This window comes from Lemur catta, chromosome 25, assembly GCF_020740605.2.
Source record: "Lemur catta isolate mLemCat1 chromosome 25, mLemCat1.pri, whole genome shotgun sequence".
Taxonomy (NCBI): domain Eukaryota; kingdom Metazoa; phylum Chordata; class Mammalia; order Primates; family Lemuridae; genus Lemur; species Lemur catta.
Window position 1 is genome coordinate 2,280,012 of NC_059152.1, and position 284,043 is coordinate 2,564,054.

At 52.9% G+C, this 284,043-nt stretch overlaps 3 protein-coding genes and 1 long non-coding RNA gene across 9 annotated transcripts; 1 reads left to right on the forward strand and 3 right to left on the reverse strand.

The window, feature by feature from the left end:
• Window positions 1-5,303: 5,303 nt before the first annotated feature.
• PARP1 (poly(ADP-ribose) polymerase 1) lies at window positions 5,304-41,869 on the reverse strand. Its single transcript, XM_045537162.1, has 23 exons — window positions 41,574-41,869; window positions 38,009-38,174; window positions 31,614-31,729; window positions 30,164-30,378; window positions 28,266-28,365; window positions 26,216-26,332; window positions 25,328-25,504; window positions 23,963-24,110; window positions 23,206-23,346; window positions 22,041-22,280; window positions 21,701-21,769; window positions 21,327-21,459; window positions 19,397-19,592; window positions 16,721-16,849; window positions 13,411-13,494; window positions 11,414-11,536; window positions 10,702-10,830; window positions 9,427-9,525; window positions 8,740-8,892; window positions 7,698-7,825; window positions 6,878-6,939; window positions 6,159-6,273; window positions 5,304-5,856 (listed from the first exon to the last, which is right to left on the reverse strand). Exons 1-23 carry the CDS (start codon window positions 41,691-41,693, stop codon window positions 5,775-5,777), a joined length of 3,042 nt encoding a protein of 1,013 aa, XP_045393118.1. The 5' UTR covers window positions 41,694-41,869; the 3' UTR covers window positions 5,304-5,774.
• A 7,670-nt stretch (window positions 41,870-49,539) lies between these two features.
• Window positions 49,540-53,942, reverse strand: LOC123627542. 3 transcript variants are annotated; one of them, XR_006731329.1, is made up of 5 exons: window positions 53,351-53,942; window positions 51,389-51,493; window positions 50,733-50,847; window positions 50,113-50,184; window positions 49,540-49,967 (listed from the first exon to the last, which is right to left on the reverse strand). It is a non-coding gene; the product is annotated as an uncharacterized LOC123627542 (long non-coding RNA). The 3 variants fall into 3 exon arrangements; XR_006731330.1 differs by having other exon boundaries at window positions 51,389-51,513; XR_006731328.1 differs by lacking the exons at window positions 51,389-51,493; window positions 53,351-53,942 and having other exon boundaries at window positions 50,733-51,380.
• Window positions 53,943-107,718: 53,776 nt separating this feature from the next.
• Window positions 107,719-137,224, forward strand: STUM (stum, mechanosensory transduction mediator homolog). The gene is given in 5 exon segments (XM_045537172.1): window positions 107,719-107,802; window positions 107,804-107,918; window positions 133,623-133,802; window positions 135,189-135,197; window positions 136,245-137,224. Coding segments are annotated over 5 exon segments (423 nt in total). The 3' UTR covers window positions 136,280-137,224.
• A 10,505-nt stretch (window positions 137,225-147,729) lies between these two features.
• ITPKB (inositol-trisphosphate 3-kinase B) lies at window positions 147,730-236,663 on the reverse strand. Of its 4 annotated transcripts, XM_045537163.1 has the most exons (8): window positions 236,417-236,663; window positions 233,052-235,163; window positions 159,656-159,755; window positions 158,176-158,389; window positions 153,594-153,798; window positions 152,128-152,229; window positions 151,606-151,677; window positions 147,730-150,841 (listed from the first exon to the last, which is right to left on the reverse strand). In XM_045537163.1, the coding sequence occupies exons 2-8, from the start codon at window positions 234,957-234,959 to the stop codon at window positions 150,626-150,628; spliced, it is 2,817 nt and encodes a 938-aa protein (XP_045393119.1). In that variant the 5' UTR covers window positions 234,960-235,163; window positions 236,417-236,663; the 3' UTR covers window positions 147,730-150,625. The 4 variants fall into 4 exon arrangements, with proteins under 4 accessions (XP_045393119.1, XP_045393120.1, XP_045393122.1 ...); XM_045537164.1 differs by lacking the exons at window positions 147,730-150,841; window positions 158,176-158,389; window positions 159,656-159,755 and having other exon boundaries at window positions 151,604-151,677; XM_045537166.1 differs by lacking the exons at window positions 147,730-150,841; window positions 151,606-151,677; window positions 152,128-152,229; ... (1 more) ...; window positions 158,176-158,389; window positions 159,656-159,755 and adding an exon at window positions 223,287-223,738.
• Between the last annotated feature and the right edge of the window lie 47,380 nt (window positions 236,664-284,043).

The window sequence follows — 284,043 nt, forward strand, 5'->3', positions numbered from 1 at the left end:
AGGATAAGGCATGACTCTCCTGTCCTGCCATCGGACACGGGTGCTGGGAGCACAGCTGCCGCCCTGCAGCCACTAAGGGAACGCACAGAGGGACAGCGGTGACAATGGTGACAACGCACCCTGTGAGCGTGCCCTTCTTGGCGGGGAGGGGGTACGTGCGCTTGCTGTTCCAGCTGCTGTCAGCTGGGCTTGTTTGTAGCTGAAGGAGCCTGGCACCAGGTGGGTTTCCTGAAGACCATCCAGACTTCCTCCAAGAGTTCACACACCTGGTTTGGGAAGCACTGGCCGGTGTGGCCTCCCGTCGGCCACTGGTCCTCAGAGAGCGGGGAAGGCAGGCTGGGACACAGGTGTCCGAGCCACTCTGGGGGGTTGGGCACGAGGGCAGTCCACTCTTCACGTACGGGGAGATGAGGATGCATGAGAAACATCACCCTGGGGAAGACGGGCTCTCAGCCTGGCTCAGTGCCAGCTGTGTGGGGGCCTCTGGCCTCTCTGAGCCTGTCTCCGCATTTCCCCACGTCGTGTTAGGCTGTCGTGAGACCACACACCAGAGAGCCGGCGTAGCTTCTCCTTGGCATCTGGTTAATTTCCTCCCGACCACAGTCCGTCCATCAAGATGCAGAAGTGGTTCAGGGACATCCCGGAGGCTCAGATGGCCACTGCCATCTTTCACGTTGACCAGGACAGCAATGGGAGGGGACCGTGCCCAGGCTGTGGAGGCCCTGCCACCTGCCTGTCATCAGGGAGCGTAGGCAGAGCTGGTGTCACCGGCTGCTCCTCGCCACCCTGGCAGCACCCCACTGGCCTGACTGCCCGCTGCTCCATAGCTCGGGCTCTTGTTGGTTCACAGAAACAAAAACCTTTAAAATCCCATTTCTGGAACCCTGTAAGGTGGTAGGCAGACCCAGAGATCACAACAACTCAAAGCTGTTATTGGCTCCAAACCAAAGTCACACACTGGCTTATTCAAATCGAAGAAGCCCAGCCTGGTCCCCGGGTGAGCACCACACGGCTAAAATTAGCCCGGCCATCTGCTGAGACAGCAGCTGGGCTATTCTGAGCCCCGGCAGGCCTGCCTGGAGGTGGGGCCGGGCCTGGGGGGAGCGCTGGCGAGGCGGTCACTTCCCAGTCGAGGGCGATGACAGGGAGGGCCGGGACGATGAAGCCACGCTGAGGGGAAGGCCACTGTCATGGGGACGTTCACAGGAGACTGAAAAGGGACAAGACTGCTTCTGTGTCCTGCTCTCTCGTCTCTCCCTTCCTACCTGGAGCTTCCTTTTTTGGATTCAGATTCCAGCAAGACCGTTCTCTGGGCACTCGGCAGCAATGGCTGAGATTTATCACATGGGTCAGGCACCACACAAGTACTCTTCAGGGATCAGCAACACATTCTCCAGACAACCCTAAGAGGTAGGTGCCAGATTTCAGGGATGTAGAAAGGCTTGGTTCGTCTTTCTGCAGAGTCAGTGAGAAAGAGGTTTGGTTGAAAAGTGCAAGAAGCATGAGCCCCAGCCCAGACGACCCCAGGAATACAGGGGTTCCCTCCTGTGAACCCTGGGCCCTGCTCCCTCCGTCTCTGGAGAGGATCGATAGTATTGCTGAGTTCGGAATCCACTGAACACGGGGGTGCAAATGTAACCCAGACACCTTCACAGGTAAGTTGTAAGAAAGAATCCAGGGTAGTCACTGCAACCCACCGTCAGACATCCTGGACTCAGGCCAGAGTTCCCTGGCTCAAAACTGCACACTCTATGGCTCTCTGACTGGTTGCTTCGGTCTTCGTTCTATAATTGGCCATGAAGCCACAGTTGGTATTTGTGACTTCTGTCTTCTACGAATCATTCCTGTTCTTTTGCCCTCAGCCAGAACCTTAGGTGGTTCAGGTGACCCAAGCCTTCACCTTGAAGGACTTGGATCCTCAGCAGGCCTGTCATTTTGGGAGGGTGGCGGTGTTTTGGTGGCTGTGCCTCTATAGCCTTTGCTGTTGGACATGGCGGCAACGAGAGGCACCCTCAGCATCCTGTGGGTTCCAGACACAGTCCTTGCCCCCCGTGTGGCACCCAACGTCCCCGTGGTCAGCAGGCTCGGTCATTCCAGCTGGGAGAGTGATCCCCGCCCTGTGCACTGGCTCAGCTTCCAACTCAGTGAAACCGCCGTGTCCCCTGGGGGAGGCGTTTCTCCCCTGGGGACTCAGCTCTCCAAACAGACGCTGATGGGGCAGCAGACGTGGCGTTTGGCGAGCGGCTGCCCCCACTCACTCCTGGGTCTCCAGACCCACGCCCGGGGGCTGCAGGAGAGACAGCAGCATGTACCGCTCTTAGCATCTGCCACATCCTGAAGGTCGACCCCAGCCCTTCAGGGTGTCCCCTCACAACTGGCCCTGTCATGAGCCATCCTACCCTCCAGCGAGGCCATTTCCAGGTGTCGGGTTTTAACCAGCGAGTCCCAGGCAGGAGCCCACAGCTGCACTCCACCTGCAGGGAAGCGAGTTCTTGCTCAGGGGTGCAGCTGCGCACGATGCCACCATGCGGGACAAGTACCGAGTCCCCTGGCACTCGGGACGAGCACCCGGGTGGCCCTATCACCAGCACCAGCAGCAGCATGGCGGTGCACAACCTCACACAAGGGCCGATCCACCAAGGAGGAAAATGCTTACAGATATTTTGCTCACTTTTCAAATTAAATCTCCAAAAACTTATATTCTTATAACCTAGATACCTACTGCAGAGACCATACCGATACTGATCCATTAAGCCACAAAAAGGGGCGTATCTGACACGTACTGAGGAGAAATTGCCTAATCATCCAGGGGGGCATGGCAGCAGAAGTGGGGCACAGCAGGACACTGCTAATCACTGTCCCCACCTCACCAAACCCCACCGGCCCCAAACGAGACTCAAAGCGGAGGACGCTGCCTAGGGAAGTGGTGGAAACACGTCTCAAAAAAGCACCTCCCAGTCTTTGAGGAGTTGAGACGCAGAATTTAGGGGATGGGAAAACGACACCACACTTTATAGACTATAATGAAACCAGCCCAACAGGCTGTGGAGAAACCATTCCAGAAGTTCAGATGTTAATGGTGAGAACACACAAGGACAACACACTTTCTAGGCTTTCACGGTGAGCAGTTAACACACAGGGGGCCACTGTGTGCGCACCAGGGACCAGGCCACCACTGGCCGCATTCCTAAAAGGACAGTGCTTGGGGTTTGGCCCAAGGCGTGGTTCCAGGCAAATCGCCCCCCAGCAGCCGGACGCCAGCGCTCTGGGACGTGGGTGGAGCCGAACTTCACCTCCAAAAGACCGCGGCACCCACAGCGCAGCCAGAGAACCACCAACGCAGAATTCACGGGCTGACACGCTGGCCTGATGCGTGGTCCTGCTTAGAACTTTAAAAAGCACACGCGTGCGCCGCTGCGTGGAACAGCGTGGTCTGAGGCGTGAGCCAAGCACGGCCTGGGGCACCTGTAGGCAGGGCGGGAGGAGGGCGGCTGACCAGGCCAGGCAGGGAGCAGCAGCTCCTCCCTCGTGGAGCAACCTGTGTTTCCCTGCAAGGCTGGTTTGTTCCAGTTGTTAAATTCACGTCTCACATTTTAGCTGCTACCCCGGGAGAGGACTTGATTTTCTCTAAAGAGAGGAGAGCAGAATGTAAATACTGAAACATAACATGGAAGGTTCCCTCTTTTAAAAGAAAAATACATTCAGAAATGTGAATCTCTTAAAAACAAGAAATCAGTTTTGATTACAGGGAACCCATTAAGCAATCACTCCAGCCTAAAAATACTTGGTTTAATCAGGTACCGTGAGGGGGACTTGCTTTTCTCTGCGTGGACAGAAAAGGGGAGGGGTCAGAACATTCAGGATCCAGGGAGCCCCAGAGCCCAGGTCACTGGCTGACCAGGAGGGAGCGTCTCTGGCTAAAGGTATTTTCATCACAAGCCACAGATACTGAAAAAAAGATAGGAACTTCAATGTCATCAAATTGTTCCACCCATCTTTCTGTACAGAAACCTAACAGTTTGGTTTGTATGGCCCTCAGTTGTTAATTGCACCTGTTATAATCACTAAATGTAGCTCAACTCACAGAAAGTGTTTTTCTTCTTTCCTGTTTTGAATAGTCTGTCCCTTATTTATTTTTTTTAAGAGAGAAGGTCTTGCTCTGCTGCCCAGGATGAAGTGCAGTGGCATCATCAAGCTCACTATAACCTTGAACTCCTGGGCTCAAGCAATCCTCCTGAATAGCTGGGACTACAGGCACACACCACCATGCCTGGCTAATTAAATAAATAAATAAATAAATAAAAGATAGGGTCTTGCTATGTTGTCCAGGCTGGTGTCGAACTCCTGGCCTCCCAAAGTGCTGGGATTACAGGCATGAACCACTCCTCCCAGCCTGAAGCCTGTCCTTTGTTTCTTTCACCAAAAAACGCCAGCATAACTTGTGGGTTTGACATACCAACTACTTGGCTTGTTTGCCCCCCTGCTCTGCTGGGAACAGTCTCTGGACGCCTCCCACCAACAGAGTAGGATTCTCCGCAGCCTCAGCTGCTACGGGGGGCCTGCCTTTTCCTGCCTGCGACTCCACCTTCTGGCCCATACTTCCCACCCCCTTCTAAAAAAGGTCAGAAGTGACATTAAGACACTGGTCCTGGCCTTCAGAGAATTTAAATGTAAATATTTAAGTACCATTCACAAACACAGCGTAGTTGTACGAGGCAATGTAGCACATGCAAAGCAGCCCTCCATGGACAGAATATGTTCATCGTCACCAGGGATCCGACAAGCTGGGAGAAAACATACAAGTGCTTCCCTATGCTCAGTGCTCGGCTTTCCCCGTGCAGACGGGGCTTCCCCACTGGCAGTGCCACGTTTGCTGCGGTTTCACAGATATGGGCAGAAACAATCTCCAGGAAACCTCTGTGGGCCTTGCGCTGTGAAGATTGACATATCTGTAGTCAGAATGAGACCAAACACAAAATACACACATACAGAAGCCATTTGCATTTTAATCGAGAATTACCATTAGCCCTTGGGTAGGTATGCCTGTGGCATAGACAGTTTTCATTTGGAAGACAAAACTGCTCATAAGAACATCAAGAATTCCAAATGCAACTTTTAACTGACTCTACTGCATTTCCCAAGAGCAACCGTGTCCAAGCTGCCCTAGAAAATGAAAACTCTTTTCATTTCTAAGTATGAGAAACTGCTAACGTTCCTTCCTTTGCTCTTCCCACGCCCCTCACCACAAACAAAAACAGTTAAACAGAGGGCAGTAAGTGCAAGACAAAAAAAGAAAATCTAAATAGTATGAAATTAGTTTTTATTTTTACTTCAAAATAAATGCTTAACATTTCTCCAAAATCAAAACTACAGGTGAACACTTAGAAAAAAGGGGGGAAGCGAGTTTGTTCCTTTCCTGGGCAAACCGGTGAGGTGGACATTCCGACACCAGCTCGGCTCGTTCCGCGGGACTAGTCTACACAAACAGAATCTCTCCCCACCTTCTCTCTACTGTCAGTTTATCCCCCAGCGCCGTGGCTGGCAAGAAGAAAGAAACCTAGAACCACCCGTCCCCCAAACGTAACACAAAACAAGGGATTTAGAAAGGTGGGAAAATCTTTAACGCGTTCGTGTAAAATCCTCTAAGGGGATTTGGGGAAGGTACTACCACCGGCAGCTCAGCCGAGGCTTCGCCCGAGCGCTGGCGCGTGGGGTTGTCAGGCGAACTCACACCGGAGTCACCGGGTAACCGAGTCTCAGCCGCACCTCACAGCTCACCACAGGGACGTCTTGAAGTTGAATTTCAGTTTCAGCAGATACTTCAGGTTTACCTGAGCAATGTCGTAGACGATGTACCTGGGGGGGAGGACTGTCAAGGAGCCAACAGAGGACGACAGAGAACACGTGTGCCCCTCGGGCAGAGAAAGGAGAAGAGAGAACCTTCTGGAAGAGCAGGGGAAGGCTCATGCCCTGAAGGCCAGGCTTACACAGGTGAGCACTCAGAGCCCTCACTCTGTACAGGGAATAGTCACCACGAGACACACTGCAGGACAGTCTCCGCTCACCCACTGTCTGTCCCAGGTACCCTGACTGCATACCAGCGACTCTGGCTCCAGAACATCCCTGTGTGCCCACACAAAGTGCTCACGGAAGGATACTCGTTATACAGCAGGCACGTGTCGCTAACGCCAGATGAGATCCCGGTCCCGAGAGGAACCTCTACACCGTCCAGAGTGATACCAGCTGAAGGGTCGGGGGTAGTTTTGCCCAAACCTACGAGACAAAAGACACAAGTGAAATGAACCATGGGGACAGATGTCGAAAATGTCCTGGAAAGATGAGGTCTATTTTATGCTGGGTCTATGTGCTCATTTTAAAGACGTACAAATCCCATACCTGTCCTTCTTCAGATATAAAACTCTAGGCTATAAATCAAGGTTCCCAAGGCATCGGCCTTAACTGATTTCAGTAAGAATGGTAGCAGCCTCCTATGGGGATGACATTTCTGCCGAACAGAATCCCAAAGCAGTCACTCCGACCAGGCAGCTGAAGGCCCTAAATCACACGTGCTGCAAATTCTAGCAATCGAAGATGCCCCAGGTGCCACTATGTCATGAGAGGCCCCCTCACTGCTGCAGCTCAGACGGTTACAGAAAACTCAAAGCCAGGGCACCTGGGTACTGGTGCCCACGTCAAGATTCTCCTGTGGCACCTGTGACCCTAGCTGCAGCCACGAGTGAAACTTTTTAAAAATGGAGTTCTAGCTGTGTCACAACCAGCCACAAGAGGACAGCCTTCGGAGACAGGAAAGCCCCCTCCCTCCATGCTGTCCAGGGGGCCTGGGGCCGTAACGGCAGCTTTGGAAACAGCACCGTACCTTTCACGCTGTGCTTGCCCTTGGGTAGCTTGCTGATGTGCGAGGCGTGCTTCAGTTCGTACCTGTGCAGGAGAGGACAGGCTCAGAAGGGGCCTCTAGGGACACTGGGTTCTCAAAGCCAGCAGTGCGATTAGCGGGGCGAGGTCAGACACAGATGAGACCAAAGCCCGCGGCAGCCAGTCCACCTCCGCTGCCCAGGGCTCCCCCCAAGTGTCTGGCCCTGCCCCAGAACCTGCAGCTGCGGTTCTTTCTGAACATAATTTGTCCCCCACGATCACTTCCACGGGGCTATTTTCAAGGAAACGTAGGAGCTGTGGGTCGGCCCCTCTGGGTTTCTGCCCACGTTCCACAGTCCCTGGACCCCTGGCCTGTTCCATGACCCTCTTTGGTTACAGTTCACAGGACCAGGATGGACGCCTGGACCGAGACAGATTAACCAGATTTTCTCTGCGGAGAATGTGGAACTGGGACTAAGATTCCAGTTCCATCTGGGATGGGTTCAGAAAAATCTAAACATTGGCAAGGGGAGGAGGAAGCCAGGGAGTGACCGCATCTCTGCTTCCCGGCCTCAGAGGGGACAGACACTGCCAGCCCCGAGGCCCGGCTGCACTCCAGTGCCTGCCCTCGGGGGCTGCCCTGCCCCTTATATCCTCAACGTGAATTCATTTCTGCTCCTCACACGCTAAGAGTCCTAACCGGGGGGTCCAGCAACCGTGGTGGAAGTGTCTGTGGTCACCTCCCGGCCAAGGGGCACTGCCCTGCCCACAGCCCACTGCATCTGTCCCCACTGCGCCACAGCCCTGGGGCCAGGTGTACTCACATGTTTCCAAGGGCAACCTCTCCCAACAGGATCAGGCCTATGGGGTCTCCCTGAGACGTGTGGCAGTAGTTGGCGCTCTTGGAGACCATGTCAGCAAAGTAGATCCCTTTACCGAACATGTAGCCCGTCTGGAGGGTTGGAAAAGGGACAGTTGAGGACCGTCTAACGGGAAGGCAGGGGCAGTTCTTTACCGAGTGCTGGCACGAGCCGGGCACCCGGCTAAACACTGCAACCCGTCACTTCTACTTGTCACTGCGCCCTGGCGAGGGAGTGTCAGGGTTGGAGCCCACGAGCTGGGCTGCTCAGATCGGCCCCGCCAGGAACGAGGGGCTGCAAGAAGTCACCTAGCTTCCCTGGACCCTGCTTTTCTCTGCTCTCTACTGCGGGAATATAACCCCCCGGGGCTGCTGTGAAGATGAAGAGTAAACGTCACTCGGACTAGCGCCCGGCACAGGCACGCATCCAGTGAGTGCTATTATTGTCATTCCCTTTGGTGAGTGAAACGCTGGGTTCAGAGGGGTCAGACCATCTGCCCGGCCACACACCACCGTGCGGCCCCGGCACGAGTCACTCATCCTCTCTGCTCCTCGCTCTACGATCATAAAATGAGGGGCTCGGAAGCCCACCTCTCAGGTCCTGTCCAGCCGGACACCTCTATCGTCCAACAATTCCTCGTGTCACCACACCTCCCTGATGAAGCCACGGACGCTCACGGAGGTGGCCGGGCTGGGAGGTGGTGGAGGCAGGTCCCGACCCAGCCAGGCCTGCGGCCAACACACCCGCTCAGCACTCACAGTGGCCCCGGCCCGATGCCTCACTCCCCTGTCCCAGAACAAACGTCTGCCGCACGTGCAGCTGCCCCTCTCGCTGGGCTGGGCCGGGAGGACGAAGGGGAAGGCACCAGCCGGGGGCTGTGAGCAAATCCCCCACCAGCCACAGCAGAGCCCGCCTTAAACAAGACCCCTTTCAAAGCTCCTTACGGAGACACCTGCAGAGACAGGCTCCGCCTGCCCCACCCCCGCGCCACCCAGCCGGCACATACCACGGGCGCTTCCGGCGGGGCTATCCGAAGCCCCTGGGACAGGATCCCAGCGAAGTTGGTGGTCCGGGAGCCGTGCCACAGCAACCGTCGGTTGTGAAGCTGACGGAAGGGTTTGTAGCGCTGGCTCTCCCCTTCGCGCTCTATCTTGAAGATCTGGCCGGGGGTTAAACAGGGCAGAGGCGCAAAGAAAGCCGTTTGTTCCTCTGGTTGACTGAGAAGTCAGAATGGATACAGGAGAACGGACTGGCTGTCCCCACAGCTAGAAAACTTAAGCTTTGCTGCAGTACGGAAGATGTTTTCCACCGGGTTGGGACAGAGTCCCCTGACTTGTCAAAGTCCCACCCCTGATCCTAGGAGTCGGAGGTTGCAGTGAGCTATGATGATGCCACCACACTCTAGCCTGGGCGACAGAGTGAGCCTCTGTCTCAGAAAAACAAAACAAAACAAAAACCCAAACAAACAAACAAACAAAACCAGGTTTGGGGACAGCAAATGTCCTTTAAAACACAATAAAAAGCCACCCCCAAACTACCATGAGATTACTAATTTTTCTGCTCAACAAATGAGTCACCTCTTCTACTTATTTAAAATAAACTGCTCTTTCCTGCCCAGGCCCAGGTTGGAGGAGTGGGCAGGCGAGAGCCGGCAGGGCACGGGAGAGGGTGGGGGAGGAGAAGGGATTCTTACATCGACAACTTCCAAGTCATACGCGTTGTGCGTGGTGGCATGAGTGTTCTTAACGTACTTCCTGATGATCTCAGCTTCTTCACAATCTTTGTCAACCACCTAGACAAAAGGCGTCTGGAGATTAGAGCAGGGGAGACCACAGGTGAGGCCCACGGAGGCGGGAATATCGCCACACAGGCTCAGCTGACGCACGGACCAATAGCACGCTCCTCAGTGGACGACCGGGCAGGACCGAGAGCCTGGGTCCCAATCCCCTGGGCACCGGCCTCTCCATCTGCTTGGCTGGCTAAAGGATTTCAGGGTTCCCTTCTGTCTTAAAATTCCATGCTTTGGGCTGTCAGCAAAGCTAGAACATGGAGCTCACTGTTTGTGAACAAGGAATCTTCAGAACAAGGAACAGGATCTGGAGTAAGAGTCCAGCTCATGGTGAGTTAAAACACAACGGGCCAGAAGATGTCACCCAGCCAAGACTTGCAATTGAGAGTGGCAAAGATCACTGCTGGGGTTTTGAGGACAGAGACAAATGCTCAGTGTCTTTGATCCGCAGGGTCACGCATATCCTGGCTGGCTCAGAACACACACCCAACAAACAACTGTCAGATATTAATAGTTAATATGATGTGCGCTACATAAACCTGCGTGTATGACAGAGGTGGTTCCACTGCACTTCCACCCCGGCAACCCCTGCAGGGAAGGAAGCAGGGGCCGAGGCAGGGGCGGCGAGTGGGCAACGCAGGTGCCAAGGCGAACACCCCCACTGGTCGGCCCAGGCAGGGGGATTTCACCCGAGTGTCCGACACACCCAAGCTCGGGGACTGTGTGCACCAACACGGCCACGTCAACTCCAGGGAAAAACAAACGCACGCGTCGTACTTTCATTACAGCTGCCACCAGCGTTTCCACTTCTGAAACGGAGACCGATAAGAAGCCTTCCAACACTCACCCCACAAGAGTCTCCAAAATCAGAGCTCCTCTCTAAATTAAGGGGAAAGAGGGGGAACTTTTGGTAAGACCCCTCAAAAGTCAGCACCCACACCGGGCGCAGGTGCTGGCCTGGCAGCCTGCCCGCAGACAGGTGCGTTAGGTGTAGGTCAATTTCCGGAGGGCCTCAAGGGATCATCAGCAGCAACGTCCTGAGGCTTGTTAGGCAAATTCTCGGCCCCGGCGATCTGCGTCCCAACATGCTCTGCAGGGGACCCCGACACACATTCGAGCTTGGGACAGACACTGCTCTTGGATGTGGTTAAGATACCGGAGGAAGAGCCAACCCGTTACCTTAATGTCAGTTTTGAGCTTCTCGTAGTTGACATCAATGGGGTCCTTGCTGGTGTCATCAGACCCACCCCGGAGCAGGCTGTAGGCCACCTCGATGTCCAGCAGGTTGTCCAGCATTTCCACCTTGGCCTGGAGGAGCAAAGGAAGCCCCCGAGTTAAGTACCGCGGTGAGGGAGACAGACTCACCCAGTTTTGGCAAAGAATTCCTAGTGCAGATGGCGTCCAGTACAGTTAAAGGGGGACTCTGCCCCCCAGAGGGGACACTGTGGCATCTGCCGCCCAGTGAACATTCATGAGATTTCCTGGAACACTGAAGAGGTGTCACTGCCCGGGGGAGGTGGAGGTAAGAGGTGGAAGAACATCTTTCCCTCACACTCCAACAGCCGGGACCCGCACTGAAGATGCTGCGAACAAACCATTCCCGAGCCAGGAGCTTTCCTGGGCTCCTTTACGAGGCTGGGACGGAAAACAGGGAAGAAAATGCTACTGTGAGGAGGACCTCCCTCTTCGATGGCTCTTTCCCCAGCTGACTTGGTAGAACAGGGACAGGAAAAACAGTTCTCCCTCCACCAACGTGGGCAGAAACCCCACTTCAAAACAGGCACAGGGGTGGCCCTACGAGCACTGCCCCTGTCCCCGGGGACCAGGATGGTGGCAGGGGCAACACCACAGCCCCGCACCCCAGTGGCTCCCTGCGGAAGCTCTGTGCTACCTGGACGCTGTCCGCATTGTCGAGGAGCGGAGGTTTCTTCATCCCAAAGTCGTGGGGGATCAGGGTGTAGAAGCGATTGGAAAGATCCAGGATCTGGGACTCGCTGCTGCCCTGGGACACAGCCTGGAGATGGGGCGGAAGGAACAAAGGCTGAGGCAGCAGCTCCGAGCACCCCGCACCTGGCCAGGCTTTTTCTTCTAGAAGGGGGGTGGGTGCCGCAGCCAAGTCCAGAGGCAGCCTGCGGTATACGTGTGCCGGGACAAGGAGGAGACAACCAGAAGACGACCTTCCTGCTGATGTTACCCCACCAGACAGGGCAGGGCCCCAGCCTCCAACAGCACAGCTCAACATACCATGGGGGTCTCACGTGAAATTTCATTTGTACAAAGAACTGTGTGGTTACAGAGAAATAAAACTCCCGACCACTGTGCAAAATATTAATTGTAAAATATGGGTGGTGGGCTCATGACTATTGCTGTAAAATTCTTTCACTTTGTATGTTTGAAAAACTTTCATGATAAAATGCTGGCAGGGTTGCCCCTTGCTACAAAACTCAGCCGGGCTCCCTTCATCCCCGGGCCTTCACCTTGGGGTGGGGAGTTAGTGTTTACTGCGCCTGGAGGTGCAGCGTGTCCAGGCAAGGAAAGGCTGGGCAACCCCTGCCGCCACAGGGCCACTCAGCCCTCCACACGCACAGGAATGCACAGGCGGCAGAGGAGCCTGAGCGCTGGGACGCCACGTGGACGGCCTTGGTGACCACAGGAGGGCGAGGGGCAATGAAGCGGACCCTGCAGGCCGGAGCCCCAAGCCGGCTTCTCACTGTGACACGGATTCACAAGTTCTAAGACTTCTACCGCGCTGCAGCTGCTCTGTGCGATGGGAGGAGGGTAGTCCAGCCCCTCCACCGGGGGATTCTGGAACAGGAAGAGTTAGACTGAGGAGAACCTTGTACGTTCTCCGCCAGTGGGGAACAAGGAACGAAGTCCCGGCTCAGAACCGGCTGTCACTGGATTTAGTAACTCTGGTTGGGGCCTCTTCTTCGGCACCAGGCAGGGAGTCTGGTCCCTGGGCCCTGTCTGCTTCTTGTGGGCTTTTCTTCTCTCAAAGCCGATCCTGTACCCCACCCCAAACACAAACAGGACCCTCCAGCCCCTGCGGGATGCAGCGGGAAGGCTCAGACTGGGAGACCTCGAAAGATGCTCCAAGAGTGCAGAATGAACATGAAAACTGAGAGAGAGTTTTCTATTTGATGATTTCCTAGTAACCATGTATCTTAAAGACACAAAATAAAATCCCAATACAGGTAACCCTTGAACAACATGGGTTTCAAGTAAGCGGGTCCATTTATACACAGATTTCTTTCAATAAATACAGTCGGCCTTTTGTATCTGCAGATTCAACTGAAAGCAGATTGAAAATACAGTATCCTCGGGATGTGGGACTCGGGGACACAGACTGCTGACTTTCTGTAGCCATGGGCTTCACAGGGCCAGCTGTGGGACTTGAGCACGTGTCAGTTTTGGTATCCACGGGAGTCCGGGGACCAATCCTCTGCACACGCCAAGGCATGGCTGTAGCTTTAAGAGATAAGGTGGGCTGGGCGCGGTGGCTCACGCCTGTAATCCTGGCACTCTGGGAGGCCGATGTACGAGGATCGCTTGAGCTCAGGAGTTCGAGACCAGTCTGAACAAAAGCAAGACCCCATCTCTACTAAAAATAGAAAAATTAGCTGGGTGTCCTGGCACGCACTAGTCCCAGCCACTTGGGAGGCTGAGGCAGGAGGATCACCTGAGCCCAGGAGTTTGAGGCTGCAGTGAGCTATGATGACCCCACTGCACTCAAACCGGGCAACAGAGCGCTAGTCACACCTGTTGAACTGGAAAAACCTCAATCCCCGTGGAGAGCAGTTCAGGACTTCTGGTTCACTAACCTTGAGAGCCCCCTAGCTGCAACGTCAGCCAGGTGAGGAGGGTGACCCCAGACAGGCCCCTGCTTACCTGCTGGACCTCACTGAGGATGGAGTAGGCGGCCTGGATCTGCCTCTTGCTCAGCTTCCCCAAGGGCATCTTCTGAAGGTCGATCTGAGGAGACAGGGGTTCCCCTTGAAAGGCGGCACCGTGCAGATGACAACAGGACAGCAGGGCCACGCACCCTCACCCCCCACCTCAGGGCCCCAGCGGAAGCTGTCATAAGCCTGCCCAGCTTTCCTGAGACCCCTGACCCCATGACCCAAATCCAGACTTTGTAGCCCCACCCTCCCCACACAGAATGGAGTCTGCCTGGAAGAAGATTCTCTCTCACTCAATTTATGGCTGCAATTAGCCCACCACAGCTCCTCGGCCCTGGGCTTACTTTCAAATAGCTCAGCACTTCTGCAAGAAGGTAAGTATGATCCCCGTTCAATTCCAAAGTGAGGACAAGGGCCCACCAGCCATCTCAGCACCACTCCCACCCGCGTATCCCTCCTGGGGGTCCCAGGGCCAAGGCAGTAAGTGCACCCCTCCTGGGGGAGTTCCCAGTGGGAAAACAAGAACCATGAATTTTCAGGCGGTTAGTTAACACAGCCCTGAATGTATGTACTTATACTCAAATCAACGCTGTCCCTTTCAAACCTGTCACCCCAAAAGGCCAAACATTCATTCCATCAATACTGCTACTGCGCTTACACCTTGGGAACTACTGTCAGAGAGGCCAAGTCACCAGGAAGCTAGCGACACATCCACTCTCGGCCTTGGCTTTCTACCTGCAAAATGGGGCTCCCTTCCTTCAAGGGCGCCCACCCCCTGTGAGTGATCCCGCTGCGCTGCTCTCTGGGCCCCCGGAGGAAACCCCCGCGTACCACGTGACCCCACCCTGTCTCCCAGGACACCTGTCTCCGGGACTTTCTCGACAGACTCTGCTGGGCTCCCAGGGGCCTCCCCATCGTCACCTGCCCAGCACTCCCTGCAGTGCCTGGAGCAAAGGCGGAGCCGAACAAGAATTCTAGAAACAGAACTGCTACGGTGATGAAAGTAAGCAAGAGGATACCGAAAGCTCTCGTAGCTCCACCAGGCACCAGCTGGGAGCCAGCGGCGACAGGGTCTATCGGCACCCACCAGCCCCGGCACCCACCTCCCCGCGCCTGCAACAACTCTCCACCCCGAGGGCAGAGCTGCTCTCCGGCAAGAGTGAAACAGCCGGAGCTGTGTCTGGGGAAGAAGGTGGATGATTCATTTGGAGCCAGGAACAAGGTACAATAAAAGAGCAGAGTGACTTCAGTATGGACCATCAAGTGGTCTGAAAACAACTCTAAAGCAGGAACTCCGAGAGACGTTCTGACCGAGGGCAGCATGACCAGAGCAAGAGCAGAACTGAGGGAGCAACGTCTCCTAAGCAGCAGAATTCTGGTGTTTATGTAATAACAAAAGGAAAGACCTAGTTGCCTTAACCCCACACCCCTCAAAACGTGCACAAGCTCTAAGAGCAAGAGACGGGCTCCCCCACACGGGACGCCCCCACTCCCAGAAAACCCCGCACGGCACCGACCGTGGGCTGGGAGCAGGGGCCCCACCGCAGCCCAGTTTAGGGAGAAAGGGACAAGCAGAGAGAGGCCTCGGGGTCAGGGACCGTCAAACCACAGTGGCAGCCAGAGGGAGGTGCCCAGAGATAGAGTCCAGACCCCCCACCCTGTGTGGCCGGAGCGCCCAGACCCCATGCCCCTCTGGATTAGGGTGCGCCCCCCTCACAGGGAGAGCCGGGTCCCCCTGATGCAGGGGAGAAGCTCTCAGGGTCACCCCACGGGGCCAGGAGTGTGCACCCCGCTTTCCACACACTTCCACCTGGCTGCCTTCCAGCCTGCTCCAGCAGCAGGGCCCCTGGCTCTTCCCTTCCTGCTAAACTAGTTACTCGTCTGAATGGAAAACAATATAAAAATGTCATCTCCCAGGAAAGGACTTGTACCGGAATAGGTGAGAACATCCGTGAATCGTAGATAAATCAGAGTACGGGAGGCTGAAGTGACACGCCGGACACCGGACATTAGTGAAACAGAGACTCTGTCTCCTCCGCTTACCCCTGTGCCTCTCTACCGCTACCCTGCCCCCCTCATCCTGGGGGAGCCCACCCACAAGCTGCTCAAAAGAGTGGACCTCCCAAACGGAAGTCATGTTACGTACGTATTTGAACAAGCACAGTGAACACGCCCTGGCCATTTTCAAACCTGTTAGAGGATGTACCGTGACACTCCGTTCTCTAACAACAGCCGGGCCATGTGCGGTCCTGCCGGGCTGAGCTCGTGGCAGGGAGATGCCCAGTTGGCCCTGATATCTATGGGGTTGGGGAGGAAAAGGCTGCTGGTGGTTCACACAGCCCTGGTTTGACCTCTCGTGCTGGTTCCAAGGCCAGCCAGTAGGCGCTAGGAGGAAGGACACGGGCAGACGCAGGACATGAGTACGAAGGGGGCAGCCCCACGGGTAAGGGGTGGAATGAATGCTTAGGGTGGGTCTGACACTCTCGTCCTCTGGGTTCCCGGGACAAAGGGAATAACCAGTGCACCGCGGCTGCCGGACTTGAGAGCAGCCTAAAGCTTCTGGGTTCAGCGGATGCAGAAGAAGAGAGAGACCATTTGCTTCCTGGCAGCGATAGTGCTTGGACCATCTGCTCTGAAGGCCCCCCGGCCAGCACTCAGAGCTCTGAGGCACTCAGCTCCCAGGGGAAGAGCAGAGACAAGATGGAGAACAGACAGGAACGCCTGGCCTCTGCCTACAGCCCCTGCCATTTCTATCCTGGGCAGGAGCATGACTCACCCAACAACCATCACCCCCACCCCACCCCCAACCTTTTCTTAAAAATAGCTGGTATGGATTTTATCTAATGAAGCGAGTGCCAGCAGCTCTCTGCCCCTTCTGACAGCGCCGGTTACAGTGGTTTTCTTTTTCTGCAAGTGGGCTAAGCCTTGTATTTCCCAGGACAACTCCAGCTGGCCGGTTTGAAACGTTGGGCCACAGGAGAACCATGACTACGCACCCTACCATGGCAACAGGAAGGGGAGAAGTACCCAGGGGACAGTGGACCAGGAGACAGTTCTACGACAACACACCACACATTTCACAGCAAATCAAACAGCCTTTGCAACAGAACAAGCACTCCAGGCCTCAGCACTCCTACGATCTAAAGACCGAGGGACAACGACGAGAAGCTGACAGCCAACGTTTTCCGTTTCTGAAGGAGAGAAACAAAACGAGAGCAGCCGAGAGCTCTTCACCGGCTCAGTACATGGATCACCGTCCTCAGCAAATGCTCACGGATAAAATAATGAAGCGCAATAACCTCATACTCCACCATGGCTTTCTTCATACTCTCCACATCAAAGATCATCTTAATGAGCTCCTGAACCGGCTTGGGGAGCTTGGACTTGGTGCCTGGGTTCACCGTCAGCTTCTTCACTGCCTCTTCATCCTCCAGGGAAAAAAGAACACCAGTAAGAGACCCAGTCCAACCACCCAGGCACAGTGGGGATGGTATCTGAGAGGCTGGGCTGCGAACAGAGGACACGAGATGAGAGTGCCCCCCGCAAAAAAGAAAAAAGCTGAGTGTTCTCCAGATGCTGATCCCAGCTACAGCGCAACACCTGTGCGGGCTGATCCACCCTGGGCTGCCGGTGTTGCCTGGGAACCTGCCCAGTGCCCACTCGTGCCCAACCTGGAGATGCTGGGCAGCTGCACAGGTGAACCTTGGAGCAATGAGCCGTGAGGCTGATGGAGAAATTCTTCCTCCCTTTTCTTAACACTTCTCACCCCAGGGCCAGCCCTGAGACCAAGTTTGCACAGCCTTCTCTGTACTCCCCAAGGATCAGGCTACCAGTCCCACTTCCTGTCGGCCAACTTGACAGCGTCAAAGTTCACCCTAGCACTAACCTTCCCTCCTCCCCTGCAACAGCCCCCCAGCCCCTCGCGCTGGGCCTGCACTACCTCATAAACTGATAACACATGAGACTACCCTGCTACATGGAGCACCCGGGCTATCAAGACTACACTGCACTGGCCGGGCATGGTGGCTCACGCATGTAATCCCAGCACTCTGGGAGGCCGAGGATCGCTTGAGGCCAGGAGTTCAAGAACCAGCCTGTGTAACACAGTGAGACCCTATCCCTACAAAACAATTAAAAACTAGCCAGGCATGGTGGCATCTGCCTGCAGTCCCAGGTACTTGGGAAGCTGGGGTGGGAGGCTCACTTGTGCCCAGGAGTTTAAGGTCATCATAGTGGGCTACAATGACGCCATGGCACTCCAGCCTGGGCAACAGTGAGACTCTGCCTCAAACAAAACAAAACAAAAAAACCTGCCTTAACTCTTCTCACTTTTAGACCGTGAGCGCTGGGAGAGCAGGGACCGTCTATCACAGTGTCCCTAGCAACTAACACAGTGCTCGGTATTTATTTATCTGGAGTGAGGGTAACTGGTGTTGGGCTTTGAACCTAGAATCTGCCTGGCTTAACCACGCTGCAGAGAGCCAATCTGTGTTGTGAGCGCTCATGGCTGCTGCCGTCCCCTTCGTAGTAGATTTACGCTCAGTGTTGAAATCCTGAGTCTTAAATGCACTCTTTTATCTTCTGGGTGTAACCTCACTGGAGGGCAAACTATCAATGTGTTATTTAGTCTTATTTACCTGCATATATGTTGTGACCCTGTAACTACTCTGCTTGTAACGGCAATACTCATAGGGGTACACAAATATTTATACGTGCGTCACCATCATTATAGTAAATGCCTGGAAATAATCATGCGGTTACTAGAAACTTTATAAGGTAAGATTCCAATTTTATGGTGGTGGGAAACGTACATGTACAATGAAAGAAGACTGAAACAGACATATACCATGACTTTACCTGTGGTTAATTCCACGTGATTTGTTGTGCCTTGGTATTTCTCAAAATTTCCTAAAATAAATACTTAACTCAGCAGGGGGCGCTACTGAGTCCGACCAAGTCTGTCCTGAAAGTCCAGTCTCAATCTCAGCATTACAGAAATAAGAGATAAATTCCACTTTATTATGGAGAGCTCATGACACCTCTATAAACTAAGTAATTCCCCCTTTGAGATATGTTAGGCTCCAAAGATTTGGAATTAAAATCTCTACCCATCTACAAGTCTCTCCTTTTGTAAAATAAACACGTATTTTTCCCCACAATTAAAAAAAGTAATACATTCTCATTTTTCGAAAGGCAATAATCATTTTTTTTTTCAGGGAAAAACAAACAAACAAAAAAAGCCAAAAATTTCTTGGAATTAACCAAGAGATGACTGGTAACATATATAGGGACAGTCCCAAACTACAGGTATAGGTTATTATTAGGAAATAATTTGAGACTAATAACTGTGACCTAGTTGAGTATGTCAAGTTATTGTAATTCTATCCTGATGACAGCCCAGCTCACATGATCAATGGTGAACATAAGTTCACATAGAAAGCCTTATCTGGAATCCATGAATTACCCTGTTGTGTTTCAGGAATGACGTGGAAGATTGTTCCTCCTTCCCGTCTCAAAAATGCTACCACTGTTCTTATCTAAACTCTATGTCATACTCCCTGGTGCAGATTTTATTAAATGCTTTTTCTGCATCTACTGAGATGACCCTGTGGTTTTGGCCTTTATTCTTTTCCTATGGAGTGTTACATTGATTGTTTAAAGTTGAACCAAACTTACATGCTGCTGGATTCAGTTTGTTAGTGTTTTCTTGAGGATTCTGCATCTCTGTTCACAAGGATTTTGCAAGTTTTCTTGTGATGTCTTTGGCTTTGGTACCAGGGTAGTACTGGCCTCATGTAGTAAGTTGGGAAGTGTTTTCTTCCATTTTTTTGGGAAGAATTTGTGAAGGGCTAGTATTCTTTGAACACCTGGCGGTATTCGTTATGACGCCCTCTGATCCACAGTGTGGATTTTAAAGACTAAGGTGTCCCTTCCTTCCCCTAGAAGCACATGGTGTTAGGGCATCATGTGATTACCTGGCCATAGTCGATCTCCAGAGGGTAGAACTTTTTGGGATACTTGGTGAAATTCTTGGAGTGCCAGGCATTGCCGGTTTTTTCTTCGTATAATTTCATAAAGTGCTCAATGGCATCCTCCTTGGACGGCATCTGCTCCAGTTTGTTACTGCCGATCACTGTGCCTACGCGGCCCCAGGACCTGAATATCCAGTACCTGCAGGGCATGGAGGGTGTCAGACACAACCACGTGAGTCAGCTGGTCACAGTTCGGGAGGAGTTTCCATTCCCTGCCATTCCATTTGGGTGAGGAAGAATTTTAAACACCCAAAAATGATGGTGATTAACACAGAACAAAAGAAATCACTATTGCAATCAGGGTCTTTATAGTCCATTTAACTAAGGGTTATAAGAAATTTAAATTAATTAAATAATGCCCTTCCAAATCATACTGGCAAATAGACAAAAATGCCAGTGAACCAGTTAAGCTGAGATCTGGCATCCAAGCCTGGGAAGTCTGTAGAATCCTGGAGTCTGCAGACCTTTACGTAAAAACTCCAGGCTGAGCGCGGTGGCTCTCGCCTGTAATCCTAGCCCTTTGGGAGGCCGGACCGAGAGGACTGCTTGAGGCTAGGAGTTTGAGACCAGCCTGAGCAAGAGCAGGACCCTGTCTCTACAAAAAATGGAAAAATTAGCTGGGTGTTGTGGCTGGTGCCTCTAGTCCCAGCTACTTGGGAGGCTGAGGCAGGAGGATCGCTTGAGCCCAGGAGTTTGAGGTCTCAGCTGTGGGGATGCCACTGTACTCTAGCCTGGGCAACAGAGAGAGACTCTAGCTCAAAAAAGAAAAAAACAAAAAGTCCCCAAACTGCATTCCTCTCCCCCAAAAAATACAGCAAGTAATACTGTAAGTATCACTCGGGAGTCCTGTGTTCAAGGACAGAAAACCCTTAAATTAGATACACCCTAAAAGTAATGAAGAACTTGACTCAGATCAGAGGCTGAGATGTAACAAATGAGGAGGCGGGTAGCAATAGTTCCTCAAATCTAGAGACTAGACAGAGGTCCAGGCTATTGTTCTCAATTTCCGTCTCAACCAAGGGTATACACATCACATGTGCTGTGCTTAGCTTCAGGTGAGTTCATTTTCCTTAGCAGAAGTAATGCAAAATTTAATTTTCATATCACAATAAATCTAGTTATGTCAAAAACCAATATATAAGATTTACATGTATTTTTAACATGAAATCAGAAACTTCCAGGAAAATTTGGGGCTTTTGCTGAGGGGTGTATAAATTCATTCTCTCCTGGCTTTTTCCTATGAAAATGTTTAGGAAGCGACCCTGACCTATGCTGAAAATTTTTTCTGACCCTAACAGACCACACTACCTTTTCACTCTAAAAAACAGCAAATCTAAGCCACCAGCAAAATGCCCATGTCCACAATCAACATTAGTTTAGTTGCCATAGACCCTGTTCTGGGTTGGCTGTAGCGAGGGACGATGAACTCACTAGACGGGGACCGCTCTGCCTAGAAATGTACCCAAAATCTGTCTTTGCTTGTAACCACGTTAAAAAAAAAAAATTTACAAAAGCAAACCCAAACCTCTTTAGTAACTAAAGCGTTTGAAACTCCAAACTTTATTTGCTTCAGGTTTTGAAACACACGTAAAATCAGAAAATCTAGACTCTTCAAGTGGCTAAAAGAAAAGCCAGCTGAGAGAACATGTGAAACCACATCCTAGGGTGACAGTCTCAAGGACGGCGACACTACTGGTGGTGAGTGGCTCCCTTCTCCCCTTTAACTCAAGGCCTTGTGACACACTGCTGTTCTTGCCATCGGGTTTCGTCCCCCGGCACTGCGAGTGACTCCGGGTGCACAAGGCCGACAGCACATCAACAGCCGTAGGACAGGCCATGTCTCTGCCTGAGCCCTCGAGGTCCCCGACCTCACCTGCTTTCCTTGTCATCCTCCAGAAGCTGCAGCTTGTAGTAGGAGTTGGTTCCTCTAACGATGTCCACCAGGCCGAGGGTGGCGCTGAAAACCTTCCCACCTTTCTCCAGCACGTGCGCAGAGTGCTCCAGACCTGCCCCAGAGGCAACACCCCCATCGTTCTCCTCCCCTGGAGGGACTGGCCCTCCCAGGGAGACGGGGTCTGTCGGCTAAGGGGTCCTACCTGCTCGGCTACGCTACTGCCACCTTCAAGAGGTTCCCCACGAAACACATGTGCTGTCAGGACTAGGGGGGCCCGAGAGGGGGGCCCTGCGCCCTGCCCGTGTGCTGTGGGCATTCACATGTGTTTTCTGCGCACGCTCCTGTTTGCTTACCAGAATCAGGATCGACAGCTGCCCCTCCTTTAAGAGTTAATTTCATTCTCTTTTCAGATTTGTTGATACCTTTAGAAGGCGACAGAAAAATATAAACATAAATTAAGCATAAATTAAAAAGGGAGAGGTGAAGGCAAACGAGCAGTTTCCACTCACGTCATCTGCCAACATGGCATCTATGCTGCCTCCCACCGCCCCAAACGGCTGTCACTCTGTGCCCAGTGCACACCTGGGTGCGAGAACTGGCCTGGGCAGCTCTCAACAGACCCCTGCAGGGACACGGAGGCAGAAGCTCCGAGCAGGCGGACCGGCCCGGGAAGGGACGGCTCAGGGCCCTCACCTTCCTCCTTGACGGTGCCCTTGCTTTTCTTGGAGAGCGCAGCCGACTTCCCTCTTGGGGCCACGACTTCAACAGGCTCTGTCTTCACCTCTGCCCCCCAGGGGGACAGAATGTGCGCCGAGAACAGCTCCTGAAGGCTCTTGGTGGAGGCGGACACGTCCTGGAGGAAGTCCTCAGACACAACGCGGACGTTGGCTTCCTTCACTTCCTCCATTTTCTTACCCATCTTCTCCACCTCCTCTGTTCAAATCAGAAGGAAAAAAAACATACATGAGTTTGAAACTAAGCTCAAATCTCAAATTACTAGAGTTAATTCACCGTGTACTTCTAAAGCCTCATCACCCACAGCTCTCCTTTGCTTCCAAAGCCAAAGCTCAGAGCTTTCTTCATTCCATTAATGACAACCGGCTTTCACCGGCAGCGTTCCCCTTTTCCTAAGGAGTTGCGAGGAGTTGGGGCAGCCTTCTCCAAACCCTTCTGCACAGTGAGATGTCAGCAGGCCCCACAGAAAGACACTTAGTCAAATGCATACAGGAAATGCCGTACATTATTTTTCTGGTTTTGGAGACGTACGATTGTCATCCATATAAAAAACCTGCAAAGAAACCTGTTTATCTTCGTTTAACCCTGCATTTCCCAAACATAGCTGAACTGTGACCTTCTGTTTTGGCAGCAAGCCCATGTGCATCTTATGGAATAGTTCAAAGTGCTGAGAATACAGGCTGAACATCCCTTATCCCAGGTGCTGAGGGCCAGAGGTGTTTGAGATTTCAATTTTTTTCAGATTTTGAAATATCTGCATTATACCTATGGTTTGAGCACCACTAATCCGAAAATCTGAAATGCTCCAATGAGCATATCCTTTGAGTATCACGTTGGCATTCAAAAAATTTCAAATTTTGGAGCACTTTGGATTTTGGGATTAAGACACTTAACCTATCACAGTTTACAGTCTTTAGCTGGGAACGTAAGACACATGTGAATACATATACTACAAAGTAACATGAAGCACAAACACTGGTTTCCCTCCACGAAGAACCCAGCCATGACGACGACGACTGGAGATACCGTTTTTAGTGCTGAGTGTCGGGCGCCTCCTCACTGAACTCAGTGCAACCGTAAGAGCCAAACGCACTATCCTCACTGCACAACAGGGCCCACTCACTCTTTGTGCTGATGCACAGCGAGGCCTTGCTGGCCGTCCCCGTCAACTTGCCCCCGAGTGTCTCGATGGTGGCCTTCACCTCATCCTTGTTCCGGGAGAGCTTCCCCAGAGTCAGGATCTTCATGTTGGCTAAAGGCTTGTCTGGGACGGAGAACAGAATCAGTAAGCAGGGCCAGCTCCGCGCTGCTCCCTGGAAAACCCCGGGGCAGGCTGCAGGGTCCCTGCCTCGGTTCCCCTCTTTCATCAGCTTGTCCTTGGGAAAACACACGCATGATCTCACTGTCCTTGCTGGCCTGGAGCATCTCCCACTAATACTGACCTACGGTAACTTGCTCTGCACACACGAGACCCAAGCATGGTGCCGGCCGGGCTCAGGCAGACTGGCGGGGGCAGGGCGGTCTGGAAGCAGGAGAGCGAGGCCTGGAACGACGCTCTCTGCGGTGCAGAGCCAGCCAGGAGACCCCGAATGCCACCTCAGGTTAGGCTGCTGGCCCGGCCCCTCTCAGGAGCTTCTCTTCCAGCCTCCCAGGGTAAGAAAGTCATCTGTTCTTTTCAGATGTTTATGTTCTCCGTGTTATGCCTTGCGGGGGGCGCGGCAGGGCAAGGGAAGTGGCCCCTCACGAGCAGGGCAGGCTTCCCTACTGGACCAGCACAGAGACCCCCAGAAGGACCCCCTCCTCGCCAACCCCACACACCAGCTAGCAGTGGGCACCGAGTCCCAGCCCGTGGCTCTGAGACCAGGGCCCCGACGCCGTACCTGCCGGAGCGGAGCCGTCCACAGCTGGGGGCGTTGAGGCTGCGGAGGGCGGGGGCGCCGTCGCCACCGGGGCGCTGGTTTCTGGGGGGAATATTCGGTTCTGCTTTTTGACCTTCAATTTCTTGAGGTAAGAGATTTCTCGGAATTCCTAAAAAATGTAAGTTTTCATTGCTAAGAAGCCAGCTCTCCCTTGAAAGAACCTCCCCAAAGACAAAAGGGAATTTCGCTTGTCCAAATTAACCTTCTTACAATAAAGAATAGCACAAAATAGAAAAATGAGAGGCTTCTAGGATGCCGCAGTACTCACTTCCAGTACTTCCACATTTATGACAGAGTTGGCACTGTGGCCGCTTCAAGAGAAAAATATTTTCATTTTCTTTTTTAAATCCGTTGACAGTCTGGCCAGGGAACCACCGCTGGAGTCTGTGACACACCCTCCCCAACCCCTTCGAGCGTCACTAGGCTTCTCTATGGTCACATGCCCACCCCAGGACTCCAAGCCCCCAAGACTGCACGCGCTGGGGGGAGGTCATTACCCCAGAGGAACTCAGGGCAACCCCTTCCCTGCGTCAAAGACGGGAGACGGCTGGGGAGGCCTAGAGCACTCACGACAGACCCTCCCACCAGCAGAGTGCGTCCTGCTCCCGGGAGGCCGGGGTGCAATTACGGCGGCGAACAGGAGGCAAAACAACGAGCCGAGGGCCGGTAGGAGACGCGGTTAGTTCTCGGTGTGGAGTGAGTGGTGCCGACAGGACACCCCAAGGAACCATTCCTGGCACTTACCGTGTGCCGCTGTTCCCAGGCCCCGGGTCCCGCGTGGGGCGCAGGTGAGGCCCTTCCCGCTGGGACCCCCCGCCAGCTCGGCTCCCCAGCTGGGGTTTGTGGCGCTGTGAGGACTCCACGTACAGAGGGAGAACGAACACCACCAGGAGACCCGTGAACCCCGGACCCAATTCTCCCTCCAGCACAGAGGCAAGGAAACGTCCTCGAGGGAAACCCTCGTTCCACACAGGCAGAAACGACTATCTATTCACCATGCGTCCCTCGAGCCTAGACCTGTGCCCGGCACACACCAGGCAATGAACAGAAATAAAAATAATTCATGGTCTTTGCAAACAAGAGCATTTTAGTCCAAATGAACAAACCTATACTCTACACTTAGAGATGCTCTGGTTCTACATCTCTGTGGTCTGCAAACATTCGGAAGCAAAAACGTAATTTTACATTCTGATCACGCGGACAGCCTAGTTGTAAAGAAGTCCGAGGAACAGGGCGCTACAATCTTGGGACCTGGAGCGTGTACAAGCCCAGATGGGGGCCGGGTTTTCCTGCCAACAGGTCCCAAGATCCTCCCTAACCCCTCACCTTTGGGGTCACCCAGTCCTTCCGGCTGGGCGTCTGCGTCTTGACCATGCACTTGGTCCAGGCAGTGACGTCCCCCGTGCAGTAATAAGCGTCACTCTTGAAGACCAGCTGGCCTGAGCACTCCGCGCAGGGAAGGAGGGCCCCGAACACAATGCCGTCAGCTACGCGGTCCAGGATCTGGAGCCAGGGAAGAGACGCGTCAGAGAGGAAAGGAGGGACTGCGGAAAAGCACACTTACAATGTGGGATGGAAGAACTCGCACAGACTGCACTCACGGGAAAGAGGCTCACTCTGGGGCTCCGAACAAGCCCGGGCAGCTGGTTTACAACGGGGCATGGATTCTTGCACTTTAAGAGACTCATTTCCAAAGGAACTGATCCCTCCCGTAGCTCCCCACCCTCAGTGATTTAGCAATAAAGGAGAGCCCAGGGTAGATCGCACAAGGGGCATACGCCAAGCTCAACTCCAGAGAATGAGGGCAGGGCAGGGCCTGCTGTGGACACCCGTGGGACCTCAGGAGGGGTCTCCGTTCCCTCCACAGGCCAGCAGCCCTGGGGGAGTCTGAGCAGAAGGCAGCAGAGACAGGGCCCCAGGCATGAACACATGAGGCAAACATGCGGCCCACCAAAGCCCTCTCCAGAATTCCAGAGCAAGCATCAACATGGGGGGTGCCTGGTGGGACCTATGAGGGCCGCCCCGCCGGCCCCGGGGTAATGGTGATCACAATGGTGGTGATGACCGTGCAACACAACTACGGATTTTGACTCTTCGCAGTTAATACCAGCAGGTGTGCAAACGGAGGGCCTCCCACACTCCATTGGGACAGTCACTCCACAACGCCTGGGCTGGCCTCACACGCGGGTCCCACTTAACACAAAGGCAGCTCACCGCCGACTCCCCGGAGGGCACTTGCTGCTTGTTGAAGATGAGCAGCTCTTTCAGGTCGTTCGTCGAACAGGCTTTCTTTAGCTCGTCCTTGATGTTCCAGATGAGGTCGTTCTGGGCCTACGGACGAGACCAGCAGCTGAGAGACCAGCTCTTTGCAAAGAAAGAAACGCAACTGAAGGAAACGCTGGTCTTGCTGAGCCTCCCGCTATACCTGTGCACCAGCCGAGCTGCCCCTCCAAAGCTGGCTGATCAGCACAGGATTTTACTCCCAGCCACACTCCCGTGGGCACCAAATTCAACTTGGAGCATGGCCCCTCCGAGAACCACGGAAGGTGGGGAGGAAACCGCCTAGCAGTGTGGCGAAGGCTGCAGCCAGGGCACCAAGGCCTGGGAACCAAGCCCAGGAGACACAGGTGACAAGCTGGAAGCACCGGGCTGGGGCCAGGGCCCACATTTGTCAGCATCTGAAGGAAGCGGGGTACGGTCGTTCCCCATCGATGTAAGAGGGAGCAGGAATGATTCCCAAACACCCATTTCCTTAACAGTACATCCTATTCAGTATCAGGCAAGACTGCATTTAGGCTCCTCTGAAAACGGAACAGTCCACCTTGAACATGAATTGCCTACTCTCTGTTGCACGCTTTTACCTGCCATCTCATTTACTCTCAAAGCAACAATAAACCTTGCGAGGAAGGCTTCAGCCTCCTCATTTTCGAGGCCAGGGCGAGTGTCCTCCCCCTCCAGGATAATGGGCAAGTTATTCACCATCTGGGCCTCAGACCGCACACCTGCAAGGTGGAGGTGGAAACGCCAGCTCTACCACACCCCGCAGGGCTGCTGCCGGCACCGAAAGAGGATGTTGCCGTGACTGTCAACTGTCACAGCTGCAGGTGCACGTATCTGCACTTGTCTCCCAGCTTCAAGTTTAGGCTCCCTCAGGAACACGCCCTCTCCGGTTCCTCCCTGCAGCCCATGCTGGGACACCAGCTAGACATGAGAGCACGAGGAAAAACTCTAGCGGTGCCAGGTCAAATGGAAGCAGAACTGTCACCTACGTGACAACCAAGAACTGGGAGCAGCAGAAACAGATGCACCAGGGCGAGGAGGCTGAGGGAGCATTTTAATTTCTGACTATCTTTACATCTCTGACAAAACAGAAGAAACAACACCGAACCCACTCAATGGCGAACGCAAAGTGGCACTATGGTTCTACTACAGCCGGACTTGCCACAAAACGGACACCTTTTTTACCATAAGACAATCACACCTAAGTGAGAATTAAACCTGTGATTTTTATTTAGCGACTGGAGCCAGATCAGAAATTGTTTCTAATTCTCAAACCACCAGCAAAAACTGAATACTCTTATCAGAGACTCAAGCAGATGGCTCAGAGAAACCCTGTTCAAGAAAGTGACTGTTCTTCCCTGATTTCCCAAACATTTTCTGATTAATAATTTTTACTGTGCTTCAACACACACATATTCAACAAAGTGATGTCTATGACATGTATGTTACAGTCAATGGTCAATGATCATAGATTAATGGGTAGTCTTCTCCTGTCACTATATGCCTTCCATTTCTTTTTAAAATGAGAGATCTTCACTTATAATAAAAAAATGTGGAAAACTTTTTCTTCAAGCCATTTGTCTATGCTAAGAATCTTTGGCGGCCTTGAATTTAATCCTGAGTTTTCGACGTTTGCGAGTGATCATGCAAGTGCAGGACGCAGTGATGCGTGATTTGATTTGGTGGAAGCGTGATTCTCCGTCAGCCCCGCGTGCGGCTGGAGGGTGGGAACAGGGTGCTCAGCCCTTGCCGAAGCCGGGCTGCAGAGCAGGCACCTACAGCCTAACGTTGTTTCTCTTCCAAATAAGGTTTCTTTGGGGAAGAGGGAAGAAAATCTGGGGGAAAAGCCATGCTATTTCATGACAGCTATCACTTTGGGAATTCCTAAAGGTCTTGGTAAGAAAGACGTGACTCCCTGAATTTCCTTCCCAGAATGAAGAAGAGCCCGGAGACGGAAGGTCCAAGACGCACGCCCAGAACTCACCTTGAGGGCCTTTTCAAGCTTACTGTCCTTGTCTTTCTCTTTTTTAGATTTCTTCTTGGCCACTTCATCTGTTCCATCTACCTCATCACCTTTTCTCTTTCTGAAAGGCAAGGGATATAAAAGGAAGAACCAGAGCCATTAAAAATCGGACACCCAAAGACTTGGGGTGTCACAGTATCTTGTGTCATTTACGTCTCTCTGCAGGCTCTGCTCGCACTTGTCCCCTCTCCACCCCGCTCAGGGCTCTCGGGTGTTTGCTGTGCACTCGGGCAGCATTTGCCACCGAGAAGGCAGGAGATGCGTCCACGTCAGTTCTGCCAGCCAAGGGGTTGGAACCCATTACGGGACCCAGGGCTCAGGTCCCACCTGATGCCAAAAATCCCACGCATCTCCCGGCACAAAGGAGACAGCCTAGAAGGTTCCAGCAGGGACTGTGCCAAAGGTAAGCCCATGGCTGAGGGCCAGGGACTGCAGAAAGACAAAGTGCCAGAGGCTGAGCATTTTGAGCTAAAACACAGGGCGGCTCCCAAGGCCAAGAGGCCGTTTGCAGAGGTGAGGCCGTGCGGCCACACAAAGCCCAGACCAGAAGCGGCAGCCAAAGCACCGCCAGCCAGTCTGCCCAGCTGGTTCAGCAAACACTCAGCACCGAGGGTGTCAGCTGCTCCTACAACACAGGGCAGGACAGCCACAGTGGCCTGGAGTCAGCCTCTGCTGTCACAAAGACCTGAGTTCAAACCCTTGCACTTTTCCCCATCCATAAAACAGGGAGAAGAGCACCCTCTTCCTCACAGAACCGTGGTGACAGGCAAAGGAAACAGCTCGAGCACAGCGATTAGCACAGCGCCTGGCACACCACACGTGCTCAGGACATCCTGGTTGTCACCATGGTGCACACATGAGCTGATGAACTCCTACACCTGCATCACGTGTTGCAATGCCCTGAGGATTTTTGTCCATTTTTTGTAGAGATGGGGTCTCGCCATGTTGCCCAGGCTGGCCTCAAACTCCTGGGCCCAAGCGATCCTCCTGCCTCGGGCTCCCAGAGTGCTGGGATTGCAGGCATGCGCCACTGTGCCTGGCCCCTGGGGACTTTTGGATCTATGCCTGATTTTCCAGTTTCTTGCACATTCCAGAGCCACATATGCTGCTGCAATCAACGAATGTGTGTGACGTGAACTGAAGTGACGTACGCATGGCTGCTCGGCAGTGGCTCAGTCACCGTCCAGGGAGCAGGTGCACACCAGCCCGACACAGGGCCCTGGGTGTGCTTGTTAACAAGTCGGTCTCTAGGCTGAGGTCCAGGCAAGACATGAGGCAGCCACAGACCCAAGATAGATAATTCTTCCCATCTTAAACGTTAACAACTTGTGAAACCCAAATAATTCTGAACTCTAAGCCAGGAAACTTATTATCCGCTGCCCACCCACTATCTAAAAAATGGTCACAATCCTCCCGGCACCATTCCTAGAAATCCAGACACACAGAACACACCAACATGTGTATGAGGAGGTCAAGGAGATGTGACAGCAGATTGGGGGGCAGGGATCAGAGGAAACGCGTGCATGACCCGGGCAAGGCGGGTGCTCAGACAGGGCAGGGTGGTCTCCCACGTGTGAAGGGCTGTCGTGGGAAAGTGAACCCAGCTTGTCCGTGGAGATCAGGTGCTGGAAGGGGGAACAGACCACCAGGAGGCGGGTCTCACAGGGCACAGGGCTATAGGAATGTGTCCCTGCAGCCCCTGCAGTCCTTCCCTACTCTGTCCCCTGCGCCCACAGCCCTGCTGCTGCTGTCCCTCAGGCCGCGTCTCCCTGGCTTTCGGACAGTCAGCAAAGGGCAATGCAGGAGCCATATGGCAACCTTAGGGTCTTGAGCACCCCACGGCATGGCGCTCCACCCACCCTTCGCTCTTGACTCCCGGGAGCTGCTTCTTGAGGGCTTCTTTGTCCTCCGCAGCGAGGAGGCTGAAGCCCTTGAGCTGGCTGGCACTGTACTCAGGCCGGAAACCCAGCTCCTCCCTCTTCTTGACGAAGCAGTTCGGGTGGTACCAGCGATCAATCATGCCCAGCTGCGGCTTCTCCGGGTCTAGCATCTTCTTGGACAGGCGCATCTGGCCCTGCAGGGAAAACCGCATGTGGTGCCAAGCGAGCGACAGGTCCAAGCCAAGGCGCCTGCCTGCCCGGCAACCGGAGGGCTCGAGGGTTGCTGGGATAGTCTGGCTGTCTTAGGCCACCAAGGATTGTGCTACCCTCCACTCTCAGTGTCCCTTAAATCCCAAATGGCTGGCTACCTACCTGCCTGGACAAGGAAGTGGCAGCGCTTCCTTGATGTTTCTGATCTGGGGCGGGCATGAGCACACCTGCTGTGGTGCACGGGAGCCAGAGCCTTGCACACCTGGGAGGGCTCCGACGCAGCACACTCGCACCAGCCGGGACCTTCTGCCACTCCCACCCCCCAAGGGACTCTTTAGTTTCTTCACACATATGAAGCCCCCTAAGAAGGGGTAATAAAACCACTGGCACGATCCCAGTCCCATCAGCCTGCCCAGGTTTACGATCCGCAGGCCTGACATTCTTGGGCGAGTTCCTTCCGTGTCCGCGAGGTCCAGACCCAGAGGGCTCAGCACGAGGGGCTGCTGTCACTCCCCTCGAAGACGACCTCAACTTCTGCCTCAAAGTTTTAGCGGCTGAAGGTAGGTGGAGAAAATCTAGCAATTCCACACTTTTCCTCTCTGAACACCCACGGGCGCACCTCACTTTCATGTACAACACCTCCAAGAGGCAGAAACCTTTAATCAGTGCCTTAAACGGGTCAATTAGTACATGTGCGTCACACCAGAGCAGGACAAGAAGGCTGGAGGGCACAAGCCTCCCCCCATCCGTGTCTCAGCCCCCCGCCCGGTCCATCTGACTGGCTGCCAGCCTCCGGGGACTAGAACTGGCAGAAAAGGCTGGTTAATGAAGTTTCTCTGATTAAACAGAAGAAAGCTGGAGGCTCACACCGGGGAAAACAGACTCCTTCAATTGAATCCCACCCTAAAACACAGACAGCCTCCCCCCAGCTACTGCTGAATCCAGAAGAGACCCCTGTGCTAATGCTTTCCAGGCGCTCCCAGGTACGTGCAGCCACACACACGAGTACGGCACCGACCCTAATTAGGGTCAGACCCGTCTGGAAGAAAAGTGACTGTCATCTCCGGTCTGTCTGTACTAACATCTCACTTTGTTTTCAACCGCTGGTGGTGAGCAAGCACCCCGGAGCCCCTATTTCTGCTTTTGTCTCGAGACAGCCAGAGGCGTCTCCTGCAAGCAGCGCGGGAAGGTCAGCCGGCTGCGAGCCCCGCGCTCTCACCTTCTCTATCTTCTCCATGCACCCTTTGCACGTGCTCCTGTTGGACTTGGCGTACTCGGCCGCGAAGTCCCCAAGCATCTTCTCCGCCTTGCCACCGCCGCCGTCCTGCCCTTTGCCTGAAGAACCAAACACACAGTGATGCTCACGACGGCCTCACCGTGTAGCTGCACGAAGTCCCCCACCTCCTCCTGCACCTCCCCGGGACCTTCCACCGGGATGGGGGACCGCAGCTGGCCCGTCTCTCCTCCACCTGTCTGTAACAAGTATGGCTGGTAAACAAGCTTCTTTACCGGCAAGGAAGTGACCTTTCTCAGATGAGCGCTTTGAAACAGCACCATGTTAGCCAGCGTTCAGCCATGTGACCTTCCGCCTCTCTCCATTTCTCTGGAGTCCCCACCCACACTTTGGAAAGCCCTTACTAAGTGCTTACCTTGAAAGCCTGGAACCACACTAAATTCTAGCTCAGCCTTCCAATTTCCACTACACTTTTGTTTATCAAAGTTAAATGTTACATTATAGGGACTATCTTGATACAGATCAGACACAGGTATATGTAAGAATTAAATGCACGGTAAAGGTATCATTTAAAATTAGTGGGGAAAGGTTGAATTATTTAATCTGGGACAAGAGCTATATTCTTTTGTTATATAAAAATAAACTCCCAGGCCGAATGTTTCTTCCCTAAGAGCAGAAGTAAGACAAGGCTATCTCCTCTCATCACTTCTATTCCACATTGTACTGGAGGTTCAATTAAGTGCATCAAGAAAAGAAAAAGAAATAAAAGGCATAAGTTTGGAAAAGAACAAGTAGAGCCATCTCTGTTTGTAGATGACATGATTATATACGTGAGCTATCCTTAGGAATCTATTAAAGAAAGCTACCAGAACTATTAAGTGAATTTAGCAAATTTGTGGGACACAAGATTAGTATATAAACATACGAAAATTTCTACATAGGAGCAATGAACCCGTTGGAAAAATAAAGCACACTGCCATTGAAATAGCATTAAAATACATAAGATACTCGAGAGACATTTAACAAAAGACATGCAAGATCTCTACATGAAACCGGTTAAGACTTTGCTGAAATTAAAGACCTAAATAAATGAAGAGACGTAACATGTTTATGGATTGGAAGAATCAATTTGTTAAGATGTCAATTACCTGCAATTCCATGCACAGATTTGATGAGATGCCAATCAAATTCCTAGCGGCTGCCATTTTAATAGCTCCAAACTGGCAACAACCCAAAAGTCACCAACAGGAAAATGGATACACAAATTGTGATATACTCAGAGGACTACTGCTCAGTGGTAAGAAGGGACTAGCTAATGACACACAAGATAACCTGGCTGAGTCTCACAGACGTGCTGAGTGAAAGAAGTTTACAAGAGGGTGTACACAATTCCTTTTTCTCCCCTGAAATTCTAAATCAGGCAAAATTAATCTATGGGGATAGAAATCAGAACAGTGGTTACTTGAGTTGGGGAAAGATGACTTTCCGGGGTGACAAAAAGGTCACCCCGGAAACTTGATGGGAGTGTATGTTAGATGTGTGTATACATTTGTCAAAAATCACTGAACTGTACACTTAAGATCTGTGCATATAACTGTATGTAAAATTTTAGAATTCCACATACAATGCCAAAGACATACCACAAATGAGAAGACAGATAGGACTACACAAACATTCGTCAAAGATGAAACTTTAATGTGGCAAAACATACAATAGACAAAGCTAAAATAAAAACGTCAAACTGGGAAAAGTATTTGCAAAATGTTATGACAGAGAATTAGTATCTTGTACATTTCATTAAGAAAAAGACAAAATACTCCGAAAGAAAAATGAGGCAAGGACACAAATATCGAAGTAATATAAATGGCTTAACAAAAAAGTGCTGCTAAATATGTGACAAAAATTCCACTTCACTGGGCGTGAAATGAAAAAGAGTGACAATACTAAGAAATAGTGTGGAAGTGGAGAAACAGATATATTACATATTGCTGGTATAGTTGCAGCTGATGCAACCTTTCTGAAGGCAATTTGGCACATGCATAGAAGGCCTTAAAACGGTTCAGCCCTTTGAGCAGTAATTCCACTTCTTGGAATTAAAGAAATAACTGGACAGGTGCCCAGGATATGTAAGATGTTTGCAGCAGCTCTATTTGTAATATAACGAAAAGGTTAAAATTCTGGTCTCAAAAGCAACATAGCCTGGATTTGAATCCTGGCTCAGGCATTTACTACCCGTTATAACCTTGGGCCAGTTACCTAACTTCTTTGTGCCTGGGTTTCCTCATCTGTGAAAACTACCGCAAGGACACAATGAAATCAATACATGTCAACTGCTTGGAATGGTGCATGAAATGTGTTAAGTCCTCATTAAACGAGTATGATGTACCTTTTAGAAATAATGACAAATCTATAACTATTAACATAAAAAGAATAAATATCAAGTTTTAAAAGTAACAAATAGGTCAATGTCACTAATCATTAGGAAAATGCAAATCAAAACCCCAAGATACCACTTCACACACATCAAGATGGCTATTAAAAATAAATAAAATTAGCCAGGCATGGTGGCGCATGTCTGTAGTCCCAGCTACCCGGGAGGCTGAGGCAGGAGGATGGCTTGAGCCCAGGAGTTGGAGGTTGCTGTGAGCTAGGCTCACGCCATGGCACTCTAGCCCAGGCAACAGAGTGAGACTCTGTCTCAAAAAATAAATAAATGTGTTTGGAAGAAGGTGGAGAAATCAGAACTGAATTTTGCTGGTAGGAATGTAAAATGGTAAAGCTGCTGAGGAAACCAGTATGGAGGTTCCCGCCAAAATTAAACACAGAATTACCATGATTCAGCGACTTCACTTCTGGGTATATACAGTAAAATGAAAGCAGGGTCTCTAACACGGATTTGTACACCCAGGTTCAAAGTAGATTATTCACAACAGACAAAATGTGGACCCCACCCACATGTCCGCTGACATATGAATGGGTAAACCAAAATGTGGTAGCTACATGGAGGAGATTCTGACACATGCTACAACACGGGCGAACCTACAATAACTGTGCTGAATGAACTAAGCCAGACACAAAAGGACAAACACTATATTCTACTCGGAGGAGGTACCTAGAGGCGTCAGCAGGGGCTGGGAGGAGTGAATGGGGAGTTTTGTTTAATGGATACAGAGTTTCAGTTTGGGAAGATGAAAAATTCTGGAGATGGATGGAGACGATGGTTGCATAACAATGTAAATGTACTTAATGCCATTGAAGTCTACATTTAAAAAGGGTTAAGATAAATTTTATGATATGTATATTTTGCCACAAAAAAAGGGTAATTATTAAAGAGAATCATACCTAGACTGGATCCCATTTCTGCAGGAAAGAAAAAAATCATCACACACACACAAATCAGTATTTTCTGATGAGACACTCCACAATGTTAACAATACAAATTACAGGATCTGGGATATCAATTAAACTTTTCATGTGTCTACAAATAGTAAGTCAGGCTCTTTGGATGAAAAATCCCTGGAAAATTAGTACACTGTATCATAACTTTATGCTAATGATGGCTGCACAGAACAGACACATTTTCAGTAAAACTGTTATGCATCTTTGTATTACAAAATTATAGTATATAAATTATAAATTACATAGGTATAAATTATAACTAGATACAACATATACAGATCCCTAAACCTACAACTTCCACTATCCTGAATACAAAAGGGAAAACAGCCACAGAGTAAGAAAAATATTACACCCTAATACTCTGCTGAAATGCCACACTCACCCTCTGGCCCCTTCTTGGCAAATTACTGTTATTTTTATCCACGACACGACACTGAGCAGTGTTACTGATCTTTCAGTTTCCAGCAGAACAGAAGCAGCTGGAGTCGAAACATACCAACAGCCGCAAGAAGGATGGGCAGAGAGAGAAAACACACTTCAGCACAGGCACAAACAGCTCCCCGAGGGAGGACGGCTGAGCTCTTCCCAATGCCCTAGAATCATGAGATAGGTTAAACTGGGTCAATTTAGGAAGGCACAGAAGTGAGAATGCAGTCTCAGAAGATTTCCCTCACAAAGTGATGAAGGCCAGGCACGGTGGCTCACGCCTGTAATCCCAGCACTTTGAGAGCCTGAGGTGGGAGGATCGTTTGAGGCCAGGAGTTTGAGACCAGCCTGGACAACACTGCAAGACCCCTCTATACAAAAAAATAAAGAAAACATTAGCCAGGTGTAGTGGCACTTGCCTGTAGTCTTAGCTACCTGAGAGGCTGAGGTGAGTGGACTGCTTTGAGCCCAGAAGGTTTGGGGCCACAGTGGCCTGTGATGGTGCCACTGCACTCTAGCCTGGGCAACAGAGCAAGATGCTGCCTCTTTAAAAAAAAAAAAAAAGAAGTGATGAAAACAGACTTTTTAAAATTTAAAGGCACCCAGCAAGTTAGTTTGTGGACATAGGCAAGCTGGTTCAAAAGTTTATGCAGAGAGGCAAAAGACTCAGAGTAGATAAAACACAGTACTAAAGGAGAATAAAGCCGCAGGACTGACATTAAACTTTAAGACTTCCTGTGAAGCCACAGCAATCAACACAGTGTGGCACTGGTAAAAGAACAGGTAAGTAGCTCAATGGAACAAACGGGGAACCCAGAAAGAGACCCACACGAATGTAGCCCACTGATCTTTGACAAAGGAGCAAAGGTGAAAATGGAGAAAAGAGAGTCTTTTCCACAAACGGTGCTGCAACAACTGGCCATCCACGTGCAAAGAAATGAATCTAGACGCAAACCCTACACCCTCCACAAAATGTAACTCGAAATCGACTGTCGACCTAAACGTAAAACACAAAACCACACAACTAGAAGATAACACAGGAGAAAATCTAGATGACCCTGGGCCCGGCGATGACCTTCTAGAAACAACACCAGAGACACCCCCTGTGAAAGGAGTAACTGGCTCCCGTCACCAGGAAATGGAGGCGCCCCCCCCCCAAAACAAAAGTGAGTGATAAGTTAGACTTCTCTATCATTAAAACCTTACCTGTGACAGGCTCTGTCAAGAGAAGGGAAAGACGACCAGACACACAATTGGACAAATTATATGCAATACGCACACACGATAAAGGGCTGTTATTCAAAATATACAAAGAACTCTTGAAACTCAACAATAAGAAAACAAACAGCCCAAGTGAGAAATGGGCAAAAGGTCTGAACAGACGCGTCACCAAAGACATACAGATGGCAAATAGGCATATGAGAGACGTGTTCAATACGATTACGGCATCAGGGAAATGCAAATTAAAATAATGAAATACCACACATCTATTAGAATGGCCCAAACCCAACACTCTGACACCACCAAATGCTAGCAAAGATGTAGAGTGACAGGAACTCTCATTCACTGCTGGTGGCAACACAAATGGTTCAGCCACTATGGAAGACAGTCTGGCAGTTTATTACAAAACTAAACATACTCTGACCATACAATTCAGCAATTGTGCGCGCCCCTTGGTATCTACCCAAACGAGGTGAAAACTTATGTTTACACAAAAACCTGCACCCGGATGTTTATAGCAGCTTTGTTCATAATTACCAAAATTTAGAAGCCACCAAGATCTCTCTCGACAGGTGAATGAATAAACTGTGGTACAACCACACAATGCAGTATTATTCAGCACTAAAAAGAAATAAGCTGTAAAACCATAAAAAGATATGGAGGAATCTTAAATACATAATACTAAGTGAAAAAACCCAATCTGAAAGGCTACCTACTAGAGGATTCCAAATACACAACATTTTGAAAAAGGCAAAACTATAGAGAAAATAAAAAGATCAGTGGTTGCCAGAGGTTAAGGGCAGGGAGAGAGAAACAGGCAGAGCAGAGGATTCTCAGAGCAGTGAAACTGCTCCGTGTGATGCTATGATGCATGTTCACCACACATTGTCCAAACCCACAGAATGCAAAGAACCAGCAGTGAACTGTGGACTCCGGGTGGTAAAGATGTGTCAACAGAGGGTCATCAATTGTCACAAATGTACCACTCTGGTGGGGGGGAAACGGAGGGCACATGGGAACTCTCTGTACTTTGCTTAATTTTTTTGCTGCGAACCTAAAACTGCTCTGAAAAAGTATTAAGAAGAAAAACAAAACAAATTTCAAGGCTACATTCCAAGCATCTGGAAAAATACAATACCAAACATCACGGCACAGACAACGAGGAGGCAACGTGGCGCTGCTGAAAGAACCTCTGCACCACATTCCTGATCTGCACAAGTGGGGGACAGAGAGGGCACGCTGGGGGGCTTTTTTTGCCTTCTCAGAAAAGGCCCCCCCACCCAAGCCTCAGGGTCAGGGGCCAAACACCCGCTGCCTCCCTAGTTCGTACAGACCAGTCACTCCTCCAGCCTCCGCCGTCTTCTTCACTTTCTGCTGGTCGTCCCAGCGCAGCTCAGAGAAGCCATCTACCTCGACGTCGGGGTGCCGGATAGAGTGGCCCACCTTCCAGAAGCAGGCGAAGTGGTACCAGTGCGGGACTTTGCCATCGAACATGGGCGACTAGAAAGAAGGGAATGGAAGGGGGCAAGTGAGCAGTTGACCTCTGACTCGGACCCACTGAGACCCGCACCCCAGCCCCCACAGTGGAGCACGTTACACCCTGCTCTCTCCTCTGCGGAAGGGGGACAGCAGCCCCCGCACCTCCCACGAGCAGCTGCGGGGGGTGGAAGCAGCGTCCTGCTCAAGACCTTCCCGGCAGCTTGGAAGACCGTTGCCTGCTGTTCCTGAGCCCAGACTCTCGGGACACGAAACACAGCCATGGGAACGGTGGCTTTATGTAACCAAGCTCTGCCCCACGTGCCCTCCAACCACACACGGTTGCATTCAGTGACGATGAGCCCCCCTGCCCAGTGAGCCGCACACAGGACGGCCGTTCCGTGCCAGACTGCAGCCCCGGCCGGGCGAGGCAGACAACGCTCCGGGCGTGCCAGGCCTCGAAGGGCCCGCGTGGCCCAGAAAGGGCTCCGTGCGTGCCCCTGGAGTTAAGAATAACAAGGAACAAGACCCAGATAAGGAGCAAGGCAGAGAAAATGTGTCAGAACCAAGTGCCAGGCCTGCAGCAGCCACACGGAGGTGTGGGATGAATCAGCGTCTGTGCGGGGAGCACGGGCAGACCAACACTCTCAGCGGCTCTGTCCTTCAGGGCGTCATTTCCCAGGTGCAAGAACTAGAAGTCCGGCCGCAGAGGGCAGGCAGTTTCTCCTCTCGAGGTGGTTTTCTTGCCTGAGATGCTTCCCGCGGGTTGGAACTGACTTAGCACCAGGCCTTTCACGGTGACAGGGCCACGTGCTGCCCCCTGGCCCTAAGCATGGTCTGGCTTTACAGAGAGGAACACAAACACCACATCCTCCAGTGAAAGAACAACGACCAAAGCAATGCTTTACCCAGAACTCAGGACTGAGAATGGCCACGCAGGAAGACACTAGACCAAGGTCATCAGACTGTCACTTCCATTTGGTAGCCTTGCAGCTCAGGCAAGGTGCAGAATCTCTGGCCGTGCACCCAGCAATGACGTACAGAGCACTTAACATGTACCGGGGTCTGCACTCAACCACTAGCTGGTGAACCAGTCTGTTCCCTTCTATGCAAAACAGGCCACACCACTTGCCTGTCTACACCACAGAGAGATCGGAATGACCTGCACTCCTCCAGGGCTCTACCACAACCCCCTCCTAGTCGAAAAGAGGAACTAGCTGGTCCCTCCCAGGCTGCCCCAAGGCACCACAGCTAAAGTAGCAGGTATTTGATACTCAGAGAACAATCCTCCCATACAAATGTAAAATAAAGTATTTAAATTCAAGCTAGAAGAAAGACTTCTTTCTTTTTGGCCTTCACCAGCTCAGCCTACAAGACCAACTTTAAATGCTGAATTAAAACTCTGAATCTGCCTCCAATCGCAAGTATGGAAAAGCCACGCTTATAATGAGTTTCTTTCACCAGCAAGGCTACCAAGGGAGGGCTACAATGTTAAACTTTATCTGCTTCGGGTTCCTCAAGGGAGCCATAGTCAAAGCTCCCCTCTCTCTGCCTACGGCAGGCAGAGATGTTCTTCCCTTAATACACTGGCTGGACATGGGCTTTCTGTCTGTCCTTCCCACTAGAACAGGGTCTTCTATGCCCCCCCCCGGTAAAGCCTACAGACGTCTCATTCTTGGAATAACATTTAAAATGCATACTACAATACAAAGGCTCACTAATAATAAAACACAAAGAAAACTGATTCTATTGAAATTATCAAAACATTTAAAAAGTAATTTTGGGGTGCAGTAATCCATAAATTTTCAAGTATTAAACAAGATCTAGTACCCCCCTCTAGTACCTACTGTAATTTTGTAGTGATGTAGATGGTATTTTGAGAAATCCCAACTGTAAAGTGATATGACAATATCTCCAGTTATCACTTATGACAAAAACCACAGGTATGCTAATACATCTGGGCTTTGCTGCTCACATTCATGAGAGGAAATAATTAATTTTATCTGGAGGTTAGTGAAGACACGTTTTTTCTTACCTAAACCCATGGACCTCTTGAGTTCTATCCACTATCCCACAGATCCAAGGTGAAGAACCCCTGCACTAGGGGTGGGAACTCCTTAAGAGCAGGCTGCCCCCCCCCCAAAAGACCCTTAGTGGGAAACATGGCTCTTCAAATTGTAGGCCCTGTCTACTTCCCCGTCCTCATCTTCCTGCCCCACTTCAGTGAATAACGAGTCCTGATCAAACTCCCAGACTTAGCTGGGACATGTTGGACTCCCGGGCACACAATGCCTGGCACACAGCTCCATCGGGGACATCCACACCTGTACAGCAATGTTCACCAGTTATCTCCTATTTAACCAAACGGGAAGCTCTCAAGGGTGTGATCTCTTTGTGTCCTTAGTACCTAAAACAGTGCCTGGAACTTAAAAGGCACTGCATAAACGCCTACTGAACGAGTAAGGACTTTGTGCCAGGCACTGAGCTAGGCAGGCCCTGAGGATACCAAGATGACAGCGTCAGTCCCTGCCATATTATGAAATACGCTATCGGAAGTACACCTGGCACTTGGGTACCCACTTGGTAAATTTTTCCCTCCCATCTACAAACCTAAGTACTGAAAATCCATTGAGGCCTACCTGGTCGTTCCTAAGACACATTACAACCTCATGGCAAGGAGGGAAATCAAGTTACTCTGACCATGAGGGCTACAACTTGGGTCACAAACAGCTGTTTTGGAGTTGGGGGAGGAACGGAGCAGGTGAGAACCAGAATTGCAAAGGCAGACAACGGCAAACTGAAAGCTGGAGGTAGCAGGAACCCCTCCACACAGGCAGGGGCCTTCGAGCCCAGCCCCTCGCAGTGCACCCCAGCACCCCGACGGCCATCTCAGAAGCCTCAGGAAAGGTCAGAGGGGGATCCCCAATCTCTTAAAAAGCTCCAATGAGAAACCCCCCGGAGCCACCCTCTTATTCAAACCAGGCAGCTGCAAAATGCACCCACAGAACGCATCTGTGAACCTGGAAAGTTTGGGGAAAACGTTATTTTAAACCACAAATTAAGTCCAAAGTGAACGCACTGTACCAAAACCACACCGCCTTGCAGTTTTGCCTAATTAAAATAAAAAACGAGAGCGCGCGGGCGTTGAAATGACAGCCCAAAATAGGTCCTTTTTGTTCTTTTTTTAAAAAAAAAAACCCTCGCCGCCATCCGCGTAGGACAAAAACCTTCCGGATCAAGGTAGGTCGGGATCACGCCAGCTCCGCGGGGCCCCGCACCGCTCCTCCCCCACGGCGGTCGGGGGGCGGCGGCAGCGGCGGGCGGCGTTTCCCGGGCTTCTCCCGCCGGCCCAGCTCGGCCTCCGCAAGGGGCCGCCCCGGCCGCCCTCGCCCGCCGCCCCCAACGCGGCCCCGCGCGGCGCACCTGCACCATGACGGCCATGCGGAGCGAGTCCTTGGGGATGCTCTCGCCGCATTTCTTGCAAGACGCGCGCCCGCTCTTGGCGTACTCCACTCGGTAGAGCTTATCCGCGGACTCCGCCATCCTCCCCCTCGTGCCGCTGCGGCTCCGGGAGCCCGCCGCCGCCGCCGCCCAAGGACACGCCGCCCAGGGACACGCCGCCGCCGCCGCCGCCGCCTCGCCCGCCCTCAGGCGCCCCAGCGCCCCGAGCCGCCGCCGAGCACGCCGCGCCGACCACCGCGGCTCGCCGATAGATTGCTGATGCCTGGTGGCGGGACCGCCCCCGGCGCGCGCGTGCGCGGGGAGGGGCGGGGCCGCCGGCGCGCGCGCCCCCTGCCGGCCGCGGTCGGGGCTGGTACGCCTCGGGCGCCCGCGGCTGCGCCGGCGGCTCTGAGCGCCGCGGGGGACGCCGGGCGTGGGGGCGGGGCTTGGGCCGTGCCGGGGGCGGGGCTCGGGCCGCGCCCGGGGCGTTTTGTGGGCCCGAGCGTTGTCCCTTTAGCCATTGTGTCCCAGGGAGGCCTATTTGCCCTCTCGGCTGATTCTGTCCCACTCCCTTTTTGTAAATGTGTCCTCATCACTCCTTGAAATCGCGGTGATCACTAGGGCTGTGGCTGCCAGATTTTGTTATTTCGTGCACGACTCTATTTTTTTTTTTTTTTTAACGTAACGGGTGTCTTTTTTAATCCTATGCATTTTATTTTTACTCATTTCAAATATTGTAGCGCGAGTGTGCCGTGTCTGAAAATATTCGATTTTACTGGAGCGGACAAGAAAAATAAACAGGATGAATGCAACTCATGAGAAGTGTTGAGCCTGTAGAGAAGGAAGCTGGTCGCTTCAGGGATAGGGATGCTGAATAAGCAGGCAGACGTAGGCAGAATCCTAAAAGTTCGTAACCTGTTAAGTGTGTGGAAAGTAAATGGAATAAGTGGAATATAGGATGGAACAAATAAGAGCTTTACTTAGAGAAAGACCAAGTCAAAAGGCATGATCCTACCATCTCTTGATTGACATTCCTAAATGGCCACCCATTGGTGATAACATTATTGTCCTATTCTGGCATCCATATGCTTTGCCCCAAAAAATCCAGATAAAATCCGCGTCCGCTCAGCAGGCTGATTGCTGGGCTAACTGTACTTGCTTCTGTGTCTGATAAAGCAAGTGTGAGTTGGCTCTAGGTACCATCTGTTGAGCATCCGCCAGCTCTGGTCCTCATAACTCACCATCAGTGGGACAGGCTAATGCACAGAGAGACAGACGTACGAACATTGCCCAACCCTAGGTTCTGGTGATACGGGCCTTCCATCTCACCTGTATCCTATTCTGTGAGTGTTATCTGCCCCATAGAGTTCGTCTTCCTGCAAGGGGGTCCTAGGCACACACACAAAAGTTTAAGGATTCCTCCCCTAGAACCCTAAGGAGAACCAGCTATATCCAGTATTTCTGTCTGGATGGCTTATCTGCTTCTCCAGTTCTGTCCAAAACCGCCCCGGGTGCTTCTTATCTCAGGAAATGGCCCACTGTTCTGTGTGTTACTCAGGCTGAATGCATCGGAGTCAACTTGACTCCTTCCCTCTTCTGTCCCACATCCAGTCCATCACTGAATCCTGACTTCCTGACTTTGATCGCTTCTCACCACCTTCCTGTCCGCATCACCGTGGGAGCCGCTGTCCTCTTTTGTGGCTCTGAGACAACCTCCTTACCTGTTCTCTTCCACGCTTCCCTCCTGCAGTCTTCTCTCCCCATGAAAGCATGTGAGGTCGCTTTAGAACTCAGCCTGTGTCGATCCCACATCCAGAACCCTCCACAGCTTTCTCACCATGCTTAAACTAAAATCCAACTTTCTCTCCGTCTCTTGACCTGGTCCCTGGCGCTTCTCTGACTCCATTGCTGCCCTGTCCCCTTGGCTCCTGTGGCCCCAGTGAGTTGTGTCCCGGGAGGTGAAGTGCTTTATATAGATTGGGGGGGGGGAGCTGCTGTAGAACCATCTTATTTATCATTATCATCGTCAACTTTGTCTTTTTTGTCTTCCTCACTCTTTCTCCTCTTCCTTTTTTCTTGCTTTGTTTGGCCCTGACAGCATCCTTTTTTTGCCACATCAGCTTTCCTTTCTCAGGGTATGCAGCAATCTCTTTGGTACTTTTCCTTCAGCAGAGCAGTCATCTTTTCGGGCTGCATGCCATGTGCAGCGTTGTCACTCACATCCCTCTCCTGGCTTCTTTGCATCACTGCCAATGGACAGACCAGGATCTCCTTTGATTTGGGGACAGTTCTCAGAACACAAAGGAAAAGGCAACAGAGTGAGACTCTGTATCAAAAAAAAAAAACAAAACAAAAATAACAATTTCAGCCATTACATGTTTTCCTTTCCAGTATCTCATTGATTTATAACGAAGGCAATAGGGTCTAGAATTTATTGTTCTATGACTGGTGTCTCTTTAGTGTTTAGGTTTTGTTAGTGCTTCTGCTGAGTTGGTGTGGTCAGGCCCTGCCATAATATAAAGGTTTCCAAAAACGCAAAGGGTGGGACGTGAGGTCGTGTGACTGAAGTTAGTGAGAGGACTGCTCTGAGCCTTCCAACTGTGACTTGTTCTAGGGATGTCGCTGTGGGTCCAGATTCCTCCTGGTCATGGATCTGGTTTGATATTGCCTGGCGGCACTTGTCCAGCCTGGCTTACGTACCAATGGGGACAGTTTGGGCTCCTGTGGCTGCCTGGGACTTAGGGAGAGCAGCAGTGTTTCCAGGAATCTCCTCTCTTCTCAGCCTGATGCAGGGAGACTGGATCTGGAGAAGAGTTGGGGTACGGGCACCCAACTCTGCCTCCCTCTTCTGAAGAGGGTCACACACTATTTCCCTTCCTCAATGCTCTCTCCTCTGTGCCCCATCCCTCAGCCCCTCCAAAAATAAGATTTATCTTGCGTTTATTTGAAAACCGAGGCACGATCACCTAAACAGGGAGGCTGAGGTCACCGGGTTTATTGTGTGTCTTTTACAGTGCTGGTGGTCTTCCTGTGTCTCGTGGTTCTGGGCTATCTGCTCATTTGTGTAGCTGAGGTTACACAGCCGTCTGTCCCCTGTGTTATTTTCCACAGCTGTGTCTGGTGACGTCGCGTGTGGGTAGATGTGGAGATGTGTGCGACTGTGGCGAGGTGCCCGTGGGTTGTCTCTGGCTGGGGGAGTTCCCGTCCCTCCTGGGGCTCAGTGGCAGCCCGGAGCCAGAGCCTCCCCTGTACCCACACCGGATGTGCCCTCACCCTCCTTCTCTTAGCTGTGGTCCAGGTGCAGTTTCTTTACTCCTGTCCCTGCGCCAGGCTCCTCCTCTGCTGCCACCTGGGAGTCCCCCCATACGTCTAATCCTGTCTGCCGTCTGTCCTTAGGGTCTCCCATGGTCCGCTGTGTACCGCAAGGCCTGCCATGCCGTGGGCCGGCTGCACCCACCCACCCACCTTGACCCTAACTTCATGGGTTCCACCTTCCTGCCAGCCCACCGAGTCACTCAAACAAGCTAATCACAGCCTCCCGAGGGAACCCCCCTTCTTGTCACTACACAGCCTGCCTCCTGCAGTCCCTGCTGGCTCACTCGGCTCCCAGGTAGCCCCGCATGGTGTGTGGTGTCCTTTCCCCGCGGGCTGTGAGTAATAAACTGCCGCCAACCTCATCCGTCCAGTGTTGGGTTCCATGTGCTCGGCAGTCTCATATTCCTTAGGGCAGGGGATCCCTCCTTCCCCAGTGGGGTGAATAGGACGTGATCCGAACACACTCTCTTGTTTCCCGTACTAGTATGGGTTTATTAATTTATAATATTTCTTCTCTGACTTTATGGGATTTGGCATGGGAGAGGTGTTAGACAACATGTGCTCAGTTTATCTTCTCATAATTTACATGGCTTTTTAAAAAAATTGGATTGTTTAGGTTCCTTCCTATATTTTTATGGTTCTTAAAAAATAATGCTGCCATTTTCACCCTCCTACACTTGGCTTTGTACACCTCTGCCACTGTTTCTCTGAGATGAATTCGTTGAAGTGGGATTGCTATGAGTTATGTAACTTTAAAGTTTTTAGAGATTCTGGCAAATTCCCCTTTGAAAAGGCTGTACCATTTTATACTTCCATCGGGAACACATGAGACTAACAAAATCTACTGTTGTGAATGTGTGGGGAAATGTACCATCCTTTACCTTTTGAGAAGCAAATGATTTTCTGATTTTATTTGTAATGCTGTTAATGAAGAACATACATACGGTGAAGTGCATTGTGTACAAACTGTGCGCGGTGAGTATGCAGTTCGATGAATCTTTACTGAGCAAATCCACCTGCACCACCACCAGCCAGGTAGGAATATAGAACATTCCCAGCTCTTCACAAGCATCGCTCATGCCTTGTCTGGCTATTACCTCCCACCAGCCACAGGTCTGACTTCTATCATAGTTTTGCTTGCTTTTGAGCTTTGTACAAATGGAATCATACACTAAGTGTTTTATTTTTATTTATTTATTTTTTTAGAGATAGAGTCTCACTCTGTTGCCCAGGCTGGAATGCAGTGTTGTGATCATAGCTTACTGCAACCTCAAACTTCCGGGCGTTAGCAATCCTCCTGCCTCAGGTTCCTGAGTAGCTAGGACTACAGGTGTCATGCCAAGATAATTTTTAAATTTTTCTGTAGAGATGAGGTCTCACTGTGTTGCCCAGGTGCGTCTCGAACTCCTGGCCTCAAGTGATCCTCCTGCCTCGGCCTCCAAAGTGCTGGAATTACAGGCATGAGCCACCTCACCTGGCCTAAGTGTTCTTTTGTTCAATGTTATGTGTGAGAGTCACTCGTATGGTTTTGTGTAGTTGCAGTTTTTTCATTCTCATTGCTGTGTACTCTTCAACTGGGTGACCCTACATCAATTTACTTTCCATTCCTTTATTGATGGAAATTTGGGCTCTTTCCAGGCTTTTGGCTATTTCAGGTCTTGTTGCCGTCCTCTGGAATGTATATATCTTTTGGTTCTCCTTTGTGCCAATTTCTGTTAGATATTTACCTAGGAGTGTGATTACCAAATCACAGGGTTTGCAAATGTTTTTAGCATGAGTAGATTCTGTCAAAGAGTTTTCCAAGATGGTTGTGCCCACTTAAACCCCCAGAGCAACAGATGAGAGTTGCACTTGTTCCCCATTTTTGCTGACATTTACTATTTTCATGTTGTCAGTTTTTAGTGTCGTTTTTATTTATACAGTTTTTGACCGCCAATCAGCTTGAATATCTTTTTGTTTCATTGACGATTTCAGCTTTTCTGTGAATTTCTGTGAATTCTGTGCCACCTTTTGCACATTAAAAACAATTCCTAATGTTGTTTGCTTTAAGCTTCATAGTTTTTTTTTAAAAAAGGGATATAAACACGTCTTATTTTATTTCCCTTGTTTGCTCTTAACTTCCAAATGCTCTTTGCCATACATTCTGTTGCCTGGTTTATTAAAAGAGTGAGACTAGAGGGGAAAAAATGCTCTTGCAGGATGAGGGAAGAAAGAAATGCTTAAGTGAGCCTGCAGTGGGTGGGCGGGTTGGAGCCCAGGCCTGGGAAGTGTGAGCGGCAGAGTGGGCCCCGTTTCCATGGCTGCCTCCAGCTCCCACACCCTCCCCTCCTTTCCTTTTTTTTTTCCTGTTTAAAGAAACCACGATATGAACAGCCTTGTTGTCTCTTTTTCTGATTATCCAAATAACGCATGCAGCCCGTGAAAACAAACAAAACCACACCACTTTGAAGTGCGAGGAAGCATGTGCAACACTTGCAGTCCCCTAACACTGTGGTGACTGCTCCAGGGGGCAAGAGTCCTGCAGGCAGGATTCTGTGTCCTTCGTCATCACTGTAACCCTGATGTAACCCTGATCTACTCTGAAGGGACACCTGGGACAGGGAACTTAGAAAAAATCGTTTCTCCAGATAAGAAATAAACAAGAAATAAACGAAAGGCAGCCCCCTCCAATGGCCCTCATTATGACAATGGCATTTCCTACTCCACTAGAAACTCTCTCAAGACTGGCACTTTCTCCTCGAGAGTCTTACTGGTTTCACAGCCAGTCCCATTGCCTGCTGAATGAATGCATGAATGAGAAAAATGAATGAACAGCACAGCCCTCCTACTTGGCAATATAGGTAAGTCTTAAAATGTGAATTCTTTCATATTCTTAGCACTTCGCCTAGTACCTGCCACATGGTAGGTACTCAGTAAACATTTGTTAAGGGAATGGATGGCTGAATGCACATAGAAATATGTAAAAATAATTTTTTTTGGACTCGCCTTTAGAAAAAGCCGGGGCAAGTCCAGTGGGGCTTGGTGAAGAGCGGAGCCCATGATGTGACACGATGGAGTCTGCGCCATGTGCACAGCACAGCGCTGCAGCGGCTCCGCCCACATGCGCCAGCTTCTACCGAGCACATTGCTCGCAGAGCAAATAAGCCCAGTTATTTTAAAACACGAGGCCGGCATAGAGACACTCACAATTGCCTCCGAAAATTATGTTCCCTTCCAAGCCCACACGATTGTCCTGGTTGCTGATTTTCTGCAGGGATGGGGCTTTGTTGTGATGCAAGGAGGCACCCTGGAAAGGAAGGCTGGGAGATCACAGCTTGATCTACAGATCCGCAGCTGAACCTAAATGGCCCCAGCGAGCTTGTTGCTCACATGAGAGCACAGCCATGAGAAACACAGCTTTTTCATGTCCTCACTTCTAGTTTGAAAACCTTACACCATAAAGGGGGAAAGGAAGGAGAAGAAAGCTACAGAGAGTTTACCAATCCAAGAGGGAACTAGCTGCACCAAACGAGCTACATTACAGCCCAGCTGGGTGTCTTTGCAGTTTATGAAAGAGAGCTGCTATGGAAATTGTTACGTAAGTCTAATCAGAGTGCAGATTTCCTAACCGTATTCACACCCAGGCACTTTTCAATTGTTATGATTTATTTTCCCATAACTCTTTCTTTTTTTAAAAAAAAATAGCATCAAATTTCTATGATTCCAATTTCAGAGGGCAGAAAATTCAACTAGAACTCAACACAAATAATTTCATGTTTTAAGATTTGATTTTTTGAATCACAGTACAACCCTATTGTGGTATGATTTCTTATTTGACATACTGAGAAATAACTGAGTTGAATTTTGTTCCCTAGAATATAATTACATGTGACAAAACCCCCAGACTTTTAAAACTGGGAGGGATCATGGAGCCGTGCTTGTCTCCTAGACTTACAGCTGAGGCCGGAGGCAACTGATTTTCCAAATGTTGCCCCGCTAGTGGGTGGCAGAGGGGGAGAGGGCACAGCCGCAGCCCACGCCTTCCCCACACTGCCCCAGCAGGAACACGATTAATTTACGAGTCGAGGACTAGTGTTCTGGAAAGAGGCATTCTGTAATCATGGGACGAGTAAGTGGGCAGGGTGGTAAGAGAGCAGCATTGAGCAAAGCTGTGATGATTCAGGCTCGGGAAGCCAGGTCAACCCAAGACGGGCTTCCCCAGATGGGCACAGACGGCAAGTCCCCTGTGCAGGATCAGGAGTGGGACTGTGCCCTGGGGCATGCCCCAAGAGGCCCTTCTCTCGAGGCTGATCAGCCAACTATAGGTAACAACCCCAAGACAAAGGCCAGGTGCGGTGGCTCATGCCTGTAATCCTAGCACTCTGGGAGGCTGAGGTGGGAAGATCGCTTGAGGCCAGGAGTTAGAGACCAGTCTGGACAACATAGCAAGACCCTGTCTCTAAAAAAAATAAGAAAAGTTAGCCAGGCATGGTGGCACATACCTCTAAGTCCCAGCAACTCAGGAGGCTGAAGCAAGAGAATCTCTTGAGCCAGGAGTTCAAGGCTACAGTGAGCTATGATCACACCACTGCATTCCAGCCTGGGTGATAGAGTGAGACCTCATCTCTAAAAACAAGAAAAAAAAAAAGTTGCATACACACATTACAAGGAAATGGTTAATACACATTTTTCAAATAGTGGTTATTTCTGGGGGAATGGAGGGAAATACAACGAAGGAAGAAAACTCAGGGAGCTTCGAAGTTACTGGTATCATTCTATTTCTTAAGCTGGATGATGTGTACGTGACTATTTTATTACTGTTCTTTCAAAGGGTTATATACAAGGTACACATTCACATATTTCATAATAAAAGTTTCAAACACCAAACCAACAACAAAAAAACCCCAGATGCACGTGTGGCCTGGGCCTGTCTCTGTAGGCGGGAGCAACGTGGGGGACGGCCCCTGGCGTGTGGGCGGTCTGACCGCGCAGGTAATGGGCTCGTCTGCTGGAGGCTGGATCCGTGATCCACGTCACTGTCCCTGTCTGCTGGGTACTGTCCCTTTGATCAGATGTGTCTGCCTGCAGGGTAAACAGGGACCATGGCAGGGCAGGTGTCCTTGGTCCAGGGCAACTGTGTGTCTCTCCCCAGCATCACTGCTTTCTGAGCATCCTTAAAAGGGAAATAAATTGACAATCCTCCTCCAGCCCCCACACTGTGGCTTACCGAGGGTGTGTGCCCAGTGGGCTCTGAAGTCCACTAGCCGACAGTTTCTTTGACTCTCATCACTCATAGATCCTGGTTAAAAGCAAGGACAGAGCTGTTTCCTCTGGGAGATCACAGAGCTGGCCCTTCGACAAGTCCGGCATAGAGTTTTTTCAGAAAGTGAGGAAGGAGGAGAGCATTGGCCAGGTCCCTCCCAGATGACCTATGCCCTCTTTCCAGAGTCACACAAGGTAGTCAAATTGCCCAGGTCGTGAAGTCCCAGGAAGACCTGGGTGTGAAACTTGGCCCCACCTCTTGTTAGCTCTGTGTCTGTGAGTAAAATCCTTAACCTCTCTAGGTCCAGCTGCTCATCTATAAAATGCATAATAGTAGTACGTACCTATGAGGTCAATGTGAAGCTTTAGGAAGATAATACATGTTGAGCCCCTAGTCTGGCCCGTAGGAGGAGCTCAATAAATACTCGTTCAATGAATGTCCTCTGGCCAGGACTAGCCAGCCCAAAAAGAGCCCATGCTCTGAGCGCTCACGTGCTTGGGGTGGAATTGTGATGGTGACAAGGTGGCCATTCTACGGGGGTCAGTTGGCCGATGCTCAGACAGGGTGTGACCAGGTAGACTCACCTTGACGGGCTCACCGTGTTCCATGCTCTGATCCTCAGTGTTCTCACTCTCATAACTCAATTTTGTCCATCCATCCATCCATCCAGAAGGAATCAGTGGGGAACCAACTGGGAGACTGATATGAAAATCAAGGCAGCAATTTATTAATTTACCATGGGAAATCGCACTGCTTGGTAGGCTCGAATTTGGAATCTGCCGGGCAGGGCTGCTGTCCTTTTAGGAAAGGGGCTGGGAGCCAGCTGAGAATCTGAAGGCGCAGAGAGAGCAGGGAACCTGCATTTGGGGCACGGGCAAAAGCATCTCAGGGGCCAAAATGACCTTTTGCGTTGTGCCACCTACTGTCCCCTTCCGTCTGGCCTATCGGCAGGGCGGCCGCTTCTTAAGCAGGCTGTAAGTTCCCTTTGCCGCATCGGTCTTCTTATAGGGTCAAGATCAACCTTTGCTTTTGAAATCTGGCTCTGTATTTCACATCTTTGGAATTAGGAAGATTGACTAGGGCTTGGGGAGGAGTCCATCCTGCAGCCTGGAAACAACTTGCCCCGTTGTCCACTAGATGGTGTCCAATAGACACACACACCCGGGCACACGCATCTCTGGAAACGCAGAACACAGCGAGGCGTGATGCTGAGGAAGGAAACCCACGAGATCTAACCCACCTGGCGCGGTCGCTTGTTTCGTTTGCCGGCAGCATGCTCGAAGAAGAGATTCGGGAACCGGCAGGAGAGGAGGAAGACGCGCCTTTTACAATCCCTCTGGTTGCTCTGTGGAGAAGAAGGGGGAGCTGCAAGACAGTAGGCAGAGAGAATTGGGGGGGGTGTTGGAGCCATCTGATGAGAGGTGATGGGGGCCTGGACCAGGGCTGCTGCAGCTGGGGGAGAGGAGAAGATGGAGCTGGGAGGCAGGAAAGACAGGCCTTGGGGAGAGACTGGATGTAACACTCCTTGAATTTGCTAGTTTCAATCTTTTTTTTCGTTACAAGGTATAAGCTCCACCAGGGCAGAGATGTGGGCTTATCGGTGTTGATACTGCCAGGCCTGCAGAGTAGATAGTCAATATGCTTTCTGGATAATTATGAATAACATAGCTGACCTTTATTGAGTGCCGATGCCAGCCCTTCTAAGCACTTTACATGTAGTAATGTCTTTTATTACCCCCAAAATACTCATTTTGGGCCCCTGCTCAGACTAAAATCTCTGGGACAGATGGGCCTGGGCCAGTGTATTTGGAAAAACCTCCACAGGCAATCTTTTTCTTTTATTTTTTAATTTATTTTATTATTTTTTTTTTTAGAGATGGGATCTCACTGTATTGTCCAGGCTGGGGTTCAGTGGCTATTCATGGGCAAGATCCCACTACCGATCAGCACGGGAGTTTTGACCTGCTCTGTTTCCCCAGCCTGGGCCGGTCCACCCCTCCTTAGGCAACCTGGTGGTCCCCCACTCCCAGGAGGTCACCATGTTGGTGCTGAGCTTAGCGTGGGCACTAGATCGGCACGGCGCACTATAGCGCAGAGCTCCTGCACCTGAGGATCCTCCTGCCTCAGCCTCCGGAGTGGTTGGGACCAGAGGTGCGTGCCACCGCGCCCGGCTCCACAGGCCATCCCGAAACCCCTTCAGACGGCTGCGTGTGCTGTCTTTCTCTCCCCCCCTTTCTTTTTTGCAGACCACCTCCAGGCCCTGTGCAGTCTTTCTCCTTGTCCCTGTCCCTCCTGGGAATTGTGCACATCGTGGAGTCTGCCCTGGGCCCTCCCGCACGGAAGTCCTGCCCCCTGGGTGCCCTCCAGGGAGGCTGTCCTTGGTATCCTGGCTCCCTGCCCTCCTTGCCTGGACTCCGACCTCACCCCCACATGCAGGCCTCGGGGACAGCGAGCTGCGTGTCCCAGCCTTCCTCGTGCCGTCTTTTGCTGTTCGCCTTCGATGGCCCCAGCTTGAATCCTCTCCTTGCCCCATTTCAGCTGCAGCGTGTTCTCCCACCCGTGCTTGCAGCACACAAAGTCCAGACAGCAAAGAGGTACAAGGGCCTGGGCCCACAGGGGCCCGCACATATGGCCACGGGCAAATCCCTGGCTTTTGCTGTACCTTTCCCAACAAAAGTGCAAACCAAAATTGTATTGAGTTCGGTTCAATAACCATTCATTGAGCACCCATGATGCACTGGGCATTGTGCTAGGCCCTGGGGTTACCAAGGTGAATAAAACAATATAACACCCTTTCTGCAAGGCCAGGTCTGGTGGCTCACGCCCGTAATCCCAACACTTTGGGAGGCTGAGGTGGGAGGATGGCTTGAGGCCAGGAGTTCGAGACCAGTCTGAGTAACATAGTGAGATCTCATCTCTACAAAAAAAAAAAGCCTCAAAAAAAAAGGACACACCCAGGTCCCTCACCTCTGAAGGGGCAGCCACATGAGCAACCAGCTGTCAATGGCACCTGGTGGAGAATGGGTGCGGCATGCACAGGGGGAGGGAGATGTTGGGCTTTGAGCTTCTGGGGAATCCTATTGCCCCTTAAAACTCAGCTCAAATGCCGTCTCCTCCCACAGTACCTTAAAGCGCCCTGGGGCAGACCCTGGGGTTGGCGAAGAGCCCCAGCCCTGGGCTCCCGGGTCCCGGTGGCACTTACCCCACTATAAGGAGAGTGTGATTCCTGGTGTCACCCCTGGTCTGTGAGCAGCTTCAGGTGGGCCCCAGTTGTCTTCGTCTTCCCGTTCCCAGAAACCAGGGCCGGGCGCACGGTGGGTGCTGTGTCTTTGCGTGTTGACTGAACAAGAGGTACCGTGCAGGCGGAGTCTTGGGGAGCAGGGAGGGTCTAGCGGGCGAAGACGGTGGTGGGGACGCGACCGGGAAGAATGGCGGCAAAGGCACGAGGCCCAGGCTGCTCCTGCGCTCCCTCCCCTGGGACGCTCTGGGCATCTGAGCAGCAGGGACCCCCACTCTGCCTCCAGGAGGCCAAGCTTTGCAGGGACACCCTTCTCCTTCAGAGCCAGGTACACTTGCCCGGAGTCTACACCACAGTCCCCGGTCCCCTGTCCCCTGGTGCTAGGCATTTGCACGGCCTTGAAGGGAGGTGTGTGGAGGATCTAACACCCCTTTGCCCAGGGTGTCCCACCCTTTCTGTCCCTCCGCGGCAGCCATAGCTGAGCCTGTTGGTCTCTTCCCTGGGTGAACTTTAGAAGCACCAGGAGAGCTTTTTAAAAATATTGATGCTTTACTTAATTGCTCCGGGGTGGGGCTCAGGCATCGTTAATTTTTAAAGCTCCTCAGGTGACTCTATGCGCAGCCGGGTGGAGAAGCACTAGGCCAATCCAGCTATAAATGGGGAAGTCAGTGGGCTGTCCACAGACCCGGGTTAGAAATTTAACGTTGCCCTGCACCTCCTGGCATTGCACAGGGACCACCACGGGGGCCCGGGAGGGTCCGGTGGGGGTTGCTCCCACGTGGGCAACCGGACACAGCGCCGTGTGAGGGTCCAAGGCCCACAGGGTGCTGGCACAGCCTGTTTGTCCCCATGGAGGTTGTCATCAATTTCCAATTAGCTGAAGCTTGGCAGGCGGCTCCGGGCTCCAGACTCCAGCACACTAATGAAGGCGCAGCCCCTGCCGGAGACAGCGCTGAGCACGGATGGATGTCAAATTAGGTTATCCCTGCGGAGAGACATCCAGCCCTGGGTTCGGGGCAGTTGGCTTACCTCTGGTGGGGATGGGCACTTCCTTGGGCTCGTAGGGTGAACTCCCCCGACATCTTCCTCCGGGCTGGGGTGCTGGGAGTGAGTTTTACCTCTGGGGCTGAGCCTCAAGGCGCTGGGTCTTCCTTCGGGAGGGGCAAGCAGGAGCTGAGGACAGAGCTATGGAGTTTTCTTTCACCTTGGACTTGCAGCAGGGAGGAACCGTGGGGTACCAGAGCCCGGGAAGGCCCCCCAGGGTGGGCTGCGTCATCTGTCCACAGGTAGAGAGGCAGGGGGACCTGGGACTGTCCTTTAAAGTGGTGGGGAGTGGCCAAACCTCAGGCCCTGGCTGTGTAGACAGACGGAGCCTATTTGCAGTAACGGGAAAGGAGGGGCCAGCAACCTCCATTTCTCTAGTCAGAAAACTGACTGGTGGCAGCACGCTCCCCAGCAGTTGCTGGGAGTCCGTGGGGAGCAGCCCACACCCCCTTCTTCAGCGGCCATGCCCCTGGGAGTGTCGGCTTCCCTGTTGATTTGCCCGAGTCAGTCAGATGCAAACAGGTTTTTATAAAACCCAAGGAAACACCTGCTGAGACAAACGAAAGCGGGTGATGCAGCGTTTCTCTGGGGAGCCCGCACACTCGTTCTTTCCTTCGCCTGCTCCGGCGGCTTCTGGGGGGCTCCGAGGTGTGGGTAAAGCCCGGCCGGGGAGCCCTCGTGGGTAACCACAGGTGGACCAAGGGGCAGGACCAGCCTTTCGCCTTCTTGCCCTGGATCCTCCGGAAGGAGCCTTGGTCGCCTGGGGACCTAGCAGAGGGTGGTGGGCACGTGGCTTGTCCTGCCCCAGCCTCAGCATCCAGATCACCCCCTTCTTGACCCCCTGAGACCCTCCTACTTGCTGAGCATGTCCCGCCCTAGACAAGGGGACTGTGGGAAGACAGGGGGAAATGAATGACAGACCAGAAATAACGCTTCTTCGGGGAAGCCTTGGGGCTAAGGAACAAGGAATGGGACTTGCGTTTGTGGCGCGTGAGGTGGGCCAAGGGGCCACGTCCTACAGGCTCCAGCACGGAGGGTCCCAAGTGGAGCCGGGAGTGTCCACAGACACCTGGGGGCAGGGGGAGGGGGCTTCCTTGCATGTGACCTCCTGGGGCCTTCGCAGGGGCCCTGCGGGCTAAGCCGGGCAGCATCGCGCCCGTCCTACAGATGGGCAAAGCCGAAGGGTCCCAGGCAGCTGCAGTCGGGGCAGAGTGGGGGTGTGGAGGGAGGAGTCCATCGTCACATCCCACGATTTAACAAACGTGCACAAACATCTCCAGCCGCTTCACATTCCCCGAGAGGCTTAAACTCATCAACACGCATTTCCCGAGGGCCGGTAATCCCAGCCCACGCCGGGCCGGCTTCGGGGCGCGCTCGGGGCGGCCGCACGGGTCCCCGCCGGGCTCTGACGCTGGGTGGCGGCTGCCCGCGACACCCCTCCCGGCTGGGTCCTTGGATCTGGTTCTGGAAGGGACGCCCACCGGGACGGTGGAGGCTGTGGGGCGTCTAGGAGCCTGGACGCGCCCCCGCGGGCTCGGGCGGATGGGGTCTCGGCCTCGTCGTCGCCGCCCCGTCCCCGCCCCGTCGCCGCCAGCCGCGGGGTGGCCCGGAGGGGAGAGTCGGGGGCGCCCCCGGCGTCTAGAGCGACCCGTGGTGGCGGCCGTCGCCCGCGGGCCGACAGCGCCCCCTGGCGCCTGGAGGCCGCACGTCGCCCACCGCTGTCCCCCAGGGACTGCTCTGTCCTGCGCGCAGGGCTGCAGGTCCCGGGGACCCGGGGCGTCTCTCTGCCGCGGGCTGCAGCAGTGGGCCCGTGGGGACGGCACACGCCCGGCTGGACTTTCCCAGTCCTGCTTCCTGGACCCCTAGGGGGTTACTGCTGCTCCCTGACTTAAATGGAAAGGAAGCCAGCACTTGCTGAACACATGTCGCCCCCCGCCCAGTCTCATTTGATTTTTGCTGATCATAACCCGGTGCCCAGGACACTGGCACGTGGGCAGTGCTCAAAAAACGTTCAGGGAGTGAATGAATGCACCAATAAATTCTTTAATGCTGGCTGTTCCTGGGTGGTGAGATGAGATTGGGAGATTTTTCTCTTTCCTTCCCTCCCCTCCTTTCCTTTTCTTGCTTTCCTGGGTTTTTTTTTGTAATTTTCTGTACTGCTGAATTTAAAAAATGTTTTATTTGGCCAGTGTGGTGGCTCACGCCTGTAATCCCAGCACTTTGGAAGGCCAAGGCGGGAGGATCGCCTGAGGCCAGGGGTTTGAGACCACCCTGAGCAATGTAGTGAGACCTCCCTCTGCACAAAAAAATAGGAAAATCAGCCGGGTATGGTGGCACACATCTGTAGTCCCAGCTACTTGGGAGGCTGAGGCAGGAGGATTGCTTGAGCCCAGGAGTTTGAGGCTGCAGTGAGCTAAGATGACGCCACTGAACTCTAGCCCGGGCAGCAGAGCTAGACTTTCAAAAAAAAAAGCAAAACAAACAAACAAACACACACACAAACAAATGCTGGAAGAGACTTCAGCTTTGATTATTTAAAAAACAAAAGAAAACAACAACAAAAAAACAGTCTACTATTGACGAGCTTTTAGGTTGTTTTCATACTTTTGCTAATCCAAAGATGTCGCAGTGAAAAATCTTGTCCGTACATTATTTTGTATATGGACAAGTATTCCTTTAGGATAAATCCTCAGAAGTTTAGTTGCTAAATCAAAGGGCATATGCAGTTGTAATTTTGATTGATTTGGCAAACTCCCCTCCATAACTGTCGTACTAATTTGTACTACCATCAAGAATGTCCAAGAGTCCCTTTTCACCACAGCTTTGCCAACAGAATGTGTTACCGAATTTTTGGAATTTTGTCAATCTGATAGGTGAAGGGTATTTGGTGTGGTTTTAAAATTATCTTTATTGAGCTATCATTTTTATACAATAGAATGGACTCATTTTAATTATACAGCTCAAAGAGGCTTTTTTTTTTTTTTTTTGAGACAGAATCTTGCTCTGTCGCCATGGGTAGAGTGCAAAGGCATCATTGTAGCTCACTGTAACCTCAGATTCCTGGACTTAAAGCCATCCGTTTGCCTCAGCCTCCCAAGGAGCTAGGACTACAAGCACATGCCACAATGCCTGGCTAATTTTTCTATTTTTTTAGTAGAGACATGATCTTGCTCTTGCTCAGGCTGGTCTCAAACTCCTGAGCTCAAGCAATCCTCCCACCTCGGCCTCCCAGAGTGCTAGGATTACAGGCGTGAGCCACCACGCCCGGCCTGTAAAGGTATTTTGGAGAATATTCATACCTTATGGTTTTGTTCTTCAAAGAAAGTCAAAGTAGTCCTATCTGAGAAGGATGAAGCAGGAATCCGGGAGAGAGGGAGAGATGGGATTCTAGGCGTCCTTAGGGCTGGCTTTGGCCAGTGTTTTAGAATAATCTAATTTCTGCCTCCTCCCTTCAACACCATGACCACCCTGTCCCGCACCCCCCACCCCCAGCACGCACACTGGAGTGACAATCTGACCCCAGTAGCCAAGCTGTCCTGTGCAAAACTCTTAACCTCTCCCCAGCACTAGTCTTATTATCTCACCTTTTCCTCCTTTTCCCTTTCCCTTGGGGTTGGAGAGATTTTATGAATGGAAAGAAATGGAGTTTATGAGTTAGCTCCTTAGAGATTCGCTTGTGAGGGTCCCTGTTCCACCTACAGTGGCTCAGAGTCTAATCAAATCACTCTGTTAAAGGAGATGAGCTTACTGCGTTCTGCCCTAGGACACCAAACAAACACGCCTGTCTCTTCCAGTGTGCCTCAGACGAGGGGGTGTTTCGGTTCCGTTGCCTGCGGCTGCAAGTAATAAAAAACGCGGCTCAACTCACTTAAGCAATAAAGACAGCTGTTGTCCTACATACTCCGGTTCTGGGGGGAGGTGGATGGCCGGGTAGATGTTTCCTCGGGCAGAGTCTCCGCCCCTGCTTCCCTGTCAGCCTCTCTCAGCCCTCCCTGGGTACCGGCCTCATCTTGAGGTTGGTGCAAGATGGCAGCCCAAGGTCAGCCTCAGCCAAATGGGGAGAAAGGGAGGCCAGCTTCCTAGGAGCCATGCAGCTCATCGGCTTAGGCGAGCATGACACCCGAGCTAAACTGGGGTTCCGTCAGGAGAGAGCAAGGGGGAATGGATGTTGGGTAGGCAACCAGCAATGTCCCCCAGACATAAGTCCCAGGTCCTTCTCATCCTTGGTTGCCCCCTTCTGAGTCTCTTGTTGAAATCAACCTTGAATGATGAAAACAACTTGAATACACAGAGAAGAACGTAGGGAAGGGCCCTGTACGTAAGGACTTCTTAAGAAGTCCGCAGCTCTGTTGGAGAGGGTGCTGTGACCCGTGGAGAGGGTGCTGTGACCCTTGGACGTAACCGTCTGGCCACCAGACAAGCAGGAGTCAGCTGGTCATTCCAGCTGGATGAAAATGAAGCACTAGGACTATTCAGACCATTCATCTCATTTCATAGTTACCCAGTGGCCTTCTTAATTAAATTTCTCCAGTAGATTTTCTTACGAGGAAGACAATGTTTAGACTGGCCAAAGGAAATTCTCGGATCCTCTTTCTGGTTAAACATTAGACCCGCCTGAGCAACACAGCAAGACCTTGTCTCTACAAATAATAGAAAAATTAGCCAGGTGCGGTGGCGCATGCCTGTGGTCCCAGCTACTCGGGAGGCTGAGGCAGGAGGATCGCTTGAGCCCAGGAGTTTGAGGTTGCTGTGAGCTACGGTGATGCCACTGCACTCTAGCCTGGGTGACCAAGGAGACCCTGTCTCAAAACAAACAAACAACCCAAATAAAAGTACAGTAATTTGAAAAAACTGCCTCTTGTCGGGTTCCACTAATTACTAGGTCAAAGCCAGTGTCCTGCGGGTTGACCTACGCCAGGCTCACCCAGCTTTGACAGCTCCTCCCGCTCAGCTGGGGCCCTTCTGCATGCACTCTGCCCAATAAGGGGGCGCAGAGGAGGGTCTTTGAACTCAGCACTTCCTGGAGAGAACAAAGGCCGCTGGGTAGGGGGAACCCAAGAGCCCATGCTCCCCCAGGAGGCCCAGCAACACCAAGTCCAGGGTCATCTCCCCCAATTTTCTGGGGGGCTGAAGGCAAAGCTCAACTCCCCCACCTGCTTCCACATGACTGTCTCATGAGGGTCTGTGGCTCCCACAGTGTTTACTGCTCTTTGCAGATGTTGCTCAGAGGAGACGGAGGGGCTTAGGACATCGGTCCTGTCTGTCTCCAAGCCAGGCCTCAGAGCACGGTGCAGGGGTCCTCAGATCTGAGGGCACTGGGGCACCGAGGGGAGGGGCTGGGCCATGGTCACCGTCACGTGGCAGCGGTGGCTGAATGGGGTCACTGAGCCATCCAAAGTTTATCACCACCCAACAAGGAGGAGGGAGAAATCCCATTTCCAAGGGCAGTCTTTTGCAGAAAGCTCTTCCCTGCTGAGGGAAGTTTCTGAATAGCAGAAAATAGCTTTCTGGCCTGAACCAAGCCCTGCTCTCAGACGGCGGGGTGGGTTGGTGCAGGGGAATCTCCCGGGGGCTTTGGCAGCACTTTCCCACACTGTACCCCATTAGCTCACTCACCCTTCCCGAGGGCGAATCATGGACAGCAAATTGCAGAAGGAAAGAGGTTTATAGATTCTAGCTGTGCAGATTCCCTTTCCCCCTTTTCTGTTTTAATAGTATTAGGACTTCGAAAAGAGGATAGCACGCTTTAGGGCTTGTTGGATTGGCTATTTTTACTACTTCTCCCTTGTTAGCTTTTAGGCTTGAAGAGCATTTTCCTTTAATAACGGTAATAATAATCCTAATGCCTGCAGTTTGCCTGTGTGGGGTGTCTTTTCTTTTAGAGCAGCCTGACATCTATCTCTCATTTGAACAATCCTGGTAATCCTCTCTGAAGCCTCTCCAGGGGCTCTAGAGCCAGCACTTCTAAGGCTCTTTGAGGCCCAGGAAGCTGGGCCTGGTTGGGGGAGGAGGGGACATGTGATTTGTCGTTTGACAAGGGCAGACTCTTCCCTAGAACTCTCAGCGCCAGCCCAGCACAGGGCCCCTGGCTGAGTGTTGGCAGTTTAACTGAGTCAAGATGCATCTTTCTTCTTGTGCCCTGAAATTCCTTTAGGGTAAGGACTGTGAGGCTTCTGCTTCATGTTTTGTTAGATTATGTATCTATTCTGGGGGCTGGGTGCCTATTAACCATAGGGGCCAGCTGTGCAGGGCCCACTGGGACAGTCAGTGAAGACCTTGGGCTGGAGAGGAAGAGAGGGCAGGTGGGCCGGGACTGGGGTGCCCACCTGCCCAGCCTCGCATCCTCGCTGCTACCTGGCAGAGGAGCACCAGGTGGGAGCACTGAGGAGCCAGGCCCGGGCCGGGCCCTGACTCTAGGCTGTGTCGGGCTCTTAAGGAAAAGTCAGATGAGCAAGTTCATCTAGAAGGTGTAGAGGAAACCGAAGGAGAAAACGAAGAATCCTTTAAGTGCATTTTTGAAAGCAGGTACGTGTGGGTGGCGAGGGGGCCGGGAGAGCTGGGAGGAGCGACAGGTTCAAATGAGGCTGTACTCGCTGGCGATGGCTGGCATTGAAGCTCAGGGATCACAAAAGAGGCTGTCAGGCTGTGGGGACAAAAGCATGCTTTTCCTGGGACAGGAGGGAAGGGTAGGACTCGAGGGTGGGTGGGGAAGAAATAGAAGTGACGGTCTCAAAGCCTGCGCAGAAATATGCTAGTCATATGCAAATCGGGTGCACACGAACTTGAGACCTCATTTCACGCCTGTGTTTGACCCTGGGGGCGAGTTCTAGCTGAGATCAGGAGTTTCTGGGGAGCAGGGCCTGGCAGGGAGGGGAGAGGGCAGTAAGGGGTGGGGGTGGGTCACCGTGTGGTCTGCTCAGGGGGCTGCAGTGGTCAGTTGTAAGGGGCCATCAGCTGGGCTGAGACGTTTAATCAGAACATTTCATTGTTGGGTCAGTGAAGGTCCATCCGGGTTCTGTGCTGGTTCCCCACTGGGCAGAATAGCCAGCTGGAGAAGAAGGCTGGTTGTCACTCTTCCCAGTTGCAGCTTGGTCTACACAGCTCTGGTCCCCTGCTCGTCAGTCTGGGCTGAGCGGTGCAAAGGACATCCGCTAACGTAGGACTCCAAAGGCGTGGGCTGAAGCCCCAGTCCCAGCGCTTCTGAGCTGGGGACAGGGCTTGGTCCCTCCCCTCTCTGAGCCTGGGTGTTTCAGGTGGAGTCATTCCTTCCCTTTCCTTTAAAAGTGCCTCCCTGTCTCCTGCTCCCTCTTCCCCAGCCACCAGAGCTTTGGGTGATGCACAAGAATCCTTGACGTTCTTGGACAAGCTGTTATTACATTTCCTTTGTCGACGTCCTGGTCTGCAAAACACTTTAAGTAATAATGAGGCAGCAGCAACAACTTGTACTTACAGAGCGCTTCTGCTGCCAGGGCGCTGCCGTCTCTCTTCTCGTTTTAAACAGTCTGATGATTCTACTGAACAGCAACAAGGTTTTGTTTTGCTTTTTCCCCCCCATAGTTTATCCATTCAGCAATTGAAGGACATGTGGGTTGTTTCCATTTTTTTCTTTTTTCCCTTTTATTGTTATTTTTAATTGACACATAGTAATCATACAAACTTAGGGAGTGCAGTGTGTTGTTTTGATACCTGCACACAATGTGTAATGATCGAATCAGGGTAATCGGCACATCCATCACCTCAAACATTTATCCTTTGTGTTGGGGACAATGACAGGTATTTAAGGGGCAGGGAAGCAGCAGCAGCAGCAGCTCTGGAGCTTTACTAGGTCCCAGGCACTGTGCCCGAGCTTCACATGGGCTCTCACTCTATCTTCGCAGCCTCACAACCTGGACATCCGGACACGTGGGCACTTCCCACCTGGCACCAGGAGCCCAATTCGTCAGACGAAGAAAATGAGATTCAGAGATTAAATGTTCTTACAGCACAAGCCACTGCTTTGCAAAGAGGCAGATATAAATCTACCAATACAAATAAAAGCCACTTGCCCAAGGCAGCCCTGTAGAATCCTTGACAACCACCGTCTCTTGACCTGGAGCTGGGTCACATCTGACGAAGCACTTACAAAAACAGGGAGTAAAGAATTGAAGAGTAATTTTCACCCTTGAATCTTTTGAAGGTGCTGCAGGAGGATCCAATTTATAATAATTCCCAGTTCTGCCTCTAGTCACTCCCTTTTCATGTCCTAATTCCAGTGCCCTGGCACTCTCTCCCACTCCACACTAACCGCCCCCTCCAAACCTCCACCCTCACCAGTCCAGCCACCTTTGACTCCCTTCTTCTCTTCTCTCTTTTGTATTCTCCTTCTTTTAAAAATTATTTGTTTGCTTAGAGACAGGGTCTTGCTATGTTGCCCAGGCTGGAGTGTAACGCTATGCACAGGTGCAATCCTAGCTCACTGCAGCCTTGAACTCCTGGGCTCAAGGGATCCTCCCACCTGAACCGCCAGAGTAGCTGGGACTACAGGCGTGGGCTATGGCTCCCAGCTGAGTGTTCTTGATGCATAGAATTTTATGCTTACTGAAAGAAATCTTTCAAACTTAGATTTATGTCATTTGTTACTCTTGTGCATACATCAAAAGGAAAGTATAAGTGGAAAAAAATTGGTTCAGGTATCTCCTAGGCAATGACAACTACATCATAATTGCCACCCGGCTGACGGCAATTGTAAGACCACTCTGGGGTCAGTGTTGTCAATCATCCGTGACCTACCACCTTGCTTGAGAAATAGACTAATTCCCAACACCATAGAAAGCCTCTGTGTGTCCACATCTCACAACTGCACTTCCGTCCTTGCTGTCCTGCAGGTAGCTACTCTGCTGAGTTTTGTGTTTGTCCTTCCCTTGTTTTCTCTATGGTTTCCCAAGTATATATCCCATGCGACATATTGTTTAGTGTTATTTTTGAGCTGCTCCCTAAGTGGAACTATACCGTATATATTCTTCTGTGACTTTTTTATTATTTATTTAAAGACAACTTCACCTCCCCAGATGGGGATGGTCTAACAGGGCCCACTTGGTTGGTGGAGTGAGTTAGGACCAGGGGCTTCACGAAGCCAGCAAGCCGTGGCCCACTGGGGTTGACAACAGTGGGATGGGGGCAGAACCACATTAGAAATGTCATCTTCTTGGACTCAAGCCCTCCAGGCCGCATGAACACTGGTGGGAATCGCTCTCTATGAGGTGGCAAAACCTCAATGCTGTTCTACCAATTTGGCCTTCCCATTGAGTTTAAATACAATTGTAGCAAATTGGGCTGATTTCTATTTCACAGGCTTGGATCTAGTGGTTTTTGAATTCATCATCTAAATGTATGTAAATTATCCACTCTGGCCCAGAACCCAACAGTTTTTATGAAGACTGTGATTTTTTTTTTTTTTTTTAAAGAAGACTGTAATTTTTGTAGGAGGGCTCTCCACCACCTCCTACGAGCACTGACTAGCTGGGCATGGGCCCAGCCGGAGATTCAAATGAGGCAATGAAAGAGCATTAGTGAAATTCATAGGAACAAGGGACGATTTTTAGAGAGCAAGAGCAAAGCAATGGATGGTCTCGATTTTATACACTTGGACAAATGTTTTTTGGACACACTCGAGGCACTGGGATTGGCACTGTGAGAAACTGACTATGGGGAAGATTGTCACTAGGCGTGGGGCACAGGGAAGGCGGGGAGAGGAAGCAAGACCGACATGCAAACCACTTCTCACTCCACAGTGCTCTGCCTGGACCTCACAGCACCGCGGCACGGGTTGTAGCAAATGACCTCCTTCCTGCATGAGCCACGGTCCCCTGGGAACCAGAAGGTACGTTCCATGGAGATTTTGAAGGCATTGATGAAGAGGTGGGAGCAGGGAAAGGCAACTAACTGGGAATAATGAGGCCCCCGGGGACGATCGTCACTGAGAACCATCCCCAGTGCTGGCCCTGCAGATGGGGGTGCAGGGAAGGGTATTCTGAGTGTCTCGGTAGAGCAGGTGGTGGAAGAGCCACTTCTGGACAGGCCTGTAGTGCTGCAGGGAGGCAGCCCCTGCCAGAACTGAGGGTGGGAGGAAGCAGGGCGACGTTCCCCGACCTCCCTCTCCTCCCACTGTGCCGGGTTAGAACTGGTTCGTACTGGTTCATACTGGCTCATGAAGGCTGACTGTGTGCGGCTCCTCCCAATGCCCAAGTCAAGTTAGCTGTTTGCAATCTTTTATGGTGGGAGTATTTACACCACAGAAATGGGCAGAGGCTGCAAATCAGGACAATTTTCCCTGGAGAGCGGGAATGCTGATAAGCATTCACTAGCATCCCACCACCTCCCATACTCTCGTCTCTTCTTCTGGCCTGTCCTTGGCTGAGTCTAATGGAAGTCAGAGGGCAAGGGAGCTTGGGCAGAAGTCATTATGGGCCAGTCCCTGGGGGCACAGAGCAGAGCTCAGAGGGAGAAGGATGGAGGGAGGGAGGGGCCGCAAAGGAAGACTGACCAGCCCACCCCACTGTCACTTTTTATCTCCTTGCCCTGCTTTATTATTATTTTTTTTTTTTTAGGAACGCATCACCTCCTGCCAGATTGCAGAGCTAATTGTTTACCGTCTGTCTCCCTTACTAGAATGGAAGCTCCATGAAAGAAAGGGACTTTGTTTTCTTCTCTGACACGTCTCCAGCGCTTGGAACAGCGTCTGACAGCTAGCAGATGCTCAGGAACTTCTGTTGAATGAAAGAATACAAGGCAGAATTTTTTGAGTGGCTTAAGAGAAATGGGAGGTGCTGCCTCACACAGAGGAGATTCCATGTAGCGTGGAGTGCGAGGTGCCCATGGAGCACCCAGAGAGGAATGTCTAGCAGACAGCTGGAAGTGCGGAGATTGGAGCTGAAGATACAGACTTGAGCATGTGATCATGGAAGACGCCAGTCTGCTGGATATCGCTGGAGGACTGTAAGAGGAGGGACCGATGCCAGACAGAGCCTTGGAGAATTCCTACGCCCAGGACGGAGAGGAGAAGGGAGAACCAAGGTGGCAGACAGAGAAGGCCCAGCCAGAGAAACAAGAGAACGAGGATGAGGGCGGAGCATCTCAGGGAAGGGAGATTAGTGATGCCAATGGGAGTTGGCATTTAGGCAGCACTTGGCTAATGTTTGTGCTGGATGAGGGCGAAATGAAGCTTGAGAAACAGCCACTAGACTGTGCAATGAGGACAGGACTTGTGACCAGCACAAGGGTCATTTCAGTCAAGTGGTGGCTTCCGCAGCAGGCTTCTGGTGAGATAGGAGTGAGTGCACCACTTTAAAAATTAATCATAGTGCTGCAGCGTGGATGAACTTTGAGAATCGTCATGCTACACGAAAGGAGCCAGGCACCAAAGATCACACATAGTAGGATTTCATTTCTATGAAGTTTCCAGAATAAGCAAGTCTAAAGAGACAGGAAGCACGTTAGTGGGTACGTAGAGCTGGGTGGGTTGGGAGGAGATGGGGAGCCACTGGTAACGGGTGACGGGTTTTTGGTTGGGGTGATGAAAACGTTCTAAAATCCATTGTGGGGACGGGCGCACAACGCTGAATACACTAAAACCACCGAATCATACACTTTAAATGGGTGAATTGCATGGTATGTTCATCTCAATAAAGCTGTTATTGAAAGTTAATTATGAAGTGCTTTGTATATGCAAATACATGCTCTGTATTTAATCGACTCTAAGGCACTGTTGATTGATTGGCAGAAGCATCATTATTTAGTGTACCACAAAAAAACATAACATGCTGCCAAATAAACCAAGGCTGTTTTTTTCTTATCACGTTGTCTGTGAGATGCATTCCTATTTCAGAGAGGGCAGGGTTTTTGTTTTTTTTTTTGAGACAGAGTCTCACTTTGTTGCCCGGGCTAGAGTGAGTGCCGTTGGCGTCAGCCTAGCTCACAGCAACCTCAAACTCCTGTGCTTAAGCAATCCTCCTGCCTCAGCCTCCCGAGTAGCTGGGACTACGGGCATGCGCCACCATGCCCGGCTAATTTTTTCTATACATATTTTTGGTTGTTCAGATAATTTATTTCTATTTTTAGTAGAGACGGGGTCTCGCTCAGGCTGGTCTCGAACTCCTGAGCTCAAGCGATCCTCTTGCCTCAGCCTCCCAGAGTGCTAAGATTACAGACATGAGCCACTGCGCCTGGCTCTTTCAATTCTTTCGTGTATAGACCCAACATGGAACTGCTAGATCAAATGTAATTCTATGTCTAATATTTTAAGGAACTACCACAGTTTTCTACCATAGCTGCACAATTTTATATTCCTACCAGCAAAGCACAAGTGCTCCAAATTCTCCACATCTTCACCCACACTTTTATTTTCTCTGTGTGTCTTTTTAAAAGAACAGCCATCCTAATGGGTGTGACCACCATCCTGATTTAGTGGAGACCCTGTTTTTACTAAAAATAGAAAAATTAGCCAGGCCTGGTGGCGCATGCCTGCAGTCCCAGCTACTCGGGAGGCTGAGGCAGGAGGTTCGCTTGAGCCCAGGAGTTTGAGGTTGCTGTGAGCTATGATGACGCCCTGCACTCTAGCCCGGGTGACAGAGTGAGATCCTGTCTCAAAAAACCCTCCAAAAACAACAAAAAAACAAAACTGCATAGACAACTGCTCTGAGAGGAAGCAGGATCAAGAGAAGGTTCTTGTTTGGGGAAGGGGCAATCTGCCCAAAAGAGCATGAGCACGAGAGCGCGGAGACACCAGGCCTTGTGCCCCCCGGGTCAGAGGAGGGAGACAGGCAGAATGTAAGTCCCCCCTGGACATACGGCTGTCCCTGTCCCCCACCTTTCTGCGGGGCTCTTGGAGGGGCTGGAGAGGTTGCCTCCCAGAGAGGCAGATTCCCAGGCAGGGGCCCAAGGCCTGAAGGGACGAGCTCCCCGGCAGCCTCACTCCCCGAGGCTGTTGCAGAGTCTCTGGACCGTGGAAAAGCGGGTTCTGAATAGAGCGAGTGGGGCATGGGCTGGGGAAGTGGGGCGCGGGCTGGGGAAGTGGGGGGCCGGCGGCAGCAGAGTCTCTCACGACTGAGAGCCGCTCCGCCGCCCCCTGCAATCTGCCGCCGCGGCCACCTTCTGCCTGCTTCTATGCATAGGCCCGGCACGTGTTCCCCGGCAGGATGCAAACATGCTGGAATCTGCTAAAAATCCTCCTGTGCCGTGGACAGGGGGCTGTGGGGCAGGAGGGGCTCGTGCCTCAGGGCGACTGCCCTTTTCCTTTGATCTCCTCCCTCGTGACCAATGTGCCGAGAGTCCCCGAAGTCCAGACCCCTTTCCGCTGTGCCTGTGTGGGGGAGCTGGACGGCAAGGACAAAGGTGCCTTGGTGCCAAGGAGCTCGTGACACTGGCATGGCCAGGACCTCGGGGAAAGCTGCACACGGCAGTGCTGCTCAGCAGAGTCGGCCTTGCAGCCAGCCGGGCTTAAGTTCAAATCCTGGCTCTTCCACTTCCCAGCTGTGTGGCCTCTGGAAAGTTACTTAACTTCTCTGAGCGCGGCTTGCCCCAGCTGGAAAGTGCAGACCCCAGTTCTTCTCTGCAGACTGATTCGAAGATTGAAAGAGACAACGTACGTGAACTGACTGGTGCAGCGCCTGGCATGTTAGTAAGCACTTACTAAAAAGTCATGTTCACATACTGGGACACCACTCAACGGTAAGAAAGAATGAACCACTGATACAAGCAGCAATGTGATGAATCTCAAAATAATTATAAGTGAAAGAAGCCAGACCCAAAAACAGGGTGGGCAGATGACAGCTCTGGGAGTTCCCTGGGCCCCTTTGGAGCTGTGCTTCTCTTCCGGTGTCTGTGCTCTGTCTTATCTGTCACGACCACCGCCATCCTCATTAGTAGTGGTGGCCCACTGTTTTTGTCCTGTTCTCAGCCCAGTCGTCGCTGTTTCAGTCGGGGTTCCCCAGAGAGACACAGCCAGTGGGCTACGCGGACGGATGACGGGGGATTTACCAGGGGAATCGGCTCACGCAGTTATGGAGACTCAGCCCCACGCCCAGCAGGCCGTCCGCAGGCCGGAGAGCCAGAGAGGCTGGCAAGGTGGCTCAGTCCACTTCGGAAGGCCCGAGAGCCAAGAAGCTGATGGTGTCACTGTCAGTCTGTGGCCAAAGGCCCGAGAGAGGTCACTGGCAGGTTCAGCCAGAGAACCTGGAGCTCTGATGTCCAAAGGCAGGGGAAGGGGGTCCCGCTCTGGAAGAGAAACAGGGAGCATTCACCCTCCTCCTGCCTTTCTGTCCATCCGGGACCCCAGCCCCATCGAGGGAGGGTCTTCCCCGCTCAGTCCACTGACTCGCTCGCTTGCCACCTCCCCTGCAGACACGCTCAGGCACTCGCAGAAACAACGCCTCCCCGGCCATCCAGCACCCCGCAATCCAGGCACGCTGACACCTAAAAGCAACCGTCGCGGTTGCCAATATGGAAAAATTGGGACATTTCTAACAAAATCCAGATTCCCAGCTTCTTTTGATTGACTGGAAGATCCAGCCTCGCTGTGCCCGGGAGCTGAGGGACAGCAGTTGCCAGGACTGAGTAACAGCTGCCCTGTGAACGACAGCGCGGATGACAAGGGCTGGCACTCACAGAGCTCTGGCCACGCGCCAGGCACGCATCATGAGCGATTTGGTTATCACGGCCCCTCGGGGCCCACATCCCCTATTAGGGTCCCAGCCTGAGCCTGCGGGCGGCAGTTGGCAGCCCTGCTCCAGAGGAGGGGGCCCGGGGAAGGAGCCCTGGGCTGCCAGAGCAGACCTCCCCACCGTGCCAGCCGCTGTTCAGATCCATCTTAATCTTCTCACTCCTGCCACTCGGCAGCTGCCGTTATACTTCCTCCCCTGCCGGCTCCCACTGCCCACTGTCACTTCCCAACGCCACCAGCCTTTTGATCTGGCTTTCAGGAGGGCAGAGGGGCTCCCTGATCCGGGCCAGGCCCACCTGCCACATGTGACAGCTCAGGCAGGCCGCGGGGGCAGGCGTGCTGGGCTCGTGTCGATTTATTACCTAGGGAGCCTTGGGAGGTAAATCTCTGATGAAAGCTCGTGTTGGGCTGCAGCCTTGATTTCAGCGCAGCATCTGATGAAATGTCTCAGGTCCCTGCCGCCACGCTGGAGAAGCGTGGCCAGCTGGTAGCGGGCTCAAGTGGGTTTTTGACTAATGGAAAAACAGCACCCAGATGGCTGTGATGACTGGACGGATGTCAGTGTGGGTCACTGGAAAGAAAACAGAGAATATGTTTGCCGCGTGTTCAGAGGACGAGCTCCACAGCACCGAGGCGAAGATCCGGGTCCCAGGGACGAGCAGACCCAGGTTGAAATCCCAGCCCTGCCATGTGTGAGCTGTGTGGCTGCAGGCGGGTCACCTCCCCCTGCCAGGGCTCCGGTCTATGCCGTAGGAGCGTAGCAGCCCTGTCTGCAAGGGCTGCCGTGAGGATTGATGCCCAGGAGGGCGCTCAGTAAATGTCACCCTGGTGGTTGTAAGGCTGGTGGCGGGCACCCCTCCCCTCCCTAATGGAAAAAGAAGATGCCCAGGAGACCTGCCAAGGACAATGCCTGCAGGGCCCAGCTAAGTTAAAGGACGACCACACCTGGATGCTTACCCTGATAAGAGTCTCCTTTCCTGGAGTCCACACATACCACCGCCCCCTCCCATTTCTCAATACCCGCCCTAAAACTGCAACAAAGAAATTCCTTACTCTTCCTGCCGAAATCTTCCCACCGAAGAAACCCCCATCCCCCAGCCCTAACAACATATATAAACCCACTCAGACGTCTGGGCGAGGTGACTTCTCAGGGCCCTCTCCCCGGGGACCTGAGAACCTCACCTGGGTCCCTCTCTTGGGACCCGTTACCCCCACCCAGGAGCGCCCCAATAAAGCCTCTTTACTTATCCCTTTCAACTCTGCTCGTCTTTCTTTCTCTGGCGCTGGCCACTCCAGAAAACCTTACAGCGGTGATCAGATCGACTGTGACACATGGCTGCGGAGACACGGAGGCAGAGAGCCAGGCTCCGAGGCCTCGTGTTCTCGCCAGCTGCAGGAGCCGTGTGCCGGCCTCACTGCCACGGGCCTCAGACTCCGCTGTTCGCTTGGGACAGAGGGAAATGGCAGATGGGAGGGAGGGTCACAGCGTCTCGGCCCCCCTCGGACACTCAGGGACATGGCTGAAGCCCAGCTAATCACGGGGTGATGAGGAGAAAAAGAGAAGAGATTGTAACTAAGAAAAAAACTGGAAGCTAGAAGAGGAAGGGGACAGAGAAAGATGAGGGACAGAAAGGGGGAGACACAGAGGGGCCCCTACCCTGGCCCTCTCGTGACAGAGAGTCTCACAGTTGACATGTGGGGACCTCGAGGGGCCTCGGCAGTGCCCCAGAAGGGACCGATGAGGTCTGTGACAAGGGAGCTCCTGCTGCCCGGGCTGCCCCTTGGAGCCACTGGGAAGTGGGACTTCAGCACGACACACGTCCCCAAACCCCCAAACTCAGAGGCTACAGCTGCCACCCTGCTTGTGCTCTCAGTAGCACTGGCTCTGCCGAGTGTCTGCGAGAGCCGCGGTCATGTTTGGATTCATACATCAAGAGGAACAAGTGGAATATTTTTACCGAAGAGAGAAGTGTTATTTTTCTCTGAAGTGCCTGGACACGGAAGACGCTCCATAAATGTTGAGCACGTGACAGGGACAGAGCCCGAGTGGGAGCGGGGGCGGCAGCTCCCCGGGGACTTGGAGCCTGTTCTGACGGGGGTGGGGACGGGAGGGTTCCCCAGACAGCCAGCATTGCCCGCGGGAGAGATCACAAAGCCCTTTTTTATAGTTATCAAAGTACGGTGTGCACCTGGTTTAAAAAAAATTCAAATGGTACTGAAAGTCTTACAATGAAAACAGTAGAGGCTTCCTGCCCCGGTCCCCAGAAATGACACTATTAGCAAAATGTTCCCCCTCAAGGATATTTATTGCAGCACTGTTTGCAAGAGAAAACGTGGAAATGCTCAAGATGTCTATCGAAGATCAATGAACGTGATGCATCGGCAGAAAAACAATCTCTTGATGTACTGATATAAAATGACCTCGAGATACATTCAGCACAGAAAGCAAGGTGCACGTGAGTTTGCACAGCATGCTACCAGGTGTGCAGAAAACAGGAGGAAAGACCTGTGAGTGGTAGTGCACTCACGGAAGGGCTGGCCGATAACCTCGCACTTGAGCAAAGAGCTGAGAGAGTAAAGAGCAACTTGCATAGGAGCACATGTATCGCATGCACGGAATCGCTTGTTAGGTTATGAAAGAAACCCGCCAGATTTGCCACCTCCCAGGCAAGAGCACTGGCTGGGAAACAAGGAGGGATTCGTTACATTCTTTTATGTACCTTGGATTACTTACTTATAAAAAAATGTTAATAGCCTCGTCCTTGTGGCCCATAGACTTTAGAGTGGTCCCAAGGACCCGCCATGCTGGTGTTCACACCCCCTGAGGGAGGGCAGGACTTACGGCAGAGGGGACGGGATAGTACTCCCGTGATTAAATTGTTAGACCAGACTCCATCTGAGCAGAAGCAGACGGGAGCAGAGACTCTCCCGGGGGACTTGGAGAGTCAGTAGCCACGTTGGAGAGTCAAGGAACGGTGGGCGGCCTATAGACCTAGGGGCAGCCACAGGCAGGAAAAAGCAGGGTCCCTCTGAAAGGACGTGGGTCTTGTGAGCGAAATAAATCCGCTCTCTGCGCCCTCCCTCCCTCTCCACCCAGCTAACGGACAACCTGCTCTGAACATCTCAAAGGAGCCCAGCAGACAAAAGGAAATGTAATTTTTCTTTTTTTTTTTTTTTTTACAGTTGCTAGACCTATTGACTAAAACTGCCTTTTAGCACCTGTTTCTAGAGCCTGCAGTGGTCCCTGAGAAGTTCCTGGATGAAGTTCCAGCATGCGGACAATCTCCAGACGTCAGAACCCAGCCCCAAATCCTATCTTGAGGGCAAGGTCACTTGACCCCTAAAGCAAAGGGACGGGATGCAGCGGTTTCACGCAGCAGATTCCATTATCCGCTTGCACTTAGGAAGAAGAGAAGGAGCAGATAGGGCAATTCACAACAGTTACTGTTTTTCTCTTTGTCCCATAAAAGCAGCAAGCCACGTGGCCTAGTGGCTGGCATCCCCCTTCTCTTTCTTTGGGATGTCACAGTGGCCGGTGGCCGTGGCCGGCTGTCCCTCTGCTCTCTTCCCCGCCCCGTTCTCTCTCTCTCTCTCCTAAAAGGATAAAATAAACTTTTAAACTTTCATATCTTAATTTCTGCGTGAGAAATCAACCCTTTCCACCCTAACACCCTCAATCAAGCAACTGCAAGGGAATGCATTCTGCTGACAGCCAGGTGGGCTTGGGCTCGGATTCTTCCTCCCTGGAGCCTCCAGACCCAACGCGGCCAGGCTGAGGCCTTGATCTCAGCCGGGGGAGACTTTGCAGAGGACCAAACTCCCACCCAAAGAAACTGTGACACAATATAAGTACTGGTCGTATGAAGCTGCTAAGTTCCTGGTAATTTGCTACGTAGTAATAGAAAACTGATACACTCTTTGAGCTGTTTCTTCTGGTAGGAAGGAGCTCAGGAAATTTCACCCCAAAAGCTGACCCCTTGGTATGAGGAACATTTTGAATGACAGACCCTTCGAGATCAAAAAGCATTGGAAGGGGCTTCCCCTCTATCTGCATAAACCGATGACAAGAACAGTTGACTTCCCTTCCTCTCCTTGTTCTCTCCATGTATTGCAGGAGAAAGATCAAGGGTGCAGCCATATCTGGCCCAAATCATTTAAAATATAATACCTGTCTCTCAGGTTAATTTAATTTGCAAAGTGAATCATTTACAAGTCCATCTGTTTTCCCCATCCATTTATCCTCCCTAGCAACAATTTATTGCCCCTAAGCAGAATTGCCTATACTGATCTCCCTCTCTGCTCCAAAAAGACAGGCATAGAAATATCTGAACTTCATTGGGATCCTGAGTAATCACTCTGATTCTCCCCAAGCACGTGGTAGATAAACCCCCCCTCTCTCTTTTATTAATCTGCTTTAATCGTGAGTCGATCTTTCAGCAAATTTTCGGGGGAAAGGGGAAGTTTCCCTTCACCCCTACAGGTATTTACCTCTATATTCCGGAATAATGTATTCATATTGCTTTTCTTGATTTCTCAAGCTTAGAAATTATCTATTGATGTCCCGTTAGGGTTGACAAGTATTTGCTCTCTCTCCATCCCCTTCCCTCCTTGTACCCTCCCAGGATAGCAACTCTAATATTTTTAGGTAATCAGTAGTCAGCATTTAATTATTATAAGCAGTGCAAATATTATTTATGACAGAGCGAGTCACGTGCCGTGATATTTCCTTTCTTCCTTTGTTTATCCTGGGATTAATAATTGCCTCATTTAAAAATTTACTCAGTGTTCTGTGTACCTTGCCTTATTTTTTCCCCAGTTGCTCCTGCATCTCTGGTAAATGCATGATGATCTTATTTCTGTGTAGTGAGACCTGTATCTTAATGTACTGACCCCATTTTCCCTGGCAGCCTCCCTCCTGCCCCAAACTGTCCAGCTGGCATTCTGGGCCCGTGCACAGCTGTCATGTGGGGACTTGCGTTCGCTGCTCTGCTGAATCCTGTCCTGCTTCCTGAGCCGCATAGCTTCTTTCTTGGTTTACAGCCTCGTGTTGGTGGAGCACATCCTGTAGCAGTTTCTTAAGACAAGGTGCACGGGAAATCAATTTGTTCAAGTCCCTACATATCTGAAAGATGTCTTTATTTTACCCTCACACTTGCTAATGGTAACTAAGTATAGAAGCCCAGGTTGAAACACGCGGCCCCCATCCCCCAAGAAGGTTGAAGGTTGTGTTCCCCAGTCTCCGGGCTTGTAGTGTTGCCACCGAGAAGTGGATGCTATTTTGATTCCTGGTTCTCTCATGGTGCCCTGTTTCAGCCCTCTAGAAGGTTTTTGGATCGTCCCTTCATCCTTGGTGTTCTGAAATTTCAAAACTGGTGTAGGTCTTTTTTTATTTGTAATGATGGATCCTCAAGTGGTTCTCGCCATGTGGAAATTCATGCCCTTCTGTTCTGGGGACATTTTATATTTTTTAGAAAATTATTTCCTCCTGTGATGGCTAATTTTAGGTGTCAACTTGGCTGGACTAAGGAGCCTCTAGAAACCTGCTAAAGCATCATTTTTGCATGTGGCTGTGAGGGGGTGTCCAGAGGAGATTAGCCCGTGAGTCTGAGAGACCAGGCGGGAAGGGTCTGCCCTCAGTGTGGGCAGGCACCACCCAATGGGCTTGGGGGCCCGGAGAGAACAAAAACAGGGAGATGGTGACTAAGTCGAGCTATCTGCCGGAACTGGGACACATTTTCCCTCTCCTGTCCTCGGACAGCAACTCCAGGCTCCCTGGCCTTTGGACTCCAGGACTTACACCAGCAACCCCCCGTCCCCAGCCCCATCCCTGGGTTCTCAGGTCTTCGGCCTCAGACTGAGAGCTACACCATCAGCTTCCCCGGTTCTGAGGCCCTGGGACGTGGACGGAGCCACACAACGAGCCTCCCAGAGGCTCCAGCTTGCAGATGTCCTGTCACGGGACTTCACAGCCACCATAATTGCATGAGCCAATTCCCCTGACAAATCTCCTCTCATGTCTCTGTCTGTCCTGTTGGTTCTGTCCCTCCAGAGACCCCTGACTCGTACACCTCCCGCCTGTCTGCTTTACTGTCTCTTTGATGCTTTTGTTTTCTTGTCTCCTCTCTTGTCTTCCAGTTCTCTTTTCTGGCCGATTTCCCTATTATTGAATGTTTACTTATTGAGTATCACTTTTTTTTAATGTCTTCTTCTCTGGTTACTTCCTTTCCTGTGAAGGGCAAAGTCTCTTATTTCCCCGAGAGTTTTCATGAGAGCCCTTCTGGAAATCGTCTTCCGGTCCCTGCGTTGTCTCTGAAATCCTTTGAAGCCCAGCCCCAGCCCTGTCTTTGTTTTGATCTCTGTTGCCTGCTGGAGTCCTTCCCCAGATACCTGTGATCGTGGGTGTCTGTCCACACTTCAGAGAGGCCCAGGACGCTGACTGGCGGCTCTGCACGCTCGCGTGGAACACAGGGACTCGGGGGCCTTTGACTCTGGAAATTGCCAGATGTCGGATGTAGAGATCTTTTTCCCTGGGGCATTCAGCTACTGAAGAGAAGAGCCTTCTAACCTCCTGCCTTGGGACAGGGTGTCTGCCATCGGAGTGGGACATGGGACTTAGACGTCATTGTGAGGTGCTTAGACTACGGTCCTGAACCTCACCTCCTCCTCCCGAGCCCCACTTTGCCCTGTGTCCCCAAGTTCAGAGCTGTCTCACCCGCATCACCGCGTCACCTGAGAGCAAGCCCTGGGCTCTTGCCTGGGGCAGGGGAAGGAGGGATTCGAGCAACCCAGCTGTGTGGGGTGAAGGGCGGAACTGGGGGTCTCACTCGGTGTACAGACTTCCACACCAGCCCCTCTTCTCAGCCCCACACTTGACCTTAACTGTCCCCTGTACCTGTTGCCGCCAAGTCCCGAGCGAGCGTCTCAGACTTTCCGCAGAGCAAGTCGGTTTCCTGCTCCTCCGGAACCTCCTTTCAGGCACTTTAGCTTATGTCTCCTCTGTCAATGTTCCTCCTCCATCTGCTCTCCGTCTTCCAGACTGTCGAAATCGCTCGTCTATAATTGTCTCCTCCTGTTCTGCTAGTCATCGGGCTGATACTGTCCAAAAATGCACTTGCTTTGACTTCAGTGGGGTTTGGGAGAGGGGGTGAGCACAGGTAGTCGGGTTTAGTAGGAATCCGCATTTATTGTGCCCAGGTGTCTCCCCGTCTCCTGGTGGCCCTGAGCAGAGGCCACGCTCTGCAGAGGTGTGTGAGCGACTGTCCCATGCCAGAGCGCTCCCTGGCACTCCTGATGGCGTTGTGTCTTTGGGGTCTCATGTCAAAAAGTTAGAACCTCTAAGAAATAAAATGCTTCATCTGTTCCCATCCTGGGGACATTGTGACAGTGATGAGCAGAAGCCTTTGTCTGGCAGGGCCACTTCCTGCAGCCTTTTGTTCTAGGGTGATGACCCGGCTGCTCAGGAGTGTCCTAGCCTGGACGTGGTCTGGCCTGGAGGAGGCAGACAGCAGAGGCTGGCCCCGGAGCAGGTGACAGGAGGGATCCTGGCAGTAAGCAGGCAGCTGTCAGAGGAAGAGGTCCCAGACAGCAGGCACTTGGCACAGCACGGGGTCAGGTGCATAGGGCAGCAGGCGGAGCCGAAAGACGGGGAGTCCAGCTTCCGCTTGAGGACTGGAATCTGAGTTTGGAGGAAGGGAGGATGCCGGCTCTCAGGGGATGGCCCAAGGCAGGAACACTTGGGCAGACTGTGGTAATGCCGGGGACAGCTCTTGGGACTGAGATACAGGAGTGAGGAAGGACAAGGGCACAGGCGAGGGCCTGGAGTCTGAGCTGGAGTGACGGCAGGTCAGACGGTCAGGCCTCCTGTGACAGCCTTGGGACAGGATCGATTCCCAAGCACGGGTCAGAGCCTGATCCTGGAGGTGAGGTCGGGTGGACACAAGGACACCTCACCCACCACCAGGACCTGAACTCCAGCAAACTTGCTCCCCACTGAGGACTTTCTGGGGCTGGGGGGGAGCCGACGTTGACCTCTTGCCAGCTCTGGCGGAGTGAACAGCAGAGAGACACATGCCCCGTGCTGGGGACCTGGCGTGCTGCTGGCAGCTCCGGTGGTCTTGGCGAGTTGAAGTAAGCGAGACGAGGGGCTTCCGGGAAGCAGGTGCTTCGCAGGCACCATCTCAGCTCTCTGAGATGGCCGTGCCACTCCCTATGCAGATGAGGAACCAAGGCTCAGAGAGGTTGAGCGGGTTGACCTGGGTCACACAGCTAGTAAGCGGCAGGCCCAGGATTTAAACCGGGTTGCCTGACGCCAAAAGCAATATCTCCCCACTCCACCTCACTGCCTCCTGAGATGTGATTCATATTCCCTCAAGATATGAGTGGGGTCCAAGCCTTGGTTTCAGGACCTCCTTTAGAAAGACCCAAAGCCGCTGTTGAAGTTGCCCAAGGCCTGGCATCAGCCGGTGGTTTGACTTCTCTGATGACAGCGCTCGCCCTGAAGCCCTGGTGTGCCAGCAGCAGCTTGTGACAAGCGCTGTCGTCCCCTCCCCAGCACAGAGCCCTGAGGGTGGGGAAGCACCCTCTGTTCCTGCAGCCGGTAGCAGGATTTAATTTGCAAGCCTGTCCTGAGCTCTCTCCTGCGCCTGCCAAGTTAATCGGGCCTTGGGCATCTGTGAGCTGTGATGAAGTGTCTACATTATCCAGGCAGGGCTGGCCCTGCCGTCCTGCTAATGTGTCTAAAGTCTCAAACCCCAAGCCGTCTCCAGCCGTTGCCTGGAACCACCTCCGCTCAGGCACTGAGCTCAGATAGAAGGAAAAGCTACAGGGACATCATGGCATAGCTGTAGAAATAGAAGTAGCTGTGGATATATAGGTGTAGACACAGGTACAGATATAGAGGCAGGTGTAGACAGATACAGACTCAGATACAGATATATAGATAGCATCAAAGACAGCCCAGATATATGGGTGTAGACACAGGTGTGGGTACAGAGACAGGTGTAGACACATACAGACTCAGATACAAATATACAGACAGCCCCAAAGCCAGCCCGGGCAAAGGCACACTTTGAAAACAGCTACCGGGTCCTGAGTTCACCTAATCCTCATAGCAATCCTGTGAAGTAGACAGGCCTCATTCTTTGGCCTGTGATTATGACCCTTGATACCCAGACCTTGGTCCCCAACACTGTAAAAGTTTTTTTTTTTAAAACTAAAGGAATTTTTAAAATTGATATATAATAGTTGTACATATTTTTGGGGTATGTGTAACATTTTGATACGTGCGTACAATGCGTAATGATCAAATCAGGGTAATTGAGCAATCGAGTTATCTATCACCTTGAACATTTATCTTTCCTTCATGTTAGGAGCATTAGAATTCTTCTCTTCTAGCTATTTTGAAATATACAAAAATTATTGTTAACCATACTCACCCTACTGTGCTAGTGAATGCTAGATCTTCTTCCTTCTAATTGTATTTTTGTTTCCATCAACCAACTTTAACCCCACCTCCCTCTTACCTCTACTTTCTACCTCCATGAGATCCATGATTTTAGCTCCCACTATGAGGGAGAGCATGTGATATTTGTTTTTCTGTGCCCGGTTTATTTTACTTAACATAATCACCTCAGTTTCATTGATTTTTAATGCAAAAAATAGGATTCAACTCTTTTTTATGCCTGAATAATACCCTGCTGTGTCTAAGTATCACATTTTCTTTACCCACTCATTTGCTGATGGACTATTAGATTGATTCTGTATCTTGGCTATTGTGCATAGTGCTGCAATAAACATGAGAGTGCAGATATCTCTTGGATGGATTTATTTCCTTTCTTTTGTGTGTGTACCCAGCAGCGGGATTGCTAGATCATATGGTAGCTCCATTTTTAGTTTTTCTGAGGAACCTCCATACCGTTTTCCATAATGACTATACTAAATTTAACATTCCAACTCGATAGTGTAAGAGTCCCCCTTTCTCTGCATTTTCACCAGCATCTGTTATTTTTTTGTCTTTTCGATAAAAGCCATTTTAATTGGGGTGAGATGATATCCTATTCTGGTTTTGATTTGCATTTCCCTGATGATTAGTGATATTGAACTTTTTAAATATCCCTGTTGGCCATCTGTTTGTCTTCTTTTGAGAAATGTCTATTCAGATCTGATGTCCATTTACTAATGGGATTATTCTTTTTCTTTTTTTGCTATTGAGTCATTTGGGTTCCTTATATATTCTGGTTATTAATCCATTGCTGGATAGTTTGCAAATATTTTCTCCCATTCTATAGGTTGTCTCTTCACTTTATTGATTATTTCCTTTGCTGTGCAGAAGCTTTTTAGCTTGATTTGATCCTATATGTCTATTTTTGCTTTTGTTGCCTGTGCTTTTTAAAATAATAATTTATTACTTTTTAGTTTTTTAGTTTTTTTAGAGATGGGGTCTTGCTCTGTCACCAAGGCTGGAGTGCAGTGGTGCAATCATAGCTCACTGCAGCCTCAAACTCCTGGGCTCAAGGGATCCTCCCTGCTCAGCCTCCTGAGTAGTGGGGACTGCAGGCGTGCACCACCACACCCAGCTAAGCCTGTGCTTTTGAGGTCTTACCCTAAAAATTTTTGCTCCCACTAATGTCCTGCAGTGTTCCCCCAATGTTTTCATATAATAGTTTCATATTTGAAACCATTCCATATAATGGTTTTAGGGCTTAAAGTCTTTAATCCATTTAAATTTGATTTTTGCATATGGCGGGAGATGGGGGTCTAGTATCATTCCTCTGCGTGCAGATGCACAGTTTTCCCAGCCCCATTTATTGAAGAGACTATCCTTTCTCTAATGTATTAATGCGTTCTTGGCAACTTTGTGAAGAATGAATTGTCTGTACACGTGTGGATTTGTTTCTGGGTTCTCTGTTCTGTTCTGTTGGTCTATATGTCTGTTTTTATGCCAGCACCATACTGTTTTTGTTAATTACTTCGAAGTCAGGTAGTGTGATGCTTCCAGCTTTGTTCTTTTTGCTCAGGTTTGCTTTAGCTATTTGGGGTCTTTGTGCTTCCATACTAATTTTATAATTGTTTTTTCTATTTCTGTGAAGAATGGCATTGGCATTTTAATAGGGATTGCATTGGATCTGTAGATCATTTTAGGTAGTATTGACATTTTAACAATATTAATTCTCCCAGTCTATGCACATGGAATATCTTTCCATTTGTTTGCATCCTGTTTGATTTCTTTCATCAGTGTTTTACAGTTTTTCTTCCAGAGATCTTTCACTTTTTTGGTTCCATTTATTCCTATGCATTTTGTATTTTTTGTAGCTTTTGTCACCAGGGATTACTCATTGGTTATCAGATTGTTGACTGTTGGCATATATAAATGCTACCGATTTTTGTATGCTGATTTTGTATCCTGCCATTTTACTGAATTCGTTGATCAGTTCTAACAGCTTTTTGGTGGAATTTTTAGGTTTTTCTAAATATAAGATCACGTCACCCGTGAACAGAGATATTGGACTTCTTCCTTTTCAGTTTGGATGCCCTTGATTTCTGTCTCTTGCCGAATCGCTCTGCTAGGACTTCCAGTCCCAGCTCTTTGTTCCTCCTCTGCCCCACTTGGGGCGGCTCTGTGCACTTTCTCCTCTCGCTTGCTTTCCTGTGTAGACGCAGCCCTGCCCTCTATTCCTTTGCCAACAATTGACCCCAGGCTGAAAGGATCTAAGTAGACTCAGTGCAGTATTCTGTGACTCAACATCAGGTTACTGTCAGCCCTGATTTGGGGGCCCATTTCTCACACATGGGCTTCATTTTTTTTTGCCAAGGCACAAACCTTCCTCCAGCGGAAGCTCGTTTTGGAGAACTGGACTCCTGTCCATCATGGTGAGCGACCCAGGCAGGGAGGACCCCGGGATTTGGTCCTTGTTCCTGGCAGATCCTACACCCCACCGCCACCCCCTCCCGAGACTGAAGTCCTGCTGCCTTCTGGAAGCCCCCCGTGCCTTGGACTGTCTGTCATTCGGCTCTGTCCTTCTCCTGAGACCTTGCTAACACCAACAATTAGATTCACGTCATTCATTTTTTTAATGTAGTTGAGTCATTTATACATGCCAGGAACTGCTGTGGGCGCTGGGGATTTCGTGGAGAATAAGACAAGGTGGTCCGGGTCCCCGGGGAGCTTCCAGGCAGCAGGGCAGAAAGATATTAAACATAATGTCACAATGGTGGTCAGTGCCACGAAAATCCTCAGGGCAGGATGGCTGTTCAGGTGGCCTTGGATCCACCCAGTTCTCTCCCCTTTCTCACTGCGGCTTTCGGGAATGACTGCAGACCGTGCTGAGAACGCGACATCCTGAGACCAAGGGGCCAGGACAGCCCGGGCTCCGTTCCCGTCCGTCCTAGGACAGGATGCCGTACAAAGCTCCAGCCCAGCAAATCAGGTTGCCGGCAGAATATGAAACCCAGGACGGCTTTCCAGGGTCCCTCAGCTGCCGTGCAAGCGAGGCACGTGGACACGAGATTCCATCCGCCCACAGCTTTCCTGAGCCTCCGGGGACTGGTTCACCATGAATTCTGTGCTTCTACCATCCGTTTCTGCCTATCTGTGAATGATGAAACTGCTTCACGTAACACGTGCGAGTGGTCTAGTGACCAGACTCCTGCAACTAGTAGATACAACCTGCAGCCCGAGATGCAGTGGGCTGAGGCGGTAGCCAGTGCACGGTGAATCTGCTTTGCACCGAGAGGGTGTTTTCTAGGGGCAGCTGAGCAGGGGTGAAGGGTGAGGAAAGGATGTTGAAGTGGAGGCTGAAGGAAGAGCAGAGGCCAGCCAGGTGGAAGGGGAGGGGATTCTCAGCAGAAGAGATGGCGTGCACAAGGTCCTGAGGCAGCTAGGTGCAGGGCAGGAACCCGGGAGTTTGAGCACAGTGAGCGAGGGAGGAGGGCGCAGGGAGAGGCTGGCGACGCAGGCAGGACCCCCTAAACTGGCCGTCGTCTGTTGCCCCATGGCCCGTGCTTGGTCAGGCCTCCCCGTGTCCCGCCCTGCTGTCTGCCCAGGTAGGTCCCGTCCAGGTCCTGCCACCTCCAGCCGCCCCGCAGTTACGGGGGCCACACCTGGCTGGATCCCAAGATCTCACACTCTGTCCCCCTCCTCATGGACCCTTTCCTGTTGCCACGCAAGTCCTGGCAACGCCAAGTCTGTCGGACCCCAGGCCATCGTTTAGAATCTCTTGCAGCAGAAGCTCAGGGCCAGAGGGAAAAACAAACCCGAACAGAAAAAGGACAATCCCCGTTAGCCAAGCTTTGATGATATGGGCAGGAAATTCCGAGTTTGATCTTCCCTGAGCTCTCTGGAGGCCCCCGAGACGCAGCCCTGACTCACCCACGGCCCCTCTTACCTGCGGCTTCCACGGTGGCGGCTGAGTCACCTGAAGCGTCCTCGTGGGCAACGGCCGGGGGCGAGGAACAAGGGAGTCGTCACCGGGCCCCGCTGGGCACTTGGGTACGTGCTGCACTTCTAGAGCCAGATCGACTCTGTCACTTCCTTTGATTAAACTTCTGCTTTCGCTCAGCCCACTGGATCCGTCTCTCAGGGATTTAATTCCAGCTGTAATAAAAAACCCACTGAGCTGACGCCGACGCGGTGTGACCACAGCAGGCCGGGGAGGGAGGACTGGAGCGGAGAGGAGTCCACAGGGCTTTGTCCTTGTCCTGTGCTTGGTTCATAGAATCGGACGGCACTTTGACTCAGAATGCGGGGACGGGAAACGCATTCGGTCCAGGCTGGGGGCGTCGGTCGGGTGGGAGCAGAGACCCACGCTGTCCTTGCTGACGGCAGAGTTTGGTCCTTTCCCTCAGTCCCAGCTGCTCTGCTTGTAGCTTTTCGGGCTGTCCCAGGTCCCAGGCCTCCACCCACCTGTACCCTGAGCACCCACGAGACGGGCCGCGGGCACCCTCCCAACATTTGCTTCTTCAGGCTGCAATCGCACGCTCTGATCCTCCGCCCGAGCCTCCAACCGGATCATTCTTACTCTTCTAGATTCTTCCTTGGAGGCTCCTTTCCCTCTGTCTAGCCTTGTCCCATGACACAGGCAGCTTTGGCTCCCGACCTTTGGTCCCTTCCGACCACTGTAGAACTCTCCCTCTGGACAATTCTTCTGCCAGTCTGGCTCACGGGTCCCATAGCTTGTTTCGGGCCCACTTGGGTGCTGCCTGGCCCGGACACAGGGGTCACAGATGGCTGCCCCAGTGAGTCCCCTGCTTTGGGGACCACCCCTTCTATGCCCAGAGAGCCTGACCCCACAGCCGAGCCCAGACGTGGCTTCCCTCGGGGGTCCAGGGAAGGAGGGCGGCCTCATCCGGGCTCCCAGGAGCTGCTTCAGACTAGAGGTTTGCGTGGGAGGGCTGGGCCCAAAGGAGAAGTTCAAGGTAATGAAAAACTGGTGTGTCTGGGTCCAAGCCCTGAGCAAGCCCGGCCATGGCCCTGGAGCGAGGTTCTAGAAGCCCCTGCAGGGCCAGCTGTTAACCCTTGAGTGTGGGACCAGGGGAGGCTCCTGGATTCCACTGGAGGGTCCTGAGTGGTCGGGTGACGGGACTCAGCAGGGAGACGTCAGGGCAGCAGCTCTCTGCGAAGTTGTGTGAACATATCTCCATATTTTATCCACAGGCACAGCGGTCCTGGTGCACGCCGGCTCATCAGCAGTCTCGGTGGGTTCCGCTGACTGTTGGGCAGAAAAACAGGTCTCAGTTCTAGAACTGTCTCCCTGGGGGCCCCATTGGAACCGCACTACCTCGAGGCTTCCCCAGGGCCCAGTCTGGTCGCTGACCTCAAGCTCCTGGTGCTGTTCCTGTTTGCTCCTTCTGAGAGGAGGGGGTGGGAAGGAAGAGGAGAAGCACAGGGTGGTCAAGAACTCAGGTGCCGGGTCAGACTGTTCTGACTTTGACAACTGACTGTCACAAGCTGTGTGACCTTGGGAATGTTGCTGCACTCCTCTGAGCCCTCGTTTCCCAGCTGAAACATGGGGCTAATAATGCTTCTCCCACTAGGAGCCCGCAAGTGGTCAGTTGTTAAAAGTCTGTAAAGCACCTGGCACAGAGGAAGCACTTAACTACTAACTAATAATACTATACTTAGCTAGAGTCTGATGGCCCGAGTGGACCACATCCATATTCAGCCCCGGCTTCTCCTGGGAGCTGACCTTTTGCCAAGCGCCGTGCTAGACACTGGGGTTTCAGAAAAGAATACCACGAGCCACATACTCAGTGCTACATGGAGCTTAAAGAAAGGAGCAGGTTATTTACAGATTACCACCCCCCTACCTGTCATACACCAAGCTCTCACCTGTCTTGCGTGGAGACACTTCTAACTATGATAGTCCGTTTTCCTGCATTCTCACAGAGAGGCCAAGAGGGAGATGGGCCTATGCCACACCCGGCTTGTGCCCGCACAAAGGCAAGGGGCTGCTGGCACAGGGACGGGCCTTTGACCCCCCTTCACAGTAGAGGCAGGGGCAGCAAACAGTGTCGGGTGGGACAGCAGGGTTCCCTGAACCAGGGCCCTGGAAACCCATAGGCCAATGTCAGGCCTGCCAGTGACCAGGGCAGGGTGGCAGGGCAGGCTCTCTGCCCTGAGCACAAGCCGCCTGCTCACGACTTCTTTCTCAAGGCGGGTCAGACACTCGCTGCACTGAACAGGGCTTGTTTCGAATGGGCCACCTCCGTCCGCATAGACACGCTCCGGTTACGAGTTCGCCGAATGCATGTACGTAGACTCTCTAGCTAATCTGTCTTCCCATCTACCTACCTATGTCACGTTGAATCAGAGCTCACATCTCAAATCTGGCTTCCTGCTAAAACTGACAGGGTACAATCTGCCAAGCCTGGAAGAATAAAGAATAGAAGCCTTGTCGCTGGCGGCGTTGTTTGCACTTACAAACCCAACGCGATGAATAAGAATAGCGAAGAGTCCTCACTGCTTGTGAAACGAAGAGAATTGCTTGACTTTCTAACATTGATCATTTGCAAAACAATATCTGTCTATGTTGCCCGGGACGGACGCCACAAGTCAACGTGGTGGTTGAGCACATTATTTGAGAGACACCCCTCACCGCGCCCGTCCTGTTGTCACCTGTGACCCGTGTGCACGCCGTGCCCGGGGCGTGAGGCACCTGCAGGCAGGTGAGCGGGTCCGTACAGATGCACACGGGCCCATATGTTTCTCACATTAGGCGCAGAGAGAAGTGAGGCTGCGTTTCCTACTTGTCAAGCACGAAAGCTTAATTGGGCCAGAAAGACTCTCTGGTTCCTGCTTCTGCAAGACAGATCTCGGCTGTCACTGAGCATCTGTAGTCCCCGGAAGGGACAAGTGGAGTTCTGTGGGCTGCGGGCTTTGACGAGGAGCAGATTTCTTTTCCTCCGCACAATGACGTGCGTGGCATTTGGTTTTCTTCGTGGGTCTGAACTTTCGGCCCTGGGGCTGACGTCCCGAACGTGCCTGTGTCCCCACACTCTGCCACCACCATGATCCACAGGGAAATGTGACAACTGGACCCTGGTCCTGCAGGCATTAGAGCGAGGGGGCTCGGAGCAGGGTGGCTGCTCAGGGAAGCTCCCAGAGGCAGGTGAGGGGAGAGCTGAGGGACGGAGGTCGTAGGGGGAAGGGAGGAGGGCGGGGAGGCAGAGGAAGCTGCAGGAGCTAAGGGGGCGGGAGGGTAGCGCCCTCGGGCATCACCTGGTCAACAGGTACTAAATGAGCACATACTATGCAGCAGTGATTCCCTCTGGCAGACCTTACTCCTGCCGCTGGGGAGAGCGACAGACAAGCAAACACCTACACCTGGTGACACCTGGTAGGAAAACGTGCTTTGAAGCAAAAGGACACAAAGCAAGGGGCAAGGGAGGGAGCAAGGGTCGGTCTGCCCGGGGCAGCCAGGCCAGAGTGAACCAGACCAGCAAGGCATGTGGGGGAACCCGGGGAGGGGGTGACGAGCGAGGTGCAGGCTTGGGGACCACGATGTGGGCTGACAGTGTCGATGGGACCTGGCGGGCCGTATGGGTCATTCTGGGTGGCACTCACAGGGGCGCGGAGGGGGCTTGCTACGCGTCTGGGCTAAGTCCCCACCCTGGGAAGAAATACGTTGCCGATTACCGTATTCAGCTCAAATCCTTCAAGCCGGCCTGCAGGTGGCAACGTGCCAGAGTAACCAGGGATCCCACAGCCACTTCACAGAGATGACAACGAAGCCCAGAGAAGGGACACGACACCCCTGAGGTCACTCACCCAGAGAGGAGGCCGGAACCAGGTCTCCATAGAGGCTGGGGCGTGGGCATGGAAGGTGATGCCAGCCTGGCCCAAGGAGGTGGGAGGCGAGGTTGGGGCAGGTCCTGGAGCCTCCCGTGGGGACGTGGTGTGACACTGCCCTGCCACCAGAGCAGAGACACCTCCCACTCGCCCTCTTCTGTGCTTGCCTCTTTCTCTCCTTTCTAAAGCCCCTCCTGTGTCTCCCACGCAGCCCCCCGAGAGCAGGGCTGCCAGGAAATGCCACTCGCAGCCGGCTGGGGGGGCCCTGGCCCGGTGGGGGTGTCTGCGGGCCCCGCGTGTGCGTGTTCCAGGCAGGTGCGTGATCTGACTTCCTCGCTGAGCAAAGGCTCGGCTCTGGTGGAAACTCTCTGTGTCTTCAAGGGCCTGCTAATGTCATTACAGGGCAAGGCCAGGCCACCCCCGGCATTTTAGCTGCCCGCTGGAGCGATCCTTCAGTTCGCGTGAAAGCCTGAAGGCCTCTCCTTAGAGACACTAATTAGCCCCAATTAATGCCAGGCACAAGCTCACCCCAGAGAGCGCGGGATTAGCTCCAGCTTGGAGTCCATCCCTCGTTGCTCTGCAAATTGCCCGGCACATCCTGATGAGGCTTCAGTCCTTCCTTGTCCAAACAACAGCACAGCCAAATGTGACAATGAAAGGGCCTTTGCTGATTCCCTTGGCCTGTCACTGAAGACTGTTCCCCAGCCGGGCATCCCCAGCTGCGTCTCTGGTTCTGTCCCCCGCCCCTCGCCAGGCTGAGGGATCATTGTCAAGAGCAGCTTGGCCCACATGGCCGGCTTTGGAATGCTAACGAGCACCTTCAGCCAGCGTTCTCTAGAACTCTCAGGGGCTGTGCAGGGATTCTGAGACTGTAGTGCTGTCACAGGGACCCCTCTTCCCCAGGGGAGGACCTCGTTGTCCAGTTCGGGCAGCCGGGGTGTGAGCGGGGGTGTGGGGGGAACAGGCGGGAGGGGCAACCGGGATGTGGCTCTCGAGTGGGTTTCCTGCTCGCCACTCTGGGGACAGAACAATGAATAAGGCATCCTGGCCGGGCGCGGTGGCTCACGCCTGTAATCCCAGCACTCTGGGAGGCCGAGGTGGGAGGATCACTCGAGGTCAGGAGTTCGAGACCAGCCTGAACAAGAGCGAGACCCCGTCTCTACTAAAAATAGAAAGAAATTAGCTGGACAACTAAAAATATATAGAAAAAATTAGCCAGGCATGGTGGCGCATGCCTGTAGTCCCAGCTACTCGGGAGGCTGAGGCAGGAGGATCGCCTGAGCCCAGGAGTCTGAGGTTGCTGTGAGCTAGGCTGACGCCACGGCACTCTAGCCCAACAGCAGAGCAAGACTCTGTCTCAAAAAAAAAAAAAAAAGGCATGTGCCAGGCCCTGAAGACCCCTGAGGGAGGAGGGCAGTCTGCCAGGTACACAGCCAAGCCTCAGGCCACTGCTCCGGGAGGCAAGCTTGGAGCTGAGGGGCTCACTGAACTCTCCTTTTCTTCTTTATTTCAGCCCCAGGCATGTGCTCTCGGGAGCCGGGAGCCCAGGGTGTGTGCAGGGCAGGGGCGCAGGGTGGAGAGGGGCCCTCTCTGTGGTGGGTGGAGGGTGCGGATGATGCTCCCCGAGCAAGCCCCAGCCCAGGAAGATTGTCCCGGGCAGGGCAGGGTAGGGCAGGGGCGGGTAGGGGCGGGCGCCTTTCAACACAGCTTCAGAGGATTGGGAGCAGGAATAGCAAGGAGAAAACTTCCGGGCAATGAAAGAACAGGGGACATCCTTCCTCTCCCACTCCCGCCAGCTCCCCCACGTGCAGCCAGGACTCACAGGCCCCCCGAAACAGACGGGAAGGGAGGGGTGAGAGAGGGAGACGGCAGGAGGGTAAAGGCTGTGCGGTGGGATAAACACTCATTTCTTAACCATCGCTCAAGTCCGAACCACAAAGCAAATCGCGGCCCTTATCAGCGCCTCTGGAACAAGACGACAGTCTGCAGACCTGAGTCCTCTCCACCCGGCTGCTCTTGCGGGGGAGGAAGCTGCCCCGGGCACCTCTGCCGTCTCTTTGGAGGAGAACCGAGTTCGAGTCCACGATCAGGGCCACACCAGGGCCGCGTTAGCCACTGAGCATGCAACTTTGACCATGAGAAATAGCTTGTCTATTTGTATTTTAATATTGTGGCATTTATTTTAAAAACAGAGATCTATTTTCCAATCGAAGGCTGAAGAAAGGTTTAGGTTTAGTGTTCTGGGGGCTGGGAGGAACTGGGTCATTTCCCTAGCTGTCATGACAGGGCAGGGGCCCCAAGCCAACAACCGGAGGGGGCTGGGCGGGGCTTTCCTTGTCACCACTTTTAGGGCTCACCGGTGGCCCCAGGATTTGAATGGCGAAGGGGAACCACCTCATTTAGAATGACCTAGCCTGTCTCTTGCCTTGCAGCTGGGCAATCTCTTAAGTCCCCCAAATTATTTCATTTCTTACTATATCGTCGGCATGCGAGGCAAGTCCAAACTAGCTTGTCACCCTGCGGATCCAGGTCCCCCGACACCTCGACGTCCAGCCCTGCTGCCCGGACGGAGGGAGCCCAGCCATGTGCCTCCCTTCCCGTCTGGCTGGAGGCATTTCTGCTTTTAAGAAACTGGGAGTACGTGATGATGCCACATGTGCAGGAAGCTATGCAAACAGATTGCTAAGGGAACACAGATTACTAATGTAATTAAAAAACCCATATATAACAAAATTATTCTAATACATATTCAACGATATAGGCAATCATTTTTTTTTTTCAATTGTGTAAAGCTCACATGCGTGACTAGACTTCAATACTGTACCCCTTCCCCTGGGTACGGCTTAGCCTCCCCCCACTGGGAGCCTCTGAGGATTAGCTGGTCTTGTCCTGGGTTGGGGGACGCCCAGAGCTTAGCCCAGCCCTGGGGGGGGGCACCAGCACAGCAGGGTCCCCTCCGACCGAAATCCAGAGTGTGGAACCCACTGTTCTGAGCACAGGGCCCCCCTGGCAACCTGATTTAGTGATGAAATCTTTGTTACGACCTATTGAGTGTCAGTCCTTCCAGGGAATAGGACTTTCTTCACTACTGCCAGCTCCTTGTTTTGTCCCTTGACCACTGCCCCCAGCCCTCAGGACTGAGATCCTTGGCTGGTGGAGGAGGACGGATGTCCTTCCCCAAGGCTGTCCAAATGTCACCTGGTACAGGCTCTGTCTCCTGCCAGAACCCTCCTCACCCCTGACGCCGAAACTACATCTGGATTACCTGCCCCCTGTGTGCAGTGACATTGTCCCCAGCTTCCTGGGGCTGACCTGCTTGACTGGGCTTTCACCTGTCCCCCTTCCTGTGCCCGTGTGCAGCCACTGGGCCCGCAGCCTGGCCCCCTTCGCCGCCCCCTGGTCTGGCTTTTGCCAATCCTTCCTTCCGGGAGAATTGGATGCCCCCTGCCTCTCTCCCGAGCCCCCAGCCAGGGTCTGATGATGGTGGTGGTGATGGTGACAATGATACCTACTGTTGTACACACCTCACCTTTTTCCCCTTTTCTTTTTTAACTCTTTGTGATGAAAAAATTCCGAACATATGAAAGAAAAAAAGAATAGTAAGGAACCTCCATGTATCTCTCCATCACCCAACTTTCATAATGATCAGATTTGTAGCCAATCTTGTTTTCTCTATTCCACGCATTTTAGTTGTTCATTCCTTCGTTTACTGGAACATTTTAAAGCAAATTCTATATGTTATGGCATTTCAGCCATAAAAACATAAACACCTTCAGTCGTTTTGAATTGATAAGATAGGTGTGTGTGTATATATGTATATATAAAACCAGGAAGCACCATCACGCCACGCGGAAATTAATCATCTTTGCAGAATTATCTTTTACCAGTTGGTTTGTCCAAATCAGGAGTCAAAGTCTGCACACTCACTTAGTCAAGTCTCTTAAGACTCCTCTATTCCTTCATCCTCAAATAGATCCTTCTCCTCTTTTTCATGGCTTTGCTCTGCTAGAGAACCTGAGTGATTTGTCCAGTAGAACGCTGCCCATTCTGGGTTGGGATAAATGCTTTCTCACGATGTCATTTAACTTGTTCTTCTGTATACGATATTTTCTGTGCACTGTTATTTAGGTCAAGAAACTTGATTCGATTCAGGCAGTGGGGCTGAGGATAGAGAACCACTGGGAACTGGCGTCGCAGAGGGAAGGGATATTTTATCCCGGACGTTATTTAGAATTGCTGGTGCACAGTGATAATAAAAAGCAGGCTGACTCTGAGTTGGTTTTACGATTAACGTAGAATTCCCTGCAAGGCGCCGTGCTATTGCCTGCAAACACCGGCATCTCCCCCAAGCCCCTCCTTGGTACTGGATCAAAGTCATTCCGTTTTGGGGCAAGAATATTCATGCGTAGCTCTGCACCCCTTTTTGCATCATGGCGTGAGGTACAGGGTGGCTGGCAGGTCTCTCGTTTCGTGATCACGTGGGTTCAGGTCCTGCTGGCCCAATTTGGTTTCAGCAGCTCAGATTCATTACTTCATCAGGGGTTGCCACGTAGTGATTTTTCAATTCTGTCATTTCTTCTGATTTATTATCTGATTATTATCCTCTATAAAAAAGAATTTTCTCTGCTTTTCGTCATTAGTTTTTAGAGGAAGAGGCGGTGCCCTCGGAGCCTCGTGTATTGACTAGTGAGTTTTATTGCTTTTAATATCATTTGGGCGCACGGATTTTTGACTACGCCGTATGTATGCTCCTATTTTTTAAAGAGAAAAAAAAATCAGGCATTTATACTGATACTTCCAATTCAAATTTAAAATTACAGGGTTTTTACTTAACTTGTTGGAGTTCGCACTTTCATTTCTGTTCTCTTTGCTGAAAAGCTTGGTTTTGAATGATTTCGACATAATTACTTATTTGCCTTATTCCACAACATAACTATTAACAAAATAGTTTCAAAATAGCGATATGAATATTGCTGCTAACGGTAAGATTGCTGAACGCAGGATAGAATTTCTTCGTGGTTCATTCTGTTCTTAAAACATATCCCGCTGGGACTGTATAATCAGTCCTATATAATCAAACCCCGTATAATCCAATCAGTCCTGTATAATCAAAATTCTTTATCTTAAAGGCATTTGAAGTAATTATTTTCCCTGTGTTGTCCCACCGACTTGATGTGTAGGTAGGCACGTCTCTTTCCTTTTATTTTCAATTTTTAAGACTCGCTTTTTTGATTTTTTTTTTAATTGGATTTGAAGTCAAAACCACATAACAAGATATATTCAGAGAAGTCTAGCTCCTGCCCTTGCCTTCTCCATCCTGTTCTCTCTCCCTTGATAGGAACTATTTTCATTGTATTTGGTTTATTCATTCATCGATTTTTAAAAATACAAACAAATATGGACATAGTCACATTCTCCACTTCCATATCGTGGTTAATGATGGTAACAAATGCCTTGTCACTCTCCCCAGTGAGAGATGAGGTTTCATTCTTCCCCTTGAACCTGGGTTGGTTCGGTGACTGCTGTACCTTCTAGAACCCAGCAGAAGCAGTGCTCCACCAGTTACAGGCCTAAGAAGACTAAGAATTTCACTTCCTCCTTGTTATGCTCACCCTTGGGATTCAGGATTCAGCTGCCAGTCAATCAATCAATCAATCCATTAAAAAGAAGAAAAAGAAAAAAGAAAAAGGTTATCCATATGGGAAAAGAAAACATCCAGTCCATACCTGACACCATACACAATTCCAGAAGAATTAAGGACTTAAATGTCATAAGCAAATCTCTTAAATCTCTTGGCAGAAAATATAGGTGGGTATGTTTAAGACTTTGAATAGTGAAAGATTGCTTAAACAACAAAAATTGGCAATACTATAAGTGATTAATATATTTGACTACAAAAACTTAAGAACATTTGTTCTTCAAAAGATGCCTTAAGGAAAGCAAAAGTGAGTGATACTAGTTACAAACTGAGAAAAGATAAGTCACATTTATAACTAACAAGGGATTAATATCGAGAATATATAAAGAACTTCCACAAAACAATAGGAAAAATACAACAACCCTATGGAAAAACAAGCAACAGACATAAATAGATATTTCCCAAGAGAAGAAACACATATGGCCCATCAACACAAGAAGAGATGTTTAAAATCTTTAGTGATCAGAGAAACACCCGTTATAACCTCAGTGAGAACTGGTTTTATCCCTGTTCAATTGGCAATTAAAAATCTGACAACACAAAGCTTTGAAGAGATTGTGGAATCACAGATCATGTATATTTGTGAAACGCTTTGGAAAAGAGCGTGGCCTTACCCCTAACATTGAACATCCACCTACCCCATGATCCAGCAATTCCACCGTTAAGGGTATACTAACAAGAAACTCATGCACGTAAAACAGGAGACTTGAATAAAAGTGTTCCTAGCAGCATTTTTCACAATAGCAAAACCTGACGACAACTCAAATGTCCACTAATGGAAAAGTGAATGGATAATTGTGGCATCAACAGTGGAATATTATACAGCAGTAAAAATGAATCAACTACAACCACAAACAACAATATGAATAACCTTAGCAACATAATATTTGGTGGAAAAAAGTAAGTCTGGAAGAACTACATACAACATCATGTCCTTTTTATAAAGTTTAAAGTAACTAAAATTTTATATAAATGTATCTTTTAGCAATACACATAGGTACGATAAAACTTATTTTAAAAGGAAGGCACAGGTGCGATGGCCACAGGATTAAGAACGATCCCCTCGGTCAGGTAGAGCCCAGAGGATGTAAGGAGGTGGGACCACGTGGCATTGGTTATTGTCAGGATCCTGGCTCTTGTTTGGGTTTGGTGGGTTCATGGGTGCTTGCTATAGTGATATTATTTAAAAGAACTAAATAAAAGCAAGCCATGCATAGACCGATATTGAGTGTCTGTCATAAACCGAGGACAATAATCAGTCTAGTTCTGTGCACTTGAGTTCCAATGAAAAGAACAAAAAGAAGAAACGTAAGCTGGACAAGCGTTAGATGAAACTGTCAAATTTACTATCTTTTCAAAAAAATTTTTATTCTTTATCTTTTTTTTTTTTTTTTGAGACAGGGTCTCACTCTGTCACCCAGACTGGAGTGCAGAGGTACAATCATAGCTCACTGTAACCTCCAACTCCTGGGCTCAAGCGATCCCCTTGCCTCAGCCTCAGAGTAGCTAGGACTACAAATGTGCATCACCATGCCCAGCTAATTATTTTGTTTTTGCTTTAGAGACAAGGGTCTCACTAGGTTGTCCAGGCTAGTCTTGAACTCTTGTGTGATCTAAGTGATCCTCCCATCTCTGCCTCCCACAGTGCTGGGATTACAGGTGTGAGCCACTGTGCCCGGCCCACATTTCCTTTCAGTTGAGGTCAGTCCAGTTCATTTACCATGTCTGTCATATCCCAAACCTCTCTACCGGGCAGTAATGTTTTGAAATCCACCTGGAGGAAGACGTCGAGAGTCACCTGGTAGGTTGACATCTCACAATTACGGCTGCCCAGCCTGGAAGGGAGAACCCTGTGGCAGGAACTGTCTAGGTCAGGCTTCACCGCTTGGACGAATTAACTGTTTCTTTTGCCTGTGTGGTCATTTGCTCAAGATCTGAAGTCCCTAGAGAGAGAGCACCCATATGTTCCGGCGGAGCTCCGGTTTACTTGGGGACCGCGGTGGGGAGGGAGTTTCCTGCTGGCAGAGTCTCCAGGAACCTCTCTGGCACCCACAGCGCAAGCACAGATGGCTACGTTTCCTGTGTTGCCGAGATGGCACAGCACGGGGAGGGGAGAGACGTCAGGTGGCCCAAACAGAACACGTATGCACTATAGATATTTACACACTGTATCATTAGTGGTAATAATAACAGCTACCACTGATTAAATGCCTACTATGGGTCCGTCCCTTAAAATACATTATTCTCTGCCTTGACTGTAAGCTGCGAGAGGCCAGGGCCTCTCTGTCTTGTGCTAGACTGTGCTCCCGGCACCTAGATCAGAGCCTGGTACCTTGTATGTGCTCAGTTAATACTTCCACGAATGACCGACCCGCTCCTGGCAGCGTTGGCCTCACCACTGCCCCCCAATTCAGGCCCGGGAGTGTTGCACGATCTCGTACCAGGCTTCCCGGCCCCTCGCTTCTGCTGCTATAATCTATTCCCTGCATTGCCAGCAGAGTTTCTTTTTAAAAACTTTTATGTCTTGCAGCTTCTATGGAGTGAGGCAGCAGTTTCCCAAAGAGGACAGGAAAACACGCCTGTTCACAGCAGAAGGCAGACGTCCGTAGCACTGCGTGTGGGAGAGGGCGGCCTTCTCTGAGTATTTGCAGGTAGCTGTTACTGAGACCACAATCGAAGAAGGATATATATATATATTTTTTAAAAATCCCACCATTTATTGACCACATCCTTTGTACCGGGTGTTCTGCTTATACTATTTTATCGAATTCTCACAATAAGTTTTTGAGGCAGGAGATTCTGGTTCCATTTTACAGATGGGTACACTAAAGCTCAGAGAGGTGGGGAAGGTACCTAAGGTCACACGACTGGCTAGTGAACCGTGGTGTTAGAATCCCCCGCTCCCATCCTACCCCCGATCTTTCTGGCTCCAAAGAAGCACTTACGGCTACGTGCACCCAGAAGAACGTGTTCATGGCACTTGAGGACACAAGGGAGGAAACGAGCCGGCTGGACCTGGAAAAGAGAGATGGGGACAGACCTTCAAAGAGCGAGTCCCCAGACCCAGGGGAGCACCCTCCGAATCAGGAAAGCCGAGGGGAAGGCTCTTGCCTTGCGTGAGAAGTTGGGTGAATGACCTGGGACTTCATAACTCTTTCCCACCTCTCTCTCTTTGCTGTTTGTTTCTGGGCTACTCAATTCCAGTTCGTGCTTCCACTAGGTGGAGGGAGGGTGAGGAACGGGTGGGAGAAGGGAGAAGCGGTGGCTAGAAAAATAAATTAAATTAATTAAGGCCAGTTAAGGAGTTTAGCTCTGAGTAGAGGGGTAGAATTACTGGGGTGACCATTGCGGGAGTGGGGAGCTGGGGCTTCCAGTCCCTGCTGTGCCGTAGGCTTTGTGGTCTTAGGTGTGGCACTCATCCGCACCCGTGTCACCTGTGGAACGCGGGGTCCAGGTCAGATGCTCGGTCCCTGTCTGAATCTTCCGTGAGTCTGTGAGAAATGAGCATAGACGGCCGAGAGAATTTCCCTGTATGAACGCTCATCGCAGCTTTACTGCCAAGAGCAAAACATTTTGGGGGAAAAAGAGCTTGACTCTTACAGTTTTTTAGTAAAAAGTGATGATAAATTGCCAGGGGCTGGGATTTGGCACGGGGAGTGACTGCAAATGGCCAGCAGGGATCTTTCTGGGGGGATAGAAACGTTCTAAAATCGGATTGTGGGTGACGGTCGCACGGCTCTGTAAATGTATGAAAACCCGTTGGAGGCTATGTAAATTACATCTCAATAAAGGAGTTAAAAATGATCATAAACGCCGGGAAAGCGCACGCCAAATCACAGCGGCTGCCTCATGGATCGCCGCTTCTGCGGGAGGCGCTCGGGAGGAGGCCGAGATGAACACACTACCCTCCCGCATCTTAAAGAGCCGTTAAATTAGCCTCGGGAGGAGAGGGGAACGCATACAAATTGTGCTAGCACGTCAAAGCGTGTGGATTGAGATGGCACCAAAGAAGGAAAAATCAGAGTCGGGGGAGGGAATTTAGGAGGACTTGATGAGATCCAAAGGGAGATGACGACCAAGGCAGAATCCGGGGGGCACAGCCAGAGAAAGGAAGGCAGCCCAGCCCACACGCGGTTCCACGGGGAAGCGGGGGGTGCGGGTGGGCTGGGGGAGCAGATCCTGTGGGCAAGTGGCATCTCTCTCTAGGCACCCAGGGACCAGCAGCTCCAGGATAGGCCCGGAGTGGCTGTGGGGCGGGGAGGCTGCTTGCTGCCACGGTCGTTCCCACGCGTGGTCGTGGCGGATGCCTGCAGGGCTGGGTGACCGTGGCACGTAAGTGGCAAAACCAGGATTTGGACTCCAGACCTGTAACTCGGATGCTTGACCCGTATCCACAACCCCAAGTCGCCTGCCTTACTGAAAAGGAAAGTGAGGCTCAGAGAGGCTGAGTGAGCCACCCGAGGTCACACAGCAGAAAGTGGTAGGGCTGGGATTCAAACTCAGGTCCTCTGGTGCCAAGGCTGAGGCCGGTCCCAGAAGTCTCTGCTTTCCGCTGCTAAGGAGGCACGAGGACCCAGCTATCCTGCTTTCATCTCCCAGGACTGCGACGGGACGGCGTAGACAGGGGCTGAGGTCTAGAGGGAGGGCTGGGGTGAAGTCACCTTTCAGCTGTGGTCATGCGGTTGGGGACCGGACAAGCAAGCCCTCCTCAACCTGACTCTCTAAAGAAGATCCTTGAAGCTCCCCTAAATACTCCTTTTAGGGTGCCTGTCATTCACCCGGCTTGAAAGACACCTGCTGGGCGTGTCAAAAGGCTGCCAGCCGCTCCCCGGGGGGGGGGGCGGGGAGAGCGCTTCACTAGTTCACCCAGGGGAGGAGGAGAAGGGCAAAGCCTCTCAGCTCACCCCTCCTCGGTGTGCCTGTCTCGCGATTTGCTTTAAGAGTTGCCCCTCTCTCAATGTGACACGCGCTGAATTCTTACTAGGACCAACGTTCCGTCACGACTCAGTGTCCAAATTCATCCCTGAGCTGGCGAGGGTCCGGAGTCCGTGCGTCCCATGCGCAATGCCTGTGTCTCTCCGAGCGATCGCGGGAGGTGAACTGGGGACAGGGTGGGGGAGGGGAGGAGCACCCCTGCTGCGGCAGGGGGGAGCCTGGGCTGCGGGAAGGGAGCCCACTCCCCGGAGACGCTGGGATGCGGCTCCCCTTCCTTCCCGTCCACTCCTGCCCTAACCCCTGCAGCCCTGGGATGGCGTGTCTGCGGGCACCACCGGTCCTTAAACAGGTGGCAGTCCCTGTGCCTCTGTCACCCCCACTCCCGGTCAGCCGCGCGGCCTGGACCCTGCTTCTTTCCCAGAGCCGCTCCTCTTCTGAAATCTTCACCTCCAGCCTTTACTCTCTGACCGCAGCCCCCACGATCTGCCTGCTCAGCTGAGTCCTGCTGGAGAAAAACCCTGTGGCCTGTGGCTCGGCCTAGGGGCCAGCCTCGGGGACACTCGGTGCCACCTAGCAGCCACTCGGCCTGGTCCCCTGATTCCCCTTAATGACCAGCCACCTCTTCACCCCTTTCTTCAAGCCTTCACCCCCCACTGTCCCCTCTAACACCTGCTTTATGGAGCAAACTGCTCCGGGTCGGGTGCCCCAGCACTTGCCACCTGGGTTTGTAATGATTTATTTGTGTATTTGTGTCCCCGACTCCACTGTGTCCTTCTCTGGGTCAGGATGTGTCTCTCAGTCACCTTCGTGTCCCTGGGGCCTGGCCCGGCACCCGCAACCTCCTGCTGGCTGAAGACTGCGGCTGGGTGAGCACAGACAGACCGGAGTGGCCAAGGCCAAGGCCAAGGCCACGGCAGAGGCTGGCTCGGGGGGACAACCCACACGCCTGTTCCCATGAGCCCGGAGGGACTCAGAGCGGCCTCCTGGGGTCTCTCCGCTGCTCAGCTGGCATTGAGACAAGAGGAGACCAATAGCTGCTCTCTGTGGTCTAAAATCCTGCGTTGGGAGACGAATCTGAGGCCAGCAGCTCTTTGCAGTGAGGTTTCCATGGCGACTGCGGCCCAGGCCTGCGAGGGGGCAGCTGAGTCTCCTGCAGCCAGGCGGAGGCCCACCTGTGCTTACCAGAGTCACCTGACCTGGGAGGAGCGGGGAGCTTCCAGCCTGGGTTGGCGGGGGAGTCTCAGGCAGCTGGGTCAAGACAACTTTTGCATGTTTCTCGCCTCTATTCTGCCCCTCTGGGGTACAACGGGGCTTTGTGGTCGAGAACTTGCTCTTCTGGACAATGAAAGGGTCACACCCAGTATTAGAAGTTCCAAATATACTGCATTTCTGTGTCTGCCTGCTGCCACCCCCTGTCACCACTTCCCTCTCTCTTCCTTCCTCCCTCTCTTCACCCTCCTCCTCCCTCTTACCTGTCCCCACCTGGCTGCCATGCTCCCCCGCGGAGTCTGGGGGCTGTCAGACCTCTGCTGGGGTGGCCCGTGGATGCGGGGGGTCACTCGCAGTGAGCCGTAGACTTGGGCTCCTCGAGGGGAGCTGGGCAGGGACAGAGCTGCCCGTGGACCCAGCCAGCCCGGCCAGCAGGTAACACAGAAGCCATCTTCCCACGGTGGAAGGCTGGAGACCCTTCCTGGGTTTCCGTAACGCAGGGTCCGCGCTCTAGTCTTGCACAGCCCTCACAAGGAGAGGCTGGATTTGACACCACCCAGGAGAGTGTGACCCAGAGCAGATTTGACTTAGTTTAAGGAAGGTCATGAGGCAGTTTTTGCATCTGAGGACAGTTGTCTGTGGCCAGGTCCCCAATTTTGAGACACATCGTTTGACTTAGGACGTTTTGTTCCCCAGTCCGAAGTCTCTGGGGAACAGGAGGTTGTCCTTTCTCCCGATGTGAGGAACGGGAAGGAGAGAACCTGTTCTTTAAAACCCTTCACGTGGCTGGGCGCGGTGGCTCACCTAGCAGTCTGGGAGGCCAAGGTGGGGGGATTGCTTGAGGCCAGGGGTTCGAGACCAGCCTGGGCAATAGCGAGACCCCATCTCTACAAAACAAACAAAACAGAAACAAACAAACAAAACAAAAACACCCAACGTTGCATAAATGCCAGCAATTATGATTTCCCTCTGTGCCCATTGTCCCGAGAACTCCAGTCACACCCTTGGTTCCCTTTCTAGCCCCACTCACCACCCCTCCTCTGCCACACACCTCACTGCGTGTCATCCGCTTGGAACCACTTGCAGAGTAGGGGGTATGCCACGTGCTCTCTCACCTCTGGGTGCGTCGGTTAGGATTAGGTTCAGCTGCGTATTACAACAATAACAAACCACATAAATAACTTAAATAGGACATTTATTTCTTTGGCACGTGAAAGATGCCAGAAGTGGGGGCTGCTCTAGGGCTGGCATAACAAAACCAAAGTTGTCGGGACCCAGGCTCCTTTTAACTTCCTGCTCCGCCATGCCTGGTTGTTGGCTTCCACTGCAATTTGCTTTATGGAACAAAGTGGCTGCTGACACTCCAGACATCAGGTCCATGTTCCAGGCAGGAAGATGGAGGCACTAGGCTGTCTCTCCTACTTGAGTCAGAACGCCTTCCAAGAAACTCTATAAACCTGCATTTATATTCCGTTGTTCATTACTAGCTATAAGGGAGTCTGGAAATACAGTCATTTAGCTAGAAACATTGTTGTCCACCAGGATAAATGATGTTCTAATTGTAAGGAAGAAGAGATGAACGGCGATTGGGCAGGAGTTAGTAATCTCTGCAATCAATGTCCTTTCTTGTTCCACTTGCTCTGTTGTCCCTTTTACTCTCAGCTTAGATATTGTTTCTTTGAGGAGATGGGCTCTCCTAGGCACTGCCTCATTATCACACCATATTGCACCTGCTGCAGCACCTGTCTCCCCCTCAACAAGGAGCTCCTGGAAGGCAGGGACGGCAGGTGCTCAGTAAAGGCTCATGGAGCGAAAGCTTGAAGGAGGCTGGGGCAGCCTCCATCCCGGGGCACTTCACGCTAACCCTCCCCGTTCAGGATGCCGCCATAACCTCCCACGGATCCTGCTGTTTTTTCACTTCTATGTCATGACCACACATGTACACCCAAACCTCTCTTGTGGAAGAAAAAGCATCTCTTCTCAAACCGCTGGGGATGGCTCATGATTGGTGCCTTTGGAGAGCGACTGGCGTATACAAAACAGCATTGGAGTCTATCTGGACGTGGATTATAGGGCAATAAAATGAGAAATAATTTATAAGTGGCAAGGAATTTGAACTGAGGCATAATTCTATTTTGTGCAGAAAGCCAAGCTGTTCTGCATAATTTGTCACCCAGCCAGAGCTCTGTGACATGCTCAAGCCCAAGGCTCCTACCCACTTCCCGTCTCTGACCGGCTCCTTCTAATTTAATTCTGAGTAGCATGGCTCCCAATATCCCCAGTAACGACGTCTGCTCGCCCTTGGCTGAGCCGGCCGGTCTGTGCTCTTCCTAAGTGGCTGGTCTGGGATGAAAAATCCTGGCCGTATTATCCCAGGAACTCGCTCCCAGAAAAATTCTATCAGTAGTTTTCAGTTATCTCTCACTGTGCGTGAACCCATTCCAAAATGTAGTGACTTAGAAATAACAATTTATTATTTCTCATGATTCTGCGGTTTGGCTGGGCTTAGTGGGGCAGTTCTTCTGTTCCTCGTGCATCGCTTTAGGTCACTCGTGTGGTTGTCTTCGGCTGGGAGCCTGCCTGTGGTGGGAAAATCCACCGTGGACGCCCCTCCTCCAGGGCCTGTCGCCACAATGCCCGGCACCATTCGGTGGCCTAACCTGAGCTTCCCTGGCCTGGCCGCTGGCTCACACGGGGGAACTTTCTAAGAGGGAAAGCCCCAGTTTGCAAATGCGTATCAGGCCTTATGTTTGCGGATGTCCCATCAGCCAAAGCAAGTCACAAGGACAATCCAAGTGTCAATGGGAGAGGGGACACACAGGCCACAAACACTGGGAGGTGTAGCTCCTTGGTCACCAATGTAACAGTCCACACATGTGGCCTCTGAGGACAGCGGAGCGTGGAAGAGCAGATGGCTTGGGGTGAGCTGCATTCCTCTCAGTGTGAGTTCCATGACTTACTCTTTGAGCCCCAGAGGCAGAGCCAGTGGGCGAGGGTCACGGGGAGGCCGATTAGAGTTTAACAGGAGCCGCCCAGCAGTGCGACACAGCTTCGTGAGGTAGTGAGCGACCCGTCATGGGAAGTATTCAAAGAGAGCCCGGACCACTTCTCGGTGGAGATGTGTAAGGAATTCGTGCCCGAGTTGGAAGCCAGAATAAATAATGAACAAGCTTCCTTTCAACTCCGAGTCTATTTAAAGCTCTCCTTGGCGGGCCAAGAACATTTGTCTCACAGATAGCGAATTCACGTCAGGGTTCTTGTGAGGTGGGGCCGAGAACCTAGTCTCCCAGGTGGAAAATATCGCAGCGGCTGAATGCTTAGGGACTCAGGCTCTAGGGACTAGGAACATCCTGGGTGCTCTCGTTGATTGACAGCTGCATTGAGGGGTGCGAGGGCAGAACTTCCTGCTCCGGCGAGCCCTGAGGGGGACAAACAGGAAGGGCTGACAGGCCCTGGACAGGAGCGTCCAAACCACCTTCCAAGAAGCGCCTGGGCTCACACAGCCCCTCAGAGGCTGCCGGGGGAAGGGCAGGGGCAGGGAGGGCTCTCGGGGGCGGGGGGTGGGGGGAGGCCACCGACCTCACTCTATCAGAGCAGTCCACTGTTACCTTCTTGCAGACTGAGTGTCGTCTGTTGTTGACTGAAACGTCATGTAGTGCATGGCTATATTTGGATGTGGGGAGGTGGCTCACTGTGCTTAGATGAGCATCTACTTTGTGGCCCTATGAGGCCATTGTTTATTGGATTTGGAGATTACGCCTCCCTCCTCCCACCACCCCAGCGAATGGCGGATCCGATAAGTCACCTACACTTTGTGTGTTTGTGTCTTGCAGGGACCTGGTACCAAAGGAATTGTCCTAGTCTCCTCTACAAAGTGTTGATAATAATGATAGCGGTAATAGCTGCGTTTATCGAGCACTTACCATATGCCGGGCATTGCGCTCAGCGCTCTGTGTAGTCCCACACTGGATCTCTGCCAAAAGTTCGAGAAGCTGTCTGTGTCGTTCTCGCGTCAACTTCACGAGGTGTACCCTGTTATTGTCTCCATTTAGCTTTGTGGAAAGTCATTCTCTGGGAGTCTAAGCCTCTTGCCCAAGGTCACAACGCTGGTAAGTGGCAGAAGCCGGATGGCCCCTCCTGGAAGGTCAGACTCCAAGCCTGTGTGACACAGCTGCTCGTGGACCCGAGCCCCTGCCGTCCTCAGTATGGGATATGCACGTACCCTGCACCGCTCCCTGGGCACAGCCAGGGCTGGGGCTCTCTCAGCCAGACCCCCCGGCCGGCCTGGGCGAGGGTGCAGGGAGGGGCAGGGAGGGGACAGAGGGAGCTGCCCCTGGGCACAGCCCCGGGGAACCCTCTGCAGCATGCCAGCCTCACAGCCACCGTTATACACGCCGGGTGGCTAAGAGAGAAACAAATCAACCTACGCCCAGGAACTAAACACCAAGAGACCAGTCCGTGGTGTTTGCCAGAACAAGAGCTTCATGTCCCCGTGTGTCACCACAGGAAACACGAGACCACGCGACTCGCTGGTGCAAAAGCAGCCCGGGCCCAGCGTGCTGACTATGAGGTGAGGAGAGAGGGGCTGGGAGCCAGGGCTGGGTCAGGGGTGCAGGGCTGGGCCTCCCCCATTCTGAGCCAGAGGCAGAGCCGTCGCTGGACTTGGGGACAGATCCCCCGAAGACAGAGTCTCTGCTACAACCCCGGCTGACCTGAGGATCCCAGGACTCACAGCACCTGCCTTCTGGGTGGGTCAGGCTTCGTTGTTTCTTTTTCAGGACTTTCTTAGGCAGGTGCCAGAGGAGTGAGCAGAATGGCACAAGATCCACCCTTGTGGCCTGGTAACGATGACCTTCCAGGTACAAGGCAAGGTCTCTCCGTCTCTGTCTCTGCCTCCCTCCCTCCGGCCCCCAAGCCCGCTTCTCCCCTTTCTTCTCTCTCTTCTTCCCGGTTCCTCTTTTGAATGCGCCTGGCTTCTCCCATCCTCTGGGGAGTCGTCCTCTCTGGGACTCCTGCTGCTTCCGAAAGGACATCAGTGAATGGGGGACGTCTGGGACAGCTGAAGAATTAAAGCTGCACGTGGAGAGGCGGGAATTGATTGGCGCCCGGATGAGTGGGCGAATTCAGTCCGCGCTGATTGAGCCCGGGCTGTGCCGGCCTCTGCGCCGGGCCCGTGTGGGAGATGTCGCAGGGAAGTGGAGTCGGGGTTGGGGGTGGAGGCTCCAGAAGCCGCGGCTTGACAGTCAGGATGCTCAGGGTGGGGGAGGAGCGGGCAGCGTCCCTGCGTTGGCCCAGGGCCCTGGCTCCAAAGGCACTTAGGTCTCTGCAGAGGGGAAGGGGCGTTTCCAGGGCGTTGTCATCATCTGTCCTTCCTAGCAAGCCCCTCTCCTCACCGTCTTGGTCCCCTTTGTCACATCCATTGCTGCCTGCAGTCCCCTCTGTCTCTGCCAGAAATAGCCCCACTCAAAGGCAGTTTCCAGGCCAGTTAGGGGGCTGAGACCTCTCAGAAAGCCCTGCCGCCTGCCCTGCTCCTGTCCCCACGTGGAGGGAAAGAACCTCATGACACGGAAGGAGGGAGCAGGACTCCCCGAGACCTGAGGAAGAGGGGTTCCCACAAGCAGGGAGATCAGAGCTCTGGAGGACTCTTGCCCACCTTGGAGACGCCGTTCGCTGGGGCTGTCAGGACCTTGACCTCTACCCTGAGATTAGAGGTCTGTTCGGGCCCCCACATCCTCAACCTGGGGGGCTGGGGACAGGGACTGCAGGGACCCAGACATCTGTGGTCAGTGCCTGGCCAGATGGACCACAGGAGAGAACGGGCAGGGTGTTTTGAGGTAACCCCATTTTCCTCTGCCAGTCAATTTGATTTATTGTTCAGGTCTTCAGCTGTAATTACACGGAAACTCAAACCTAATCCCTGCCAGGTTTAATCAGGAGAGCTGATTTATAGATTGATTACAACTTAATAGATTTATTAGGAGCTGATTTATTAGGAGCTGAGCTGAGTAACAGGCCGAATGAGGCTGGCCTGTTGCATCGAGAGATAGAAAAGAAGAATGAAGCCCAAAAGCCGGGGAGAAAGGGAGGGGGGTTAGGAGGCGGGGAGAGAGGGAGAGGCAGGGGTGAGAATCCAAGGACAGGGAGAGAGAGGCCTGTGACAAGCAGAGTGGGATTGAGTGACTGTAGGAAGAAAGCTTTTGGGACCAATCTTTCCAGCAATTCTTAGGAGCTAGGTAGGGCTCATTATTTAACTTCTCTGAGCCTCAGTGTCTGCAGCTGTAAAATGGGCATAATTAACACCTACTTGCAGGGTGGTTGTGAAGATAAAATGAGATTGCGTTTGTGGAAGAATCAAGCATGGTGCCTGATACCTAGGGGTGGGGTGGGGTGCAGTGGTCAGTAGGAGAAAAGGGAGAGGTGGAAATAGAAGAGTGGAAGGATAGAGAACAAGGGAAAGGTTGCAAGAAGGAGAATACCGGCAGAGATGGATTCGTGAGCTACATGTCACTGCTGTGGACAAGAGTGGCACCTGCCCCCAACATCCCTTCTCCGTGTCTTCCATGGTAATGAACTTCTAATTTTTGATCAGAATAGTTTCCCAGCCTCCTTTGTGGTTACACGAGGCCATGTGACAAATTCTGGCCAATGGACGTAAGTGGAAGGGATTGGGCAGGTGTAGGTGGTACCTTGAAAGGAAGGATGTGCTCTTTCACCCTTCCCACCGGCTGTGACACCATCGCCGGCCGTGCAGACGAGGAAACACCCTAGGGATGCCCGAGTGTCACGGTGGAAGGAACTCAGGGTCCGTGGGCATCGCAGAACCACGGCCCGTCCTGGTGACTTTGGGGACTTGCGCTACTTTACCGACCTAGAATTTTATGAATGAAAAAAATAAACCAATGTCTTGTTTAAGCCCTTTTGAGGTTGTGCGTTTTTCCTCTGCAGCCCAATCTATATTCCAACTCAGAGCTGTCCAATCAGACTTCCCAAGATGACGAAAACGTCCCGAGAATGTTTTCTATTTACGCTGTCCAATATGGCAGTCGCTAGCCACGTGTGGCCACTGGGCTCTTGAAATGTGGCCAGTGCGACTGAATTTTAATTAATTTAGCTTATCAAGTTAAGTAGTCTCATGTCCTTGGTCCTTAAAGGCGGTGTAGGGAGGCAAGGGTTAGGGTTGTCTGACAGCAAACTCGGTGCTTGCTCTGGGTCCTGGGTCCTGGGTCCCATTTTGTCCCCTTCAGAGGGACAGTGTCCAAGCTCACTCTCTTGCAGGACTGATAGCTTCTGTCACCCTTCACTCTATCCCTCTGACTTCCTGTGAGCACTCCGCTCTTCAAATACTTCTGTAAACAGCTGGCACCCAAATCTAGACTGCCTGGCCTGACCTTCTGCTGACACGGTCACTCACCCCATTAAAAAAAAAGAGACCCACAGAGGGGAGGGGCCTTGCACCAGGACAGAGACCCATGCTGGGAGGACGGGGACTCATGCCTTCACTTCCCTGCTGACCTTGGCTTTGGAAGGTGTCTCATCCTGTCCTTCTGCAAACGTTACCACATTATGGCTTCAGGGGACGACTGGAGAAGGCAAATGTCACTTTAGGAAGGAATCAGGGGACGCTCCATCCACGGAGGAACAGGGAAATAAACCACCTGATCCAAAGACCTGAAATAATAATTTAATCTAATTTCACACTCCTGGCCCTTCGGAGCGGGAAGGGTGGACGTGGAAATTCCTGTGAACAAGCAGATAACGGAGGCACAGAGAGATGCCCTGCTCTGCCCACAGTCCCGCAGCGGGCAGGGGTGGCGATGTGCGTGGAGCCCAAGCTGGGGCCCTGCCGTCACACGAGCAGGTACCTGTGGGAAAGGTGACCAGGAGGTGGGTCACAGGAAGGCAGCGCGTAGAGGGAAGTGCAAACGTGGGGCTCAGGTGGTTCAAGATCAGTGACTTAGAAAATTAATTCCCAAGAATCACACTGACTCTTTCGCTGGCAGACTGTGGTCACCACAGCTGTGTCTGTCTGCCCTGCGTCCCCAGACCATCTCTTTGTTTGGGAGCACTGCTGTCAAAGGCTCTGGGAGAGAGACATGAGTTACACCCAGCCCTGCCTTCAACAATCTGAGAAATGAGCTGAGGGATGCCACAGTAGCTGAAGCCCAGAAAAGGCCAAACTAGTTCTTCTAAGCCGTGCGCCAGGCCCAAGCTAGTGACTCTGCATGCCTGCGCATGCATGTGTGCGTGTGTGTGTGTGTGTGTGTGTGTCCCCAAGTATCACCACGAACCCTGGCCATTTGCTTTTAAAATTGTTTTATTCAGAGACCCATAAAATAATCCATATTCTTTTAACACCCTTCTTCTGAGCCCCTGGGTGGTTTCAGGGTCGCTCTCATTCCTGAAGAAGGAGGACTGCGGGTTTGCATCCTTCCAATTATTCGGAGGATTTGCTGCCTGTGCCTCGAGCCCTTCCCCAAGGCGAGAGGCGATAACTGTCACCCGTGTACTTTCTCCAGGTGCGGAGGTGCAGGCGACCTTATCCAGAAAATCTAATCCAACGTGGGGCCTCCAGCTGCGGCTGGGGCAGAGCCCAATCCTGTCGCTTCTGCCGCGTTGTCAACGCCAGACGGCGCTGCGTCCTCGGCGCTGCCACCGCCCCGTCGGGCCCGCGGGAGGCCCAGGTCCCCCACCACGCAGCACAGGGGACAGTGGATGGTCCCCAACAGCCCCCCCCCCGCAGCAGGGGCACCTCTTTCCGCGCGTGTCTGTGTGCGCGTGTGTGTTGGGACGCGGGGGGGGGTGTCCCATTTTAGCGGGTCTTGCGGGGACCCGGCCTGGCGTTTGAAACGTCGTGTTTCCTGCTCCCAGCTCTGTTATCGATCCCACCCCAGGATTGCTCTTTCTCCGAGACTTGAAACAAATTTACTGAAATCACAACGAAATGGAGGTCCCCTGCGCGTCCCCTGTCCCCGTCTCCCTAGCGCCAAATGTATGCTCCCGATCGCGGGACTCAGCCCCCAGGCTCTCCTGACCGCGCCAGCCGAGCACACGCCCAGCGCGCACCGTTCCCCTGTCGAGGCTCCCGGGTCACCTGTCTGGGGAGGACCAGGTGTGTCTGGACCTCCGGTTCCCTTTGTCCCCCTCTCCTGCCTTTTCTCTTCGCCCTGATTTTCCGTTCCCCACGCGCGGCGTCTTTGGCCGGCGGGGGGCGGAGAGGGGGCGGGGAAGGGGCCCGGCGAGGAGGGGCGTCGCAGCGCTGTCACCGCGTGTCGCGCCGCCCTCCCCGCCCTCCGCGGGGGTGCGGGAGCGCGGCGAGCGCGCGGCAGAGGCCGGGCGCGTGGGGACGCGGAGGGCGGGATTCTCCGCCGGCCGCCTGAGCCCCGCGCGGAGCCGGGAGCCGCCCGTCGCCTGTCCCCGTGCGCTGGGCGCCAGCCCGGGCCGCCGCAGCCCGGAGACCGCGCCCCACCATGGAGCCTTCGCTCAAAGACCCCGAGACGGCGGCGGCGGCGGCGGCGGCGGCGGCGGACCCCCGGGGGGCGTCCTCCTCCAGCGGGGGTGGTGGTGCAGGTCCGCGAGAAGAAGGGCCCCCTGCGCGCCGCCATCCCCTACATGCCCTTCCCCGTGGCTGTCATCTGCCTCTTCCTCAACACTTTCGTGCCGGGACTGGGTAAGACGCGGCGGCCGCGACCCCCGCGGCCCGGGACCCGCTGCGGGAGGCGCGCGGGGGAGGCGCTGGGCGCGGCGCGAGACCCTCGGGCGGCCCCCCCCGCGGCGAGCACCGCGCCCACGCGTCCCCCCGGCAGGTGGCAAAGCGCGTGGAGCGGGCACCCCGGAGAGGAGGTGCCCCGCGGGGGTCTGCGACCCGCAGGCGAGGTGGCCGGGCCCCAAAGAGCCGGAAACTTTGGGGGAGAACGGTGGAGCCCGCGGGCGGCGGCCCGGATGGCTCCCCCAGCTCCGGGGAGGCTCCCCCCCCGGGGGCCCCGAATTCTGCCCCTTGTCTCCGTCGCCCGCATCCTTCCGTGAGCCCCTTTCCCCAAGGGGAGCGCGGCGGGGCAGGAGGGGGTCCGGGGACTCAGCTCCGAGCGTCGTCCGAGAAGTCGGCTGAGCTGGGGACAGGGGGGGACCAAGCCGGTCTTGGGAGACACCCCGCGTCGGCTCGCGGGGTAGGGACAGCGTGGGGACAAGGACTCCAGCTAGTCTCCCTCGCCTCCTTCGGGGGAGCCTGCGCTTCCGCCCGCACCGCGCGGGGCGCCCGGGCAGGGGGTGCTTTATCAGTTTGCGCGCGCGCGGGCTTGAACCGCGTCTGGCCAGCGACGACCCCAGACTCCCTCCGACCCTTTCCGTTCCCGATGGAGGGCAGCGCTCCGGTGTCATTCTGTGTCGGACTCCGGCTGCCTGTAGGGGCTCCGGTGGCATCACTGGTGTCCCCAATTTTAAAATAGAGGCACATCACAAGAGATGGTGCCAAAGGGTGAGTAGAGGCAGGGAACGAGTTTTCCCGACCATCATTCCCTTAACCCTTTGCCTGCGCGCCCCCTCCCCACCTCCAGCTCGTGGCACTGGCCGTCCCTGCGTGCTGAGCGGTGTCCCCTCTCCTGCGGGGCGGGAGAGGCAGGCACCCCGCGCCGCTCCAGGAGAAAGCCCGCCCCTGCCGCCCGCTCCAGTTCCCAAGGGCCGGGTCAGCTGAAGCGGTTTTCTGTTTCACTGTGGCCTTTCCCACGGCCTCCGCGCTCTCAGCCTGCTGAGCAGGGGCTGTCGCTGCGGTGGCAGCCAAGGCCACACCCACCCACGCCGGGCGTGTCCCCTTCCCCTGCTGCCTGCTGGTCTTTCTGCCCCGGGGGGCTGCGGCCCGAGCCGCCCGTCCGAGCGGCAAGTTAAGTGGTCGTCGGCTGGGCTTCTCCCTCCGTGTTACAGACCAGCTCTCTTTGCGCATTTAGCCGCTGCAGGGGAGCAAGCGGATGCTAATTTCGTTGTGTCACCGGTTCCCACCTGCTAGAGGGAAGAGACTGCCTGTCCGTCTCTCTGGAGGAGGTGAAGATCGTGAGCCAGAACGCGTCTGGATTCCACTTTTTTTTTTTAAAGTGGCGAAGTAAATGCCACCCTGTGGTCTTTTGCGGAAACAGATGCGTCGGTGCCGGGTGGGAGGGGCTGCACCGAGTCGCTGCTGCACGAGGGAACCACCTTGCGGGAGACCCGCCCGCCCGGGAGACAGCAGCTGCCTGCCCGTGCACCTGTGCGTGCCCGCCGGGGGCTCCCCTCGCTAGGAGCCTTTCCCAGCCTTAGCTCCCTGCACTGGCAGCATCTGGCCAAAGGCCACCATTCCCACCCCTGCCCCCTGCCCCCTGCCCTGGGGATCCGCCTTCACATTTCCTTTTGTTAGATCAGGATCCTACGGGATTTTTTTCTTACCGAGGCAGGGTCTCTCTGTCACCCAGGCTGGAGGGCAGTGGCACGATCCTAGCTCACTGCAGCCTCCAGCTCCTGGTCTCAAGTGATCCTCCTGCCGCAGCCTCCAGAGCACCTGGGACTACAGGCACATGCCACCACGCCCAGCTAATTTTTCTATTTTTTTGTAGAGATGGGGGTCTCTCTGTGTTGCCCAGGCTGGTCTTAAACCCCTGGGCTCAAGCCATCCTCCCTCCTCAGCCTCCTGAAGTGCTGGGATTACAGGCACGAGCCGCTGTGCCCAGCCCTATGGGATTTTTGTATGAGCCATAGGTGTACAAATTTCTGAATTCTCAGTGACATAATCCAGGCATTTTTTCCATTTTGCTTTGGTTGCTGTCGTGCAGTTTGCCGGGTGCCCAAGTGCCTGCTCTTCTCCACACAGAGTGGGGGACTCCTGATCCGTGGTAGTGTTTCTCATCTGCAAGCCGGGGACACCCACTTACCTCTGTGGGTTGCTGGGAAGATAACATATGATTACATAAAGCCCACGGTCTGGCGTGTTGGAAACTCTCTGGAGACAGTGAGTCCTTCTTGCTCTCTGCTGTTCTGCAGAACCGAGCACCGGGCCCATCTCTGGGTGCAGAAGCACCTTTGATCCCTCTGCTCCTCTTTGCACCTGCAGTGGAGTCCTGCATAGCAAAGCAGCGCAGGAGGCGAACCGTGCAGGTATTTTTTTGCCACCCTTCCCCCAGGAGTAGTTGGAATGGCCCCAGCTCTTGGAAATCCCCACCCCCTGGCTCAGATCCACTTCTTCAAGGCCTCCTGGCTCATCTGAAGCCCTGCAACAACTGAATGTGCATGGCCGGGTCTGCCCATCCCAGGCACTGAGGATGTGACGATGAATAAATCAAGTCAAGACGTCACAGACCATTGAGGAAAATGGATGGAAATTTTGTTTGAATTGGATAAGTGCTATGATGGCAGCAGGAACAGAGTGTTTTAGCAGCAATTAATTCTTCCTTGGGGGGGCGGGTAGGAGAGGGGGTTCAGAGAAAGCCTCCCAGAAGGAGCTGTGTTAGGCTAGACCATGCTGAGAAAATGTATTATGTGGCCCAAGCACTTGCCTTCTCTGTCGTATAGATGTTTTCCACCTTGGCAACATAAAATGAAAAACACAGCTTGCAGAAGTTGGAGAGTAGAATAGAGAAGTGGAGTTGTGATCTGTTAAATTACTGTTCCCAATTATTCACTGTCCTCCCCGAAAAGAGGATGGCACGCCACCACCTGGTACCGTGTGGCTTGCCCACCTCTGGTGGGAGGGGAATACTTCCTCCCCTGCCCACCGATACCAGGCTTGGCCATGTGACTTGCGTTGGTCAAACCGCAAGCGAGTGGCAATGACATAGGCCCTGCCGAGCAGACTCTGCATTGTGAGGTTCCACCATCATCCTTTTCCCTCTCTCGTGACAATGGCCGGTCTCAGATGGGGGCTGCTCTACAACCTGGCTGAAGGCATGGACACCCTTGTCGTACAAAGTGGGAAATCAAGGGACACTGTCTACAGTTAATAGACTAAGAAATAAAGGCACCAAAATGACCAGTAGATAAACTGAAACAGTGACGATGTTGGGATAAAGGACAATAGTGAGATGCTGGGATGATGTGGGAGCAAGAGGCGCAGTGAGAAGAGCGGTGACAGAAGCAAGCTGACTCTTGTGTGTCATAGCAGAAAGGCGACACAGGCTGTCTCAAGTTGGTGAAACATGAGAAAGCAATATAAGCACACTCTCGGGAGACTGGAAAAACATCAGCATTCCCACTCTTTCTGGCATCGTCAATCTTTCTCTTGTCTACTGGCTCCTTCCCAGCAGCACACACACATGCCGAAATTGTCCCCCGTCTTTTTCAAATAGCCTGTCCTGATCCTACATCCCCTCTGGCTATTGTCCATCTCTTTGCTCCCCTTTACAGCTACATTCCTTGAGAGAGTTGTGTGTATTTGTTGTCTGCAATCCCCCCTCTCTCATTTTCTTGTGAACTCACTCTAATCATGGTTTTGCCTCCACCGCCCACCTAAGCTGCATGTGTCAGGGTCGCCAGTCTCCTCCAGGTTGCTAAGTCCCGTGGTCAGGTCTCTGTCTTCCTCTTCCCGGGCCTCTCAGTGGCGTTGGCCACAGTTGCTCCCTCCCTCCTCCTTGAGATGCTTTCTTCACTTGGCACCGGACCACCACTCTCTCCTGGTTTTCTTTTTGCCTCGTGGCTCCTTCTCTGTTTCCTTTCCTCCTCTCGGCAACCTTTGACCTTGGGGGTCCCCCAGGGCACTCGATCTTCTCCTTTCTGCCTATGACCACTCCCTTGGTGACCTTGCCCTGTCTCTGGGCTTCACATTGCATCCTTATGATAATGACTTCCAACTTCAGATGCCCCAGCTCAGACCTCTGCCCTGAACTCCCGAGTCTTACATCCTTGGACCATCTCAGCATCTCCACTTGGAAAGCAAAAGGCATCCCGGACTTAACTCATCCCAAACCAAACGCCAGGTCTTCCCCAAACCAGCTGCTCCTTCAGCCTTCCCCGTCTCAGCATCTGGCGTCCTTCCAGCCGCTCAGGCCAAAAACTGGGACTCATCCTTGACTCCTCTTCTGCCCGCGCCCCACGCCCCGTCTGTCAGGAAGTGCTCTTGGCTCTGCTTCCCGCATCTGTGCAGCATCTGACCGCTTCCCACCACGCTCTGCCCCAGGCCTTCGTCTCCCGAATGGCTGCAGTGGCATCTTAAAGGGTCTGCTTGCCTTTGCTGACATCCCGTGCATTCTGTCCTTGCCATGGCGACCAGAGTGATCCCTGCAGAACACAAGCGAGTCAGATCATGTCACTGCTGAGCTCAGAACCCTCAAGTGGCTCCCATGTCACTCACAGTGAAAGCTCAAGCCCTTATCACGACCTGCCAGGCCCTAAGCCAGAACCTTGCAATAGAAATACGATATGAGTCACATATGGGATTTAAAATGTTCCAGCACGTAACTATCTTCTTATAAAAAGTAAAAAAAAGAATAGGTGAAATAAACCTTAATAATCTTAATAATATATTTCATTGAACCCAATATTTGAAGTATTATCGTTTCAGCATATAATCAATATAAAAATTATTAATGAGATATTTTATATTTCTTTTCTTGCGTATTACGTTTTCAAAATGTGGCGTGTAGTTGATACTTACAGCACATCTCAGTTTGGACCTGCCCCATTTCAAGGGTAATTTGAAGTCGATGTGTGCACAGCATAGTGTTTCTTCTGAGACGTGGCGGGGAACCTAGCTGCTGCCGGGAGCAGACGTGGTCGGGTAACTGCGGACCCAGAGGAAGTCTGTCTCGATGCAGTGTAGACAGTGCGCTAAGCGGAGGGGCACTGGCTTCCGAGTGCCTCTGGCTGCATTTCACTCTGCAGACGCCCACTGTGTACAGTGGGCCAGGGCGTGCTCAGAGCTGGAGTGCAGAGTCGGAGAAAATGCAGTCCCTGCCTGCAGGAAGCTGACAGTCTAGTGGGAAGGGAGACTCTAATTGATGTAGGCAGTGGTGCGTGCTTAACGGAGGAGGGTCAGCTGCAGTCTGCAGCGGTGAGGGAATGCTTTCCTGGTGATCTTGGCAGCTTGGGAAATGAGCAACAGGCTGAGCAGAATGACCTGGAAAGCCCAAACCAAGTAACATTTCCAGTTCTACACAGATTTCCGATGCCACAAGGCATTATGGAGAGGGAGGCAAACTAGAAGGCGGGAGGCTCGAGACCTAATTCTGGTTCCTCAATGGCGTGGAACCTTGAGCAGGTCACTTAGCCTCTCCGAGCCTCAGTTTCCCCATCTGTAAAATGGAAACAATAATCCCGCTCGGGCACCTCACAAGGTCATTATGCTCTGTCGACTGAAAGCACTCCATGATCAGAAGGGGATTATTGTCATTAACATTAGCAAAATCTCCTGTGTGTTTTAAATTGTAAGTTGGCAATTGATAATCGTATAAATTAGTGGGGCACAAAGGGATGCTATTAATTATGAATACAATGTGGAATAATTAAATCAAGCTCGTTCATGTTTAGCAAATACTTCACACTTTTTGTGGTGAGAACATTTGAGATTTACTCCCTGAGCAATTTTGAAATGTACAATATTATTAACTATGTTCGCCACATGGTACAATAGAACTCAGGAAAAGAAAAAAGTCATATTTCTCCTGAGATTTTGTATCCTTTGACGATCATCTTCCTGTTCCCCAAGCCCCCGGCCTCTGCAGCCATCATGCTACTCTGCGTCCGTGAGTTGGATTCTTTTGGATTCCACATGTCAGTGAGAACATGCAGTATCTGTCTTTCTGTGCCTGACATTTCACTCAGCACAATCTTCTCCAGTTCCATCCACGTTGTTGCAAATGACAGACTTTTCTTTCTTTTCTGAGTCTGAACAGTATTCCATTTTGCATAGGTGCCGCATTTTATTTATCCAGTCGCCGACGGACACTGGGGTTGGTTCCGAATCTCGGCTATTGTGAATAGTGCTGCGGTGAATCTGGGGGTGGTACTGATCTAATATTACATTTCTGTTTTAGTAGAATTTCTGTCAGCAGATTAAGCACATCTCTACTCGTGTCTCAGCTCTGATCATTGCACTTCTGCTCTGAAACCTTCAATAGCTCCCCAGTGTCCGTGGAACGAAGTTCATATTCCACAAGGGTCTAGGGAGCTTCACCTACTCTTTCCCTCGCTTTATTTAGTCCTTTATTTAGGAGTGTTGTCGCTCCTGCTGTACCCCCTGCCTGGTGCACCCTCCGCCACCATCACTGTTGAACTCCTACCCAATCTTCAAGGCCCATCTCAAATGCCCTCCTCTGAAAGCCTTTCTCGACCACTCCAGTGAGGTGGGCTCTTCCTTCCTCAGGGTGGTCAGGTCACTTAGGACATTGCTCTTGCGCTGCATGAAATTCTGGTTCTTTTGCTTCTGTCTCAGTCCTCGTACGTGAAGTCATCTCCTTGAGGGGAGGGACTGGCTTTATCCATCTCCAACCTCGCATAGCACCTAGTGCTCTCCTGGTCGGCATTTGTTGACGTGAGGCTACTTACGCACACGGACCACTGGTTGGAAAGGTGGAACCAAGCCCAGGCCCTTGTTCCTTTAACCTAGTGAGCCCTTATCCAAGGGACACGGCTTTCGTGTCACTTCTCAGCCTTCCTAGCTCAGAGGGAAGTAAGGGACAGAGGTCTCAGGAGGGGAGCAGATGTGTCGTGCCACAGCGCGTGTGTCCCCCGGGAGTCCTGGGTCCCCTGACCTGTCAGGGGAGGAGCATGGACAGGTGGCCCCCGCTGTGGGGACTCACTGGAGCAGTTGTGATGTCGCTGAGAAGAGCAGGGCCACCGTCCGTAATTGCCCTGTGCCCTGGCAGGTGTGTAGCTAAGGACTGGTGGGTGTGGGAGGAGCATGCAGGGGATCGATCTTAATAAACCTTCTTAATAAAGGATGGTTTGGGCGATAAACTCTAAATCTAGGGGGAAAGTCATGAAAGTTTAAAAGAGAATAAAACACGTGATTACTTTCTGCGAGGCGTGAGCTTGGATTGGATCGGATCCTGTGCTGGAGGGAAAAAGAATGCCAATGTCATTGCTGAGACAATTGAAAAAAAGTGGACTCTAAACTGTAGATTAGATCAAATATCGTATCAATATGAAACTTCCTAAGTGTGATAACTGCACTCTGAACATACAAAAGCTTATCTTTGTTCTCTGGAAACACACACTGAACTATTAAGGAATAAAGGGCCACGATGCAGACGGCTTATTCACAAACGGTTCAGAAAAAATACATAAGAATGTGACGAGAGAAAGAGAGAAAATGACGAGACAAATGCGGTAAAATGTAGGGTAGACGGTTCTTCGTATTATTCTCGCAACGTTTCTGCCAGTTTGGAAGTATATCAAGATAAAAAGTTAAATTATATGGCAAGGCTGACGCCACGGCACTCTAGCTGGGGCGACAGAGTGAGACTCTGTCTCAAAATAAATAAATAAATAAATAAATAAGTTATATGGCAAAATGCCAAACATGGTCATGCAGCTCAGACATAGCCATTGCACCTAAATCCAAACTACTGGACCCCAAGAACTCACATCTTCCCTCTCATCACTTAAGGTCCCCCAGCCCAAAGCCAGTCAGGGGCCTTCTGGGGGCCGCAGAAAGTCACGGCACAGGTAACATTGGTTTGCAAACCTCGGCCCCAAAGGACACTTTCCCAGGGACCCCTACCATGGAAGTCCCAGAGACACACAAAAGTTTACTGCAGGGCCGGGCGCAGGGGCTCACGCCTGTAATCCTAGCACTCTGGGAGGCCGAGGCGGGAGGATCACTCGAGGTCAGGAGTTCGAGGCCAGCCTGAGCAAGAGCGAGACCCCGTGTCTACTAAAAATAGAAAGAAATTATCTGGCCAACTAAAATATATACAGAAAAAAATTAGCTGGGCATGGTGGCGCATGCCTGTAGTGCCAGCTACTCAGGAGGCTGAGGCAGGAGGATCGCTTCAGCCCAGGTGTTTGAGGTTGCTGTGAGCTAGGCTGACGCCACGGCACTCAATCTAGCCCAGGCAGCAGAGCGAGACTCTGTTTCAAAAAAAAAAAAAGTTTACTGCAGCCGTGTGGGAGCATGAGGCATGTCTCTGCTCCCCAAGCCTGGGCTGGAGTGTCCCAGGGGCTGGGGTCAGGGCACACCATCTGATCCCCTTCAGTGGCCCATTGTGCCCAAATAGGCCGCGTTTGCAGCCTTCCTTTGGGACTGATCGGGAGCCGAATGCTTCAGCCAACAGCAGTTCCCGGTGCTGCAGAGCTGTTTTGGAGAAGTCTTTATTTTCTTGGTTATTCCACTTTTTGACATCTCAGTGTGGAATCCAGGAATCATGCCTGGACTCCAAAGAAACCAGCTCAGACCAATGGCCAGTGGCTGCGCCTCTCCAAGAGAGCAGGGAGAGCTGCCCTCAGCCCCGGCTGCTCTGAGAGGTCATGTGGGTTGAACGTGCAAGTGGAATCTTTCCAGGAATCACCCTGTGGCCTGACTCACAAGGAAACAAATGTAAACATAACCATCTTAGGCCCCAGGAGCTGGGGTTCTGAGGCTGGAGGCAGAAGGGGTGGGGCCCTCTGATGCACCCTCCCCCACAGGCTTGGCCACAAGGCATGGGTGGTCTTGGGTCCCCCCACCCACAGCTGGACTCTGAGGCTGCTGCTCCTCGAGAAGAGGAGCCTCGGTGCTCGGGAACTGATCTGGGCCAAAGGGAGAGAAAACACAGAAAAACCACATGTCCGGCAAGATACCCGATTGCTGGGGCCTACTCTTGGGGGAGGGGGCACGGTGTGGTTTATTTTTCCTGCTAGTGTCTCTTCTGAGTCCAACACATCTCGTGCTGCAGGCGTGCTGGGTCTCCCGGTGTGCTTTTCCCTGGGGACTCAGGAGCTGGGCCTACCCTGTGTCCAGATGCAGGTTCTCCGGACATGCTTGGAGAGCAGCCAGAGCGCTCCCTGCAGGAGGACCCAGGGGAGGGAGGGGGAGAGTGGTTATGCCTCCCAGGGCTGTTTCCTTCCCATCATTCCATATTCCGCACGGGGTTCCCCACCCCCTATCCCCAGACTTCAGGGACTGGCACTGCCACCAAGCACGAGAGGGGAAATGCACGTGATCCTTCACATGTGTCTGAGGACAGCTGACCCTGGCTGGGGGTGGGTGGGTGACGGTGGAATGTGCATTAAAGCCAAGCGTCCACTCCTTGGGATTACCTGGTCTACCTGCCACTCTGATTTGGATTTTCTAATTTATCTCGTCCACTACACCTTTTCTGTGCATCTTCCTCCGGCGCGGGGCCCATGCAGGGCACCCGGTAGAATGTCCCCCGCTTGCTGACTGGCAGTGAGCCGGGAAACCGTCCCTTCCTCAAGGAGAGTGTGGCCTTCACAGGGCTGAGATCTGGAATCCCAGCCTCTCATTCCCGCCCTGGCACAGCCGCACGGCTGGCCCGATGGAGCTCCCTGTCCCTGCCAGGCTCCACTTTCTACCCGTCGAGGCAGGAGTGGTGGTTACTCTTGCCTCCTTGTTTGTGCTGAGTAGTTGGATAACATCAGGGCCGTGTGCATTGTGCAGGCGATGTCAGGGAGTGCGTGCGAGCTCTGCCGCAGCCTGGTGCCCCCGATGGAGGGCTGAGACCCGCAGCCTGACCCCTGTCGTGCTTTCAGGTTCTGAACCAGCAGAAGCCTTGCCCTTGCAGGGTGGGCAGGCGAGGAGGCTTGGAGGGTGGGCCGGCTGGTTCCCCTGCACTGCCCCTCCCGCCTCCATGCCTCCCCCTCCCTGGCCTGCTCCGGGCCCAAGGAGGCCGACCTCCACGGCCTGCCCGGCCAGCGCCCTCGCCCTCGGCCTTCCGGGTGTCTTGGCCAGTGGGGGCCACTGGCAGGCATGGAAGGAAGCAGAGGAGAGGTTGGGGTATCAGCTGCCCTTTCCCCCCAACTTCCTGTCTGTGACCACGGCTTCCATGCTGCAGCCCCCTTCCCCCGCCCCAGCCCCCTCCACACTCAATGGCACCTTTCCCCGCTCTCTGTCCCCTCAGGCCCTGGGGTGTCACCAACATCTCAGTCTCCTTCCTTGGTTCTCGGGGTCCACCTCTGCCAAGAGTCCCTTCATTAAGGGCGAGGGTCTTTGCTTCCCGCCGGGCCCCTCCCATGCAAACAGAGAGCTTTGTTTGTTGCACCCCTGACTGGTCCGTGGGGTCCCGGACCGCCAGCCTTGGCACCACCATTGCTCCCTGCTCTCACCCCCGTCCCCACCCCCTGCACCTGGTTTTCCTAAAGAAGTTGGTTTTTAACGCAGTTTTCCTTCCTCCTGGAAGCTCGGGAGCAGCCAGTCCATGCAGCCGGAGCTTCCTGGCGTCTGAGAGGCGTGGGGGTCCGGCTTCCAAGGGGCTGTGGGTGCCCAGGAGCTGCCTCAGTCCCCCGTGGGCTGCGAGAGGGGGCGGGAGGGGGAAGGGTGGGGCTCCCCACCCTGGCTCCTTCCAGGGCATTTCTGGTCCCCCCACTGCCACCCCAGGCACTTGGCTCAGGGGTCTCTGGCTGCCCCTCCTGCCCAGAGGGTTCCTCAGTGGCAGAATCCAGGGCTCAGCCCGCCCTCCTCGCAGGAAGCCCAGAAGGCTGGAAGCTTCGCTGCCACCAGGAATGCCATTTCCCTCCTTCACCTGCAGCCCTAATTCTGGAAGAGGCAACACCTGCCCAGCCTGTGGTTTGTGCTCAGACTTCACAGCGATTCCTCCTTACTCTTCATGCCATAAACAGAAGACACTGAAGGCAAATCACTACTCAGTCCAGTCTCCTTCTTACTCCCTCGGACCCGTCGTTTTGCCTTTCTGGCCCCCCCTTCCCTCCCATCTCCCCTCCTTTGGAGACTGAGACCAGCTAAGGAATGAAATCATCAGTTGCATGGTTTGATTTTTCTTCCTCCCCTCACAGAAAGAACCTCTGCTGTTTGAAGTGTGAAAGCCCCCAGTGATTCTTTGTTATGAGAAAAGTCATCAAAATATGCCTGTTACATTTTAAGGCTTTACAAAAGACACCAAAAATTAGTGCATCATCTACTTAAAAGGATCCCTTTTGATAGCCATACCAATTACATTTTTAAAAAGCAAAAAGGTTCTAGTAGGGTACTTCTGAATCCGTTTTTTTTTTTTTTTCCCCCTCCTGTGTGATTTGTGTGCAGATTTCTGAGAAGCAGGTTTTATAAAAGAGATTCAGCTGGGCTAAATCACAGCAGCAGAAGCTTATGCAACTGCTAAAAACCTATGAGTTAAAAATGGAATAGTCTTGCAGAGTGGGGAAGGTAATAATATCAGCGATGAGAAAAATAGAAAGTAATAAATTAGTATTTCTGCAATTCAGGCCTCTTACTTGCATTTTTCTGCACCAGAAGATCTTGGTGTCATTTTCCAGAATAAATTCAAAGTGCAACCTCTCATTAAAAAAAAAAGTCAAACTTTGCTTTCACAAATTCAACCCTCTGCCCCCAATTAATCCAGGGTCAAGAGCCCTTTTGACTGACTTTCTGCCACCAGGTCACAAAACACATTTTGTATTTGTTAGAGTCCGTGTGTTCACTAATTCCCATAAAGGAACAGATTTTAGGTTTTTATAAGTGGGTTTTGTTAATTTGCTATTTTAAAAATACTTGTGAGACCTTTACAGTTGCCATGGCGATATCATTTCCATAAACATGATTTTTTGTGGGGATTTTTGCACATTGAAGGCTGAGGTTGATATGCAGTGTTGGGGGGAAAGTAGGTGGTGAATTTGGCAGCAACCCCAACGCTGCTTCCCTCAAATGCTACAAATAAGATTCCAAGAATCTATGTTTTGGAAGAAACCTGGATCCCTTAACAACACAACTGACACAAGAGGCTTCTGGGAAGTGGACCGGGTTGGGGAGAAGGAGCCAGCCCATGCCCGCCATGAAGCTAATGGGGTGGTGAGTCCTGGGCACCCGCTCTGCTAATCAATGGTCCTGCCGAGGCTGGGCTGACCTGAATTCTCTCTCCAAACCTTGGTTTCAAAAACCCTTTGAGGACTAGCCATCCTGGAGCTACCCGAGGGGAGGGGAGGAGCCCGAGGATTTTTTTTTCTCTTTTAACCAGATTGGCTCAAAAATCCCATTTAATGCACAATCCTGAACTGCCGAACATTTGCAATGGAAAATAAAAGAAAGCAAAAACACAATATTAGCTGTTAAGAAAACATTGAATAAGAAATAGTTTTATATTCATCTTGAATGCTGGTGCTTGAGGAAAAACAGATTTAATTAGAAGAAGAGATGGATGGTCCCAGTGGCACCAAACGGCATAATTTTTATCAATGATGCCAGACATTTGTTTTGGCTCACAAACAGGGGCCTACCATTAAACTTTATTTCCCAGAGGATATACAAAGAGATCGAGGGAGGAACAGAACAAATAAGAGAGAGAATTTCCTAATAACTAAAAAAACGCTTTGGAGAGGAAATGACAAGTAAAAGGAGTTGAAAGTGGAAGCGCGTTGGCACCAGATGATTCCACCGAGGTCGAGCATTCGGTGCCAGGCGCTGCCTGATTGAGCACCTAGGCACCGCTGAGGGGCCTGAATCATACAGAATTATGAATCATAAGGAATTATGAATTACTCGAAAGCCATTGTGTGAACTGCTATTGTTTGTGCAGTGCAGGAAATGCAAACAGGGCCACCCATTGGAGGAGGTACCCGACTGCGTGTCTGGCGGGGGCTCCTCTCCACTCCTGGAAGCCCGACCTGAGATGCCCCGGAGAGGTGCGAGCCCGTGTGCCCGCGCCCAGCTTGTGCCTAGGTCAAGTGCACGGTTTGCACACGTCGGAAAGACGCAGAGCACCGGCCCCAGTGCACGGTGACAAGTTGGCTCCTACAGCAGTGAGGCTCGGGTGGGGCTTGTGCCAATGTGCGTGGGGTGTCCCACCGCGGGTTCGGGGCGGGCGGCTTGCTCAGGGCCTGCCAGGGCTGCTCCCGGGACTTCCCAGGCATTTTTTGTTTGCCCTGAAATAGCTCAGAGGAATTTGGCAGGGACAGCTTGGGGAATGTGGCTCACGGCCTCGTCCAGAGTGGGAATTGGAACCAGAACGCTGCCTGCAGCGCAGCTCCAGCCTCTTCCCTCAAACACACATTTAATTAAAAAAAAAAGAAAGTTTTTTTTTTTTTTTTAAGCATCAGTACCAGGCAGCTTGGCTGGAGCTGGTGGGCGGGGGCGAGGAGGAGAGGGAAGGAGGCTGCAGAGCAGAGAACGTGCAGCCCCAGGACTGGCCCCCTGCGACCTGCGGCCCTGTGCCGGAGGAGCCTGGCGCTGGGTGCTCGAGCCCCAAGGCAGGGAACGCGCTGGAGCAAGGCTCCCCGTGCGGGAAGGGCAGGGCTGGTCCTGCGCTCCCTGCCAGGAACGAATGGCCTATTTCGTTCTCTGAACAGCAACCGTAGGCAGCAGCAGAACCGCCTGCCGCGCTCGCTGCCCGGCTCAGAGGGAGTGGGAGGTAGAGGCCCCTGTGGGTTCCCAGCAACAGGGTGTGTGACAATGGCGAGTCGGGGACCCAGAATGCCAAAGCCGAGGTGCGTGTGTGCTCACTTCCCCAAATCCTGGTGACCCTTTTCTGGTATGACTTTTTTTTTACTGAGGGAATACCTCCTGGATCCCACTCGACCGCATGGTAGCCGTGTGACTTTGGGCAAGTGACCGAACCTCTCTGTGCCTCGGTTTCTTCATCTACAAAATGGGGATAATATTACACACCTCACGGGACTCTCTTGAAGATTAAATGAGTTATTACACATAAAGTCTTAGAAGAGTGCTTTTCACATAGTGATTAAAGATGATTATCTGTAGGATTTGTCCTGGGGTGAAGCCAGCCCTCTCATTCCAGCTGCAAGAGGCCCAGTGCCGTGGGATCCGGCAGGGCCACCAGACCGTGGGCCTATTGAGCTCGGGACAGGTCCTCACTCCGCTCTGTCGCCCTGCCTGGCTTGCAGCAGGTGCTCTGTAACTTTGGGACAGAATCGTGGCCAATACGCGGCCTCCACTGTGGTTCTCTGACCTCAGGGTGCGTCAGAACACCCTGCGAACTTGGTAAAAATGCAAAATTCCAGCTCCCACCCTCAGAGAGTCGGATATAGTCTTAGTAGGAATGGGGTAGGGGCCGGGGAACTTGCATTGCTTGAAAAGTACCCCATCTGAGTAACACTCCTGGGGAGCCTCAGTGTAGGATACCCCCAAAGCCTGGGGCTGGGGGAAAAGAAGGAGAACCAAGAGTGACAGCTTGTGCAGGGAATGGTGAGGTCAGAAATCTTAGAAATGCTAAAAGCAGCCCCCAGGACAGGGCCACAGCGCACCAGTCCCTTGGGGCGTCTGCCCTGTATCAGGGCCCGTCTCGTGCTCTTAGCTTGGCCCTGGCCTGAGCCCCTGTCCCCCTCCAGTGTTGGCTGACACGGTGTCCTCCTCTCTGCCCAAGGCCATCGCCCCGAGCTCTGTTTGGGTAAGCAGCAAGCAGTTCCCTGGATTTCCTTGAGGCTCCGAATGTGGCTTTTGGAAAACAGCTGTTGGTAGAACTTAAGCAGCCCAAGAAAAGACGCGGTGGAGTGGAGTGAGGAGGAATGTGCTTTTATGGAGCTGTGTGTTTAAAGATACATTTGGGATTTGTTTCTTAGCAACGGGGCTCATCCAAAGCACACTGGCAGTGTCAGAACATCCGACGATGCCCAGCGCCCGTGAGCACCCTGTAAAATAAAACGCAAGTGTGCAGAGGAGGAGAGAACCATCTGAGAACGGCTCCCCCAGACGGTGCAAAAACTCCGAACTAGGGACAGATGCCCTCGCCGCCGGTTTATAGACGGCTCCAGGGTGAGAAAAGTTCCCATGCACGGAGGCCAGGCCACCTGCCTCCACCTGCTTCCTTCTGGCCAGAGCAACCTTTCTTCCAACGAGCATCACGCAGGGGGCCCTTCCCTCCTCACACCTGTCTCCCTCCCCAGCACCTGGAGCCCCAGCATCCAGCTAAACGGCCTCTGTCCTTCCTAGTTGAAGAGTGGGACGTCAGACCCTGGAGGAGACATCAGAGACTGAAATCCAGAGGTTCTTATCCTTGTTTTGGTGCCGTTGGACCCTGTAGCAGTCTGGAGAAGCCTGGGACCCCTTCTCAGAATAATGTTTTGTTTTTTTTTTTTTTAAATGCATTTTTAATGTATTTACTACCTATACTTAAAAAAAAAACCCCAGTGATATTGAAAAACAGTTATCAAAATATTTTTCAAACGTGTATATAGAAACCCGGTGCTTCCTTATGAATGCACGAAATCGGGCCATCCCGCGGCGGGTCTCCTGGGCACCATGTAGCTTTGAAATAGTGATAAGGGCCAAAGATGGTTTGAGAAATCGACTTCTCAACTACAGCAGAAATGTACGTAATTTCTACCGACGATGAAGACCAGATTCTCTGCATATTACTCTGGTTGTTGTCTACATTCATAATAAAAGGAAATGTTCAAATTGATTTAGAGGTTAGTGAAAATTAAGATGCGGTCTTTGTCAGCCCCTGTTCACGGATGCCCCAGGGGGGTCGTGGACCCCTCGGGACCTTCTCCCTTCTTCATGCCCCCGCTTTGCCCTCCTGGGAGCTGGAGGCCTCTTAGCCAGAGCTGCTTCCCGGCCCGCGGTGTGGGAGCTGCTGTATCGGCGTGGACAGCCAGAGCAGAGAGGCAGCGAGACACCGTTCAACAAGCACGGTCCGTAAATAAGAATTAAAGGGCATGACAAGGATATAGGCTGTTGTGAGAAGCTATCCCCCATGGCATCAACGAAGCCACTGCCATCACCTTCCTCCACGGAGGAGCATCCACAGCACAGGTGTCCTGGGTCAAGGTCATTGAAATGAATTGGAAAGATAAGAGCCTTTGACTCTGAGAGTCTCTGGACTTTTTTCAGTCTGTTTTACAAAAATATCTACAACTTTCCAGAGAGTTGGCCCAGGACCCATGGGTGCCATCTGGGCGGTGCTTACAGTAGTGCTGTGCATCCCTGCATAGGTGAGTCCCTGCACACTGTAGGGTCCCCAAAGTGGCACATCCGTCCTGCCGTCCCTGGCTCTGCCCTGTCTAACCTCGCCCGGGTCAGTTACGCTTTTTGTGCTTCAGGTTCAGTGAACCTGATGTTAGTAGTCCCTACTTCACGGCACGTTGCCATAACTGAGTCAGTGTACATAGTGCCTTGGTAACAGATGGTGACGGGTTAGTCACGACGCTTTCAATTCAAAGTGTTAGAAAACCAACTCAAGCTGGTTTAAACAGAAGAGAGAATTCATTGGTTTACAGAACAGTAAAGTCCAGGGCACCATGGACTTCAGGCCTTGCTGGATCCAGGTGCTCAAAGATGTCCTAAAGACCCAGTTTCTCTTTCCAGTTCTTCGCCCTACTTCCATTTCTCTATATGGTTTGAATTTTTGTTGGACTTGTTACACAGTGACTCTCAGCGGCTCTAGGGTGACAATGTCTTTTCAACTAGCAATTCCAACGAAAAGAGGGCTTTTTATTTATTTTCAATTTTTAAAATAAAAAATAAATATACTTAGGGTGTTCAACCGCATGTTTTGATATACATACATAACGTGAAATGACTCCTACAGTCGAGCAAATGAACCCAGCCATCTCCTCACAGCTACCTGTCTGTATACGTGAGAACACCTGGAATCTACTCTCCCAGGCAATTCCCTGCGTATGATACAGTATCAGTCACTGTCGCTGTGCTGTGCGTTGGATCTCTAGACTTGCTCATCCCGCAGAGCTGCAACTTTGTGCCCTTTGACCCACGTCTTCCGATTTCCCATCCCCCCAACCCTGGCAACCACTGTTCTCCTCCCTGTTTCTACGTATTTGACTTTTCTAGATTCCATATTTAAGTGAGATTATGCAGTATTTTTTTTTCTCTGTGTCTGGCTTATTTCACTTAGCACAGCGTCCTCCAGGTTCATCCATGTTGTTGAAAATGGCAGGATTTCCTTCCAAAAGAGGCCTCTTTTCCCCTCATTGTCCAGTAAGACTCCCGGGATTGAATCTCATTGGCTGGTTTGAGTCAGGTGCCCTTCTCTGAGCCAGTCACTGTGGTCGCAGGAATGGGGCGCTTGGATTGGCCAGACCCATGTCCTGTGCCCAGCTTGGGAGCTGGGGGCCAAGGTCAGTCCCACCCAAACTTCGTGGCCCAGCACGGGAGAGAGGAGGATCCCAAAGGAAGCTCCGGGCACGGTTTCCAGAAGGGAAACTGATGTGAAGTGGGTGAAAATGGCAGGTGACCAGGCCTGTTGGAGTCATGGACGTGGGGGACCTCACATGAACATTCGCATCTAGGGCCCCAGGCGGGGGACGTCAGCATTGCCGGGTCTCAGAATGAGGAGAGCTTTGCAGGACAGGAAGGGGCCACTGGGGCTGGGCCTGGCCTACAGGCCAAGAGAAGGGACAGAGTGCTAGAGAGGTTGTCCGTCCCTCGTACAGAGCCAGGCGGGACCGGGGCGTTTCCTTGGGGGGCCAGTCACATGGGTTTGGGAACCGTGGCCACCAGTCTGGTTTCTGTCCACCTGTGCCCTGTGTGAACAGAAAGCGCCCTTGTGAGGGAGATGGGAACTCTACTTTGGAGCTGGGGACTCTAAATGTCCCCGGGGTGACGTGGTAGGACTCCTGCAGCCCTGCGCGGGTGGGGGTCAGGCCCAGGCAGTGGGCAAAGTGGGAAAGAGAAGGAGGCACGGCTGGGGCTGGGTGGGCCCAGGGCCATGGGTCCCACGCCCCTCAGAGACAGGACAGCCCCAGCTCCCGGGAACCGGCAAACCGAGCATCCACGCTCAGTGACAAGAAGCACTGGCAGTGTGTCATGGTGACACACGCAGGCCTGGGGCACATGCTGGGCTCCACGCTGGCAGTGTGGCCGGCTCTGTCCTGGAGTCTGCGAGTATCAACTCACTTGCTCCCACACCGGGCTGTGAAGCAGGGACCTGAGTGTCACCGAGGCCCAGTAGGAGGGGACCGTTAGGCACAAAGAGCCTAATGGACCTGCCCAGGGGCAGGAAGGGGCAGAGCTGGTGGCCTCAGGCAGCCTGGCACCAGGACCCCCCCCCCCCACAGGGCTTTGTAGGACTGAGTGAGGCCTGTTCAGAGCGGGGCGGGGACAGCACGAGCCCTCAGTAAAGGTGGGCCGTGTCATGCTGCCTGTCACACAGGTAGCACGGTAGGGACTACCCCCAGCTGACGACTGAGGCTTCCCAGAAAGACAGATTGGCCTGGCCGGGGGCAGCGGGGCACCCTTGGGCCCCCACACCGCGGGGCCCCAGGCCGGGGAGCAGCAGGCAGCCGCGAGGCCTGGCCGGGCTCTGGGCCACGGGAAGCTGAGGGGTGGGTGGCTGAGTGGCAACAAGGACATGCAGGACAGGGCTGGGGAGAAGACGGGGCAGAGGGCCAGGCTGTGTCTGAACAGCTTTGTTGGGGAAAACGTGAGGGTAGTTCTCAGTGTCTATCACAAGATGTCCCAAAGTGCCATTTCCGAGAGGGGACAGTAACCAGCTGTTTCTGCAGACCTGCGTGTTTCACTTGGTGGCCTGCTGGGGGCTGCGGTGGCCGGGCTGAACTAGCGGGTAGCAGAGACGCCAGTCCCGATGCCACTCAGCCTCCCGCAGCCGCGAGGCTTCTTGCCCTAATAGGAAATGTCTGCGGCCGGTTTCTCCCCGGAGCCTGCGCTGGCGTCTGGCCAGGGCCCGAGTCACGCCCTCCCCATCTCGGGGGCTGTCACCTCTGTCATTTTCCTGCTTGTTTAAACTGCTGGAAAGAGAACGCGCCAGCCCGGGTTGCAAAGCCGCAGTGAAACCTCCCTCCGGCTAATGAGTCCCGCGGGGAGAAACCCGCCAGCCGCTCGGGGATCAGACGAGGATCACCAGAAGGGAACACGGCTCCTCTTCCCGCCCCTCCTTGGCAGGTGGACGGATGGCCTGTCCTTGCTCCGGGCCGCAGAAGCACCTCATTAAAGGGAGTGACATGCGGTCCCCTGGGGGCTGCTGGCTCGGGTGGCTGCAGGGCAGGCAGCTGGGGGGACAGAGCTGGTCGTGAGGGCCCAGGACAGGCAGGGGTTCCAGTTTGGTTACTTCCAAAATAAAGAGCACGAGGGACAGCCCCTCCCTGCAAGTGTGGGAATCCCCTGTGGCACGGGCAGCAACCCCAGCTCCCCCTGGAGAGAGCCACCCCGCGCCTGGTCCCAAGAGCCCCGGCAGGAAGTCGTCCCCAGCACTGGGGTACACACATGGGTCACTCTGCAGAGCACGGCTCCAAGAAGGAGCAGGTGTGTCTGCCAGGCCTATGGGGAGGACCCCGCCAGACGAGGAGCACCTGAGCATGAGCCCGGCACAGGGCTCCTTCCGCCTCCCCTCTTTCCTCCCTGGTCCTGGGGGAGGCTGGGGCACCAGCTCAGCTGAGCCACCTCCCTTTTTGGCTGTTGTCGTTGGGTGGCCACCTAAATAAATCCACCGCGGCTCCTCGGCGTCTCCTGGGACGGGAGTCCTTCCCTGGCTTCCAAACCAGAAGCCTTGGAATCTGCCCTCTCATCTCACCTCCAGCAGGTGAGCCCAAGCCACTGGAAATGACACCCTAGTATTGGGGGACCACATTCCAGAGGCACTCCTGTAAATTCAGGGGCTTTTGTTGAAGCCAAGTCCCATGGCATCATTTATTTTCTTTTTTGGAGACAAGACTCTTGCTCTGTTCCCCAGGCTAGAGTGCCGTGGCGTCAGCCTAGCTCACAGCAACCTCAGACTCCTGGGCTTAAGCGATCCTCCTGCCTCAGCCTCCCGAGTAGCTGGGACTACAGGCATGCACCACCATGCCCGGCTAATTTTTTCTATATATTTTTAGTTGTCCAGCCAATTTCTTTCTATTTTTAGTAGAGACAGGGTCTCACTCTTGCTCAGGCTGGTCTCGAACTCCTGAGCTCAAACAATCCACCCACCTCGGCCTCCCAGAGTGCTAGGATTACAGGTATGAGCCACCTCGCCTGGCCGGCATCATTTATTTTCTATGTCAGACGTCTGAGTGCCATCTGTCCCCTAGTTTGCTTGGCTGCTACATCACCTCCACGGCCAGTAAGGTGCTGTCTGGTGGACATCCTTGCAGAGTTGGATCTCAATGGGCTGCCTAAAACTTTGTTTTAACTGAAAAGAAAATTTGTTTTTGAAAAGAGAGAAAAAGCCACCTATAATTCTGCCAAGGCAAAACAATTTTTATTTTGCTTAATATATTCCAGTCCTTGTCCACATACATAAACATTTTTAAATAGTCTCCCGCACGGTAAACACACTATTTTTGTAATTTCGCTTAAAGCTCTTGCCCATCTTGCTGCGTCGCCGTTGCAGTTATAATTTTTACTGGCTGTACCGCACCGTGGCGTGTGACTGAGTCCCGAGCCTCCGGCTTCATGAGGCTGACATGCTGAACTTAGCAATTATACTACATTTTTTTTTTTTTTTAGAAAGGTGGAGTGCAGAATAGTGCCATTGGCCACAAGCCACTATGAGAGCAGGATTCACTGAGATCTCCAATTTCATTTTCGTATTTGTCACTAATAACTCGTTATTTGCCAAGATTCTGCTCCAGCGCTGCCTCCGGGGGAGGGACTGTCCCTGTCACCCACCTTCCTGGCCTGGGCGGGGCCCTCCTTGTGCTCCTGGGTAACCCTGGGTGAGTTCGCGCTGTGTTTGTTCCAAGCACTTTACGTGCATTAGTTTAATCTACATCCACCCTTTGAAACAGGCTACTGTCAGTATCTTCATTTCGTGGAAATGAAGTTTCGGGGAAACTGAGGTCTAGAGAAGCCCTGTCACTTGGCCAAGGCCCCACAGCTAACCTGCGATGCAGCTGGGACTCAGCCTGGCATGCTGGTGCCAGAGCCCCTGTCGTGCCCGCGGTATTATCCTGCCTCCTGCCCTGGTGGCTCTCGAGGGACCGACCACACAGCGTGGCCTTCTGTGGCTTGTCTGTGTCCTTCACAGCCCTGTGAGAGGCGGGGACGCCGTCTTTCTGCTTCGGTGCACGCGGATGTGGCCCGTTCTTGGCACCTAGCAAGGGCTTCGTAAATGCAGCTGGGCAAACGGATGGGTGGAGGGAATTGGGTCTGATTTTAAGGAGGCGGCAGGTGTGTCTCAGTCAGTTCAGCTGCTGTGACAGGAATACCGTGAACGGGGCGGCTGGCACCGCAGACGCGGATTTCTCACGTCTCTGGCGGCTGAGAAGTCTGAGACCAGGGTGCCAGCGGGGTCCTGGGGGGGCGGCTTCCTGGTGTCTCACACAGCGGTGGGGGGGGGCGGTGGAGAGCCCAGTCAACCGACCCTCCAGCGGGATGATCAACGTGATGTCACCGCGGAGGTGCTGAGAAGGACAGAGGAGGGAGCCGGGCTCATTTTCTCCGTCCTCGGGGGGGGTGGGGGGTGGGGGGTGGGGGAAGGTCACCGGATGTATTTATGGCCGCCAGGGGGGCTCCCTGTCTTCCTTCGTGTCGTGGGGCCTGTTCCGTTGGAGACTGGAAGGCTCCACTAACCACCGCAGCCCACCCGTGGCTGCAACGCAACCGAACACCGTGACCTACCGGAGTCTCACCTGAACACCCCTCGCTGTCTGAAGCCCCCCACCCTCCTGCCTTCCCCCCGGCTCCTCAGTCCCTGCAGCCCCTCACATTTGTCCAAGACCCACAGAGAAACGAAGGACGTTTGTCCTGAGCCCACAGTTTCTTACTGGGGAGGGGAGGAGAGGATGGGGCCCTGGGTGTGGGGTAGCAGCTGGGGGGCTAAGGGCGGAGGGGTTTGGGATGCCAGGCACCTTCCCTCTGCTGGGGGGACAGAAGGCCACCTGCCCACCTTTCCTTGTTCTTCTTCCATGAAACCCAAACTTAGAAAGATCTGGGTCATGCTGAACTCACTCTCCCGTCCCTAGTCGATCACAGGTGGATTATGGGCAAGAGGAGCTGCTAAGAGCTGGGGAGAAGCCCCAGTTCCTGCACCGGGACGGCGGGATCCCAACCCGGAATGTTGAAAACCACTCACAGATCCCTTTGCCACCGGTCCAGGATGTGAGGCTCAAAGGCGCTGGCCACTGACATGCAGTACAGCTTAACGACTGCAGAGCCAGCTGCAGGGGACATCTGGGGTCAGGCTTGACTTACTGGCCTGGGTCCCAGGGGCACGTGTCATCAGGAGCGGCTGCTTCCGAAGACAGCCCTGCCCTTCTCCCCCTGGGGTCCAAGAGGCGCTGAGATCCCCTCCCCAAACCCAGCACCTTCCAAAGCCGCCATGAGAGTCATGTGAAAAGCTGACCCCGTCGAGAACTTGAAGGACACCTCCAGCCCCCGGGCTCCCCCGTGGGAGCAGAGCCGCCCCCTCTCCCGACGGGAGGCCGCACCAGCCCACTCCTGGCTGTTCTCTTCTGCCTGACAGAAGCAGGGTGGGGAGGCGGGAGCCAAGCTTAGGGACAAGCCCAGAGAAGAAGCCCTTTGGGGACGTCCAGGATGGGAGTGGAGGGACCCTTTCCCCTCCCCCTGGGCACGTCTCGGGGCCGAGCCCTGAGCTCCCTGGGGAAGCTGCGAGCCCCGAGCCCCCAGCAGGAGCCGTGGCAGCCGGAGGGGCTGTGGTCGCAAAGCTCGGATGGGCTCGGCCCCTGTCTTTGCTGGAACTCTCCGTGGGGGCTTCCTGGGCCTCTCCTGCCGCCCTTCTCTCCCAGGATCCCAGTGGGACGTGCAGAGCCCACGCCTGTGCCGAAGTTCCAGGCGGCTCACAACGCACTGGTGTCGGTGGGTGACAATACAGGTCATCACCGTCATTTTCCCTCCCGGCAGTGGGGTCCCCGCCTCATCCTCTCCAGGGACCTCTGACGTCCCGCCCCGGCCTCCTCCTCCTCCCAGCTCCCTGCCGGGGCCACTCAACGGCCCCACCCAGTCTGTGGTTCTGCCTGGACCTGTCTCACTGAATGTCACTGCCGCAGGTGACCTGTCCCCGGTACCTCCTCCGGGAGACTCTCCTCTCTGGTTCTGGAACGCCCTCTCTGGGCCTCTCGGTGGGCCCTGTGCCTCCATCCCTCTGTGGTCCCTTCCTTGCTCGCCTCCAAAATCCTGCTGTCTCTAGGGTCTTTCCTTGAATTCCACGCCCTCCCTGGGCGAGCTCGTTCACTTCCAGGTGACTCCACTTCTGGAAATTGGCCCCTCCCGAATCCCGGTCTTCGGCCCAGCTGTCTGCCATCCACGGACAGCGCCCCCCGCCGCCCTGCCCCCCGCCACCTGGGCTCCCCACCCTGGCCAATGCTGCACCCTCACCACGCAGTGTGGAAAACCACAAACCCAGGCCCCTCCTGTGCCCCCCATTCCTCCCCTTCCCCACACCCAGCAGATCCCCCAACTGGGGACACCACCTCCCTGTCCTCCGAAGGCCCTGCCTCTCTCTGTCCTGCCGCCCCCCCCCCCGCCCCCGGCACCTGGGACTGGGGATTTTGCAACTCTGCCCCTTCCCAGCTCTCTACCCACCCTTCCCACCCATCCTCCCCTTGGGGTCATGCCTTTGTTCCCAGATTCAAACCTGACCCCAGAGTTCCCTGTTCAAACCCTTTCCGTGGCTGCCCGCTAGGCCCTCCCCGGTCTGACCCCTGCACACTTCAGCCTCATTTGTTTAATTTACGAAGTTTTTCCTGGCGTCTGAGCCAGCCGCGGTGTCCGTCCCTCCCCCGAGCACACCCTGAGTCCTGCCCGTGCGCCTCCGAGCCCCGGACGGATGTGCCCGGCTGTCTCTGCCGTCACCTTCCGGGCTCCCTGCTCCATCACCCCCTGTCCTATGAGGTCTTTCCTGCTACAGCCAAACAGAATCCGTCACTGTTCCCTGTGTGACCCCATGTCCCTGCCACAGTGTGAGCTCCCGGGTGGGGGTGGCAGGTCCCCATCCCTGCGTCTGGGCTCTGTAGTCCCCGGACCCGGCAGGGGCGTGAGGCTGGCACTCAGGAATCAGAACTAACACATGGCGGTTGAGCAGAGCGCTTTATTTAACTGGTAAGACTCATTTAAAACAATTAACACCTCTTCCTGTGAAAATGTGCTAAAATCATCTCTTAAATTTACTGCTGACGAGATTAAAACAATGCTTTTGTATTCTAAACCCATTCACGGAACCGTTGCCTTCTAGGGTGTGTGCGTCGCCCTATACGGCAAAAGGGACCCGTTGCCGTGACGTCCTAACGAGTGAAATCCACATTAGCGCACCGGCAGATAACGTGCACACGTGTTGTGCAAGTCAGGATGTGTGTAATGCGTTCATGTGTTTATGCGTGTCTCAGAGTGATCACGAGTATGTCAGCGTGGATGAAAGGGGGAGTAGTGGCCGACAGTCCCCCCCATGCCACACACGTGCTAAGGTTGTCTCCTCTCTTAAATAAAGCGTGGGCCAGCCTGTCTCTTCCAAACAGATAAGCCGAAGCCTTTGCTAACGTCACTCACTTCGCACGGGCCTGCACGTGTGCAGAGCCCTGGGCTCTCGGGGCCTTCCCCGTTCCGTGGCGAGCGGACAGGGACAGGCCGACGGCCTCTAATATCCCTCCGGCAATTCCAGTGAGATTCCATCTTCGGACCGGAGATGGACAGATGAGCTTCTAACTCTAAGAATCTCTGAGTTCAGGGACAGAGTTTGCTTATGCACGAAACTTTCATATGCGTATTAGGCTGAACCGTATGAAATTGCCGTTATTCAGACAAGGACAGGAACATGAAGCCACCCGGCACGTTGCTGGCACCTTCCGGGTACTCAGTAGCTCTCGGGCCCCGTGTGTCGAGGATCCTCACAGGGCGGGTGTGTGGGGGACCCCCCAGCGAGGGGCCCTAGAGCCCTGCCCTCGTCTGCACAGCCACCTGGGGTCTCAGCTCCTGTCCCTCAGTGACCAGCGTGTGCTGGGGGGTCACTTGCTGGCCCTCCACCTCTCCTGAATCTCCTTTTGGGGTTGGCTTCCGTCTTCCCCCAGCGACACAGCTCCCGCCTCTGAACTCGCAGGCCCTGGGAATCTTTGCCACCCAAAGTCGCTCTTTCCAGCTGTCTGCTGTCCTTGCAGGTGGCTTCGCTGTTGCCCCGTCACGGCAGGGACTGCTTGTCATTCATGTGCCTTCTGCGCTGGGCCCTTGGCAGCCCCGGCCGCGCCTCCTCTGGGTGGTCCATTGGTCTCCATGGAGACGCCAGGGGGTGGGCGCGGCCGGGTGGGGGCGCCGCTGGAGGACAGGGTGCCGGTCATCGGTGGCTCCTGTCCCAGCTCTCGGAGGGCGGGCAGCTGGGCCCCGGGTCGGCGACAAGTATGTGTGTCGCTCTGTCTCGCGGCACCCTCAGACGGCTGTCCCCTCCTGCCCTGGCAGGGACGTTCGTCTCGGCCTTCACCGTGCTGTGCGGGGCGCGCACTGACCTCCCGGACCGGCACGTGTGCTGCGTCTTCTGGCTGAACGTCGCCGCGGCGCTCATCCAGGTCCTCACGGCCATCGTCATGGTGGGCTGGATCATGAGCATCTTCTGGGGCATGGACATGGTCATCCTCGCCAGTGAGTAGCCCCGGGCGCCGCGCCTCCCTGGGCTGGGGCAGGGGGACGGGGCACGAGGGACTTGGGGGGCCCTCTCGGCTGGCTGCGGTCCTGCTCGCCCCTCAAGGAGGGACGCTGGAGAGGGCTTGCCTGCACCCTCCTCGCCCCGGCCCGTGCTGCTGGGCACAGGGGACCCCCGCCACCATGCCGGCCCGGACAGCTGCAGGAATTACGGGTGCAGGGCAGGCAGGGCTCTCCTCGTGGCGATCTGGGCCGGCAGACGTGACTAAGAGAGGGGGGACAGCCCCCATCTAGCTGGGACACATCGGTCATCGCAGACCCGATGACAAGGCAGGGTAGCAGTTGGGTCCTCTGTCCCTCCCGGTCTCTGTCTCTCTCCATCCTGTGGTTCCCAGAAGAAGGAAAAAGCCACTCGGTGTATTTGGCCAGAGGAAACCCTAGAACTGTGTTGGGGTTTTTTTAATTTATTTTTTTATGCCAGAACAGCGTAATTCCTCCTTCTCTTAAACCAGCCCCTTTGTGCGTTGGTGCTAAGCTTGCTAGTCCTCATTCGTATTGAGTGGACCTTCGTCCGTCCCTCAGTGCAAACTTGATTCGGGCACAAAACTGTTTTGTGAAAGGCTGTAAAGTTACAAAGGCAAGTTCACCAGAGACAACTCAGTTACCGTTTTCAAAATAACCTAGCAAAAGCTTAAAATAGACATCACTTTTAAAATAAATTTTTTTAAAACTTTTAGTCATTTTTTTTAGAAATGGGGTCTCGCTACTGTTGCCTAGGCTGGCCTCGAACTCCTGGGCTCCAGTGATCCTCCAGCCTTGGCCTCCCAAGCGGCTGGGACTGCGGGCTTGGCTGAATGTCACCTGTGTTGAGAGGCCATGCACGTCTGCCCCCGTCCGCGGCCGCTGTGTCTTCCCATGTTCCACCCACCCCGTCAGGCCTCAGTTCAATAATCTTGACCACATCCCCTCAGACCTTTGCCCTTCACTCCGCACCCCACCCCACTTCCTCATTGTGTCCTACACCCCCAAAACCATTCACAGGCGGGATGGTCAGGACCAGAGGTAAGCAGTAGGGGAAGGAAGGGAAACCCAGGGTTCAGGGGCCCTAGAATGCTCTAGAATGTTCTAGAACAATCTGTAGCCCATTCAGCCTGAGTGGAGGATCCAGCAAAGACCCAAGACAGACCTAGGGCACACACAACCGCCATGGCCATCGTCAGTGACCCACCAAGCCACCGGGCCAGAGAAGCCCCTGCCCCATCTCCCAGGCCCCCCCGGGGGTCCACCTTACATTTCAGGTGTTCCCGGTGGCTGTTTTCAGACTGTGTTTTCTCTTCTCCTTTCTCTCCTCTTCCTCCTGCTGCTCCTACCTCTGTGCTGCTGCAGTTTCCCAAGGTGAGTCTGTGGGCGCACGCACAGGGGCCTGGGGCTGCTTGGGCCCCCTCCCCGGGGAGCCCCACCCCTGCACAGAACCCCCCCCCCCCCACTCTCCCAGTTGGCCCACGGGCTTTTATTTTTAGCTGTAGCTTTTTATTTTGGAAAATGTTTAAACACAGATCCAAGCAGAGCTCCTGGTACATTGAGTCCCTAAATGTCCACACCAGCCTCCACCATTCACGGCCACTCTCGTTTCAGCTCTTACTCCCTTCCTCTTCCCCCCACCCCAAGCACGGGGTTATCAGTACCTAAACCCGATGAGTCACCTGCTAAATGGAGAGAGAACAGTCGGGTCCAGCGGAGCTCCTGTTCGGTCTGAGTTCACTGGCTCAGGGCTAACCGTCCAGCACATTCCACTTGTGTAGCTGTAGCTGGAACTATTTTAGCAGGTATCTTCTTTAAAAGAAAGACATAAACACAATCCCCTTTCGCACCGAAATAAATTAGCCACACTTCCTTAATGGCCACAGTACTCACATTTCCCCAAAGGTCTCATAATTATCAACCATATTATAAAAGTTCGAAGTCCTGGGCCACCTTTTCCTGTCACGGCTGTCTGGCTGGTGGGACATACACAGGGATGGTCACTCCCTCCTGTGTGTGGTCTTCCTCCTTTCTTCCTCCTCTCCATCCACCACAGCAGGTGCCCAAGCCTGGGGGAGGCCTGCCAGGCTCCTTCTGTCAAGGCTGTGTGTTGGGAAATCTCCCCAGGCCAGTCCCAGCAGTGGCTTCTGGGGTGTGGATTCAGGAGTACACGTACCGCCTTCTTGCTCCCGCCCCAAATACCCTCCTCTCATATATTCCCAGTAAACCCAATATTCCGCAGTTCTTGATTCATTCTTTTCTTTCTCTCTCATTAAAAAAACCAAAGCCAAAATGGTTGGTAGTAGTCATTTACACTTTAGTATAAATGTGGTCTCATGAGTGTATTCTGGGGAGCACCTCCTGGAGAAGTCCTGAAGGAAGCGGGTGTCTAACCATCTCTCCTTTGCTCTTTCCTTGCAGGCTACAAGGAGCAGGGCCTCCCACAGCAGCTGTGAGCCCTCAGGGGCCGCCGGGGAAGTCCAGGGAGGGCTGCACCAGACAGCTTCAGGCACAAGGATCTTTACGTGTTCTCTTCTGCCATTTTCCAGATTTGGGGTGGAAGGGGGGTATTTTTAAAAATATTATTTATTTTGAAAACGTACCTGCTTTTCTCAGCGGGTTCTGAGGGCCACCAATCCCTGCTCCTGCTCGGGAAGGCGCTGGAGCACCAGAGCGGTGGGGGGCGGGCAGAGACGGGACAGGCGAGGCTGGAAGGCTCCCTGCCCCCTGCTCGGGCCGTGGTGGGCCCCGTCCTGGTGAGCGGGGGCTCGGCAAGGGGACAGGACTGTGGTGGACACTTCCTCTGGGTCCCCACTCCCTGCCTCAAACTCTGGTGCCCCGAGTGTTTTCTCTGTGGTCTCCTGGGGCGATGCCGGAGTCGGGGTGAGGATGGCCAGACTCCAGCCCAGCGTGGAAAGCGCCACTGTCCCCACAGCTGGCCTGAGGCCTCGAGGAGAGGACAAGTCCCATAGGCCTGCCCTCCCTGAGTGCCACCCCAGCCTCCTTGTCCCTGAAATCCACGGGCTGGGTGTGCTTCGACCTTTGTTTCCGGGGGAGGGAGGTGAGAGGCTCCACCCCGGGGCGAGGCTGCTGGAATTGCCATATGTCCACGCACAGAGTCACCAGCCCGAAGCGTGCGTGGGCACAGACCGGCCGGCAGCCTCTCACATACCCTTACACCATTTCTGGCCCACACTCCTTTCTCTGAAATTCTTGGGGCCAGATGGGTCTCTGAATTCAGCAGTGTTAGATTTGAGAGTGATAAGATGATCCATTTGCCGAATATTTTCATAACACCCTGGCGGAGTCTGGAACATGCCACCCACCATCCAGCACGTGGATATTTCTGCAGAGAAACGTGTGGCGAGTCAGACTAACTGGGATCAATAAAAACTGTAAATAGCCTCACCTCAGTGCGAGTCCAATCCTGCCACTAAATACGTTCAGGGGACAGGCTTCCCACGTGAGGGCTTTGGGAGTTTCAGGACGGCACGGCAGTCGGATGGGGTCGTGGACCTCGATCTGAGAATCCTACTGGAAACAGACGCATTAGAGGGTAGGACTGTCCCGTTAGGCAGGGGTTCCTGCCGTTGCAAAGGGACCGCCAGGCCCCCTAAGGAGCCCCTCTGTAAGCTATGGTGGCACGGTTAGAGCCCTAAGGGGGCAGAAACCAGCCGAAGTTGTCCAGGCTACTGCGGATCGAGTATCAGTCTGAAATTGGGAGAAAGGAGATTGAAATTACGGTGACAGGATGGACATTGACACGTCTGTTTCCTTTTCTTTTCATTTTTTTTGCTAACATAGGAAGCGCTGACAGGTGGGACTGGCCCGAAGCTAAGGTTCTGACCCCACTGGACGTTGCGCCATTGGGTGTACCCCTGTCTGAGGGGTGGTGTGTGTGTGTTTTCATCTGTTGGTGATCCGCGGGAGGCGCCATGGGGACCAGGCCAGGGCTGGAGAGAGGACCTGTCTGGCCACCTTCCCCGTTGCTGGACGGGAGGGCCTGGGATGGGGTGCCCGTCACACACTGGGTCCCAGCCCCTCTCCCCCTTCCACTGGGCTGTCTAATCCCAGCCCTGTGGGGACCCCGTCTCGAGCGCCCTGCAGACTGGACAGCCCCCTGACCTCCGTGGTCAGCCCCTCACCCAGCCCTGCGCCCTGGCTGGCCGCGGGGCGGGTCCCCTGCTCCTGTCCTGCCCTGCCGTCCACCCTTCAGCTCTGATGACAGCTCGTCCCTCCTCCCTCACTGCCCGGGCCGGGCTGCACTTCCTGAGCACCTGGCAGTGTCTGGGTGTCTCTCCCCGTCCTTTCTTCTTCCCGACCCCATCCCAGGCCTTTGCTGCCGCTTTCCTGCGTGGAAGCTTCTGTGTCTTTCGGGTGTGGGATCAGGTGTGGGTTTTATCCAGAAAGCCAGGACCTGCGGCCCGCGGCTCTCAAGGAAGCTGCATCCACGAGCCGCCCCTATAATCTATAAAGTAGCTTCTGCGGGGGAAAATGACAGGTCCCGGCCGCCCTGCCCACGGCCCTTCACCCTGAACAGCCCCCGAGCTTGCCTGCCACCCTCTGCGTAATGACAGGTCCCAGGAGGGGGCTGTCCCCACCGGTGGGGGAGGAGAAGCTCATTTTCCCTGGCTTGGGCTGGGGGCGGCCGCGGAGCGGGTGGAGGAGAGATAGCAATTTATGTCCCATGTTTAGTGACACCATCCCGACGCGGGCGGGATTTTCTGGAGTGGCAGGTGTCACCGCGAGTCCCATGTGGGACGGCTTAATAGAGGGGTTTGTGTGCTGGCAAGGCCGTCTCCCCCCAGAGCCGCCCCTCACCTGGGGGCTGCGTCTCCCACCTGGGAACCGACGGCATCGGGAGGGAGCGCTTTGCTGGGTGACGGATGTGTGGGAAGAGCCACGAGCCGCCACCCCCCACCTGTCTCCCGAATGACAGGTCTCGGAGGGTGGCCACGCAGGTGGGGCCCGTTCAAAATCGCATCCCTCTAAATTAGACCGTGGTCTTAGCAGGAGCCTCGTCATCAGCCGAGGGACGGCGGCCCAGGTTACTCTGAGAGGTCTGAGCTGGTCACCCAGATCGTTAGGTGGCCACAGTCTGTTTCTCAAACGCCAGCCAGCTGAAAATCAAGGTTCTCATGCCAGCAGGTACTCGGGGGACACACAGCCCTTTGGTGGCCCAGCTGGGCTTTGCCGTGAGGCTGACGGTGCAGGAGCTGGAGGGCACGTGACAGGTTTGCGCCCTTTGCCGGTCAGAATCCAGCAGGATGCTGCCCGGCTGTGGGGGTTGGAGGCAGGAGTCCCAGGGGTGCAGAGGGAGTGAGTCCCAGTGAATGAGATGCTCCCAGGGCCTAATTGTGATGCTGTGGCCAGAGTGGCCAGAGCAGGGCCCTGGAGCAAGCGTGAGTCCCTGGTGGCCCGTAAGTGGCAGGACCAGGGAGTGGACTGGTGTGGCCACCTCGTCAGCCTGGGCCAAAGCTCTCCTTACAGCCCCCCCGGAGAAGGTGGGGACTGGCAGGGGCCAGGAAAGAGTCTGGAGGGGCCCTCCCCGCTCAGGAGCAATGGGGTGAAACCAGAAACTGGGGAACGGCTGGACGGCCCAGCCCGCCCTGGCAGCCCTCGAACCCAGGGGGCCTTGTTTAGGAGCCCGGAAGGATGTCACTTATCGAGGGTGGAAGAGTGACAGCCGGTATGAGGCGCTGCCGGTCCTAACACACAGGACCAGCCTCACGGGAGGACCAGGGCTCAGGGGCGGCGGGGAGGACACGTGCAAAAGGCCATGCAGAAAGAAAGCGTGTCACAGGGTTCACTTCCCCCGGAGAGTCAAAGGGCCCAGATCTCAAAAAGAAAAACTGGACACAGACCCCAGACATCGAGCCACAGGCCGGAGCAGGTGGGGCTGAAGCCCCCAGATGAAGACAAATGTCTTCCAAAGGCCTGAGGTTCTCGAGGAGGAGAGGGAAGCTGCGATGACAGTGGCCCTTGTGCCCCAGCTCGGCTCTTTGCGATACAAAAACACCCCCTGGAAACAAAAAGCCTAGACGCTTTCTCTAGCTAACCCGCCCGTGCCAGACAGGTGCGTCTGCAAGAGTTTGCTTTCGTGTCGCCTGGACCCAGCTCCTCTGTGTCCCTGGGCCCCCCGAGGGCCCCGCCCAGGCTCCCAGGCCCACCGCGGGCTTTAGTCATGCTGCGGTGTCTGGCAGTGTCAGTGCTGTGGGCAGAGAAAGCTCAGAGCACCGTGTAGCCGCTCGGAAATGTATCACGTACATGTCAGTTGTCCGGTTAGTGGCTGAAGACATTGTTCACTGTCACTATTCCTCCCCGTGCTGGGCTTGTTTGGGGGACTTTACGGGAGGTCCTGGAGGAGGCAGAGCCCTGTTAAAGCACCCCCACCCGGCCCCGGCTGCACCAGGGCTCCCCCCACACCGTGACCTTGCCCGTGGTTGGAGGCCTCAGGCTTGGGGGGCAGCCTGAAGTCCTTGCTGCCCATCTGCCGTCCTGGGAAGCCGGCCTGAGGCTGCAGAGACAGTTTGTCCTCTGCAGGGCTTAATGAGAAGCCTTGGGAGTCCTCCCCAAAGGGACAGCAGGGACAGCAGGGACAGTGCCTGCCTTGCTCACTGGCTCAGCAAGTGCTCGGTGAGGGTGAGTGTGGCCCGCGTGGGCCGGTGGTCGGATAGAGACGCCCTCGTCCCCCCACCCCTGCCGCCTCCTCAGGGGAGACCCCAAGGGGGGCCGCGCTTTCTCCCTCCAGAGTTCTGTGCCCCTGTTGTAAGGGACGAAGGGGAAGCTCGGCTGGGGAAGCTTCTGGACCAGCTGGAGGTTTAAAATAAGAATAGAAAGGTCAGCCTGAGCAGGTGGGCGCGAGGCTCGGGGTCCCCCCTCCCTCAGTTTCTTCCCTTTAGGTTCTCAGAGCTTCTGGTGCTCGGGGGATCACAGACAAGGAAGTGCTTGTGCTCGGACAGTCGTGGACCCACCCTAAGTCCCTGGCCACACGGAGATAGGATGACTCCCAGCCACAGTGACCACCCATGTCCCCCCGAGGCCCAGGAGGGAGTTCCGGCCTCAGTGACGTCATGACTGTCCCCGTCTCTCTGACTGCCTTGTGCCTCAGTTTGACCATCTATAGGTTGGGAACAGAGAGGGGCCCCGGGCAGCCATCATTGTCCCCCTTTCTGTCGGAGCCAAGGGCCGGGAGGGCCAGCCCCGTCCGGGCAGGGGGGAGGCGAGCTGTCCTCTCCTGCCCAGGCTTCCCCTCATGGTCCCAGTTGCCCCCATCCCACTCCACCCTCCCGATGCCACCACATGGGGCAGGAGGGTGGACGGCAGGTGCAGCTCATAGGTGTCCTGAGTTTCCGGTACAAGTTGTCCTGTTTGGACTCAGCCGGGGAACCCTGGTCCCCACCCCCTCTCCCTGCCTGCCTGGATTTGCCGGAATGCCCCACCCAGCTGGTCTTTCACCCCCGGGTGGGCAGAACTACACACACACACGCAGGGCCCCATCGACGGCCGGGGGAGGCAGGACAGGGCACGTCCGAGACTCTGGATGGGGACTTAGGTACAGAGGAGCCGTGCCCTCCTCCAGGGTGGGCACAGCCTGGCATCCGGCCCTGCCCTCATCTCCCCCCACCCCACCCGGCCACACGCACCTGCTGACTCCTTCTCTCCGAGGCCCCTTTCTGTCCCTACAACACCCCCGTCCACACCCAGCACGGAGCCAGCGAGGAGAGGAGGGAGGGAGGCCCCGCTCACCTGTGTTCGGGCCAGCACAGGACGGGGTGTCTCATGCCAGGTGACAAGGTGGGGGAGGCTGTGACCAGCTCCTCGTGGCACCTTCCCCCCGTGGGGACACATGCTGGCCCCTTCCACAGGCCAAGTTCCCTTCGGTTGTGCGTGGGGCCGTGTCTTGCTAAACAGCACATATAAAAACGGGACAAACAACCGGTTCCCGGACTCTACACACGCGTGAGCGACGTGCCGTGATGTGATCTGCAGCGTTTCGATGCCGTGGGGACTTTGTCTGGGTCTCTCTTCCTTCTGTCACACTAATGCTGTGCACGTTCTCCGTCCTCGGACGGCACCCACCCTCTGACCTCCCGGGGCTCCGGTCTCACTTCTGCCCCCCCCACTGGGAGCCCACCCAGTCCAGCGGGGGGCAGTTTCTGGTCCATTCCAATGACTGGAGCCCTTCTTGGAAGAGAACTGATTCTGGGACCTAGGGAAGCTTCCAGACTAGCCCGGGCCTGCCTGCAGCTTAGCTGTCCGGGCGCCCCCAGGACGGCCAGACCTCGGGGGTCTCCACTGGGGTCCAGTTTCTCAGCCTTCTGCCAGCTTTAAACCCCTTAACTCAAGCAGCTTCGCTGTCCATGCAGTGACAAACACCACGTGTGACGACAAGACCCGTGTACGTAGCTCCGTGCACATAGTTACACATACACACGCGTTCCTATTATAAATACATAAAGCATGGCATCTCTTGGCATTTCAAGTTTCTGGTTTTTTAAAATCCTTGAAAATATGGCTTTGGAAACCTTTTTCTCCCTTTCCTTCTTTTCTATGTAATAAACATCCACGTGACCTTTGTCCCCGTGTCCTCGCGTTTTCACACTTGGACAGATCCCCGATCTCTCAGTCCCCTTCTCCTGGGGGGGCTCGTGCAAGCGGCCCCTCAAGCCGCTGCGTCTTTGCTGCTCGGATCCCTCAGCGGCCGGGACTTTGCGCTAAATCAAGCGGCGGCCCCGGATCGGGTTTACCCAGAATAAGCACACAGATGCGGCTCATTTTCTTCTCTTGATTGTGCCGCTGTTGCTCGAAAGAGTGAATCAGCCTCGAAGGACAACCTTTGGTGAGACTTCGAGCTCAGCTGCAATGGCCCCTCTAAGGCCCCACCACTGCCCGGGGTTGACCTGAGTCACTAAGACCAGGACCCCAAGCGTAAGGCAGCACAATGACCCAGGGCACCACAGGGTCCCCCAGACACTCGAGGGAACGTTTCTCGACCACCTGCATCGTGCAGATACTCAGCGTGCTCGTATTGAGCCGGGAGCGCTCCCGTCCCGGCCAAGGAATTCTTTCTGCAGAGTCGCCCAGCTTCAGAGGGGCTGGTCAGAAGGGACAACGGGGGATGACATTGCCTCCGGGCCTGCCAGAGGAGGGGAAGAATCGAGCACACAGATTCCCTGTCCTCCCCAGCCCCGAGCCTCTTGTCAGGAGGGGGACGGGGGTTGAGCCAGCCAGTCCCTCTCTGTGAAGGGTGAATAAGTGTCCCCCACGGAGAGTGTTCTCCTCAAACCCAGAGGAAAGGGGCTGCAACAAGCATGAAGGCATCTGCTCCCCAGAATTCCCCACACCCCGGGAGAGTTCACGCTGGCCTATGGCCAGACGCAGGAAGGGACATGTGAGGATGCTCTAGGGACGAGAGGCACAAGGAGGAGGGAAGGCCACGCGTGGGTTTGGGGACTGGGCTGTCCATGCATCCCATAGAGGAGGAGTGAAGCTTCCAGAACTGCTGTTTGAGCCACCCAGCCCGTGACGCTTTGTTATGGCAGCCCGAGCACACGAATGCAGTGACATAAACCAGGGATCACTGGGACGGTCCCTTTGGCGGCAGCAGTAGGAGTGGGCACCCCCAAAGAAGGGTAAGATGGTGACGGCGGGTCCCGAATGGTGGCACTTGCACGGCTCAGGCGCAACGGCATGTTGTGGGCCCAAAAGAGCCTCGGATCCTTCCAGAGCCCCCCCACTTCCCACTCTCTGTGAGGCATGGCTGTGCCACTGCTCCTGCGGCCCCGGGGTCCCCATGTCCTTACAATGAACCTGGAGACTCGCGAGGCAGGTGAGCTGCTTGTGAATGGCCCCGTGGGCTAGGGCCTCCCATGCCCGCCGGGCTCTGCCTTCGGGGCCCCCAAAGGGATCCTTGATCTGGGGAGAGGAGGAGGGCTGTGCTCAGAGCAGGAGCCTGCAGCTGTCTCCCAGTCCGAGCGGTGGGTATTTATATTTTCATCAAAAATAGCTATGCTAAATGCAAAAAACAAACTCTAGAAAGCAAAGAAACTTCTGAAACTAGGAGCGTCATTTACAGAGGAAATGAGCACTTTGCAACCACTCAGGAGTTACCCCCTCCTCTGAGGTTCCCGGCCGGGAGGTGAGCCCGGAAGTCAGGGGACAGAGGAGTCACCTCTGCTGTCGGCTCCTGGGAAACCCGAAAGGCGCCCAGGATGCTCTGAGCACACGGAGGTGGTGACGTGTGCACTTGGTCACAAAGAGGTCAGTGTGTGGCTTGGAGCATCCTGTCCCCCAGCAGGACGGTGCCCCGCAGTAGCGTCTGCTGTGCCCTGGAGGGGTGCAGCCCCCTCACCTCCCCCGCCCGGAACCCGCCCTGCGGCCAGGCCCAGCTCAGGAACCACATGTGCCAGGTGAGCAGATTCTGGTCTCCGCCCTCCACCCCCTTTCCCTGGGGCTCCCCCCCACTCACCCCGTGTCATGGCTGAGGCTGCCAGTCCCTGCCCCACAGTCCTGTGGCCCCAGCCAGCCCGGTGGCTTGTCCCTCTCACTGAGCTAACCTGGAATGCTCAGGGTCTTCCCTGGGATTTTTCTAACTGGTGTTACGGGAAAGCAATTTTTCCTCTTTGGTCCTGAGGCTGTGGTTTGTAAGCCCGAAGCCACCTGTGACCACAGGTTAATTGCATGAGCCGTCTGCGCTCCCCTGTCTCCTTCCCTCCCTCCAACCCTTCTTCCTTTCTTCCTTCCCCTTCCTCCCTCCCTCCCTTCACTGTTTTCTTCCTTCCCATAAACTGGTTCAAGTTGTTGTCTCTCACTAGAAACAAGAAAAAATCCTCATTAAATCGTTGCTCCCCAAAGCCGCCCCCGACTCACTCTGTCTTCGCTGTTCCCCTGCCCGACTAAGGACGGTGGCTACCGTCTATCGGGCTGCTACAGTGTGACACACACATGCACACACGCCAGGCTGGGCACGCGCTCCCCACCTTCCTACCCACCCCTCCCCTCCCCCAAACTACAGTAACAGAGAGCAGCATTAAGAGGAAAATATTGTGGACAGACACATGCACAATAATCGCAATGAAACTCCTTTTCTTAACGTAAAAGTTTGCAGGAAAGGTGACATACACGCACAAAGCCTTTCTTTGCCATTGCCCTGAAGGCAGGTGTAGCCACGCCCTGGTTGCACCCCCAAGTCAGAGCCTTGTCAGCACCTGGCCAGGCACCTCAGACCCCTGCTGGCCGGCCACCCGGGGGCCGGTGAAAGGGTAAGAAACAGGCCGCAGTCTTGGTACTCGGGTCTAACTCTCACCTTTCTGGGCCCTTGCAAAGACTGGCCTCGAGGTCAGGATTCCAAAGTCTTCCGGAATCCTCCGAGATTCGGGGCTCCCAGGCACCCTGCTCAGTTCTCCACAAAGCCCGGCCTGGGGCCCAAGTCGCCTCACAGAGGAGCCAGGTTTCTCAGACGTGAAACTCTCCCCCAAGCAGCGCCAGCTCCTGCAATCTTTTTATTTTCCTCATACCAACCGTGGCCCTACGCCAGGCAAACTTAATTGCACGGAAAAGATGGAATTAAAGGTAGCAGGCGGCTAATTGATATGAAGCGCACCTGCCTACTGGCCCCCTCCTCCCACCTCCCACCGTCTACCTAAAATGGAAAATATTTTATGCAAAGACTCCTCTGCGCCTAATGCAGAAGCAGAGTTTGTTTCCATTGGCTTCCTGCCCGTTCCAAGTGTTGGTGACTTAGCCATGCAAATAAGCACAAGCTCACAGCCCCAGAGGCCCAGAGAATTTCATCTGGACCAGAGAGAAGCCAGACAGAAAGAGAGCAAACAGGGCCCGGTGTGGTGGCGCATGCCTGCAGTCCCAGCTACTCGGGAGGCTGAGGCAGGAGGATCGCGTGAGCCCAGGAGTTGGAGGCTGCGGTGAGCTATCACTGTGCCTGGGATGATGCCACAGCACTGCAGCCTGGGTGACACAGGGAGACCCCATCTCAAAAAAGAGAGCAAACATTCGAGCATCATGACTAGCCAAGCTTTAGGAAAGGGTGGGGACACTTTGATGGCTTGACAAGGATTTCCAAAGTGTCTTGTAATTTCAGTGAAAGCCTCTGACTTAACAGGCTTTGCTCTGTCTTTGCTGGGAGACCCCAGAGGCGCTGTTCGATGGGGCCACAGGTTTTGCACAGGTTTACACGAGTTAATTTGTATCTATGATGCAATGTCTGAGTCAAGGTTTATTTTATTTTGTGCATGAATATCTATTGTTCCAGCGCTGTTTGTTAAAAAGACTGTCCCTTCTCCGTTGAGCTACTTCTGCAGCTGCCGGAACCACCTTCCTTTTCTTGGGGTGCCTTGTAATGCCCGCGACCGTCCAGGAGGGGGCAGCCTCCGCATCCGGCACATGTTCGCAGGAAGCATGGCTAAAATTGGGCATTTTTTCCCCATTGAATTAAAACAGGGCTGCTGGCGACAGCAAATTGTCTCAGTAAGACGCGGTTTGTCCATAATTTGCAGGAACTATTTTTAAAATAACCCAAACATGGGTTGCCACATTGAAAACCGCAGGAATTAGCATCACCCCACACCCAGCCCCGCACCCCGACTGCTGTATCCATTCATGAGTCTGGGAAGGTGCCGGACGGCAGGGGCGGCAGTCAGGGGTGTGAGTCAGCGAGGGGCGCAGGTTACCGTCTGCACGTCTGTGTTGCACCCACAGCTCGTGCGTCGAAGCCCTGACCCCTAATGTGGCGGTGAGGGAGCCAGCCCCCATCCTCACCTCCCTCGGGTGAAGGGTCTGCACCTCGGGCGACCAGACCCCCAGACCTCCAGGCTACACGGGCACCAGCCTGCGCCGTGGCCCGAGTCTCTGGGCAACAGGGAACCTTGTGGCAGGAAGCACCTCAGGCGCAGGGCAGGAGCCATTCGCGTCACTGTCAAGGTCACCGTCAAGCTGTACCCGTGTGGACATGGCTGGGCCCCGGCCTAGCTGGCGGCTGCGGCAAGAACACGACACAGGTGAAGGCATCTGAGGGGACCAGTTATCCCGTGTCAGCCTGCAAAGGGACAGAAGATGCAAAGGCCCTGTGGCTTCTGTTGTCTGTACTTTTATCCTGTAACTTCTCAAACGGACGCAGGTTCGATGTGCCCCCTCCCCAGATAAAGAATTCTGAGTTGTGCAAATGAAGCCCCCGAATTCCAGAGCCCGAACGCACAGCACCCCACGGCAAAGGCTGCGTGTGGCAGGGGCGTCGGCTCTCCGGGGTCCTCCCCGGCCCACCCAGCCGAGCAGCCTTTCCTTAGTCCACCCCCCTCACCCCCCCCCAGCCTGCTACCACGTGCCAAGTCAGGCTGCGGCCTGCAGCTGGGGCTATAGGGTTAGGGTTAGGGTGAGGGTGAGGGTTAGGGTTAGGGAAGCTCCTGCCCTCCCCACACTCCGCAAGTTAGGAAGACAACGGAACCCCCTGCTCCCCACATATGACCCAGGTCAGATTGCTGGAGCTAAGCCTCAGTTTTCTCATCTGTAAAAGAGACACTATAAAGCCTCGTTCATGGAGTCGATCTGGGCAAAACGGGAACCCAGACTGAGCATTTGGCTGGTGCCCAGCACCACGCAAGTCTCCAGAAGCAGCAGCCACACGGGGACCCCCAAGCTTTGAGGGTGGAGGGGGAAGAAGCGCTTCTTGGTCGGGCTTCTGTGTCCCTGAACCACTTAAAGGTTTCGTGGACAAAGCAGAAATGACTCGTTTTGAAAAGTGCTTCACATTCTTCGCAGATTACAGTGTTTCCCCAGTGTGACCGTCCCCGATGACCCCAGTGTGGAGCCTCCAGCTTCCAAAGACCCCCCAGGCCACCCCCTGAGCCACGTGTCCGGGCTGAGGACGGGAAGGAGCACACGGCACACAGGCTGGTCTCCAGGGCTTTATTTGTACACTGCAGTCTGACAGGCACGTGCAGGGCGTTTGTAACAGTTCAGTTTTCTCCAAGGTCCCGTGAGGAGGGGGTGCAGAAGAGAAGGAAGGCCTCTCTGGGGGGGGGGGTCCTCTCCTCCAGCAAAAAGGCACTGACGGGGTGAACGCCCTAGAGCCAGGGGCCGGGTTATATACACACGGGGCTGACGGTGCAGAGAAACTCGAAGCTAAATACAACTCAAGAAGGACAGCGTCCCCCCTTGGGGGCCCGGGCGGCGTCCAGGCCCCTTCTACCAAGTGGGACAGGAAGCTCAAAACGAAGTCAAAGCTTTAAAGGAGAAACAGAGTCTAGCCTTTCAGTCTTAGTGTTCTGTGCAATTTTAAAATCCGACAAAATAAATATAACTTAAAAACTTCTTACATGACACTAAAAGCAAGTCTGGGAAAAGCAGTTGAGGAAAACCTCCAAGAATGCTAAGCAGTGCCGAACGCCAAGAGCCCCCGGGGGGCCCAGCACCCACTCACCTGCGCACAGGTGCACAGAGCTTGTCCCACCTCCTGGCACCTGCAGAGCCAGGACCCAAGGAGTCCCTGCCAGGACCTGGGCCGGACAGCCAGGGCAGGGGTTCTGGAAGCTTCCATTCCAGGATCCATCTATCCCACTCGGACTAAGGGGGGAGGGCCAGATGGCAGGACAAGGGGGTGGGTACTCTGAGTGACAGAGTAGGTGTGGAAGAGGACAACTAGCATGATAAATACAAAAAACAAACCTAAAAAACCCTTAAGTCATAGAAAACCCTAACATTTCTTTTTTACCCCTTCACATATATAACCCAAAGCAAAGCACTGGGGCCTCCTTTAATCAACGAATCATTTGCATATTAGCACATTGTTTGCAAACAACAGGCGCCTGCTGAAAGTGCTGGGAAAGTTTTGTTCTCTTCAACAGGCTAAGCTGGTCCCCTGTAATTTTTGTTCATGTCATTAATTTGTTTTTGCAAATGTTTTTCGCGGAGGGAATGAGGGTCACTGTTGGCCAGTGCACAGCGGTAGAATTTCCACATCTGAATGAATGACGTCCCTTCCCTGCAAACGGCTGAAGCACAGCCCACCAGGGTCCTTTCAGACCCCAAAGTGACGGCAGCTCTGGGGACCCAGAGCCGGCTCCGGCTCCCTGACGCCCCCATCCTGCCTGCCTTCCAGATCACGTGCCGTCACGAGGTCTCTCGTGCTCAGCTTGGGCGGGGGTGTGACCTGTAGCAAGTCAGCCCACACAGGAGCTCACCACTGTTTTGAACAAGAGCCAGGAAGTTTAAGTGATTTCCTTTTTTAAAAATCTGTACTTGTACATCCTCGTGCGCCTCAGCCTCCACCCCCAGCAACTGTCACTCAGGCTCCCAGCACAGGAGGGAAACATGGGTGTCCCGTGGGGAAGTGACAGTTCCCCCAGAGACCCTGGGGGTGCCAGGTGGGCGGCCCCGGCAGCACTGCCCCGAAGTGGCAGTCCCTCCAGACGCACACTTTGGTCCACACCATCTCCCTCTGTGACCCTGCAGCAGCCCCCGTGGCCTGCTGCCCGGCAGGGCCCCTCGGCTCTCTGCACTCCTGAACCCGCAGCACGGAAGGGCGTGGCGAGCCCCGAGGGGCCTGGGGGACACAGCTCCAGTGGCCGTGGATCTGGGAGTTTTGTTCCTAAAAAGTCACGCAAATTTTACATTCCTCTCCATGATACAGACGTACTGGCTTGCAGTTAAAGTAAGGCTCAAAAACGGTTCCCCCCGAGTCTCCACGCAGCACGGAAGACTCCAGTGAGAGCTGCCTGGCATTGCCCCTCGGGTCCCATCACCTGCCCCGCAAGCTTCCCACACTACCCTAGAGGAACAGGGGTCTGGGCCCTTCAGGTCGTAAGATGTATTTCACGAGAAAAGTTTAAACCGTGAAGCCAGGACGCCAGAATCCTGCCTTCTCTCTGCCTGGCGCAGGCCCCAGTCCCTCCCTCCTTCCTGGACACGGACTCTGGGCCCCATGAGAGAGCCCCATGCATGCAGGCAGGGGACCCCCCAGCACTGGGGAGGTGAGGGCAAGAGGAGAGCATCGTCCCCTGGGGCCAGAGTCCCAGAGATGCTGCAGGTTCCATCCTCCCCCGGGGGGGCATCCCTGGAGCTCAGCTGGGCAGAGAGAGGTACCGTCTGAATCCGGGGGCACCAATCCTAGATGGAAGGATTCAGCCGGCTCCTGCCTGCCCCCTGCTGGGAAGGCATGGATCAGAGAACTCGGCCAGGTTGGCACCAGCCTGCTCCGTCCGGCCCAAAGCCCTTGGGGGGTTCCACGCCGGGTGGGTGGGGGTCCTTGCTCTAGCAGCCCTAGAGGGGCCACTGCGGCAGCTCTGGAAGCCCCTGGAGAAGGTACTTTGCTCGTGGACAGCATGTGGGTCCCCAGTGGTTTGTGTCCCAACTGCCAGAAAGCCAGGCATCTCGGCCAGGCGCCGGGAACCCGGCTCCGGAGGCCCCGGCCCAAACCGGGCCGCCAGGGGCAGCAGGCCCCCACAGGTAGCACTGCGGGGTTGGGGGGCTCCCAGAGCTGGTGGGGTCCCCCGGCTCTAACCCCAACCAACCTCAGCGACAGCCGAGCTAGGTCTGGGCGTTTCTGTCCCAGCAGGTGATTCTATTTACAAAGAGCGGTGGAAAAGCCACGGCCAAGCCCTGACGTTAGGGAAACGACTGGAAAACCTCATCTCCTCGTCTACAAAGTGTCTTGTAGTGCCGCTCCGGGGGGTCAGTTCTGGGGCTCGGGCCCAGGCAGGAGTGAAGGGAAAGTTCAGAAGGGGAAGGGAGGCAGAGGGGGGACAAGAGGCCCGGGGGACGGGCCGGCGGGGGGGCGGCGCGGGGTGGCCTCAGGTGGGCGGGGCGCCCTGGGACATCTCGGTCAGGATGTCGATGAGGTTGTTCAGCCCCGAGAGGTAGCCGTCCTCCCGGTTCCCCTCCTGCCAGGGCACGTCGTGCCGCAGGGTCTGGCCCTCGGGCAGGGGCGTGGTCTTCCCGAAGTCGATCATCCACACCTTGGCCTGCTCCTTCTTGTCGTGGATGAAGAGGAGGGAGCTGCCGATGACCTGCAGGTGGGCAGGGTGATGAGGAGGGGCGGGCGGGAGACCCCTGCCCTGCACCCCCCTGCAACCCGGCCCCCAAGGAGACTGGGACAGGCCACGTCACCCCACCAGAGCCAGCAGTGCTGTTCCTCGTTCTCAGCTGGCCCAGCCCGTGCATGGCCACGCTGGGGCCGAGGACATCAGACTCTGGGAACCGTGACCACCCTTCCGTGTGTGCAGCGTCAGGGAGGAAGGCCGGGATGGCAGACACCCCCTCGGCCCCCAACTCTGGCCTGAACACTTTCCGCTATTCCTAGACCGCAGCCGAACCTGCGCCTTCCCCCCGCAGACCAACGTCTGCAGAGGCGGGAGCAGGTGGAAGGTTCCGGCCCCGCTCGAGAGTGGCACCTGCAGACCCGCCTGCCCTCCTCCCGGCCTCCTCTGAAGACCTAGGAAAGGTGGCGGGGGTCACCCGGCTCCTCTAGCAGCTCCGAGAGTTCCTGCCCTAAGTCCTGGGGTCAGTGGGACACACGTCCTGCCACTGCCACGGGGGACAGACAGGCTCAGGAGCTGGGCGGGGGAGGGAGAAGAAAGGGGGCAACGGCCCCCTCAGCAGGACAGCCCGTGGGGCCAGCCCAGGGACCCTGACACAGGCGCATTAAGACGGGGTCCCCCACAAGGCGAGGGGGCTGACCGGGTGGCCTGTCTCTGGCAGTGCCACCCTGAGAACGCCCACTCCCCGGGGACACACACAGCTCTCTGCCCGAGGGCTGAAGCCCAGTACCTACCTCGTGGCACTTGAAGAAGGGAGAGACTTCCAGGGTGGTCCGAATGGCCTTCAGCCGGTCCCGGTAGGCGATCTGGGAATAGAAAGGTGACAGAAATATTCAACACCGCTTGAAAACTCACTTTCTCCAACTTCCTTATCTACAAGCGAAGCAACTGTGGCCCAGAGGAGGAAGGGCCGCCGGGCTCCAGACCCCACCGTTCTGCACTGGGAAGGATTTGCGGCACGTGGCCGGCCAGCAGCAGGTGGGCAGAAACCCTGTCACTCTCGAGGGGAGGGAAGACGTTTTCTGAAGCTGTGGGGTCGGCGGCTGAGGGAGAGCAGTGAGGGTCCCCTCAGCTTCCCTGCGTCCCTGCTGCAGGCTGGGGACAACCACGTCACCCTCCTCTTCCAAGCGGAAGTCTGGCCAGGGCCTGCTGCATGGGCACCATGGTGCAGCTCAGGCGAGGGCTGGGCCCCCGGGGCAGGCACGGTGACCCTCGCTGGCCGGCCCAGCGACCCTTCCTGGAGGCGCCTGACTCACCAGGATGTTACGGTTTCCTTTCGTGAACTCTCGGAAGGCCTCGGTGACCTGCTCCCTCGTTTTGGTCTTCTTGAAGTCCCGGTTCACGGAGCCGTCTTCTTTCTGAGAAGCAGAATGACACCCGCCGGGGACAGAGTCAGCGGAGGACCTGCGGGCAGGGACTGTGCCCGTCACCTAACGGCCACACAGCGGGTGAGCCCTGTGCTGACACCGAGCCGTGCTGAGGGCCGGTGGTGGTCGTCAGCTGCCCACGTACGGTGCGAGGAGACAGGTGGGCACAGCAGGGGGACGCCCGTCCCATGCCCTGACTCGGGAGAACACAGGGAGGGGACGGCAACCGCGCAGTGACAGTGCTAGGGAAGGCCGGAGGTCCGAGGGGCTGGAGGAGCGCCCTGCCCCAGAGGCCATGGCTGCCCACCGGGGGGGCCCGGCCCCTGGAACCGGTGCCTGAAAGTCCCTGTGTCCAGGGCTCCCTCCCTCGGGTTCCCTCAGCAGGGACAGGAGAGAAGTGCCCCCCACCCGAGCTCAGCTGCCTTCATCACCCAAGATCTCTCATCGCACGGGCCCCGGAAACAGAGCTTTCCTCCTGCCCCTCCCCGCCCCCCAATCCCTGCTGTCCCTACAGCTCGGTGACAGACACCAGAGGGCCAGCGGAGGACAGGCGGGTGGTTTGAGGAGACACAGAAGGGAAGGGAGCGTTAGGAGGAGGAGGAGGAGGGGGACATACTCTGCACCCACTGAGGGCAGGATGCAAAGCAGAGGGACATCTGGTTTCAAAAGGCAAGGACGGGCGAATGGCCTTCTCAGCCCGGACCTTGCAAAGCAGCTGTCCTGGGGGCAGGCGAGATCTTTCCCCCCAATGCCACTGTGACAGCGAGACACTGGCCACCGCAGAACCCTAAATGCCATCTGAAAAGAGGCTGAAGGGGACCCTCCCATCTGGACTCTCAGCCACCCAACCCTGCCTCCGGGGCTGGACTCTGGAGACAGACAACTCGGGCCAAGAATGGACAGAGAGTGGGAGACCCAGGACCCTGCAGGGACGGCCACCTGCTCTGGAGGTGGTGGCCGCCTGAGACCCCGCGGGCCGCTCCTCCCTGGCTGCGTGTGCCGCCTGCCCCGCGTGCGGGCCACGGGCATGGAGCGGCTTCCCAACGGGCGTCCCTCGAGCTGGGTCCCGCCTGGCCTCCTCGGCATGGGGCTTGGTCTGGGCTGAGCGCAGAGACCTCAGCAGAGGGCTGGCGGCCGGGCAGGGCGGCCATCGTGCCAGTGCCCCGCACTGCCATCTCCAAGTGTCTCCCTGGGGCTGGCTGCCCCACCGTGGGCGGGTGCAGGAGAAGCCGGCAGCTTCTGAAGGGCCCTAAGAGCAGCCAGGACCGGGGGCTGAACGTCGGTGGGTCCCAAGGCCCCCATCGCCCCACCAGCAGGGAGCCGGGCACCCTCGGGTGGCACCTCGCGGGGCTCACCTTGATGCCCTCGATCCTGAACCCCAGGGTGGCTGTGGAGCTGATGGTCTCCCGCCACTGCATGTACCGCGGCTTGGTCACCGCCCGCTGGGCCTTCTCCTCGTCCGTCGGGGCGTCGGGGTCCACCTCGATCATCTTCTGGTACATGTCCTTGCGCAGGCTGGGCTTCTTCCGGGCCTTGGTGAGCTCCTCCTCCAGGTAGGTCCTGTGGCAGGGGGGAGGTGACTTCAGGGCCATGCCTTGCCCGAGGGCAGCCGTCCCCCGAGTCGAGGCATGTTCACCGGATGGGCGGCACGCTCTGCCCGTGCCCGCCTGGGGCCGGCTCTTGGATCCAGCCTCAGTGCGTCGGGGTACCCACATCCCAGGGCCACCCGGGGTCCTGCAAAGCCCAGGGAGCTCCTCCTAGGGACAGCCCCACCCGGGCCAGCAGAGGAAGGAGGACGCAGGCCACCTTGGCGGCTGGTCCTGCTCGGGCCCCACCGCCCCCTTGGCTGCCTGGCCCTTCCATCCGGCGTGGGCTTCCAAAGCCGGCACTGGTCCTGCGTGGAGAACAGCTCTATCCCCCCGGGCCCAACCCTGCCAGGCAGCCCGAAGGCTGCGCCTGCCCGTCCACGTCTCCGGCTCTTTCCGAAGAGGGGAAACCTTGAGCACAAAGGTCAGGCCAGAAGGTGGCCTCGGAGGGGCACAGTGTGGACGGAGAAGCCCGTGATGGGGCGGGAAAGACCAGCAGGGCCCCTTGGCCTCCACCGTCCCCGACACACGCCCGGCTCACGCTGCCCCACCGGCGCCAGGCCCCCTCGCCCAGCCCCGAAACCTGAGAAACTGCCTCCAGCTGACAGCCATGGCCCTGCCCCCTGCACAGCAGTTCCAGCCGGCCTGGCGGGGACCACCTAGACACCGGGGAGGTGACAGGGGCAGGGACGCTACAGGACTTGAGCAGCCTGAGGCTGAATCACCGGCCCTGGGCTGCCGGGACGCCCCAACCCCCCCACACCCCAGCCTGCACGGGGCTGCCCCTACGGCCATCTCCACCCTGGACCATCTCCACCCTGGAGGGGGTGAGTCACCCCGCCCCTCTTTCCTGCTCCCCTTTAGAGCCCCCTTTCCCCTCACAGCGGGCTCAGACCCTGCCCACGGGGCTTCGGGAGTCAGAAACCAGCAGAGTCACTTGCAGGATGGGGAAGTTGGCTCCTCTCTGCCCCTGCGTGGGCGGGAGCTGCCCACAGAGCCCCGCCTGCCCCGCACGCGGCCCCCACCGGCCCCGTCCGTCTCCCACGCCTGCTCCAGCACCTCCTCCAACCTGCTGGCTCGGGACCCAGCACAGACTGAACAAAAACTCAGCACGCCTTAAAAACGAGGGGTTTTCAGAAACCACTGTCTCCACCACTTTTTGCACTGAAAGAAACAGGAAGAAAAACCCAAATCCTTTGGGTCCGAAGCTAGGCCTGGCCGGGACCTTCCAGGAGGTGACGAGCATTGTGAGGGGAGGTGAACAGCTTTCGGCTGGGCACTCGCATGCACACGCACACATAGGCACTCACGTGCACAGATGCACACGGGTACACACGTGCACACGCCACCTCGGTGCACCCAGCGCTAATCAGTGATGGCGGGAGGGACGGAGCGGGGGAGGGACGGAGCGGGGACTGCACGTGGACCTGTGTGGGCGGCTGCACTTCTGCAAAGAGCTCCAGCAGCTCCTCCAACAGGAAGCCGACGGCAGTCGGACCCCTCTTCTCACGGCCTTCTCTACACAGGCCCCTGCAGCCCAACCTGGGCAGAGCCACCCCCGCAGGAGAAGAGAGGGGCCGGGCGCAATGCCCCCAGGGCTGCCAGAGGGACACAGGGAGGGGACCCCTCTAGCCCCAGAGGGACAAAGCTCCATCCCATGCAGGAGGGGCCGTGACTCACGACTAGGTGAGGGGAGTGCCCCCTCAGGAAGGCAGCAAGCCCGTGGGGAGCCAGCTGGTGGCAGAGCAAGGCCACCAACACCTCGTACAGGGCAGAGGTGCAGGACACGGACGAGCCTCCCCTCCCCAGGCCCCTGGTCCCGATGTCAGCATGACACTCTGGCTGTCCGTGGTGAGTCACACATCTAAGAACAGAGCCACGTGAGCGCATGTCCCTGCGGAACCAGGGTCCCACGAAGCCCCTAGTTGGAGATGCCACCCGCATCCTCACTACAGCCGATGCTGTGTTTGCCGACTGGCCCTTCTCGGACGCGTCTCAGCCCCTCGTGCCTTGGGGCTCAGTGCTGGGGTGGCTCTGGGCTCCGGCCTCCACCCTCTGGCACAGACAGGCCACACTCTGGGGGTGGCCTAGGACGGCTGGTCTCAGGAGAGCCTCTGAGGCCGAGGGCTCTGGATTAACGCGTGTGGGAGAGACCCAGAGTCCACGGCCCAGACGGAACTGGCCGCCACACTAGAGAGAGCCGTGGAAGTGGGGTCCCCATGGAAGCCGGGCTGTGGCCGGGGGCCAGGTGCAGATCCGCACCGTGCCGCTGCCTGGCTGGGGGGCCCTGCGAGTCACAGAACCTCTGGGTGTCAGAACCCCCCTGCTCAGACCAGACTGCGATCCAACTCCCATGGTGGCGTGAGAACGCACGGGGCACATGACACAAGCGTCTACCGCAGTGCTGGCTGCAAGGACGGTCCCAGACTCACCTGCAGGGAAGGTGTGGCTGGGTGGGCCCCGGTTCTGGGGCGACCCCCCTCTCCCCTCCACCTACTCCTCTCTCATCCCACCCACTCCGGGCCCCTGCCAGGACCGGGCAAAACGTGTCCCAGCCTCGCGGGTCACTCTCGGTCTTTCCGGAGAGCCCTAGGGCGCCATGAGAGGGAAGCTGCCGGAGTCTAGGGGGTGGAGGGCAGCCCCGGGGCCGGGGTGGGGTGGCCCCAGCAGCCTGGGGAGCAGGCAGGCTCCTGGGCAGGGTGCCCTTGTGACTTCCAAAACTGACTGGCCACGCATTCCTCACACAGGGTGTAAGATTGTTGGCCACAGTCTAGCGAATACCAACTGGAACATTTTCCAGTGTTCGTGCTGTGACCTGCACCCCTCCCCTGCAGGCGAGCCGAGTCCTCCCACCGCTGTCTGGCTTGGGAGGAAGGGCCACGCCCCCCCTAGAGAGGGCACAGGCTGGGGTGCCGGGGAGGGTCTTCCAGGGTCAGAAACCAGACTCTGCGGAAAAGCAGTGGGGGCTGAATGGATGGTCTGTCTCCCCCCTGCCCCACCCCTGCCCCCTGTGGGCTAAGGACAGTGAGGGTCTTGGATGTGCAGGAGCAAACAGGGGGGCCTCGACCTCTCCACCTTCCGCACCCGGCTCTGGGGGCACCTGCAGGGAACTGGGCGTCAGCCTGCAGGGCTCCCAGGAGGGGCGGGAGGACAGAAACACTGGTCAGCTTGGCCCACTCCTCCCCTGGCTGCCCCAGCCCCCCAACACCCCCCCAACACATATGCACGCACACACACGCATGCACACACATGCATGCATACACACGCACATGCACACACATGCATGCACGCACACACACACACACGCACACACACAACCCTCTTCCTCAGTCTCCTCTTATGAGAAATGAACCGGTCAAACCCTTCAAAGCAGACACAGGCTGCAGCTCTGAGCGCTGTGTCCCGGGCCTGGCCTCGTCCCAGGCGACCCACGCAGGGTACCCTGTAGGACCCTGTCCGGCCGGGGCCAGGCTCTCGCGTGGGCCCAGCATTCGGGGTCCCGCGTGGCTGACGGCCTCAGACAGACTCACCAGCCTTTCCCCATAGGGCGGAGAGAAGGGCCCGTGCGGGTGGCCCGGGGTGAAGGGACGAGAAAACCCTGCAGCCACACCAGGGAGCCAGAGCTCAGGGTGGCTGCCCGGCCCCCTCCTGCGTCTCCCCGTCCCTCTGGGGTCCTCTCCAGCCTTGGCTCTCTGGGCAGCCGGGTGAGCCCGAGCCCCCGCAGGCAGGACCCTGGGCTGGCGGCCAGCCCCGCACACAGGCCCCGGCCAGGCCCAGTCTGCGATGTCGGTCCTCGAGCACCTGGGCTCCCCCTCAGCTGTGCGCTTGGGCAGGTGCAGGTGTGTCTGGCAAATCAACATATTCTACTGTCCGCGCTCTTGTCCCCTCCCAGCTCCGGGGTGATGAGAAGCCTCACCCTGGCGGGAAGTCACCCTCCTGCCTCCCCCCTACCTGGTGCCCCCCCCCCCCAATCCCACCTGACCCAGGAGCAGTTGTTTCCTCCCTTTCTGGGGAGGCTCAGGGCCCAGCCAGGGCCCCCCTTCCTGGCCCCGCCAGCCCGAGGCTCCTGCCTCACCCCAGCTCGCCAGGGAAGGGCAGGGGCTGCCACGGGCACAGCCAGGGTCCCTGCACCCTCTGCACACGAGGGGAGGTGCCCGGGGGACCGGGTGGGCTCTCGTTGGTCAAACAGCCTGTGCAGCTCACCCTGGCGCCCAGGAGCCTCCGGGAAGCCCCGTGCGCTCTCCGCTGTGGCCGCGTGGCCAGGCCTGGCCGGGGTGTGCGCGGGGCGTGGGCATGTGCGGGGCGTGGCCAGGCCTGGCCGGGGCGTGCGCGGGGCGGGCGGCCGGCTCACCTGACGCCCATCTTGCAGTCCATCACGCAGGGCGAGTCGAAGTCGGCCAGCAGGTCGTCCATCTGGTTGTAGCGCTCCCCGTCCTTCACCACGTCGCCGTGGTAGGCGGGCACGAAGGGCCGCAGCACGTCCACCATCAGCCGGTCCAGGCAGCGCTGCTCCGACTCGCAGTGCTTCTTCAGGATCCGGCCGTTGGCGGCCGCTTTGAAGCTCCCTGCGGAGCAAGCGGGGAAGGGCCTGTGTCCCCAGCCGCGGCCGGCGGGCCGAGGTGGCCTCCCCTGCGCGGTGCTGGGGCCCCCGGGAGGCTGCGCCCGGGGCTGGAGGAGTTTCCGCTGAGGACCAAGCACTTTAAGGGGACTGGATTCAAGTCCCCGTCCCCCAACTCACTGACTGCAACCCCAGGTTGGTCCCCCAACTTCCCTGGCCCCAGACTCCTCATCGCGAGATGGAGGAACACCAGTGCTCACTGCCGAGGGTCACAGGGCCACCGGAGAGACCTGAGCACCAACGCTGCTCGCTCCTTGGTGTTCCTATGGCAACCCCACCTCCATCATCACCTGCTTCTCAGCAACCGGTCCCCGGCCTCAGTGCAGAAGCCCTGGTGGGACGGGACTCAGAGCCAGGACAGGGGAGATGAGAGGGCTCAGAAGTGGGGGTCCAAGGCCCAGCCCACGTGGGCAGCGCTGCTTCTGAGCCAGACCCTCAGGTGCGTATTTACAGAGAGGGTCCCCTTCCTGCATGTCGTCAGGGGTAGGAAAGAACATGGGAGCCTGAGCCAGCCTGGACAGGACCCGCAGGCCGGCAAAGTCACGAAGGCCAAGTCCACAGGCAGTCACTGAAGTGCCCGGTGGCCGGTGCATCCGAAGAGCCCCACGTGTGGGCCGGATGACTCTGGGGCCTTGTTCCTCCTCCCCTGCCACTGCTGGGCCAACTGGCGACCACACCCTGACCCGGCTCCCAGCCACCTTCCACCCTGCACCTGCACGAGGTCCTGCGGCCGTGGGTGACGTGCCTGCATCTCCCACCAGCCACAGGCTCCTTCGGGGCAGAGACTACGTCTCCACTAACGCTGGAGCCCCGGGGCCGTGGGGGTGCGGGCAGACAGCAGGCACTCAGGGAAGCACTCAGCTCTGCCTCTTTGTCCGGGGTGACAAACGGTGGGCAAGCCGTAAAGACTGATGGCTTCCTCTGGCTTACTGAGCAAAATTGGAGGGAGAAAGAGCGAGATCGGAAGAGAAGGGATGGGGGGGGGGGCACGTGTGCTCTGGGGGAGGGGCACAGGCTCCAGAGAGGGCAGCTGTGCGAGCCCACTCGCAAGTGTTACGGCCACATCTGCCAAGCGTGGCTGCGATCTCAGACCAGCCTCTGGGACAGACCCCGGGCTGGGTGCCGTCAGCCCCGGGGCAGAGAGTCCAGGCCCGCCCCCGCCCCCTCTGCTGGGCGGCTCGTCCCCTCGGGAGGTCGGGGGAGCTGCGTCTACCTGCGTGTCCCGCCAGCTGGATCCAGGGGTACTTCCTCTTGAAGGACATGACAAACGGAGACCAGTGCACCATGGTTTTTATTTTCCTCCATGATTTGCTCTAGACACAAGCAGACAAAAAGCTCTGCGTTAGCAAGGCGCCCTCTGCTGTCCGGTGAGGATGAATTCGGGGCAGGGCACCCACTGCCTGTGGCCACGGCGTGAGAAGGGCCACGCCTGCGGCACAGGGGCCCTGGGTGGGCTTCGAGGACCTTGCTGCTGTCACCCACGTGGCCCAGAGTTGGCGGTGGCTTTGCCCCATTTCAGGCCGAGCAAAGTGCTCAGGGGACCTTCCCTCGTCCCCGGGGCAACGGCCCCTCTCACCGCACTGCTGCCTCGCGGGGTGTCTCTCAGGTGCAAACAGCCGGGCCGTCCGTGTGCGTGCGTGTACACGTGTGTGCACGCATGTGCACGTGTGCACCCGTGCGTGTTTGGGGAGAACGGGGCCGTGGGCAGGAAGCTCCTTCTTGCTTTATTTTCTCAGCAAGCGAGCGAGGCAGTCGCCACTCTTAGTATTTCCACCGGGTAGAGCCTGAGCCCCACAGAACTGAGTGATAAAGCTGAGATTTAAACGCTCGTCTACACAACACCCACACACACATGCACACACGCACACACATGCACACACGCACACACATGCACACGCACGATCCTCTTCTTCCTCAGCAAGAAACGCTTCTTTGGAAAACCAACATCCTTAAGTTAACTGTAATAAGAACAGGCTGTGGAGATGGACAATCAAGTGTCCCCCAAAACACCCGGTCCCGAAGGGAGGGACGAGACCCTGAGTTCCTGCGAAAGTGGACCCCTGACCAGCAAGACCACAGGGGCAGAAGCCGCGGGGCTCCGAGTGGGGACAACGGGCGGCGCCTGGGGAGTCTGCAGACGAGGACGATGAGGGGGTCGCGGCTGACGGGGGACATTGGACCCGCGGCTCCCCGCTCCCCGCCCCGAAGAGAACGTGGTCGCCGCTGGGTGCCAGGGTGAGATCGAGGTGGAATCAGCTTTCTTTGTGTTTTCTCTCCTTGCTGAGGCTCACTGCTCTGTCCTCAGGTTTCCAAGTTCAAATCTATTTAAGGAGAGGAATTCTTCCTCACTGAACCTGGCAATTTTTATCCCCATCCCAGAGGCCCTCACCCTGCCACCGCCAAGACCGATTCTATTCCTAAGCGAGGGCAGGGCCCGGAGGCCGTGTGACAACAGCCGGGCCTCTGCTGACAAGGGTGTTTTGCTAGATCCTTCCGACGGAGATCACCAAAGGCGGCCACGGCAGCGGAGGTGTTTCTGTCTGAGCCCGAGTCCCGGCTCCAACCCGCCTCCCTGGCTGGCCCCGAACAAGTGCCTGGTCCCCTTTTTTTTTTTAAATTCGAGGCAGGGACTCACACTCTGTTGCCCCGGCTGGAGTGCAGTGGTGTCATCACAGCTCACTGCAGCCACAGAATCCTGGCCTCCAGCGATCCTCCTGCCTCAGCCTCCCAAAGTGCTGGGATCACAGGCGTGTGCCACTGTGCCCGGCCCCCGATGCTCTTTGGGGCCCCATTTTCTTATCTGTAAAATGGAAGTGACACATAGGTCCCCTTTCTCCCAGGAGATAAAGCCACAGGGGTGTCAGTGGAAGTTCTTAACCCTCTGTGGTCCAAGAAGGGACACAGGTGTTGCTGACGTTACCCGGGGAACAGCGGCGTTGCCATGGATACTGAAGAATAAAGACCGCGGAGCCCGGGGCCGGGTCGGGGCCCCTCCCATGGGATGCAGCTCTCCACACCCCACAAGGCGCAGGGCGGGGGGACACCCGCCGGCCAGACAGCAAGGCTGGGCCCAGCAGGGCCATTTGAAGCTGAGAAACCTCTAGTTCCCGGACTTCTCTGCAGAGGCTAAAGACCAGGGGTCCAGACAGGAGAGGGGCGCTCCAGGGCGGGGGTCCCCCGACAGCTTGGGATCTAAGAGCCTCTGCACATGGCAGAGCTCTGGGGAAACGGGGCGTTGTCCTGTTGCCTCCCCCTCCCCCTCACCTCTTCCATGTCTTCCCCAGGAAAACGGCCCCTGCATGCGTCCTCCCATGATGCCCAGGCCTGCCCTGCCTGGACGAGGACCGCCCTGCGCTCGCACCAGAAACTTCTTTCCTCTTGCTGGCAGCAGCACGCAGGGCTTTCCCGTGGTTTTTAAATAGCAGGACCCGGCAGGGCCTCATGTCACTGCCAAACAGTCAACAGAGAAAGCACGTTCTGGGTGCAGGCCGGGGACAGGGGGGCTGCAGGGGCCCCCCAGCCCACAGGAGCAGAGAAAAATAAAAGGACGGGAGGAGGTTACAGAAAATCGATTCCCCTGTGACCGTCCAGGAGACCACAGCACGACCTCAGGAACCAACTTCCCTACCAGGCAGACACCGTGCGGGAGCAGGTTAGGCTAAGTCTCCCCCAGGGAGCCACGGTCCTCAGAAATGGACTCCAGGCGTCTTCCCCCAGCGAAGACAGGTGATGAGGCAAGAAGCATCCCATCTGAGGGAATTTATCACTCAGCTCTGGCCCCGTCCCAGGGAGAGAGGCTCAAGAGTGAGTCCCCACTGGCCGCCTCTGTCACTCCTTGTCAGACCACAGTCCCAGGTCTCCAGCGTCTCAGGCAGAGCTTCAGGAAACACACGAGCAGCCTTCAAAGGCCCTGAACGTGGGGTGGCAGAGGGCACCTGGCCCCAGCCAGGGTGCGGCTGGCTCTGCTCCCTCGTCACACCCAGTCATCAGGGCATCCCGACGTCCCCTGCAGACCCTTCCCAGAGCACCTCCGCAGCTCCGTGTGCGTGGCAGGTGCCCGCTGGCTCCCGGGGTGCAGGGGGTGCTCCTGGGTGAGTCCAAGGGGGGCCTGGCCAGCTCTGCCGTGACCCTAGCTCGCCCAGCCTGGCCGGTGGATTCACAGGGGGACTCATGCTGGCTGGCACCGCTTTTGTCATCTCTCAGGGAGGTGGCAGGGCTCATTTCTGCGTCCGTGCGAACACACACACCAGCCCCACGGCCAGCACCTAGTGCATGCGCTATACCTGTTCCCATTTACGGAGCTCTCCCTAAGTGACAGGCGCGAGGCCAGCGCAGCACGGCCTTGTTCCGATCTTCACAGCAACCCGATGATGGAGACGAGTCTTTCCAGCATTTGACGGAGGAAGAAACTGAGGCTCAGCGAGTCATCTCCCTAAAGTCATTCCACTCTATGCCACACACGGAGCCTCCCAGCAGAGCCGGTTTCCAGGGCGGGGGAGGGGGGGGGTCCTCATACAGAACGCACAGCAGGGAGCCCCTCCCCCGGCCTGTCCTCGGAGATGCCCAGAGCTCTCGAGAACCCGGGGCAGAAACGATCCACTGGCCGTGGGCCTGCAGGGGCCAGGCTGAGCCCCGGGGCACAAGCCTGGGCAGGGTCGCTGACGCCGTGTGTTTGTCTAGACCACATTCCAAGCCTCCCCAGGATGCTGACGGTTCCCGGGCAAACGCCATCCTCTGGCTGGTTCTCCCCGTCAGACGTCCTCGTCATGCCACAGGGCATCCCTAGTGACGCTGCCTTAGATAAATAAAAGGGCTGACTGGCCTAACGTCTTCCATAAAGCAGGCAAAAAAGGACGCCGGGGAGGAGGAGGGGAGGGGGACGGAGGAGGAGGGGAAGGAGGGGCCCACAGTCTGCCCCAGGCTAGGCCGTGAGCACACGGGGGTCTCTGGTCACCCCACCTGGGAGACGCTGCAGCTGCCATAGGGATCAGCTACACAACACTCGAGGCCCAGAGCAAAATGAAAATGCAGGGCCCTGCAGGGGGTCCCTGAGAGCCCACCAGGGTCAGCAGGGCCTGCAGGCTGAGCCAAGCCTCGCACCGTCCAGCAGGGGGGAGGCCAAACCCGACAGGCATGCGACGGGCTGCCCCTGCCCCTGGGGAGCCCGGTCAGAGGCCCCTGCAGAAAGTTCGGTTTCCAGGCAGGGGGAGCTCAGCCCGTTTCTCAACAGCCCTCCGACACTCCCCTCCCATAAGCCTGAGCAACGCGGCGGCCACCCCAGAGAAGCTGCCCCCTGGACAGCTCCTCACGGCCCCACACTGACCCCAAGACGGCCACCCTCGTCCCTGACTCTGCCAGGCCCACGGCCTGTCCCCGGCCTCCCCTCTCCGCTGTCAGGCCTCTGTCTGAAACCCTCTGCCTCTGAGCTGGAGACGCAGGCCCTGGCGCTGGAATCTGTTTCTAGAAGGCGGCAGGACAAAGCAGCACCGTCCGGGTTTGGGAGTGAGAAGGGACACTCTCTCTGCCACCTGCCCTGCAGCTGTGGGTGACACTCGGCGTCCTCATCTGTACACGGGGCACGATGACGATGCACACGCCCCGCCCACCCCACGCGGTGACCACGGGAACCCGATGAGGGGACACACAGACATCTGTATCCTGTCACACACAGGCACACCCTACAGGTTCACTTTGGTTTTTACTTCTGTGTCTTATTTTTTTTTTTAATTGAAATAATTTTTTCCTCCAAGGCCCAGCAGACTGGCACGTCTCCAACGGGGCACTGCCAGACGGCCGGGTCGCTGCGGGGTGGCAGTCAGATGAGCTAACTGCGTGATTGATGGCTCACGAAGAGTCCCCTCCGATACCCGCGTCAGCTCCGGGAACTCACGGGGCAGCTCCTCGGGCCCGAGATCTGCGACTGGGACTCAGAGCCAGCCAGAGCCCAGGTGACTCAACACACCAGTTTCTGGCTCAGAAGGTCAAGCGAGTTGCAAAAAGCAGAAAGGACGGTTTCCCAAATAACCCGTTTCGCACATGTGGGACACGGCCAGGCGCTGCCAAAGAAGGCTGTTTTCGGGGCGGACAGTGCGGATTGCTCAACACGTCTCATTTCATAAAGGGGGTTCTTCTTAACGCCTTTCCCACCTGACTTGTTCCCTTAATTCGCCGCTTTCCCTCCAGCAGTTTTCATTTAAATAGTTTAATCAGCTGACTTTTATTTTTAGATAATTTTAAAGAATCTCCATTTTTTTTTTTAACAGTCAAAGAGATGAGGGGAAATCTCTAAAGTATCAGAAAAGGGAAATAAGCCCTGGGCCCTGTACCTCTCCCAAAACGGTATCGTCAGAGCGTCTGTTGCAGCACGTGTATGTTCCCGTGCATGTGCAAGGGAGTCACGTGTCAAATGCCTGCCCTACTGCCAAGGACTACTGCAGTATCTCGTGTAATTCTCACTCAACACGGACACAGTTATCTCCATTTTGTCCATGACGACGCATGTCCAGAGAGGTTTAATGACTTGCCCAAGGTCACGCAGCTTCCAGGTCTCTGCCACTGAATTCTGAGGATTTTGTCTCAGCCAACAGGACGACTGGGTCCCCATCGCCTCTCCCCCAGTTACAAAGTAGCCTCGCACACACAGCAAGGGCTTTGTCAAGAAGAGTGACCTTTCAGACAGGGAAGCCTGACCTGCCCCCCGTCCCCTCCCTCCAAGTCTGTCCCAGCACGTCCTCACTGACCCCCGCTCAGGGCAGGCACCCCTGACGAAGCCCCGAAAGTGGAGGAAGGACGCCCCTGCCCGGGGAGGGCTGCTTGTGTGTCAAAGCCTTTGTGTTCTGCTCTTGCAGAAGTCTGAGCAAAAGTCATTGAGTTTTCCATGTTTGGAAATAATGCTTTTTTTCTTCCTGCTTCTTCATTTGGTCTTTCTAAAAAAGCAGTTAGGGTTTCCCTAGTGATCATTATTTCCTTCACTGGGGAAAAGCCTGGTGCTTCTCCCGGGCTGCGGAGCGGAGACGCGGCCAACTTTGTTCATTGTGTTCCCGCTGGCGGAGCCCGGCCGGCTGACGGCGGCTGGGTGCGAGCCCGGGCAGGTAGGGGCCCCCGGCCCGACAGCTCCCTCCTGGAGCCCCGGTTGGAAACCTGGCCGGGGCCAAGGAGCAAACCCTGCCCCTGCCAAAAAAAGAGCTGTGCGCTTGGAGGGGAGGAGGGAAGCGGCTTCCAAAGCCAAGACACCAAGGATTGGAAAAATTAAGCCCAAGGACTTGGCAGGGCAGGTAGCTGCAGCTAAAAATAACGTCTGGATTGAAGACTAACCGTCTCTGCCCTTTAACGAACAAGAAAATCCCCCTAAGAGCCAAGTGCAAAATACTGTTCAAAAAAGACCTGAGTGAGGTTTTATTTCTTTCCCATCCGTCCCCACCCTCACGTGACGCCCCCACGGGGGAGGCTCGAGCTTTTCCTCACCTGCCCTTCACAGAACGACATGTGGGTGGGCGAAGTTCCTCCTTCAGGAGCAACTGCTGGTCTGGGCAGGGGAACGGGGACGGGGGGTCCCCGCTGGCCCCGCAGGCTGGGACCCCCTGGCTACCGCAGGCACAAGTGGCGAGAACCGGCCCTGTCCTCTCCACCCCGTGGTTCCCAGGCGATGCCCAGGCCCTGGCGGCCCCAGCCCCGGGGTCCTTTCACACAACATGCAAGGGTTTGGGGGGCCACTTCCACCCAGGCTAGTCACCCCCACATCTGAGCTGTCTTTGCTGGCAAGCACCGGGCAGCAGGACGCTGGGGACATCGCGAAGAATGTCCTTCCACCAGCCACTCTGTGTTTCGGGTCTACGCGCCTAGCCTCATCCGAACTTTACCGGAGTTGGCACCCGAGGGGCCCCGGTCTTGCCAAACCAGGCTTTTTTTTTTTGGTTACCCAAGAATTGAGGTGTCCTTCACCCGAAATGGAAATGTTCCTAACCCTCCCTACCCGGCAGGGCCCTGCAAATGCTCCATCTCTGTTAGAAGGTCACTCACTGGCTCTGCCCCCTCCTCCCTCCCGGATTCCACCCTCTTAAGAACTAAAAATAATGAAGGGCAGGAGGAGCAGGGGAGAGGAAGCTCGGGCGAGTAGGAAATGCTTTGGGGGGCGCAGAGGCCTCTCAGGGCCTCAAAGGCTGCTGGGCCCCGAGGCCGAGGCCGGGAGGGGACCAACAATGGGAGGAAACAGGGAGTGGCGAGGCCGGGGAAGAGCCTGGGGGTGGGCGGGCTGCTCCAGGCTGACTTCCTCACGGGACAGGGGGCTCAGCCTTTCCTCTGGGAAAGGGCGCCGGGCTCTGCCCGGCCACCGAGGGCCACCCCTGCAACACACAGCGGGTCCCCTCCCTCCCTTTGCCTCCTCTGCTCCTCCCCAGGGACTTTATTTTTACTTTGGTCAATGCGAAAAAAACAAGGCCGAGTTACAGAGGGTGGAAATTTACTGAGGGGCCTCAGTGCTCAGCGGACAGTCACACTGAGGCTCTGGACCACCGAGCTCCCCTGGCATCCCGCCTGGGCCAGCGATGACATCTGTCCCCATCCCTACCCCAACACACCTCTGGGGGACAGCTTCCCTGGCCTGGGGAGCTAAAGGCGCTCCCTCCTTCCTTCTCAGCCCACGGAGATGTGCGGCTGGGCGGGAGGGGAGAGCAGCCCACAGCGTGTGAGCTGGTCTAGAACGGTAATGAACAGCCAGCATGTACTCGGTGCTTACTGGAGTACTACACAGTGCTCGGTGTATGTCTGATAACAGCATCTCAACCTGACACGGAGCTGTTCCCATTTTACAGGTGGGAACACTGAGGCACACAGAGATGAGACGGCTTGCCCAAGGTTCTACAGATACTTAATCAGGCCAGCTCCAGGGTCCACACTCTTCATCACTCTGCCGCTTCATTTCTTATCACTAAACTCAGGTTTAGACTATTCTGTCATTCCCAGCTGAGTTTCTGTTTCTTCCTCATCTCTACAATGGGAATTCCACCTACCCTGCACGGCTGCTTTCAAATGCTGTGTGTGTAGTGCCTGCTACGTAGACAGGGACCCTCAATAAAGGCATGTGTACCATCTGCTCTGTGATCCCCCCCAAGGGCAAAAGCTTGTGACCAGGATGCATCACACGGGAAGCAGCCGTGCACTGGCCCGGAGGACGTTGGCAGCAGGGTCTGACCACCTGCTCCCCGAAGCCCAATCCCAGCCTTGAATCCCACCTTCCGGCCGGGCGCGGTGGCTCACGCCTGTAATCCTAGCACTCTGGGAGGCCGAGGCGGGAGGATCGCTCGAGGTCAGGAGTTCGAGACCAGCCTGAGCAAGAGCGAGACCCCGTCTCTACTAAAAACAGAAAAAATTAGCCAGGGTGGTGGTGTGCCTGTAGTCCCAGCTACCCGGGAGGCTGAGGCAGGAGGATCACTTGAGCCCAGGAGTTGGAGGTTGCTGTGAGCTATGCTGACATTATGGTACTCTAGCCCAGGCAACAGGACAGAGGCAGCTCTGCCGTGAGGCCACATGTGGCAACACACTTCTTCATCCCATGCTGGAAGGTGACATTTAAAAAGCCGGGAATCGGAAAGGAAGTTTCCTGGCTGCAGGAACGAGCTCCCGTGCGAGCAGCTCCTTAACACTCCCTCGTACGTTCTCAGAGATTTCCTGACACTGAAAAATCTTCAAGTTACAAATTTAAAAACCTAAGCTTACTATTTGGACATAGCAGAAGGGACAAGATTTCCTCAACCTCCAGCTTAGTTGACCTTTCTAGACCAAGGACATTAATGGTCAAAATACTGCCTTTTCTGCAGCTTCTGGGAATGCAGACAGAGCGTGTGAGAGGTTTGGTGAAGGGGGTCACCCTAGACTAACTCCAAAGCCAGATTTTTGGGAACTCCTACTTAAGGAATTTCTAACAAGGAAGCTTTTCAGGAAGGACTCCATGAAAGCTTGTAAGCAGTATCAGATATTTAAGCTATATTTAGAAAATATTTCCAAGCAAGGTATGTTGGTGCAATTCGCGTTTCTGACAGATGATACGGATTTGCCCGTGGCTCAGCGGCGCTCAGCAAGCAGGAACGCAGACTTGCAGAAAGGACCAGAAACCCCAGCCTGCTTTCTGAAAAGCAGCTTCCCCGGCAGAGGCCGACGCACGGCTCTGAATTCTGCCGTGAGTCACCCAGCGTCCCTCGCCCGACCGGAGCTGCTGGGGGCCGAGGTCCTGTATCAGCCCGGCCGTCACGCGTCTGCTCACATGCACACGGCTGGAAGCACAGGAGGTGCACTGCCGAAAGCACACCCGTGAACCCCCAAGCACGAGCACGACTCATCGGCTCTCAGAACGTGGCTGTCCCCTGGGTCATCTTGACGGTACGTGTGACTTTCACAGATCGACTCATCACCCTTCCCCACGAATCTGTCAACTGGGGCCCTGCCGGTGGCAGTGGGCTGCTTACTTAGCACCTTCCCAGGGTAGCACGAGCCTCCCAGGGCCCCCCGAGAAGGAGGTGGCAGACGAGCCTCCCAGTCCCAGAGAAGCAAACGGGGGCACAGGGGCCCCCCCAGGCTTGCGTCCCAGTCTGGGGCAGACCTGGGGGCTCTGCCCAAACTCCCACCCCGGCGGCCTGCACGCCAGGTTCTCCTACCTGCTGGGACCAGGGACACCCCACGACTGTTTTTCCTTCACTTTTTGCCTTAGGCTACAACGACTTTACATTTATTTTACATTGAGATATTAACATTTTGTAGCAGCTCTTGGGATAATTACAGACAGGATGGGTTTTCACAAAACTGAGGTGCGGGTCGCCTATGTTCCACCCCAGGTCCTCCCTGCCTTCTCCCTCGATCTGCAGAGAAGTAAAACCATCCAAGGCAGCATCCACATCTACACCTGCCATCCGGGCTTCCTAGCTAAAGGCTCTTAAAGCCTGGGCCCCCCCATGAGTCACCCTCTTGCCTGCACAGCTTGCAGAAGGCTCCTGGTTCTCCTTTCACCTCCTCCCTCCTGCGTTAGGGGAAATGAAACATTATTGAGGGGCACAGATGGGTTATCTGAAGAATGAATCTGGAACAGTGGAGCCTGAGGAACGGGCTTAACTGAGACCCCAGAGTGTCCTTCCAGGGAGTGACCCTGAAGCACGGGAACCAGAGGGCCACTTGGTGGAACGGTCTGCCAGTGCGGACACGCTAACCCCAAGGGTCTCCCCAAGCTCGGGGCCTCCAGCTCGGGAGGCAGGAGCTAAATGAGAGCCTTTGAGCATTTACCGAGAGAGCAAACCTCCTTCACAATGTCCCCCTGCCGTGTGCCGGGCAGTGTGCGTGTCCTGGTGGACGAGGCGTGACAGCTGCCCCGGCTGAACACAGCGCGGCAGGGACTCTGCCCCAGAATCTCACGGTGACCACGGCTCTCTCGCGGGCCTGGCCTCTCCCAGGCCTCTGGGGACAGCTCGCATTTAGGAACTGTAACATCACTCCTAGGGAACAGAACCAGCTGGCTGATTTATTCCCCTTAACTTTCGAGGCTATTCTTAGGGCACATCTGTGTCCGGGTGAAGTCACCAAGGAAAAACCCCAGCGAAGAGGATATTTTCGTGCAGTCGTCATTTCAAGCTTTGGAAAAGGAAGCGAGTCGACAAACTGCCAAAGGGCCGCAGCATTCAAGGTGACCGGAGAGGCAGATGGAAAGAATCCGCCCTGGGAGTGCGGAACGCAGAGCTATTGACGCGGGGGGCCGGCAGGACTCGAGCCGTTTCCTCTCCCCTCCCCTCTCCCTTCACAGCAAAGTCAGAGAGCGGACGGTCCCCCCTCGTCTGAACCGGGAGGAAACCCAGTTGGTGACAAGTGACCAGATGACATGGGGCAGAGGTTCAAGCTGGTGGCCAGCAGGCTTGTTTTGTTCAGCTACAATTTTGTCTTCTAAATAAGCTGCCAACATTTAAAAGTCAGATTTCACGCCGAAATCGCAACTTCCAACTTCTCTTTGCAGACTGCAATCTCCGACTGCATCCCTGGGCTGGAGCTGGGGGGCGGCACGGTGGGGGGGGGCCTCTCTCCCCACCGCCCGGCCCCACCTGCTTACACGTCACCTGCCCGGGCCCCGGCGGCCTTCGAGTTTGAGCTGCTGGATTGGGAGCCAAAGAGGAAAGTACGGAGGAAGGCCGAAAGACCTCGCAGGGGGTCTGCTGGCCACGTCAGCGTGGACAAGTCACCTACTTGGCTGAGCGACCGCTTCTCCGCACAGCAAGGCCACAACTCAAAAGGCGTAGGGAGGGTTGGGTGGGAAAACAGGGAAGTGTTTGGAAACCTGAACACACCGCACGCAAGGCGAGATGCGGCCCTCTGGGTCTACAGGGCAGGATAAGATACCACGACAACCTCGGCCTCTCTCATGAGATGAGCAGCAGAGGAATTGCCACCCAAGGGCTGCCTCGGTGGTCACCTGTGAGAGTGACACAGGAGCCGGGACTCCTGAAGCAGCTGACCAGCCAACCCGGCTCTGCCTGCTCCACCGCCTCTCCCCGGGAGAAGGGGAACATCGCTGCGCTCACGCCCGAACACTCCCTGGCTCTGACCTCTGCCTCCAATGAGTGAGAACAGAATTTGGAGCCGGCGCACCTGGCATTTGGGACTGCCAACCACGGCCCCGCCCAGGTGAGGGGACACGCATGGCAGCGTCTGCGGCGGGCGCAGGAGCAAGCCTGCAAACGCCGGGGCAGAATCGCAGGGCACTGCGGCGTCTGAGCGTCTCACTTGAGTGTGGCCCAACGGCCCTCGGCCACCCGCTCTTTCCCCACCAGCCTGCCTGAAAGACAGAGAAGCGACAGAAATGGCCACAGAAGGACAGCGTCCCAAGGGCTCCTCACAAGATAAGGGGAGGTTTAAATGACACAGGCATCCTGTCGCCCTAAGTCCTCCCTAAGACAACGAGTTGAAGAGAGTGAGCAGCTGTCATTCCAGAGCCCGGTGCCTGGCACCAGAAGGGTCTGGCGCCTGTGGCCCACGGCAGCCGTGACTCAGGCTACACAATCAGGGTGTCACTCTGCCAGCTGCCACCGAGCCAGACGAGCTCAGAGGGGCAGCTGTCAGTACGTGCTGCTCTCAGGAGCAAGAGGGCATCTTCCTTCCCACCGGCTCCTCAGCAGAGCATCACACGTGACAGCGATAGTTCCCCGGTGGCCAAGGGCTTGAGGGGCTCTGGGCAGATGATGGACTGTGTGCACAGTCCCACTCCAGCACCCAGACCTGTGTCCGCCACCCTGCAGGTCTGACGGGGTGGTGCTGAATGAATGAGGATCGCTAATTACCTGGGAGACCCTAAGATCCCCACTTGGGGACAGCTAAGGAGACGCTGGCACCGGGCTCCCAAAACATCCAGGAGATCACTGAAGTCCCCTGATTCACCGCCCTAGCACTCTCCTGTCCCTGTCGCCAGCACTCCTTGCTCTCCCTATCTCTCAGGGATTACAACAGCCGCCCTGTGCCCTCCTGCAATCCGCTCTCCGCTCCCCGGCCTACGAGATCTTTCTAAAACATAAATCTGATCGTGCCAATTCCATCGGGTCCTTCCCCTGCTTTAAACCTTCAGTGGCTTCCCCAGAGCTGTCAGGACAAAGACCAAACTCCTTCCTGTGGACTCGCAGGGGCTCTCGCCCCCCACGCCCCTTCGCTCTCCAGGGTGTTGCACAACTCACCTGTGTGCGTTTGCCGAGACAGGCCATGCTGCCGCGTGCTCCTGAGCCGTTGGCGCTGTCCCCTCTGGCTGGAAGGCCCTTCCCTTATCCTGCCCAGAGAACTCTTACCCCTAACCCATGCTGTCCCCTCTTCTTTGCACTTTCCCCAGACCGTTTCCCCTTGCCCAACGCACCAACAAGGGCGGCTAACCACTTCTCCCTCCAGTGCTGTTCCCCAGACCCCAAACATCCACCCCTTCCTCTGCTCAGAGAATGATCTGGTTACAGCAGGAGGGTCACCCCTGCTACAGCAAGGGTTCCTCATGTTGAGCCCCGAGGCCAGGGATGGGGACCCTGCAGCCTTAAGGCCACATGCAGCCTTCTAGGTCTTTAAGTGCAGCCTTTTGACTGAATCCAAATTTTACAGCACCAATCCTTTTATTTTGATTAATATATTTTTGTTCATCTTTCATATTTTCATTTTATTCAAAAAATGAACATATTTACAATACCAAAGAGTAACACAGATTTCAGCAAAATACTCCTCCCAGATTGACAGGCACAATTAGAATATTAGTAAAGCCATAAGGGCTAAATTGACGGCTGCTATGCTCATGATTCAGTGCTATGCTCATGATTCAGTTCTAACTTCGCCCGCCTGACTGGGGCCACTACGGCACCGGGCTGGTTGGCAAGAGTTTGTGGGGGTCGAGTACACCAGTGTGTTATCGGCTTTTGACAAGGGTGCAGTGTGTTTCCGTTTGAAGTGGAATTTGTGAACAGTTGCACAACTCGACAGTATCTTTTAATTCTGTCTGCTTAACAGCCCATCGTGTCAAACAAGACCAACAGAACACTGAAGAAAACAGATTTTTTAACGAGGATTTGGAATTGCAATATTATCTTGTTTCTGCTAAAGATAAGATGATCTACTTGCTTTGTGATACTGCAATGTCAACATTAAAGAAATTCAATGCTCATCAGCATTGTAACACTCAGAAGGACCACAAATATTTTAAATTAGAGGGAGAGGCGTGAAAGGTTGTATTGCAGAAATTAAAAGATGAAAAGTAAAAGCAAAGACAATTCTTTCAAGCAGCAATAAGACCTGGAAATAATGCCACTGAAGCCACTTATAAAGTAGCTCATATACTCAGGAGAAAACGGGAAGCCGTTCAGTGAAGTAGGAATTGTGAAGAATGCATTGTCGAAGTTGTAGGATGCTTAGACCCTGATAATGTTTGAAAGTACAAACACATTTTAGAAAGAACCGCCTCTTTCAAGGAGAACCAGAACTGACTGGCAGCATGAACTGGCCTTCAACTTAACAGAACAACTTCATACAACACTTCGAAAGGAAAATATATATTAGTCAATTGCTTTGGATGAATCAACTGATACTACTGACTCTGTGCAGGTTTTACACTTCATTCAGGCCGTAACGGAAGATTTTCTTTGCTACGAAGAGTTACTAACTTTGGGCACTCTTGGGAACAGAATGCAGGGAATAGATATCTTCAACAACTTTCAAGACAAATGTCGTGAAGTTGGACTGAATTTGGTAAATTTAGCGAGTGTATGTATAGACGGTGCACCTTCCATGACAGGAAAACATGAAGGGTTTACTGCACAGATACAAAAAGTATTAACAGATCCAGATGTTCTCACTTCTTTTCATTGTATCTTGCACCAGCTAAATCTCTGTGCTAAAGCTGCTATTTTAAGTGACACTTTGCAACAAGTTATAAGTATTGTTAACTATATTCCTGCAAATGCAGCAGGGCATGGTCAGTTTTGCAACTTGCTAAAGTTGAACCACAACATATTCGGTGTGGATTTGCCGTATCGTTCTAAAACGTGTTGGCTATCACAGGGACAGGTGTTTGCCTAAATTTTTATCTCTGTGAGAACAGATAGTTAAATTTTATCAAGAAAGAATCAGCAATTTGAATTACTGAAAAAAGATTTCTATAGGAATGCAGCATTTCTGTGTGATACGGCAAGTCAAAATGACATAAATATTTCTTTGCAAGGCAAAACTAAGTCTATATATGATAGGCAAAAAAGCCAAGCATTTCAAAAAAAGCTATCTTTTTTCAAACCTTTTTCAAAACAGTTCTTCAAAAGGAAATTTTGGATGAACATTTTCCCCAGTCAGCAAAGGTCATTGATGAGCAGGATGACACATGTGAATCATCTGAAGAATATGCAGCTGTCTCAGACCTTTTAATTAGAGAATACAGTGAAAGATTCACTGACTGAAAATCATGACATCACAAATTGGCGTTTCAGCCTCACCTAGTTGATTTCACCAAGGCACCTAAAGAACTACAGATGGAGTTGATTGAGCTCTCAGTGGATGACATTTTAAAGTCATTGTCTGATGCCAAGAAAGATCCACTTGAAATATGAAAAAATGCAGTAGAATACTCACACCTTGGGCAACATGCCTGAAAAATGTTTTCTTGCTTTTCCACCACTTATTGCAGTGAATCTACATTCTCCTACCCGACCCAAGTCAAGATGCCCTTGAGGTCACAAATGGCTGACACCCATCTAGAGGATCAGCTGAAACTGTGGACCTCCATGCTGCAACCAAATGTTCGAATGCTTTCCAACAAAAAGCAAACACAACAAAGTCATTAAAGGGTTAGTTAACTTTGAAAATAACAAATAGTTTTCACTTTTTGAAATTATTAAGTACTTAGTAGTTAGTTTTTTACAAAATAATGTATATTTTAAAGTATATCGAATTGGAGTTTCTTGAAGGTGGCTTTACTTGATGACAGCTGAATTAGTGCAGCTTCCGGGCAGCAGTGCACGTTTTATTCATGTTAATTTTGAAGAGTTTCTTTTATTGGAAGCAAGCACTTGAATAAGAATAGGAAAAATTTGAGACATAAAGAAAATTTGGAAGACATTCACAAAAATCCACTTTCAAATAAATTCCAGAAATTGCAATAAGGTCCTTATCTTTTATGATAGTCTCTCAGGTTCGATTACCTGTCTCACTCTTGAAAAAGTTATAAAAATAAATAAAAACTCCCAAGTGGTCTCACATGCTCTGCTGCCAACTATGAGGGAAGGCAGACGGACAACTCTGGCTCCGTCTATAGGACGTGATAAACAGGAAAAGAAGATCAGTATTTTTATGAAGTCTGATAAATCTACAGGAGACTCAAAAATGCACTCTCGTGTTCTACTCATTACCGCTACAGACCAATACGTAAGTTTCCCTTTTTCCAAAATAAGCATTCATGTCATCAGCAAGTGTTATATTCATTCCTGCCCCCACTTTTCCTTCCTACTAGCATGACCATATGCAAAAAGTTCCATAATAGAAAAGTGTAATTGCCTACAATTCTTTTCTGGCCATTATGATTATTTGTTTCATTTCTTAATTACTGAAAATAATTTTTATCATTACAGAAGAGGGGAGTGTTAAAAAAAAATCATCTACTCTTGGTGCCAAATACGCTAGACAAGCCACTAATATAGCTTCCTGCAAGAAGATTTTAAGAGGAGAGAAAGAACAGGTGAAGCTTCTGGAATAACTAAGCCAAGATCACCAAAGGCCTTGACGGCCAGGCTAATGAACTTGGACTACCATCTCTAGGTAAGTAACAGAGTAAATTACCAAGAGCTCTGACAATTCAAAATGTAAAACCTTTAAGGATCAAAAGCAAAGAAACCTGCAAACCAAAGCAAAAGTCAAAGAAACTGGAGAAAATACTTTACTAAATATAGTAGAGGATTGATAAATTTTGTATACAAAGAACTCAAACCAAGAGTTAAGACACATTCTAAAATGCCAACAGATAATCTGGCAACATACATATAATTTGACATACATATAATGAAAGTAACAATATATCATTTGCCTACTAAATTAGCAAAAAATAGAAAAATGGTAAGTGCTAGCGCTTGTGAGGAGGAAAGTAAGGTGGACCCACGCCAACACGCCACCGGGAGACATTCCGAAGGCACATGACCTTTTGGGAAGTCAGCCCAGGAATATGGTTCAAGGGCCATAAAAATGGTTTAACCTTTCATTTAGTTATTTCACTTCTGGAAATCTACTTAAGGAAATACTCTTAAAATATGGAAAAGGTTACAAAGTACAAAGATGTTAATTATACCATTGTTTCCAATAACAATGGTATTGAAAATAACCCAACTTCCAACAATAGAGGAATGATTAAATAAATGATGGGCACATCCTTGGGATTGATCATTCAGTCCTTAACCATAAGGGTTAGCAAGAAACATGGAAAATTTGCTGTAGTTTTCAGGGAGGTGCAGAAGCAGGATAGGGTATGAAAAATGTATGTACTGTAAAAAGCTGAGAGCAAACATACCAATTTATAAGAGTATCTGCATTAGTATACATTTCTGCACATTGTCTTCATACTGACTGCAATAAACTATTTGACCCTTTGCTCTGATTTCTTAATTATTTAATATATTCTGTTGTACTACGTGCATATAAGTTTGTAAGCATCCTCAAATCCTTTTTGAATAAGGTGGACTATGAATTAACCAGTTAACTAATAATCAACAGAATCTAGATGTTTGGTTATGATGGCAGGGTTATGATGATATACATTCTTTCTCTTTATTTTCAAAATTTTTGTAGCATAGTTTGCTTTCACAATTTAAAAAATATGCACAACACTGAAGAAACAGGTAACATGAAAAAAATGCTGCTAAATCTTATCCGTCACTTTTAGTTCTTCTTCCTGTATTTGATCTGCGAACAAGCTCCCTCTAAAATGTCCCTTTAGGTGAGGGAGAAACAGGGCTTTCTTCCCCTCTCTGTGGGTTCCATGAGGTCAAGACTGAAAACTGCTCCCTGAATAGGCTGACGGCTCCATGGAGACCCCATGGGACTGCAGAAGCCCGGACACATTAGTGAAGGGCCATGTGGATGACAGACAGCTGGACTCCCTTTGTGGAGAGGCCCTCCCAATATTCAAAAAGCACGGGAAGAACAGGAGTGGAGGGGAGACTCGTGTGGGAAACCCTTCCACAAACAACCGATCAAAGGAGTGAGCTCCTTGAGAGCATGGACCCTTTGCTACAAACACAATAAAGGAACCCAATAAATGTGGTTGCTAAGGGATCCATTCTTGCACGCATGCCACTCATTCAACGCTGGACAAGTATTGACAGAGGTGCCCCTGTTCCAGGTGCAGGGGATGTAGCAGTGAATACAATAATACCCTTGAAGCAGCTTACATTCTAAGTATAGGGAGGCAGGTGATAAATAAATATTGCATCAGGCAGCAATAAGCAGGGAGCGGCTGAGGGCAGGGGAGGGAGGGGTGTGCTGTTTTAGCTGGGCCTTTTCTGCAGGAAGCCACGGGCTGAGCCACAAGCAGGTGGAGGAGAAAGGCACTGCAGGCAGAGGGAACAGCCAAGTGCACAGGCCTGAGACAGGTGTGCTGCCTTCCAAGGCCGCCAGGAATAGCAAAGTGGCTGGAATGGAATAAGCGAAGAGGAAAGTGGAATGAACTGAAGTCGGCTCCTGCAGTGCTCTTTAGGCCACTCTTAGGGCTTTGGATTTTTCGGGAGATAGGAAGCTGCTGGAGGGTTTTGAGCAAAGAGTGTCATAATCTGGTTTCTGTTCTAAAACAGCAGTCCCCAACCTTTTTCGCACCAGAGACCGGTTTCATGGAAGAAAATTTTTCCACGGACGGGTGTTGGGGGCAGCAGAGCTCTGCGGCCCGGGGACAGGGGACCGCAGTTCCAAAGGGATCACTCTGCCTGTGTGTTGAGTAGACTCGGTGAATAGAAAACAGGTAAAAAAAAAAAAAAGGGTGAAAACAAGAAAGATTGATTTTGAGGCCACAGTCATTGTCCCAAGCGAGGGAGGAAGATGGTTACTTTAAAAAACCTTCCACTTTAGACCAAGAAAGAAAAGAAACTTTTTATCCGAGGGATCCGAGCCCCCTTTAATGATAAAGCCCAGAGGAACACTGAAATGTGACAGCGTGTGACAGTAGTCACGGCTCCCTCCCCCTGCCGCCCACCAGCTAAATAATTAATCTCCTCTTGAGGCCACTTGCTGTGTGGCCCTAGACTGAATGACGCCCAGTAGCCATAAAACGCCACACACAGGACACCAGAACTCAGACTCTATCGCTCAACAACGCAGAGCCAATCACCAACCTGTTATTTCCGTGGACCAATGAGAATGGCTGTCTAACGACTCTGTGTCGGCCCACTCCTTGTCCCCTTTGCCTTAAAAAACCTGCTTGTAACAAAGGCTGGTGGAGGGCTCCCCAAGGCAACTTGGAAGTGTGTCCCTGGCAGCTGTCCTCAACCTTGGCCCAGATATTAGGCCGACGAGCCCATGAGTGTTTTCGGTGTGAGGGGCGCAGCTCCTCTGTGTTCCCGCTCCGACCTGGAAGTGCGGTCCCTGGGAATGAAGGTGCTCTCCGAAGGCCTAAGGATCTTAACGACAGAGAAGTGGGAAGGAATCGTCACGCCAGAGACAGAGAACGGGTGGGGAGCGTTGTGTTAGTGTGCAGGGAAGAATCTGTCTCCTGCCTCGGTGGGAGCTGTCATCGCTGCGTGGATCCCAGACTGGATGAGGTGGTGTAGCCATCTCACCATCTTCAGCCCGAAAACAGGTGTGAACTTGGGCAGGCAAACAGGAAGAAGGCCCCAGGTAAACAGCAGGCACTTGGCTCTCAATCTACCCCAATCACAGGAATTAAAGAAAGAAAGAATAAAAGCCAAAAACCCAAAACCTGCCACACTCAGAATGAGGGCCCCTCCTCACCAGAATCCTCTTTCTGACAAGTGGCAAACATGCTTTAAATCGCACCAAGCGTCTGATAAGGACATTCTTCCAGACGTTCCCATTTCAAATGGGAGGAATAAGAGAAACTGTGGAAGAGGAGGTTCTGTCTTGCTTAGGGGTGGGGACGATCGAAGGAAGGCTCATACGGGGCCTTGGTTGGTCTAAAGCAATCACAGCCACGAGGCGGTGGTACCAGAAACTAGCTCAGCCAAATCCCAACCTGCAGACAAAGGGAGCCTCCCAAATCCTCTAGCTGTATGGACATCTTTGCTAGGTCTTCCGAAGCCTAAACATATAGTATAGACATAGATGTAGAGACACAGGCATAGATGTTGTATGGAATAGACTGATACACACATAGACGTCACACACATTAGATATATGCTGCATAGTCACATTTCTTGGCCTTTCTGCACAAAGTAGGACACATGACAAGCTTGTCTGCAATTTGAGTTTTCATATCTGCAAATCCACCGCAGTTGCGGGAGGCTCCTGCTTATTCTGCCGAGAGATCTCTGCCAGACAGGCTCAAAGACCTGCTCTTTTATTTTCTACTTAATAATGCACAAAGGTTAAGCACAAACACACGAAGTGTGGCTTAACTTTTTCCCCCCTTTTTAGCTTGGTCACAGCTTGGCTAGGGGACAGAGTCGGAAGGTTTTTATGGCCCATAGAGACCCCAATCTCCTCCTTGACCTCAGCTGCCACCCTATAAATTCAGGGGTGATCAGCTCTGCACCATATCATTTTCTGATGATAGAATTCCAGGGACTCGAAGGCTCTAAGAAAAACTGCAGTAGATTCAGAAGACGTTCTTGTAATTTGAAACCAGCAATTACTCATATTATTTTAAGTATTAATGTATTTTTTAAATACCTAAAGTTAGCAACTCTCTTTAAACCTCTCACTCACCCCTTCTCGACCCCTTCCGTATATGCCCCACACCCTTTCCATTTCTTCACAGTCCCTATGTGCTTCCTGTTCCTCAGCACCTACCCACCACGTCCCGCTCTGCTCTCCAACCCCACTCCAGAAGGACTATTCTAGAAGCTATTCCTTATCGTGCTTAACGACCTTCCTGTTTTCCTGCAAGTGTTTGGCCAATCCAGGGTTCTCTCCAATGCAGCAACTCTGCATTCCTGCTACGCGGACTCCAACCTGGTTCCCTCCAAAACGGAGCAGGAGGACACCACCAACAAGGTCAAGTGCAAGGAGTGCCCCTGACCTCTGTGTGAGCTGTGTTTCCAAGGCCACCGCAGGGGACTCTGAAATCTCTAAACCGGAGGGAAGGAGAACTGTCCTGCAACACCGTGCGCACATGTGTTTAAGGACAAAGAAAAAAAAAGAAGGAAGCCAGTGAGGTCCTCAGAAGGGAATACTCTGCTGTAACTGGTGTTTACCACGCTGTGCGGGTGCAGAGGAGGAAGTGGTTGCTATGACCCCGGGAGGGGGGGAAATGCTCGCTTGAAACAGGAAAATGGAACTCTTACTACTTTCCATTAGCAGCGTTCGAGCCGTCACACTTGGAAACGCTTGCACAAGCACTCTCGAGAGCCTCTGAGCCGAGCATCGACGGTCCCATCACCCCCAAACCCGATGCACAGATCGGGCCACAGATACAGGTCCATTTTGTTCCAGAAACCTCTCGGCACTGGAAAAATTCTCATGACCGCTTCCCTTACCGCCAGCACGCTGCATGGCCCGGAGCCCCCGGGGAGCGGTAGCGGGAGGAAGGAAGGGGGAAGGCTGGAAGGAAGGGTCAGAAGACGTGGGGTCCGGTCTCAGCTCTCGTGGGGCTCTGGGCCAATTTCCCAACCTTCCTGCTGCTTGGCTTCTACTTTCTCTGCAAAACTGTTATTCACCTCTCTGCTCTACCCTCAGGCTGCAGCCGGGATCCTATGGACGGGCGAACAGACCACGCTCCAGTGTGCTGGTTGTTCCCCCGCCCAGGGTCAGGTCTGGACGAAGCCTTCTCGAGTCCCGACCTCTCGCTCCTCAAACTTGCCCTCAGCTACAGTTCCCCCTGAGCTCTTCCCCGGCTCACCCTCCCGAGCCTTACTGGTAATGCTGCCCACACTTCTGCAGAATCTCGGTAGAGAATCCTACAGAGCCCAGGGAGGAGGAGGAGAAAGACCAGATCACAGAGGTGGGCAGAACCAAACTAAACCACCCGAGCCTGGGCTCCCGGCTCCCACATTCTCTGCAATCCGAAGGCAGAGACCTCGTCCTCAGTGGCTAATTTGCCTGCTTGGAGGGTCAGGCTGGCCCCAGTTCTGAGTCATATTTTCCATTTAGTAAAATGAACATCTGGCTGCTTCACGATGCCTTTTTGTGTACAGTCTTCTAACTCACAGCTACCTGCAAGATAATTCACGCCACTGCCGCACGGTGCAAACCCAGGGTGGGCCTGGCCCGGTGGAAGTCGGCCATCTTGGTTTCAATCTGACATGCAAATTCTAACAACAAAAAGAAGCAATTCAGAAAAGCCCCTACCAGCAGGTGCATGCACACTCATAAAGAAGAACTCGTGTATTTTTTTAAATCTTAAGAATTCAAAGGGATCTTTAGTCCCAGGAACCATCCTGCTGTTTCATCTCAGTGGGCTCTAGAGCAAGGCCAAAAAGGTACCAACCTTTTTGGCACCAGGGACCAGTTTCATGGAAGACAATTTTTCCACGCACCAGGGGCAAGGGTGGGGCTGGGGGTGGCAGAGTCTGCAGCCCAGTCCCTCACAGGCCACTGACCAGTACCGGATCTGCACATGGGGGTTGGGGACGACAGAGCACTCCACTCCCCATCCTCCCCTCCCCCAAGAGACCTTGAGCAGGCCACTCGGCCTTTCTAAAAACCTTGGCTTCCTCATCTGCAAAACAGGGATAATAACAAGACATGCCCTGCCCGGCTCCCAAGGTTATTATGACAACCAAGTGAGAAAACAGATGTGAAAGTGCTTTGCAAACCACAGAACACCGTCCAAGTGTGGGCTCTCCTTATCTAGCAAAACTGCCTTGAGAATCACCCAGAAACCTGGAAGTGTTTTATTTTAATTCCTTAATGGACTCATACCACACCTTGATTTAAAAAGGACATAGGGTAGCTGCCTGGAAAAAATTCTTAAATAATTTCTAAATAAGTTTATCCAAGCAAGTTACTTAAAAACAAGTCATCGGATTGGGTAGTAGCAGGCTACTGGATAACAGAAAAACTGCAGATCTTTCACTTTTCTTCTTTCACTCTTGTTTCAAGCCTTTGAGCTCTGAAAAGAACTAATATGACCCTATTGTGTTTGGCTTTTAGGCAGAAATTAAACAGTCTTCTCGCACCCTCCACCTCCCTCCTGGTTCTCACTTCTATCCCCTGAGCAACTTGGCAGCTCCTTCTCCAAACCTGCAAACCCTCTTCTTGGCCCCCAGGCGGGTCTGGAGGCCTGGAGCCATTGGAAATGCTGTCCTCCTACAATCTCAAGGCCAAAGGCATCCCCATCATCTTTCCAGGAGGGTGTTACCCCAGGGACAGCAGGAGTTTCCAGGACACACAAAGGCTTATTCTGCTCACAAGGATATTTACCCATTCAGCCCTGCAGGAGCTTGCCAGCAGCAGGGCGAAAAGAGCAGAGCTGGGACAGCCTTGTGATTCACTGCCTGGCAGATGCACCCTGCTCTACTATTAGTAACCCAGGCACGATGCCACCAGGGCTGGGGAGAGACCTCTGTGTCAAGGTAGGGAAGGCAGGAAGAGGTGTGCGTGCAGGAGAGAGGCAGGTGGAGCCGCTTGAGGTCTTCTCCAGAGCGGGGAGGCATGGGTTACAGCGGTCTCTCCTTCCTCCACGGTTCCCTAACCTCATCTGAACCTCGGCAGAGCCCAGCCCGGGATGAGAAGCCCTGGAACTCAGGCCCGCCCTGGCTGTGGCTGGAGGTGCTCCCCTGCCCCTTCTGGGCCCTGCTCAGAGCTGTGCACCAGCACCCCTGCCAACGCCACTGGGCTCTGAGTGGCGAAGGTGGGGAACCCCTTCTTCCGTGGCGAAATGCAACTCGCTGCAGCCCTAACACACACGGGCTCCCTCCACATACATAACGAGGACTGCCACTGAAACAGCACCTGCTGCATACACCATCTTCAGCCCTACACAAGGGGGGGGCGTCAGCCTCGCGTTACAGACAAGAAAACAGCCTTGCGGAGGCTGAGTAAGCTGCCCGGGAGAAGAACACGGCTACGCTGATTAAGAGGCACAGGACTGAGGGGGGGGGCAGGTCCTTGCAGTTTTATGCGTCTCGTAATGTATTATTTCACTGGTGTTATTAAACTTGCTATGTCAAGCCTGGACAGGCATTACTTGAATACTCTGAAAAACACGAAATGAACGAATTAAAAAAAAAAATAGATATGTTGCCAATCAATGGTAAAAATCTAGATTCAGACAATTTGTCCAACTCCAGAATCTACTATCTGGCCACACCTCCACGCTTGTCCAAACACCAAATCAGGACACGGGAGCTAACAAAGACTATTTATCTAATGTTTTCACGTGAAAAAGTGTACAAAAGAACAAATAACTAAATAACGGTTAGTTATTAAATGGGACAAAAAATGGCTTATGGAAAATAAAAATGACACAAAATGAAAACTGCTGTGTAAATTAGGACCCAGCATAGGAACCAAGGTGACCACAGACCTCCACTGAAGATGGAAAAAAATCAAGTCCCTTCCAGGTGGCTGTGGCCCCTGTGCTGCCTAGTCCTGTCCCGTCTGGCAAACGGTCTCTGAGCCGGGCCAAGTGTGAATTGTGGCTCTGCATTTCCTCGCCGTGTGACTTCAAATAAACTTACCTGTGCTGACTTGGTTTCCTCACCTGTAAAACAAGTCCGGGCTAATGTACAGTGTCCAGCACTAACCGCTAAGTGTTCACTGTTATTATCACCACCAGTCCTGGTCGGAGAGAAAAAGGGTGAATTATCTATTCCACGAGGAGCCAGGACTGGGCTAAGGCTCTGGTGAGGTTTTCACAGGGTCTTGACAACCACGTTCACGACAGACTTACTCAGGAAGGAGGTTTCCTGTGCGAAGACTAAGGCCTCCCAGGACGTGACGACAGAGGTGTCGGTTAATACTCCCAGCAAGAGAACCGCAGGCGCTGCCAGGGGGGGATGGCAGAAAGAGGGGCATCCCCGGGGCAGGCCCCAGCAGAGGGCCACTGATGGAGGGAAGTCACACCGGTGTCAGCACTCGGGCTGGGGAAGTCACCGGACCGACTTCTTCAGAGGCGGGTGCTTATGTCTCAAAGAACTGGACGCCTCTCCGAGATAGAGCTCCCTGCCTCTCAGTGTATTTTCTTGCTGGTGTTTTCTTCCAGTGGCAGATAGCATCTATCCAGAATTTTAGAATATGTTACCTTGTTTCCAATTGTAAAAAGGAATTAAAATGCACCAAAATTCCAAAGAAAACTGTCCCTTTCCTAATGGGACCGCCTGTCTCCCCTCTTCCGCCTTTGATCTCTTTAAATCTCTGACCTAAAAGTAAACCGTGACGTTTTGTGCTCCTGGAGGGTTGGGAGAAGCCTGACTTTGCAGGCAGAACACCTGGGTTCTGCTGCTTCCAGCTCTGCAGCTAGTTAGGCAACCCCAAGAAAGTCATGTCACTTCTGAGTCCCGGTTCAGAAAACAGAAGGATTGACCACACAAACTCCAAAATACTATCCGGTTCTGACATTCCGTGGTCTTGGGATGGTCTCAAAGAAAGCTGAAATGTGGGGACTAACCTAAGTCAATATTCTATTTCCCTTTTGAACTGGTGTTTAAAGGAGGAAGAAGACAGGAGCAAGAGAGCGGAAACTTTATACCTGAAGTTGCATTAGACAGGAATAAAAGCAACTTTTTAACTGTTTAGAAAAAAAATAAGAGGGGAACTACAAGTCATTTTCATTTCTTTACAGTTTTCTGTATTTACTCAGTTATTTACAATGGGTATATGACATTCGTAAAATAAACCTAAAGATCATTGTTTTAAATGCTGTTCTGCAGGGCAGAGGATTAGAGTCTGGGTTTTCATCGGTGTGGACGCCCCCACTCCGGACCCCGGAGAAAACCTGAGAGGAGAGTTCAAGCGGAGGCCAGGCGGGGGAGAGGGCGGAATGCAGAACCTTCCAGACTGTTGTCCCCCTGACACCTCGGCGCGGATGCTCCACCCTCCCGCCGCCCCGAACCCAGCTCCGGGGCGGAGCTTTCAACCCAGACGGCGGAGACCTACGGTCCGGGGAGCCCAGCGCCCCGGCCACGTGACCGCGGCCCCGCCCCGTGTTTCCATGACTCGCCGAGAGGCGCGGGGCGTGGGGCGGGGCGGAGAGACGGAACGAGGGGCGGGGCGTAGGGACAGGGGCGGAGCGCGGGAGGAGGAGCGTGGGGACAGGGGCAGAGCACAGAAGACGAAGCGGAAGGCGGGGCGGGACGTGGGGGCGGAGCGTGGGGCGGGGCAGAGCGCGGAAGGCGGAGCGTGGGGCGGGGCGGGGCCGTGGGGCGGGGCGTGCCCAGCAGCCCACCCAGCGCGACCCCGAAAGCGCGCCTCGCTTCCTGAAATCGAACTCGCTTTCCTTGAGGTCTGCGAGGCAGCCTAGAGACTCCGGGTCCCTGTCAGCAGAGGCGCGGCAGGTGGGGAAACCTGCGGGCACCCGGTAGCCAGCAGGAGGCACGGAACTGGCCAGCTCTTCCCCCGAGAGAGTAATTAATCGCTGAATGTTTTGGGGTCCTTTTCCGGAACAGCCGGTGCTGCCCTGCGGGTCGGGGAAGGTCCGCCTGACCGCGCTTAGCTGTATGAGGGCAGGGAGGAAGGAAAAGGAGGGCCCAGGCTTTGCAGCAAGGGCATTTGCGGACAGGCCACCGTCCGTGACGGGGACTTCTCAGCGGGCTCAGCTTCGTCAAGACGCAACTAGACCAAGGTTCCGGGTCCAAGAGACATTTTAAATGCCCCCTCTCAGCAACAGCATTTATCTTGCCCTCTTGCCTTGAAGCCCTTGGGCAAGGGAGAGCTAGCCTGTCCCTGGGATAAACAGACGGGGAAATGTTGGTTGCATCCCGGGTGAATGCTAGACCTCCCCCACCCCAACACGCACACCTTGTGAATAATCCAAGTGGGTGTGTTCTTTCCTATTGCTAAGAGAAAGTCCCCAGGTAGGAAGTGGTCAGCCTGGGAGGTCAAGTCACCGCACCGAACAGGGCTTTGGGACGCACTGCCCTCCCCTCGCTTGTCAAAAATGATTCGTGCTACCCTTGGTGGCCTTTCGGCTGAGTGCCTTGGTCAGAAAAACCAACCATGTGCCTCCTCGCACTACATCAAGTGGTCGAGTGAGAAGATCTAACAGGGCACCTCTCAGCCCACAGATGCTGTTCCTGGTTCCCAGAGAAGTCAGATGGTTCCTTTCTTGGCAGCTGGTAAATAACACTCCCACCCAGAACCAGCCCTCCTGCTCTTGAGGGGTTTTCCTTCATTTACCTTTGCGTTAACCAGCACGTTTACTATTACAGACTATTACTATCTTTAAAATGGGGCATAGAAGGAAAGGGAAGGAATTCATATGTATTGGGTATATTTTCTAAGCCTGGCACTATGCAAAAGAGCTTGCATCCATTCTCGAAGTGAGTCTTTACAGCCACCCTGGCAAGAGCACAGAGTTGTAAGTGTAGAAAATTTGATACATCCAGAGCCCAGATCCAAGCCACGTCTGCCATATGTCATTTAGGCTGCTTTCCTGTCACTGCCTGGGGCATACAGAAAAACACCTACCTCAAGGTAAGAGCTTTGATTTAAAAATTAAATATAATCTTTTATTTTAAAACCCCATTTGCATGTTTTTGCATTGTACAGATTTGGATCTGTGCTTCATCCTTTCCCACCTGCGACATTTAAATCCCTCAGCCCAGTCTCTGAAAAAGGGAGCAAATGCAGGTCTACCAGCTGGCCATGTTTTTGGCAACCCTGCAGAATACAGTTTCCAACTCTCCAGACGATGCTTCCACCTCCCCCTTCAAAACAAATGCCTATACTCCAGCATCTGTTACGCGGAAGTCCAAGCTGGGAGTTCAGATGCTGCTTGTAAGTTTATAAGCTGAATGACACCATTAGTTAAAAAAAAAAGTCAGGCACAGAGCTATCTGGAAACAGTGTAGCAGCGATGTAGACAAGCCACCTAAAGGACTGGCTGAAGACTTTCTCAGCCTCCTAAAGGATGCTAGGCAGCTGCCACTGTCTCACCTCCTTTAGCCAAAGGGGCACCATCAGCTGAAGGCGGGTGGGTGAGTGCAGTGGACAGCATCACCTGAGAGCCTTACCAGCACAGCTGCCTGGGTCCCTCCCGGAGATTCTGACTTAATGGGTGTGCAGTGCGTCAGCCTCGGTGAGAACCACTGGGTTGCTGTTTGGTCAAAGTGGCCCCAAAGAGCTAGCAAAGTGTAAACAACGTTCAGCCCGCCACTCAGGGCTCTTGAGAACAGGGAATGCCCAAAGCCACTTTGGTGTGTTGGCAAAGAAAAGCGAGGTGGCAAGGTAGAGCAAAGGTTTTGGAGCCAGGCAGGCAGAAATCTGAATCCCAGCTCCAGCACTCTGCCCACTGCGTGACCTAGGTCAAGCCACTCGATGCTCTGAGCCTTAGTTTCCTCATCTGTAAAAGGAGGAGGAGGAGGATGCCTCCCTCGCAGGGCTGTTTTAAGAATTCGTTGTACTAGGCCATTGTCTGGCACACACTGGGTCCTCAGCAAATTATGCCTGAGACTGTTAGTAAACAAATTGCACCTGGGATTAGCTTGTGTTTGCTATGAAAAGCAGAGACACTGTGGGTTGACAGTCCCCTTCAGTGAGTAGATTTATACTTCCTTGGGGAGGAGCCGTGGGCACTAAAAGAAGCTACAAGTGGTACGGGGGGCAGGCAGGGCGGCCACTCCAGCATCCAGGATGCCTCCAGACGCCTTTTCTCTTGCAAGGTCGGCCTCGGGAGGAGGTATATATTTAGAGGGAGAGTCCACTTGTATTTGGCCACAGTTCAACCTCCCAAAGTGGGTGGCAGTCAGACCGGATTGTGTCACTCTGGGTTGTGTCATCCCAAGCAGCTCTGCCCAAGACAGGTCTGTCTGCCCGCAGACCCACGCCTACCTTCTCCCTCCCACTTCATACCATGATGCTCCGAGGGAAGCCACACCCCAGAGGGGCAGCCAGCACTGCAACCTGTCACCTGTTCCGTACACACCTGGATGGAAGGGACAGACCTTAGGACAGGCGATGGGAGTTCCCCATTCATGCTCTGAGCAGCCCAGCATAAAAGAACCTGCTGCCAACGTGACTATTTATCTTTTTCCTCTTCTCTCCTTTTTCCTTCAACATCCTTAGAGCTATGGAGCTCTCTCCCATACACTGTTTCTCGTGATGCTCAACACAGCCCTGTGAGGCAGGTGGTGGTAGGGATTAAGATTACCCTGGTTCACCAATAAGAAAACAGAAGTCCAGGTAGACCCCATGAATTGCTCAAGGTCACAGAACTCATCAGAGGCAGAAACAGGACTTGAACCCATGTCTGTGTACCAGGAGCCCGTTACTCTCCACCATGCTGCGGCCCCTTGCCCCCTGCCCATTGCAAAGGCCCTCCTGCTTGCCGTGTAGTGTGAGCCATCCGTGAAATGAGGGAGGAGGAGGAGTGTGGACCTGGAACTGATCTAAGCTCCGGCTGAACTCAAAGTCCCCCTGGTTTGAGTCTCAATTCTGAAACTGAGTTTGGGCAACACATTATTCCCTCTTTTCTATGCCTCTCTCCCTTCCTCCGTCTGAGGAAACGGCAAAGCCCCCCTGCCCGAGGACAGGATGAAGGAAGACTATAAGTCTGCCACCAAGCATCTTACGTTTGTGCCCCAGGAACCTGATTTTCATCTTACCAGACTTCATTTTAAAAAACTAAATGAGGGTCTCACGAGGCATTTTGCAAAGAGAGTTTGTTCATTGCTAGTCCAAAGTGGGAAATGTTAAATTCCAGTCAAAGAAGGCACAGATATCCTACCTATTCCCTGATGCATGCTCCACAATGACAAACCATCTGGCTTTCTGGGTGTCAGGGAAGTCTCCAATCCACAGTAAATGAACTTGAACGAGTAGAAAAATGGCCCCTTCACAGCACCCAGTTCTCACCGCCTGAGAGTTCTCTCTTACCCTTGGCCTGAGGTACTGATGCTGGGGCCATGAGGAACAAAACCCAGGGGAAGGAGAGGGAACCAGCCCAAGTATTACCAGAAGGGATTGTGGAAGCAAGTGTAGAATCGCCCCCAGGAACTCAAAGCAGGAGAAGCACTTGCTCATCCGTTCCCGCCAGCCGGCCCACCCAGCCAGCCAGCCAGGAGACGGGCAGCAGCCAGGGGGCAGGGCGGTCAGCCTGCAGCCCCCCATCCTCTCTCAAAAGCCTGTGTGGAGCACCTGCATTTGGATTCCCAGGGCGGCCACCCTTTCAGGGAGCAGAAGGGAAGACAGTGCTTTTTGTATGTCTTTCCCCAGGGTGGGGGACTCACAGACGCAGCACATACAAACCTGAAGTCACACTTGGCATCTCTAAGAGGCCTCCTTCTCGGGCACAGGGAGTCCTTTTTATAATAGAGGATACTGGGGAACCGGCCCTTGGGGAGGTCGGCTACAGGGATGCAGATGAATGCACGCAAAGACCTCAGGCCTTCCGCTTTTAACGTGATATTCTCACATATTATTTCATTTGTGCCTCATGGAGACTCCAGAAGCTAGGCAGTCATTCGCATCTGACTTACAGGTAAGAAAACCCAAGCACGGAGGGCCCCAAAGACTTGCCTGGAATCACACAGGTGGGACCAGAGTGCAGACCTGCCAAGGTCACCGTGCCATTCTTCCCCTGGTCCCACCGTGCCTCCTGCCCTCCGCGGCTCTCATCGCTGGGTCAGCGCTGGCCAGGCGGCAGAACGCTGAGCCCACAGGCAGCTGACTGACAGGGAGACTGGAACGGGGGCAGGAAGAGCTACTGGTTTCTTCTCCACCCGTACGGCCCGCGTAGGCCCTGAAACCAAGGTGGGCAAGGAAGGAGCAGCCTTCCCCGCCCCGAGGGGAAGCAGCCCTTCAGCGGGACAACACAGGAAGAGATTCACCCAAAAGTCCCTGTCATCAGAGCCACCTCTCTGCATCTAAATCTGTTACTGCCCCTTTCAAAACTCTGTGTGTCCTCTTGTCACCCACGGGGTACACTTTAATTTCCTTAGAAAGTGGCACTTCAAAGTCCGGCTGGTGCCGAGCTCAGTGTCCGATACCCTCGCTCCGCGCAAGCCCGCCCTGGCCCACGCCTGCCCCCAGGTCCTGGCAAGGCTGGGACACTCACCATTTCCCAGTTCTGCTGCGGTCTCTCAGGTCTCTTGGTCATTACTCACACAGATCTTCCAACTTGGAATTGTATGTCCCTCCTTGTCCAGCCGCTGAGGTCCAACTCGACAGCGGGGACCCGGCCGACTGGCCCTGCTTCCACGGAGCCTTCGCGGATGAGCTCCGGGCCGGGAGGCTCCCGGGAGGTTCCCGGCAAGCGCCAGGGCAGCCACCGTCCCTCCCTGTCTGTGCCCACACGGGCCCGGCCCTGCCCTCGCAGGCCTCCCTGCAGCCTCTACCCCAGGACCCAGTGATCTGACTGCATGTCTCTGTGACCAGTGACGCCTGCACCTCCCCAAGGGCAGGCACCGGAGCTTGCTGGGCTGGAATGTTTAGCATGTAACAGGTGTTTGGCTCAGTGTTTACAAAATGAACACAGGAGATAACCAATGAAAAACCCCAAGACACTGTATAAGGGGGAAAAAATTCCACTTTCTTGGTCATGGAGCTCTGGAGCCGGGGCAGGGAAGCAGCTTGCTGCTGAGAGCTGCGGGGGCCGCAGGGCAGCGTGGGGAAGGTTCTCTGACAGGTGAGCGAGGTGCAGGCCAAGGAGCCGAGGATGGCGGAGGCAGGAGCAGGAGTGCAGAGACGTCACTGCAGAAGCCAGCCCCAGATTGACAAGTCGCTGCAGGAAAGCGATGGCCCATCTAGCGTGGCAGACAGGGCCCTCCACACATGGGACTTCCCGGGGCACTTCAGGAGAATCCCAGGGAACGCCATGCGGGCCAGCAGGCTCCAAACTGGTTTTGTCTGCTCTAATGAGGTGATGGAGGCGGGTGGGTTGACAGCAGGTGACGGAAGCACCTTTCTTGGAATGAACAGTGAGGCTCCGGCTGGCTGAAGAACGTCTCCACATCCCTAGCCACCCAGTGGGCCTGTTTTGATTTCTGGGCACGGCTGGTATTGATTGGAAAGGAAGCCACTGAGTTTCAAAAGGAAGTGGAAAAATTCCCTGGGGTTCACCCAGATGCCACGAATGGACTCGGGTCCCCGGGAGCATCTCGCAGTGGTAAGTGCCAAGTCCGGAGCTGGGGATCCCCGTCGGCCTTTGGGGACATGGGGGAAATTCAAAAGGATCAGACCACCCAAGCCCCCTTGAGCTCTGTGGGGAAAAACCCAAAGCTCCTTCACTGCCTCTCTCCATCCTCCGGGGCCCTGAACCTGCCCCGGCCCCGTGTTGAGACACAACACGACATCACCTCGTTAAAGACAACCGGAATACTCCATACCTACCCCGCGCTAAAAAGGCACTTTCTGGCCACGTGTCTCCTAACTAGGATTCTTTGGTGAAGTACGATGTGTAGCTAAGCACGATGTCAGAGAAAAAGGACACCCCAGTGGGTCTGGGTGTGCGTCCATTTTTCCTAAAGGTTGTTCTAGGGTGGAGAGTGTGCACTTGCCACTGTGCCCCGGGGGCTGCATGTGGCCGGCTTACCTGGTGACGGGACAGGACGGAGCAGAGCTTGAGGTCCAGAAAGGCAAGCAGGGGACATCAGAGCTACTGCTCAGGGGGGGATTTGACCCGGCTGGGCTGCAAGAGCCCCCTGGGGCTGCGAGGCTCAGGCTGGGTGCCAGGATGAAACCTCCAGGGAATGATGCAACCCTGGACCAACGCCCTGCCCCACTGGTGGCATAAGTCATTTGCTGCCTTGGGTTTCTAGTACTATATATTTGTAGTCGGTGAGCAAAAAGGAACACTTAAAAAAGGAATCTTTCTATAGCACCGTTTACACTTGCGCTGAACTAAGTTCGGCGTGGAGCAAAATAAACTCTGGTCAAGGAGAGAAGGCAGAAATAGTGCAGAAACCCGGCCAAATATTTAGACCACGCGATGCAGAGCTGTAAATTACTCATGAAGAGAGCTTTTCAAAGTCATGTGTCTATGGCTCCCATCCTTGGATGAAAACTAAAATCGTGCCCACTGTCCATAAGAAGCCACCAAAAGTGGGCCTAAAAAGGAAGACACTGGGGCCTGGAGTCTCCTTTGCCAACCCGTGGTTCCACCTCACACCCAGATCCCGTGTTTCTGGCCTCCGGCGCAGGCACCAGCTTGGGAAACAGACTCTGCCCTCTGTCCCCGGAGCAGAGGGACAGCTTTCTCCACGGAGACCACAGGTGTGACTTGCGAAAGGAATGCAGGGTCAGCTCTGAAACAAAATCTGCTTCTGAACTTGTCACAACTCGAGGCCAGCAGAACCGAGGGGTGGCCTGGGATGGCAGCTCCAGCTCTGTGCCGGGCACTTACCCGGCCACACGGTGCCATCCCACCCTCCCGGGCACGAAAGGGGCCTCACAGATGCCGGCTGGGGGCAGCTTCAGTGGGGGGGGGACAGCACCACAGTCGCCCCTCATCTTCAAGTGGCCACTGAGGGCCGGGCGCGGTGGCTCGCGCCTGTAATCCTAGCACTCTGGGAGGCCGAGGCGGGTGGATCGCTCAAGGTCAGGAGTTCGAGACCAGCCTGAGCAAGAGTGAGACCCCGTCTCTACCAAAAATAGAAAGAAATGATTTGGACAGCTAAAAATCTATATAGAAAAAATTAGCCGGGCATGGTGGCGCATGCCTGTGGTCCCAGCTACTCGGGAGGCTGAGGCAGTAGGATCGCTTAAGCCCAGGAGTTTGAGGTTGCTGTGAGCTAGGCTGATGCCATGGCACTCACTCTAGCCTGGGCGACAAAGCGAGACTCTGTCTCAAAAAAAAATAAAATAAAATAAAATAAAATAAAATAAAAAAAACAAGTGGCCACTGAGGTGTGGCTCTCTGCTCGAGACAACAGAGACAGGTACAAAGGTGCCGCCCCCGAACCTCCCCAAGGAGCTTACCAAACTTGCACAGGTGCTTGGCAAAGAGCTGCTCCTATAAGCCTCAGGGGTCTGTGCCCGGAGCAGCCACGGGAGTCTCTGCAGTGACTCTCCCCCCTGCTTTTAACAAGAAACAGGAGGAAGCCCCCACCCACCCTAACTTTTCCTTAGGAAAAACGGGCCAAAAGTGGGAGCCAATACCACGTCTCAAGCCCAAGCCTCAGGCAAGCAAATATAAGGGCTTAGCGCTTCTGAGAGGGTTCACACTTCTGATAGGGTTAAGCAATGACTCTGAGTCCCTCTGAAATGACAAATAAGGCTCAGATGTTATTATAAAAGAGATCCCTGCAGCCCTTAAGGATTCCAGAAAAGAAGAGCACGCAGCCCCCTATATGTGACAGGTACCACGCTGGCACTGGAAATGCAAGGACGAATTAGACAACATCCCTCGGGGCAGCTGCTTTACAGAGCTGTTTCTGGAGACCCAGAACGAAAACACACCCCTGATCCCGTCTCTGCCAGGACTGTCCCATTTATTTAGGGTCCCATGTAAGCCAAGAGAACAGACACCCCCACTCTGCTATGCTTGGCATTAGACAGTAACGAGGGCCGAGAGGAGAAGGGAGGAAAGGAGGTCTCTATCGCCAAAGCAACCCGGACAGCAGCAGCCCTGGCACGCACCGGGGCCACTGTCCCCACGCTAATGAAGCCGGTCACCATTAGCAGGCTGCTCAGGGCTGCCCAGACTGCAGGGCCGCTGCAGTGTTCAGATGCGCTGGCCCGGCCTGCTGAGTCCAAGGCAGAGCTTTTATGCAAGAACTTTCTCCGTCCCCTTTCACCTGGCATTTGGAAACCCGGCCACAATCCTTGTACCCTTCTCTCTGCCCGAGCCACAACACTACCCAGGGAGGCTGGGTATGACTCTCATCGATCAAACCAAAGACAGACGGGTGGGGAGGAGGGTGGGGCTAGGAGGGTCCAGAAAGAACGATCGCTTTGGACTCTCTTTGCTCCCACCGCCAACCATTCATTCCATCTTCCCCCCAACACACAAGTTCTCCCCCACTTCACTGCCATCAGCATTCCACAGGCCTAACTTGGGGCCGAGTGTGTTCTCTGACCTCCTCAGGGCATTCAGCAGCCGGTGATCAAAACAGCTCCCTCCAAGGAGAGATGTTTAGCTTTATGAAAATTCCTAAAGCCATTGGGATATGTTTTCTTGCCAAGCCATCTGACAACTGGCCTATTTTTAAAGTTCCAACCAACAATCTCTTAAAAGCTCTCTACACTCAGACAAAGAGGCAATGACGGGGGGAAAAAGTAATGAGGCCAGGATTAGGCTTTTGTTTTTCAAACGAACCGTAATTTACCCATCCAAATAAATACTGTTCTCTCCAAAGCAGTCCCCTTAGGAGGCTCTGTACTTATTGCACTGGTGCTGTTTGCTCGGGACATTTCTGGAAAGGCCTGTTGTGGAACAGCCTTCGTTTCCCAGAGCGCCCGGGATAAAGTTAGCGAGCGTTCGGCCAGCAGCTGCCCCTGCGGGCCAGGCACTGGGTTAGGCCTGGGGCGGGGGCGCCCACAGGTAAACACAACCAGGCCCACCTGGCAAGATGCTCACTATCTAGTGGGGAAAGGAGAAGGTGTTTTGAACACATGCCGTAAGCCAAGTACCAGGCAACAGCTTTTGAGACGTTACATTCAATATGGACCAAAACATTGTTCTAAAATGCAAAGACTGAGACTGAGAGGGGTTAAAGTGACTTAGCTCAAGTCACACAACCAAGAATGACAGGGCTGGTCCCGGCCGGAGCTGTCAGCTGCCCAAACTGGTCCCCTGCACCCTGCAGTACACAGACTGCTCAGGGCAGGCGGCCGGAGCAGCGACACTCCCCGCCTCTCCTCCCGGGCCGAGCACGCGCCTTCTGTTGCCCTTTCATCCAGAGGCTCTGACAAGCCCAGCGGGCAGCGAGAGTTTCTCCAGATATAAAACAGGACTTTTCACACCTCTGCCATCTACATCAGCTGAGACAGACAGACGGACACACACACGTCTGCACACCCTCCCGTGCTCACACGGGGGACCGTCTGTTCCACCTGGCCACCTCCCGGGCGGGCAGGGAGGTCAGGCCTGCGTCTCCACACGTCACAGCTGGCTTCTTACAAGAGCCGAAAGATGGAAGCGACCCACGTGTCCACGGCGGTGACTGGATACACAAAACGCGACACAGACACGCAAGGAAGCATCATTCAGCCTTAAAAGGGAAGGAAATTCTGACACATGCTGCAACATGGATGAACCTCGAACACATCACCCTACGTGAAATGAGCCAGACGCACAGGGAAACACTGCATGATGCCACCTGGCTGAGGGACCTACGGGAGTCAGGCTCTCAGCGACAGAGCAGGAGCTTCCCGGGGGCTGGGGAGAGGGGAGTGAGGAGTCACCGTTGAATGGGGACAGAGTTTCCGTTTGGGAAGATGAGAAAGTTCTGGAAACAGATGGAAGCGATGGCTGCACAACAATGTGAATGGACTTAAGCCGCTGAGCTGCACACTTAAAAACGGTCAAAATGGTGAATTTCATTATGTATGTTTTGCCACTTTTTTTTCAAAAACACAAACCTATTTCTTCTCCTTGGGGATACGGATGTATAGTCTCATTCTCAAATGAACTCTGGACACGTGGATAAGACCAGTATCTTCTATTCTCCTCCCAGCCTTGGCTCAGGAGGCTTCAGACGAGAGAAGCAGAGGCCGGGGGAGCCCGGCCGGGGAGCGTTCTGCACGCACGGTAGGCCGGCATGCTAAAACCGGCCCCAGAAATCCCCCAGACGCACAGACCGCCCCTGCGCGAGCCTGAATCAGCAGCAGGAAGGGGAGGATGTACGATGAGCAGACACCACCCCTCCTGAAATGTGCAAAACAGTGTTTTGGCTGCCACATTTGGCCCAGTATAGAGCGATGCAAAGTATTTTTATGGAGGAACAATGAAAAGAGACTGCTAGTCCCAAGACTGATGTCGTTACGAAAACTTTGTTCTCTGACCCATTTCAGCTTTCCCTAATAAATGACGATACTGTAATGCCAAGAAGTCCATCATGCCACCCCAACAGCTCTGCTCTGCTTCCAGATGTTCTGTTTATGTCCCCCGATCGTGTCATTGTACTCGATGGGTTCAAGCTTAAACTACGCAAACCAACCACAAACCTGCAAGGGTGCTCAGAAAGCATCTCTGTGTTGGGTGGGCCCGAATCGAGAAAGCAGATTCAGTGGTCACCCGGGGCCCACCTGGAGTCAGTCTGCAGCAATGTTTTTCCTCTGGGCCCCCAGGTACCTGCTGAACCCCAAATGGGTGACCGACCAAGGGCCGGTGAAGAAAAATAAGAGCCTTGGGGAAACAAGGATAAAAGTCCTGGGAGGGAATCAGTGTTTATCAAGGGCCTAGCATGTGCAAAGTGCCATAGCTTTATTTTTCACTGAGTCTTCAAAACCCTGTAATTTTCAAGTTTTATAAATGAGGAAATGGAAGAAATTCAGCAATATGCCCAAGGAGCAGAGCTAGGACTCAACTCTAAGTCATCTGACTCCAAAGTTTACACTCTTTCCATTACACCAGGCTGCCTCTCAGAATGACTTTTTTTTTTTTTTTTTTTAATCCTGCTTGCCCGGCTTCTAAACTTCTCCAAGTTTTCCATAGCCCCCAGCCCTGCCCAACTTTCCATTTGGGTAAAAAGAACATCATCCCAGCTGCTATGTCCCAACTCACATGAAAGGATGGGAAGAGATTTCATAAACACAAGTCCAAAAGCCTCTTTAAATAGATAGTAAAGTGGAAATTATTTTTAAAGGGCTTAAGCTTCTAAAGAAAGCATTCCCATCCTGCAGCCCTGGACTTAACATAAACCACTTCGGTTCCACCCTGCCACAGAGCAGCTGAGGCTGAACTTGGGCTCCCAAGCCCACGTCCGACTCCAGAGAGCCTGCCGTCCTCGCAGGGCGTGTGCCGGGCGTTTCTGAGCCGGCCACACTAGGGGAAAGTCACACCACCACCCAGCTCAGTCCCAAGAATGAGAGCTGAAGGCAGCATGTCATTCAAGGGATTTATTCTTCAAACGTAGAATCGTTAATGCCCAAAGTATAAACACTTAGGTTTGAAGAACATACCAACTTTATTTATTTATTTATTTATTTTTTTGAGACAGAGTCTCACTTTGTTGCCTGGGCTAGAGTGCCGTGGCGTCAGCCTAGCTCACAGCAACCTCAAACTCCTGGGCTCAAGCGATCCTCCTGCCTCAGCCTCCCGAGTAGCTGGGACTACAGGCATGTGCCACCATGTCCGGCTAACTTTTTCTATATATATTTTTAGTTGTCCAGATAATTTCTTTCTATTTCTAGTAGAGATGGGGTCTCGCTCTTGCTCAGGCTGGTCTTAAACTCCTGACCTTGAGAGATCCTCCCACCTCGGCCTCCAAGAGTGCTAGGATTACAGGTGTGAGCCACCGTGCCTGGCCAAGAACATACCAACTTAAAAAAAAAACAAAGAAGGGAAAGAGTAAAAAGGAAAACTCCCATGCAACCACACTGCCTCAAGCAGGTGTTTTTGTGAATGTGAACATGGTCTCATTCCTCCTTCTCCTCCTTTCCTAACAAGAATTAGCAGACAACAAAATCTCAATATCCGGCTCCTAAGTTCACGGCTTTCAGCCTTCTTCTGGGCCTGGGGGGTTCCTGCCTCCAGGGGCATCCCTGACGAGCTGCTTCAAGCCAGAAGGTGATGGAGTCCGGCCAGTCAGGGAGCAACTCGGGCATCTGAATCCCAGCTTGGGTGCTGCCTTCCCGCAGGGACCCAAGAGCCCTTGCAGCTGGCACTGTTACAAGAGCCACTTCTGGTCAACCTGTGAGCAGACAGCACAGGGCTCTGCTTCCTCAGGAGCAGGACGACATACGGGTCCTGCCGGGAACGGGGAGGGCCAGGAGCAGAACACACAAGACAAAAGCTCAGGCAGCCTCGTGCTTCTGGAAGCAGCCAGGCCCTCCACCATCCCTTCCCTTTCCTGGCTGGTCCGAACAGAACACTGGCAAGCAACGCTGAGCACCTCTTTGCCACACGGGATTAGGGAAACCCCTGTCTAACAGTCACTGTTTGAGAATTTAACTTCTAGACTTCAGAACCACTTCCTATGTGGACCTGGGAGCACGGCCTGTCCCCCCTGCCACACACCAGTATCTTTTACTGTGACCCTTGGCAAGTAATGTAATTTACAGCCTGCCCAGCACGTTCCTCACCCACACAGACGTGAAACTGAAAACACAAGTTTCACAGGACAGCACTTACCACTGGTTTGGGCGATACATTTTGATATTTTCTATTCTACTCTATTGTGTTCTATTGTATCAAAACATGTTGGTTGTGACCATCTCAACCGATCACCATTTGCAGGTCACAATCTGTGGTTTTAAAACTACTATGGTTCACGGGAGCCCGTCCCTCCTTTTTAAGTTAAAGGTCTGTGCTGACCTCATGGATCAGACAGAAGGTTGACTTGTACCTTATTCCCCTTCCCTGGATAACCTGAGTTTACCCAAAAAGCCTCACATCGATGCTTTTAAGAAAATTCAAATTATCCAGCGGCCCCCACCCACAATGGGTTCTCACGGCACACTTTGTCTTCAAGGATAGCCCTAAAAGACCACAACCACGTGCTCCCAGAACCATTGCTAACAACCTTTACGACAACACAGACAGTACGAGAAGGGTCAGAGGACTATCTGCGTAACCGTTTGCCTAATGTTTTGCCAAACTGGATTCTGGAAGCCTCAGACTGGCAAACACAGGGCTGTATTTCAGAACAGGCGATCCGTGAGCACTTACAGAGAAAGGGAGAAGTCACTAAAAATATACACGGGTTCATTAAGAAAAAAATCTCAACAAACCAATCTTATATCGTCCTTTGATGCAGGTTACAAAACCAGGAAGAATGCCATAGAGAATGTGTTCAGATTTCATCCAGTTGCGTGGAAAGATAGAAAAATATAATCTACGTCAAAGTATGATTGAGTATTTTTGAAGCTCTTTGAACAGCTATATTCCTAGAGGCTGTTGATAATGGACCCTTAAGAACCCTAAAGATTGCTTCCGTTAGGACCCTAGAAGGTTCCTTTCTGAGTCTGATCCTAGTCAACCTTTTTATCAATGACAAAGCTCTTTAACTTGTGGATAGCAGCAGTGCTAATGGGTGTGGAGTGCGCTCAGTAATACCCAATCAGTGATGAACTGGCACCCACAGAGCACTTCACAACGTTAGGTATCTCCTTTGAGCCTCCCAAGTCAGGGAGGCAGGTATCAGTATATTCATTTTACAGTTGAAGAAACTCAGGCACAGTCAACCATGTTTCTCAGCCTCAGCCACACTGATGTTTTGGACGGGGTAATTCTTTGCTATTCTGTCCTGTGCACACTCGGATGTGTAGTGGCATCCCTGGCTCTCCCCACTCCCCACACCAGGGGCCCCACCTTACAGCCGGGATAAGCAAAAACATCTCCAGACAATTGTCAAACACCCCGTAGGGGCCCAAACTGCCCCCAGTTGAAAACCCCTGGGTTAATCAAACCTCGATCTGGCTTGACCAAGCTCCAGAGCTGAAAAGTCGCCAGGGCATTATTTGAATTGAGTTTTCCTCATTCTTCCTACCTACCCTTTCAAAAAGCTGAGACAGTGAGTACGATAAATCACAGAAATAAAGAGTCAAAATTATTTTGATTGCAATGTTAGGCCAAAATCAGTAATAAAGGAGAGTGAAGGTCCATATGGTGGCTTTACGGAAATCACTTGTGCCAAGCGAGGTGGGCAATGGCTTCCCAGCCGCTGGCGTGTGGTGACGGGGGTAGGGGTGGGTTTATCGGCGCGCAGTGGCCCTGCAGGACTCCACAGACGCCAACGTGACCTTGGGCTGCAGGGACGGAGTAGGCCATCCAGGCATCTCCCACACCCTCACGCGGGCCAGCCGCCCTGGCACTGCCCCAGCACCCTCTCCCCCTTCTCACCCACCGCAGACCTGACACTCCCTGCAGAGCCTCCCACCTCCCCTGCAGGAAGAGGGAGGCTCTGCCCCCTCCTCACCCTACAGCAGCAGGAGTTGGGCAGAGTTGGTAGATCAATGACAAGGAGGAAGAGAGGGGAAGGAAGGGAGGACGGGGGACACGGGGGAGGCGGTGGAGACCTGGAGAAACTATGGCAGGGCCACAACCACTGTGAACATCGTCCTCCCCCACTCAACTCAACCTGGGGGACAGGACCATGGGTTGAGGGTGAAAAGGCAATGGGGGAGGAAGGGGAGGAGGGGGACACAGGGCCAGGAAAGGGAAGAGGAGAGAAAAAGGGGGAGCAGAGGGAAAAGCTAACCTCTCCCAGCCCTGCAATATTCATTCCCACTTTCACTCTTCCTGTGCCATCCAGCTCCTTCCCGCTCCCTGCCCAGGGTGCCCAGCCTGGCCCACGACCCACTCATGAACGCCCCTACCTGGGGAGCTCTGGATTTCACTCTGCCGGGTTAAAACCCTGGCTCTACCCAGCACTAGCTGTGTGAATTTGGGCCAGTTATTTCATCTCTCTAAGCCTTAGCTTCCTTATCTCGAAATGGGGATAATAATATCTAGCCTCATAGGTTTGGTATGGGCTTAAATAAGAATCACATATATTATATATATGTATAAAACTGTTAAGCTGTGTGTGTATGTCTGTGTATTTTAACACAGTGCTTGGCACATAGAAGGCGCTCACTGGTAACTAGCATTAGTTACAACACACAACCCTGGCAGGGAGACAGCAACTGTATTTTACTATCTCGAACACCAGCCTCTACCCCTGACACGGCCGGGGCTCAGAGAGGAAACGGCACAGGCTGGCCCGGCACCTTCTCCTCTGTTTCCTGAGGACCCCATGTTCCAGCTGGAGCATCGGCAGCTGCTACTATTTCTCATGGTCCCTTTGGGGACAAGTGAACGCTGAGATGCCCGATCTTCTCCACAGAACCCACGGCTGGCGCTGGCAATGAGAAAGAAAATAACAGAACACCTTTGTAACCGGTGAGGGCTCTAAGTATTTTCTAAGTATCTCATCACATGCTGAAGTCCCAGAATCTCAGAGCTGAGACCCTGCAGAGGTGACGTGGCCCAAGCCCCCCTCGAGGCCTGAGTCCCCCCGCAGCACACTACTCGGGGGAAGGGGGACAGCACAACCTGTCCCCACTCCAGAAAAACAACCCAGGGCACAGAGCCCACTCGATGATGTCAGCTTCCTGCAGGAAGAACAAGTACAGTGCCCCTAAAACGGGGCACAACCACGAAGTTCATTCATCTAGGCCTCCTGGGAAAACATCATAGCAGCAACCACCAAACAAACGGACTCACTTTAACGTGGAAATGTTATTATCTGAGAGTGACACACAACATAGTTCACGGAACCAGAAACACGGGCATCCACTGAAAGTTGGTAGACTCGGGAAGAATTCCACTGACTCAAGCTACGTGCCTGTCGAAGCTCGGTTAACCTTTCTGAATCCATTTCCTTGTCTGAAGGATGAAGGTAATAACAGCTGTTGTGAGGAGAGATTAAGGCCTGATGCATTTAGGGACACAGCACAGTGTCTGGCAAAGATTCAAGAAATCTTAAGGTTCTTTCCCCTTTCTGCACCAATGAGCAAATCTGAAAAGATCACAAACACACAGTGCCAAAAACACGAGACACAGAATTTCCCCCTTTCAGATGAGAGAGAGCTCTGCAAAGCAGACAGCCCTGGCTTTAGCGAGGAAGGCACCTAGTTCTTCTCATCACCCCAGGAACGACGGGTCTCTGATGGGTGTCTGGCGTTCAGGTGGGGGAATCTCTTTGTGCCGGACTCTGCAACTCTGCAAACGACGGCTGGCCATTTCTCCTGCGGGACAAGCTGAAATCCAACACACCTTCCATGTGAACTGGGCCTTATGTAGTTCTTTCTAAGCACTTAAGTCCCCTCTCCTCACCATGACTGTGGGAGCTAGGGAGGGCAGGGATGACTGGTGAAGACACTGGCCACCTGCCCCAGGTGGCACTTGTGAAAGGGGGAGAATTCTCTGGGTTCCTCTGCACAGAACCCAAAACTCTCCACGCTAAGAGCTGCCCCAGGAAAGCCACTGTTCTCTGGCCTAGCCTGGCAGATGTGCCCTCATAGAGTGTTAAGGGGTCCCCGAGAAGAGCCAAACCCTCTTGGGGCAGCCCTGGTCACAGCCACGGCACGCCGCCCACGGGCCCTGAGCCACCAGACCCAGAGGCAGGGTCTCCAGACAGACGGAGGGACGCTGCCCCAGGGGCAGAACAGCACCGTGTGCTGAAAGGCAGCTTTGGATGTTGTCTGTCCAACCGGTTCAAATCTTGTTTTCTGTCCCCTAAATGTCACAGGTGTAACTGTCAAGGGGCCAAGGAGAATCACCCAAATTGGACAGTTCCTTAAGGGCAGAGCTCTGTTTGATTTATCTTTGTTTCCACAGCACCTTGCTGGTGCCTGGCACAGAGTGGATATTCAGGAAATCTCTGTTGACGTGACAGATGAGAAAGGTCACAGCCTCCTTAAGATCCCCGAAGCAGCAGCTACAGCTCGTTTCTGCACTGAGCAGAGCCGACCTTCGAGGCCAGAGGGGCAGGGCTAGGGATGCTGCCTGCACGGGTGACGAGAACCTCTCCTAAGCCAGGGCAGGAATGCACCGAGCCCGCTACAGGACACACGTTTCAGAACCGTAAGGCTGCCAAGTGTGTGTCTTGACATCTCATTTTGCCTTTCCCCAGACTCAGAGCAGGGCCCAACCAAGCCATCTCTGGAAGGGACACAGAGGCCTGGGTAACAGGTATGACTCACTTATATATAAATGGGGCATTAAGTCACCAGAGGCTGGAGAAGAATGGAAGGCTCCTTCCCCAGGTAGCCAACTCCAAAGTTAGGCAGCCGCTGACCAGGGTCAGAGTAAGAGGAGGACAGGAGGGTAGGGAAAGCAGCATCCCACGCGGGCCGCCTCTCCCCTCTCGGTCTCGGGGCTAGAGCTCGGCTCTGGCCCTGGCTTCTCATCCCGCCCCGCTGACTGCATCCTCACAGATCAGCTCGTGGTCTCTCCAGGGACAGCCCTGGACAGGGCCAGCCCTGCTACTCTGCTCGTATCTCCAGCCGGTACCACCTCCAATCTGTTGCACCTATTTGCTTCAAATTAAGAGGGCTGAGCTGGGCAGCTCAAGAAAGAGCTAGAAAACCAGTATCAAACCAGGAAATTCTAACAACTGCTGGGAAGGACGGAGGGAAGAGCTGATGGGCAAGGAACAGTGGCTTGAGTTTCCCCTGGGGTCCTTGAACTCTCCATGGCCCTCTGGCCTCCTCTCCCTTCTACCACCTCCCCCAAGCAAACAGCGCTGGCTTTCTACCACGTTGGCAGTAGGGGCCTATCAGACCGAGAGGGGATGGTCTCAGCCTCCTGGTCACAGCAGCACTGTCACAGAGAACGGAAAGGCACAGGGCAGGACAGAGACTGCTCAGGCTGCGGACCCCGAGGATGATCTCTGATGGTCTCAGCACCACCAGGCACCCCGCGGGCTGCTGACACACTGTCCGATTCCCCGATACAACGGCCTGCACTGGAGCAGTGGAGACTAGAGCAGCTAAGAGCCCAGACTCTGCAGCCAGGCTACCTGTGTTCACATACTAGAATTTTCTCTGACCCTTCAGAAGTTATTTAACCCCTCTGTGTCCCAGTTTCCTCATCTGCAAAATAGATACATTAAGAGCACTTACCTCACAGGGCATTATGAGGATTAAATAAACCAGAATACTTAAAGCACTTAGAACAATGTGTGGCACATATTAAGCACTCGATAAAAGTTAATTAATATCATCTTTACTGTCAGCTTTTTCAGAATAGTTCTTACTGTGATATTCTCCATAGCACCCAGTATAGCACAACTTCCTTAATTAAAAAACAAAAACCCTAAAGACGATAACTACCATCTGCCGTATATACAAGGCACTTTACCTGCATCGCTCAGTCCTCACACAAACCCAATGCAGAAACTATTTTCACAGAAGGTAAGTATTTTGCCTAAAACGCTAATAGTGATTGGCCAGGCTGGGATTGAAACTCACTGCCGGACTGCAGGAGACCACCTTCTGAGCCCTGCCACCCTGAACAGCGTGAGGAGGGAACGGGAGCCCAAACAAAATTCAAGCAAGAGAGAAAGAGAATCCAGAGAGATGCTGGGAACCTCGGAAGAAACTCACCACCTCGTCAAGGCCAGCATTTTTTTCTGGATCTGGGTTTGTCATCATTTGCAACTCTCCCTTTGACCCTGGGTTTTAGATTATATAGAGCACTGGACGGATGCTTCCAACCAGCAAGCAGGCGATCCAAAATGGCCTTTATGGACATGAACAAGACTTTTCAACGTCCCCGCTGCCCAATGGCACTGATTCTTCATGCTAACACACCTCCAAGACCTTCAAATGCTTTTTGGCGCTCTGACCAGACGCCAGCCCGTGAGCTGCGGTGAGGCTCCCTGCTATACGAGCCTGGAACTCTAGCTTGTGGAAGTATCATTCCGACAGAACAGCAAGTGCTTCCCAACAGAATTCCTCTAAGCTCTGAGCGCGCTGACATCTTGCTAACAACAGCCCTACTTCAAAAAACTCCACTTTCTCCATTTCTCCAAGGACCTCATTTCTCAAGCTCCACAGACCTGTGCAGACTCACTCAGTAAACTGTCAGCACTGCAGGGAGGAGGGGTGGGAGGAGTCTTCCCAAAGCCTGCTGCTGACTGGGCCTGAGATGAGCACACTCCAGGGGCACTCACTCACTAACCCACCGGCTGTGATCTGAGAGCTCAATGTCATGGTGACAATCCTCCTAACTCTGACTTCTCGCGGTATCAGCATCATCGGCACCACCAACTCTGCAGCACAAGTAGCCGTTTCCTGCTTACTAATGGTTCCCCTATTAGAAAACTCCCTTCTCCTTCCTCCCCCAACACCAGGCTCACACACACAGAGGGGATCGGAAAAGGCAGGAAATGCTTACCTAAGACCAAAGAAAAACGCCAGGGAACAAAAAGAGACAGGAAAATTGCATCAGATCTATGTTGAGCAGGGAAACTCTTCTCCCCAGAGAAAGGTCCACTTGGTGGCTGCCTGGATTTCATCATGGTGAGGGATGGAAAAAGTATTGCCTTATGCTGGGTTGCCTCTACCTTTCTCAAGGCCACATGTGGCTGTTTGTTGCAAAGGCAGGCAACAATTGGCAGTGAAAGAAGGCTGGAGTTGACTTCCGGTGCACAGCACCTAATTCAATCAGGCAAGCAATCATTTACTTTAATTCACTCACTCAGCTCCAAGAAACCCATGAAACACAACTCCTGCCAGTCTCTTTACTGGGCAGGTGATAATGAAGACCCACTAACAGGCTACCCTCCCACTTTGGCAGTCTAGAACCTTCTAAGACTAGAGTGGAGTCCGAACTGGGAAACCAGGGGCAGTGTGCTAAGAGTAATAAAGTAAGTTTAAGGAAAGTCACGGATAGCCAAAAGATAACTATAATCCAATTTGGCCCCTGGCGGATTTTGTACTCATCTGTAACTGCTCCTTGCCCCAGCTCCCTGAAACCTCAAGGATCTAGGAGTTAACATTTTATTCCTTTCTAATCAAACATTTTTTTCCTCTGAAAGCTAATCTACACTGACCCTATCCAGGAAAAAAATCTGAGCTGGTTTAACTGCAGGAGGTGGTTTATTTTCTTAACAGTAAAATATCTAAACCAAACATGCCCTAGGTTTCAGCAGCTTAAACACTGAGGTCTGACGAGGACCCGAGATTCCACCTCGCTTGCCAAGGGCCAAGTGTGTGTGTTGACGTGGGAGAAAGTGAGGATGAGGAAACACGAGGAATGTCTGGTGTGTGACGGAAAAAAACGTGCAGAAATTGCTAGAAAAATTTGATGGCACACAGTCCTAGGCCCTAAGCATTAGGAAGCACAAGTGGGTGTTCAGTGCTGGGGCCGCTCCAAAACCAGCCAGGGCCTGCCCCGGGGGACCAGGGGGCTGGGGGACCGGGGGATGGGGGGACCTGGGGACCGGGGGACGGGGGGACCTGGGGACCGGGGGGCCGGGGGATCAGGGACTGGGGGACCGGGGACCGGGGGCCCCGCGACGGCCTGACTTCGCTTCTCGCTCGACTTGTTTACAATCAGCCGGCGGACGCGGACGCCGGGTCCTTCCGCCCTCAGCTCGGGCCGGGTTCCTGCCGGGAGGTCGCAGAGGGCCAGCTCCGCCTGGGGTCTGTCCCTGGCCGCGGTTCGTCCCCCGGCCCAGCCCCCACCCCTTCCCGCCGCCGCCCACGCGCGGAAGCCCGCGGGGAGCCGCTCCCGGCATGCTCGGCGGCGCCGGTCACGTGACCGGGAGCCCCGCCCCCCCGGGCTTCTCCAGCCCGCGGCCGCCCCGGGGCAGCAAGGGCGCGGTGGAAACGCCCCCGGTGCGCTCGCTCTCGCTTTTCGGGCGGGAAAGACGGAGGGCTGCCTGCTGCATCGTATTAGGGGCAGAATCCCAGTTGCCAGACAGAATCGCCAGCTCCGTGGTCTTGGGAGAACGGATGTGTCTGAGTCCGGGTTTCCTCCCTTGTGAGCTGGCTGTACCCTCGTGGGGCTTTGGGGAGAGCTGAAAGGGATGCCGTGGTCGGCAGTCTCCCACATCGTAAATCCCCCCCGTTCCCTGCACCCCCAGGAGCAACCGCTTTTGGTCCCACTGTCAGTTAATTTTGTGCAAGGACTAGTACAATAAAAATCTGCTTCATTTCTTCCAGTATTACTTCCAGTGCCCAAGTCCAGAGACAGTCTACAAAGGATGCTGGTTCTGCATCCACAGCCGTTGGCCTGAAGCTTCTATTTTCCTACAGCTCAAATAGTGCAAGGGTCAGGCCCTAAATAAATACTCTTTGTTCAGACTCCGAAGGACTTTTGATAATTCAATCTTAAACTGAATTCAGCTTACCTTTCCAGTATGAAAAGGAGAGGGGGCTGCTAATCGAATAAGTAGTATAAACATTAATAGTATAAGCGCTTCAGAAAAATGTTGAGCATGCCATAAAAATTACCAATTACAAATTATTAACTCAATAATTAGACCCCCAGTGTAATTATACATGACCAAGAAAGTAGTAACACGACTTACCGTTACAAAACACTACATACTCTAGGCTGGCCACACACCCCAACAGTCGATATAACTGGTCAACATTGTGAGAATTTCCTGTATAAACTTCTCGTGTGTGCTGATGAAGATGTTAAGGCCGAAGAAGAACCCAGCTAGTTTCTTTCCTGGGTCTTTATACAAAATTGAATTAAGCAGGCAGCAGTGAAAATTGTCTTTCTGGGGAGTGCAATATTTTTTCAGTCTGAGGAAATGAGCAAAAAGATGCGACAAAAGCACCGGAGATAAAAATGGCTCAGGGGAACAGAGTTTACAGTGGCGTGAAACAAAGCAGTGCATCATTCTGGCAACTTTATAGCCAGGCTTATTTCAGACATCACCGGCTACTTAAACAGTAAGTAATAGATGTTCAACGATGCTGTGTCCAGTCTAAGAGTAAGCGGCTTTCACCTCTGCAGCTGGTATGAGGAAACCTGTGACTTCATACAGCTTCAGCTGCATCTGAAATCCTGAGCTGGAATAAACTTTCTTAAAATCATAGGCTCCTGCACCGTGGGACAAGCTCCTCATAAAGCAGAATTTAAAAGAAGTACTGGCAAAAGTGCATACTTCAAAAAGAATCACAGCATTGCTCTTGCTTGGCCAAAAGTTAAATGCTCAGATGAATCCCAGAATAGGTAGGAAATAAGAACAGCATCAGTTAACAATGGTAGAACCAGAAGGGCTCAAGAAAGGTTAAAGGTCAGTGACCCAAAGGCTCCCCACATTCAAATCACTCTCCCACACAGCAAAAAATAAAATAAAATTTTGTAAAATGTTCAGGCACTAATTCCTTTATCACTTGCCCGACATTTCCTAGAAACATTCTGGTGGCCAGAGGGAGGGAAGAGATTCCTGAAACATAAAACGAGAGGTGAAGATTCTGCTTCTCTTCCTCCTGCCCCGAGCCCTGTCAACTTCCTGGGTTAAATCTAAACATGCGAAAGCACCTGTGTGCTCATACCTTCAACCCCCCACCAGGAAGATTTTTATCTGCGACTACCTCCACCCACTCCAGGAGGCTAGGCTGGCCTCTACAACTGCAGGCTGTGGGCATCTCTTCTCCAGCCGTATCAAAGGACACTGGAAGTTTTCTCCTGACCGCTGAGGACACATCTTTGAGGCTGGAGTCATCCCTTACAACTCCCTGTCAGGCAGGTCATTTGAGCAACTGGAAATCCTTAAGTCCCTGGGAACTAAAGCGAAGCCTCTTAACCAAGCAAGCCCAGAGTGCCGGGAAAGCACTCGGGGAGCAATCAGAAGGGATTTTTTCCCCCATCTTCCAACTCCCAAGCACCCATCTGTTCACATGAACATCAACCCAACCAGCTCATCCTGTCTTGTTCCGAGCTGCTATAAGGGCCTTGAGAGGTGGCTACGGGTGAGCAGGCAGAGCTTAACAGCTGCCGGAAATTGCCAGGAACACCTGGGCAGATGTTCCCCCTGCCCATGAGGGGAAGGTCAAAATGCACTTCAAGCCCATCTCCACTCCACAAACCTGGAAGATTTCAATAGTTTCCATCAGAGGCGGTACAAAGTTTAAAAAGAATAAGATGAAGGGAAAGAACACGGTACCAAAAAACTGAACCCAATCTTGAAAAATACCAAATGATAAAACAGTAAATAAAAATACCTGATAATGAAACCCTTTGGGCTGGACGGTGGTTTCCTCCAAGTTAAGTACAACAGACTCCCTTTTGCCCATTTCCACACCTAGGTTCCTGGACAGGAAACTTTCTAGAATGTGGCTTTGCTGAGCTGAGAGGGACGTTGGATCAGCGAGTCTTTGGGTTCTAAGCCTGCAGACTGTGGGCTGGGATCTAGACAGGCTTCGGTAGTTATGAATGTCCCGAAAGGGCAACGTGGTCTGTGAAACGTGCCTCTCTCCAGGAAGAGCGCTTGTGGCTTTCAACCACTTTCCAAAACGGCACAAGACCCAAAAGGGGTTAAAAACCACCGATCTGGTCCAACTCTTGGATTTTCACGGACAAGGCCCAGAAAATGCAATTGAGTGCTCCAGGTGACAGACCAAATTATATGTCACCTTCTAAAGCTGGCTGGGCCCTGTGGGAGGAGGAGGCGGAGACCACATGCGCTAACAGGTCTTTTCCACGTCTAATTACAAGGATTCCGTGAAGTCTTCAGCCGCCACTCTGTCTGGCTTTCTGGGCCTGGGTGTGTCGGTCGCCACTCTGTTGCTGAGGTGTACAGATGGCCAGGGGACTGAGGTGGCTGGATGTGGCCAGTGGCCAGCCAGCTAGCACCCAAGCACCAGCTGTCAGACAAATTACTTCCTGGGGAATCAAAAAGGAGGTTCCACAAAGCCCAGTCCGCAAGTTGAGGCATAGTTCAATCCTCTGCGGATCCATCACAGAGGTTGTTTGCATAACAAAAATTAGTAAAAACCATTACCCTCAAGTACCATATGGTGTCTATTTCCAGGCCAGGGCAATCAAAAACAAGTTCACAAGGGAAAAGAAAAAGGGATCTATTAGAATAATTCAGAATAAAAACATTGTTGCAAAATAAAGTACAATTTTGAGAAAAAAAACATGGAATGGAAAAAGACTTATAAATAACTGGTAGCTTACTATATACAAATGCCACCAACACGTGCGGTCAGTGGCTGCTCAATGGGGACAAATAGGCAATTGACACAGGAGTCACGAAAGGCCACCGTCACAAGGAACCATCTAGAGTCTCTCCTGACAACTGAAGAATCACACATTAAAACTTTAAGGGACGATGAGACAAGTCCAAACTACAAATAAAACCCAACGGTGGTGGAGAGACTCAGACTTTGTAAAGAACTCTGTAATTGGTTCCGTCTTTCCGGAGAGGAGTGTGGGAAGATAAAACAAACTATCCATCATTCTCGGGATTGGGCTTTGACCCAGCAATACCACCGAGGGGAACAATTCCCAAGGAAATAACTAAAGGGAGAAGGAAAAGATTAATTTTTAGGAGAATGCTCACTGCTGCCTATGGCAACAACAGCTGCAACCAAAGCTGGAAGCTGCCCCAGAAGACAGAAGTAGGACGGGGTACGTTATGTCTCGGTTCAAGGCTCGCACTCAGGAATCAGCCTGCAGTTCATGGCTCTGCTCCTCCTCTGAAGATGGGTTGCCGTGGGGACTTAATGAGAACTGAATCCACTCGAGACACTTAGAACGGCGCCCGGCACACAGTGAGTACCTGATAAGGTCAGCTGCGATTACCGTCACGCATTCATTTACAAAGGCGAGCTGATGGGCTGGGCCAATACACGAAAATGAAAACGTGAAATGACATTCAAATGATAAGAAAGATAAAACTAGCACAATCAGATCACCGCTACGTAAAACAACATCAGGCACTTTACCCAAGGCGGAGTGTGCTTACAATGAGTTAAACCGTTCAGTCACGGCTATCATTAGCTTCTTTCTCTGTGATGTTTAAGTTTTTATTAAAAACCAAATAGAACAAAGAGAAACATCAACACGGCCTCAACCCCTGTGTAGAAGGAAGGAGGCAACAGTGCAAGGGACCTAATTTCGTTTGGGTGTCTACATATGTCACTGCCCCAAGGGACGATACAGCGAGTGTTCCCAGGAGCTACTCTGACAGTCCATGCTAATTGGTGTAAGCCACGCCCATGCCAGGGGCTGACTTAGGCACGAGCATGTGACACTTTCTGGTCAATGAGACATCATGTTTGCTGGGAGCCTTCTGAGAAAGATGTCTTAGCCTTAGAAGCCAGCAGAAGCCATCCTCCCCTCTTCTTCCTCCCTGGGATGTTACCACGTCCACCCAGGACACGGGGACCTGCAGCAGCCATTCTGTGCCGGCAAGAAGGGCTGAGTCAGCGTGCCTTGGGGACAGGACAGAGAGACGCAACGAACGCAGGTCTCTGAGTGACTCTGCTGCACTAATGAATCTGCCAATGCTGGAGCTGCCTCTGCTGGGACTTATTAATTAAGGTGAAACAATACATTTTCTTTATTGCTCCAGCCAGCAGGGCTGCAGTTTTGTTACCTGCAGCTGAGGGCATCTTCACCCACGAGGCAGGGAGTCGGAGCAGCCTTCTCGTGAAGGCCTGGCAGGCCCACCCAAGCCTTGGCAGGATCCGCCAGGACCCCTCACTCTGTCCCATCCTGGGAGAGAGCCTGGCGGGGCTGGAACAAGAAAAGGCACCGGTATGTCATCCCCGCTGGACAACAGAGCTACGCCCAGGCCTAAGGACAACTCCGGATGGTACAGCAAGCAGGTGGCAGCGGAGTCCCAGACATCTGGCTCCTTCATAGGGGACCTCCCCACAGGCCTCCAGGCCACCAGCTCTCTCCTTTCGGGAGTCACCCATTTCACAACAAAGCCTGGGACCAAACTGCCCTCCGGAGCAGGACTGCCAGAGAAAGCACAGGATGCCCAGTTAAGTCAGAATTTCAGGGAAACAGTGAATGACTTTTTAGCATGAGTGTGTCCCCTATGGGCCGCCTCCTCCCCCATCCGCCCCCGGCCAGGTGCCAGGTGAGGAACAAAGATTGCGCCTGCACGCCACAGAGACAGCCACCCCTGCCCGGGGCTGCCCGTCTGGGCCACCCTGGGTGTGTCTGGCCCAGCGGTCGCAGGATGCCCAGCGTCAGGCCTCTCGAGGTCTCCAGTGGGTCCGGGAATGTCTGATGTGTATTTTCTAGTGAACAGCAGTAAACAAGAAGTGGCTGAGCCTTGAAACGTAGGTGTGGCGCGGGTGTCACTGTGGTCCCGAGAGGTCTGGAAACTATGCAGCCAGCTGTGGAGTGGAGGAGACGGGGTGGCGGAGGGGGACACAGTGGCTGCTGACATCCAGCAAGCCCCACAGGACCTGCCTAGAGGGAGTGGAGGAGACGATCCTTCCCTGACCCGGCTCTGCCTAAGCGTGAAACTTCCATGACTCTGGACCAACGGGAAGAGGCAGTGGGCAGGGCCCAGCCGCCATCTGTCCACCGTCTACGAGGCTTAACCTGCTTGGCGAGGCCCCGTCTCCACGCTCACAAACAGTCCCTCCATCACGCCCGCGGACGAGCACAGAGCCTCATTTCCTGGAACCGTCTAGTGTCCCTGCAGGTCCCGCCCAGAGCCGGGTACACATAAGTGCGTGTGAAGACACAGCTCCCCGACAGGAAGATTCCCGACCAACAGGCCATAAAATTCAGCCGCATCCCAGCAACACACGAACTGTCACCGTTCTCCCCGCCTGTCACCGCGCCCCTGCCGCGCTGCCTCCTCTAGAAGGTGCTGTGCTAGCGGGTCGTCGTGGAAGAGAAGTTTGTGGTAGGGCAGCTGGATTTAAGGGAGAAAACAAATGGAAGCTTCTGTATTTTAGTTACTTGTCTTTTTTCTTCCTAGAAATGGGAGGGAAAAACTGAACGGGAGCTGCAGGCAGGACTGAGGTCATCGGGGCGGCCACAGAACTTGCGGGGCCCAGTGGGAAGCGAGAAGGCAGCACCCCTTGTTCAAAAAGCAGGAAAAAGTGCCATGAAAGGTACCAAAATATCAAACGGTTTCCCTCCTTCCTCCTGCAGGCTCTCTCTCGACCTCATGGAGCGCTTCTCATTTGCTATGTAAGGTCATGCTCTCTGGGTGAGTGAAGCCCCTCACAGGACCCGGGGGCCCGGCCCTTTGGCTCTGGCCACTCAAGAGTGTCCACCGGCTTCCTGTCCTGCCAGGCACCGGGCCGGGAGCACAAGGTCTCCTGTCCCCACTGACCCACCAGAGGACGGGCAGCACCCGAAGTCGCTGCAACCTCTGCACCGAGACATGGTTGGAGTCTGGATCTGGAGTGACCTGGAGGCTTATTCCCACCAAGTTGCCCACTTGGAGGCCCTGCCAGCCTGGGGTGGGGATGGCCACCACATCCTCCCAACCCTATTCCTCCTCGAACCCTTGCCCAGGCCCTGGGTGGGATCCACGGCATCTGCAGTTGCCGGGCTGGGCAGAGGGAAGCCAGGTGTGGCTGAAGCCCCAGGTCTCATGCTCCACTGTCCCACTGGCGTTCAGGTACAGAACCCCAACTCCCAGACAGAATTACTAAGAACTTCAAGACAGCGACTGCAGAGCATTCGACCCCAAAGGTGGCCCCTTCTGAGCGTGGGGCTTGTGCAGCTGCTCTGGTCCCATACCTGTGACATCATCCCACAGGTAACAGTGTTTAATAAGACAGAGGAAAGAACAAAAACCAAATAAAACAAATGGGGGAGATTCGCCAATGAACTGAGGGTGCCAGTTACTTGGGTGCTCATAAGTAGCATAAAATGAGATTTTATCGTGTAAAAAAATTAGGCCGATACCCTGTCCAAGCTAACAGGACATTTCTCGACCTGACACCCCCCACCTCCCTCTTACCCCCCCTCCCCCAAATCCTTTGACACCAGCTTGATATACTCTTGAGATTTTGCCAAAGTAATTCCTTGCAGTGGGTCTTAACCAGATGGAGCACCTGCCCCCGGCCCTACAGGGTATTTGGAAGCGTGTGTGTGTGTGTGTGTGTGTGTGTGTGTGTTGCACGGTGGCTGAGGGGTTACTACTGACAAATAGTGCTCAAGGGCCAAAGATGGTCAATGACCTGCCTCGTGCTGGGAAGTCCCCAGCAATGAGAACGGTACAACCTGCAACGCCAGCCTTGGCCCTTTTGGAAAAACTGCCCAGGGAAATTGTGGGTAACCAAAGCTCAAGTGGAAACTACCCACCTGGACCTCCCATCATTTGTCATGGCGGCCACAAATGCCAAACACAAGTTCCTCAGAACTGCCCGTCCTTCCTCTGGGGTCTGAGCTGAACCCACCACGGTTTCTGCCATCGCTTAGCACCATCTCCATCCCTAACCCAGACACTCCACGTCAAAAGGCAAGAAGGGGAAGATGAAGGGTCTCACTGCAGGCTGGTGCCACTTGGGTGGTCCCCAAGTCACCTGGTGGGAAGCTCACTAGAGTGAGGCTGAGCATTTTCCTGGACTCCTTTGTTCTCCTCCCTCTTCTCAAGCAACTTCTGCAACAGGCCTCCCTGGAGGGAAGGTTTTCTTCGTCTCAAAGCGTCCCTGGGCTTCAGGAAATCTTCTCCCCAGCCAGCGGTGTACATTAAGCCGCGAGGGTGGAAACTTAGCAAGAATGAGATAAGCCTCAGTTTTATATATAGCACCTCTGCCTTCCGGAGACCTCAAGGCTGGGGGTAAGAGCAGGGTTTCAACCACCTTCCCACCACGCGAGGGGCGGGCAGGGCTCCCTGGAAGGCAGCCCCCTCCGAGGCCTGCTGCCGCCCTGTCCCCGCAGCCCAGAGCCTCCTCCCGGGACCGGGCAGGCCCCTCTGAGGGCCACAGTGGGCTGGCTCCCCGGCCGTCCTGGTCACCGTGGGCACAGTCCCAGCCCTAGAGCAAGCAGAGGGTAAGCACGTGTCCGCAGCTACTCCCACGGAGTGGGCAACAGAGAAAAAGCAAAGAGAGCCCCCCGCTGCACCAGCAGGGCCCCCATTGCTCCAACACATCCCCCGAGCCTGCGTGTTTCCAGATGCTTCCTGCACTGTTGTAGACAACACGCCCATTTACAGCGGAGAAGACAAAGGTGTTGGAGGGGTTGTGTCACCGTGGAGGGTGCGCTCGCCCCGGCCCCCCACTCCCTGGCCTGACGCCTTGTTCATCCGTCCCTGCCGCCTGGGCTCCCAGCCTCCTCCCCGCCTGTCATCTGGTCCTAGGTGCCCTGCGTGAGCTCCCAGGAGGACAGGGCCGGCCTTGCCGCCCTCTGGGTGTGAAAATGTCAGAGTCACGGCACACCCCGGGGTGCCCTGGAGTGTCTGCCAGGGGCGGGAGGAAACACATGCAACCCGGCCTGGGCAGCTTTCAGCAAACCACAGGGCGGTCAGTAACGCTCACCCCCCTGCACACGGCTGCCACAGCAGCCTCCGTGGGCACACGTGCGTGCACCCCCGAGCACCCTGCAACACGCCTGCATGTGCACACGCCTACACACATGTGCTCCAACAGACCCCAGAGGGGAGGAGACTCTCGGGACCCAGCTGGCCGTTTCGGGCTCTTCACATCCCTGGAACACCCCCACCCCACGGTCCCAGCCTGCTGCTAATTGCGCCTCCCTCTGCGTTGGTGCCAGTGTCCCCTCCCGCACATGCCCACACTCCACGTCCCCCTCGCTTCCCCCGGCTCCCTGCACCCCACAGCGAGAACCAGTTCAGAAATAGAGACCAGCTTTGGAGAGAATACTTCATTGGGGAGGGAAGTGGCAAACGACTGCTATTTTTATGTCTGTTTTCCCAAGACCTCTGTGCCCCCTCTGTCGAGGGGTGACAAGGACCGCGTCCTCCCCACAGTTTCCGGAGCCACCCCGTTTTAGACCCACGGCAGCCAGCCTCCCTCTCTATCTGCTCAGCCCAGGGCCGGGGACAGAGGCGTGGGCTGAACACGTTTCTAATGAGGAGAATGCTCCTTGGTTTATAAGGAATGTGTTTAGGCTTTCCAGTATCATCCAGAATGTTCTCAGTCGCTACTGTTGGCGTCTCTTGTATCTCAGAGACGGCCCCATAAATTTAGAGTTCACAAAGGACCATCCTCCTGCCTGACACTTGGCTCCGGCTTTTAAACTGTTCCCTTTACAAAAGTCACAGCCAAAGAAAGCATCCTGGGTGCTGAGATAACTGCTGGTGTCACAAACCACTACCCCTCCCCATTAAAACAATATCCCACATCCGGGCTCTATTTACTTAAATTAATTCTCCCACTCCCACTCCCAGTATCCTGACTCTTAAAACTGAGGGCCTGTGACCTGGTCCCAAGCCACAAGGACCTTCTTTGACTTATTCAGAGAATTAAAATTTTTTGGAATCTTGGCCGTGTGGCTTTCTCTTTTTGCTCAGTAATTTCTCACTGAGTTGGACGAAGGGCCCTTCGTTAAAGCCAAGCTAGGAGGCTCTCGGAGAGAGGATGAGGAGCTATACGTGCTCGAACATTCCGGGTATGGGCCTTTGACATCTGTGGTAGACATTAGTGTTGTCCCCTAAGTACCCTACTTCTTCCCCTGGGCACATGGTAGGACTCCACTCCCCCGCCCCCTTAAACTTAGGTGAGGACAGGAGACATGCTTGGCCAGTTAAATGGGGGCAGAAGGGATAAATGTTACCTCTCTGGGCTGCAGTTTCATGAGTGAGCGTGTGACTCATTGTGTTTCTGGTTCCCTCTGTCCGGTGATCAGCCTTAGTCACGGAGTGAGGACAACAGTGGCAGAGCCTACACCCGACCCAGAGCAGCCATGTGGCCTAAGCAAGAGATAAACCTTTGCTGTTTTCAGCTGCTGATTGTGGGGCTGTTTGTTTCTGCCGCACAACCCAGCCCATCCTGACTAACACACCATTGATGTGAAGTATGGATTCCACTGTACAGCTGCTGTGAGCCCCACTTGCTGTTTGAACAGAGGAAACAAGGAAACAGCAATGAGGAGGGAAGCGAAGGGTCAAACGACAGGTCACTCCCTAATGCTGCCTTGTTTTCTCATACTTTCATGCTTCTATGCATGTGGGTTCTTCTACTCCAAATGACTGGGTGAATTCCTTCAAAAGTCAACTCAAATAGCACCATATCCGAGAAGATTTCTCTTCTCTACAGCCCCAGAGAGTGCTGGCATCTGTCCTCTGCTTCCAGCAGGAGTCTGGACTTACCACTATAAACACACTTGTACTACGCTCTAGCACTCACCCACCTGGGAAGATAGTAGTGGTTACAAGGACAAGCTCTAGAGAAGTGGTTTTCAGGGGCAATTTTCCCCTCAGGGGACATTTGGCAATACCTGGAGACATTTTTGGTTTGTCACAACTGGGGGAACAGCCCCGACAACAAAAAATTACCTGGCCCAAAATGTCAGCAGTGCCAAGGTTGAGAAACTCGGTTCTACGGTAAGAATGTCTGGGTTCATATCCTGAGTCTTCTGTTACTGTGATTTTAGGCATGTCACTTAACTTCTCATTCAGTGCCTGCCATGCAATAAATGTGTTATAGATGTCAGGCACTGTAATTTGCCTCTTCTGTTGAACTGCAAATTCCTAGAAGGCAGGGAATTCTTAAGGTTTACTTATACACGTATCCTTACCCTACCCAACAGCACACAATAAATGTTTGTGGACTGTATGAGTAGAGAGTTAGTTCACCTTTTCCTGAAATACAGCTAGTTGCAAGCTGTAGAAAAAACCCTCTGCCTGGTACCAAAAGGGCAAAGTCTGTGCATTCCATTTAACAAAACCTCTGCTGGTTTTAATATAAAGTATTTATTACTTCTTGTTCATTGCAAAGTACAAATCCAAGTGGGCTAACTCTCAGTTCGCCCAGAATATTTAAGAAACCGTAAGGTCAACACACACAACCATCGTGGAAAAATGTAAGTTCACGGGAAATAAATTTTATAACAATGATGCTATCTGGAGAAGTGACTTGAATCAGAATGAACTACTTTCCCAGGGGCCATTAATACATTTTATGTATTCAAAGTCCAACCAAACACAAATAGCAAATTTTAATTTGAATCAGGAATGTAACGAGAGTTTAAAAAGAAAAATCTATTGAACAACTCCAAACCGGCATCAAACCTAGGTTTTCAATATCTACCAAACCAGAAAAAATATTGTGAACCAAGCCATCATTCGATTCGGATCCATCTTTGGTCTTTGGCGCAATCAAATGAGCCCTGAAATGTGCCGGGTGATTCTAAGGGGCCTCGGGGACCGTGCGGGAAGCCCGTGATCCTCTGTGTCCATGGGTCTATGTCCATTCCTGGGGCTCAGAGGAGACATGTCAAACTCCTCTGCTCATTTCCCCAAAATCCTTTAAGCCCATGTAGAAAACAATACTTGCTTTGTGATAGACTGTTTATACAAGTTCACCAAAGGAGATTCTGCAAATATTATACTTCATTATACTAAGGAAGAAACAACCATGCCTTTTAATTTCTTATGACTCACTGAAATTAGGACTAAGGATGCTTTATTTCACACACGTATCCATCATGAGGCAGAAAGACAAACATAAATACGTTCTTAAGCCGACGACATCCACCCTGCTCCCGGAGGAGACCAAACCTTCCGGCAGGTTCTCCAGGGGCAGCGACCCCCACTAACACGGTTCCCTGCCTCCTCCCGAGATGGGAGGAAAAACCCAGGATGGACAGCACGGCCTCGTGGCCCGGGGGGGAAGGGTGATGTCCAGGTCTGGTTTTAAAGAGAAAAATCACTTCAGTCACTACTGTTAGTAAGTAGCAGTTCTAAGTTACATACACACTTTTTCTTTTTCTTTTTTTTGTTTAATTAAAATAAAAACGGGAAGCAGTTGAACCTTCAGCATGACCAGCCGTGTTGCAAAACTAAACCCAAAGCACAGGCCCAGACTGCAGAGATGCAAAGGGAAGCGTTGGTGGCAGCCACCTCTCGGAGAGGCCTGGGGACACCAAGGCCGGAGGACACTCTGTATCTCTTTGTTTTTCTTTTTAATTCCAGGCCCAACAATCAATAAACAACTTTCCTTAAATACAGCACCTGTGAGTCAGCCTGGGCAGGGAGAGGGCAGGGGCCGGGCCCCATCCCGGCTTCCCACACGCCAACGGTGCCCGCCCCCGGTGTGACTCTATTTTGGACACTGGGAACAGGAAGGGACTTCGCAGGTGACCAAACTCCCTCACCTGAAGCCCCGAGAGGCAAAGCCCCCAGAGCAGCCCACTTTGCCGGCACCTCTGTGCAATCGTTCTGTTGTTTAGCCAGATCATTCCACGGGAGGGGACGGCAAACAGGCACATGGAAAGGTGTTCACCGTCATTAACCGATAGGAAAAAACAAGTGAAAGCCACAAGGAGCCGACCCTGCCTACCTACCAGCGTAGCTAAAATGAAAAGCGACAATGCCAAATGCCGGGAGGACGTGGAGAAACCGGAGCACCCGTGCGCCGCCGGGGGATGTCAGATGGCGCAGCCACTCTGGAACGCAGCACCGCGGCTTCTTACAGAACCGATACGCAGCTGCCACGCGACTGAGCGACTGCACTCACGGGCGTTGATCACAGAGAAACGAAAGCTTATAGTCGCACAAAAATGCATATATGAGTATTCACAGCAGCTTTATTCAAAATTGCTGAATCCCTTTTAGGGACAGCTTAATCAGAATCTCTGAAGATTGCAAAGGCAGAGGCTGAGTAACCCGACTTCAATAAGGAATCCCTGGTGGTCACCCCGCCGGGGTCACAATGCTCACGTGGTGACCGCGGCTAAGTGCTTTGCAAGGAGGTGCCGCCGCATGCCCGGAGGTCACACCCTTCAGTCCCCGTGCCGTCTCTGCTGTAGGCCAGGAACCCCCAGACAATTGCCTGCTGAAAGCCTGGGCCCCCTGTCTACCACCCCCTTAGAACCATGTCCCCTAATTTAAATGAGGTCTGTAAGCAGGTAACCCAACTTGATTGCATTTAATTCCAATTGAGGTACTGATTTTATAAGCCTACGATAGACTTTTACCTGTGTCCTTTAAAAAGGGTGGGGAGGAGGGAGACAGGACTAGATCTGGGCTCTGTACCTGCTAAGATGCAACCACACCACCCCGAGTCCTGCCGGCAGAGCTGCCCCTCCACTGCCGAGCTGCAGGGGGGCCTGGGGGCACCCCCTCCTGGACCCGCAGCAGGGGGAAGCGTGACCTTTTCTCGCCCTTTAGGGTTAGGAGTTCTCTTTTCCTCTCCCCCAGCCTAAGGGCGGAGAGGCAGCTCCAGAAGCCCACTCTTGCCACAGTGGCAGCTATTAAGTCTGTGTGTCTAAACAAAGTCCCATTCATTTAGAAGGAAAAGAATCCTCTCTTAGTTCCACCTCTGCGAATAGAAAATTGATCTGTAACCCCACGGAAACACTACTCCAGGGCAACTATGACTCGCTGCCCCCCAGGTCTGGTATTTCCAAGGCAACGGCCAATCCCAATTCTCTCAACCACCCCCCAGGGTGATGGTTCAGAGCCCTCATCACTCAGCCCAGCTGCCTCTGCAGCCAATAAAACTGGGCCCTGACCCTCCCAAAGCACAAGGTCCAGGACTAAACCCGGCGCTCACTCGGCACAGAGCCGCCTCCCTCTGTCCTCCAGACAGACGGGGAGCGGCAAACGGAAAGGGGCAAAGACGTGGGAGACAGAGGAGTTCAAATCACAGCCTTGCCGTTGACCCGCTGTGGCCTTGGGACTGACTGATCCTCAGGCTCCTCGCTGTGAAAGGCAGAAAACAACATACACCTTGCAAAAATTAAATCAAGTAACCCGATGCGACGTGCCTAGTACCTAAGAGATGCTTCTGAAATCATAGCTGCTGTTATTGTCATTATTATTCTGCATCCTGACCACCCAGCACTTTTCACGACTGCACTACCGGTTAATTCGTATTGAACCTGCAGTACAGCCGCAACTCCCAGTGAATTTCGGAAGAAATATCGATGAGCTTGGACTCCTCCAGTCTATCCTTCCTGCAACTCACTTGTTAAAACCTATACTCGGGACTCACATTTCTTTTTACCAGACCCGGTCATGGGGCCGAACTGACCTATCTTCTGAAGCTCTTAAGATCTTCTTTCCAAAGTCACAGTCACGTGTTTCCAAACTACAGTCAGAGGCCGGGCTCACGGTCCCCAGCGGCCTGCCACCTGGTGCATGCAGAGCACCTCCCTTCCGGCCACCACCTGGGTCCCCAGGGCTGTCTGCCGCTGCGACTCAGGTGCCTTCCCCTGGGAATGTGGTGTTTGAGGCCAATGGTGACAGACGAGAAAATACAGGCCAGCCCAGACTGCCAAAGAAAGGATGCCAGGAAGGGCCTCGGGGCCTGCAGGGCTCTGCAGCTTCTCAGCGTGAGGTGGGAGACGGCCCAGGGGAGAGCAGCTGAGTTTTAATGCACAGTGTAATACCGCAAAGCAAACAGCATCTCAGACGCTGCTCCGTACGGCTTTAGCCTGGGATCGAAACTAATCACCAAGCTGTGTACGTTTCCAGGTTGGGGCAATAAGGGAGTTACTGTCCTGCACACTGGCCATCAGACCACCTCTGAGGTCAACAGGGCCACATGCTAACAAGCTCTTTTTGTGGTTTCATTCCTCCCAGAAGTCTCCCCTCCATCCTGCAAAGGGCAGGGGGAGACTGGGGGTTGGGGACAGGTTAGCACACGCCGGGCCTGAGACACGGCTCTCCAGAAGCATGTGCAGGGCTCTGTGCAGACGCCTAAGCGTCCGGGGGCCCGAGAAGGCTCGACTGGAACACCCGGGGGCAGGACAGATGCAAACCCCGGGATCAGCACTGCAGATGTCCCTTCCCTGTTACACGGCCGGAAGGAAGGAGGGAGCTGCACATCACACATGCAATGTGCAGCCTGTGTGTGGCAGGCCGGGGGTGCCCAGGGCTGCGGTGACATCAGGTGGCGCCGCTCAGATGGAACTTGTCCCCACACAGCCCCGGCCTCCGCCACATCTGCGTGGGCTCCTGCAGGCCCTCCCGGGACTCGGAAGTGAGCTGGTGTCCTTGGCTCATCAGCTCAGTCCAGCCACACGACGACGGGGTTTTCCTCCCACTCCAGGACAGCGGCAAGGGGCAGCCTTGTGACTTGCGAAGTGTGGGGCAGGCTCTGCGCTGCTCACTTCAGAGGGGCCGGGGTGCTGCCAAGAGGGCTTCAGAGACCCCAGAGCCACCGGGTCCACCGAGTCCCTGTGAACGTCTACGTGCTGGGGCCTCGCTGGGTGTACAGTAAAATAAAGCATCTCTGCAATCTCAGAAAGAGCCTGCATTGACACGCAGGTGCCCAGCTCGGCCACCAGGTGCAGCGGCACAGGGAAGAGATGAAGGACAAAGACATCACACACAGGTTCAGAGACCTCCCAGGCGAGAGACGCCAAAGTGATGCAAAACGGGGCTGTGGTTTCCCTCCTGAAGACACAACAAGAGCAGAGCGACAAGGAGAGGGGAGAAAAGGGATGGAGCCTTGTGCACCCCCAAAGGCTGGGCATTGTGTGCTTGGATGACCTCAGCCAGTTGCCACCTCCAAGAGGCTGGGCGGGGGGCGGGATATGCAACCCGACACCTATTGCCGGGCAGCTGAATACAGGGGATTATTTTTTAAACTTCAAGTTCTGAGCCCTGGTAACAAAGTGAGGCCTCTCCCGCCACTGAGGAACCTCTTGGAAACATAAATCTTGCTGCGTATTTTGCCATCATCCTCGACAACTCGCTGTACCTGGGATGACGTGACCGGGGCCACTTGGTGAAGGCAGGTTGGAGCAGCCACCTACGAGATGCTCTTCACAACCGGGAGGAGGGGGCTCCTCGCCTGGTACTCGAGCCACGTTACTCCGTTTCATCTTCACAGCAGCGCCGAGAGAGGGTCCTCATCCTCATGCCAGAGATGGAGGCTCAGAGAAGTCCAGCCCCTGCCAAGGTCTGGGACGGCGTGAGATTCAGGTCTGGCTGGCTCAGGCCCCACGCTCCCCAGCAGAGCATCTTACTGCTGCGTTCTGCAGAGCAAGCCTCCTCCCGCACGCCCCCCTGCAGACCTCCGTGTCACAGAGCTCCCGGCACCCCTGCTTCCTCTCTCCCGGTGGAAGAAGTGCCTGAGTCAGCGATCCTCCTTCGGGCACCCTGGTTCACTTTCACCCACTCAGAGAGAACAGCGGAGGCCACAGGTCCGGCATAAATCAGGAGGTAGCAGAGTTTAGACTCAACCCCAGGACTGCCCTGACCCCACCCTCCCCCGGGCTCTTTGCAGGTGAGAGGGGCAGCCCGAGGCCCCTCCTAGCCCCCAAGAGCACGTGGACAATGCCACCGTCCAAGCTCTGCACCTTTCCTCAGGTGAGCATCAGTTTGTGCAGAATCGAATTCACCGAGTTAACAAGACCTGGAGGTGGGGGTGGGGGTGGCCTCTTTCACGCCAACCTCCCACTGCTCACAGAGGTAGCATGTTCCCCAAAGCCTGTCCCCAGACTCCCCCAGTGGCTGTTGCCCAAAGCCAATTCCTCTCCTCCCTGTTCACAATACCTCCTAAAGCGTTCTGCAATCCGCATGCCAACACCAGCTCATTATTTATTAACTCATATTTAATGAATGTGCTTGTTCAACGGTGATACAACTTGTTCTGGAGTTTCGCAAATCTCAAGCATGTCTGTTGGCACCAGCTTCGTCTCAGAGGGCAGTTCCCCAAGGACAGGGACAGCATCAATTGAGCCATTCTCTTCAGCACAGGTGTCTGCAGACAGATGAGGGTGTTCGTGTCTACCGCTCGGGCAGCCGCTGGAGTGCACCATGCACTTCGCACCCTAAGGGAGGATCCATCTCCAGGAGAAAGGAGGCAGAAGTTTCCGGACACGGCCCAGGGCCTGGCCATATGCAAGAGGCACCTACTGTAATATATTTGCTGAATGTAATATCTGCTTTAAAATCTCAAGACTTTTCTGAATTCCTCTCTTCACTTTCCAGGATACAGAAAACTACTACATGGTACTGGGGAAAAAAAAAAAAAAATCAATGCTCTAAAGTGCAGTCTCCCCGAAATTATTCAGCAGCTGACAGCCCGGTTCCAGAAACATCAGAGCCCGGCTTTGTGGCCCCCTCCTCGCTCAGTCCAGCCTTCCCTGACGCCCCTCACATCCGCAGGCCCACTGAGGAGTGAGCAGACCCCAGCCCGGGGCGGGGGGGGAGGCGCAGCCACGGTCCGGTCCTCGCGGGCCCAGACAGCAACTGGGGGGGGAGGAGACCCCATCGCAGCTGAACGGAACCAGGACATTACCCAGAAAGTCTACTCATCCCAAGTGTCCCCCACTCCCACATGCACTTCTGCACTGGCTCTGCTGCGGACGGGAAGATTGTCTTTGACACAGTCATTAGCGATTTCTCTTTAAGAAACAGGGTCGGAACACCCCGAGTTAGTGCCGGGCTTGCCCTGGTACAGCTTCTATTCGAAAGACTTTGAAAGCAAAGTCACAGTGCTCATAACTAAAATTAACGTATGCAGGAAATAATTCACACTCTCCCCAAACGATTCTGTGTACACTATGTGATCTGAGATGCAAAGACCGTATGGAGTAGGAAGACCATCAATACACCCATTTCACAGATGAGGAAACCAAAGCCCAGAGAGGCCCAAAGAGACCAAGTGCTGCATCTGAGAGTCACTAATCTTGCAAGCACACCGCCCTCCTAGGGTGTCCCCAGAAAAGTCCTCACCCAAGGCCCTGAGTCTCCTTTGGAATTAGCAAGATACTCCATATATAATGCATGCTTAATGCTCCGGTGACTATGAGGATGATGAAGCAGAAAGGTTAAAAAAAGAGGAGAAAAAGAGGAAAAGGTCTCAGTGGCCTCACATAGACTAAAATGACAATCAGAACACATTCAAAGTGTCCCCCACACTAACAAATTTTTTATCTGTAACGATTTTTTAGTAGTTTCTCAAACCCTAACAGTGACCTTCTAACCTCCCCGCTTTATCACATAGCAACCGATTTTCCTACCCTTGGCTCGGCAATCCGGGTCTCGGGGTTATTTGTCCCGAACCAAATCTCCCGGCCTTTTCTTAAGCTACTGGCAGGCGGTTAGATTTTCCACTTGACATTGTTAAGAGATTAAACTGTTTATCTCATTGTCATACACAGGCCTGTTCAGTTTCCTGCTAATAGATTCAGGTTAGATAAGGATTACAGAAGTGATACTCCCAAATTCCTCTCCATGGTGCATTTTAAGTCTGCTATTCAGATAGCTAACGTGCAAAGAGCAAACATGACACATCCCCGCAGACGCAGAGGATTAAAACAACAGGTCCTATGCAAGGGGAGAAAGGCCCTTCTCTAGACATCCTGCTGAATTAGACACTTTAAGACGCGGTCAGTCACCAATTGCCATAGAGAAGAGGAAAACAAATGGAGTTGAGCCTGGAAAGAATGTCAGTGAAATTGGAAAAACACTCGCTGGGAACCGCCGGGGGGGGGGGGGTGCCGTGACCTCCCTTGTAATTGCCCAGGTCCCACCAACTCGCAGCATACCAAGGGGGATTGAGGACTGAGCTGGGTGGACGGCCAGTCCCCCAGGGCACCAAATCCCTCCAGCCCACGGCAGGCTGGACGCTCCCCGCGGCGTCTGAAAATATCCAGCACTGGTAATATAAAATGTATTACAGCGTCTCCGCGGAAAACAGGACAATCAGTTTATTCATTCTGCTCAAATACATGGGGGGAGGAGGCAGGACGCAGAGAAACCTTAAAGGGGGGTAAAGAAAGAAAACTGCCGCCACTGTCCGAAAGGCCAAAGGCAAAAGCACTTCCCCCTCGATGCATCCAGACCGACTTCATAAACGTGACCCTTTCAGAGCAGTTAGTTCTTCTGGGCCAAGGACAGCCTCCTGTGTCATTAACGCATGTTACTATCTCCGCATTATGCAAACCCTAATCTTGGTCACCAGGTCAACGGAAATAATCTCAATGCCTTTGTTGGAGACGCTCTATCATTTCATTTTCCCTTTCCACCCGGTATCTCACCACAAAAGTAAGAAGCTAGATTAACAGGATAACAGTGAGCTTGACGGAGGATCCTCTTTAGCTGAAAATTCACCACCAGCCCCTCTGCCCCAGGGTGAGACATTTTCCTATTTATTCAGAGATAGGGAAAATAAAAACATATCCTCCCCCCCACCCCAAATTAAATCATTCATAAACATGGATTGCAGGGGTTCGTTCTGCTTCCTTATTGCCTTTGGTTTTCTTGTTGTCTACAGCTCCTACTTTTTGATTACTTATCAAATTTAACAGACGGTTTGGAGCAAAATAGAAGTCAAAAGCTCAGGAGATAAAAAATATAGTATTGATTTGTGGCTGCAGAGATCTTTTGTTGAATGGGTTTCCATTAAGTGATATCACATCAATAAAATGCTCAAGTAAAGCTCAACGGAGGGGAGAAAGATCAGATTTCTAATAGTGAATTGTGGAGAAACACGCCAGACAAGTTAGTCAAAAGCCTCAGTGTTGGCCGGTGAAATGATAATCACAAGTCATTCCGTGTCAGACAAAGTCAGAAGGCCCTGCCTTTAAATAAGAAACACCCGAGTGGTCTTCCCAGCACACACGGTCTGCAAACGTGTGTCACAGTTGACCTCGTCCCTTGGGGACTGTATACAGCGGGCACTTCTGCTGAGCAAGCGATTCACTCCTGTCTCTTAGACTAAGTCTGAGCCTTAAAGTAATCCCCACGCTGCAACTGAACCAAAGACAACTACACTAGGAGACAGATGAAAGGCAAGGCCAGCCTTGTTCTAAATGGGCAATGAGATACGGTTCCGCAACAGTCTGTGAATTCACAGGTAACCTGGGAATACTGGTCTTTGGGAAATTAATTTCATTCCAGCCTTCCCTGCTGAAGCACAATCATTTTCCAGGATTGTACTGGGATGAAAGCGGAACTTAGAGAAAATCCTGGGATCGCTACAGAACATTTCTTCCAAGGGCCCCACTGAATGTTCCAGACATTGCCTCACCAGTACTCACAATGCCTCCTGATTCCACCTCCACTAATACTAATTGAGCCTCTACTATGTGCCAGGTGCTGTGCTAGGCACTTTTAGAAACATGACATCACTGAACGCTCACCATTCCATGAAGTCACAGCCACTCTCGTTATTTCTCAGAGCGCTTCCAGGCCACGGGCAGGCTAAGATTTCACCCCAGGTGTCCTGAACCCAAGTTCAGCACCCTTACCCCTGGGGCAGCAAGGTCACTGGGATAAGCAACGAACTTGCCTTCTCTGTCTTTCTTTCTCTTTCTTTGTTCTTCATCTTCCAGATGCTTCAACATTTCTTTTACGGGTAGACAGTGCCGCAGAGATATTTTCTCTCATTCATTCATTCATTCATTCACGCATTCCTTTAACAAATGTTTTAACTGCACGTACCATGTTTAAAGCCAAGGTGTATCTGCAAAAGTGCGTAAGGAGCTTATCCACTAAGGAAGTTTCACAGGTGAAAAGAAGAATGTCAACATGGGTCCTCCAACTACGCTGAATACTTTCTGGCCTTGCTTTCCTCATCTGCAAAACGTGGACAGTGGAGGAAATGAGCTCCAAAGCCTCTTCCAAACCCAGATTTAGGTTGTGTTGATTATCGAAGCCATAGAAAAGTTTTGGTTACTTTTTAATAGCAAGCACAGAGGCCTAACTTCCTAATGAGATCATATATATTTATGTTGTCTTTTAGCCAAGGAGCCTTGAACTGTCTCTAAAGTAACAGTTCACGCCTGGAAAAATGGATCGGGGCTGCCGTCGTCACCAGGAAGATGGGGTGAATGAAGGGGGCCCAGTAAGAAGATGATGAGGGGGTCTGGGAGGACCTCAGTGAGACTTAAGGTTGGTGGCAGAACTACAGAAAGTCGAGTTTGACTATAGGATCGTAGCACCAGGTCAGCAGATTCTTCCAGACTTCCACAGGGGCCCTCCACAGTCAGATGGACTGGACCCATGGATTCGAAGGAGATGCCAGGTGTTTCTGCTCCATGTTGCTTGAGATGGCCTGCAGCACACCTGTCACCACGGGAAGGGCACACAGTCTGGTCACACAGAATCCCAAAGAGGCTGTTGGTACCCTAAAGGACTTCTCGTATTACCAACTAGTTCACAGTTGGGTTTGGTGCCATCAGTTTTGTAACACGTCATTCACAATGCCAATTCTACCCAGCGAGGGACAGAAAAATCACTGCAAGCCTTTCTTGTCGTGCAACTGAGAGCACAATGTACATAACCCACGATGCCAAAGTCTCTTCTGACAAAACCCACAGAACCCTCCATGCTGCTGGTGTGACCACAACACAATTGAGAAGCGTTCCCGAGTTAATTCCAAATCACCTGCGGATTATCTGAAGTCTACAGAGTTTTTCCTATCAAGATACAAAATTCTTTCCATTAAATACTTTAAAATTCTACCTTTAGAAAGAACTAACTTGAAACCTGACAAAATAAAACAAGCCTAAATAATGTTATCAATACTCCTAGGAATATAAATAAACTACACAGACCTAATCTAATCTGTAACTGCATTTAACAGGTGTGTGCCAACAAAATCAGAAAAGGGACTGGGTAGCGATTCAGCACTCAAAAACAGAAGTTCTGAAAAGGATTATTAATACATAACACCTGAACTACATTTCTGTAAAAGCAGCAACCAACTGGCTTAATATATTTTCTTATAAAACCTACAAGGCTAGGTAAGGCTTCAGCTGTGTTTTTGCAAAGCCTAAACATCTGCATGAAAAGTAACAATGTTGAGAATCAACCTTTCTTTTTCTCTATGCCTCACTTTAATTTGAAAGGATTTTAAGCTGACTGAATACTTCTATCTTTGCAAAGACAAGGTCTTTCATGTGATGTTTTGGCTCTGTGTAGACAAAGCCTCAGTTTCCAAACTTTAATATCAGAGGGGGCCAAAGCCTTTTTGTTTTTAAACAGAATGCAGCTTTTACATTTCAGGTTCAAGTTCTGGCATCCTCCCAGCAGTCTCTACTACCAGTCTAATGAAAGTCTTAGGTACTGCACTGATGATTTATTTTGACAAAGCCTGTTCAGTGGGAAATTGCAAAGAGCCATTCTTCTGGTAGAGAGAGCAGACAGGAAGATCAGTCAGCTGGCTTCAAGCAAAAGCACAAAAAGGTGCCCAGTTTTGGCCTCGGTGCCTGAGCCATACACCAGAGAAATCTCACTACACTCTGGACACCTTATGCATACGTCACATACACCAGGTTTTGAATCAAATGTCCAGAATTATATAGTCACAGAGATTTAGGACCAGACGGACCCCATGAGATTATCCTCATGGAATACGCACATTTTAAAAGGAGAAAACCAAGCCAGAGAGGCAGAGCCTCGGTGTGTGTGTTCCTGGGTCCCTTTGCCTTTCTGGGTCTTGGTTTCCTTGTCCCCACACAGGTTAGAGTAACACCTGGGGCCTCACGTCAATGACTCAGGTCCTCCCAGATTTGACACCTGCTGAGGCCTTGCCAGAAGATTCTCTCTGCCTACCTGAGAGTGAAAAAACAGCGTGTGCAGCCTGCCTACTCAGAACCCCACAAATCTGAGCTCTCACCATTCTCCTCCAAAAAAGAATTTTCCACTTAAAACGTTTACTCACCATTTTTTGAAGTGCCCCTCTAAGGCTTTAAATTTTACTTTAGTTTACCCAAAACTGAAATTTTGACACACTTTTCAAAACCACGTAACACCACCTTAAGCTGTTTGCATTTTTTACTATGTGTATGAGTTAGTTTTTCACTTAAAAAAAAAAAAAGACAACAAAACTAGTCGATACAAAAAAAAAAAAACAGGCCAAGGAAAAAAATTTCAGCAGCCCTTAGAAAATAGTAAGCACCAGGAAGGCAAAGGTTTTGTATCATATTTCCTTATAAATCCCCCAGGTAACTAGGCTAGCGTTTTTGTTTTGGTATATATAATTGATAGTACAATTTTGGAATAAATCAATAAAATCTATTTTTTAAAGTAAGATGCGTTCATATTTTAATACAGGACTTTAAGCCTGGTGTTCCAATGGCCCAGAGACTCTTCCATGGAATGATACAGCAGAGTAAAGAACTGCTGATTAATTTTCAGTTGTGTGAAAGAACGAGAGAACCATCCTTGTTCAGTGCAGCATGGTCCTGTTCAGGGCTCAGAGAACAGATAAGTGTGAATGTGCCCGAATTAAAGCCTCTGCACACTAGGTGTGTGACACGACTACTTCAGAGCAGATTTCAAGCGTCCGGGCCTTTATAAGCAGATACGCTGTCGCCTCTGGCCTGCACACCACGCCACACACGCTCGCTCCTAGGCAGGAACAAGGACTGTGCCGCAGGAGGCCTGTGAATTACCTCCGTGGGCAGGCAGGGCGGCCCCCCAAAATTCTCAGTGTCTGGGATGGGTCTGAGGGCCAAGGGTCAGCCGTGCGACTGGAACGCTGACCATGCCGTTTCAGTCCTGTGTGTGTGAGTCCGTGAGGGTGAGTGGAAGCAAGCGTGAGCACGTAGGAGAGAGTGTGCGGCTTGAGTGTTGTGCAGCAGTGTAGACAGACGCAGCAAAGTCCGAAAAAGGGAACGCGACGTATCAGGGTGGCAGACGCTCAGACAGAGCCGGCCTGGGGTTGATCTACCCAACACAGAAAGGCCCAGTCAATCAAGATGTCTGGCCTTCTGTAGACAAAATATCAATCTAAGGTAATCAAGTGACTTTTGATCCAACGAACAGATGCTTTGGTGTTACAGATAACAATCTGTGCAAGAAGAAAACTCTGCTTATCCTGGAAGCACTCAGCCAGAGCTCCAAAGTCCCTCGGATCCCATAATTTCCAGTTGGCTACCCATCCTTCCCCTCTACACACACACACACTCTCTCTCTCTCTCTCTCTCTCTCTCTCCATCAGTCTCACGTGATTCAGAGAGCAAAGCCGGCCGTTCCCTGGCTCTACTCTGTGGGTGTCTGAAAACCTGCTTAGAGGTAGGGGGGAGGCTGGACCAACAGGCCGGCCTCATTTCTACCTCTGGACTTGGTAGCTAACTTGAAAACACCCCAACCCCCCTGGTTTCTTAGTGGGCACTCCTCTGGCAAATGAAAAAACAAATTATCATCTGCCATTATTTATCTCCCCTTTAACTCTCTTCCAGACAAGAGCCCTTTCAAACATCAGGACATACGAATCGTTCTGATAACCAGCCAACAGCAGCTGCTAATGCACCACTAGAAAGAGCGAATGGAAAGTTGGAGAACAAGTGAAAGCGACTTTGGCTGCGCCCACTATGCGTTGGGATTTCAAAAGCAACTGGGAGGCCGGGCGCGGTGGCTCACGCCTGTAATCCTAGCCCTCTGGGAGGCCAAGGTGGGTGGATCGCTCGAGGTCAGGAGTTCAAGACCAGCCTGAGCGAGACCCCATCTCTACTAAAAATAGAAATAAATTATCTGGCCAACTAAAAATATATATAGAAAAAAATTAGCCGGGCATGGTGGCGCATGCCTGTAGTCCCAGCTACTCGGGAGGCTGAGGCAGGAGGATCGCTTAAGCCCAGGAGTTTGAGGTTGCTGTGAGCTAGGCTGACGCCACGGCACTCACTCTAGCCCGGGCAACAGAGTGAGACTCTGTCTCAAAAAAAAAAAAAAAAAAGCAACTGGGAGGAATGGGACAAGGGACTCTCCCTTACTCACTAGGCCTCTACCTGCTGGGCAGGAAGGCAGAGAAGGGCGAGCCACACCTTCAGAGAGAAGCATTTTCCACCTGCCCTGCCAGGTGGACCGTCCCCCCTCTAAAGGTGGCCTGCCCAGTCCTGACAGCAGGTGCAAGATGCCCGGGGCCCTGTGCTGGCCACAAATGCCAGGCTGATGGGGCCGGATTTTGCATGCACATTTGCTTCCAGATCACTGGCAGAAAGCAGTTTCATGAAAAGAAATGCCTGGCCTTCAAAAATCCAGACTGTGATTTCTAAAATGGGAGTTGGAGAGAAACACACTTTGATATCCAAAATACCTTAGTGAAGCATGTACGGTAGAAATAGAAAGCCTTCATTGGCGGTGGAGGAAGTTACTGGGGTATAATGAGTAGTGTTCGACATTCACGTTGAATTCGGCAGGCTACCTACCACAACACAATGCAGACTTTCCCTCACGGTAGCACAACCACCCCTCGCACGCTGAGGTAGGAAATTCCCCGTGCTCTCTGGAAAAGCTAAGAGAAAGTCCAGACCTTTCCAGAAGTGCTAGCTTCAACTCTTACGTCTTCCGTAAGACGCTCTGATCCTCCAGAGTACAAACAGCCCTCAACTGCGATTAACCATGTGATAGAAATAAACTCCTGTCTACTGCCATAGCCGGAACAAGACGTCAGTGGGATGAACCAAACCAGATTCGCATGAAAACATACCTGAAATGTCGACCTATACCAGCCAGCAGTGCACATCCACTAGGAGGTATCCACCTGACATGCCTATCACAGGCAACTCAGCCTAGTGTGATAATCTGACACTAACGAAACTGCTTAGCTCAAAGCAAGGTTTGCATTTGAGTTCACACATCACACTGCACCTCAGTTACGCTGACCACACTGAACATTGCAATGACCTGACTTCACATACTGAGGCCTGGTGGTTCCTCACCCAGCAGATCGGCCACAACCACAGCTACAGGTTTTGGGGCGCTGTCAGAGAATCACGTCCCTGCTTCTCCTAGCCTAGCCGCAGAGGCTGAGTTAATTCAATGACATCCTTGTCAGTTTTCCTCAGTCTGAATGAATCACAGGATCAAGTGTTTCCCCTGATCAGACAAAAGCTGCACTCAGCAGCTCTGTTCCTAGCTTTGGGGATTCGTCAGGAAGTTTTTGGTGACATTGATGAGTATTATCTTCCCAACAAGAGTGGTGACCTACAGGAAGTACCTTAAAAACTTGTTCCTTGAGATTACATGGAAATAGCAGAAGTCACCCGGATTCCTGGTCCAAGCCACAAAGTGCCGGGTCAGCACCCCAGCAAACACACCTGGAGAGAATTGGTAGTTTTGACTGTCCCTGGGGGCCCCAGTCAGAGTCTTCATGACTCAGTAGAAAGTCAGAAAGAGGGGGACACATGGGGGATCAAAGGTCTGCTGAAAGCAGCATGAGCTCTACAAAAATCTCAGGGCAAGACTTACCACTCTGGGCTTCTGCTGGTCCAGGGTATGCAGGAAGGCCGAGTTGGGGTCCAGGGTACGCTCGGGATCACTGGAGATGTCCTCCTCCGAGTCCTCGTAGGACGAGGAGAAGCCGGTGGAGGAGGCCGAGGAGGAGGACAGTTTCCGGAGGGGCAGGCTGCCCAGGGGGCTTCCCTGCACCTCCCCCAGGCCGCCGTGCTCCTGCGCGCCCACCTCTGTGATGACCACGGCGGGGATGGTGCCGGGGCTGCAGGCCTCTCTCAGCACAGGCCTGTCCTTCTCATCTGGGGGCAGCAGCTCCCGACTGGGGCGGGTGTCTGTGTCCTGCCGCTGGCTTTCCCAAGTCCCCTCCGACTGTACCCCCGTGCCACGCGTCCAGGCCAAACCGGCTTCCTCCGCGGGGCCCTGCCAGGCCCGGGCGCCCCCAGGCTGCGCACCCGTCCTGTCTCCAGGAAGGTCCTGAGGTTCTTTCAGAACTTTCACCGCTTCCCGACAAGGCAAAGGCTCCAGCATCCTGCCAGGAGGAACTCCCGCCGCCACCTCTCTAGTCCCCAGCTGCGCTGATCGGCTGCCCCCGAGCAAGCCCAGCGTTGGAGACCCTTCCTCCGCTCGGTCCGAGGGCTGCCGGGGGCTTCCGCCCACCAGGGCCCCACTTCGGGCCTCCCCGGGGCCCACTGCGCGCAAGTCTCTGGACCAGCTCGGGGTATCAAGGGGCTCCGAGCTCTGCACACTCGGCGTCGTGTCCTCTGGCTTTGCACCCGCTTCAGGCGCCCTGGAGGCCGGCACAGCGCAGGGCAGAGTTCCTTTCCCCACCGGCGCAGGGGGCTCGCAGCCACGGGGCCCGCCCCTGCCTGGGGCTGGGCTCGGCTCACTGTCCAGAAACTGCCCCGGCCTCACCACCGGGGCCTCCCAGGGGTGCGGATCCTCAGGCTCGCGGGCCCTCGCCGACCGCTCAGCGAGGGCGGGATCCTGTGGACCGTGTGGCCCAGAGGATGTGGCTCCCGCTGCCACTTCTGTGTCCACCACTATGCTAGCTGCGACAGGCCCCAATGAGGGAGCCGGGCAGCTCTGAGTTCCCGAAAGAGACACCCTTTCGTCAATTTCCATAGCTGGGGGCGAGCCCCAGGGAGGGCTGGCAGGAACAACCTTCTCCGTCCTCACCAAAGCGGCTGGACTCTGCGTCCCTGATCCTGCCGGGTCAGCCCGGCCTGGGAGACGGGCCACTCCCTCCGTGTCCTGCGAGGGGCTCGGGCTGGGCCCTTCTCTCCTCCCAGAGTCGGCCTTTGACGTCTCCGGACATTGCTCCCCCCAGGACTTTGTCCTCCGTTCCTCGCTCCGGGCGCACTGAGCCAGGACCTTTCCAGGGGGCTGGCTGCTGCTGCGGAAGGGACACTGGGAGGGCGAGCGGGCCCTCCCCAAGCGCGGGCTGCGGGGCGCCTGACCGGCGGAGCTCTGCGCCTGGATGTGCGCCTCGAACATGCCCACTTTCTGGTTCACCTGCACGTTCTGCAACTCTCGCTGCAGGATCCGCAGCTTCCTCTGGGCCTCCTCCGGGCCCGGCGGGGAGAGGGCGCCTGCGGCCACCACCTGCTGCCTGTCCCCTCGCAGGCGGCCAGCCCAGCTCGGGCTGCCCCCGCTGCTGCTGCCGCCGCTGCTGCCGCCGCTGCCGCTGCTGCTGTTCAGCCTGCGCCGGCTGCTCCGCCAGCCCCCGGGGCTCTGGGGCTCCTCGGGGGACAGCGACTCGGCTGGGGGGAAGAGGAAGGAGACGCCTCTCCCGGGGCTGAAAACGCTGCCGGGGCTCCCCGGGGGCGGGGGCGTCTCGCTGCCGCTGGGCCCGGGGCCGCCGCCGCTCTTGGCCTCGCGGTTCATGATCACCAGGCTACTGAGCGCACAGCAGAACACGGCCATAGTACTCGGTCCGCCGCGCTGCCCTCCGCCGCGGCTCCCGCTCCGGCGGCGCCGCCCGCGCCTCCTCCTCGCGCGGCTCCCGGCTCAGCCCCGGAGGCCCCGCCGCGGGTCCGCGCGCCCACGGGGCGGCATGGCCGGGGCGGCGGGCGGGGGGCACGACCGCGGGCTCAGCCCCCGCCCAGGGCTCCATAAACAGCCGGGCCGCTGTGGAGACACGAGGAGAGAAGTCAGGACCCCCGAGGGCGCGGCTGGGGGGCCGCCCCCGGAACGCAGTCTGCCTGGGACCCCGCGCCCTGGACGTGTCACCTGCAGGACTGGGGGCCTTCGGCTGCCCCAGTCGCCAGCGCGGTTATAGGTGTCCCCCCGCCCCCCGCCCCAGGTTGTGATGCGCCCTGAGGTCCCTTCAAGTTCCAAATTCTAAGACTCGTCTCCGGAGCCACGCGGGCGCGCGACGGCCGATGTGCAACTGCTCGGTCCCCGAGTGTCCCGCGCGGGGCGCGGCTGGCTCCCGCCTGCCCCGAGGTCAGGACGCTCCCGCCACCGCCGCCGGCTCCCCTCGGCCTGGGCACACCCTGGCTGCGGAGGGAAACGGGCAGCCCCCGCCTGGACTCCGGGATGTCCCCGCTCCGCGCTCTCTGGGCATCAGGGACGACTCGGAGGGACCGGGGCTGGCCCTGCCTTCCCTGAGCCGCCGCCAGCGGCCGCCGTTACCTTCCCGCCCCTGGCCTGGGGCTGCGTCTCTCGGCCTACAAAGGCCCGAGTGGTCGGCGGGGCTGCGGCCGGAGCATTTTCCAGCACTGGCCTTGTCGCCTGTCCCTGAACAAGTGTGTGTTGTAAGTGTGGGCGCGCCTGCGCGTGCCCGGGGCCGAGGTTCTGCACGGCCCCTGTACCGGAACCAATACCCGCCGTCCCCCTGCTGTCGCCCCCCACGGAGGGAGTGGGGTGTGCGTGTGTGTGTGTGTGTGTGTGTGTGCGTGTGTGTGTGCGTGCACGGCCAGTCCTGTCACCTAGGACGCCGGTGCCCCTGCGGCTCCGGGACCCGCGCCCCCTCGGAGGAACTTGGGGCGCGCACGGCCACAGCGCGGCGGCGGCCCTGGGCGCACACGGCCTGCGGCTCTGCAACCCCCGCCCCACCCCGCGCCGGCGCCCCGAGCCCCCCAGCGCCGCGCGGCCCCTCCGCATCCCCGGCGGCCTCCCCGGCGCCGGCCCCGCCGCCCGCGGCCCGAGCCCGCCGACTCCCCGGGGCGCGGCGCGAGCGGCCCGGAAGCCGGGCTGGAGAAGTGCCGACAACTCCTCTCTGCTCCTGTCCCCACCGCCACTCCACGCCACCCTCCACAATCAAGTCCCCTCCTCTCCGCCGCCCCAGCCTACCCCTTCGCGCCGTTCCCGACCCTGGAACGCCCAGAGCGGGCGAAGGGGGTGCGGAGGCAGGACTAGGAAGAAGCCGCCCCGCGTACCTGCAATGCCTCGGATTCCCGGTCCCGTGCAGACTGTGTGCCCGGAGACGCAGACCTGGCTTTGAAAGAAGACCCAGAAATAATTCCCGCAGCAGGCTACGGGAGGCAGAAAAGGGGGTGCGCAGGAGGGGGAGAAGCCCCCGGTGCAGGGGCCCAGCGACCCGGACGGTGGCGACGCCAAGCCGGCCCTGCACGCCCTTCCCGGCGCTGGAGACACTACCCCTGTCAGTGTCTGCCCTGGGCTACTTCAGTGTTTGTTCAGTGTACGATTAAAAAAAAAAAAAATAGTTGGGGGGGGTGGAGGAGGGAGGAGGTAGAAAGGCGGAGGCTCGGGGGGTGGGGGCAGGAAAGCAGGAAGGAAGTTGTGAGCCTGTCTGGGGTTGAACTCAGCGGAACAAGTTTTTCTTTTCTTCTTTTTTTTTTTTTTTTTTTTTTCTCTATTGCTTGGCAAGACCGAGGGAGGGAAACACTTAAAAAAAAAAAAGTTTCCATTGTTAGCGAGCAAAAAAAAAAAAACGCCTTTTAACTTCTGCGGTTTAAAGATATACAATTCATTTTCCACCCCTCGATCGAGGCTTGCTGATGTCTAGCTTGATGAAACTATTTTTGAAAAAAAAAAAATGTTTTTAATAAAGTTTTGAGTGTGTGTTTTAAACAAATCATGGGGACCTTTTTAGCATTTAAAGCAGGCTAAAATCCTGTCTAAACGGTTTGTGTTCTTGCACACAATTATGCAAATTCAAAGAAGGTGCATTGTGGGCACCTCCTTGCAAAGTTGAAGAATTTAAGTGCATCACAGTAGTGTTTTGGAAGACTGGTGGGGCTATGAGCTGCAGATGGTTTTGCAGTGCAATTGCTAGATGCATAAATACACCTTTACGTTGCACATTTACAAATGCACACAGCAAATGTGACATTTGCATATCTTTGCACTTAATTCTCAAAAGTTATTTTAAGAAAAAGTATAGTCTTGGAACTAAGAAGATCTGAGTAATGTCTGAAACCCCCTTGCTCCTACAGACTCCTGCAGATGCAACAATTTTCCAGAGCCTTTCTCCCCTACCATCAGCAAAAAAAGGGGGAAGGAGCATAAGCTAACATTACTGGCCACAGGATCCTATCCCATTATAAACCCTTAGCACGGCCAGTGTGTTTTGCATAATTCCCTAAATCTTAAACTGCAGTATTTAGTGGAAATGGGGAGAAACACAGCTGTAAGACTCAGGAGATTTAAAAGTCTAAAATCTGAATCAGTTCTTAAATCCTGATTAGCTAAAATTCAGATGAAAATTTTGACTTTGCTTGCAGCAAATATCTCCTGCTTGTTTATGTAACAATACTGTTCAGTGAGCAAAGCAACCTGCTGCTCAATCAGGAAAAGACTCATGCTAAATCTGAAATCAAGAGCTCTTCTTGCCAAGAATTCCTGAGAATTAGACACTGTTGAATCCTTTCTAATTTTTCTAAACATGCAATGGAAGGATTGAATCTAATTCCCCTCCCACCCCCAGTGGGGTTAAGTGAAAAGAGCCCAGAGTTCTCAGATGTTGACTCAGGATCTGAGCAGTTCCTAAGGAAGAGAAGCTAGCCCTATCCTTGCCCCTAATTTGGTTCCCTAGTGGCAAGAATGAGGAGCTGCCAGTTCCCAGGAGAACAATCATCAGAGTTTATGGCTGAGGGGCCACCATTAGGAGAGGCCAACACCCATTTCAGGTGTCAAGGTGGAAGCAACCGAAGGATCTAGCAATGCATACGTTAAGCACAGAAACTTAGCTTCCTAAGCCCTGAGAAACCTCACTGTCACCTCGGGGCCAGACATCATCAGCCTTCCCTAGTTGAGAAACTTAGACCTCCTGAATATACAGTCAGCCTGAAGAATTCTCACTCAGAAGGCAGCAGCAGCTATCAGGTGTGACATGCAGAAGAGAGTCCTACCTTGGGCTGGAGGTAGGAATAGATGATAACTCTAAAATTCTAACTGTGCCACTAAGAGCAGCAGAAGGTGGGAAAGAGATGGAGCAAGGTGGGCTTCTTGCCTCTGGAAGCAGTACCTAGTTGTCTTCCATGATTTTAAATGGACATGAGAAAAATTATGAAATTGTAATACAAATGTGTCATTTGTTGTATAGTAATTATACTTAACAGATGTTTTCTAAAAACACAGCTATGGACAGGTACGGCCTTTGATAAGGATGTTATTGGCCTTCATCCTGGTGCCAAGCACAATGCCTGACATATAATGTCCCTTCTGGGTAAAATGTCAAATCATTCGTTCATTTATTCACTCACATGTTTCTGTGATGTGGACCAATTAATTCTGGTGTCGTGTCTGAGAAATATCTGTGTCCTCCTTCTACTTTGTACGTAACTGTAAAATTATTGTGTGCACCGTGTAATAATCTTTAATCTTCCTGTCTTTCTTTGTTCTTAACAAGATAGTGAGCTTTTCAGGGGCTAGGACCCTGGTGAATTTATCTTCTTAGCCTTACATTTTAGCTCCCCGCTGGATGGATCTATTCCTGTTTATTAAATGTAAAAAAATAGATGAATCACACAACCCAACAAATCACTATGCAAAAGGACCAAGGAATCAGCACCATCAGCCACTTTCTACTTCCCAGAGAGCAAGAAGAACTTCCCACTGCTGCGCTTGGCTAGTGGCAAAGTCTCCGTCAGCCTTCCCCTTCCCCTATACTCATCGCTTGAAAACTTAGTCTAAGGTTCCCAACACACCATTGGTCCAAGGCATGACTGAGGCCAAGGCGTGTCCCTAAGGGAGGTCGCCACATCCTCTCCCATGCAGCACAGACCTAGGCTGCAAACAAGGAAGCCCCTTTGCCCTGCCCTTTGTCTCCTCCCTGTCCCCTGACCCTTCTTCACTGGTTTCCCTCACCTTCCCTTTGATCTGGGTAATGCAATAAATAAATCATTCATTCATTCAGGTTTTGAACGATGGCTATTGTGTGTCAGGGCTGCCATAGCTACTGGAGACAGGGTGGTGAAGACACCTGCCCTCCAGTCTGGGGCAAGAGCCACGAGCACATCCAGAACAAGAAATGTGTCACCACCTTTCAGCTGTGCCGAGGAGGGCAAGAGGGAGGCCTGGCTCAGAGGGATCTGAGGCTCTAATAGATGCCTCCATCTACCGTGGCCACGTGCCCCTGGGCAGGTAACTGAAACTCTCTCCGCTTTGAGATCTGTAACATGGCAAGCGTTGTAACACCCAGCTCTGGGGTGTCCTCATTACATCCCATTAGATAATGCACAGGTTAGGTGCTCCAAAAGATATGCTTTTTAAAAAGTAGGCTTTCAACCCCCTAGCGTCTCATACCAAAAAAGGATCCAAGATTTAGTGTTGCTAGAACAGAATCTGCCTTACACATAGCAGATACTCGATAAATAATTGCTTCTAGAATGAGCTTCTTCAGCATGCAGCAATCCCGATCTCCCGGTGGGCAGCACCAGCATCCGTGGAGGAGCCTGTGGTCCGGCTGAGCAGTTTCTTTCTGTTCCTGCTTCAGAAACTCTGAAGTCTGATAACATCTAGACAGCTACGCCATATTCGGGCACAGAAAACTACACAAGGGATGTCTGTTCACAGCCCACACACGTGCTCTTCCTGTCCTGCTCCCTGAGCGAGGACCACTCTGACCTGTAGCTAATTAGACCGGGCTGGACAAGGGTCCCAAAGACTGCTGATCCGCAGGCTGGCTAAGGATCCTCGTGAAAATACAAAGCGCCCAATTGAGTTCCTTGCTTGGGACTTTGGAATCTTCCTTACTGGAACTGAGCAAAAAGATCACAAGGCCCATGCATGAGGCCACTTTCGAGAGCTGTCGGGGAGAACCAGGAATGGGCAAAGGATGTCTGGTGACTAGAGAGGGGAGCACAGAACAGATGTGTCAAGACAGGGACCCCACAGTGCCTAACGCGAGCCATGGAGGGAGAAAGGCAGGGAGTTGCTGTGCTCGCTGGTGGCTTTCCAGATCCTGTTCCTACGAGGCCTGCTGGGAATCTCTGTCTGCCCTTAGTTTATGTGAGAGCCTAAAGTGCGTCCCTAAAACAGACTTGCATTTACTGGTGCTGAGTATAGCTTTGTTCCTTGCAACCCAAACTGCCTTAATCATAAGAAAGACCCATCTTCAGGCCTGACTTGCTAGGCCTTTAGCAATTTCCTAATGTGGAGAAGCAGACAATTTGTTTTTGTTTTTGTTTTTGTTTTTAGAGATGGGGTCTTGCTATATTGCCCAGGCAAGTCTCAAACTCCTAGCCTCAAGTGGTCCTCCTGCCTCGGCCTCCCAAAGTGCTGGGATTATAGATGGGAGCCCTGCACCTGGCCCAGCAGACAATTTATTATGTGATCACCCTCCAGATGGGGAGCCAACCAGATACTTCAGAAAGAGGTGAGTCTTATAGTTTTGGAAGTCAGCCAGAAGGGCTAGTTGCTGAAGAGTTACAGGCTGTTTTCTCAGAGTGCGCTGGACTTGGTAGAGGCTCCCTGACTAACCTTGGGTCTGGCTCCTTGATTTTCCCAATTAACTTGGACTCAGGCCAAGGAAACCCAAGAGAGGCTGAGGTGCCAGAACACTAGTTCATTCACTTGGAATGGTCCAGTCACCTGCCGGGGAACTCCATGTTGTGTTTCCATGGAAATCTACATTGTTGTCTTACTAATTCTTCTTTCCCACTCTAGCATGGTTCAGGCTTGCAAGTGGGACCAGTCATCCTGTCCTCTGTACGGCTCAAGAGACGTGCAAATTCCTTTCCTTCTCCAAGAACCTTTATTTGTCTGTATCAGCTGTTTGTTGTCTTTCCACTCTTGCAGGCGAACATAAATAAGAGTGCTGAGATTGGCATTCAAGGCCTGTACGATTTTACCCAACCTGTATCTCCAACTTGATTACCCATCTCTCACCTTCCAGATCCTTCTCCCTGGCTACTCTGCCTTCCTCACCTGTCTTGACCTCTGTGTCTTTGCCCACCTACAATCATTTCAGCTCTCCCATCTATCCTGCCATGTCTCCTGCACAGGAACCCCTCCCTGATGGCCTCCTCCTCCTCCCACACCCTGGTCCTAGCCAGATGTCTTCCTGAGCACCCTTCATTATTATAATAGCTTATTCTTCGTTTATTCGTTCATTCATCAAACATTTACTAAACACTTCCCTCACTACACACTCAGCTATAATCTGCTACCTTTCGCGTCCTCCTCTCTGAGGACTTATTCTCGTTTGTATCTGCCACGTCTGGTGTAGAGAAGGTAATTGACAATGCTTGTTGACCGGTTATTGTCTCCAACTCAGGGCAACAGCAGAAGGAATTTCTGCCTCTCCTAAATCCAGAGGGTGTTTTATGGTGGTGCTGGAACAGGAAAACCAAACTGATCTGAAATATTTCTGCAGCAAAGCACAGGCTGCTTATAGATCTACCCCATGCACATGTGCACACTGAAACAATTATCTAGTTACAAATGGTCTTTTTTTAACCATGCGAACAACAGATTGCACAGTTGTTGCATTGTGTCTGTTGCAAATCTCATTTACTCATGGAGACCCAAAAGCGGTAGAACAGCCATTATCTGAGCCAGTGGTTTATCTATATATATATATTTTTTCCTTGTCTGTAAACAACCATGAACTGATATGAGAACGACTGAAAAGACGTGATCTTGTTTTTCATATCTAAATGTGAACTTAGCCAACTTACACACTTTTGTTGCAAAGTGCTGTCAAGACTTGGTTTTCAGTGAAACCGAGTCGGTTGCTCTCAGTTCAGCGTTGACTGCGGCTTTGCACTGCAGCCTTCGGCAGAAATCCCTCCCACACCCCGCGCCTGTTTGTAACCGAAAAGGCTGCCCTCGTTTTAAATCTCAGAGGGTGAAGGGGTGAGGCACAGTCTCAGCACCCTTCTCTGGCTAAATGGATTTATGTGACATCTGTGGACCCTTGAGGACAAAAATAAGTGGTGAGAAAGAGCATCGGGACACATAAGTTACAGGAAATCCACAAAATGTTTTCTTTGGGGTTTTGCCACAGTGGGCCTTGTGTTTGAATGATCTCCAGCAGGAAGTCCAGGAGAGCCCAGGCGGGCCTCTGAGCCCATCCATCCTTTAATCTAGGAATGAGAAGGAAGTGTTAGGTTTGCATACTGGGTGTTTGAGGACAGGCTTGGAGATGGTCACCATGCAATGCCCTAACACAGAATAGGCAGCTGTCTCCAGCACAAAAGGGAAGTCTCTTGTGCCTCCCATTTCTCTTTTCCCTACAATGAAGGGACAGCACCAGTGACAGGAGATTGTATCTATACTGTTTGCAAACCACCCTCAGTCTACAGGTCAGGTGTCTGCAGAGCTTCTCCTGTGGATCCACGGATGCAGCCTGTTTAGCTGCTGTTTGATCCTTGTTTCAGCTTTGGGTATTGTTATTGATGCTGTTCATTTACTCATCAAACCATCGCTGGGTTTTGCAGGCAGCGAGAAGGGAAAGAGAAGGATATGAAGAGAACTCAAAGACTAGAAGGGAAGCCAAGCTTAAAAATAATTATAATTCAGTGTGATATGTGGTATAACAGCACTCACAGTACCACGACAGCACAGTGGTGGGGCTGACCTTGGGCTAGGGGAGGAGATGGGAAGGCTTTAGGGGCGGGTGATACTTCAGTGGGCTGTGAGGGATGAATAGGAGTTCACTAGGAAAAGAAGGAGAGTCTCCCACAGCATGTGCAGTGCCCTGAGCCATGGAGGAGCAGGTGTGTGGAGTAGTGAGTCCATGTGGCTGGACTGTTGAGTGACGGGGGTGTCTGTAGTGTGGGGACAGGAGCCTGGAATAGCAGTTTGGGGACATATGGTGAAATTCCTTAATTACTATGCTAAACAGCTTGGGTTTTCATTAAAAAGGAGAGGGAGCCACTGAGGAGTTTTAGGTAAAGAGTGACACAATTAAATTATTATTTAACGGCATTCTAGAAAGATCCCTCTGAGGCAACATGGAGGATATATCAGAGGAGAAAGAGACAGATACCAGTTTGATAAGGAAGAGCCCCATCTATTACTTGGCGCAGCACCCACCTAAGACCCCCACCCCTCACGGAAGACCCGCATCAACATAACACTAACCTATCACCTGGCCCATCAACTAATCTATTACCTGGCACATCAGCATAACACTAAACCTGTTACCTGGCCCATCAACTAACCTATTACCTGGTACATCAACATAATACTAACCTATCACCTGACACATCAACTAACCTATTACCTTAGCCACCTGAGACCCCACCCCTTGGACCACCCCAACTTAATAAAAGTCGGAAAAATCTGCCAGACGGGGCTCAGAATTTGGTGAGGAGACCCCTCTGAGCCCGCCCACGAATATAAACTTTAATTCTCCAACTCACCACGTGCCACTCGGTTTGTCCTTGGGACCACACGCTGTGACACTTGCTGTAACATTTCAGTGGGGCCAGAAACACATACAGAGCTCCGGTGCTGAGCACTAAAACCTCAAAGACAAGCAAGACACTCAAACACCAACTGGAGCTTTCAGGAGCTCACACCTGAGTAAGTGCGTGTGTTAGTTATCTATTGCTATAACGAACTACCGGAAACTTAGCAGCTGAAAACAACAGGTATCTATTATCTCGGTGTTTCTGAGAGATGCAACGTGGTTTTAGCTGTGTTCTCTGCTTCCGGCGACACTCAAGGTGTTGGCCGGGGCTGGGGTTTCATCTGCTTCCAAGCTGGCTCGACTGCTGGGATTCAGCAACTTGCTGGCTTTGCCCAGAGGCTGCCCTCGGTGCTTTGCCACGTGGACCTCTTGAACGTGACCACCCGCTTCATCAAAGCACGCACGCTGCGAAGGCAGCAGAGAGTCTGCTCACAAGACAGAGTTGCAGTCTTATACGACATAATCACAGGAGTGACATCCCATCGTCTCTATTGCTTAGAAGCAGTCTCAGGGCCACTCACACATGGCCGTGAACACCTGCAAGCGGGAATAACTTCAAGGTGCTTTACAGTCTGTCTCTAGGGAGGGAGACAGACCTTAAGCTATCTCAGAATGAGGAGGGAAAATAAGGCAGCCGTATTCTCTGGGGCTATGAGAGGTCAAAGAGAGGTTATCTGGACTGATCTGGAGACTAAGAGGATACTTCCCCAAAGAGCTCAGTGCAGAAGCCATTCCTGTCGTCCTGGTATAAGATGCCAAATACCTGAGCTTTCCCTATTCATCATTTGATTGTCATCCATAGGGTCCTTTAGTTAAACAGTTCACCATGGGCCAGGCACGGTGGTGCATGCCTGTAACCCCAGCACTTTGGGAGGCTGAGGCAGGAGGATCGCTTGAGGTCAGGAGTTTGAGACCCGCCTGAGCAATATAGCAAGACCCCATCTCTACAGAAATAAAGAATAAACAAAATTAGGTGAGTGTGGTAGCACACGCCTGTAGTCCTAGCTCTTCGGGAGACTGAGGCAAGAGGATTACTCAAGCCCTGGAGTTCAAGGCTGCAGTGAGCTTTGACTGCACTCCAGCCTGGGTGACAGAGTGAGACCCTGTCTCAAAAAAAAAAAAAAAAAAAAAAGATCCATGATGGATATAAGTGCAAATCCCAGCTCTTCCACGTACAGCTGTGTGGATTTGGAAGTTAGGGAGCCTGTCTGAAAAATCACTTTCCTAATCCACAAAATATGGGTACTGCTGCTTACCCACAGGGTTCTTGAAGGATTAAATGACATGATATGGAATCCTCACACTCCTTCCATTTGGTGACCACCTCATAAGAATTTGCTGACCTGCCCCTGCCCAGGAACTTGGGCTCCGGGAGCACACCTGGGCGGGGGGCTGTCAAGGAACAAGACGGCCACTGTGGCTGGGGCAGAGCAAGTGACGGGCAAGTCAGAGAGAATAAGGTCAGGGAGACGGTCGAGGCTTTGCCAGGGCGAGAAGGGGAGCTGCTGGAAGGTTTTGAACAGGTAAGTAAAACGATCCGACTCAGGTTTTAGAAGGAGTCCTCTGGCTGTTGGTGGAGAACAGACGGTGGAGGGGCAAGAGAACAGGTGGGGGGAGCTGCGGGGCCAGGCGGGGGCCAGGCAGGGGGAGCAGCGGAGGGAGACCAGGCGGGGAGTGGGGTGCTCAGTGGTCGGTGTCTGGCTGCGTGTGACGTGGAGCCGTCGGGGTTGGAGGATCGGCTGTTTCCCACTGTCTCCCTCTCAAACACACGCACGTACAGGTGTGCCTGGTTCTATCGTGCTTTGCCTTGTTGTGCTGTGCAGAGAGCGCGTTTTTTTATACATTAAAGGTTTGTGCCAACCCTGCATTCAGCCAGTAGGTCCATTGGCACGATTTTTCCACCAGCGTGTGCTCACTTTGTGTCTCTGTGTCACATTTGGTGACACCTGCAACATTTCACATTTTTCAATCTTATTATATCTGCTATGGTGATCTGTGATCTCTGAGGTTTCTACTCCAATTGTTCTGGGATGCCACGAGCCGCTCCTTTGTAAGACGTGAACTTAATAAACACATGCGTTCTGGCTGCTCTACTGACTGGCCATGCCCTCATCTCTCTCCCTCTCCTCGGCCCTCCCTCCTGCTGAAAATACTAAAATTAGGCCAATTAATAAGCCTGCAACGGCCTGCAAGTGTTCGAGTGAGAGGAAGAGTTGCACATCCCTCGTTTTTAACTCAAAAGCTAGAAATGATTAAGCTCAGTGAGGAAGGCACGTTGGCAGCTCAGAGAGGCTGAGAGCAAGGCCTCTTGAGCCAAACTCTTGGCCAAATTGTGAACGCACAGGAAAAGTTCTTGAAGGAAATTAAAAGAGCTACTCCAGTGAACACGTGAACGATAAGAAAGCAAAATAGCCTCACGGCTGATGTGGAGAAAGTTTAGTGGTCTGGATAGAAGATCAAACCAGCCACAGCGTTCTCTTAAGCCAAAGCCTAATCCGGAGCAAGAACCTAATGCTCTTCAGTTCTACGAAGGCTGAGAGAGGTGAGGAAGCTGCAGAAGGAAGGTTTGAAGCTAGCACAGGGGGGTTGGTGAGGTTTAAGGAAAGAAGCCGTCTGAGGACGATTTTGGATGCCCGTCGTTAATACGACCTGTGTGAACACCAAATGAAAGGTGTCTTTCCACATGCACAATAGTTGTCACGAAAGAAAGATCGAGATTATTGTGTAGGGCAATTAAAGCTGTTCGAACATTTCATTTTGAGAATAATAACTTTTAGTATTTGTGGTAGTATCTTTGCATTTTTAGTGACTTTTCTTTTGTATGTAGTGTGTGTTCATCTTCTCTTCTTTTAATGTTTTCTATTATCAACTGTCTATATCAGGTGCAGTTTATTTTTATGTTATTGAAATATATAATCTATAAGCACCATTTATTTCTTCATAACAACAATGAATTATACATTTATTATTATATCTTTTTTTTAAACAGAAAACCTCCGAAACATAGTAACCCTACTACCACAGGAACACAATTCATTGTTTGTTATTGTGGTCACTTGTTATTACTTAAAAACATGTAAATAGTGTCATAAAAATACAGAATAACAATGATTTTTTTGAGAAATCTCAAGAATTCCTGGGAATTATGATTTCTTCCTGAATCTCAAAGATTAATATGTCATTTTTTTTTTTTTTTTTTTTTTGCCTGGTGAACATGTTCTTTGAATTCCAGCTCACTCGTACTCTCTTCTTTAAAGCTTTCTGTATTCGCCAGGGTTGATGGTTGCAAACGCCAGAAACCTAACACAACTCAGTCTGGGCTAAGGGGTACTTTATTGGTTCCTGTAACCTGGAGTTGCTTGTTGTAGCTTCAGGCTCAGAGGTTCAGAGAATGTCACAGCCTCTCTGTCTGTCTGTCTGTCTCTCTCTCTCTCTCTCTTTCTCCCCTGACACCCAGCTTTTCCCCTGATTTAGGATCCGTTTCTCCCCACCTAAGGTTAAAGACGGTCACACTGGGAGCTCCAGGTGTGCACTATCCTTAAATCTCATGATCCCAGACAAAGCGAGAATGAATGCTTTTCTGATAGGTCTGGTTAAAGTTCTGGGGAGCTTTCTAATTGTCCCAGTGGGGAGCTTCATGCTCACCCCTGAGCCGATGACTTCAACAGGAAGATAGAATATTTTCAGTGGCCAAACTTGGGTGACCTGCCCTCCTCTGGGATCAGTCCTATGTGACTACCTGGAGTGGGTTCCCCAAGAGAGCTGGGTTCTGCAGAAGGGAGGATGTGATGTTGGGCATGAGGAGGTGGCAGGTGTCCACCTCATCTTTCGTTCTTCTCTCCTTCCCTGAAGCATCAGTACCTTCCTTGTCTGCACTCCCATAACCTCAGTCTCTCCCTGTGTTGTGTGACCGCTCGCGGTGGACCCTTGTGCACACATCCACCTGGCCTCTGAGCACTCTTCCAGGAACTGATCTTGCTCCGTTGGTGTTCCAGCACTGAACCCCTGCCTAGCATGCAGTAGGTGCCTAATAGCTAACTCTTACCGGATTTATTGTGTCAGGCACTGTTCAAAGTTCTGTATGAACTAGTTTACTCTTCACAGCAACACTATGAGGCAGGTACTATCATCCCCCATTTAAATCTTTATGGACTAAGTTAATGCAAATAAATCATGGTTTAAAGAAGTTATCAGCTGAACCCCATTAGAGAATTCAAGGGCTGTCTACCGTAGCTGAAAGGACTTCAGATTGTCAAAGACAGCTATTGTCTTGTGAGCATTTCCCTGAAGGTAGCGTGTCTGACCTCATAGCAAGGGTGGGATGACCTCCAACAGAGAGGCTGGGCTGGCGCCAGTGACTCAGGCTGGAGCAGAGGGCACGGCCACCGGGCTCTCCCTGCCACCCCGGCTTCCCCAGAACATCATAAAATGTCTGGGTTCTCCCCGAGGCCAGCAAGCAAAGAACAACTGCCTTTTGGAATAAGTAATCCTGAGACTGGAAGCCATCCAACACACACAGACGGAATCCCTCTGGCAGATACATCGTACAGTTGCAAAGCAAGAGGGACCTTCAAAATCATCCCTAAGACTGTGCTTTTGTTTCTGGGACGAGGAAACAGAGGCCTGCAAAGGTTAAAGGAATTGTCCAAGGTCGTGCAGCTCGTCAGTACAAAAACTGGAAACTAGAGGCAGAACCCAGATCTCTTTCTGTGTCCCCGGAAGCTTCCACGCTCAGAATGGGTCCTGACACCCGGGACCGGGACGTGGTCCCATTGGAGAGATCCACCGTGTCTCCCCCAGAGCTGGTCGGCAAAGTGTGTTGATTTCATGCTCTGCTCAGCAGAACAAACGCCCTCTGACCCCCTCCGCCTCTCCAGGGTCCTCTCCTTGCTGTGACCGTCACAGCCACCGTGCATTTTCCTAATCCTTGTGTTCCCGGCGGCCAGCCTGGCCTTTTCCAACACTGTGAGGGTGTTTAGCACCATTCTTGGAAAGTTTCTAACTCATTGACACAGTTGCTGTCTGCAGTCTGGGGCTCGACCTGATGGGGTTATGAGAATATCTGCTAAATTGGGCTGCGCCTCCTCCGGCACACGGACCCCAAAGTGCCTTGGGTACCCCAGTCTCCACAGGCGCTGCCCGCCAAGATGCAAATGGGTCCCAGCGGGAAAGCCTGACTGGAGCTCCCAGTACTGCGGGTCTGCATATTAAGGAGTAATACATTAAGACAATATGTTGTTACATAAAATATATTCTATCCTCCACCTTAATACATTTCTCTTTGTAACAATAAAATGTTAAAATATCCTTGAAGCTCTGACTTTTATAAGACTGCAAGTCAACAAACTATTGAGACATCTGAATTTCATTATTACAGGACTTTGGTCCCCAACTCCCTGGCCAAGGACCAGTACTGGTCTGTAGCCTGTTAGGAACCAGGCTGCACAGCAGGAGGGGAGTAGAGGGCGAGTGAGCAAAGCTTCATCTGTATTTACAGCCGCTCCCCATCACTCCCATCACTGCATGAGCTCCGCCTCCTGTCAGATCAGCCACAGTATTAGATTCTCACGGGAGCCCGAGCCCGAACCCTACTGCAAACCATGCATGCGAGGGATCTGGGTTGCTCACTCCTTATGGGAATCTAATGCCTGATATAGGACATATCTGCTCTTCTGTGAATGGGCTGCCAATATCTACATGAGTAACAAAATAAAGACATGCATAATTCGCATACTAACATATTATTTATTCCATAAAACCAATTTTGCTTGCCTTCACTTTAGCAACATTATATTATTGTTATAAAGATGTTCACATAACTTGCTTCCCATTATCAGCAGTGATCTAAATTAAATAATAAAAGCAATTGCATTCAAAGTGCACAAAATCTTAATATATTTTCACAAAAATATAAAGAAAATGCAGAAAATTAAAATCATATGTTTTTAAAGTCATTTTTCTTCTAAAACATTTAAATTTAAATCTATTAAAATTTAAAGCCAAGTTATAACGAATGAACATGAACATTTGAGATCAAAATTATTTAAACACAGATGAAATTTTTTATTTACTTTATGGAAAATGTAGTTAAATCTTGTGACATCTTTTTATAAAAATAAAGCTATTTACAATTTTAGCATTTCAGTCTCAACTCGTTAACATAATACAAAAAATGAGTATCACTTCACGAGTTGCATCTAGATCCATATGCTATTAGTCCTCATTCTTCACAGATTGTGTATTTACAAATTTGCTACCTCACTAAAATTTCTGGTAACCTCCCAATTGATCCTCAGCGCTTTGTAGGTCATTTGCAGGTAGGTGCAAGAGCAGTAAAAAATTTGTCACCCTCCCAACGCATTTCTAAGCCGAGATCAAACAAGGTGACACTCTGCCTTCCTGTTTCACCTCTCGTAACCACATGTCCTTTCCTTAGTCTATTTAGCGACATCTGTTTTTAAATTTGTGTGCCTTTCCTAAGTGATTACACTGTTTAACATGGCCCCCAGGCGCAGGGCTGAAGCGCTATGTAGCGTTACCCACTGCAAGAGGCTGGGATGTGCTTTATTGACACAGTGTATCAGACAAGCGTCATTCGGGTATGGGTTCCAGTGCTGTTGGTCGTGAGCTCACTGTTAATGAATCAACAATATGCATTTTATTTTTATTTGTTTTATTTTAAATTGACACGTAACAATCATACACATTTATGGGCACAATGTGATGTTTCGATACGTATACATTAAGACATCATGTCATGATCAAGTCAGAGTAAATAGTACATCCATCATCCCAAACATTTACCATTTCTTTGTGGTGAGAACATCCAAAATTCTCTCTTGTAGCTACTTTGAAATATACAACACAACAATATATTTTAAAAAATGTCTAAACAGAAACACACAACGAGCAAGCCTACTTCACATAGTGAGAATTGACTGTATACACAAATTGAAGAGACGGGTTTAATATTGCCAAACATCCCAAGGCCGCCATGTGCGACTCTGGCACATACCAGTGAGGCCTCTAGAACTGCACACGGGAAGCCAAAGAGAAGTGAGAAAACGGATATTTGACGTTCCCCGGGAATGATGCTTCATTGTACAAGAAGACATTGCCTCCGCGCTGAAGGACCCGACGTTCACTGATTTGTCTTTGATCCAAGTTCTTCCACTGCTCAAATCTTCCCACACTCCAAAAACAGCGTCCCTGTCCAGCGCTGGCAGTGACGCAACCCACAAACCACGGCACTCAGATAGGGTCACTTTTTGTTTTGAAAATACAGGGCAAGAGAGGCGGAGAAGCGTTTCTCCGGGGCCTGAACAGTGTCAGTCGATAGGACGGAGGTTTAGGGCCACACGGTGCGCAGTGCTGGCATTGAGCACCACATGCCTGTGACAAAGCCCTCTGTGTGTTATTTTCTGTGCGTGTGTTTAATATGCGGGGCCCCCGACGCAGGGCCCGGGGGGAGCAGAGCGCGGAGAGTGGTCCGTGGCAGGTCACAGTGCAGCGACCTTGAGCCCCGCCCAGGAGGCCTCCACACCAAATCCTCTGCCACTCTCGTTCGTCCTCCGCTCTTCGTCCAACTCCACCGTCCCTGAAGTCCCAGCAGGACAGTGAAGTGTCACGTGTGCTTTTCCAGAATACCGTGTTTGCGTTGAATTGTTCTTGTAGTCCCCTTTTCATAAAAGGAAGTTTGTTTATTGTTTTGGGGAGAAGACAACACAGAGTCCTCCTCAGTCACCCAGTCCACGCATTAAGAAAACACAATGTGATTATTGTGATGATGAGGATAAAATGTGCCGTATTTGACACGCAAGCCTTTGCACAGCCTCGGTTCCCGATTCTAGATCAGGGTTCTTAGGCAATCTTAATTTATTGTTTTTCCAGGAGTTGCTACTGTGCCATTCTAGAACATTTCCTGCATTCTTTCTTCCTCTCCTTTTCCCTTTTTATTTTCTTTCTTTGGGGGTCAGCATCCAAGGCTGCCCGTTGGTAGCTCCCTGACCTTGAGAGAGTCCCTCTGGGCCTCCATTTCTGCGTTGATAAAGAAGGGACGATTACGCCCGGCACATGGACCTGTTGTGACAGTGAATGACACCATCTCTGGAGGGATCACAGAGCAAGTGCTCAGTGCACGTTCCCGGTCATTGTTGTCATTGTGGCAAGAGGATTTGAATAATCCCTCTGTTCCCTGCCACCAAAAGAACTCCACTGAATTTGGAGCCCGTCCCAGGGTAATAGTGCAAGGAGTCACTGACGATTAATGTTGCTCTTTTATGATCCACGTGGGCTCCTGGGCAAAGCAGGAAGAAACCAAAGCTGATTCTCACGGCAACGTGGGCTCGTTGACCAGGAGGGCTGGTTGGGCTCCTTTTGAACTTGGAAAAGAATTCCTCTTTAAATGTCCTCTTTGGATAATAAAAATGAAACTTACGTGCACAGGAAAAAATGAACATTGAGTCTTGATCGAATAGTTTCTCTAGATTTCAGATCCACTTTACAGGACTGGAATACCTACCAGAACATTCCAGCAGCTGCTGGGCGGCTCTCTTTGCTCCCCTCCCGGAATGAGGGCGGCACCCCGGTGCAGCTGCGAAGCTTGCAGGGGACTCGGAACCCGTGACTCAGATGCGGACATTGGTCAGAGGTGTGTTGTGGGCAGGATGGGGAATCCGACTGCTCCGTTTTGGGAATGGGGGCAGTGAGGATGAAGATTGGGTGGGTGAAACAGGAGGAAGGAAGCCGCGGAGAAAGGAGTAGGAACCCAAGGCAGGAGCGAGGGCAGGGATTCCCTGGAAAGGTATCTGGGAACTCACGGAACTGACAGGCTCTGGTTAAAAAATCACAGGTCAGAAAGGAATGGGTGAGTCTCAGCAGGGGACAGGGAACAGAGAATTGGAAGACAAATGGTTGTTTCCATCTGCCTGCCTGGTTTTTACCAAAGATTTGTTGAGCTCCTGCGACCTACCTGGAGCTCTGTTAAGCTCACGGAATGTGTCACAGCTTCTGTGCTCAAGAAGTTTGCATTTGGAGGAGTGAGAAATAAACAGACACTTCTCCAAACTGTGAGGTTCACGTGATGACAAAGGCAAGCACTGGCCGTGGGAGGCGGAGAAGGGGCTCCTGTCATCCCCTTGCGGATGGGGGTGGGGAGGGGAGGTCTAAACTAAAACAACAGGATTGTCGCTAATGTTTTTGTTGGGTAAGACATGCACAAATCTTGCAGGATCAGAGACAGTTCTCTGCCAAGGGGGGTTGTGCACACATTGCAGAATGTCTAACATTTCTGGCACCTGTAAACTAAATGCCAGTAACTTCTCCAATCACTGTGACAACCAGAAGAACACTATACATTTCAAAAATGTCCAAAGGGGCAGTACTATTTACTCACCCACACCTTTAAATTGAGAACCTTTTGTCTAAAGGAATGAAGCTTCAGGCATGGCTTGATCAGGACGTTGGACCTATTTTCCATGATTTTCTGGACTCTGCCTTCCTGGGTGTGTCAGCTTCATCCGTAGCTTTCCAAGATGGCGGCAGCTGTTTCAGGAGAAAATCCACAGAGTACAGAGACCAGAAGAGAAGAATTCTGCCCCTGTATTTCCAACAAGATTCCTGAGATTCACCTTGACCGGGTCAAATGAAGTCACACATCTGCCCTGATTGATAGTTTACCTGCGATGTGGAATTTTTTGTGGATTTTTTTGGCCGACCATGGTCCAGACTGGAGCAGGAGCTGGGAGTAGAATCATCCTCCTGAGGCCTGTAGGGTGTGTGAGTGAGGCCTGGATAAAAACATGCACATCACCAGGAAGCATTATTAGGGGGGGACAGGATGCCAAGTGGGGATCCCACAAATGTGCACAATAGAGAACGTGGCATGTCCATGGAGAAGCTGCTCGGTGTGACTGTGGTGTGGGGACGGGAGACTCATGGGAGATGGACTCAGGAGTAAGCAGGTAATAGACCATTTAATATAATTATAATCAGTTCCCCTGTTCCTCAGCCAGGTTCCCACGTACTCACCCGTCGACTGGGAATGCTCTGACTGGGCATGGGAGCAGCTGGTCCACTGAGTGACTGGGTTTCTCACTTTGAATCAGTGACTTGGCACTCTGGTTTATACATCAGTTTTCGTGAGCCTGGCTAATGTTAATTGGACCCTGAAAAAATCAGCACCCTCATGGCATGTGACATCAGATTCTTGAGCCTGCATTACTGAACCAAACCCGTGGCAAATCTGCCAAGTTAACTGTGGCCCTGAGAGGCCTCCACCTGGCTGCCCAGCCGGCCTCTCCCTAGTGACCTTCTCCATCCTGCCACATGCCACCGACCATCCGCCTCCTATAGTGTTCTTAGCCTGATTTTGCAAGTGAAGAAACTGAGGCTCAGAGAGGTTAAATGACCGTCCTGGGGCACACAGCCAATAGGCCGGGGCACCAACAGGTGAACCCATGTTTGTCTGACCACAAAAGTCTCCCATTAGTACCGTCCTATCTCTTCTTATATTAGCAACATCTGACAGGATGAACGCGGAGGTTCCAAAAGCCATTTCTCATCAAAGCAGTAGTCAACTGTGTTCACACGATCTACTGTGCTTAATCATACGAGAACAGAGATGGACATACGTGCTCACCCATGTCTCTGCTGTATTGATTGAGTCTTTTGTCCCCTCACTCACAGCCCCCGCATGGCCTTCTCTCCTCCTTGTCCCCAGTACAATGGGAACACGATGAATCAGCAGGAAAGTGGCCTTTTCCAAAACCAAATAAGGGGCTGGGCCCCAACCGCAGCAATAAACCCCACACGGTTTTAGTGATTCACACGAAGTGTGATCGTGGTGGGGAGGGTGTCTCGGGCCACAGGCAGGAGCCGTGTGACTCTCAAAGGAAAAGAAAGGGAAAGGCAGGGTGTCCACCTCTGCTTACTGGGAACAGTCGTTTTCCTCCAGCCCAAACCACATCTCCTTAATAGGGAAGAAGAGCACAGCCCTATCAGGGAGTTTTTATTCTTAGGGCCGGAAAAGAGCAAAAGATGTTCCTTCGGCCTGCAGTCTGTCAGCTCGGACTTCTCACTTCCTTCTCCTCTCCTGTCCCGCCGCTCCACCCCCCAGTCCTGGTGTTTTTGGCCTTTCACTCGCATGGAAATTTATTTTGCATCTTGACACGGCTGAGATAATCCACAGCACCTTCTTAGGGCTGAGATGAACAGGAAGCTGCAGGAAAGCAATCAAAATTTCCACCGCCGGGCAGCGGAGCTTCTGCAGAATGAAATGGAGACATCTGGGCCTCGTGGGACCACAAAGTCTAGAAGGGATTCTGGGGACTGGGGCAAGTCCTTAAAGTCACTGAGCCCGGATCACAACGGAGAGGTGAAGCTGTCTTGCTGCTGGGCTTGGGGAAGGAGCCTCCTTGGGCCACGGATCTGCCAGCAGCAGGGAGATAAAAAATGGTTTTCAGTCCCGAGAGTCTTCAAATCATAAAGACAGCCATCGAGGGGTTTCATTCGGCACTTGCCGGTGTTTTCCCCCCTAAAAGCTTCCTGGTGTTGTTTTAAGTACCCACGAAAGAGCTCTTGCTGCAGGTGGCTGTGACATGGATGGATGCCATTTGATGAAGACCATCTCTTCCCAGGCCGGCCTGCCCCTGTGCTCAAGGTCCTTCATAGGTGCCCAAAGGCAGGGTCAGCCCCTTCCGTTCCCTTATTTGCTAGTAGGGGCCCAACCCAAGAGGATACAATGGGTGGGGTGTATGTGAGGGGGGGTGGCGTGCACATGGATTAGGGGGCATCGGTATCCTCCCCAAAGTCAAGTTGAAAGGTGAATCCCTGTGTTGTTAGAAACTTCTCTGAAAATTCTATGCATTTGTCGCTCACTGTGTGAAGCTGAGCATGTTGTCTTAAATCTACTGCTTTTTCAAGTGTCAGAGGAGACCACCCTGTATGGATTGAGAGTTTATTGTACACAGGCATGTTTGATTTCCTCTCTCTCAATGGTTTTCCCTCTCTCTCAATTTCACCCTTCCAGACTGAGGGGTTCCTCTTCCCAAGGGCACGTCTGTGTTCATCCGCATCCTTCAAAGTGGACTCTCTTCCACGTGAGAGTAGGCAGGCCAGGAAAAAGATTCCAGCCAAGCAGAGAAGCCCTTCTGTCTGGGAGTGGACAGGAGCCTTCTCTGCGACTTGCTAAAAATAAACTGCAAGCACGTAGGAGGTGGTAGATACGCGAAATCGATTCTCCCTTTCTTCCTGGGCGCACAGCTAGACTACCTTTCCCTGCCTCTGTTGCAGTTAGTACGGTCATGTAATAAAGTTCCTGCCAATAGAGTATGAGCAGAAGCGATATGCACAACTCTAGCTAGGCATTAAGAGAACGGGGATTCCTCCTCCACGCTTTTGCTCTCTTTCCTCCATCGGGACAGTTGGAACTTGCAGCAACCAAGCTTTGTCATGCAGAGGACAATGTCACAGAGAAATGACTTGGAAGGAACCTGGGTCTCTGAATGACCAGGCAGAGCAGAGTTTCCCACCAGCCTGGAATGCTCACCCGGAACTATACAGGAGAGAGATTGAAATGTATTTGTTCTAAGCCACTGGCATGTTGGCGCCTCTGTGACAACAGTCTAGCCTGTGCCCTAACTAATGCACATAGAAAGCTCTGCTCCTCTTTCTCCCTGAGGATGGGGGAAGGTACAGGCCCTGAACTATTGATGGTCACTGTTTGGTAGGGACTTTTGGTAGAGACAATGCAAAAACAATAAGCTGCCTAGCAGAAAAAAGGGTTTGAAAATGCTTTGAACCATCTTCATTTATTCATTCTGCAAACATTGCCCAAGCACCTCTGTGTATAAGAGAGCAGTATGCTGCCTGCCTCCCATACCGAACATTCTCTGCCCACACTACACCCACCATGTGCGGGGAGCCACCTTCCCGGGTCTTCGGGAAGCAGGATTCACAGAGATGAAATGTGAATTGCTGGTCAAATGCTTTGCGGCATGGGCGGTAGATGGAGAACAATGAGGATGGAGTGTTTGGGTCCAGAAAAGTATTTTCCATCTTTGGGTAGAATCTCATTCCTGCTCATACAGATTTGCAATTCTTTGCTTCCATTTATTCGCCGTTAGATTTATTCCTGACACACAAATCTGCCTCCTACCCGAGACTGTGTCTTTCACTGCTGTTATTGTCAACGATAACTGTTTAGAGGAAGCGGGGGCTGGATTCGGTCAGAAGGCTTGGAGCTCACTCTCCACAATTCCCAGCCAGGTCATTTCATGTCTAGTCTCTGGAATTCAGGTTCTTCACCTATAAAATGGGGATAATCTTTTCTGTCCCGATCGTCTCACGTGGTCATTGTAAAGTTGAGAAGCAAACATGAAATATAATTGCAATGAGTTTTTCTGAGTCACACCATTTATAGCCCCAGGGGCACTTGAGTGCACGAGACACCCCCAAATGGAGGATGACACAGCCTGACATGGTGACCCCAAATGAATCACGGCCCCGTATCTATGAGACCCTGCCTATAAATTTCCAGATCTGCAAATATTTCCTTTTACAGAGGCCTTGATAAAAGTAAAAGGATCAGCCCGGAGGCCCATCAATGGATGAAAAGATAAACAAACTGTTTTATGGATACACAGTGGAATGTATTTCAGCCATAAAATGGAAGTACTAATGCACACTACAGTGTGGATGAATCTCGAAGGCATTGTGCTAAGTGAAAGAAGCCAGACACGAAAGGTCATGTGTTGTTTGGTTTCATTTACATGAAATATTTGGAATAGATAAATCTGTGGAAACTGTGCAGTTTCTCCAAAGTGGAGCCGTGGAAATATTTGGGGACTAGATAGAGCTGGGGTTTGCATAGCATAGTGAATCACTAAATACCACTGAATTGTTACTTTAAAATGGTTCATTTTAGGTTATGTGAATTGCATCTCAATACTTTTTTAAAATCAAGGTAATCCGTTCAATGATAGTGTTTCCCAGGGGAACCTCAGGGTGGCTGCCTGTGAACCTGGTGGCAAGTTGTTCTTGAACTCTTTGAGGAGCTTCTCCTCTATCCTCCCCACTTGGAACCCTTTAGGTGCGGCCGGTCCTCAAATGACATCGTTTCACTCAATGTCATTGCCTTGTAATGTTGATGAGGAAAAATACAATCGATTCCCGGCTGCAGCCACTGTCTGTGTGGAGGTGGCACGGTCGCCCCAGGTCTGTGTGGGTTTCTCTGGGCCCTCTGGTTTGCGCCCACAGCCCAAAGCTGTGCCCGTGGGGTCGTTGGTGGCCTCCTGGGCCCCAGCGTGACTGGGTGCGGGTGTGTTGGGGATGGTGCCCCCCTCCAGGCCTCCTTCCCACCTTGAGCCCTGAGCTTCGGGGACAGGCTCCTGCCACCCGTGACCCTGACCTGGAATAAATGTGTTGGAAAATGAATGAACGAACACAAATTATTGTCAAATAAAAATGCATGAAGTGTACGATAATCACACAAATGCTCGACGATAGACGGAAACGCTCAGCCGCCATATTGGTTATTGCTCGTTTCCAAACGGGGTGAGGTGCGGATTTTTAGGGTTTTTGTTTTGTTTTGTTTTGTTTTGGTACTATGGACCCCTTTGACAGTCTAATGAAGACTATGGACCCCTTCTCAGAATAATATTTTTAAATTATTAAAATAAAATACATAAGATTACAAAGGAATCCAATTCTATTGGTATAGGGTTATTCTGACAAAGCCTTTGAAGCCTGTGAGCCCCAAGTTCAGATTCCCTTCTGCCCCTCTATGGTGTAGAAAAAGGGGGACAGTTATCAGTCTCTGACACTGGGATTAGAAAACCCTTCGGAACGGTTTTAGGAAGTGATTATTGAAGCCCTATTTTAAGCCAAGGCCTGTGCCACAGATTATGATGAAGACAAGAGAAGTTGTGACCTCTCTTCTCAAATAGTTATTCTCTAATTCACCTAAATACTTAAGAAAACAGACAGTATTCAACTTATACAGAGGGGTTGTCACTGGGGCCAGGTCCAATATACCAGAACTGAGGGAGTTCAGAATAAGGGAAAGATCATGTGGCCTTGGCCTTGGAGGAAGGGAGGGAAGAAGAATATAAGATTTATTCTGGAAGGAAGGAGAGGCAGCACGTTTTGGGGAAGGGCATGTTTTTGTCAGAGGTGGGGATGGGATTGGCGGGAGGATCCTGAGGGGTTCTAAAGCAAATGGCTTAAGACAAGTGGTTGGCAAAGGGAAGCTGTGGGTTTGAGTGGATTTAAAGCAGAGAATTACTATTAGTTCTTCAAAATAAAGGAATGCAAAGGAGTCAAGAGATGTCTGTGTGTACACAGGTTGGAATGAAAAATTAAGTGGAAGGGTAAACATCAAATTTCTGATAGTGGTTGTCCCTAAGGAGATGGAGGGGGTGGTCAAGGGACAGAGGTTTTATCTGTAATATTTTATTTCTTTAAAAACAAAAAGAGGCTGGAGGCAAGTGTGACAAAATGTAAACTATGAAGAATAGAATATACATGTATAATATGTATATATGTGTCATTCTTTAGGTTTTCTCTCTGTTTTTAAACTTTTCACAAGTTTAAAGTGGTAATCATTGCTTTTAAAAGTTTAAATGCATTTTTACTCTGTTCTAGGTATGATTTAACTTATCCAATAAATCCAAGTTACGCATATTCTAAAATTTTATCTTTCCTTTGGAAAGGTTGGGCTCTTCACAGTCCCCTGAGACATGCCATGATGGCATGATGGTACCTTCCTTACATTCTTTCCTTAGTCTGGTGTACGCTCGTGTCCCCTCCCTGCCTGGCCACTGTCGAGATTCCTCGGAGGACCAGCTAATGTCCACCTCTTCCCAAACTCTTTCAGCCCATTTTCATTTCTCCCTCCGGGGAACTCCTATCATACCACCCATTTCAGTATAGATTATCTGACTTGGAATTTAACTTGCCATTCCCATAGGAATCCTTAAGCTCCTTAAAGGTATACCCTTATATTCAGGGATGTCAGTAAAAGCTTCAATTCTCTACTCCTATTCCACTCCCACAGCAGACATCACTAATCAACCACATCGCTTTTTCCCACTGAGCTTGGACATGGCCTCAGAATCCTTCTCAACAGAGCTCTGGGGCTGCAGTCGCCAATTGTATAGCTTGATCGTGCAGATGCAACCTCTTTCCATCATTCCTGTACTTCTTCTGTCATTTCCAGAGAACCAGTGTTATTCCAGGAGAGTGAATGAACATCATCCTGAAAACCCCAAATGATAAATACCTGAAGCAAGTTATTTTGAAGAGACCTCATAGCTCCTTTTGGTGATATGCCGATGGCTGATTCAACTGTTTGAAAGTGTCGAGGAAACCAGGGGACTGAGAAAAATTAGAAAAGGATCATAGTGCAAGATAGTAGCATAATCCCAAACACCTGTACACCTGACACCCATTCACTGGGAAAGCGTGGCTGCCAGGCTGTGGGTGAAAAACTCAAGTCCAAAGACATTTCATCATTTCCATTAATAAGTGGAGGGACAAGCCTTTCCGAAGCTCGCCAAGACCCTGGGAAAGCCCCAGGACATGGGGAGAGACAGGGAGAGGAATGGCTCTTGATGTGCTTGAGAAAGGGGGCAGCTGGGCTAGAGACCTGGGAAATCCTCCGGGTGATGCCCTTGAAGTCCCTAAGAATTGCCCCTAAGAATTGTCAGAGTCCTGAAGAAAACACGCCAACAAGCTGATCATCAAAGCCTCTTCATGATGGGATCATGTGTGGTTTTTTTCTGGCTTTGTTATGCTTTTTTCTACTTTTTAAAATTCCTCTGATGACCAGGATTCATTCTCATGGTCAAAAACTGAAAGAGAAAATAAAAAGAAAGAAAGTAAGCATAGCTCAGAGAAATTCCAATCTTTTTTTTTTAAGTGGTACTATTACTCTGCCTTTAGAACCAGAGAGAAACAGAAAAGCAGAGCGTATCCATTCACCCACCAAGAAAGCAGGAATTGGAAACTGAAAGGGAATATAAAACAGCCTCATCAAAACACGCTGTGTGCAGACTGGTCACCTGGTCACTCATTCGTTCAGTCTTTCTTTGAGTCACGCACTCACCAGTCATTTATGGAGAGGCTACTACATGCTGGGGACACAGAGAATGACATAGATGCACCCCCAGCCTTCATGAAGCGTTCAGTCGTGGAGGGAGGTGGGGACAGACATTTATTAAATGACCACACGCGAGGATGTTAAGTTACAAGTGGGCTAAGTATTGCGAGGAGAGGCTGTAGGTGTCACCAGGCAGGTGTGATGGCCCGGGCTGGGGGGAAGAGGAAGCCTCACTGTCAGTCCCAGCTCTGGGCTGTCTCCACCATCACTGCGTTGGCCGTGGCCTGCCGCAGGGCCTCTTTCCTGCCTCCCCGTCCCCAGTCCATCCTGCAATGCTTGTCACTGCTAACTGCCCCCACAGCCCTGCTTTCCGTACTTGGTAGCTCCACAACACACGGTTGCTCCCTACTGCCACATGCCTCAACATTAAAGAGCCCTGTGTGGCTTGCTCCTCCTGGGAGAATCTCACCTCCCAGGGGCTCCACTGGCCCACGTGGCACCTTTGGTGCAAACTTGCAAAAGGCAGCTCTTCCGACCACAGCTCGGGGAGCTGAGCACAGGTTGAATTTCAGGCCCTGTTCTCTGCCTTCCTGTTTCACCTCCACAAGGAGGCCATGGAACTCCTGAGCAGGAATCTCCATCTTTCTGTGTTTTGATTGCCATGGTGCTTAACTCAGTGCCAGGCACGTGGCATCGTATCTTCCTGGGGATAGATATGGCGGACTGACTTGTAAATGGCAGAGGCTTTTGGGCTGAGCCTGTTCGGCCTCTGCACCTGCACTGTGACGTCGGTCAGTGTTCCCAGCTCCCTAAGGCCTGCGTGTCTCCGTCCGCCAAATGGCAGGGATGGCGGGCACTTGATGCTCCAGCGAGCTGGGAGGAGAGGACAAATCAGACCTTCAGGCGCTGAGGGGACACAGGATGAAGACAAGCGGCGGCGGCGGGGGAGGAGGAGGTAACAGGTCCTGTGTCACTCGAGTTCACCGCAGGAACTGAGCAGCAGTTGGGCCGCTGCAGGGGAGGGCTTCTCTCTCTGCAGGAGCCTCCTCCTTCCCGCGGCCCTGCCAGCTGTGGTTGGCTGAAGCTCTCAAACGCAGTTTGACCCGACCACATGCCACCCAACCTGAACACCGCAGTGGGTCTTGGATTTTCCAGGGCAGTCCTGATTTCGAATCTCTCGCCTCACTGTCTAAACATATGTTTAACCGTGTGTTCTACTTTGGGGCCCCAAAACCTGATCAGCTGTCTATTGGGGGCCCCCCCGGGGGAGGTCAGAGTGGAGCCCTGGCATGGGCCTCATTCCCCTCTGGCACCCCAGGCTGCCCTGTCTGCTCTGCAGCCATGCGTGGCCACCTCTCCTGGTCCCCCATTTCCTAAGGCTGGGCCCTCCCCTGCCCCATCCCGGGGCCCATCTGACCATCATGCCAATGGCAGGATCACTGGGGCCCTGGGGAGGCTTGACCATAATTAGCATATAAAAATGCTACTGACTTATATACATTGATTTTGTATCCTGAGACTTTGATGAATTTATTTATCAATTCCAGGAGACTCTTGGTGGAATCTTTGGGTTTTTCATATCGGCAGGGAAGAGTGATAGTTTGACCTCCTCCTTCCTGATTTGGATACCCTTAATGTTCTTCTCTTGCCTGATTACCCTGACTAGGACTTCCAGCACTATGTTGAATAGGAGCGGTGACAGTGGGCATTTTTGTCTTGTTCCGGCTCTTGGGGGAATGCTTTCAACTCTTCCCCATTCAGTGTGATGTTGGCTGTGGGTTTGTCATATATGGCCTTTATAATTCTGAGATATTTTCCTTCTCTGCGGAGTTTGTTGAAGGTTTTTAAAAGGGTGTTGGATTTTGTCAAATGCTTTTTCTGCATCTAGTGAGATGATCATATGGTCTTTGTTTTTGCTTTTGTTTATGTAGTGAATCACATTTATTAATTTACGTATGTTAAACCAAACTTGCATCCCTAGGATGAAGCCCACTTGGTCCCGGTGGATTTTTTTTTTTTTTTGATGTGCTGTTGAATTTGGTCTGCTAGTATTTTATTGAGGATTTTTGCATCTACATTCATAAAGGATATTGGTCTGTAGTTTTCTCTTTTCATTGTGTCCCTTCCTGGCTTTGGTATCAAGGTAATACTTGTTTTGAGAATGAGTTGGGGATGATTCCCTCCTTCTAAATATTATGGAATAATTTCTGTTTTATGGGTACCAGGTCTTCTTTGTAGATCTGATGGAATTTTTCTGTGAATCGATCTGGTCCAGGGCTTTTTTGTTTGGGAGGTTTTTAATTACTGATTTTATCTCACTGATCATTATTGGTCTGTTCAGGAGTTCTGTTATATTTCTTCCTGGTTGATTCTTGGGAGGTTGTGTGTTTCCAGGAACTTGTCCATTTCCTCTGTGTTCTCAATTTTATGTGCGTAGCGATTTACGTAGCATTCATGGAGGATGTTTTGTATTTCTGCAGTATCAGCTGTAATGTCACCTTTTTCATTTCTGATTGAGTTTATTTGGTCCTTTCTCTTCTGTTCTTGGTTAATCTAGCAAGAGGTCTGTCTATTTTGTTTATCTTTTCAAAGAACCAACTTTTTGTTTCCTTAATCCTTTGTATTGTTTTCTGCTCAGGTGAGTAGGGGTGTGTTTCAGGTGATTTTTGTTTTACTTGCGATCATACAGATTGCGTATAATAAGCTGTCAGCTTCTCACGGCTGAGGGCTTGTTTGCTTGCACCTGTACCCCACTGCCTGGGACAGGACTTAGCACGTGGCAGGTGCACAGTAAGTGCTCAGTGAACAAATGTGCCACCTGATTGCCCACCGGGCTCCATCACCTTGCTGGTGGACCAAGGTCGCAAATAGTCAAACCCAATGTCCATTGGTCCAGCAGCCCCTCTTGAAGGTCAGCAGTCCTGAAGAAGACTTGGCTTAGAATGATCTTAAAAACAGACCTCAGAAGTGGCCAGTGAGGAAGCAGATGAACACTGTGGGTCTTTAAAGGGTTCTAGGGACGTGTCTATTCCTCCACCTCCCCCACTGGCTCCATTCTTGCCCACCTCTGCTGAATACTGTGACCTGGAAGAACTGACCACACTACACCCACCAAAGGTGGGTTCCATCCTTACGCTGGCCCTTGCCGCTAAGCCCCTGCTTGTCTATGGCCACGTCACCCTGACACGCCCGACTGCCTCCAATCCTGGAAGCTAAGCAGGGTCGGGTCTGGACAGTACTTGGACGGTAGAAGCTGCTGCTGGCCACCTGCTCTGTCTGGCCAAGCTCCCAGGTCCCATCCCAGGCGTCCCCACAGGAAGTCCTAGGGAACTCCAGAGGCCTGGGCCGGGGTCTCCTCTCATCCTCAGCTAAGTGTCTGGTCCATCTAAAGCAGCCTTGGCCACTCAACAGAGCCACTGTTGGAGTATTCTGGGAAAATATATTTTATGGCAAAACCTTGCTTCCTTCTGTTTTATGTATGACATTTCCCCTAGAGGAAAAAAAAAAGTTGGAATAACTAGTATCATTATTCTTTTCTTGCTTTTATTTTCCACTCCAGAACCATCTGTCATCGGAAAACAGTTTACTTTACACCTCTCAGGCTGAGTTCCACATCCAGAAGAGACTGGTCAGGGGACAGCGGTGACCTCTGGACGCCCCACTGCGAGGGGGCTGGAAGATGCGGTGGGGAGTGAACGTCAGCCCCCAAGGGTGCTCGGGACAGAGCTGAGCCTGTGCAGGAGGCAGACGACAGCAGTCCCCCGGCTGTGTCTGCACCGCGCAGGGGACAGTGACATGGTCAAGGCAGGCGATGGGACTCTCTGTCCCCTCTCTCTCCTCGCTGTGTGGGGGGGTGAGGGCACCCAGCTGGGTGAACATGCCATTGAAGTTCTGCCTTTATGGGCTGCAGGTCTCATCTGTGACGTGCTGGGCAGGGAGCTCATAGGATGGCAGGTGGCACGAACGTGCTTTAAATTGAGATTTTTCATCCTAAAGAGTATGGCGTCCCTGTGGGACCAGAGAGAACTGGGCTGATGACTATTCGTTACCAGATTTCAACCTTCTCATTGCTCCATTTGGAGTGGATTAGGGACTCTAAGCTGAGTCTCTGCTGTAGACCCCAAAGGTATAGACGGGTGTGGGAAAATGCGTCAGTTGTCTAAACACTTTGTTTACACCCTGTCAGACGTCCAGCCCCCGGAAGACAGGTAGCACACGTTTGGATTTCTGCGTTGATGCCGAGCTAAGCAATCTGAACTGGATTCTTCATCTGAGCTTAGATGAACTTTACCACGGTTTTTTGAGCTACATTTCAGACGACCCAGATTGAGAATATTTCAGCTCTGACAACCAGAAAAGTGCTGCAATAAACATGGGAGTGCAGATACCTTTTCGGTACACTGGTTTCCCCTCCTTTGGACATACACCTAGCAGTGGGATGGCCGTGTCCTATGGTAGTTCTGTTTTTAGTTTTTGGAGGAACCTCCATACTGTTCTTCGTCGTGTTTGCATGAATTTACGTTCCCACCAACAGTGAACGAGGATTGTTAAAGGGGTGAGGAAAAGCCTTGGGCAGCCCCGGAAGGTGTAGACGTGCTTGCCCCATGACAGGTGACGGACATCCTCAGTGGCACCTGTAAGGAACGGTGGCCCGATTAGTGTCTGGGAAACCGACCCGTCAGCCCAACATGCTTTCTCTTTGGGAAGGGAGGGGAGACAGAATCATCTGGGAGAGGAGCAGAGAGGGGGGCTTGAGGCTCGCAGGCAGGAAAGGAAAAATGAGAGAGACCTATGTATGAGGTAGAACCCTTGGGTCCAGTGGGTGAGGGTGGCGTCGGAGAGGAGCCCGATGCCCCCTGGGCGGATGAGCGATGGAGGTGTCACCGCGGCGGGAAACACAGCAGCCCAGAAGGAGGGGATTGTCCTGGCCCAGCGAAGGGGGAAGCATTTCTGCAAAGGTCTAGAAGCAGGTGTTGCTCGATAGGACAACCCCTCACTCCAGGGGCCAGGAGCTGACCTACAAACAGAATTCACCAGGAAGGCAGGGTTGCCAGAAGCCATCCAGAACTTGAAGTTTGATTTGTTTGACACATGTTTGGTGAGCACCTCTCTATGACGGCCACCGTGCTCAGGCCTGAGAATACGCACGGTGGCAGACAGACCTGATCTGGCTCTGCCGTTGGGAGTTTACCAGGGTTGATTAAGAAGCTTTTTATTACAGACAGGTATACACATATCTCCACGGGGGTGTGGACACATGGGCGTGCCCAGCCCCTGCCCCCAGCAAGTGCTAAACAAATGTCACCTGTGCTTTTCCTTTCCCATCCGGAGCCCAGGAGGAAACAGCCCCGCTGAGACTGTTCGAGAGGATCTTGGGCGGGGGGTTGCCTTGTTTGGAAAGGAAAGCGCCGCGGCTAAAAGCTTGAGTGGCTGTGACAAGACCCCTCACCTCCCCGGGCCGGTTTCCCGGGCCGGTTTCCGCATCTGGAATGGCCGGGGCTGGCTCACTCACGGTCCCAGCCTGGGGAGCTTTGGCAAGCGCAGACAACGAGCTGCAGGTCTGGAGGTTCCCACTCACCACATGTGGGCTGAGCCCTGGGGGGCTGTTAGCTGCAGTCTTTCCCCCCCATCCACCCAGGGATTCTGGCGCAGTGTGGAATGCGGGCAAACCCGGGCGGCACGGCCCACCCAGCCCTCCACGACCTGGGCTTGGAAACGGTGAGGACTGAGCAGTGGCTTTCAGCTGGGGACGGGGGTGTGTGTGTGGATCAGGCTGGTTGTGGGGCTCCCAGACCCGAGAGGGCCCGGTGTGCAGCCAGACACCTGCGAGGGAGCAGGAGTGAGCTAACGGGAAGTACCGGCTTCCTCCTCCTGGGGTCTAAGGAAATGTCAGCCCCGCCCCCGGGGAAGCTTCTGGGACCTGCTGTCCCTTGGACACGTCAGAGCCTCCCGTCTGCGTGGAAGGCTCTGCAGGGGGGGCTTCCCTTTGTTTGGAGCCTGGTGACGTAGGGACAATAGTCACCCCAGAGGGCTTCTAAGAAAGAGTTCTACTGCCCCTCTGCTGCCCGCCCCTGTGTCTGGGAGCCAGGTGCTTCCTCTGCATCCTAAGGACACACCTGTGCACTGTTGCAGCCTCTTCCCGGCATTCCGGGCTCACGGCCCTCGCAGAGCCTGGCCCCCGGGGCTGGGTCCTCTGCATGGTCCTCAGAGCCCCCTTGCTGACCCCACGGTGCCACAGGCTGCACGCTGCCGTGTCTGCGGAGGGAGGAGGGCGCAGCTGCGTGGTGCCACCCCCCGTCTCCCAGGGCTCCTGGGGACCGACTGCCGCTCTCAGAGCCGGTGCCCAGCCTTCGGGAGGCAGGGAGGAGCCAGAAGCCCACCCTGGCCCTGCAGAAGATGCAGGCAAGGCAGGGGCCCTGGGGACACCGTAGAGGGACTCAGGAGAGGGGCTGAGGCGTGCATGCTGAAGCCCAGGAGTGGGAGTTGGGAGCAGAGTCCACCCAGGCCTGCTCTGTCCCGGGAAACAGGGACCCATCCTAGGGATATTTCATGGGAATCCAGGGACAGGGACATCAGCTTGGGAAGGACAGAAATCCACGCAGACCACGCTGTTCCTCTGTGTCTCTCTCAGTCCCTCTGTGTCTCTGTCTCTCTCTGTCTGTCTCTCCTTCCCACTCGAGCTCTTACGATCATTCTTCGAGAATCAGTGCCTGTCCCTGCCCATCTGCTCTGCTCTCTCTCTCCAGCCGGCTTGCTTTATCCACACTGCCTACTCCCTCTTAACTGACAGCACCATCGTTTGCTCCCTCAGTTTCCTGATGCAGAAGGAATCCAGAGAGAAAGCAGATCAGCCCTCTCCAGCCAGAGCTCCAGCCACGCCAACGGTCGGGTGGTCTCAGGTAAGAGGCCAACCCCCTGGATTCACCTGGGCGGGGTTGCGGGGCAGATCCGGCGGCAGGGCGTGGTGTGGGGGGCAAGCACCGGCTGCTCTAAAGAGGTCTCCGCCGGGTGCCAGTGCCCGAGGAGGGCAGCACACCAAGCAGTCAACATTCCCATCAGGGATGTTCTTATGCGGTGACCTGAGACTTCTTGGTATTTAAGCCAGGTTCCCAGGGCTTGGGTTATGCCTGGCGGAGGGTGCAGGTGTGCGGCCACCAGGAGCTATGGTGGTGTGTGTGACGACAGGGTCTGCAGCGTGCAAAAGACGGTGGCCTGGTACTGTTGTTGTCACCCTGGAGCTGTCTGCAAGCCCCTGCGGCAGCCCCGTCTGCAGGCGCCCCTGGAGTGCAGCCCGGGCCCAGCTCAGGGGTCAGGGAGGCTCCCGAGTGCTGTTTGACTTGGACACAGTGGTCTGTCCGAGGGGGTCCTGGGAAGGAGCGTGAAATGATTCCGGATTCCTGATTTTCCGTGGTACGATGGGAGCGTTCCTCTGAGCCTCCTCCGATGCTGCTGGCCACATTCTCTGGTTGATGTCACTTCCCCGGGTCATTTCGGAAGGGCCCTTGGCCAAAGCAGCTCAGCGGGGTCATGAGGCTGCGCTAGCAGAGGCTCTCCGGGGGGGCAGGGCCCGAGCGCTCTCCTGCTTACACAGATGGAAAAACTGGGAGGTCATTTGACTTCTGCAAAATATCCCTCCGAGCGGGCTGCTGATTTCCAGCTAACCACCAAAGACCGAAGAATGCATTCCAAGCCGGCTTTAGCCGTTGCCGCAGAAATTGCCTAGGAACTGGGGGCCAGCAGCTTGACCGTGTTTGAATAGCTCGCTGAGTAGCTGCAAGGGAGATGACCTTGAGCCACTTTGCCTGTGATTTCGGGTGCCTTTAAGACAAAGCCCAGGCAGAGTGCAGACGGCAGGAGAAATGCAGAATGCAGCGAGGTCGTGAGGGTGACAGCTTCCCAGCCACGGCCAGGTCCCTCCCCAGCCGGCACAGGTCACCGGGCTGTATCGTCGTCCCAGGCAAGGGTCAGTGCAGCCGTGCAGGCTGGAGATGGAAATCCCACCACGTAAGGTAGAAATGGGGAGCAGGCCTGTGGGAGGTAGGTCCCCCTCACCTTCTGGGCATCTCAGGGACTCCAGCCAGCTCCAGGAGCCGCAGCGCCCCATCCCTTTGTGCCCAGGCTGTGGGGACCAGCCTGAAGCCTTCCCTCACCAAGCTTGGGCCCCACACGAGGCCTGAGACAGGCCGCGGCCTCCCTGCTCCCTGCTCAGCTCACGCTGGGATCAACTCAGCCACCAGGAGGCTGGAGCTTCCCCCACCCCATTAGTTACTTGGGGTAAACCCGCCAGTGTAGACAATGGCTGCACAACGTTCGAATGGAACAGATTTAATAGAATGTGTATAACCATCCCCCGCTTTGTTTTTGTGTTTTGAATTTTCACCATTAACATCCCCGTGGTAAATGCCATGGGCACACGGTGTCTTTCCTTAAGATAGAATCCCCAAAGTGAAAAAACTAGGACAAAGAATATACGAATTTTTATGAATCCTGCCAAGTTACTTTGCAAAGTATTTGGGCCACTTTACAATGTCACCATCAACATATGAGAGTACCAGTTTCACCCGGGCTCCTCTGGGTGTTATTATTTTAAAAATATTTTTAGTAGTTAAACAGTTGGACCTCTCATCTGTGGAATCAACCAACTGCAGATTGAAAATACTTGGGGGCAAAAAAACAACAAAAAACAATACAACAATAAAAATAACACAACTTTAAAATAATACAGTCTAACGATATTTACGTAGCATTTATATTGTATTAGGTGTTATAAGTAAGCTAGAGGTGATCTAAAGTATACGGCAGGGTGTGCTTAGGTTCTGTGCAAATACTGTGTCGTTTTGTATCTGGGACTTGAGCATCCCTGGATTTTGGTATCCGAGGGGGTCCTGGATCCAGTCCCCAAGGACACCGGAAGGACTGTCCCATCTCATCAATGTTTCAAGTTGCACTTCTTGCATTACTAGTGAGACTGAATATTTTTCCCTTTTTCTTGTTGATTATATTTTCCCTTTCCTATAGTATCTTTTCCCATCCCTTGCCAACACATCTGTTGGGAGTTGAGTGGGTTTTTGTAAATGTATCTGAGATTAATGCTTCTTGACATTTGCTCTGCATGGATTATGACCTCACTTGGATGGCAAATGGGCTATTTAAGATGTCAAGATGGAACCCGAGACTTTTCTCCCTAAACCTGCTGTACATCCTCTGGTCGTCCCCATCTGAGTAAATGGCACTGCAGTTCAGCCTAGCCCTGAGCCCCAGAGCCCTCAGTCACCTCTTTTTCCCTCACTCCATACATCGCACCCACCAGCCGGTCTCCCTCATCCAGCCCTCCCCGAGCACCCAGCCCCACCCAGCCTCTGCCCGGTCACCGTGTTCCACATAGCCCTGTTTTCTCCTTAGCGACACTGGCTGCAGTCAGAAACCCTCTTGTTCCTTCATTCATTTGCTTCTGCAGGGTCTGCGTCCCTCTAGATTCTGGAGCCTGGCACAGAAGCGCCACGAGGTCAGGGGTTTTGTCAGCCTTATCTGTCCCTGCACAGTGTCCACTGCAGTGTCTGTTCTCAGTGGGAGCTCAGCAAACACATGTGGAATGAAAAAGTGAATGGACTTTGGCGTTTTAACTTATTTATTTATGTGTTGGTTTATATTGAGACAGGGTCTCACTCTGTCACCCACGCTGGAGTGCAGTGGTGAGATCACAGGTCACTGCAGCCTTGAACTCCTGGGCTCAAGCGATCCTCCTGCCTCAGCCTCCCAAGTAGCTAGGACTACAGGTGGGCGTCACCACACCTGGCTAATTTTTTTTTTTTTTTAGAGATGGGGTCTTGCTGTGTTGCCCAGGCTGGCCTCAAACTCCTGGCCTTAAGGGAAACTCCTACCCAGTCTTCCGAAGTCCTAGGATTATAGGCTTGAGTCACCACACCCAGCCCCTTTTAACCTACTTAAATTTGTATGAAAGAGACCACAGGGCACAGACAGTGAGAGCATGGCTAGGGAGAGGCAGTTCTGGGTATAAAGTGGGCTCTACCACCTACTGTGGGAGCTGGGCAAGTTCCTTAACATCTCTGTGCCTCAGCTGACTCAGCTTTAAAAATGAGAAGAAGAATACCATCTTCATAAGGTTGGCAGATACATTAGATCACGTGGACAAAGTCCTTAAAAACAGACTCGTTACAGTAAAGCACTCAATAATTGTCAAACCTGTTCAACATTTCTTTATGCTTTTTTTCCCTGTGGTTTCTGGGCTTAGAGGTCATTCTCTTATTTTCATTAAAGCCTTAATTAATATTGAGTTGTATTTTCTTTTTGTTTTTATGGCATACTTTTAAAAATACTTTTTAAAAATGTTTGCCCTTCAATTAGTTTGGAACTTATTTTGGTGTATTAACTGAAGTGAACCTATCAATGGTATTGGTACCGTTTGTTGACTAATCTCTCCCACTTGTCATGCTTTCTTCATCACACACCCAATTTTTATATACAATAGGGTGTGTTTTGTGGCTTTCAAGTCTTTCCCCTCCCCTTTTGGGTTGGGACCGCACGGTCACACTGAGTAGGTCGGACGCTCAGCCTTGCCCGAGTAGGGGAAGAGTCTCACAATCTCTGCTCGCAGATTCAGAAATGCGATGTCCATTTGACACCTGCGTTTGTTCTGGTTCCAATCCCCCAAACAGGCCACCTACCCTTTTTGCCCTTGGGTTTCTTGAGACACCAGCACATCCTGATATCAATGTCCTCTTTTTACCCGAGCCAACTTAAACAGGTTTCTGTATCTTGTGACTAAAAGAATCCAAAGGTAAACTTCACCTTTTATCAAGGTCCAAGGAATATCCCCAGCCAATGAGGCTGCATTCCTGCGTGCCACAGAGCTTAAAGGGATATCCCCAACACGTCGTCAGAAAGTATCTGCAAAGCCCAGGAAAGCCTTCGAGACGTCTGCAGGCCGGGCCAGACATACACACCTGCCACTGTCCTGATGCTGGTGGGTGTCCCGGCCCTGTGCTTACAGATCAGACAGATCCAAGAAGGCAGGCTGTCTCTGACCTGTTCAAGTTCAACAGGCTGTGGCAAGACCAAAGAAATGGTGTGTGTGTGAAAGTACTTGCAAACTAAACATGAAAATACATTATTATTACATTACCTCGTTCCATTCCAAAAAGCATGTGAAGTGCATACAAATTAGATATTAACAACAAAATTCAAAAATAATTTTTAAATATATTTCAGGATCTAACCATGTCGTAAGTCTATTATTATTAAGAAGATCAATATCATTCCTCAGCCTGCAAAAGCGCTAAGCATAGAGATTTCTTGGTAACTGCCCTGAACCTGGATTATACCCGACGCCTTGTTTTGTCTTAAAAATCCTTGCTGGTAGCTTGGTTTTGCAGAGTGTGGTTGGTTCTTGCTTTTGGGGGTAGTTGCCGTTCGACCCTCTTGTTCATATCTTAAGTTTATCAGGGAAAGCCTATTAAAATAAGCGTGCTCTGGGATCTAGGTGCAATTAGTTTGCAGTCCTGGAGAAGGAAAGAGGGCCAAGGGAGGGAAAGGAAAGGCTGACAGGACAGTGGAGCACAGAGCTCGTGACTTCCCTGCTCCAGGCAGGGGCAACAGTGACTCAGCCGGACGCCCCGTCTAGGCAGGAAAACCGTCCAAGCTTGCGCATTTCCCATCAGCCCTGCACCTGCTGGGATCTCCTGGCTGGCATGGACTCTGTACAGTCACCTGGTGTCCCCAGCACAGGACACCCTGGGGCCTTTTTCCTACTCATTCAGATGCCAAAGGGTGTGGCCATCTTCCAGTTACAGACAGAGCTCAGAACAAGTCACTGCACCTTTTGTGTGTGCAGCACTCAAAGCGTTTCTAAACGCTGACGTAGCGCGAAGAGGTCTTGCATAAGCACGGGGTCAAGTCCTTTTGATTTATTCAATAAGACACAAACCAATTTAGAAAGTGAAAACTCTGACTTTTTGACATCCTCTTGGTGCTGCTCCACAGTTACTGCTGGCCTGTCCCAGACGCTGCTGGTCTTTGGTACTCATCCATGGCGCTTCTTGCGGGAGGACTCCTCCTCCCCCCGTCTGTTCTCTGGGAGGTGACACTAGGGAAATCCACCTCAATGCATGCACAGGGAGCAACGAAGACCCAGAGGATGTGCTAGGAATGTTGCAAATATTAAAAAACTAAGCTAGAGGTGCAGAAACATCCATCTGGCTCCAACCCAGGAAACTCCTCCTGTCCCCATCCTTCTTTCTTGCAGGGGCTCACCGACATGTGGAGCCTTCAGATGAAACAGGTGAAGTAGTTTTACTCCTGTCACTCACCATATCTGATTCAAAACAGCCTCTGCTAGCAGCAGACTGCTCGTATTTATCAGGAAATGCTGGTCCCCTTGCTTTTACCACCTGGTTATTCAAACATTTAGAGCAGCGATTTACATATACCCCATTAGGAGTCCTCCTCAATTCAAATGAGTTGCTGCTAGAGGAGGTCTTTTTTCCATGCCCTGGAGATTTGGTTGGCAATGATTGGGTCTTCCAGGAAAGAAAGAGCAAGGAGCAATTGAGGATGGGCTTATGTGAATGTCCCAAACTTGTTCTCACCCTGTGGTTAAATGCCAAGTGAAGGCTAAGTCTACAACAGGCCAAAAAATTCATCGCCAAATTAAATTTTCTACAGCCGACTCTGGTCTGCAGTGTGCATGATGATCTAGGAATTGTCAAAGTGAATTGCTCCTGCCTGGTGGATATGTTAGCACCAGTCTTAGATTCCCTAAATCTAATCGGCCTGTGGAGTATCCAGATTCCTCAGGCAGAAATTGATTGATTTAACACACACTTTGGTGAGTAGCTATTGCCTGCTGCAGACCATGCCAGCCTTTGATCACAGGAATTCCTAAATCATTTCTCATCTGGGTCTTCCTAAGGAGACTTGGCCCTGAGAAGCTGTTAACCTCTTAAATCATCCTGGGTCTCTTTAGAGACTCACATTCTTCAGCTATGACTCCTCCCACCCATGTGAGACTCTGCCTTTCAAAGCCACAAAGAGAAAGGGAGGATCTGGGGCCCCTTTCCTCCTTGAGCCAACTCCCCACATGGAGTTTCTGCGAGCCCCTAAAGAAGCCTCTCTTGGCAGTGGCTACCCCCTGGGTTCTGGTTCTTTTGGTGGGAGCAGGTGTAATGAGCTGAATCTGGGAATACACAAGTGGGCAGACAGAGTGCTTCATGGTGTGGTGGGGCTGCATGTTCTTTCTCTTTGTTGATGTTGTTTCCAGTGTTTCTATAAGGGCATCGCCCTCCATCAATGTTCCTAATGCCTTTAGTTATCTTTTGCTGTGTAAGAAACTACCCCAAAACTTAGTGGCTTAAAACAGAAAGGATTTTTTATTTCTCACAATTCTGTGAGTTGGCTGGGCTCAGCTGGATGGTTCTTCTGCTCTGCACTGAGCTTACTGAGGTCACTTGTGTGGCTGCATTTAGCTGGGAGCTTAGCTGGGACTGGAACACCCAACATGGTTTCACTTACGTGTCTGGTGCCTCAAATGGAGTGGCTTGAGGAGCAGGGAGCTGGCTGGGCTCTCCCTCTCCCCACGGCCTCTGTCTGGCTTGAGCTTATGTACATGGCAGCTGAATCCCGAAAAGGCCAAAAACAGACATTCTCAGGTGTGATAAGCCGTGAGCTTGGAACTGGCAAAGCATCCCCTCCTTCTCATTCTTTTAGTCAAATCAAGTCAAAAGTTACTCCTGGTCCAAGGGAAGGGAAGATACACCGTGGCTCTTGATGAGAGAAGGAGTGTGTGGTCATAGGGAGGGAGGAATTTTTTGCGCCATTGTTGAAAACAATTTACCACATTAATGAAGGAAAAGAAATCAGCAAAGGGATTGATTTTCTGTGGCTCATATAACATACTAATTGCTATGTTTTTAATGTTAAAATTGTCTCATGAGAACCCCTTGCAAGGTTGCAAGGAAAGGTGTGTAGAACTAACTCCATTTTATTGACTATAGTATATTCTCATTAAAATTAAAGCCCATGGAAATGAATCTATAATGACAGAAAGTGGATCAGTAGTTCCCTGGAGCTGAGGATGGGGAGGGGGGTTAAAAGCAAGGGGACTTGGGGATCTTTTGGGGGTGATGGACACATTCTATGTCTTTAATATGGTGATGGTTACATTCCTCATACATTCATGGTATACATTTGTTAAAATTCATTGAACTGCACATTTGAAACAGTGCATTTTAGGGTCGGGCACAGTGGCTCATGCCTGTAATCCTAGCACTCTGGGGGGCTGAGGCAGGAGAATCGCTTGAGGTCAGTAGTTCAAGACTAGCCTGAGCAAGAGTAAGAGCCCGTCTCTACAAAAAATAGAAAATTTAGCCGGGCGTAGTGGTGTCACGCACCTGTAAGTACCAGCTACTCTGGAGGCTGAGGCAGGAGGATCACTTGAGCCCAGGAGTTTGAGGTTGCAGTGAGCTGTGATGACACCACTGCACTCCAGCCTCAGCAACAGAGTAAGACCTTGTCTCAAAAAAACAAAACCAAAAAAAAAGTGCATTTTATTGTATGCATATTCTACCCCATGAGGTTGATGCCAAAAAACTAAAGTCTACTTAGTCTGAATGTTCAGAAAGGCTACGTTTGAAATGTGGTTAAATAAAGCTGGTGTTAGGGGGATACTATATTTACAAACAATAGCAAATTCCTTTGGGGAGGGAGAGGAAACAAAGAGCTAAAGGGGATGTTTTGTTAGTTCTAAAGCAGGATGCAGGTTAAGGCAGCCATGTCCTCCTGCTGCAATTGTGCTTTAAAACATTTGCTGTCATTTTCAGAATGTTGAGTAGGTGATTCTTGGTGTTTCATAGATTATTGAAGAGTGACTACATCCTGCTTCCTTGGCTGCAGGAAGGGCTGGGGTCATCTCAACGCCAACAACAAAACGCGTGGGTCATTTGTACTAGACCATTTTGGAATTAAACTGGAGCCAGCACTGGAGAAAACTAACTGGTAACCTTTACTGATTGCTCCAGGGATTTCCTAGCTCCAGGAGTCCAGACCCTGCAAAGCAGGTCATCTGAGTAAAATGTGCACATTATGTGGGGTCTAAACAGTGTCAAGAAGTGTCCAGGGGCTAAGGTGGGTAGATGAGTGTGTTAAGGTCTGTCTGTCAAATGCATCCCACCTGGACACTTGGAGACAGGACCAGGGACTGCCAAGCTCTGAGATCCAGCGCTGGGGACTGAGACTGTTTTGAAAAGACAGGAGAGAGAACAATGTTTGGATTTTCTTGAGGAGTACAGAGACTGGCCAAGAATGCCCAGTTGGTGGAAAAGTAATATACTTGCTCCAGAAATGAGAAGGGACAGGGATCCTCCCTGCAGGAAGTGAACTGAGTGTCTGTGGGGACAAGGGGACGTTACCCAAGAGGCCTTTGGTTGGGAAAGACAGCTCTTGGTCTCCTGCATTCACTATGGATACCTAGTGGTTGCACCTGGAGCCGCAGTGTAGCTCTTCTTTAAAGACTCTTCTTTTCTTTTTCAGAGACAGAGTCTTGCTCTGTCCCCCAGGCTAGAGCGCAGTGGAGTCATCACAGCTCACTGTAACCTCAAACTCCTGGGCTCAAGCGATCCTCCTGCCTCAGCCTCCTGAGTACCTGGGACTGTATGCGCAAACCACCACACCCAGCTAATTTGTTCTATTTTTAATAGAGATGGGATCTCACTTTTGCTCAGGCTGGTCTCAAACTCCTGTGCTCAAGTGATCCTTCCCACCTCAGCCTCCCAGAGCTCGAGGATTACAGGCGTGAGCCACCTCCCCTGGCCTGAAGACTCTTCTTTTTTTTTTTTTTTTTTTGAGACAGAGTGTCACTGTGTTGCCCGGGCTAGAGTGAGTGCCGTGGCGTCAGCCTAGCTCACAGCAACCTCAAACTCCTGGGCTTAAGCGATCCTACTGCCTCAGCCTCCCGAGTAGCTGGGACTACAGGCATGCGCCACCATGCCCGGCTAATTTTTTCTATATATATTTTTAGTTGTCCAGATAGTTTATTTCTATTTTTAGTAGAGACGGGGTCTCGCTCAGGCTGGTCTCGAACTCCTGACCTCGAGCGATCCACCCGCCTCGGCCTCCCAGAGGGCTAGGATTACAGGCGTGAGCCACCGCGCCCGGCCTGAAGACTCTTCTTTAACTGAACACACACTCGGGAAAACAAGCATTAAACAGAAATTACTCCTCCGTTAGAACTCCCTGCATCCACTCAGCTATGATTTCAATTTCTTGCAGCTATATCAGCAAAGCACGATTAACACAGACCACTGGGTTTTGTGTTACGCTGGGTAGTAATCCTAGTCTCTATCAGAATTCTACTTTTGATTAGTAGGGTCAGGCCCAGAGCAAACCCTCTCTGGGGCTAAACTTTCCAGTGTCATCAATAAACCACACACACACCAAGCAAGGAGCCGGGTCCACAACACGACAGCTGTCCACTCTCCTTTCCCAGGGCTCACTGTGGAGGATCAGTTTTTCCCTCCCTGTAATTTCCTCATCACTTAATGTCCTTGTCCCTTCCTCGCATAAAAACGTAACTATTGATACTAATTTCTTGAGAAATCGCTCTGCTGAAGGGGTGTTGGAAAGCATTGGATTGAAGACTTACATGTTAATTACTATTAAATCACGAATTATTGACAAGGTCTTAACTTTTATCTTGCTAAAGACTTTTGGATTAGGATATTTTAGTCTCAGGCTAAAGGAATACAAATGTCTAAGGGAGGATTTCAGGCAATACTAATCAGAAAGCCCCTCCTCAACAATCTTGTGGGAGGAAAACTTCCAGGGATCAGTGTTCGAAGAAGCCCTGTGTGAGCCGACCCCACCTTCCTGCTCCTGTGAGATCCAAGAAAACTCAGGAACGGCATCCCCCGGAGAGCGTGGGAGAGCTTAGCTACGGGGATCTGATTTTATAGCAGCTACGAATACAATTCCTGTGCCTTCCTGAACTTCCATTAACAATTTGTTTCTCCTTTTTTTTTTTTTTTTTTTTTTTTAATGTTCCTTAAGTCTCAAAACCCTCGATTTAATGTTTAACTTTCTGGTCGATGTTCTTGGTTGAGGGTCTCAAGAGTGTCCTCAGAAGTAAAAGCGCAGGATAAACATCTCATTTGCAGAGAGGTTTCACATAGGACTTCTGGTTTCCAAGGTGCTTATAAACTGTCAAGTGACTCAGAAATACCAAGGACTAACCCTGATGGAGTCCAGAGGGAAAGGATGACTTCATCCGCAGCCGCCCCGGGGAGAAGGCGCATCTGTCATGGCCCTGACAGTGTTCCAGGCCGAGCGCGAGCTCCTGGAAGCGGCCGTGTGTCGGGGCTCGGCGCACATCTGGCTCCTGCGTGAGCGCTCTTGGCCCAGACTCGGGGGAGGCCGAGGAAGGTCAAGAGCGCTCAGGCACCTCGCCCCGAACTGAGATGGGAACCGGCTTGCCCAACAAAGTCAAGTCGTTGTTTTCGTGGCTTAAAATGACAAAAATGTATTCTCTTGCAGTTCAGGAGGTCAGGGGGAAACTGACTCTGAAGGAAGCTTCCAGCACCTCTTTTACCTGCATCGGAGGAAACCATGCCCGTCATCCCCACCTCCCCCAGACGGGCCCCTCCTCGGCAGCCCCCCCGAGCACCCTGTGGTCACTCGTTCCTCGCTTACTATCTGGACACGATCCCTGCCGTGGCCACGCAAGGGGGACCAGCTGCTCCGTGGCTGCCGTGAGGCCCTGCAGCTGGGACGGGACGCTAATGTGCGCTTTGGCTCCCCTTTCCTGATCTTCCTGAACAATTCCGCCTGGCTGGGAAGGCAGAAGGCTTCGCCTCCCAGCACTGAAATCCACAGGCTGCTACCACACCCGAAGGCGACACGTCCGTCAGAATTCTTAATGGCAAACAAAAGAATCCACAGTCCGCGATGAAGTAGCAAACCGATTTATTGAAGGATATTGGGGGGCTCACAGAATCTCCAGGAAGGCTGGAAAATCAGGCCCGCAGGCTCTCCAGCCTGGAACGACACCCAGATCATCGTCCCCCCTCGCCGAGTGCAGGTGCTGCTGGCACTTTGCATACCGGGATGGGACGCCCCTGCCGGGCCCTCTGGCCCTGCCACCCCTGAGTTCTCAGTGACTGCTCCACTGAGCCCAGCGAAGGCCAGGGGAGGATTCCTCCGAGGGTCTTCCCGTAAAGGGGCATCTGACGGGTGGGGCTCATGTCCTGGCTGCAAGGGATCCCGGGAAATGTAGTCTGGCCTAGAAGTCCCTAAAAATAGGAAACGTTTTATTCAAAAGATGCTCAGGAGCCACAAATGACACATATCCATTCCACATGGTCCCTCATTACAGTCACTGTGGCCTGAACACAGGCTTGTCTACACTCGGTCTGCGGTTGGTTGTCTTTTGCAAAGGCGAGATGGTGCAGTGAGTGTGTGTATTAGTTCCCCACGGCTGCTGTAACAACTTACCACAAAGTCAAGTCGTTGTTTTCGTGGCTTAAAATGACAAAAATGTATTCTCTTGCAGTTCAGGAGGTCAGAATTTTAAAGTCAGCTTCACGGGGCTGCAATGAAGGTGCTGGCAAGCCGGCATTCCTTCTGGAGGCCCGAGGAGAATCTCTTACCGCTGCTCAGGCTGCCTGCGCTCCTTGGCTCACGGCCCCTTCCTTGCACGGCCCCTTCTCGCTTCTGTCCTCACGTCTCCTGTTATGGTCTCTGATCCTCCTGCCTCCCTCTTATGACGACACTTGCTGTTCCACTGTCCCTGCCGGGATAGCCCGAGGGTCTCCTTGTCTCAAGGTCCTCGAAGACGTAATCACATCCGCATAGTCCCTTTTAGCACATCCGGCAACACAGTCACAGGTTCCGGAGATTCGGCAGGTGGACACAACTAGGACCATTATTCAGCTCACCCCAGGGTGTCTCTAAGGAAGGGCAGCCGGCTGGCTACACAAAGGGCCCGGGAGCAGAGTGGAGTTCCTTTGGTGCATTCGCCGCGGTCCAGAGTCAGCCTCTGTCCTTGCCAGTATCCCAGACTCGGAGATGTTGGCTCCGGCCCACCAGACAGCCATGATATTGCGGAACAAGCTAGAATGCCAATGAGTGTGTTTATTGCTTCTTAGTGGACACGAGTCCTTCCCAGAGAGGTCCGCCTGGTGTCTGAACACCTGTGTGGCCAAATGAACAATCAGAAATCTGCTTGGTGAACGTGAACTCAAGCCAGTGGTGGTGGAGGTTCCCAGGGGGTGTTCCGTCCAGGTAGCAGCTGACAACAGAGCTCCCCTTTCCATGGGCCAGACTCCGCGTCTTCCCCTAAGCAGGACTGGATGCGACTCCCAGCCACGAGCTTTGTCCCCCTTGTGGCATGAGCCAGGATCCTAGAATCATCTCCTCCCTCCCTCCCGCTTCACATTCAATCCATCACTGAGTGCCACCTCTTCTTCCCAACCGTCTCCTACATCCAACCACGTGAGTCTCTTCTCCCATGCCCTGGTCCAAGCCGCCCGACCTGTGTCACTGGAACAGCCTCCTCAGCGACCTTCCTGTCCCTACTTTTGTTCCCTCCTGTCCAACTCTCCACCCTGCAGCCAGACTGATCTTTTGCAGCTATAGTCTGATCACGTCTCTCCCTCACCTACAGCTGTCCAATGGCTTCACATTATCATTAGAGTAAAGCCCATGTGTTAGTCCAGACCCTCCAAGAAGCAAGTTAGAATTAAACATGCAAGCGTTTTATCTGGGGAACTGTCTGGAAGAAACGTGGGTGGGAATTGGAGGAGAGTCATAAGCTGCGATGCGAGTCTGACCCCAAGGGAAGGGGAGGGTGGGACTGGAGGGTAGACCTAGCCTAGGCTGCCCTGTGGTCTCAGGAAGGTTCAGCAAAGCCGTCGTGGATTGCTCAAGGCATAGCTCGCAACAGAGGAGTCCACGCCTGGGGGGGCAGCAGGAGCCCTTGCTCCCTGGAGTGAGAGGTCCCCATAAAGTGCATTCATCTGGCCATGGCACCCCAAATCCTCATCACACCTGCAGCCCAGCTCTCCCACTCATCTCCTGCCGCACCACCCAGCTTACTTTCCCACATCTGAGCCTTTGTAAATGCTGTTTGCTCTGCCCGGATTTCTCATCTTCTTACCTCGCTGTCCCCATTCCCTTCACCCAGCTAACAGAAGTCTCAGCTGAAACATCCCTTCCTTTCAGAGGCAACCCCACCCCTCTGCCCTGTGCCCCCATAGCCCTGGGTCCTTCTCTGTGTCTACCACTCATCTCTTGTGTTTAAGGCCTGACTCCACAGGTGTTATACTCCAGCAGGTAGGACCCATGACTATTTTATCCACTGCCATCTCTCCAAAGCCTGGCATATAGTAAGTGCTCAGTAAAATGTTCATTGGTGAGCCAGCCAGGCTACCTGAAAGACAGTGCCTCCCGGGACAGTCTGGTGTGTGCAAAGAAAGAGTGTCACAGTTTACAGACACTCCGTGGTCAACCATAGAGGCTCAGAAAAGGGAAGCCCAGGGGCAAAGTGGCAGAGCCCGTCCTGGCACCAGCATGAGCGCGACATTATGAGCACCTAACTGTGCCGCTGAGCATCTACTACGTGCGAGGTGCTGGTAGTTAACCAATGAGTAGAACCGCCCAAAGTCTAATGAGGTGCTTCTAGTCAGTCCAGGAGAGAGAGGCGTCGGTCCCGTCAGGCTATTAGAAATTCTGACTCTTCTAGCAGGTGGACGTGCACCTGTTATTAAGGGTGGTGGCCTTAATATTTAACCGATATGCACAGACACTGGCCAACCCAAACAGACACCAGCCATCACCAACTGGCATAGCTATGAAAAAGTCCAGCTAAATATTTGCTGAGCGAATGCAAGCAGAGAGCCGTTCCATTTACACTGGAATCGCACCTCTCGCCGCACTTACTCTGAGCCACACCCACCAAGCAAAGTGCCCCCCCCACCCCCTGCCCCTGCCTGTCGGGCTGATTGGGCTGATGCAACTATCTGATCTTATTGTCAGTTTAAGTGACAGCTTGATGCACCGGCCTCTCGTCTGACCCAGAGCTCCTTGAGTCCCAGCACGGCCGGGCCACGGACAAGACAGAGTTTCTCAGCATTCATGAGCGAGGTCTGGAACCCGGGCCAGGGTGCCCACCTTCTTTAGGGCCAGGCACACTTGTGAGCCCCCTTCCTTGTGACTCTACCCCTCTCTGTGCTGCCAGACAGCCGTCTTGATGGCTGCCATTTGGGCCTGGGAGTTGATACTTGATTGGGGGTGAGTGGGGTGGCCTCTCAGAAGGCAGGCTCGGGAGCAGTCTTCCAAGAAGCTGCCTCTAAAAACAGCAAAAAAGGAAAAGAAGAAAAGAAAGAAAGAAAAATTTTAAAAATAAACAAAAAATAAAAACAGAAAAACAAAAAAACCGCAAGAAGTTGCCTCTGACAGTTGAGTCACGGGGGGAGGGTCGTTACCAGGTCATTACAAACTGGTGAGAGAGTTGGTCTGGATCTCAACAGCAGACCCAGGGCAGATAGCTGGGGACTGTCAACCAGAGACTTGGTAATTACTGTAAGAATTAAGCAAGAAGGTGCTGACAGCGGGGAGCCTGGAAGTGGCAGGAAATGGAAAAACTGGTGTCATGCGTGTTCATTCTCACGTGTGCTGAAGATGCGGTAGTTTCTGCAGCTGTGAGTCTTAAAGACCCCACTCGAGTCAGTCTAACAGGTGCCAGGAGCACTCCCCGCCTTCCAATTACCTGCCACCTCTGCATCAAGTTCTCCAAAGTGAATTTTTGTTCAACATGTCCTAATCCTAGATGTCCCAGACACGGCTAGGGTAACAACCGATTCTTAAATTTGTTGACCTCAGCTTTTACTGAGCACCAGCAAAGCAGAAGGTACCACACAAAACCTTAAAATTGGTCTGGCAGCCGGGCTGTGCTTGGAGAACAGCCACCGCTGTTACAGCTGCATGTCAGGAGTTGAAGGAGGCCCAGATATTGGGGAAGGAGAGGCAAAGCCAGGCTCTCATTTGGGGGCTTCTATCCCAGGAGGGAGGATTTCTCCCAAGAGCTCAGTGCAGTGAATGAAAGCGATTTACAAGGCTGCCAGGCCCAGGGGAGCCCAAAAGCATCAGCAGTCAGAGACTGAGGGTCCTGAATGGGAAACAGAAGTTAGAATTGAGGTGGGGGCTCCGGGGAAACACGACATTTCAGAGCCCACCCAGGGGGCGCTCACGGTTATGCAAGAGAAAAAGGAATGTGCTGTCTAATTGAATGTTAAAATGTATGGAATTCCTGCAGGGATGCTTCCCATTTGGAATGCCAGACTTACATTAGAACTATCAGATTAAGTGAATGGCACCAGAGGACACAAGTCCCATGCAAAGTTTCTTTAGGTGTCATCTGCCTGAGGAGGCAATGAAACGTTTGCCAAAAAGACAGAGCGGTGGGCCATGCCCGGGGGGCTACAGACTCAGAATCCCTGCAGGTGGGGCCCGGGCGCCTACTCTCAAAAGTTTACAAAGTCCAAATGCTGCTCAGAGGTCACACAGTCAAGTGAAGAAGCAGAGATGGTGGCTTCCTCTGCCTCCCACACAATTTTCAACTTTTTAGGAAGTGCCACAGAGGAAGGCAAAGCAGATGAACACAGTTTTCTTTGGCCCCCTACTATTTTTTTTTTAATTTTTAAATTTTATTTTCCTTTTGAGAACTCAAAATGAGAGGGGAACAAAGGCATTCTTTTTCGTTTTTCACCTGCATGGGCCTGGAGTGTCCCTGTGAAAGGTGCTCCCGGCCCGGTGTCACCCCTATTCTCACAGCCCGCTTTCCAGCAGGGACCCTGACTCCCTCGGGGGGTCACCGCCCAGAACCCCGGGAGAATATGCTGTTTCCTGATTCAGCTGGGTCTCCAGGTCTGAATACCCAGGACCAGCATCTAAAAGGAGAGCCCGGGGAGGCCGAGTTGAACGGAAAAGAGCCAAGGACTCCCTGGATGGCCCAAGAAGATCTCAGCAAAGGTGCTGAGCGCCCTCCAGTGGGAGGGAACACACTTCCCGGGCCTGCTCGC

Bases quoted from the DNA above. Each gene is read 5' to 3' on its own strand.
- ITPKB (XM_045537163.1), bottom strand. From the start codon at position 234,959: ATGGCCGTGTTCTGCTGTGCGCTCAGTAGCCTGGTGATCATGAACCGC. The intron at 159,756-233,051 runs GTAAGTCTTGCC...GCTTGTGTCTAG, and splicing joins ACCAGCAGAAGCCCAGAGTG to AGCAAATCATGGAGGAAAAT. The intron at 153,799-158,175 runs GTGAGCCGGCCG...CCCCTGCCACAG, and splicing joins GACTGCAAGATGGGCGTCAG to GACCTACCTGGAGGAGGAGC.
- PARP1 (XM_045537162.1), bottom strand. From the start codon at position 41,693: ATGGCGGAGTCCGCGGATAAGCTCTACCGAGTGGAGTACGCCAAGAGC. The intron at 9,526-10,701 runs GTAACGGGTTGG...CCTTTTGTCTAG, and splicing joins AGCTCAAAACTGACATTAAG to GTGGTTGACAAAGATTGTGA. The intron at 8,893-9,426 runs GTAAGAATCCCT...ACCCCCGGCCAG, and splicing joins ATGACTTGGAAGTTGTCGAT to ATCTTCAAGATAGAGCGCGA.